Source organism: Bos grunniens, chromosome 8 (genome assembly GCF_055505025.1).
Source record: "Bos grunniens cultivar Pamir isolate PY7600 chromosome 8, Bosgru_T2T1.0, whole genome shotgun sequence".
Taxonomy (NCBI): Eukaryota; Metazoa; Chordata; class Mammalia; order Artiodactyla; family Bovidae; genus Bos; species Bos grunniens.
In genome coordinates this window covers 89,773,050-90,022,500 of record NC_141172.1, presented here as the reverse complement: position 1 = coordinate 90,022,500, position 249,451 = coordinate 89,773,050, and the positions used below count along the sequence as shown (strand labels likewise).

At 42.2% G+C, this 249,451-nt stretch overlaps 3 protein-coding genes, 1 long non-coding RNA gene and 3 pseudogenes across 33 annotated transcripts; 4 read left to right on the top strand and 3 right to left on the bottom strand.

Annotated features, from left to right (window-relative positions):
* Positions 1-15,297: 15,297 nt before the first annotated feature.
* Positions 15,298-27,329, bottom strand: CAVIN4 (caveolae associated protein 4). Its single transcript, XM_086315731.1, has 2 exons — positions 26,878-27,329; positions 15,298-17,680 (listed from the first exon to the last, which is right to left on the bottom strand). Exons 1-2 carry the CDS (start codon positions 27,283-27,285, stop codon positions 17,003-17,005), a joined length of 1,086 nt encoding a protein of 361 aa, XP_086171857.1. The 5' UTR covers positions 27,286-27,329; the 3' UTR covers positions 15,298-17,002.
* Positions 27,330-27,795: 466 nt separating this feature from the next.
* On the bottom strand, positions 27,796-180,343 carry LOC147367664 (myb/SANT-like DNA-binding domain-containing protein 3). Of its 30 annotated transcripts, XR_015131971.1 has the most exons (12): positions 172,246-172,396; positions 155,733-156,183; positions 95,411-95,520; positions 86,311-86,440; positions 81,635-81,661; positions 79,302-79,401; positions 59,165-59,313; positions 57,318-57,383; positions 42,954-43,077; positions 41,035-41,086; positions 32,845-33,003; positions 27,796-28,909 (listed from the first exon to the last, which is right to left on the bottom strand). XR_015131971.1 is itself a non-coding variant. In XM_086315705.1 (11 exons), the coding sequence occupies exons 2-11, from the start codon at positions 156,148-156,150 to the stop codon at positions 28,825-28,827; spliced, it is 1,368 nt and encodes a 455-aa protein (XP_086171831.1). In that variant the 5' UTR covers positions 156,151-156,183; positions 180,106-180,288; the 3' UTR covers positions 27,796-28,824. The 30 variants fall into 30 exon arrangements, 25 of the variants coding, with proteins under 25 accessions (XP_086171831.1, XP_086171837.1, XP_086171833.1 ...); XM_086315705.1 differs by lacking the exons at positions 41,035-41,086; positions 172,246-172,396 and adding an exon at positions 180,106-180,288; XM_086315711.1 differs by lacking the exons at positions 41,035-41,086; positions 172,246-172,396 and adding an exon at positions 180,106-180,288 and having other exon boundaries at positions 79,302-79,398.
* LOC147367665 (U2 spliceosomal RNA) lies at positions 81,072-81,167 on the top strand (annotated as a pseudogene).
* A 9,381-nt stretch (positions 180,344-189,724) lies between the features above and the next one.
* Positions 189,725-192,331, top strand: LOC147367663 (spermatogenesis-associated protein 31E1-like; annotated as a pseudogene).
* A 5,808-nt stretch (positions 192,332-198,139) lies between these two features.
* LOC147367662 (NUT family member 2G-like) lies at positions 198,140-210,759 on the bottom strand. The gene is made up of 7 exons (XM_086414125.1): positions 210,734-210,759; positions 203,313-204,122; positions 202,224-202,352; positions 200,998-201,170; positions 200,157-200,452; positions 199,591-199,707; positions 198,140-199,099 (listed from the first exon to the last, which is right to left on the bottom strand). Exons 1-7 carry the CDS (start codon positions 210,757-210,759, stop codon positions 198,353-198,355), a joined length of 2,298 nt encoding a protein of 765 aa, XP_086270251.1. The 3' UTR covers positions 198,140-198,352.
* A 1,934-nt stretch (positions 210,760-212,693) lies between these two features.
* On the top strand, positions 212,694-219,240 carry LOC147367661 (uncharacterized). Its single transcript, XR_015131970.1, has 2 exons — positions 212,694-212,760; positions 219,038-219,240. It is a non-coding gene; the product is annotated as an uncharacterized LOC147367661 (long non-coding RNA).
* Positions 219,241-236,144: 16,904 nt separating this feature from the next.
* Positions 236,145-237,205, top strand: LOC147367660 (uncharacterized; annotated as a pseudogene).
* The last annotated feature ends 12,246 nt before the right edge of the window (positions 237,206-249,451 follow it).

The window sequence follows — 249,451 nt, the reverse complement described above, 5'->3', positions numbered from 1 at the left end:
GTAAGAGTAAAGTTTGGAAGGGGGCTGCTGCTGCGTCACTTCATTCGTGTCCGACTCTGTGCGACCCCATAGACGGCAGCCCACCAGGCTCCCCCGTCCCTGGGATTCTCCAGGCAAGAACACTGGAGTGGGTTGCCATTTCCTTCTCCAATGCATGAAAGTGAAAAGTGAAAGTGAAGTCGCTCAGTCGTGTCCGACTCTTAGCGACCCCATGGACTGCAGCCTACCAGGCTCCTCCGTCCATGGGATTTTCCAGGCAAGAGTACTGGAGTGGGGTGCCATTGCCTTCTGGATGGAGGATTTCTTTAGAGAGCCCTGCTGATCCTCTAAGCAGATGCCTACATCTCTGACTTTCAGCTTAAGGGAACCTCGAAAAGACTACCCAAAGAGCTTACAGATTGGGATTCCCAGTGAACTGCTGTCTGACTCTCACCCTACCCGGGAAATCTGGAGAACAGTGCTGTGTTCCACAGGTGGCTGGTTCTTTTCCATGCAACCTTTCAGAGGTCCCTCCTGGCACACCTTTCCTCCAGCAAACCCCTGACTACCCACCGCTCCCAGCTTCCGCATCTAACGCTGCGGCCTTTATGTCGTCTGCTGAGGTCTCCTCACCTCTGAGCAAGACCCTTAAGGAGAGTCCTTTGCCAAGTGACCACCACGCCCCTCCCTACCACAGACCCACTTGGGACAGAGAAAACTCACTCATTATTGCCCCTCTCTTATTATAACATGTTCATAATCTAATTTGACCCAGAGGAAAAAACGGCACTTGTCCCACCCGCAAAGCTTTGAATTAACAGGTTGGTCACCAGACCTAATTACAAGGAGAGAATACTAGTCCTTCAACTGCAAAGGATCCAAAACACACACATAATGTAGAGTTCTGGTTTGCCTAAGTGGAGCTGTAAAATATTCCACCACATTACGTAACTATATTTCAATTAACAAATTCCCTTTGGTAGATAGACTGCTACTGACTTATTTTAATACCGCAATACTGGGAAAACAAACTGCGGAGTCACGTGCGGCAGGAGTCAGGGGCAGAGCCGGGATTCCAACTCACAGGAGAGAAACGAGCCGGGCCCAGCAGCCCTCGCCGTCCCACCTGCAGCGCACACGCTTTACCCAGGCGGTGCTTTTTCATGTCCATCTTTCCGGCTCCCGTAGGCTCCTTTGAGAAGGTTAGAGGCGGCTTCTGGAACAGCCCTGGAGGTATACCCCCCTACAACCCGCCCTGCAGAGCTTGCTTTCACCTGCCTACCTGGAGACTGGGCGGGGCCCCGAGGGCAGGGAACCTATCAGAACCGAGGCCCCGCCCTCCTCGCGTCACCTGCCCAGCACAGGTGGGGTGGTAGTCTACTCAGAGATTTGTGAGGGCTAAAAAAAGTACTGAAAGTTCCTGATGCTTAAAGAGCATAAACAAGTTGAAGCTCTTGTTACTGCCTGCATGTCCGCTCATTTTCTTTCCGGTGTCAACAGTAGTCTGCTTCCACCCCTCCCAAGATCCCTCTTGTGCACTCAATCGTCTTTCACCTTCTCAAGAACTTCTACCGGTTGTCACTCACGTAGCCTTCACGTTATACTTTTCTAACTGGACCTTCTCCTTCAGCCCGTCTACCCACCATTTATACAAAAACATCCTGTTGTCTTAGCTCCTCACTACTATATCCACCTCTCCTTTGTCCCTCTTGTCTATTGAAAACCAAAGTCACCATATTCATCTCCATCCCTCCACCACCACCTACTTCACAGAAATCTGGTTTCTTCTACCCACTCCACCAAAACCGTCCCCAGCAGGGTCTTCAGTGGCGGTGTCATTAAACCCAATGGCCGTTTCCGGGCTGTGGTACACTGGCCTCTGTTCACTGTAAACCCCTCTGCTGCACCCTCTGCTATCCATACGGCTCACACCCGACAGATTTTCCCACCTCTGTGATCCCTCTTGAACTGCCAGGAAGGGTTTGTTTGTCTTCCTTACCCTCTGCTGGTTCCCAGCTCACTCTAGTCCTCTGTATCTTTCACTTTCCACAACATTCCATGGGTGAGCTCTTCCACATCGCTGTTTTGTTGTGCCGATGACCCCCAAGTCCTTACCTCCAGTCCAGACCTTTCCTCTGGGCTTCACACTCTTGGCTATCCCAAGGGAACTTCAGACTTACCACCTCCAAAATATATCTTTTCCAGAAAGCCTGCTTTGACTTTTACCCATCTTTTCTTGTGTTCTTCTGTCACTGGATGGCATCAAGTGCTGCCTCAAGCCAGGTATCCAGGCAATACCTTAGATTCCTCCCTCTCCTCCCCACCCAGTTGTGAGTCGGGTTCCCTAGGAAACAGACTCTGAGACTTCTGTGCAGGTGGTCTGGGGGTACGTGGGTACCTGCAGAAACAGCACCCGTGAAGGCTGAGTGAGGAAGGATGGGGTGAGGGAATTAGTTCACGGTGGCCTGATGAGCCCTTGACCTGAAACGGCCCTTCAAAACTGTCCCACACTCAGGCAAGGGGGAGCCCCATACCTCCCAGTTAATCTGTCGCTGGATATGGCAGACTGCTCTCCCAGAGGGTGTGAGCTTAGGTGAGGTGGCTCTCTTTGCTGAGGGTAATTCCTGTGGAGGGACTAGGCTGAGTGCCATCAGCCATTAAAACTCCCAGGCTCTGGCGGAGCAGGTGCCTAATTCTAAAGAGAGAACTGAGGAACCACACCACAGGACTCACTACATGTCTCACACTCACTAGTCACCGAGTGTTTTACCTATATCTGCATTTTAATTTTCAAATCAGATCCCACCTCCCTCACACGACTCTTTAGTATCCAAAAAAGTATCTGAGAGTCTGAACACATCAGGCCCTATGGCAAGGACAAAGTGATGGGTCAAAGAGACACCACTCCAGCTTTCAAGATGCTTACAATCTAGTTGGGAAGCAAATAATCAAGTATCAGTTCAGTTCAGTCACTCAATCGTGTCTGACTTTGCGACCCCATGGACTGTAGCACACCAGGCTTCCCTGTCCATCACCAACCCCTAGGGCTTGCTTAAACTCATGTCCATTGAATCAGAGATGCTATTCAACCATCTGTCATCCCCTTCTCGCCATCCAACCATCATCCCCTTCTGCTCCTGCCTTCAATCTTTCTCAGTATCAGGGTCTTTTCAAGTGAGTCAGGTGGCCAAAGTATTGGCGTTTCAGCTTCAGCATCAGTCCTTCCAATGAATATTCAGGACTGATTTCCTTTAGGATGGACTGGTTGGATCTCCTTGCGGTCCAAGGGACTCTCAAGAGTCTTCTCCAACACCGCAGTTCAAAAACATCAATTCTTCGGCACTCAGCTTTCTTTATCGTCCGACTCTAACATCCATACATGACTACTTGAAAAACCATTGCTTTGACTAGATGGACTTTTGTTGGCAAAGTAATGTCTCTGCTTTTTATATATGCATATATATATGCATATATATATGCATATATACGAAGAGTTGACTCACTGGAAAAGACTCTGATGCTGGGAGGGATTGGGGGCAAGAGGAGAAGGGGACGACAGAGGATGAGATGGCTGGATGGCATCACTGACTCGATGGACGTGAGTCTGAGTGAACTCCGGGAGTTGGTGATGGACAGGGAGGCCTGGTGTGCTGCGATTCATGGGGTCGCAAAGAGTCGGACACGACTGAGCGACTGATCTGATCTGATCTGATCTGATATACTTTAAAACTTTAAGTGTTCTAAAGAAAAGCTAAAAGTACAGAATGCTATGAGATCTTATAACAAGGGAGGCTTGCCCAGCCTGGGAGTGGAGTGGAGGCAGGGAAAGCTTCCCAGAAGAAGTGTCATTTGAATCAGAATCTGAAAGATGAATGGGCATTACCAGGCTTGTGCTTGGTTGTTGGTATGGGTTGGGTGGGAGAGATGAGGACCAGTATGGAACCTGCCTATGCAAAGGTCCTGAGATAGGTGGAACAAGATGCTGGAGGACCCGAAAGAAGAGCAGCATATCTCAGCATGTCTAGAATTCAGAAACTGAGGGGGAAGAGCAGTAAAAGATGACCCGAAGTGGCAGGCAGGAGCCAGGTCCTACAAAGCCAAGTGGGTCTTTTTCCTTAAAAGTAATGAAAGCCACTGAACAATTATAATCTTTATGTAATACAAATGGTATACCTTAGGCAGGCAGCATATTCAACTATCCCCAATCAATGCAGATAAAATGGATCATATAGATAAAGTTAAAACCTAAATTCTGCTAATCTGAAGTGCTGAGGGCAAAAAAGAAAAAGTTTGTTAATGCAGATACTATCATTACAATAGCCTACTTCTTTACCTCTAATGGCTACTTGTGGTTCCTCTGAAAAATAACACCTAGCTGCTACTGACTGCTTACTTAATGTCAATGTTAAGTGCTCTGCATAAATTACCTCACTTAATAAAACACTTTTACAAAGTGGGACAATTTAGAAAGTCAGATATAGAGAATGCAGCACACCCAAGTTCTCACAGTCAGGATGTAAATGGCAGAGAAGGACATGAAGCCAGATGTCCAATTACAAAGCTAAAGCTCTTGACTACTGCACTGAACACCCCACTTAAGCTTTGGGAAACACCTAACTGCACCTGACTTTGAGTATTTTCACCAATGCCCAAAACTTACTCCCATCATACCTGCTCATGAGCTCAGACCCCTTTTGTAAATCAGGGTTAACTTGACTCCAGGTCAGGTTTGGAACACACACACCCTTAGATACCACACAACAAACCACAGGCTACCTTTTGAAGGCCACTCCTAGAACCAGAGCACTTTCTCCTAGTGATCCCACCCGATCCTCATTTATTCTCCCTTTACCAGCCCATGACTTTGCTGCCACTATCTTCTGGCAGGTAAACCTACCAGTTTTAACAAATACTTGCTAGAGGAATGCAAGCTTACCAGAATATAAGCACATGAAAACGAAGCAAATCTATTACAATCTCCTCCAAAATTTTATGATTGTTTATCATCCTATTTGTGATTTTTATGTTAAAGCTTGCCCTCTATCTCTAATCAAAAGTGGGTATGTTCCAACTTGCAGGTTTATAAACACTTGTGAAAATGACCACTAGATGTCAGCCTTGAGCTACAACAGGTTTCCTGGGATGCAACCAAGGACTATTGAGGAGAGACCACGGAACTGAAAGTGTTGGAAGAATGACTTTCCTTTGCAGTCTGAACTAAGGAACTTTAGTGAGATTTTTCTATGAACACAGTGGTTTGATTTTTCAACGAGTATAAACAGATCAATAAATTACATCATGTCACATGCTCAACAAGTTCTAACATGCGCCCCCTTGTTCAAAGTACAAATCCAACTTCTTACCACGGCCAATAAACACTCTTCCATCCTTATCCACTTTAGCCACACTGTCCCCTGAACACACCTGAGACTCTTTTCTCAGAAATCCTTGCATTAGACTCAGGACCCTGACTGTGGCCACCTTCTCAGAGAGGCCTTCCTGGCCACCCTTTGACCCAGCACCCACCTGGCACCACCCCACCCTCTTACCCTGACCAATTTTTTCTGTAACACTTTTTCCCTGCCTAACATGGAACAACAGACTGGTTCCAAGTAGGAAAAGGAGTACGTCAAGGCTGTATATTGTCACCCTGCTTATTTAACTTATATGCAGAGTACATCATGAGAAACGCTGGGCTGGAAGAAGCGCAAGCTGGAATCAAGATTGCCGGCAGAAATATCAATAATCTCAGATATGCAGATGACACCACCCTTATGGCAGAAAGTGAAGAGGAACTAAAGAGCCTCTTGATGAAAGTGAAAAAGAAGAGTGAAAAAGTTGGCTTAAAGCTCAACATTCAGAAAACGAAGATCATGGCATCTGGTCCATCACTTCATGGCACATAGATGGGGAAACAGTGGAAAAACAGTGTCAGACTTAATTTTGGGGGGCTCCAAAATCACTGTAGATGGTGACTGCAGCCATGAAATTAAAAGACGCTTACTCCTTGGAAGGAAAGTTATGACCAACCTAGATAGCATATTCAAAAGCAGAGACATTACTTTGCCAACAAAGGTCCATCTAGTCCAGGCTATGGTTTTTCCAGTGGGCATGTATGGATGTGAGAGTTGGACTGTGAAGAAAGCTGAGCGCCAAAGAATTGATGCTTTTGAACTGTGGTGTTGGAGAAGACTCTTGAGAGTCCCTTGGACTGCAAGGAGATCCAACCAGTCCATTCTAAAGGAGATCAGTCCTGGGTGTTCATTGGAAGAACTGATGCTGAAGCTGAAATTCCAATACTTTGGCCACCTCATGCGAATAGTTGACTCATTGGAAAAGACTCTGATGCTGGGAGGGATTGGGGGCAGGAGGAGAAGGGGACGACAGAGGATGAGATGGCTGGACGGCATCACCAATTCGATGGACATGAGTTTGGGTGAACTCCAGGAGCTGGTGATGGACAGGCAGGCCTGGCTTACTGCGGTTCATGGGGTCGCGAAGAGTCGGACACAACTGAGCGACTGAACTGAACTGAACATATTATGTGTACTTACTGTTAGTCTCTCTCTGGAATGTTAGTTTAGCTCTCTTTGAAAGCAGCACCTTTTTGTCTTGTTCACTGCTTTTTTCCCCAGGGAAAAGGTACCGGGCTTTTAAGAGCTGCTCAATAAACAGTAACAACCTTAGTTCAAAAATATTCAGCAAAGATGTCATACTTAAAAGATTCACTTGTTTTCATTCAATAATTACTTACTAAACACCTGATACAAAGAAGGCACTGAATTATAGGAGGTGCAATATAAGACATCTTATTGTTGAGAAATACAGTCTTTTGCCCTTAAAACTCATAAAATCCCAGTAAGAATGCATGCACAGTATTTTAAGAAGCTTTACAAAAAGAAGAGCATTAATATGACAATCATGGCTGCACACGGCTGCACACTGTTAAAAACTATGGGATAACAAAAGTATGATGCATGCATTCATCTCTAGGCACTTCATTTACTACCCTGCCTGCAAACAGAAGGCTGACTGTTCCATTCTTAAACCTACTGAACATGTTTCTGCATAGTAGGAGCCGTTCCTCGTGGAAATCCCCTGCATTCCAAATGCATTTATTTTGCTTTGTCCTCAAATGACAATGGAGACCACCCAGTTACCCTTATTCCTCAACGTGCACTATTTCAAGGTGTTCCTGGCTTTGATCTTTAATTTACAGCTGAGAGTTGGTTTTTTGCCCAGAAGACACATGACTAATTTCATGATATCCACATCTGTTCTCCCCATTCCTATATCATATGCCCCTGGGGTGGGAGGGGGGATGCAATGATCATTGCCTCTTCTGCACAAAATTTTGAGTCAAGAAAAATAACCCACCATAAGCATATGGGGCCCCTATCAAACCACATAAGTAAATTCAGCCTCCTTCGGTATCTAACTAATTACTCTCTTTACAGCTCCTTTTCCCTCACAGATGCTGTTACTCTGGAAAGGAAAGATAAAAGACAGATTTAAGCAGATCATCACTGGAAGATGATTATTTAAGAATATAGGAGAGTAACTTGTAAATCTTAAGTGATTTAACTCTCCAACACAGGTCTGCCAGTAATGTTGCTGATTTTTTTACATGAGAAAGATGTATGAGCTTCAGGCAGAGACTATTTGGGTGCAGTCTCCCTGTGCATCTACAACCTATGGTCTCATTGAACGTTTTCTCTCTTCTTGAAGAAAATTTAATTCTATTTCTTAACAACTGACAAGCGTATGAATGTTTCCCTCTGAAATCTCCTCCACTGCTTTGAACTACAGCCAAGCACATTCCATGCCTAATTCTGCTAATTTATTTCTTCTCCTTACAGGAACTTTCCAAATAAATGTACTAATATAACTGAAAGGTACTAATATAATTAAAGTGAAAGACTCATTTCAATAGATTTTATTTTACCCTGAAACATACCTACATAACCAGTTTGAGAATTTAAAGTTTATTCAGATAAAAGATGTAATGAGACCTTGATAATTTATATTAGCCCATGGAGAAGGCAATGGCACCCCACTCCAGTACTGTTGCCTGGCAAATCCCATGGACAGAGGAGCCTGGTAGGCTGCAGTCCATGGGGTTGCTAGGAGTCAGACACGACTGAAGTGACTTAGCAGCAGCATGAGATTTTAAGGATAACCTGGCTGCTTTACAATATTCTGTTGTAGGCAAACTTTAGCCATTAAGTAATAACCTTAATAGACTAACCGCAAGAAACTGAACCAAACCCTCCAGACTGCAGTGCTCATTATAGTTCGATTAAGCTAAGAACAGTGTTTAGTGTTTCTCTTAAAGTGAATTGTATCAGGGAGGTTTGGAAACCACTGTTTGAAAAGAGGATTCTTGCCCCTACAAAGATATTTAACTTATATGCAGAGGACATCATGAGAAATGCTGGGCTGGAGGAAGCACAAGCTGGAATCAAGATTGCCAGGAGAAACATCAATAACCTCAGATATGCAGATGACACCACCCTTATGGAAGAAAGTGAAGAACCAAAGAGCCTTTTGATGAAAGTGAAAGAGGAGAGTGAAAAAGTTGGCTTAAAACTCAACATTCAGAAAACTAAGATCATGGCATCCAGTCCCATCTCTTCATGGAAAATAGATGGGGAAACAGTAAGGGACTTTATTTTGGGGGGCTCCAAAATCACTGCAGATGGTGACTGCAGCCACGAAATTAAAAGACACTTGCTCCTTGGGAGAAAAGTTATGACCAACCTAGACAGCATATTTAAAAAGCACAGACATAACTTTGTCAACAAAGGTCCGTCTAGTCAAAGCTTTGGTTTTTCCACTAGTCATGTAAGGATGTGAGAGATGGACTATAAAGAAAGCTGAGCACCAAAGAATTGATGCTTTTGAACTGTGGTGTTGGAGAAGACTCTTGAGAGCCCCTTGGGCTGCAAGGAGATCAAACCAGTCCATCCTAAAGAAAATCAGTCCTGAATATTCATTGGAAGGACTGGTGCTCAAGCTGAAGCTCCAATACTTTGGCCACCTGATGTGAAGAACTGACTCATTGGAAAAGACCCTGACACTGGGAAAGACTGAAGGCCAGAGGAGAAGGGGACAACAGAGGGTGAGATGGTTGGATAGCATCACCGACTCAATGGACATGAGTTTGAGTAAACCGCAGGAGTTGGTGATGGACAGGAAGGCCTGGTGTGCTGCAGTCCATGGGGCCTCAAAGAGTCAGACACAACTGAGTGAACGAACTGAACTGAATTGACAAAGATATTAATAATAGAGTGATCAGGAGAAACTTATTCTTGAAATGAGAACACACGAAGAACTGTTTAGAAGAATGGTTTAACTTACATTTTAGGTAACTTCTGCACCCCTTTCTTTCTTGAATGATCTTTATCCACTGTTTCTTTCAAAGTCAAACTGCCAGAGTTTTCTCATGAAAACCCACAATTTCATTTACCTGTGCTTCATCTAAGTGTGTTTCTCTAGCCCTCTCCTCTGGGCTGGGATCTGTAATCTCCTACTTGCCTGGCCTCCATGTGGTCTTCACTGAGCATCAGCACTTCAGAAGCAGTAGCTACCTCCCCTGGGATAGGTTTAACTCTGCACATTGGGCCTCAACAGCACAAACCAGGCTACAGCTTCAAAGTGGACCCTTTGTGCTGGTGTGGTGGGTTTTCTGGGCCAAAAGTCTCTGCCTCCCATCTCCTAACAACCTGCCCACCTGAGCCCGGTGACTCAGGGTGGGGGCCAAAAGGCTCTCCATCCCCTGCTCGCCTTGGCTGAGTATGTGAGGCTGGCCTATGGACTTCACTGCTAGCTGATAAAACAGACCCTGCTTCCGCACCACAAACCTTGCTCTCCTTACTGCCACACAGAGTATGCAGGTCCTCAGGGACACAGAAGGATCTCTCTCCTGTCTCAGGTCTAAGCCACATTCTCCAACAGAGTTTACCAGATGCTCTACATTCAGGGGATGTATTGGAATCCACCCACCCAGCAACAGGGTGACACCTTGCTCCATTTTACTGGTGATCCTTATATGAACTTTTCCATCAGTCAAAACCTTGGAAGAGAAGAAAAATGCGTTGCATCAAAGCCCATGTTGAACCCCTAATACATTTGTGATGCCGTGACTCAGATAAAATGTGTAAGACACCAAGGGATGAGATATGAAACCAAAGCATGCAGGGTGAGATTGAGACTCTTACTGCAAACCATGGCAGCCGAATAGCTACATGAACTTGAGCAACTGGCCTTGACCAAGGTACCAGGTCCTAGCAGCGTTTACTTAACAATACCAAGCACAACTTTAGCTAGAATTCTTGGGTGCCAAACAACAACTGAAATTAGAAAAAAGAGAAACAAACCAAAAACAACCATTTTAAGATCAAGGGTAGCTTTTCTTTGGACCACACAATGAGCAGACAAAAATCTGGCCCTGGCCCTGATCAAAGGTGTTGATGACAGAGCTCTCACGATGGCCTTAGATCTGAAAGGCAATGTTGCTTCCCAAAGACTTTTCAGTCCTGGTGGAGAGGGCAAGCAGTTGCAAGAACAAGGAAAGGATCATTCCAAATTAGGCCTTCTTCAAGCATGAGTGAGACACACAATGGCTAAGCCAGACAGACCTCCAGGGTGGGAGCTTCTGGATTATACACACGGCTCGTCTTTCACAGGCTATGCCAGGGATGAGCAACAAAGGCTGTCAGAGCAGAGAGTAACAGGGGCATCACGGGACTGCCTATCTCAGAGCTCCCCAGATGGAATCAGTATTTCCCACCTCAGGGAATGGCAGGACCACTCACCCGAGTCAAAAACCTGGCTCCCCATCACAACCCACATCTAAGTGTATCCCATTCAGAGCTCTGTTAATGCTTGAGGGCAGGTGCTACTCTCACCTGAAAAAAATGCAAGGGCCCCAGTAACTGGTCTCCCTGCCCCTGGTATGTTAACAGAATATCCTTCCACAAGCATCAGTCATGGCACTACCATGGCTTAAAATCTCACTGGCTTTCTATGGCCCCTGACGTAAAACCCAAAACACCTTCACACCACCTCTCTAGCAGCATCTTGCCTTGAATTCTGTTATTTAGCTGAATCGCGACTGGTCTTCGAATGCCAAGTGATGCACCATTTTCTCCAGCTTTCCCTGACATGTCCTCCCCAGCTTGTGAGCTTCCTCTATGCTCCCATTATCCTTTCTTAAATCTGAGGCTCCAATCACACAGCAATGATGCTGGATTCCATGTCTATCTTCTTCACCAAGAAAAAGCTCCTGAGGTACAGGGAGTCCATCTCTGGATTCATGATATCAAATGACTGCAGCCATGAAATTAAAAAGACACTTGTTCCTTGGGAAAAAAGCTATGACAAACCTAGGCAGTGTATGAAAATGCAGAGACATCACTTTGCCAACAAAAGTTCATATAGTCAAAGCTATGGTTTTTCCAGCAGTCATGTACAGATGAAGAAGTAGGACCATAAAGAATGCTGAGCACTGAAAAACTGATGCTTTCAAACTGTTGAAAGAAGATTCTGAAAGAGTCCCTTGGACAGCAAGGAGACCAAACCAGTCAATCCTAAAGGAAATCAACCCTGAATATTCATTGGAAGGACTGATGGCTGAAGCTGAAGCTGTAACACTTTGGCTACCTGATGTGAAGAGCTGACTCACTGGAAAAGACCCTCATGCTGGGAAACACTGAAGGCAGAAGGGGATGACAGAGGATGAGATGGTTGGATGGCATCACTGACTCAATGGACATGCTGCTGCTACTGCTAAGTTGCTTCAGTCGTGTCCAACTCTGTGCGACCCCATGGACAGCAGCCCACCAGGCTCCTCCGTCCCTGGGATTCTCCAGGCAAGAATTACTGGAGTGGGTTGCCATTTCCTTCTCCAATGCACGCATGCATGCTAAGTCGCTTTGGCTGTGTCCGACTCTGTGCGACCCCATAGACGGCAGCCCACCAGGCTCCCCTGTCCATAGGATTCTCTAGGCAAGAACAGTGGAGTGGGCTGACGTTTCCTTCTCCACAATGGACATGAGTCTGACCAAACTCAGGGAAATGGTGAAAGACAGGGGAGACTGGTGTGCTGCAGTCCTTGGAGTCCCAAAGAATTGGACACAACTTAGCAACTGAACAACAATGATGGCTAGCACAGTCACACAAATGAACTAAAATACAACGATAAGTTGTTTTTATTTAACAGTCTCGTAGAAACAGTGAGGCTGAGAAAAGGGCTGAGAAAGGGGAGGGGTGGGGGAGCAGAGGGGTTAAGGACTGTGTTCTATTCACCTTTGAATCCTCTGTGCCTCACACAGAATCTGGCAGATCAAAGGTGCTATGTATATTGGATATATGGAGTAAATAATCATGCCCTTCCTAAGGGATGGGAGGTAACCATGAAAAGCTACAAGTAGGACATGGATGGACATTATCACTGAACCTGAAACTCATCTCCCAGGCCGAAAGGGAAATGAACAGCATGAGCAAAGGCATCAAGAGGCAGGGCAGTCTGGGAGAGCCCTTGACTAGCACAGTTAATTTAGAGAAGATACCCAAAGTAAATTCAAAGCCTGAGGATATTCTGACACTCTTCTGTCCTCTCGGGGATCCTCGGCCATCCTAAGAGATGCGCCCAAAGAGCTAGCTAGCCTCCATCTCCTATTCACCCATGAAATTCACTGAAGGACTCGGACTTGCTAAGGACAGCTGTAAATCCTCAGAAATCACAACACTCAGAAGTGGCCACAAGAATGACACACAAAACTCAGCACTCAGGCTTCTTCATTTTTCATTCACTACAGACCAGATTAACTAGCATGCCCCCAATTTCAAAAGAACTCAAGATGAGACCACAGTGGTCATTTCCCCTGGTCTTGACTCAGATAGGGCAGAGAAACTATCTGGGGATTGGAACTTAAAACATTTTTCAGTTCAGTTCAGTCGCTCAGTCGTGTCCGACCCTTTGAGACCCCATGAATCACAGCACGCCAGGCCTCCCTGTCCATCACCAACTCCTGGAGTTCACTCAAACTCACGTCCATCGAGTCTGTGATGCTATTAGTAGGGTTCAATAAAATCTGTAGAAAACATGTCTCATAAGAAAAACAGCCCCAGTAATTTCATGCAAGGGGAATTACAAAGTTCACAGTGATTCTGTGAAATATTTTACATAACATGGCCTGCTCTCCAGATGAATCACAATGAATTTGACTGCTCTGAACCAAACCCTTTTATGTACATGGAAGGTAAAGAATAAAGTCAAAATGAAAATACTGTAGTTTAGTTTGTATTTTAAATTTATGGAAAACTTGCTCAAGGGAGCTTACACACACCACACATACATGCTCAGCAGGCTGAATTATCATGCTCCTCTTACCGCTTTTTCTCACTGGGCCTTTTCTACTAAACTCTAAGCTAGACCCAGGCCATGCAGACCCTGAGACAAAAGCCTCTGGATCCATCTCACGCAGGAGACAGAGCTGCACTCCCCTCCTCTCTTCCGTCTATTCTGTAGAAAAGCCTGAGAGAGGGCTCCAGGCCCCGAGTATCTGTGGATGATGCATTGTTCTTCCCCACAGAAAGAAAACGGTATACATCCTGCCAATGATTTTATTTCAATCAGTTCAGTTCAGTTCAGTCGCTCAGTCGTGTCCGACTCTTTGCAACCCCATGAACCGCAGCAGGCCAGGCCTCCCTGTCCATCACCAACTCCCGGAGTTCACTCAAACTCATGTCCATCAAGTCGGTGATGCCATCCAACCATCTCATCCTCTGTCATCCCCTTCTCCTCCTGCCCCCAATCTTTCCCAGCATCAGGGTCTTTTCAAATGAGTCCACTATTCTCATCAAGTGGCCAAAGTATTGGAGTTTCAGCTTCAACATCAGTCCTTCCAATGAACACCCAGGAATGATCTCCTTTAGGATGGACTGGTTGGATCTCCTTGCGGTACAAGGGACTCTCAAGAGTCTTCTCCAACACCACAGCTCAAAAGCATCAATTGTTCGACGCTCAGCTTTCCTTATAGTCCAACTCTCACATCCATACATGACTACTGGAAAAACCATAGCCTTGACCAGACGGACCTTTGTTGACAAAGTAATGTCTCTACTTTTTAGTATGCTGTCTACGTTGGTCATAACTTTTCTTCCAAGGAGTAAGCGTCTTTTAATTTCATGGCTGCAATCACAATAAACGGTTCAAAATCTAACAAAAATTTCAAAAACACAGAAGAGTACAATAAGCACAAAATCTGTTCTGTGTTGTCTGAAACTTTAAGAAGAGAAAATGCTGATAATTATTCCTTGCATTAAATGAAGATATTTGATTTTGCAGTCTATATAATAAACAGACATTCTTTGTGTCAAGAGAACACGGTAAAAGAAAAAATGATGAATATGGAATTGAGGAATGCTCTAAACATGGGAGGAGAAGTTCAGAGACAGAAGGAACACAGAGGGGAAAATCCTAGTACCAAACAAGCAGTGTAAAGTACGATGAATCAGACTTCCCTGGCGGTCCAGTGGTTAGGAATCTGCCTGCCGATGCAGGGGACACGAGTTTGATTCCTGGTCTGGGAAGATCGCACATGCCATGGAGCGACTAAGCCTGTGCACAACTACTGAGCCCATGTGCCTGAAGCCCGTGCTCTGCAGCAGGAGAAGCCACACAATGAGAAGACTGCACATCACAGCTAGAGAGTAGTAGCCCCCACTTGGCACAACCAGAGAAAGCCGGTAGATCAAGGAGGACCTAGCACAGCCTAAAATAAATGTAAAAAGTTACAATGAACCTCTGGGAACATGGAAATTGTTCAAAGTCCACCATGATGAAGAGCTGACCAGGCTACAATGTCTTCTACGTCAACATTCAGACGGACCTATGTGGGCAACATTCCATTAACATGTAAAGCCTGGTTATAAAGTGAGTCAGTAAGTAAAAGGACTTGACAGAAATTACTTGACAGTGGTATCTGCAAAAAAATAAAAAAGTTCAATTGATGTTTACTCTCCATACCGTACTGATGTGCTCTCTGTGACCAACTCTCTGTGACCCCATGGACGGCAGCCCACCAGGCTTCTCTGTCCATGGAATTTTCCAGGCACGAATACTGGAGTGGGTTGCCACTTCCTTCTCCATTACTCTGTATGGTGCCAGAAAAAACAACCTATAACTTCTTTACATTCTGCTTAACCTAGAAACATATCTATCATAAGCAGGGTTACTATATCAAATTCGTGCCATATTGTTTGCTTTCATTATCAGCAAAAATATTTACAAATAGGACAATGACATCAAACTTTGTATTATCTTTTTTAATTCAAATTTATTATGGCTTTAAGGAAATATTTGATTAGGCATCCAAGCTTTTGCTAAACCATAACATTTTAAAAATTATTCCTTTTGAAGTATTGTTCAAAGCTGTATACACTTTATAAAAAGATAATGAGAGGAACAATTCACTATTTTATGTATTCACGCACAGTGAAGAGGAAATGATACTGAATCAAACTCCCAAACCCAAACAGCTGGATAACTCAGTTAAATATTTTAAAGCTGATTTGTGTGTGTGTGTGTACAATTTTTAGTTACTACCAGAGCATCTAAAACTGATCTGAAAGCTAACTGTTGTCCAAAACTCTTCAAATTCTCAAATCCCATAATTCCATTTCTTCCCTTTCTCAAATCAAAAGATTTAAACATACATAATTGAAGAACCAGTATGATCATTTTTCTCTTTAACAATAATATCTACTTCTGGATCAGCTACTTAGCTGATCAGTTAGATTTACAGCTGACTGACAGGTAGAATCTGGCTTCCTCCCAAAGCAGCTGTGATGAACTCCCTGAACACTGTTTTAGACAGGTGGACTTTGAGGGGTTCACTCCGGAAATCAGAAACATTTGAGGTCTTTTAAAAACACTGTACAAGGTCTGGCTTTAGAGAGGCCTCTTGAAGGTACAGCCACAGTTGCAGAGTTCATGATGCTCAAACATGCTGTTCTAGTCCACCAGAGATCTGTGCAGAAGATAATCAGAGAAGAATTTTCCAGGAAATGTTTTAAGACCCAATTCAAACCCAAGAGCTGGGTTTAGTCTCTGATGAAAAAGATGTCACCCAAACCTTTATTTTTCATTCCTGATTCTGTGAAAAGAAAAACCAACTTTAGTGTCTGTCCCACCTAGGTCCTTACTGCTTGAAGCTCAGGGCTTTTTCAGAAGATGTAAGTATTTCGATTCTGTTTTTGAGGAACCGGTGGGGTTTCTTTTCTCTGGAAATGGTTCTTGCTCCCCCCAGAATGTGTAATATTTCATTAATCTTCACAGCAGTCCTCTGGGGTGGGCAGGACAGGTGAACTCTCTTCATTTCAGTGACCAGACGATTAGCAGACGACTTGCCGAGTGGCTTGCTACAAGCAAGGCTCTGATGCCAGAACCGAGTGCTCGAGTCCAGCACTTCCATGTTTTTATGCAAAGGCATCAAAAAGGGGTGTGACTGCTAATTTACTAACAAATCTATTGATTTGAACAGATAAAATCCACACATGAGTTATTCCCCTTGTATTAATCTAGACCAAAATCAAGAGTTGACTTGCAAATCATGGCCACAAATTTGCCCTTCATTTGTTGTAGACTAGACAAACACCTAATTGGCCCTCACTAGGAAACTATTTTTTTTGATGGGCAAGAGAAATGAACTTAAAAATCCACAGCTGCCGTGAGAGTGACCTAAGAGAGAAAGCTGATAGAATCAAATAAGCCCTGGGGGAGGAGAGAAAAAAAAAGTTCTCCGGGGGAGGGAAAAAAAAAAGAATTCCCCAGGAAGTTACAAGGAAATATATATTAATAACTTATTATCTTGAATATTTTAAACCTAAAAATGAAACAAGCATATCATTTATGTTTTCCTATATGGCATGTACATGTAAATGACTATACTAATTAAACTAAGATTGTATGATTAAGGAGACTTACAATTATAATATACTTAATTCCTCTTTATAATTACTGCTTTAAATCTAGCAAAAGAGATTCATCATCCTCTACTTTCACCTGGGGTTTAAAAGTAACTTTTAGAGGCTCGGGGGTCGAGACCTCCCCACCTTCTTGGGGAGGATGCGTGGCACTGGCCTCCTCAGGGTCTGTTTCACTGAGCGCCTCGGGGTAGAGCTCACTGATGGGGCCTAGAGCCTCGCCCCTGGCAATGATGTCCACCCCCATCTCCCTGACCTCTTCTGGACCCTCAGCCACTGCTCGGTCTTTGGTTTTCCGAAGGCTACGCATCTTAAAAGCTTCCCTTGAGGGAGCTGCATTGGAAATAGATTTCTTAAACCTCTCCCCTGACTGCTTCAGTCTCTCCCCTGACTGTCTCAATCTCTCCCCTGACTGCCTCAGCCGCTCTCTCCTCTCTGGGGTCACTATTCTAGTCCTAATTCTGTTCACTTTCTTGTCAAAATTCTGCCGCGTCTTCTGCATGTTTTCTTTGGAAAATGCCTTTTTGATGTTATCAATGCGCTCCTTGCCTGACTTTTTTAGCCTGGCAGACCTGCTCTCTTCAACAAAATATTCTTCATCCGAAGACAGATCAACTGGGGTATCAAAGATTTCGTCCACCTCCTCTGGACTCTCAGTCAAGCTTCTGTCTTTCACGACAGACAGGGACGTCGGACACTGAACCTCCTCCTGAAGGAGAGAGAAAGCAAGCTTGTTAGCCATGGGTTCTTGGACCTTCCCACACCTTTTTAATCTCCTCCACAGTGCGCTTGCTGCTACCTGGGGAGCTGGCCAAGCATGCAATGTCTGAGGGCACTAAGGCTGTAACCAAGTATACCAGCTCCAAGTAAATATAATATGCCTAGCCGCTGTTAACGGAGAAGGCAATGGCACCCCACTCCAGTACTCTTGCCTGGAAAATCCCATGGACGGAGGGCCTGGTGGGCTGTAGTCCATGGGGTCACGAAGAGTCGGACACAACTGAGTGACTTCACTTTCACAGGTTGTTTATCCTCCACCCGCTCCTTAAATGCTGGTGTTTCTCAAGGTTTCTTTTTCTTCATCTCCCAAGCTCACCCTAAGCAACATTATCCACTGCTCTACCTTCAAATCCAATGGCAAGCAGACTCAACAAATCTTCCCTTCACCTCTCCCCTTCCCCTAAGATGAAGACTCATTTATTTCTAACTGGCAGGCAGACTTCTTCACCTAGATGTAACATAGGCACCTCTAACTTAACTTATCCAAAAATCAAGGCTCAGCCATCACCCTTTCCTGGACCTCTCAGCACTAATACCTCCAGGTGTCACCCAGAGAGAAACCTCAGAATCACCATCCCAAATATTCCCTGCTCTCCTCTGACAGGTCACCAAGCGCTGTCGGTAACACTGCTTACCGACTAATAATTCCTCTGTTCCCTCCTCCTTCATCCTTGCCTCTACCAATGTCTTAATTCAGGCCCTGTAACCTCAGCCCTGAACTTATGAAAAACCTTCACCACAATATCACCTAAGTATTTCCTGTGAAATGGTCCTAAAACATACATCTGATCACATCCTTCCTCTACTTTAAAACATTTGGGAGCTCATCAATACTCAAAAGGACAGAGAGTTCAAATTCTGTAGTATAATTAGATGGCCCTTTGGTTTGAACTACGCCTGCTTTCCCGGTCCTCCAGTCCAGTCCAGCCATACAAACACCCTGAGCGCCTCCAGCACATGCTGTTCTCATCCCTCCACGCCTTCCTATACGTGGTTTTTGCTACCTTAATTAAATACCTTTAAATGCTCTTTTCAACTTGGTGAACAAAATCTTTGAGTCAAACATGCCCAACCTCCCCAAGAGACCAATTCTGTCTCCAATTTATACCCAAATGACACAAAAGTACTTGTTGTTGTTCACTCAATAAGTCGTGTCCGACTCTTTGTGACCCCATGGACTGCAGCACGCCAGGATTCCCTGTACTTCACTATCTCTCAGAGTTTGCTCAGATTCATGTGCATTAAGTCAGTGATGCCATCCAACCATCTTCTACTTACAATATTTTTCACAGTCTGAATTGAACTGGAGCTCTACTCATTTGTGTATGTCTCCCTGGGGCCTTCACTAAATAATAGGCTCCATGAAAGCCAAGCTGTATCTTATTTATGATTTATGCTCCACATCTATCAGAGTGCCTTGCACATGGAAGGTATGCTCAACAAATGACTGCTGGAACAGAGAGACACATGCCTTCATTCAACAATTGTTACTAAGCACCCACAATGTACCAGTCAATATTCTAGGCACTGAGAACCTCCTGTGAGTAAAACAGTAAAAGAACCTGTACTCTCAGAAAGAGAAATAAACAAGTTATCTATATAGTATGTTGGGTGGTAATAAATGTTAAGGTGAAAAATAAAATGGGGAGTGGGGATACATACTTTAAATGCTCTTTTAAAAGGGGAGGATGCTCGGAAAGGTCTCACTAAGAAGGTGACATCCAAGCCTAGACCTGAAGGTAATGCATATCCCAGGGAGGAAAGCAGAAAGCAAAGAAGGCATCGTGACTCAAGTAGAATGATCAAGGGTCAAGAGAAGGAGAGAAGGTAAGAGAGGGAGCGAGAGGGCCAGTGCACATAAGGCTCTGTAGCCAATAATGATTGTGGCTCTTATTCCGGATATGATAGGAAGCCTTCTAGTTCTGGGGAAAACAGTAACATGATTTGACTCATGCTGTAAAAGGGTCACCCTGTTGAAATGAGGCAGTCGAGAGTAATGAGAAGCAGGGAGAGCAGGTAGAGACCACTGAGCTCAATCAGGTGAGAGGCGGTCAAGGTGCTGGCAGAGGCGGTGGTGAGAAGTGGTCTGATTCCAGATCCACTGTGAAGGTAGGAGTCAATGGGATCCACTGCTAGACTGAGCTGTGGAGACGTCAAGGGTGATGATTCTCAAGTCCAGGGCCTGAGCAAATGAAGGACATATTTGCATTTCACTAAGATTGGGAAGACAGTGGGAGGCAGAGACTGGAGGGGAAGGATACTGACTAAGGTGCTGAGAATGCCGACTTTGAGATGCCCACTGCACATCCACGCAGAGATGACGAGTAGGCAGTTGAATATATAAGTCTGGAATCCAGGAGAGGTCTGGACTAGAGATTTATCTCTCTAGGAGTCATTAACATAAAGATGAAACTAAAAATCATGACCAGTTCAAACAGACAACCAAGAGATTGAGTGGGTCTACACTTCATTACTCAAAACTCCCTGAAACCAAAGTACCTTTTAAAAATCAGAATATTTCAGATTTGGGAAAATAATACATAACATTCCCAGTGAGATCTTGCAAAGAAAAGAAAATATGAACATTCACTCCAGGGTGGCATAAAGAATACAAATAGCCTCATGCTACTTGAGGTTGGGTTTTGCCTTCAAATGAGTTCAGGTCAAGTTAGGCCTTGCTGCCAAATAAGTTACAAAAAATTTATTTTTAGAAATTTTTGAATTTTGGTGTTATAGACAGATAAATGGATTTTGGACCTAAAGATAAGAAGGAAGAGATGAGAAAGAATCAAAATGGAAAAATATCAGCCAGTGAGGCAGGAGGAAAACCAAGAGAGAGGGACGCCCCCAGAAGCCCAGGGGAAAGAAGCTTTAAGAAGAAACGGAGACTACAAATGTGCAAAAGAGAAGAAGAGAGGGAGGGAATAACTATGTCAATGTGTCAAAGGGTAAGGATAAGAACTGGATTGAACTGGCAGACACTAGTAACCTTGAGAATGAGCCCAAAAACACAGCTGCTAAAGGACCTCAATTCACTATTTACTGGTTATTTTTAAAACTAAACCAGAAAAACTTTAAAGATCATGAGATTTCTAACTGAACCCATGAATTTTTTTAAAAGAAACTATGCTCCCAGGCTTCCCTGGGGGTCCAGTGGTTAAGAATCCACCGTGTAACGCAGGGGACACATGCCTTTGGGAAGCAAAGGCATGTGGTTAGTTCGACTCCTGGTCCACAACTAAGTCCACGCATCACAACTACTCAGCCCACGCTCCAGAGCCCACAGTTGCGAATACCAAGCCCATGTGTGACAACTACTGAAGCCCACAAACACTAGAGCCTGTGCTCCGCAACAGGAGAAGCCACCTTGTAGCGTAATACAACTACAGATTAGCCCCCGCTCGCCACAACTCAAGAAAGCCCTGTGCAGCAACGAAGACCTACCACAGACAAAAAATGAATATATCTAAAACAAACAAACAAAATAAATGTGCCCTTACTTTGAGATCCAGATTAAATATGTTCAACCAAAAAAGTTTACTATGTAAGAAATATATTCATATACATTCCAAGACCTATCAGCCTGATAGTCAAGGAGGTATCCCCGGAACTTTATTTCTTTGGATACTTACTTAAAATTTAATTATTTGGCTATAGGATTGGACAGTCTAGGAGCTTAAAAAAAAAGTCAGGGTGGATAACTGACAGCTCTCTGATGAATCAGTTAGAAGCTGCAACTTTATTCCTCTCTTTTCCTGACCACCTGCTACAGGGAGCAGCTTCAGCAGCCCTGCGTGTGTGGGTGTAGACTGAGGAGGTATTAGAAACGAAGCTGAAGAATTATTACTGTTCGGTGAGAAAAACCTTCACAATCCTGCTGTAAAGGCATCAGATCTGGCTCAGGAATCACAAACCCTCCTTCAAGTGCACAACAAACTCTACAAAATCAAGCTTAACAACAAAACAAAACAGAGGTGAATCAGAGAAAGAACCTGTTAAGTGAATCTATTTGTTGTAATGCCTATGCTTCAGAGATAATCATGAGTTAGTGGTGAATTCACTAAAATAATAATTGAAAACAATTAGGGTTGAATTATAGTTGATTTCCAAGTATAATTATTATGCATCTTTTCATGTAAAATTCTAGGTAAGAAGATGAGTTTTGTAACAAAACAAGTACTATAAATCAGAGTATAGTGGCCATGATTATCAAAGTAATATAGGTAGGAGAAGTCTGAATATTTACAAGTCTGGAACTTATCATTAGGGAAAGGCCTAATACCTCATTTGGGAAGCAAAGGCATGTGGTTAGTAAGCAAAATTGTTAGAAGGTATGATAATCCTCCTTCCTCGCCTTCATGGTGAGAAGGTCACCAAGGTGAAAGCATGTTCAAAAAGAAATCATAATTGTATGATACAGAACAGATACTTTTTTCCAAAGCCAATGTCCAGGATTAGGTAAAAGCTCCACTGTACACAACTGTGGGAGATAAAGTACCAATAAAGTCTGCCACCAAAAGATATATCCAGGGATATCTTTTTGAGGAAAAACTCAAATGGAAAGGTAAGCCTGTTACAGCTAAATTACTCAGCTTCAAGTTAATTTTAGTAGAAGGCACAGTCTCAATAAAGCCGTGTGTGTGTGTATACATGTATATATACACATATATATACATATTTTAACTATGAGAATACATTTTAAGAATTGTGGGAATTCTCTGGTGGTCTAGTGGTTAAGATTTGGCTCTTTCGCTGCCACGGCACAGATTCAGTGCCTGGTCAGGGAACTGAGATCCCACAAGTGGAGCAGCCAAAAAAAACTATAAGAATTTTAACTGCTACGAAGAACCATGTGAATGCTGTATTCTCTATTTCAACATCTAAGAATCCCCATATCCACTGGTAGTTGCCTGTATCTTTTCTTTACAAGCACTCCCAACTGCATGAGATAGCCACTGCTTATTGACAAAGGGCTGCTTACTCTGCACAACTTAATTTCACAGACTCTTCACAACATTATGCCTCTTAGTTGCTTTTTCATACCATCTTTTATTCATTCTAATAACTACTGGGGCTCAAAGAAAAGAAAAAAAATAGCAAGTTTCAGGGAATAAACAGGTTATAGAAACAACTTTTTAAAAGAAGAATTGTATATCAACAGACACACAAGAGACAATTAGGACTTTTCAGAAACTCCTGTTTTATTAAGCCACTGAACTCCTTATTGCCAAATTCAGACTTAAAGTGAAGAAAGTAGGGAAAACCACTAGACCATTCAGGTAGGACCTATATCAAATTGCTTATGATTATACAGTGGAAGTGAGAAATAGATTTAAGGGACTAGATCTGATAGATAGAGTGCCTGATGAACTATGGACGGAGGTTCGTGACAATGTACAGGAGACAGGGATCAGACCATCCCCATGGAAAAGAAACGCAAAAAAGCAAAATGGCTGTCTGGGGAGGCCTTACAAATAGCTGTGAAAAGAAGACAAGTGAAAAGCAAAGGAGAAAAGGAAAGATATAAGCATCTGAATGCAGAGTTCCAAAGAATAGCAAGGAGAGATAAGAAAGCCTTCCTCAGCGATCAATGCAAAGAAATAGAAGAAAACAACAGAATGGGAAAGACTAGAGAACACTTCAAGAAAATTAGATACCAAGGGAACATTTCATGCAAAGATGGGCTCAATAAAGGACAGAAATGGTATGGACCTAACAGAAGCAGAAGATATTAAGAAAAGGTGGCAAGAATACACAGAAGAACTGTACAAAAAAGAGCTTCACGACCCAGATAATCATGATGGTGTGATCACTCACCTAGAGCCAGACATCCTGGAACGTGAAGTCAAGTGGGCCTTAGGAAGCATCACCATGAACAAAGCTAGTGGAGGTGATGGAATTCCAGTTGAGCTATTTCAAATCCTAAAGGATGATGCTGTGAAAGTGCTGCACTCAATATGCCAGCAAATTTGGAAAACTCAGCAGGGGCCACAGGACTGGAAAAGGTCAGTTTTCATTCCAATCCCAAAGAAAGGCAATGCCAAAGAATGCTCAAACTACCACACAAGTGCACTCATCTCACACGCTAGTAAAGTAATGCTCAAAATTCTCCAAGCCAGGCTTCAGCAATACATGAACCTTCCAGATGTTCAAGCTGGTTTTAGAAAAGGCAGAGGAACCAGAGATCAAATTGCCAACATTTGCTGGATCGTGGAAAAAGGGAAAGAGTTCCAGAAAAACATCTATTTCTGCTTTATTGACTATGCCAAAGCCTTTGACTTTCTGGATCACAATAAACTGTGGAAAGTTCTGAAAGAGATGGGAATACCAGACCACCTGACCAGTCTCTTGAGAAACGTATATGCAGGTCAGCAACAGTTAGAACTGGACATGGAACAACAGACTGGTTCCAAATAGGAAAAGGAGTTCGTCAAGGCTGTATATTGTCACCCTGATTATTTAACTTATATGAGAAACATCATGAGAAACGCTGGACTGGAAGAAGCACAAGCTGGAATCAAGATTGCCGGGAGAAGTATCAATAACCTCAGATATGCAGATGACACCACCCTTATGGAAGAAAGTGAAGAGGAACTAAAAAGCCTCTTGATGAAAGTGAAAGAGGAGAGTGAAAAAGTTGGCTTAAAGCTCAACATTCAGAAAACTAAGATCATGGCATCTGATCCCATCACTTCATGGGAAATAGATGCAGAAACAGTGGAAACAGTGTCAGACTTTATTTTTCTAGGCTCCAAAATCACTGCAGATGCTGACTGCAGCCATGAAATTAAAAGACACTTACTTCTTGGAAGGAAAGTTATGACCAACCTAGATAGCATATTCAAAAGCAGAGACATTATTTTGCCAACAAAGGTCCATCTAGTCAAGGCTATGGTTTTTCCAGCGGTCATGTATAGATGTGAGAGTTGGACTGTGAAGAAAGCTGAGCGCCGAAGAATTGATGCTTTTGAACTGTGGTGTTGGAGAAGACTCTTGAGAGTCCCTTGGACTGCAAGGAGATCCAACCAGTCCATCCTAAAGGAGATCAGCCCTGGGTGTTCATTGGAAGGACTGATGCTAAAGCTGAAACTCCAATACTTTGGCCACCTCATGAGAAGAGATGACTCACTGGAAAAGACTCCGATGCTGGGAGGGGCAGCTGGGGGCAGGAGGAGAAGGGGCCGACAGAGGATGAGATGGCTGGATGGCATCACCTACTCTATGGACATGAGTTTGGGTGAACTCCGGGAGTTGGTGATAGACAGGGAGGCCTGGCGTGCTGCAATTCATGGGGTCGCAAAGAGTCGGACACGACTGAGCAACTAAACTGAACTGAAACCTTGATTGTTACCTGGTCTACTCTTCACAGAAAGGTTCTCAGAAGAAATTCTGGATACCAAGAATGTTTCCTGGCATGCCCCAGGCAAGTGAGATATACTCATGACTGTTAATGCCCTTGGAAAAATGAATTCAAGAATGAAGACTATATTCTCGTACTAAATCTACACCCATTACATACACTGACAAAGGCTTCCGACAGTAAGATAACAGGTGTGTGTGTGTGTTTTCCCAAAAAATGTCTGGAGAAGGACTTTCAGGGACTTGGGGTGGGGGCGGTGGCAGGGGAAGAAATGGCAAAGCCTTCAGATGGCATAGTCCAACCTGCCTACCTCTGAAATCAGCAACCTTCTCTTTTCATTCTTTCTCCTAAATAACCAACAGGCTCTTCACAACAAATCCAAAATACCACTTACTATTCCAGTGTAACCTTATCAGTCAACAGTGGGCTACAAAGAACTGACTAAAGTGTAAAGAATCCCCTGGGGCATTAATGGCCCACATTCCTGGTATCTTACAAATACCCGCCTACATAATCCAACTGTGTTCCTATTTCAATTTGTTTCATTCTTCTAGGCTTTTCCCCTATGCATATGGGCATCCATCCATTTAAAAAATACAGCATGATAACACTACATATATGCACCAGTGAATATCCCCACACACATTCCTGATTTTACGCATACAATAAGCATGTTGATGTGAAATTTTGAAGCCAAAAGGTTTGTGAATTTTTAAGGTTCTTAACACATACTACCAAAACCACCCTCCAGAAATGTACCAATTAATATTCTACTAGCAGAAAATGAAAGTGCTTGTTATTTCCTATTCTTAAACTCAGAATATGTTTCAGTAACTGTAAATATTTAAGTAGGTGAAAGTGGAATTTTGCTCATTTATTTGGTCTTCTGTGAACTGACTGATAATGACTTTCCAATTTTTCTACCATTGGAGTTCAAGCTTTTCCCTTTTGATCTGTAACAGTTTTAAAACATATAATAGGTTTTAGGCATTTGCCATGGATGCATTCCTATTTCAAAAAACATGAGGGTCAAGTGCAGATAAGACAGGAAGATAGGAACTTACTAGCTCAATACACAATGCCACATAGAAACTACCATATAAAATCAGCTAAGAGACATTATAATCAAATATAAGGAATTACTTAAGTGACTCCTACGCTTGTATAACTATAAGAAAAAACAGAACTGTCTGATTGTTCATCAAGAAATACTGTTTTGCTTATAACCGTGACTTACACATTATTATAATACAAAAAATTCAATAGACAAATTAATTTCTGCAAAGTTTACATTTTACTGTTTAGGGCTTTCCAGGCTCTCCATAGCAAGGGAAAGAACCACACTACGGGGCTACAGGTCCTCAGTTTCTTTTTTTTTTTTCTTCTATACAACAAAGAGGTGTTTTAAACTGGAGGCTTCTTAGCTATCTTCTAGTTCTAACCTTCTCAAAGGCTATGAGAGGGCACCATGCTAATATGGCTAATATCCCAAAAGTGGATTACCAATATTAAGTTTCAAAGGCAAGAAATAGACTCAGCTATGATCCACAGTTCATATTACATGGAATGGTTGAGAAGCTCAAAACACTGACATGATAGTATACCAGTTAACAGAGAAATGGCTTTATCCTGAGATCCCTGCTGATACAGAACTCCACCACACACATGTATACAACAGTCACCACGTGACACTGGACTCGGATAGGACATGCTGGCCATTAAAGGCTGCAAAAGACTGCAGTCGTTGAGTTAAACACACAGCTTACCTGGAATATGACCACACGGAATTTGTTTTTCTTCATTATTTCTTCTTGCTTAGCTTCAACTTTTTTAACGTGAGTTTGTTGCTTCTCCACCCGGGCCTTCACGTCTTTAATGTGAGCACTGACCTTTCGGGTTTTCTCAAACAACTTGTTAATGACATAGCCTGTGTTGCTGTGTGACTGTGAAAACTTGAGCAGGTCAATCTGGACGGACTTGATGGCATTCTCCATCACCCTGTGTCTCTCCTCTATCCTCTTCTGGCTGGCCTGCACACTGTCCACGATGGCAGCGACTTTGTCCAGCACAGTCACAATGGTGAGAGCGGCATCTTGGTCTTCATCTTCTGTCACATTCGACAGGCGATTCTGGTGGATTTTATCAGCATTTGAAGCCGACCCATTATGCTCCATTTTAATTATTTCTCAGTGAAAGATGTCTTACCACAATCAATTCTGGCACCGAGAGCAAAAAGTTAGCTTGATAACAGGCAACAGGGTTGCTTAAAGGGTTGGAAGCCCCACCCCTGGAGGCTGGTCAAGTATTTGTAACTACAAATACCCATACATGACTGTTCTGCAATATGAACCCTCGCAAAGCACTGGATGCTGTTCCAAACATGCTTACTGACTGACTAAGGGGCTCAAATAAGACTGTGTGGGTAGAAGAGGGAAGCTTTTTAAAAGGAAAAGTTCCCTAAAGCCACCGTGTTACTAATATTAAGCCTAGAAGCCAAATAACTAAATAAGCAAACTTTAAGTGATGGGTGAAGCCTTTTGCCTTTAGACAATTTCAAGCATTATTTATAAAAAGCAAATGGGAATTTTGAACAGAAATCTGTTTTTTCCATTAATCTCACATTAAATGCACTGATATATCAATATCAAAGAATGCAATAAATAAACACACCAAAACAGAGGCCATATAGTGAAAACATTATATTATAACATGCTTTTCCAAACCGAATATTAAAATTAATATTTTGAACATATTCTTAAATTCTACATGCATACTTCTGCATACCTAAACTACATGTTAAACACCTGAACACATTCTACTCACACTTCAGATCTTTAAACATCAACAACCTATTAGTATAGCTATTATAACAGAACAAATTTGGATAGAGGTCTGAGATGATTTTTAAGCTCACACAAAGAGCACCAATTGTTAACATCATTTTTGCATTTTATTCACAAACACTGATACCATTGGTTTATTTATCTTAAAACAAATACTCTCTTTAAAAATGAATGTGTATTAAAGTAGTTTAAATGACAGAGTAGGCTTTATTCCAATCCGTTTGTTAAACAGACTATTTTCACAACATCTAAGTCTACTTTTCAGTGATCCGTTTCATCACTGCTACCATATACTTTTAAAAATTAATTCAGAATTATTTTTTCAAAGAGAGAAATGATCAAATTCCAGTCCATACATCTTATAAATATTTTACATCTAACACACACAACTTTATAGTTCATGCGATAGGCAGTGTCTAAAAAATCAGTTAATAAATCTCAAAAACATTGAAATGTCTAAACACAGTGTCTTCTAGATTTTTTTTGTAAGAAAAGTAATCTGTAAACATCTTTACCTTTAGTTCATGCTTGGTCATTTGCTGTGGTCATTGTGGAAGAAGTGGGTATGACTTTGTAACCATTTGTGAAGTGGTCCATCTTTGCAAAAATATTACATTCCATGGGTAAAGAACAAGTCTTAGAATTACCATGTGGTACAAATTTGTGAAATCAATTTTTGTATTTAAAAACATAAAACAAAGACTACTAAACAGTCCAAAACTGTTGTAGCTGAATATTCTAAATACGAGCCAACAGTACTACACTAAAAATGTCCAAAAATAAGGCCTCTGAAATAAATATTTCCATTCTTTAAAAAAAGACATAATAAATGTACATCACATGGTCAGTGTACATATAAAAGTCACCAGTTCAAACCATTCTGGATGACGTATCTGAAGTAAAATGACCTAGGTTTTGCTTCTGTCGTCGTCCTCTATTATTTTTAGGGCATTTTCTGTCAAGAAAAAAGGAAAATGTCATTTTGTTTAGGATATTTCAAATGTTTCCAGGTTAATACACATTCCACACAGAAAGCCATATTGCATATGATCACATGAAAGGGAAACAGACGCTATTTGATGACAGACTATCATGTCAGACTGCCGTCCTTCCTACAAAGCAGGGAGGTGAGAGGGTTAGACATGCAATGCAGGTGTAAACACAAATGAAACTCACTCCCAGGGTCTCCCACTGCATGTGCATGCCCAAGAGGAATCGCCACCCTTCTTCTGGCCTGGCAATTACCAAACCACAGTGACTGGTAACATGGAAACTTGTGACAGTAGAAAGGATCCTTGCTTATGTACTTTCCCTGAGCATGACAACACCCTCAAAATGACAAGGACAGCTTAGATGAAGGAGAAATCAGGAAGAAATGTGCTTATTAACCTCAAATCAGAAAATACAGGAAATGCCTAGTTATTTTAGATGGTAATTCAGAAGGAGTCATTCGACACCCTGCTGGGACAAACCACAAAACCCAGGACAGAACTTGGGGGATAAGAGATACTTCTCAGTCTGCTCTCACGGCTCTGTGCATGTTTCTCTGCGGTGGTTTAAAGCCTGTCGTGCCATGTGCCCGCCCACTAGAATGTAAACGCAATCAGATCTCACTGTGCACAAAGTGCTATACACTACACAACATGGAATAAAGGAAGCTGGATGAGCTCCAGTAATTCTGAGTTGAGGCTCTGCTAGAAACTAGCTGTGCAACACCCTTTTTCTATAAGCAAAATATTAAAAGTTGGACTAACCTCTAAAATCTCTTCCAGCAAGAACTTTATAATCTAACAGTAAGAAAGTCTTGAGACAAGAACTTCTACCCTAAAGTTCCAGGTTTTTACTCATTTTCCAAGAGCACTACTTTGTCTTGATGTAAAAGCTTGATGGTAACACTTCCAGTTTACATACTGTTTTTCACAAATTTTGCCTTATCCTCATAAAAACACTTGGAGGTAGACAGGGCTGGAATCAACTCCATTTCACACATGGGAACACCGATTGAGAGGGACGGCAATCTTCCTCAACTGTCACAACTCACCGTGACACTGGACAAGTTCCTGAGACCATGGGTTTTTTCCATCTACACAATAAGGGGGTTCGGCCAAGGTGATATTCAACATGAAAGAAGATGCCAAGCCTAAGAGAAGAAAATTTCACTCCTGCAGTCTTGATAAATGTGTCAGTGGGAACATCCCTTTAAAGGAAGATTCCTCACATGTAACAGTCACCACAGGATAAGTGAACAGCTGTCGCAATGGACTGTGTGGGAGAGACACTCCTTAAAAATGCAGTGCAGGTCAGTCCAAGTGCATAATTATAATATCCTCAATCCAAGGGAGCAAGACATTCTAGGGGTGAAAATGCCATAATAAAAAGGGCTCAGGAAGAGATCTATGATAAATTCAATGAGATGACCCTTCAGACATAGAGACAGAGGGTAGTGAATACACTGTAACAGTTAAATATAAGGCAACGCCTATGTGTCTGTGAAGGCAGCAAATGGACTTGGGATATAAACTGCTGCTGCTAAGTCGCTTCAGTCATGTCCAACTCTGGGTGATCCCATAGATGGCAGCCTATCAGGCTCCCCTGTCCCTGGGATTCTCCCACTGGAGTGGGTTGCCATTTCCTTCTCCAATGCATTAAAGTGAAAAGTGAACATGAAGTCGCTCAGTCGTGTCCGACTCTTAGCGACCCCATGGACTGCATGCAGCCTACCAGGCTCCTCCGTCCATGGGATTTTCCAGGCAAGAGTACTCGAGTGATGGGATATACACTAGAGGTTACTAACTTGAATTCCCTGGTAGCTTAGTTGGTAAAGAATCTGCCTGCAAGGCAGGAGACCAGGTTTAACCCCTGGGTCGGGAAGATCCCCTGGAGAGAAATGCCGCACTCCAGTATTTCTGCCTGGAGAATCCCATGGACAGAGGAGCCTCGCAGGCTACAGTCCATGGGGTTGCAAACAGACACGACTCAGCGACTAAACCACAACCACCACTAATTTAAAAACTACCTGCAAGGTAATTGTAATTTAGTAGCTGAGGATTATGGCACAGTGAGAATTGAGGCAAAGAGCTAGACAAAAGGCTGGATAGGATTAACAAAAGGGCTTAACTATCTCTCTGCTCTTGGGTGAAGTTTTCCCAACCTAGGGCACCAGTTTCCTCACTTCTCTAGAATGAAGGGGTTGAATACAAAGTAACTTCTTGCTGACTCTAACGTCCTTTGATCTTTAAGATCTTTAAGGAACTAAAAATCACTGGGCCTCAAAATCTTTCCTTACCTTTACCTTATTACCTTATTTCTTTCATTCACCTTCCAAATCATCTGTTATTCCACTTCTGCTTTACTCTAATAACGTCCTAAATGGTCTTCCAAAACCTCACATTTTCTCTCCAATAAATTTTTCAGATGACACACAGAACTAATGCCCTGGGAAAATGATTCACACCAAGTCCCTTCCCTGTTGCAAAACCCTGAACTGCTATAAAATCAAGTCTGAATCGCACTCCCACAGGAGGATCATACTTAGCAAACGTATTTCCCAAGATGACTTAACATGGACCCCCCTCTTTTTGGTGGTTCCATAGCAAGAGGAATGGTTTAGCAATCAGGCAGCACCGAATCCAAATCCAGACCCTTTCACTTACTAGCTGGAGGACCACAGGCAAACTGCTTCACCTCTGAGCCCATGTTACACAGCCACAGGCAGCCCTGCTGTTACATGGTGGGTTTATTTTTTCTATGTTCTCTTTCTGCTGTCATTATTTTTTATAACATTATGTCCCTACTTTAATCTACTGCCCAATTTCATATTCAGTAGTCTTGCCTAAGGGCAGATCATCTGTTCTATAGAATAAAGTCCACTGGCTTTCAGCACTTGTATTTTATGAAAAATATGTTATTCAGAGAAGAGTTTTTCATCATTGCTAGATTTATCATTTTAGCTCCAGATGGCTGAGACCACAGAGGGTCTGGCTTCTCCCCAGACTTCAGACAGAAGAGCCATAAATCCATTATGGCCTGCCAATATCTACACTTGATATAGCCCAACCCTCAGCCCAGAATAAGGCAGAAATGTATAGAGATAATGTTTATGGGAGTCTAAACCAAACTGAAAGGAGGTAGGAAGAGGTAAGCAAGAAGAAAAGACCTTAGACTCAGAAGCATAAAGATGAACAAGATGAAAACTTAATTTTCTTTGAGTTCTCCAAGGTCCAGTTCAGTCTGACTTACATATTTCCACTCAGCCTGGAAAACACCTCTTTTTAGGCCAACTGCACTCCAATTATGTCCTTTACTTTGGGGTTCAGTTATGATAAACTCCCAATGGTTTTAGTTATGATAGAGTATTTTAAAGTTTACTACTTATAACTGTATTCTAGAAAATGAAGTAATGCTAAGACAACATATTTAAAAAGCAGTTTTCTTTAACCTCTGATTTCTTCCCTTCTTGTATTTACTATAGATAAAGTATATTCTTAGGGCACAAGACCCAGTCAATTCTGCAGGACTTAGAAAGTTCCTGCCTGGCTCTTCAATGCATGTGCAGACCATCCTGCTACCATCACTGTCCCTGAAGGTGATGCTTAAAGCGGACACACAGTTCTAAGATCTCAAAATTCCTTTATGCCACTGAGTACCCTCAGGCTTTCTCTGCCTGAGCCTAGATCTGCCTGTAACCCTGGGAATGAGTTCTTGACCAAATTCTAAAGCAGCACGATGGGGAGAGGTCAGACCTACATGGAAACCTTAAGAGAATTAATTCTAGGATTTCTTCCTAATAGACTGGTAGATGTCAAGTCCCCATTATTTTGAGTGCTTCAGGATTCTTTAATAGCCACCCACCTCTAATTGAAAGTTGGTATTTTGTAGGCCATTACCTACCTGGTTATGCACATGACAATTGCTACTATAATGGCAATCTGTACAGCTCCAATAATTGCTGCTATAAGAACATGAGTGAGCTTTTGCCTACTTGGCACTACATAGAGAATACTAAAGTCTGTCTTTTCACAGTGCTGTCCAGTGTAACCAGATTCACATCTGAAAAGGGGGAAAAAGAAAAAAAGGACTCCTGTGAGATTTATAAATTTCAGTAATTCCAGGTTTTAAAATGAAAACGTACAAAAGAATGATAAACAGAAACAGCAAATCAGGCACTCTCCCACCATCTGAAAAAACACTGCCATTACTGTATTTCCTTACACTCTTTTGGATACGACTAGTTTACAAAGTGCTTCTTGCACTCATCATCATATCACTTTAATTTAAAAGCTGCTAAGCAGTCTTTGTTACTGCCATTTAAAAATGGATTCACAACATCCCATTCAGTGGCTAAAATACAGCAATTCCTATTCCTTGCTTTTAGACATATCGGCTATTTTCTATTTTTCAGAATTATGAGTTAGGTGTGGTGGATATTATGATGACTGTGCATTCTATATTTAGCGTTATCCCTTACGCTAGATACTTCAAGTGGGATTACTGAATAAATAGTTTTATAGACATTTACAGTTCTCTGAACGTAACACCAAATTATATTCAAGACGCTTCTCAGTGTACATAATATAATCATTTAAAGAACAAGGGGAAGAGATGAAAATAAGTTGTTAATGACAGAAACAGAGCTAAGCAGTCAAGTAGGTACAAATCTGAGAAATTATCTGAATTCCAATTAAGAGTAAATAAAAAGGCAACAACATCAGCTGATGATAATTTGACAGGGAGAAACATTTAAAATACTTAATAGAAAACTCACATTTTTTAGTTGACAGAAGGACAGAAGTGAAATGTGTAAATTCGCCAGCCTTCAGTTAAAACTGATTAATAAAACATTAGAAGTCTAAGGATAGAATATTTATTAATGTCCCACATTTCATTACAGAAAAATAATTTTTAATAAAAACACACAGAGCAAGGGGCTTTCCTGGTGGCTCAGAGAGTGGAAAAAAAAAAGAATCCACCTGCTATGCAGGAGACCCGTGTTCAATCCCTGGGTTGGGAAGATCCCCTGGAGAAGGAAACAGCAACCCACTCCAGTATTCTTGCCTGGAGAATCCCATGGACAGAAGAACCTGGTGGGCTATAGTCCATAGGACCGCAAACAGTCTGACACGATTGAGCAACTAACACACACATACGCATAGGAAGAAAGAAACCCGAAAGCACAGGAACAGGAAGCCCGAGGAACCTGAGTCCACACATCCTACCCTTGGGGGCCCAGACACCTGCCAGAGGTTCCATACTGGTTCTAAGCTTCCTAGCAGACAAAAATGGCAGTTTGGCAGATACATAGATCACAAGCATAACTGAGAGCACAGAAATACACCTTTACATCTATGGTCAACTGATATCTGGAAAGGGAGCTAAGATAATTTGATGCAAAACAGTCTTTTCAACAAATGGTGCTGGGACAACTGGACATCCACATACAAAAGAATAAGAGTTGGACCTCTTCCTCATAGCATACACAAAAATTAACTCAAATGGATCACAGATCTAAATGCAAGAACTAAAACTTTAAAACTCTTGGCGGGGGGAAGAAAGTAAATATTCATGACCTTAGATGAGGTATGATTTCTTCATACACCATCAAAAGCACAAACAGTAACAAAGTTAAACTAGGCTAAATCAAAATTAAATCTTTTGTACATAAGGACACTATCAAGAAAGAAACTGAAAAGATAAGCCACAGGAGAAAATTTCTGCAAAGTATGAATCTGACAAGAGATTTGTATCTAAAGTATATAAAAAACTATTAAAACTCATTAACAAAAAGAGGGAAAAGGTACAAAATAGACAAAAGATCTGAACAGACATTTCTCCAAAAATGATAGATAAATGACAAATAAGCACTAATATCATTAGTCGTCATGGAAACGCAAATCAAAACCACAATAAGATGTCTAGCATACCCACCAGGAATCAAAAAGCCAGAAAATGACAAGTGTTGGCAAGGATTCTGCAGGGAACATAAAAATGATGCAGCCACTTTTAAAACCATTCTGGCAGTTCCTCAAAAAGTTAAATACAGAGTTAGCATTTGGCCCAGCAACTCCTAGGCATTTACCCAGTAGAAATGAAAACACACGTCCACACAAAAACTTGCAAACAATTATGCAAGGGAGCATGATCCGTAATAGCCAAAAGTGGAAACAATCTAATTATTTTTCAACTGGTAAGTGGATTAAAAAATGTGGTATTACCCATCTAATGAAATACTGTTCAGCCACAAAAAGGAACAAAATATTGATACACATCACAACATGAATAAATTGTGTAACAGTATGCTAAGTCAAAGACAGACAGACACAGACCACACACTGCATGAATACAATCTATTGAAATGAAATGTCCAGAATAGATAAATCTACAGAGACAAAGAGTATTGGTGGCTGGCTAAGGCCCAGGAGGATGGGGAGATTTGGGGGTAAAGGGCATAGTTTCCTCAGGGTGATGAAATGTAAACTGACTGCAGTGACTGCACAACTCCATGAATATACTAAAAACCACTGGATAAAGGAAAGAAGTGGGACGGGAGCTGAGAGGTGAGGGGGAAAAGGGAAAGAGATAAAATCACGGATATAAAATACAATCTCCACAAAAGGAAATCAAGCCAGTTGTTCAAAAGAATAACAGTATCTGGACAAATACATGTAACAGAATGAGACTAGAGTATTTCTTCACGCCATACAGAAAAATAAACTTAAAATAGATCAAAACTAAATGTAAGACTTGAAAATCACAAAACACCTAGAAGAGAACACAGGTAGAACACGCTTTGACATAAATAATAGCAATATTTTTTTAATTTGTCTCCCAAGGCAAAAAAATAAAAGCAGAACTAAACAAATGGGATCTAATTAAACTTAAAATCTTTTGCACAGCAAAGGAAACCATAGACAAAACAAAAAGACAACCTACTGAATGGAAGAAAATATTTGCAAATGATATTACTGATAAGCAGTCAATATCCAAAATATATAAACAGCTCATATAACTATCATAAAAACCACCCAATCAAAAAATAGGCAGAAGACCTAAACAGACTTTTTTTTTTTTTCAAAGAAGACATACAGAGATGGCTAAATGAAAAGATGCTCAACATTTTACTAAGATATCATCTCAGAGCTGTCAGAATGGTTATCATCAAAAAGTCCACAAATCACAAATGTTGGCAAGAATGTGGACAAAAGGGAACCCTTGTACATACTACTATTGTTGGAATGTAAACTGGTACAGTCACTACAGAAACCAGTAAGATTCCTCAAAAAACTGAAAACAGATCTACCTAATGACCCAGAAATTCCACTCATAGGCATATATTCAGAAAAAACAAAAACACGAACTTGAAAAGATACATACATCCCAATGTTCAGGGCAGCATTATTTACAATAGCCGAGATACTAAAGAAACCCAAGTGTCCATAACAGACAAATGGATAAATGCACATACACACAATGGACTATTCCTCAGCCATAAAAATAATGGAATTCTGCCATCTGCACCAACATAGATGGACCTAGAGAATACTGTGCTTAGCGAAATGTCAGACAAATACTGATAATACCAGTTATTTTGTGAAATCTAAAAATTAAAACAAAGAATGCATATAGCAAAAAAGAAACAAACTCACAAATGTAGGAAACAAATAGTTGTTACCAGTGGGGAGGCAGAAGGGAAGAAGAGCAAGACAGGGGTACAGGATTAAGAGAGACAAACTACTATATATAAAATAGATACGCCACAAGTATACTGTACAGCACAGAGAATTATAGCCATTATTTTGTAACAACTTTTAATGGAGTATAATCTATAAAAATACTGAATCACTATGCTGTATACTTGAAACTAATACTGCAAATCAACTATTTGTTTTTAAAAAACAAATCAGTTGCTATTTTTATTAAATTTAAGGGAACTTGATCTCATAAGTCCTCATATAAAGAGGGTACTTTCCGGGAATTTCCTTGCAATCCAGTAGTTAAGACTCAGGGCTTTCACTGGCATGAGTTCAACCCCTGGTCGGGAAACTAAGATCCCCACAAGCGACACAGCCTGGTCCCCCAGCCCCAGAAAGAATACTTTCTCATCCAGAGAGCATCATCCTCAACAATACAGCTATAATAAATTCAACAATATAATGCAGTCTCATAGGATTTTCTCAAAGAATATATTTCATGGCAGGCTAACAGCCGAAAGTCAAAGCTCAGTGAAATAAAAATAGTTCCACAGGGAGCTATAACAATGTCCTAGATACACAGTTGACAATTAAGCTTAATTCAAAAATTAAAGGTCAGAGTATCAGAAAGAATGTACAGACCATGTTTCACTCATGCAGGTCCCCCTGGACATCATTCCTGCACCTGACTATTGGATTATACTCTCCAATACCTGGAGTATTAAATTCCAGGTTAGCACTACTTCCTCTGTTGCTGATTAAAGGCAGATCCAGGGATCTGGTTCTCTCTTGCCTGTTCTTTCATGTCCACACCCTCCATGGTAATCTCATCATGCCCACAGCCTCATGGGCTGACTCATTCACTCGAATATTCAACCTACTTACTGAGCACCCGACATGTGCCAAGTACTGAGGTGGGCATGTGTGATACATCAGGGAACAAAGATCCCTGGCTTGTTCATCCTCCAGTAGGGGAGGGAGGGTCAATAAACACAATAAGCAAATTAAACGGTTATGTTAGAAGGTAGAATTAAAGAGAACAAAGAGAAAGAATTAAGGGGTATCATGAGTGCCAGGTATAGGCCAGGAAGGGAGCCCTACAACTTTAAGGAAGATGGTCAAGGCAAGCTTCAGGAAGAGACATGTGAGTAAAGATGTGAAGGGGGTCGGGGAGTTTGCTGTGTGGACAAGTGTGAGGAGAGCATAACAGGCAAAAGAAGAATCAGTGCAAAGGCCCTGAGGTGGGTGCATGAGTGCACGGTGTGTCCAAGCAAGTGTGGCTGGAATGGGCCGGCCAAAGGGAAGGAGAGGACCAACACAGAGAGGTGAAGGGGCCCACCTGGCGAAGGGCTCCTCACTCGGGAGGTGAAGGAGCCGCTGGAAGGGCATTAGCAAAGGAAAGCCAAGAGCTGACTTTTATTTTAAAGTCTCACTCTGGCTGCTGTGTTGAATATGGACTATTTAGGATACAATCAGGAAGGCTAACGCATAATGCCAGAGGGGAAAAATGGTGCCTGGACTAGGAGTAGTAGTGATGATGAGAAGTCATCAGATGCTGGATATATTCTGAAACGGAGCTAACAGGACACCTGAAATGACTAAACGTGGAGTATGACAGAGAGACAAGTCAAAGTCATATCAGAGGTGTTTTGTGTAAACCAAAGAAAAGATGGAGTCAGCATCAACCGAGATGGAGAAGTTAGAGGTAGAACAGGTTTAGGAGAGGGAGGGCAGATCCAGAGATTAGCTTAGGTTCTATTGAGCTTAAGGTGTCAGATGCTCATGTGAAAAGGGGCAGAGAGGGAGAGTCCCAGGTTGAGAGAGTGGCCTGGGGGTCATCAGCATACATCATGTAAAGCCCTGATGCTGGATGGAGTCACTAAGGAAGAGAACCAGGGCTGGGCCCTGGCAGCACGCCAACACTGAGAGACCAGGAAGCAAAAGAGGACCCAGGCAAGAAGGCTGAAAGAAAAGCAGCCAGTGAGGAAGGAGAAAGGAGGAAGGAGAGCGTAATCCCTTAACCAAGCGAAGAATGTCTATCATGCAGGAGGTTGGACGCCACTGATCATTCAAAAGCCATTTGAGACTGAGAAACTGACTGATGAATTTAGCAACAAGAACAGTCTCAGTGAAGTGCTGGGGAGCAAAAGCTCATTGGGGTGAATTCATGAGATAGGAAGTGAGAAACTGGAGACAGACTACAGACAACTATTTCCAGTTCTTCTACAAAGGAAAGGACAGAAATGGGATCGTAGCTGATAGAAGTGACAATGAGAAATACCTTTCAAGATAAAAGAAATAAAAAGTAGCTTATAAATGTATAAAAATATATGAACAAAACAATATATGGTAAGAAGAAAAATGGGGAACACTGCTGGCAGTGATAGTAAAAAGCCTGTGAATGCTTTCGTCATACTCCTTCAGTTTTCTCATTGAACTTTGAAACAAGATCATTACCTGAGAGTGAGGATGAGAGGAGGTGTTGACAGTCTGAAGAGAGGGTGGATGGTAAAAGCAGTCATTTTATCTAGGAGAGGAGGATGAAGGACCGCAGTTATAGAGTGACTGCCGGCAGCATGCAGGGCCCGCTGAGTATAAAGGTGCATAAGACCAGTTAAAGCCTGGTGGGTGTAGGTATGCAGCAGGCGGGAAGCTGGAACGAACCAGGATGATAGTTTTGTCAAGTGAGTGCATGATGAAGCAAGGGAGGTACTACAAGGATTGACCACGGAATTAAGCTGAGTAAGGAGGCAATGAGGATATGCACTGAAAAGGTGAGAGATTAATCACCTGGAGGCCCTGTGGGTGGAAGGACTGCTATAGGAATTAGATGGGATACGCTAAAGACCTCTGCCAACAAAGGCCCATATAGTCCAAGTTATGGTTTCTTCTAGTAGTCATGTACGAATGAGAGTTGGACCATAAAGAAGGTTGAGTGCCAAAGAATTGATGCTTCTGAACTGTGGTGTTGGAGAAGACTCTTGAGATTCCCTTGGACTGCAAGGAGATCAAACCAGTCAGTCCTAAAGGAAATCAATCCTGAATATTCATTGGAGGGACTGATGGTGAAGCTGACGCTCTAATATTTTGGCCACCTGATGAGAAGAGCTGACTCACTAGAAAAGACCCTGATGCTGGGGAGGATTGAAGCCAGGAGGAGAAGGGGATGACAGAGGATGAGATGGTTAGATGGCATCACCAACTCAATGGACACGAGAGTTTCAGCAAGCTCTGGGAGATGGTGAAGGACAGCGAAGCCTGGCGTGCTGCAATCCATGGGGTCGCAGAGAGTCAGACACAACTAAGCGACTGAACAACAATGCTAAAGATGGAATGATTCTCAGACACATCTTCAATGTGCACCTGTCTCATGAGTTCCAAAACCACAGATACCCAGGAGCCTACTAGATAAGTGGATGCCCCACAGACACTTGAGATCAAGCATTATTAGGCTCAGTGCATCATGTCCCCCCAAACCTCCATTCTCCTCCCTCTATTTCCTTTCCCTCTTCAATTTTGCATCAGCTAGAAACCCAGGAGACTCTCTTGACTCTTTCCTCCCATGACCCTCCACCAACTCCCACATTCCCATCCTCATACCCAACCAGCCACCAAAACCTCTGGAGTCACCACCTGTTTTCTCTCTACAACTCATGTCCTCATCTCAGTCCCTCTGTAAGTCTTTATTTGGTTCAGGCTCTCACTCCTCACTAACAGACAGGCTCCTAACCTTCAGTCTTCTAATCCATTTTTCACCTAGCTACCCAGATGGCTTTCAGATCTGCCCGTATCTTTCTTATTTAAATCCTTAAATGGTTTCTGTCTTTAAAATAAAGGACATGGGAATTCCCTGGAGGTCCAGTGGTTAGGACTCTGCTTTCTGTATGGGCTTGGGTTCCATCTCTGGTTGGGGAACTAAGATCTCACAAGCCATGCAGTGTGGCCAGATTAATTAATTAATTAAAGGACAATCTCCTGGTATGGCACAAATGTCCCCATAAGACCTGCCCCTCCTCCCACTTAAGGTTGAAGAGCTTTCTTGAAGTCTCAAATCATCTCATGTATATCTATGTATGATAGCATTTTTCATATAGTATTACATTTAAATTACTATTTGTCAGTTGCTGCCACCAGACTAAGTTTTTCTGAAGGCTGGATCTCTGTTATATTTGAACTTGAGACCCCAGGGCCATGTAGGATTTGGTACAAAGTAGGCAAAGAGTCACACACGGAGTAGTGACTGAACAACAACAAAAGCAATAAAGAAACAAATTAATGGTGATATAATGCTAAAAGATTTTAACCTAATAACAGGACTGTGGCTAAAGGGTGTTCATCCCTGCCTGTTTACTGCTACTAAACAGTTTACCTGCTACTAAACAAATACACCTACCAGTAGAAATCCATGTGATGCCAAGGCCTGGTTCTTGTGGACACTGTAGATGCTTAGACAAAAGACAAAGATCAACTGCTTTTTGGAGTTACAATATGCAGAAAAGAGATTCTTTAGCATTTAAGAAACACCTCTGGTCTGAAGAAGACGCAAGAGTTGGCCACCATCACATGTCATTCAAAAAATATTCACTGAGTAGCTACTGGGAGAGGCCGTATGCTAGGCACTGGGGAGACAATGGTTAGCAAAACAGAGTCCCTAACCTAACAGTTCGAATAGCCTGGTAATATCAATATTGTCAATATCAACATCCATTGCTATTTATTTAATACAGATTGCATAACACGCATTGTGATAAGTATTTTGCATATATTAACAACACTAGGAAATAAGTACCATTATCATTTTTTTTAAGTGGAGGATAATTACTTTACAATATTGTGTTGGCCTCTGCCATACATCAACATGAATCAGCCACAGGTATACGTATGTCCCCTGCTTCCTGAACCCCTCTACCCCTCCACCCCTCCTCCCATCTCCCTTTCCAGCCCACCCGTCTAGGCTGTCACAGAGCACTGGGTTGTGCTCCCCATGTCACCCAGCAAATTTCCACTTGCTATCTGTTTTACACATGGTAATATATGCGTTGCCATGCTGCTCTCTCAATTCATCCCGTCCTCACCTCCCCCACTGTGTCCACAGGCCTGTTCTCTATGTCCGCATCTCCACTGCCCTGCAAATAGGTTCATGAGGCTTAGACATCAACCTCTCCTTCCCTCCCTTTTAGGTATCTTAAAAGACACCCCACGCTCAGAGGTCAACATGATCTGAACTTCTATTGCAGTATGTATGTCACTATGAGACAAGCGTAAGGAATCCACTGTATGATTTTATTTTGTTCTCCCTTGCATGGCTGTATTTTTTTTTTTTTTTAATGTACAAGCAAAGGGGTAGGGTGGGGGGTAAGGCTGGTGTTAGCTTCTTCAAAGACAAGGAAACCATTCAATTAGAAGGAAGCTGAAAGCTTAACAAAGAACTCTTAATAACCATTAAAACAATTTACAGTGTTTTGTTTTATTTTTTTAAGTAGGAGGAGAATGGGAGGGAGCAGGGTTGGGGAGAAGTCAGGGGAATGGAGTTAAAGAAACAGAGAAACCAGAAGACTTGATTTCACAAGCTTTCTTTTACTTCTTGAGAGAAAGATTCACTAGTCAAACTGCAGGGGGCAGGAGTGAGAAGAACAAGACCAATCACCCTGTGTTTGCAAACACTGCCTTGACAACTAGACCAACCAGAGGTGGAAGACAAGTTCCCAGAAGCAGCAGCAAGAAGTGTTATCAGTACAGACAAGGAATAGCAAAAGCACTAAGGCCATGAGGGTGAGTATCGGAAATTCGAGATCTAGTTTTGTCTCAGCTCTATTTACACAACCCCTCTGGAATCACAGAGTTGAAGATTCACACCCTTTCTGTCTCCATCCCTCACATTACACCTGATTCTAATCCCCATCCCTTTATTTTGAGAAATATATTAAAACCTTTATTTGAAACTTGACCATAAAGTTTAAGAACATTCTCAGTTCTTAACACACTCACTCTGTGACAGACCGCCTAAAAATCAAAATAATGTTGGTCTATGGTATAGTTCTATATTAAAAAATACACAGCATAATATTAAAAAGGTTAAGCCTATCTCAAAACCCTAATAAACACCTGGGGTTTTTGGTTTTTTTTTTTTTTTTGCATATTACTTGCCAGCTTTTTCCAAATGATGCTGCTAATGTATTTTTTTTTAACTCAACTGCAAATAAATACTACCTTTTAGTGATATTTTTAGTCCACATTTCATTGCCTGCTACAGAGCAGTGACCAAAGATGGAAAAAAGGTCTGACCTCTGATCTGGAGGTACTCTGACTTACCTACAAGAAGCCTTCTGAGTAGAATAAATGAATTCACATTTTCCATGGATGCAGTAACCATTGAGGTTTTCAGGGCAAGGCATGTGGTTTCCAATATAAACATCTTCCCTTTGATCACTAGCATCTTAAAAGAACATAAACCAGGTCAATAAATAATGAAAAGCAAATTGAAAAACATGGACTTTTCAAAGGTTCTAGGACAACAAATAAATTCGCCCCTTGCTGGGTAATTTGGGAAGGAAATTTATCAGATAGGAAGCTGGACAAGAACCAAGGTCTCATTATGCCACAAACACAGCAGGTAGACTGTTTAGATTCAAAGCATTTAAAAATATTTGCAGGATGTGACCACTGTGAGCGACTGCTATTTAAAAACAATCAGAAAAAATAAAAACACTCAACATCTTTGCTATAAAAATAAACATTACTTCCAGAAGAAATCTCACCTCTGTGACAGAGAGATGGGGTATGTAGCAGTGGCTTTTGGGGAATTGACTTACTCTAGCCATTCACCTTGAGGCTATGAAATTGAGGCGAAAGGACACTGGTAAGGCAGAGAACAAGTATGAGATTCTGAAAGTTTAGGGTGAAAGGTTTACTTTGGAATGAAAACTATCAAGCATATTGATTTTTTCCCAAGTGAAAATAGTTTTCTGTTCTTTTTAAATTGTTTTTCTTAGTATATGTTTCTGTAAAAAAAAAAAAAATTCAAATGATACCGAGAACAAATAAAAAACAAATTTAAAACCATCCCAAATCTCTCTATCCAAAGAGAACCATTGTAAACATATTAATGAATATGCGTTTGGACTTAGGTATACTGACTTGAACTGAATTGGGTTGAACTGACAAAAACAGAAGGGTGGTAAGTAATTCCACTACCAAAAATGGGAAGAGTCAGGAAGCAAAGATAGAAAAGGGCAGGAAAGAAGAAGGCATGGGGATCCAGTCTTCAAAATCAACGATATTGTTTCATTAATTCATTCTCTATTCCCATGTCTCTTTTCCCCGTATACTTGTTGTTTAGTCGCTAAGTCATGTTAGACTCTTTGTGGCCCCATGAACTGCAGCATGTCAGGCTTCCCTGTCCTTCATCATCTCCATATACTTATATATGCATACTTATCTACATATTCACACAACCTAGAATCAATTTTTTTTTTACTTTTTTTCTGGCATTTACCTAATATATTAGTCCTCAGCTCTATGAACCCAGAGTTCCCCAATGTTTACAGGTCTGTCCATGTGTAGGAAAAACTCCCAAGCCTCCTGCCATTTTATAAAATTCCAGCTTACAGATTCTGTGTATTATTCTGTGAATTACAGATTCTTACTAATAATAATCTCACAATAATAATCTCATGTGACCTTGAGCATACCACCCTCTCAAAGCCTGAGATCTCACAACTGTATTACGTGAGATAATTAATGCATGTACAGGCCACTAAACCCACCAGCTCTCTATGTAACACATCATGCACCAGCCAAGACTTATCTCCCCCAAATACACACAAAGTGTTAATATAATCTGAAGAATTATTAATAGAAACAAATTAAGAAGGAATGAAATAAGAGACTATGTGTATATATAGATATCAAAAAGCAAGGAAGAACTGGGAATAGGTGTACCAAGTGTGAAAAAACTGAGAACTGAAAATGCAGGTTTTTCTGGAGATCAAACTTTACATATGAAAGGAGAATCTTTTTGACTATTAATCTTAATGATTATTAAGTTCAAAGATAAGACTTAAGACCAAATTCATGCCATTTTACCTCAAATTTTATGTATTTACCTTGTGCAAATTTATGCATAGAAAAGAGAATTAAACTAAGGGGAAATCCAACACAGAAGATCTCAATTTTAAGGGTATCTCTGCTATTTTGTGTAACCTTAATCAAGTAATTTCTTCTAAGAGAGCTGAATGAGATCAGAAAAGCCTATCAGTAGTATAATACAGTGGACTTCCCTCGTGGTCCAGTGTTAAGAATCCGCTTGCCAATGCATGTGTTCAATCCCTGGTCCAGGAATATTCCACGTGCTGTGGGGCAACTGACCCACGTACCACAACTCTGACGCCTGCGCACCCTACAGCCAGTGCTCCAAAACAAGAGAAGCCACTGCAGTGAGAAGCCAGCCCACCATAACTAGAGAAAGCCCATGAGAGCAATGAAAACCAGCGTAGCCAAAAATAGATGGATAAAATAAATTTTTAAAATAAACCAAATAAAATGTTGATAATTAAAAAAGATGTATAAGACATATACATAATCTTTTATTTTCTAGTAACAAAATTTTTTTCTATTTTTAAAAAGAAAAATTTTATTTTTTATTTTATTTCATATTTTTTAAAAGTAGACAAGATAATTTTAATCATATATTTTATTTAACCTAATATATCAAATAAATAGCATTTCAACATATATTCAGATAAATTATGATAGTTTATATTCCTTTTTCTTAAATAGGTCTACAAAATCTGGGGAGCACTTCACACTTACAGGACACCTCAATTCCAATTGGTCACATTCCAAATACTCAACAGTCACATGTGGCTAGTAGCCACAAGGGTAGACAGCACAGAACAGGTGGCTTACTCATTTATCATTTATTCATCACCCTCCATATGCCAGGGACTCTGCTAGGTGCTGGGATAAAAAAAGCAGTTAAGATGTATCCTGTCCTCAAAGGGCTTACAGGGGCTCTTCCAGTTCCTAAACCATAATTACGTGTGGTGACAAAGAAATCAAGCCTTCCTCTGGGCTGCTACAATCCTGAGCACCCACTTCTGTGCTACAATACTCAAAACACTGTCATAATTATTTAGGTATTTAAATTGTCTCTACCATGAGACCATGAACTCCCTGAGGATCTAGATGCCTGTATTATCCATTTCTGTATAACTCCTGACACTTAGACCATAGTAATGTTCTTGCTATGGTTTCAAACCAAGAGTAGTATTCGACCTTTGCAATCAAGCCATGAAGTGACTTGAGGAATGCAACTGTCTCCCACAGTGCTTATCATCCTGCAACTTCTCAAAACATGATATTTTCAGGCTGTGATATACCATGAAGTATATAATAATGGGACTATAGAGACTGAGTTAAGTACCAGCCTATAGAAATAAAGTTGCATAAAGTATATAACAAACAGACCACACTGGTCCCCAAAAGCTGTGGTAATGTACTAACCTACCATAAGAAAGTCCTAAAAACAGCAAAATAATGCAGAGCTGAAAGTGATCAGAGAATTCAGATGCATGATAGCAGTAAGAAAATTAAGAATGGGTTATGAGAAATGAATAAAGAGTACACCAATAGCATTCACTGAATGATTAATGAAAGAATGTGGTATCAAGCTATAGACAAAGCAAAGCCATATAAAAGTGGACAAAACTAATACAATTATGTAAAGTTTAAAAATAAAATAAAATAAAATAAATTAAATTAAATTAAATTAAATTAAAAAAAAAAGTGGACATATCTATTAAGACTTTGAAATCTCTGTCACAGAGTCCAAATTCAGCATTCTGCTCAATGCCAACACTATTCATTCCATTACACTTACATACTATTTCTGTGCACATCCATATGCTCAGCTAAGCTACAGAGGGGTTAAGGGAAAAGTGGTCACAGTCCCTGCCCTCAAGAAGTTTATCATCAACATACACACACAAAAAGCTGAACAACACAAGAGAAGAGGTCCCACACAATAGCATACAATAAAACACCAAAAGAAGGCTTTATAATACTAAGTGCTATGAAAGTTCACGTTCGAAGGAGAACTTCATTTTAGGCAGAATAACCCAGGGAAGGACTCATAGAGAAGGTAGCACTCAAGTTAGGTCTCAAAGCATAGACAGATTCAGATAGTTGAATGATGGAAACCAAAAAACAGGTATAAGGTACCTGTTCTCACTCTCAAGAACGAGAGGTAAGTGGACCTAGCAAGAACTATACATTCAGATTGTGCAAGGGTTTAAGTCAAAGTTGGAAAAATAAGCTGAAGTCAGAGCATGGAAAAATTTAAACCTCAGATGCGAAACGTTTTCTTAATCATATGGACAAGGAGGACCCAGTTGGAGGGCAACACAAGCGAAGCCATATTTTACATAAGAAGTTAACTGAGAGTGGTTACCTAGGGCTAGAGCTGATGGTTAGGGGAGAATGAAGAGTGTGACACCGGTGTGAGGTTTATTTTGAGGGTGATAAAAATGATCTAAGATTAGATTATGATACTAGTACATGTAATGCTAGTACAATCCTGTAAATATACTAAAAGAAAAAAAAACCCAGTGAATTACACTATTTAAACAGGTGAACTTAATGGTATGTAAATTGTATCTCAAAAAGCTGTTAAAATTAATTGGAAGACAAAAGAAAGACAGGATGACCAATTAAGAGGTTACTACACAATCCAAACTCTGGCACTGAAAAGTTCGAGCTCAGCAGTAGGAACAGATAATAGAAACATAGAAGAAAAATAGTGTCAAGATGCTTTGGAAAGTAAATGAAACCAGAAACTCAGATGTGTAAGGGTCTTTGGAGGTCATTAGATCTAATGAAGGAATTTCTTTAGTTATAACCCCATGATCCTGTTTCTACTTAAACATGTTCAGAGATAAGGAACTCATAATATCGGTTCAGTCCAGTTCAGTCACTCAGTCATGTCCCACTCTTTGCGACCCCATGGACTGCAGCATGGCAGGCCTCCCTGTCCATCACCAACTCTCAGAATTTGCTCAAACTCATGTCCACTGAGTTGGTGACGCCATCGAACCATCTCATCTTCTGTCGTCCCGTTCTCCTCCTGCCTTCAATCTTGCCCAGGGTCTTTTCATATGAGTCAGCTCTTCACATCAGGTGGCCAAAGTATTGGAGCTTCAGCATCAGTTCTTCCAATGAATATTCAGGATTGATTTCATTTAGGATGGACCTGTTGGATCTCCTTGCTGTCCAAGGGACTCTCAAGAGTCTTCTCCAACACCACAGTTCAAAAGCAATCCTTTTGAAGCACAGTTCAATCCTTCAGCGCTCAGCTTTCATTACAGTCCAACTCTCACATCCATACATGACTACTAGAAAAATCATAGCCTTGACTAGACGGACCTTTGTTGGCAAAGTAATGTCTCTGCTTTTTAATATGCTGTCTAGGTTGGTCATAACTTTCCTTCCAAGGAGCAAGCATCTTTTAACTTCATGACTGCAATCACCATCTGCAGTGACTTTGGAGCCTAGAAAAATAGTCTCACACTGTTTCCACTGTTTCCCCATCTATGTGCCATGAAGTGATGGGACCAGATGCCATGATCTTAGTTTTCTGAATGTTGAGTTTTAAGCCAACTTTTTCACTCTTCTCTTTCACTTTCATCAAGAGGCTCTTTAGTTCCTCTTCACTTTCTGCCGTAAGGGTGGTGTCATCTGCATGTCTGAGGTTATTGATATTTCTCCTGGCAATCTTGATTACAGCTTGTGCTTCTTCCAGCCCAGCGTTTCTCATGATATACTCTGCATAGAAGTTAAAGAAGCAGGGTGACAATATACAGCTTTGAAGTACTCCTTTCCCTATTTGGAACCAGTCTGTTGTTCCATGTCCAGTTCTAACTGTTGCTTCCTGACCTGCATATAGGTTTCTCAGGAGGCAGGTCAGGTGGTCGGGTATTCTCATCTCTTTCAGAATTTTCCACAGTTTATTGTGATCCACACAGTCAAAGGCTTTCTTTGGCACAGTCAATAGAGCAGCAGCAGATGTTTTTCTGGAACTCTCTTGCTTTTTCGATGATCCAGCGGATGTTGGCAATTTGATCTCTGGTTCCTCTGTCTTTTCTAAACCCACCTTGAACATCTGGAAGTTCACAGTTCACATACTGTTGAAGCCTGGCTTGGAAAATTTTGAGCATTACTTTACTAGCGTGTGAGATGAGTGCAACTGTGCGGTAGTTTAAGCATTCTTTGTGACTTCCCTGGTGGCTCAGACAGTAAAGTGTCTGTCTACAATGAGGGAGACCTGGGTTCAATCCCTAGGTTGGGAAGATCCCCTGGAGAAGAAAACGGCAATCCACTCTAATACTATCGCCTGGAAAATCCCATGGACAGAGGAGCCTGGTAGGCTACAGTCCATGGGGTCGCAAAGAGTCAGACACGACTTGGCATTGCCTTTCTTTGGGATTGGAATGAAAACTGACCTTTTCCAGTCCTGTGGCCACTGCTGAGTTTTTCAAATTTGCTGGCATACTGAGTGCAGCACTTTCACAGCATCATCTTTTAGGACTGAAATAGCTCAACTGGAATTCCATCACTTCCACTAGCTTCGTTTGTAGTGATGGTTCCTAAGGCCCACTTGACTTCACATTCCAGGATGTCTGGTTCTAGGTTGGTGATCACACCATCATGATTATCTGGGTCATGAAGATCTTTTTTGTATAGTTCTTCTGTGTATTCTTGCCATCTCTTCTTGATATCTTCTGCTTTTGTTAGGTCCATATCATTTCTGTCCTTTATTGTGCCCATCTTTGCAAGAAATGTTCCCTTGGCACCTCTAATTTTCTTGAAGAGATCTCTAGACTTTCCCATTCTATTGTTTTCCTCTATTTCTTTGCATTGATCACTGAGGACGGCTTTCTTGTCTCTCCTTGATATTCTTTATATTCTTCAATATAATACAGTTAGTTCCAATATTATCAAGTTTTCCTTATATTGAATGAAATCTCTCTTTCATTATCTTTGAGTGGATTTCCCCATGTCTGTTCACCACCTACCTCACTGCCCACCAATTTTTTTCTTAATGTCAAACTTCCCTAGTTTTACCCTTTATATAGTTTGCAACAACCAACCCACTAACATTTAAGTGTTTAATACAACAGAATTGTCCCCTTTGCTAAAGATGGCTCAATACAGAATTGTGTAAAACAATTTTACTTCAAAAAGAATCAACAAAACATCAATAAACACATCAAAATATGTTCAACATCATTAATCACTGCATCATGCATCCGTACTCAGTCGTGTTGGACTCTTTGCAACCCCAGGACTGTAGCCTGCCAGGACCCTCTATCTATGGGATTTTGCAGGCAAGAATACTGGAGTGGGTTGCCATTTCCTTCTCCAGGGGATCTTCCCAACCCAGGGATCGAACCCACATCTCTTGTGTCTCCTGCATTCATAGGTGGATTCTTTACCACTGCGCCACCTGGGAAGCCATTAATCACTAGGGAAATACGAGTGAAAACAAGATAGCACCTTATACCCAAAAGGATGACTACTATCCCCAAACCAGAAAATAACAAGTATTGGCAATGGTAATCCTTGGGCATGGCTGGTGAGAATATGTAACAGTACAGCCACTAGGGAAAACTGTAGGGTGCTTCCTCAAAAAATTAAAAGTAGATATACCATATGATCCATCTGGATATATACTCTCCCCCAAAAAAATGGAAAGCAAGGTCTCCAAGAGACAGCTATATACCTATATTCATGGTAGCATTACTTAAAATAGCTAAAACATGGAAGCAACCCAAGTGTCCATTAATGGATAAACAAGATGGCTGAGTTGTAGAGAATATTCTACACACCCTAGGAAATATTCAGCCTTAAAAAGGAAATTAATTCCGACATATGCTATGTCACAAACAAACCTTGAGGACATTATATTAACTGAAAGTGAAAGTGAAGTTGCTCAGTCATGCCCAACTCTTAGTGACCCCATAGACTGCAGCCCACCAGGCTCCCCCGTCCCTGGGATTCTCCAGGCAAGAGTACTGGAGTGGGTTGCCATTTCCTTCTCCAATGCATGAAAGTGAAAAGTGAAAGTGAAGTTGCTCGGTCATGTCCGACTCTTAGCGACCCATGGACTGCATGCAGCCTACCAGGCTCCTCTGCCCATGGGATTTTCTAGCCAGTGACAAAAAGACAAATACTGCATAATTTCCACTTATATGAGTTATGTAGAATAGTCAAAATTATAGCAACTATCAGCAGAATGGTGGCTATAAGGGCAGAGGGGAGGGGGAAATGAGTTATTGCTTAATGGCTATAGTTTCAGTTTCACGGGATGAAATCATTTCGAGAGATGGATGCTGTGATGGTGGCACAACATCATGAATTTATTGAATACCACCAGCCCCATACACTTAAAAAATGGTTAAGACAGCACATGGTATAGTTATATATATTTCACAACTTTACAAACTAAAAGAAAAACTCTGTATGAGCCTAATGACAGGAGGCTCAGTACAAAGAATGTAGTAAACTGAGTTCAAATTGAGATCTCCAGTCCTCCAAAAGGTATTTATTAAGCACCTATCATGTCCCAGGCAAGACAGTAGTTCCTGGAAGTTCAGGCAAAGCAGTACAAGCTAAATGTAGGTGTAAAGACCCACAGGTAGCTGAATATATGAAACTAGTTCTTAGAGAAAGAATAAAGCTAGAGTATAAGTGTTCACCAAGGTGGTAGCTGAGAGTAGATTAACTATTCTGAAGAAAATTGAAGAGAGCATGCACGAGAACGGAATTCTGGAATAGTTGTCATGAAAAAGAAAGAGCACCAGGGCTTAGTGTCAGAAAGGCTGAATTCTGGCCGCTGCTCTGCCATTCTACATGAGCCACAGTTTCAGCTTCTTCATCTGCAAAATGGTGGTAACATGACTGTAATAAGGATTAAATACGTGCAAGCAACTGGCACACAGTAGCGTACTTGATTAAAAACTGTTGGAAGGATGACCAGCCTACTGTCACTCATGAGCCACATTAAACACAGTGGACAGGCAGACTTACCAATGGTAAGAACCTTTAGCACAGCCAGGCTACTAACGATGAAATTAGGAAAAAACACCATAATAACATCGATAAGGAATTCAGTGACAGCATTTAATGCTCAAAGTAATCCTAGGCAGTAGGTATTACTGCCCCTGCTTCACCGATGTGATCACTGAAGCTCAGAGAAATCAGGCCACACTGCCTGATTTGATCCACAGCATGGACCAAGTCTGACTTCAGAGCACAAGCTCTTAACCACCACAAGACTTCACCAAGCTACCCTGGGAGGTAGGTGGGGAACAGACAAAAGCGGAATGTTCAAGCACTTGCTCTCCAGGCCACGTAAATTAGGTAACTTCAAAATGGAAAGATTAAAAGGCTTTACAGATGTAATGAAGCACAGTCTCAGAAACCACAGCAGAGATGTAGCCTTGCACAGCAAGAACTGGGCACAGCCCCGTACAAACAATGCCTTCAGGCAAGTGGTGACAGGCTCCATGAATAACAGCTGCAACTGCGAGTCTCTGAACAATGTGTGCATGTGTGTGCACGAGCACACACACAATATAAAAAGCTCAGACACCCAGCAGTGCCTTCCACCCTACAGAGGCATTCAGAAACCAATTTGCCACCAGCGGCAGTGTTTTCAAATACAAAGGAGAGTATGGTTCTAAGTGACGATGTGGTAAGACTCCAGATGGCTTATCTGCAAAGCCAAGTCTCACTGACTCTGTCTTGGTCCATCCATGTTCCACCCAAATAAAGCACCAGGATTTGCTGTTAACAACCAGGACATGCACCTAGAAGAGGCTACTGAAGCCACAACATCAATACTGCATTAGTAACTCGAGGGCTCTTTACTTTCACAGAGCCAACATACTGAATTCAAAAATTCAATATACTTTCCTACTTCCCCTATACCAACCTTCACTCCAAGCTTCATCACTAACACATCCTTCTTTAACCCAAGTCTCCTCAGACCCCAACAGAGAACCATTTACCTAGGCAGAAACTCTCGTCTACTCCCCAACACCCCCACCCTCTCATGTCTAGGGAGTAGATATGACCAACCTTAACTCTGCTTCTTTCTCTCCTAGTCTTTCCACTCTGCCCAGTGAAACACCTTTTCTAATGCACGTAAACTCATCCACCTCCTCCGTGGTTCCCTTAGGAAGCACTCCTTTCATCTCCCTGATGGAACAAAATCACATTACTCCTACACCCCTTCCCCCCGTCCCTTCCCCTGCTGTGCTCACCACCTGTCACCTCTAGATCAGCATCCCACTCTCATCTCTCAACGACCTTCCTCCCCGTAGGGTTCTGTGCCACCCACCTACACAGCCTTCTCACCATCTTCACTGTGATTCTCCTCCACACTCCACAACATAGGCTCTCCCCCTCCTTCAGTGACTGCAGCAACTGGCTCAGGCTTACCTTTTGATAAGGCAAATTTATCAAGACCATTTTTAAAAGGGCATATCAAATGAGCTGTATTAAAATATATAAACATTAATCACCAAATAATGGAACCAACAATATTGATATCTTGGTGTGTCTGGTATCCTTGATCAGCAGAAGGAGAGGCTGAGAGGATGAACTCGAAGGTGGGGTAAGGATTGGGGTGAGGTGATGCTCAGGAATGGAGTGAGAATGTGCTGGCAATTAAAAGGTGTTACAGTGGCTTTCAGGCTGTATGAAAATATCCTTGGATAAAAATGGCCACATTAAAATGTCATTTGCCACAAAGGAACTTTCTGGGTAGATGGAAATGTTACAAAGACTGTGATAAGGTGTAGTACAGATGGGGTCTATCCATTTGTCAAAACTGACAGCTAACATTTGTGCATTTCCATGTATGTAAATTAAAGTTCAAAAAAATCTGTAAAATAAGAATAATGATAATCCACCAGGTAAAGGTATACAGACAAAACAAGGATGACAGAATGCTGTTCACTATTGACAGTGGTTGAGTATATAAGGGTTCATTATACTATCCTGTTCATTTGTGTTTAAAATTTTCTGCAACCACGTTTTTAAAATGTCACATACCCAGCTCCCACACACCTTGTGTGCGTGTGTGTGTGTGTGTGTGTGCGCGCACACGTGAGCACACACACGCACACTTAGTCACTCAGTCATGTCTGACTCTTTGCTACCCCATGGACTGCAGCCCGCCAGGCTCCCCTGTCCATGGGGATTCTCCAGACAAGAATACTGCAGTGGGTTGCCATGCCCTCCTCCAGGGGATCTTGCTAACCCAGGAATCAAACCCAGGTCTCCCACATTGTAGGTGGACTCTATACCACCAGGGAAGCTGAAGACTGGAGTAGGTAGCCTATCCCTTCTCCAGGGGATCTTCCCGATCCAGGAACAGAACTTGGATCGATGCACTGCAGGTGGACGCTTTACCAGCTAAGCTACTAGGGAAGCCCATACACCTCATGCTCAGCCACTATATCCTTGATGACTTACATCTACAACATGCTGGACATTCAAATGCTCCATCTTGAAAGCACACTTTTCCAAGAGTTCAACTTTACATTTCTGACATATTCAAACTTGAGGCTTGTCCTCTAATTCTTTCATGCAGCATTTTAAACTAACAGTCAGTCTTTCTATTTCAACTTCTGTGCCACTGTACTCTTCATGATGTTTTTCCTCTGGATCTTCTTTCTGCTTCATCCTAGCCTCCTCTCCTTTAAAAATAAGAGTGCTGTCCAACAGAACTTTCTGCATCTCTTGATATGTTCTATATCTGTGCTGTCCAATATGGTAACCATGGGTCACATGGGACTACCGAGGATTTAAAATACGGCTAGTATAACTGAGAAACAAAAACCTTTAATTTTATTTCATTTTATCCAATTTAAATTTAAATAGCCACATGTAGCCAGTGGCTACTCTACTAGACAATGCAGCTCTATAATCTCTCTCACTCATTCTCATCACTTCAGTTACCACCTAGATATCCAAGGACTAACTCGTAAATTTATGCTAAAAAACAAAGTCATCCAGGTGAGTTCCACAAGCAACTCAAACCCCAAAGTAAAATTAATCATCTCCACCATCAACTCCTTTCTTACTTGCCCCAAACACCTTTCCCTTCCCAATATTCTTAGTTCAATAAACAGAATCCATCACCTAAGTCATCCTAGTTTTAACTCTTTTATTCTCCATATCTTAAGTAGGAATCTATTCCTTTTGAGCCTAATTAACTGATCTCTCTGTCTCTAGCCCAAAGTTCATAATAAGCACAAGTCCTGCCTGGTATAATGCATTCAGCTGGTTAATACTGTAGCCTTTCCTTTTCAAATATATTATGATTTCCCCACTGCCTACAAATGAAGTTTAAATGCCCTAGGATAACAGAGCATTCAAGATTGTACACATGGGAATTCTCTGGCAGTCCAGTGGTAAAGACTCAGACAAAAAAAAAGAAAGGACTGTATACAATCTGGCCCCAAGCTACCTTTCCATACTTGCCTTCCATTTCTGCCTTTTAAACCCCTTCTCTCCAGCCAAAAAGGATTCCTCATTGTTCTCCAATACATTCTTTTTTTTTTTTTTTCGCATTTATACTTCTGCTGATGCTCTTCTATCCTCCTTAAATATCCTTTGACCTCTTCAAATCCTAACCACCCTTCAAGGTTCAGCTCAAATAAGATCTCTTGTTTCTTAGATCTTCACCATTTCTCCCCACTCTCCTACATGCATGCTCAGTCATGTCCAACTCTTTCCAACTCCATGGACTATAGCCTGTCAGGCTCCTCTGTCCATGGAATTTTCCAGGCAAGAATACTGGAATGGGTTGCTATTTCCTATTCAAGGGGATCTTCTTGACCCAGGGATCAAACCTGCACCTCCACCTGCGTCACCAGTCCCCACCATACAGTAATTTCTTTTTTTCTGAGTTCTCATCCTAACTTTTTCAAAGCACTACATTTATGACAATAACCAACTTTCACTTTGTTAGAAGTAGGTTATATTCATTTCTTATTGTGTCACAAGTTTTTTAAAGATGAATGTCATGTATTACATATCTTTCTATCCACCAACAGTTTCTAGTAAAACAACCAGTATAAAATTGGCACTTAATAAATTACATCTCCTGATTATGATAATTTCATTTGCATTATAGACAAATTCTTATGTGGAAAGAATGTTCAGTATCTCAAAAATGGCTTAGGCACTAAATTATCCCTGTAAAATTATCGAAGACAGACAAGTACTTTGGGTATATACAATTCCCCAAATTGCCTTAAGCAGGAGCTTCTACCTACTAAAAAAGAACTTTCCTATTCTGGTCATGTACTATCAGTATAAAGAATAAAACTAGCATTGATCTATTATATCTCCTATGGGAATACAAAGATTTCCTATTTTAAACACAGCACTTTGTATCAACAGAGGAAACTGATATTTCAGGGGCTCATGGGATATAACTGATTCAGGTTCAATATGATTCAAGTGACAGAAATACAAATTATTCAATGATAATAACAGCTACCACTTCTTACACACTTATGAGTATGTCAGATACTATTCAAAGCACTTGACATGCATTATCTCATTTAACCTTTATGACACTCTAAGAGATATGGCCTGTTATTTTCATTTTATGTATTTTTTAGAAATTAGGCCTAAAAGGTAGATCACACATCTTTTTAAAAAACTGCCCATTAGTATAATCAAAATAAATAGCATAGAAGATACATGTAAAAGCAAATATACAGAAACCCTGGTCTAGGATCCTAAGATTGGGACCTGCTTTGGTTCACTAACTATAACCTCAATGAGCCTCAATATTTTCACTGGTCCTTATCCCTCAGAGTAGTTGCAAAAACCAAATGAAATAATAAATATGAAAATGAGAAATGAAAGCACACTGGACTTGCAGTCAAGGGAACTAGAATCCAATCTCTGATCTGACCTTAAAATAAAAGTCTTTGTACAAATAAATCCTACAGTTTCTTTGAGCTATATCCATTCTTCTGACAAGCATGGAGCCCGTAGGTAAGTGCCAGACGTTCTGCTAAGTGTTAGGAATCCCAAAGTGAACATGGCAGAATTCAGTCTGGAGAGGGATGCAGATGAGTAGAGCCGACAATCACACTTAGAGCAGGTTAAGGGCTTGGTCATCAGAGTATGTAAGAGAGGCATGCAATCTAGGTTTAAGAGTCAAGGGATAGTTCCCAAACGGAAATAACTTCTAAGGTGACCGAAACGATGACTCCTAGGCAAAGAAGAGTTCCAGGCAAAGGGAACTAGGTTCAAAGACCCATGCACAGAGGTTAAGTGTTAACAGTAGATTCTAGAGAGGCAAAGAGGATTTTAAAAGCAAAGATGAGAGATCTTTCTATATAATTTCTTACAAAAGCATGTGAATCTAAATTCTCACAATAAAAATTTCAATTAAAAAAACACAGATGTGAGAGTACTCTGTAAACTGAGAAGCACTCAGTCAATATTATTACTAAAATTTAACTGCATAATGTATATTGCCATAGAGCAAAGCTGGAAAGGTCATTATAATGGAACAAGAACTACTAAGGACAGCTAGTGACCATGTTTCAACACATGGCCAAAATTTAGGAAATTGTTATTCAGTACCTTTCACATCTGGTCGATACTGTAGTCCATCATCCTTCTTTCCCAACAAACTAGTGTCATCTGTGTCTGTAAGAGAAAATGACTTGAAAATTAAGATACATATGATGTTTAAGTCATACCATGAAATTCCTAAATATTCCAAATCCTCCAGGTCCTTTCCAATTCTCTGTCCATTTTTCCTGCTCTACCACTCACTTGATCTATTGTAACACTTCTATCTCAGGCCTCAGATATAAATGCGTTCTGCATGATGAACAGTCTAACTTCACTGAAACTTCAGCTAAAATATCATCTCATCATCTCCTTAAAAAGTCTTCCCTGTGAAACTGAAATCACATAGACCTTAAACAGAAAGGATCAGCCGGTTCTCCAAGGGACAATGGTTTCAAGATTTACCTTCTCACACCACTGTTTCCTTGGAAAAGTATCAGATTAATATAAATGTGGAATATCAACTGTGTTATCAGACAAAATTTATTATAAACATGACCCTCCTGGTGAATTATGTTAGGACAGGAAGACTACATGGACCATAAACACCTGCTGGGAAGCATAAGCTTCGGTTTCCCAGTGCACAGTTGGGGGCAAGGGAAGGCACAGTCAGGTGTAAATGGGGAGCAGGATAAACCACTCCACAGGATTCTAAAAGCATGAATTTCAATTAACAAAATCCTCAAGCTTGACCAACTCTTCTGAATTTGAAATTCCAGGTAGTACCATTCAACCACAAACCAGTTCCTCAGAAAAGATATGCTTTCTCAAGAATACACTTTAACCTACGCTACAAATGCCACCCCAAGAAAGAAAAGCAAACCACACTAGTACTTCCATATATAAGGGGTCTCTGTCAGTAAACAGTTTCCTCTGCCACGCACACACCTGACTCTCACCTAGATATCCCCTGAATAGTTTCTTGGGCATTCTTCAGTAGCTTAGACCACAGACATTTCAATCAGTTGTTCAGTATTTCACAAATAGCTTGTTATCAGTATAAACCAGCAAACTCTGGCTTGCAACTTTTTCCCCTTAGCTATGTTCTCCCTAAGCTTATGAAAACACAGCCCTTTAATAAATGCAAAAAAAGGCGGGCGGGGGTGGGTAGCCAGAAGGGAGGGCAGTTAGACCTAGTAGCAGGAAAGATGCATAACCCTAGGCCATCAGGAAGTGTCTGGACCTTGTTTGCTACTGGGAAATCACACATTATGCTAGTCTATATGTGTCTTACTAGGAAAAAAGATTGAAAACCTCTAACTCTGTGACCAGGTACTTCTAGCAGGAATAGAAGACAAAAACTTATTCTTAGTTAGTATCATGGTTCCTAAACTACGGCAAAAATCAAGAAGGGGGAAAGAATTTTAAACTGAAAGTAATAATTTTTCCCTACATGCTATAACTTCACACCAAAATCTCTAACAGTATAAAACATGTAGGGGCAAAAACTAGAGAAAACATGAAAATAAAGTAAACTATAATGCTCTAGAAAAAAAGATGAAAAAATGGTGATATTTACAGTTTTACTATAATTAAAATAAGCTCATTTCTAAACAACTATAATCGTTACAAATTTGAGACAATTTTTAAGAAGCATAAATATAGCTATAAGTTCACATTAGGATCAGCTTAATAACTAAATAAACAATCAAGAAGCATTGTTTGTGTCTTAAGACAGTGAAAGCAAATTTTTAAAAAGCTAAGTTAGTAACAGAACAAAGAAGTTCTAAAATACATAGTAATAAAAAATAAAGCATCAAAGATTTTTCATTTTACAAATTCAGAACACTACCAAAATATACAAATAAGACTGTAGACATGTGATATTAAAGACAGACCTCTAGAATGAATTTTACCTGTGCAATGACCAAGATGCCTTATATCAATTTGTTCTTGTTTTATACAAGATGCTTCTCGAACAAAACAGGGATTGTTATAGGAACTCCCATCAGAAGCACACACAGGATTAAAACTGTATCCACTGCAATCTATATTACATACACACCTGGTGGAAAAAACAAAAACTATTTATGTTTTACAACAAAAGTATTTCACAATTCTTCAACAGCAAAACTGAGCAATTTTTTTTTAACTTTTTAACATATTTATTGAAGTACAGTTGATTTACAAGATTATATTAGTTTCAGGTGTACAATGCAGTGATTTAATACTTTTATTACACTTCATTTCAAGTTATTATATAATATTGGCTATATTCTCTGTGCTGTACAATATATCCTTACAGCTTATTTATTTTATATAGTAGTTTGTAAGGAATTCTTTTTTTCTGCTTTCTGTAACACAAGTCAATACATTAAGTCACTGATAAAAGTTTAAGCAAAGTGAATGCTCAGCCAACAATTTCTTTCAGGTGAGAATCCAGAGATAATTTCATCCAGATTATTACTAATGGAGTCACTTCTTTAGAATTTTCATATCTAGAGATAATAATCAAGAAATAGCAAATGTCAATAATATTAGTTAAAAAGCAACATGGTATAGCAGAAAGAACACAGAATTATGAGTCAAAAGTCATGAATCTAAATTTTAGTCCAACAAATAACGAGATTTGTGTCCATATTCTCTCTTAAGTCTGTTTACTGATCCAGAAGTAGTAATAATACACCTAACCTTACCAAATAATGGGGAAGATTAAAAAATAGATATAAAACATGTAAAATAGAAGTCCTTCAAAAGTGTTTCTGAGTTACACATCCACCTGTATATCTGCGTGTCCACTGAACACTCACTGCCTTCTAAGAAGGCCAAGAAAGTACAAGGCATGGTCACTCCTCTCAAGAACAGTAAAATCTAACAGGGAATATGAAACTGAAAACCACAGAGACTCTCTGTTTTCCAGCAATATGGTGGACTCGGAACCTGTACTAATCCTTCTAATGAAAATAACAAATATTTTAAAACATTCTCAAATGCACCTATAAGATGTCAAGAAACAAGGAATATTCAAGACAAAAGTTAAATGAAGACAAGAATATAAAAAGATCAATTAAGTTTGCCAAAGCTGATTTTCACCTTGAAGGCATTTGCCAAACTAGGAAAATTCAATCATCAACTTTTTGACTTTGCAAGCCTCTGAGAACAGAAGACAAAGAATACTGACCTACCTAAGGTGGAGAATCTGAAGACCCTGGAAAAAAGGCATGAGGGCAGAGGAGAAAAGAGTTGCCATATTCCAAGCCAACTGTTTAAAGGGAAAAAAAAAAAATCTTTCCCTGAGCCGCAGTACTGAAGACAGGGTAAAAAACATCTCCCTTAGAACTACAAGCCAGTCCCCACATGAGTAATTACAACTTAAAATACTACTTGGATGATCTGAAAAAAAATCAAGCCCAGAATTTAAGAGTCAATGACTGGAATGGGCCCTAAGCAACTAACAAAAGTAAAAGCAATCCTCTCTGGAGAAACCCAACTTCACTATCCTAGACTTCAAATATTTTCCAAGATACAGTTCTGAGAAGAACAAGTAGATCACACACACGCTCACTCACTCCCACACCCACACAGACAAGGAAATAAAACACATGGGCAGAGCAAGCTGATGTGGAAATGAACCAAAAAAAGCTTCTAATAAATAAAGAATGTATTATAGAAATAAAAAACTCACTGGGCAGATTTAAAAGGAGATTAGATAAACGAAAGGTGAATCCATGAACTGGAAGACAGGTCAGAAGAAAATGCCCAGACCACGGCAGAGTCGAAGAGACAGAATATATTTAAAAAAAGATTAAGAGACATGGAAAACAGTCACAACAGCTAATAAAAATCTGATTGGAGTTTCAGATGAGTTAAAAGAATAAGGCAGGAATAATATTCTCAGTTTCTCAAACTTTCTAAAACTAAAGAAATATACTAATCTAAATATCCAAGAAGCCTAATAAATTCTAAACAAAATTATTAAAAAATAATCTAGATAGTGAAATATCACCGTGGAATTTTTGTAACATGGCAAAAAAATAATATTTTAAAAGCAGCCAAAAAGAAAAGACTACCTTCAAAGAATCAAGAAGAGAGACAGGTGTCTTCAAAAGTAGTGCTGAAGCCAAATTATTTATTTATAGCCAAAAGACAGTGAAATAATACCTGCAATGTGCTGAGATACAACAGTTTATATAAAAAGAACTATCGTGCATGATTAAATGTAAAATAAAAGTAATCTGGAAGAAGTAAAAATTTAGTTTGTCACCTGCTGACTGTCAGTAAAGGAATTATAAAGGCAGTAGAAAAATGATCCTACAAGAAAGACCTCATATGAAAACAGAAATGAAGAACAAAAGTATAAATACATAAGCAATGTTAACAAAATACTGACAATATAAAACAATGACATCAAAGCTCTGTGCTAATTAAAAAAAAAAAACAGTAAATTAAAATATTAATGATAGCATACAAATTGCAAGGGACTGAAATTACAGTGTTTTAAGAACAGAAATATTGATGAACTTCAGACTGTGATAAATTGAATATACATGTTAAACTTATATGCAAAATATATATAAAAATTAACTTGAAAAAAGATATAGGACTTGGAAGAATATATGTAAAAAAGTGTTCAAATTGTTCAATAATCAAGAAAATGTAAATGAAAACCACAAGACACCATCACATTCACTAAACAGCAAAAATTAAGAGAATACAAAGTGTTGACAAGGATGAGAACCAAAGGGAATTCTTACCTTCTGCTGGAGGGAAAACTTACTGATATAACCACTTTGGAAAACAAGCATTACCGGGAAAGCTAGACTTGCACATGCCCAATAATCCCACTACTGAGTGAGGCCCTTGTAAGTCTCTTACATATGTGCACCAGAAGATATGCATAAGAATGGTCACAGAGCATTATTCATGAGAACAGAAGACTGGAAACAATCCAAATGTCCATTAACATTAAAATGGACTATAAAAGGATGTGGAACAGTCAAGCAACTGAATTCAATTAAGCAGCTACGAGCATCAACACAAACAAATCTCAAAAACATAATTCTGAGCAAAAGAAGGTGCTGCTGCTGCTGAGTCGCCTCAGTCGTGTCTGACTCTGTGCCACCCCATACACGGCAGCCCACCAGGCTCCGCCGTCCCTGGGATTCTCCAGGCAAGAACACTGGAGTGGGTTGCCATTTCCTTCTCCAATGCATGAAAGTGAAAATTGAAAGTGAAGTCACTCAGTCGTGTCCGACTCTTCGTGACCCCAAGGACTGCAGCCCACCAGGCTCCCCCGTCCCTGGGATTCTAGAGGCAAGAGTACTGGAGGGGGTGCCATTGCCTTCTCCAAAAGAAGGTACACATAGTATGATTCCACTTATACAAAATTCAAAATCAAACAAAAGCCAAATAATATTGGGTTGACCAAAAAGTTCATTCGAGTTTTTCTGTAACATCTTACAGAAACTTTTTGGCCAATCCAATTTATTGTTAGGAGGGTTATCATGTGATAGAACTATAGAAAAAAATAAAAGGAATGATTTCCACAAAATGCAGCAGAGCAGACAGAACAAAGAAACATGCAATGGGGGAGGATCACGGGAAGCAGTTCTAAAGTACTGACAATACCCTGTATTTCCTGGCTTGGGATGTAGGAGTCACAGTTTGCTTCATTTTTGTATGTTAAACTAAATGTTTAAGTTTTCATAAGTTTTTCAATATATGCTCTGTTTCACAATTAAAAAAAAACTTTGAATATTTACTAACAAGTCAAAAATGGCTCTTACAATTTTTAAAGGGATGGGGACAGAGAATATGTGACAGAGACAGTATGTGGCCCTCAAAATATAAAATATTTACCATTTAGTCCTTTACAGAAAAACACTGCCAACTCCAGGTTTAAGGAATAAAAGTAGGCAAAACTGGGATGGCAATTAAACAGAAACAGTGGCCAACAAAAGAAAGAATTATAGAACAGTTTCAGGGATGAGAAAAGGCTCAGCAACAAAGGCAGAATACCATATCGATCAAGTGAGGAGAAACAAGGGACTCAGCCGAGGCTTGTGTTCAGTCACTAAGTTGTACCTGACTCTTTGCAACCCCATGGACTGTAGCCCATTCACGATCCTCTGTCCATGGGACTTCCCAGGCTAGAACACAGAGTGGGTTGCCACTTCCTTCTCCAGGGGATCTTCCCAACCTAGGGATCGAACACACATGTCTGCACTGCAAGGGGGTTCTTTACCACAGAGCCACCAGGGAAGCCCAGCAGGAACTGCCCTGATTTCATGCAGGAAAGGTCCACTCCACAGTGGGACAGTAACACGGCATAAAAGACCAAGAGCTGTGACAACAACCGCCACTACTATTTTCAGCAGCACGTGAGGAAAGAAAATGAAATCCCCATCTTAAGGAATGTCCAGCTCAGTGAAACAATGAGCAGAAGAGAACAGCATTAGACCCCAGCGGCCACTAACACTATTGACTGGAGTGGTTCCTGGGGTCTGCAGGCTGGCAATGGCGGCAGAGGGCAGGAGGATGCCAAGCACAGGAGTGCACTAATGTGGAAAGAAACTGCTTCAGCAAACATGCCAAACTCAAGACACTTAACCATTCATTCTGCACCTACTGTGTGGGGACAGTCGTATCTGCCTCTTTAATCATGACAGCAAATTATGAACAGGGAAGTTGAATAGGAAAGAAGTTAAAAAGCCTAAGAGCACAAACCTAATGAGTGACTGAGAGGGTGTTCTCTCCACTCATCACAGCTGTCACATGAAACAGACATCTCAGCAGGCAAAGTGACAGATGAAAGGAGTTAAGTAGTTATTTTCCACATTTATATCATGAAAAATCTTTTCACTAAATTGGCCCTGCTTTTCTCTCAAACTCTCCAGGGACACCCCTGCCTCAGGGCTTCCCCTCTTCCTGAAACACTTTTCCCTCAAACAACCACTTAGTTTAATCCCTCACCGTTTTCAAGTTTTATCTCAAATCTTGAAGGAACAGTAGAAAGTTAAATTACTAAACATCAATTTAAGAAATTAGAAAAAGAGCAATGAATAAACCCAGTGAAAACAAAAAAAAGGGGAAAATATGGAGGACATGGATATTAATATTAGATTTATAGATACATCTCAGCAGAAATAGAAAACAAAATTACAACGGAGAAATACAGCTAAAAGTTGGTCCTCTGAAAAGACCTTTAGGGAATTCCTTGGTCGTCCAGAGATTAGAACTCCATGCCTTCACTGCTGAGGGCCTGAGTTCAAACTCTGATCCCAGAAGCTACGTGGTGTGACCAAAAAACAAAGACAAAAAAAAGGAAAAAGAAAGAATCAACAATTAACTTTCAAATCAACAAAGCAGGATGAGAAAAAATTTTAAAAAAAAGTATCTAAACTAAAAAAGACTACAGATTGTGATTTAAAAAATAAGAGAATTATATTTTGAACTTTATATGTCAGCAAATTTGAAAACAAGTTAAATGAATAACAAAAAATTAACTATTAAAATCTGATCAAAAAAGAAATAGAAGCTGAATGGTACTACATTCACTGAAGAAATAAAATCAGTTTTAAATATATCCTCCAAGACAGTATCAGACCCAGGTAATTTTTTAAAAAGGATTCATGAACACGTTCATTCCAATCATTCAGTTCCGTTCAGTTCAGTCGCTCAGTCTATCCAACTCTTTGCAACCCCAAAAGCCACAGCACGCCAGGCCTCCCTGTCCATCACCAACTTCCTGAGTCTACCCATACCATGTCCATCAAGTCCATGATGCCATCCAACGATCTCAACCTCTATCGTCCCCTCCTCCTCCTGCCCTCAATCTTTCCCAGCATCAGGGTCGTTTCAAATGAGTCAGCTCTTCACATCAGGTGGACAAAGTATTGGAGTTTCAGCTTCAGCATCAGTCCTTCCAATGAACATCCAGGACTGATCTCCTTTAGGATGGACTGCTTGGATCTCCTTGCAGTCCAAGAGTCTTCTCTAACACCACAGTTCAAGAGCATCAATTCTTTGGCGCTCAGCTTTCTTTATAGTCCAACTCTTACATCCATACATGACTACTGGAAAAACCAAAGGTTTGACTAGATGGACCTTTGTTGGCAAAGTAACATCTCTGCTTTTTAATATGCTGTCTAGGTTGGTCATAATTTTCCAATTTTAATTTCATGGCTGCAATCACCATCTGCAGTGATTTTGGAGCCCCCCAAAATTGTGTCAACCACTGTTTCCACTGTTTCCCCATTTATTTGCCATGAAATGATGGGACCAGATGCCATGATCTTCGTTTTCTGAATGTTGAGCTTTAAGCCAACTTTTTCACTCTCCTCTTTCACTTTCATCAAGAAGCTCTTTAGCTCTTCTTAACTTTCTGCCGTAAGGGTGGTATCATCTGCATATCTGAGGTTACTGGTATTTCTCCCAGCAATCTTGATTCCAGCTTGTGCTTCCCCCAGCCCAGCGTTTCTCATGATGTACTCGGCATATAAGTTAAATAAGCAGGGTGACAATATACAACGTTGACGTACTCCTTTTCCTATTTGGAACCAGTCTGTCGTTCCATGTCCAGTTCTAACTGTTGTTTCCTAACCTGCATACAGGTTTCTCAAGAGGCAGGTCAGGTGGTCTGGTATTCCCATCTCTTTCAGAATTTTCCACAGTTTATTGTGATCCACACAGTCAAAGGCTTTAGCATAGTCAAAAAAGCAGAAAAACTCTCTGGCTTTATCGATGATTCAGCAGGTGTTGGCAATTTAATCTCTGGTTCCTCTGCCTTTTCTAAAATCAGCTTGAACATCTGGAAGTTCACAGTTCATGTATTGCTGAAGTCTGGCTTAGAGAATTTTAAGCAATACTTTACTGGCGTGTAAGATGAGTGCAATTATACAGTAGTTTGAGCATTCTTTGGCATTGTCTTTCTTTGGGATTGGAATGAAACTGAACTTCTCCAGTCCTGTGGCCACTGCTGAGTTTTCCAAATTTGCTGGCATACTGAGTGCAGCACTTTCACAGCATTATCTTCCAGAATTTGAAATAGCTCAACTGGAATTCCATCACCTCCACTAGCTTTGTTCGTAGTGATGCTTTCTAGAGGCCCACTTGGCTTCACATTCCAGGATGTCTGGCTCTAGGTGAATGATCACACCATCGTGATTATCTGGGTCATGAAGATCTTTTTTGTATAGTTCTTCTGTGTATTCTTGCCACCTCTTCTTAATATCTTCTGCTTCTGTTAGGTCCATACCATTTCTGTCCTTTATTGAGCCCATTTTTGCATGAAATGTTCCCTTGGTATCTCTAATTTTCTTGAAGAGATCTCTAGTCTTTCCCAGTCTATTATTTTCCTCTATTTTTTTGCACTGATCGCTGAGGGAAGTCTTTCTTATCTCTCCTTGCTATTCTTTGGAACTCTGCATTCAAATGGGTGTATCTTTTCTTTTCTCCTTTGCTTTTCGCTTCTCTTCTTTTCACAGCTATTTGTAAGGCCTCCTCAGAGAGCCATTTTGCTTTTTTGCATTTCTTTTTCTTGGGGATGGTCTTGATTCCTGTCTCCTATACAATGTCATGAACCTCCATCCATAGTTCATCAGGCACTCTGTCTATCAAATCTAGTCTCTTAAATCTATTTCTCACTTCCATTGTATAGTCATAAGGGATCTGATTTAGGTCTAACCTGAATAGTCTAGTGGTTTTCTCCACTTTCTTCAATTTCAGTCTGAATTTGGCAATAAGGAGTTCATGATCCGAGTCAGCTCCCGGTCTTGTTTTGCTGACTGTATAGAGCTTCTCCATCTTTGGCTGCAAAGAATAGAATCAATCTGATTTTGGTGTTGACCATCTGGTGATGTCCATGTGTAGAGTCTTCTCTTGTATTGTTGGAAGAGGATGTTTGCTATGATCAGTGCATTCTCTTGGCAGAACTCTATTAGCCTTTGCCCTGCTTCATTCTGTACTCCAAGGCCAAACTGGCCTGTTACTCCAGGTGTTTCTTGACTTCCTACTTTTGCATTACAGTCCCCTATAATGAAACATACTGCTCTACTTTTTAGTCAAAACTTTTTTTTTTGGTGAAAAGTACATTTTGCATACAGATGTGTTTAAAATATAAACATGCAGTTTAGAGAATACTTCACGTACGTACCTAACACCTTGGGTCCAAAATAGACTATTGCCTAATTCATAGTACTGGGCATTGACCTAGCTGGCACTGTTAGATGAAGGCTTACCGAAAAAGACATGTTGAACAGTCTCTGTCAGAGTCTGGCTTTTGGCTTCCTGGTTTATAAGATTCCCTTCTGGGGAAGTTGGTGGGCAAGACCCTGAGAAAGTCATCAGGAATGTCATAGGACTCGTAGTTGAGACGTCTGGCAGGATCCTAGCGTTACCAAGTATGGATGTCTGGCAGAAATGTCATCTCAGCGGGCGGCTCTGTGTTTTCTACTTCCAGTCTCACTGTAGCTGACCTGCAGTTCTCAGGAGTATGTCAGTTAAATGAGAGTGCTTGTTTGCTTCAGGCAGCTGCAGGAACTTCATCACGGCAAGTACAGATAAGAATCTGAGCCAGGGCATTCTGGGCATTCTGTCCTCTGGCTGAAAAGAGGGTAGTAGGCATCCTGGTAATGGCAGCCAGCAATATGACTGTCCACAGAGTGGAACTGTTTCAGCGTGAACTGGTTGCCCTCTTAATATAGCCATTATCTTGCAATCTCCCTTCAATGTTGCACCTTTTCCTACCACAGTCTATTCTCCAGTCTTTCTGCACTAGCTGAGTGTCTTACAGTTCAGTTCTCTTTTTCTTTTCAGTTCTCTTATTCTCTTACTTGGAGTGAGCACAAACCCCACAGGTCTTTGATCTGCAAATTGCCCCCCTTTTAGGACACCGGCTGCAAACGAGGTAGGTTCTTTGCACTTCTACCCAGGATACTACTAATCTGGATGTTCCTACCACCTCCTTTAAGGTTCCATAGTTTGCTAAAATGACTTAGAATTAAGGAAGGAGCTGAGTCATCTCATTAGCACACAAAAGACAGTTGTCTCTCAAAGTTACAAGGGTTTAGGAGCTCTGCCAGAAACAGACCTAATAATATTTTTTGTTAAACGATACGCATCATCCCAGAAATTCCTTTACCTCTCTCCTCCGTGGCATGTTTTTTTTTTATTTTACCTTCTCCCATTTCAGTATACCTTTCAATAGCTTCTTGTGAAAGGGTACAAAGTGAGACCTTACTTTTTATTTTTGGTAATTTATTTTATTCACTTTTGGTTGCACTGGTCTTTGCTGCTGTGTGTGGACTCTCTAGTCGTGGTGATGGTGGTCTACTCTACTTGTGGTGCCTGGGCTTCTCACCGTGGTGGCTTCTCTCGTGGAGCGCAGGCTCCTGGGGCACAGGCTCCAGCAGTCGCACACTCTGTCGCACAGTCGCACAGTGCACAGCACACAGTCGCACAGTCTCAGGAGTTACAGTGTACTGGCTTAGTTGCTCTGCGGCATGTGGAACCTTCCCGGACCAGGAATCAACCCATGTCCCCTCCACTGGCAGGCGGATTCTTATCCACTGTACCACCAGCGAAGTCTGAGACCTTATGTTTCAGGTGTATTTATCCTACACCTAATATTTGACTTATAACTCAGTGAGTGCACACTTCCAAGTGTTGAGATAATTTTCCCTCAGAATTGTGAAAGCATTGCTATATTGTCTTCTAGCTTCCAGCTGAAGTCTGAAGCCACTCTGATTTCTGGTCCTTTCTACACTGTTTGTTTTCTCTCTCGAAGCATGTAGAATCTCCTTTTGGTCCTCAGTATAATGAAATTTCACAGTTCCCAGAAACTTACTGACTTCCGATTTGAGAAATTTTCTTCAATTAGTTCCTTGATGACTTTCTTTCCTCTCTTTTCTAATTTTGGTAGTTCTGTCATTTGGATGTTGGGCATTCTGGACTAGTCCTTTAATTTTCTTAGTGTCTGTTAAAATTTTTTTATTTTTTGCTGTCCTTTCTGAGAGATTTCTTGAACTTTTATTTTCCAGTCCTTTTTTGAGTTTGTCATTTCTTATATACTTTTTATGGTGCTCCTTTTAAAAAAAATTTATAGCATTCTGTTTTTGTTTTATGACTATAATACCTTTTTGTGCCTGTTTATTATTGGGATTCTGTCTGCTGTAGAGTGAGATTTTCTTTTATTCATTTTTATTTGGCGAGTTTTAATCTTTTATTTTTTGCAGTTATATGGCCTTATAAAATGAATTAGAGAATGTTCTTTCTGTTCTCTGGATGATTTTGTGTAAGAATAGAAATATCTGTTTATTGAATGACAGAATGTGGTCCACTGGAAAAGGGAATGGCAAACCATTTCAATATTCTTGCCTTGAGAGCCCCATGAACAGTATGAAAAGGCAAAAAGATAGGACACTGAAAGATGAACTCCCCAGGTCAGTAGGTACCCAGTATGCTACTGGAGATCAGTGAAGAAATAACTCCAGAAAGAATGAAGGGATGGAGACAAAGCAAAAACAACACCCAGTTGTGAATGGGACTGTTGATGGAAGCAGGGTCGGATGCTGTAAAGAGCAATATTGCATAGGAATCTGGAATGTGAGGTCCATGAATCAAGGCAAATTGGAAGTGGTCAACCAGGAGTTGGCAACAATGAACATTGACATTCTAAAAATCAGCGAACTAAAATGGACTGGAATGGGTGAATTTAACTCGGATGACCATTATATCTACTATTGTGGGCAGGAATCCCTCAAAAGAAATGGAGTAGCCATCATACTCAACAAAAGAGTCTGAAATGCAGTACTTGGATGCAATCTCAAAAATTACAAAATGATCTCTGTTCGTTTCCAAGGCAAACCATTCAGTATCACAGTAATCCAAGTCTATGCCCCGACCAGTAACGCTGAAGAAGCTGAAGTTGAATAGTTCTATGAAGACCTACAAGCCCTTCTAGAACTAACACCCAAAAAAGATGTCCTTTTCATTATAGGTGACTACAATGCAAAAGAAGTCAAGAAACACCTGGAGTAACACGCAAATTTGGCCTTAGAGTACAGAATGAAGCAGGGCAAAGGCTAATAGAGTTTTGCCAAGAGAATGCACTGATCATAGCAAACACCCTCTTCCAACAATACAAGAGAAGACTCTATACATGGACATCACCTGATGGTCGACACCAAAATCAGATTGATTCTATTCTTTGCAGCCAAAGACAGAGAAGCTCTATACAGTCAGCAAAACAAGACGGGGAGCTGACTGTGGCTCAGATCATGAACTCCTTACTGCCAAATTCAGACTGAAATTGAAGAAAGTGGAGAAAACCACTAGACCATTCAAGTATGACCTAAATCAAATCCCTTATGACTATACAGTGGAAGTGAGAAATAGATTTAAGAGACTAGATCTGATAGACAGAGTGCCTGATGAACTACTGATGGAGGTTTATGACATTGTATAGGAGACAGGGATCAAGACCATCTTCAAGAAAAAGAAATGCAAAAAAGCAAAATGGCTCTCTGAGGAGGCCTTACAAATAGCTGTGAAAAGAAGAGAAGTGAAAAACAAAGGAGAAAAGGAAAGATATAAGATCTGAATGCAGAGTTTCAAAGAATAGCAAGGAGAGATAAGAAAGCCTTCCTCAGTGATTAGTGCAAAAAAATAAAGGAAAAAAATAGAATGGGAAAGTCTAGAGATCTCTTCAAGAAAATTAGAGATACCAAAGGAACATTTCATGCAAAGATGGGATCAATTAAGGACAGAAATAGAAGATAGTTCTGTCCTAAAAGAAGCAGAAGATATTGAGAAGAGGTAGCAAGAATGCACAGAAGAACTATACAAAAAAGATCTTCATGACCCAGATAATCACGATGGTGTGATCACTCACCTAGAGCCAGACATCCTGGAATGTGAAGTCAAGTGGGCCTTAGGAAGCATCACTACGAACAAAGCTAGTGGAGGTGATGGAATTCCAGTTGAGCTATTTCAAATCCTGGAAGATGACGCTGTGAAAGTGCTGCACTCCATATGCCAGCAAATTTGGAAAACTCAGCAGTGGCCACAGGACTGGAAAAGGTCAGTTTTCATTCCAATCCCAAAGAAAGACAATGCCAAAGAATGCTCCAACTACTGCACAACTGCACTCATCTCACACACCAGTAAAATAACGCTCAAAATTTTCCAAGCCAGGCTTCAACAGTACATGAACAATGAACTTCCAGAAGTTCAAGCTAGTTTTAGAAAAGGCAGAGGAACCAGAGATTAAATTGCCAACATCTGCTGAATCATCAAAAAAACAAGAGAGTTCCAGAAAAACATCTATTTCCGCTTTATTGACTATGTCGAAACCTTTGACTGTGTGGACCACAACAAACTCTGGAAAATTCTGAAAGAGATGGGAATACTAGATCACCTGACCTGCCTCTTGAGAAATCTGTATGCAGGTCAGGAAGCAACAGTTAGAACTGGACATGGAACGACAGACTGGTTCCAAATAGGAAAAGGAGTACGTCAATGTTGTATATTGTCACCCTGCTTATTTAACTTATATGCAGAGTACATCATGAGAAACGCTGGGCTGGAAGAAGCACAAGCTAGAATCAAGATTGCTGGGAGAAATATCAATAACCTCAAATATCATAACCACCCTTATGGCAGAAAGGGAAGAAGAACTAAAGAGCTTCTTGATGAAAGTGAAAGAGGAGAGTGAAAAAGTTGACTTAAAGCTCAACATTCAGAAAACTAAGATCATGCCATCTGGTCCCATCACTTCATGGCAAATGGATGGAGAAACAGTGGAAACAGTCACTGACTTTACTTTGGGGGCCTCCAAAATCACTGCAGATGGTGACTGCAGCCACGAAGTTAAAACATGCTTGCTCCTTGGAAGAAAAGTTATGACCAACCTAGACAGCATATTCAAAAGCAGAGACATTACTTTGCCAACAATGGTCTGTCTAGTCAAACCTTTGGTTTTTCCAGTAGTCATTTATGGATGTGAGAGTTGGACTGTAAAGAAAGCTGAGCACCAAGAACTGATGTTTTTGAACTGTGGTGTTGGAGAAGACTCTTAAGAGTCCCTTGGACTGCAAGGAGAGCCAACCAGTCCATCCTAAAAGAAATCAGTCCTGGATATTCATTGGAAGGACAGACGCTAAAGCTGAAACTCCAATACTTTGGCCACCTTATGCGAAGAACTGACTCATATGAAAAGACCATGATGCTGGGAAAGATTGAGGACAGGAGGAGAAGGGGATGATAGAGGATGAGATGGTTGGATGCCATCACCAACTCAATGGACATGAGTTTGGGTAAAATCTGGGAGTTGGTGATAGACCAACTCCAGGGAGGCCTGGCATGCTGCAGTCCACGGGGTGGCAAAGAGTCAGACATGACTGAGCGGCTGAACTGAACTGAAGAGCAATACGTGTAGTGGGCTGCCATTACTTTATAAAAAGGAAAGAAAGAATATGTGTGCATACTTTTTGTACGTGGGGAAAATACCTCTGGGAGATTAAGAAACTGATCACAGTGACTGCCTCTAGTGAAGACAATTGGGTAGCTGAGGACTGGGGTGGAAAACAGACCTGTATCTATAAAGCCTTATAAAGCTTTTGAATTTCTAACACTGAATTTCAAAGGCATGAATGCAGGCATACATACATAAATAAATGAATACATTCAATTACTTCTCTGATTTAGCTTGAGGATTTTGGCAAATCACAACTCTGAGTCTTTAATAATAGGGATAATACCTCAAACGCTGGTGACAGAATCAAATAAGCTTTTGTAAAAAGCCCTTTGAAATCATCAAATTCTATGTACATCTGAAAGGTATTATTGAAAAATATCTATCCTGTCTCTTTCTTTCTACTTACTGTACATAGAAAGTGTCATTCCTTTGAGATATGGTTAATTTTTATGATCACTGGCATTTTAAACTAAATCACGTGAAGTTATGTAGATTTCACAAACACCTAACAAAGCCTGCAACAAATTCACCTGCTCCAAGTTCCTCACAATATTACTAATCCTTCTCACACATGTTAAACCATCACTATGACCCCTTGTGCAGCTCCAAGTGAATAAGAAAGCCCTGTGTGAACTGCCAGTTCATAAGACCTACGGAGGGAACCTAAGATACCCAACCTCATGGCAAGTTCATCCATTGTAGAAACCAGCAAGACAAAGTCCCTGTCCTCAGGGAATCCACAATCTGTTAGCAGTCCCATCAATTTAAGTGCTATGTGGAGGTTGTTTGAACACAAGCGTTAGTCATCTCTCTCATAGGGACTGCAGAAAGAGCAAGGCATGCTGCTAGGAAGAGGTGCTAAAGTCATGCTTATATCCAAGCTGAAAGGAAGAGCAGGAATTAAACAAATAGACATACAGGGGTGGGACTTTAGGCAGAGAGAATAACAGAGGCAAATTATCAAAGAGCAACAGAGCATTCAGAAAACTGCAGGAGGCCACGGAGAATACTGTGTTCTACATTTTAAAATCTAACCTCTCAAAAGAAACCATTACTGGCAGCTGTACAGAAATACAGGAAGATATTTCTGGATAAAGAAGCCTGTCATTGCTAACATCTGGGTTATATTCAGTACAGAATAATGTTTAATAGTGTTTATTTCCCATTACCAGAGGAAAACAGACAACATACAATTATTTTTCCATTTTAGTGTAAGGGACCATGGTAGAAATTTACTAAACCTAAATAGCTTTAAAAGTCTACCTGTAAAGCCCTGTAAAGCTTTTGAATTTCTAACACTGAATTTCAAAGGCATGAATGCAGACATACATACATAAATAAATGACATTAGTAAATAAATTACTGTCATCTCTGATTAGGAGGAAATCAGAGGTGAGGAGAAGGTAACAGTAGGAAAATACTTCTTTGGTTGCTTTTTTAAAAAAGAAAAAAAAAAACTATGTGCAGTTTCTAGAAAGGAGGACTGATGGAGAACACAGATATAGAGCATTATTCTTTGTGTTTCAGTGAGGGAAAAGACTTCATTGCACATTCTGAGGAAGAGACTCATCAGCTTGTGACAATGGCCAACAACTCTCCAAACAGAAAATGATGGTATAACGACAAAGATGTCTATCAGGTGAATTACTAATGCATGCTTCTCAAACTGTCTGTCACACTGCACACCTACAAGATTCTTTCTCTGAGCAACTCTGAGAGCTTATGTCCCTCAGGGGAAAAGGAAAACACCATCTCCAAAGTGACTGACATCAAAAAGGCAGAAGAGCAGGGACAATTTCCATAAAGCACATGACAGACAAAGTTCAAAGGAGTAACTGCAGGATTCTTACAGCTCACCTGTATTGACATTATGCCAGATGATTCTACAAACTCCTCAAATCGTTCATGGCAGGCATTTAAGTCAGGTATATAAAAGGTCTACCTGGCTGAAGGAGTTCTATGACTATTTGGTCCCACTGTACAGACAAATAGTTGAGAACTATCTTAGAGCAATAACATCAGCCTTGGACAGATGAGAGATACTGGGATGTTTTTTTTTTTAAGAGATACTGTTTAGATGAAGAGGGATACAGTTGGTAAGAGTATGGAGAAATCTAATTTTCTGTAAAGCAGATACTGTTCCCAAGTTTTAAGACTAAGAAAATCTAGCCACTATATTTCAAAACAGTCACAATGAAATACTGAAACCTCTCCATGTGGGCATCAAATTTCTTGGAACCTCAACTATCTAGCTCTAGGTATAAATTCAAAGGGCAAACATCAATGCAGACAGACATCACAGTTCAGTTCAGTCGCTCAGTCGTGTCCGACTCTTTGCGACCCCATGAACTGCAGCACGCCAGGCCTCCCTGTCCATCACCAACACCCGGAGTTCACCCAAACTCACGTCCATTGAGTCGGTGATGCCATCCAGCCATCTCATCCTCTGTCATCCCCTTCTCCTCCTGCCCCCAATCCCTCCCAGCATCAGAGTCTTTTCCAATGAGTCAACTCTTCGCATGAGATGGCCAAAGTATTGGAGTTTCAGCTTTAGCATCAGTCCTTCCAATGAACACCCAGGACTGATCTCCTTCAGAATGGACTGGTTGGATCTCCCTGTAGTCCAAAGGACTCTCAAGAGTCTTCTCCAACACCACAGTTCAAAAGCATCAATTCTTTGGTGCTCAGCTTTCTTCACAGTCCAACTCTCACATCCATACATGACCACTGGAAAAACCTTGGCCTTGACTAGACGGACCTTTGTTGGCAAAGTAATGTCTCTGCTTTTCAATATGCTATCTAGTTTGGTCATAACTTTCCTTCCAAGGAGTAAGCGTCTTTTAATTTCACGGCTGCAATCACCATCTGCAGTGATTCACAAACCCATGCAAAAGTCCCCAATGCCATTAGAGAGTCACACTGTGCTTCAGGAAGAAAGAAGAAAAAAGCCTCTCACAAGCAAAGCTAATTTCAATTATAATTAAAATAGCCACTGAGCAGATAAGAGAGAAAACAGTCATACAATATAAGAAGTTCATGCACCTCACTAAGAACCTATTTACTCTGATTTTATTAGATACCGTTCCTATAAGCACATGATTTCCTATTTTGGGGAAGCAGAGAAGCAACTAATAAGTTGGAGTCACCCACAATCAGAATCACTGACTAGGCATACTGACAGCACCCAGAAGCAAGGGAACAACCTGATATGGGAGAAGAAAAGTCATTTTTATAAACAGATGTAGAACCCCAAAAACAAGGCAGAACGGACCCTTAAGTAGGGGTAGAACTACTGGCATTAAGCACATCAGGGGCCTCTGAGAACACCATGGTGTTACACATGTGCATACACAACACGATAGATAAATCCCTTGTCATGAGACTGTGTTCTGGTTCTGTTCTTAATCACAAGCCACTCAGCCTCTTCTGCGCTCACCTCCACCTGTAAAATCAGAGTAATAAATCCTCGCCCTACCAACCAGACATACTGCCATAAAGAGCTGAAAAAAATAGTTTAGGTAACAATGTTTGAAAACTGTAACGCACTATACAATATATGACTTTAAGAATAGTTAGAATATGTTCTGTATAGTCTGTTTAAGAAGACAATCTGTTTAAATCAATTTCCATTTAAATGGCTAAATAAAACACTAGCACCTCTCTTAACAGCAGAAAATTAACTTAACATTAACTTAACTTAACCATTTATCCCCTCCCACAAATGGTCAAGTTTCTTTCCCTATTAGCAAAGGGAAAAAGAGCTTTTAAAGCAAGAGAATGGTTTTAGTATCTGAAAAAGAATATATATTATGTATAACTGAATCACTTCGCTATACACCTGAAACTAACACAACACTGTAAATCAACCATACTTCAATAAAAAAGAAATTTTAAAAACAAGAATAAATTAGCCAAGTACAAAAGAGAAAAAAAAAAAAAAGATTAGCTGCCCTCTGGAAACCAGATAGATTATATTGATATACAGCATTTCATTTGACAGGAAAGATATTTCACAATGACAGAAGATTAAAAAATACTTTTATTTATTTTAAAAATAATTTTTAATCTATTTTTTATTTTTGGCTGTGCTGGGTCTTCACTGCTGCATGGGCTTTTCTCCAACTGCAGAGAGCAGGGGCAGCTCTCCAGCTGTGGTGTGCAGGCTTCTCACTGCAGTGGCTTCTCTGGTTGCAGAGCATGGGCTCGAGGGCTTCAGGAATTGTGGCACATAGGCTCAGCAGTTTTGGCTCTACAGGCCCAATAGTTGGGGTGAACGAGTTTAGTTTCTCCCAAGCACGTGGGATCCTCCCAGATCAGGGATCAAACCCATGTCTTCTGCATTGGCAGGCAGACTCCTTACCACTGAGTCACCAGGGAAGCCCTCAAAATATTTTTTAAATGAATACCCATACCTAAAAATGTAACATGAAATAAAGTATCTATTATAGTTACATTATAGAGCAATATTTTTTCAACTCTAAGTCATAATCACTATAGGAAATATTAGAGTACAGTATTTTTAGTAAAGGTTAAGTATGATAGGATTTTGTTTTACTTAATATCTGTTATTACTATGTATATATGCACTTGCTTTCTAGGTAAAGGCACAAATGTTAATGTTAATGTTCTTAATGTTCTTCTATTATTGCATCAATTTCCTGGCCTGGTCTTGGCTGCCTGTCCCAATCTATCCATGGGCTCCTGAGGAGGCTCCTCAGCCTGCCTGCTCCTTTTATTGGTAAGCCCTTCCCTTGTCTCTACTCACTTTCTTTTGCTTAGAGCGTGTACCTGCAAGGACAGCAGTTACAAGTTCTCAAATAGACACACACATAATGAATTTAGTGCGCTTCTATACAACAGACATGCTCTGACTGAGGACAGACTACATATCATATCAAGAGGAGGTATATATAAGAATGATGTGTATTTTATACAGATTTCATACTTAAGGCTACCTCTGAGATTACACAGAATCTGTTCTACTTCCAAGCAAAAGATCTCTCTCTCTTTCAATTAAGAGATGAAAAATGATAGCAGAGAAATGTGTAAAAGAAGACTGAAGAGAGGCACTGTCAACGGAGTAACAAAAGCTCAACAGACCACGTCGATCAATCACTGACAGCTATTCTGACTCTGAACACGATTTTAGAACAGTTCTGAGGAAAAGCAGAGAAAAGAACTAAATATCTGCAAAAATACACACGTATGCACACATATACACACAGGTGTTGCATCATACCGTATCTTCAGTACAAAAAGAGAAAAAGAACACAGTATCTATTACCTGTCCTCTCTGTAAGTCCACATTGCTATCATTTCTCTCATGTTCTACAGGCCAAAATCTACTTTGGGAAACATCATCTCACAAATCAATCCACTCTGACTGAAACAGATGGACATGTCAACAAGCGACTCGTATGCAGAAACAGAGCAAACACAGGGTTTGCTGCAGTGTTCGACTTTTTATTGAATTAGTCTTTTGCCAATTCTTACCTACTTTGAAATATATATCAAGTAAATTATCAGACATTTAATTTTACCAAGTGCCAGACAAATAGCTGATTATGTATCAAAATACTGAAAACACAGTGACCCTGATTTGTAAAAGTCACTCCAGGCATAAATGCTAACTAAACCATATTACCATTGATCAGTAAAAGGCTCAAATATGCATTTATGGACTGAATAAAACATAGAAATGCACAGTGAAAATACATATGAGTAAGAAAGAAAGTGCAAATTTCTATAAGTGTTTCAAAATACACACTAAGGGGAAATTGAGGAAGTGAAGAGGATCCATTTGTGCTACATAAGGCCCTAAAGACAGTATTAAAGTTTTTAGAATCAACTATGCAGAAAGCAAGCATTACAGGGAAATGAAGGAAGGTTGAGCCTGGGGATAAACAAACAGGAGCCTGACGAAAGGAACAAAGCTGGCTGTGTTGGTGAGGTCTATATTGCTACTACTCTGCACCCTTTTCATGGGGAGTGCACGGGAAACTGGATGGACAACACAGGTCAGCTACAAAGCCTACCTTGGTGAAAGCAGAACGTGAGTGAGAAAACAAAACAGAATGTCAGTCTATCCAGCTGAGATTTCCAGAAATAATTTTTACTTATTATATTTACTTACTATCTTTAAAATTTTGAAAGTTTTGGATTTTTCTTAATGCATTAAAAGTTTGTGTATAAAAATGCAAGAAAAACTGTTTATCATGACTCTAGCTGAAGATATAAAAGTAAGGTAATTCAAATAAGAGTAATTCCGATGAATAAAATTAGCACTTGGTATAAAATGTATCAGTTTTATAACAGTATAAAACTCTCAGTGAAGAAAGGGAGTGGTAAAATGAAAAAAAAAAAAGTTACAAATGGATTTCCACTCTAAAACACTTAAACTGACTTAGATAGCTATAGTATCATATCAACTTAAAAGTCAATAGATTAACAGTAAACAAAAAATAAAGAAGGCACACACAATATACACCAAAGCAGGTTAAAAGATAAGCTTTCTATAACATAATAATGCTGACAACTGACCTCCAAATAAGTTTATCCCTTTCCCTCAATCAACTCACCCAACATTTTCTGCATCTTCATCACATTCAGCTTTATACTTGCAGGGTCCACACTTGGAGTGTTTTCTGTGAACTTCTGCCCCTGACCCTTCTTCTTCTGCTTAAAAAGAAAAATTAAATTTTCAACCAAAAGCTGGGATCCTTTCCAAACCTGCTTCATGTTTTCAGCAGCCATTATCCTTATTTCTGGGGAAAATGTATGCAAGGCTCTTGAAAACAATCAGTTCCAAAAAGCTGTTGATGCTTGAGTCCAAAAATGCTGTCAATACAGAGTATTAACATATACTGTGGAAAAAAAACAAGTATTGGGGCCAGAAAAATAATCCCTTAGCCTAAGTACCATGGAACAATAAGCTAGGTCTCATTAATTCTTAAAAAGAATTACCATAACATGAAATAAGAGAGGGGAAATAAACATGAGCAATATATTCAGTCCAGCGATTACCCTACTGAAACAGCCTGTGCAATCCTATTAGCAGTAAGTGATTCAACAAACAAGTTACTCAACACAGCCGAGTCTAACCACTGCCTTGTCTTCACAGCAGTTTCACACCTGCCTTAAAAACTGTCTCCCAATTTTAAAAAGAAAAGGAGTCTATTTACAAAGTACTTACCCTTTTCTACTTTGCCACGTAGCCCTGCCAATAATACCAAGAATGCTGAAGTGTATGGGTCTCCTATGATCCAGCACAAGATCAGGGCATACCACCAGCCCCCAAATCAGCTCATATTTCGCAGTTAGGGAACCTCGTTTCTGTGGGTCTCAGCTACAGTGGATCCTATTAAGAGAATCTCAAACTGGGCAGGAAGATGAGTTCTGAAGCCAATTTAGGGATTATGGTTTACTTAGAGGATGTCCCAGTCTGGTTTGGGAAAGCATACCTTACTGCGGGGGTGCCTATCAGCAGAGAAGGTGTTATAAGGCAAGCACACAGACCTAAGTGCCTGTTTGGTACTATCTCTAAATTTGGCATTTTGGATCCTACCTACACTTTACCCAAATTCTCATGCATACTCCCAAACAGTTCCAGGGAGCATAATCTTAAGTACTTCTAAGCCTCAGAAATACCATGAGATCTAAAACTCACACAGCCACCATGAGCTCACTAGAATTTGTGTATTAATCTGAGCAAACCACTTGGCCTTTCTAACTCAAACTCCCTAAAAAAAAAAAAAATTACCAACAACCAACATTCTCAGGGAAAGACATCCAATATTTGTACCATAAAAGCAAATATGTAGACCAACTTCCATTTCTTTCATATAGTAACAATGACAATTTCCTAACTGAATATCTGACCACAGGGGCTAGACTACATGGTCCTTTAAAGTCCTTTCCAGTTCTAAGATCTAGAATTTATGATCTCATCCTTCACACGTGATCACGAAGTCTCTGCTTGAACATGTCCACTCAAATTCTATTTTTAGACAGCTTTTAATCTTTTCTTTTTTAAAGCTAAAACCATCATCCCTGAACTTCTTCCTCAGGACAGTTCTTCTACTCTCTAGGTGACCTTTAAAGTCCCTTCCAACTCTACAATTTTAGGGTTCTATGAAATGTAGGGGGATGGAGTAAGGTTTCAGATAGTGCTGGAAGGATCATAACTGCGGTTTTCATGCGCATACATGTGAATTTTACCATAGATGTTTTTTCTTTTAGTGCATCCACAGAGCACCTGAAACATTATTTTGCATTCAGTGGATACTCATTAAGAATTACAGTCTCATTAGATTATGAGATAGTTTAGTCATTCTCAATTCTAATAATTCATCATTTCTCGGCTTTATGGCTGAGATCAAGTACAGTATCTGTTCTAATCAATTCTAATAATTCAGAGTAAACTCTGTTATATGCTATTACCAAATATTAGTTTTTTAAGTTTTGTGCCTTGAAAATTCCCTATGAGCAAAAAATGTGTAAGCAAACGACGAAAGAGTCACAAATACTCTGATTCGAGCTAAAATCACCTGGGGTCTGATCCTACAGAGAGGGCCCTTTGGTATAACTTCAATTTAACTGGAGCAATGTTTCCCCTTAGTCTGACAACAAATCTAAAATGAAAAATAAATGCAGGGAAAAAAAGGAATGCATAGGGCTAAGGGAAACTGAGGGGTTGGGATGATGGCTGAGGGGTACAGGGTTTCTTTCTGGGGCAATGAAAATGTTCTAAAGTTGGCTGTGGTGATTAATGCACAACTCTGTTAATACACTAACAGCCACTGAATTATATACTTTCGATGGGCAAATTGTATGGGATGTGAATTTTATCTCAGTAAAGCCATTTTTAAAATGCAAAAGAAGAAAATGCCTTTTAAGGGTATTTGAAACTTACCTCCTTCTCCAGATCCAGAGCCATTATCTGAGAAGAAAAATAAAGAATGGCTATCAACACTTTTCCCAGAATCTCATCTTACCAAATAGTAAAATTTCTTATCAAAAATCAAACTGTGATATCCATTCTCAGATAGTCCCTTTTCTCATTTTTTTCGACATCCAACAATTTATTCTTATATACTTATTTTGTACCTTTCTCCAAATATAAATTCCTTGGATACATAATCTATATACCTCATAATCTTTGTAGCTCATTCAGAAAATACACAGGTGCTTTGTACAAAGTGAAAAATCAATAAATATTATAAAGTAAATGGCTAAATAAAAATAATTTTAATGAACTCACTTTAAGGGAGAAAAAATGTTTAACTTTGCTAAAGCTTTAAAGGAATAATAAATAAACTGCTTTTAATAAAAAGGGAGGAAAAGCTTTGGGTCTTGCTCCAAAAATCTTCTTAATTAAATCTGTGGATAAAGGCCAAAAGATATGAATAAACCTAAGGTTTAGAAGGAAAGAACCTCAGGGTTGAGGCTTTCTTAATACTGATGAAATTAACTTCCTCCAGGAAACCTTACAGAAGGAATCTCACCAAGGTGTCTGAAAAACTTGTTACTAATCAAATTAAAGAGCCTCCCTCAAAGTTACCAGCAAGAAACCAGTGTAAAAGGTAATTAATTTAAAGTATGCATTTTATAATCCTGAAAGAACCAACATATGGCACAAAGCATATTAAAGAGGGCAAGACTGTAGCATCATCAGCCTGGAGCCAAGATGGCAAGTGATGAACTTGACACTCTATCCAGCACTTTCTAGGGAGAATTTACCAGAAAATGCATTCCAGTCTGTCAGATAGCTCTCAAGAATAGGGGACATCCTTCACAATATCGCTCCCTTCCCCCCTCACCCTCAATTTCCCGAAGACAATAATCAAAGTCCCAATCATGGTAGAAACAAGAGAGATTGGAAAAAATACACATTTTAGGTATCAGCCACTTCAACACTATTTCTGCTTTATTAACTATGCCAAGCCTTTGACTGTGTGGATCACAATAAACTGTGGAAAATTCTGAAAGAGATGGGAATACCAGACCACCTGATCTGCCTCTTGAGAAATGTGTATGCAGGTCAGGAAGCAACACTTAGAACTGGACATAAAAAAACAGACTGGTTTCAAATAGGAAAAGGAGTACGTCAAGGCTGTATATTGTCACCCTACTTATTTAAGTTATATGCAGAGTACATCATGAGAAACGCTGGGCTGGAAGAAGCACAAGCTGGAATCAAGATTGCCGACAGAAATATCAGTAAAACCTCAGATGTGCAGATGACACCACCCTTATGGCAGAAAGAGGAACTAAAGAGCCTCTTGATGAAAGTGAAAGAGTAGAGTGAAAAAGTTGGCTTAAAGCTCAACGTTCAGAAAACTAAGATCATGGCATCTGGTCTCATTACTTCATGGCAAATAAATGGGAAAACAGTGGCTGACTTTATTTTGGGGGCTCAAAAATCACTGCAGATGGTGACTGCAGCCATGAAATTAAAAGACGCTTACTCCTTGGAAGGAAAGTTATGACCAACCTAGATAGCATATTAAAAAGCAGAGACGTTACTTTGCCAACAAAGGTCCGTCTAGTCAAGGCTATGGTTTTACCAGTGGTCATGTATGGATGTGAGAGTTGGACTATAAAGAAGGCTGAGCTCTGAAGAATTGATGCTTTTGAACTGTGAGATTGAAGAAGACTCTTGTGAGTCCCTTGTACTGCAAGGAGATCCAAAAAGTCCATCCTAAGGGAGATCAGTCCTGAGTGTTCATTGGAAGGACTGATGTTGAAGCTGAAACTCCAATACTTTGGCCACCTGATGCAAAGAGCTGACTCATTTGAAAAGACTCTGATGCTGGGAGGGATTGGGGGCAGGAAGAGAAGGGGATGACAAAGGATGAGATGGCTGGATGGCATCACTGACTCAATGGACATAAGTTTGGGTAAACTCCAGGAGTTGGTGATGGACAGGGAGGCCTGAGGTGCTGCAGTTCATGGGGTTGCAAAGAGTCGGACACAATTGAGCGACTGAATTGAACTGAACTTCAACACTTCATGCGATTTTATACAAAGTCTTATAGAGTATTCACTGACCGATCAACCATGAAAAATATCTTTTCCAAGTAGAGGAAAAGGATGAAAGAGCAGAAAAAAAGACAAGAAGGGAACTTGACTTATTTTTATTACCAAATTTTTCTTAGGAAAACTCTCTTTTTCCCTTCTATTCCATATACATTGACTAGGTACATATTATGTGTTAGACAACATAGTAAAAGGAATAGGTACAAACTGATAAATAAGACAGACCCAGTCCAGGAGATACTCACTACCAACCTTTTTTTCAACCAATGTCCAATTTTAATAAATATTATATCTCACCACCTCCCATAAGGGTCATTTAAAATTTTGAAATAAATATATTGTGACTACTTTGATAATGAGGTTGAGCTCTTTCTGTAGATTAGATTTTCACTAGACACACGCTTTCCCCAACTCCAACCCTGGAATTAAGACATCCTCTCTAGGCAAGACATAGTACTTTCCTGTTCAGAAACAGGATCTGGCTAAAGGATAAACACATTCATCTGTGTTGGATAAATGAAATGAAGTATGATATATACACAGACATATGCACAAAGCATGAACAAACTCTGCCAGGAGATGCCAAAGAAGAAAGATTTCAGAGAGGAGAAAAGACTTAAGCTCAATATTAAAGCATTAAAAAAAGGAGTTCTCAAATAAGCAAAGGAGAATGTTATTTCTAGCACAGCAAACAGGACCTACACCAGACTAAATGACAGAACACAGAGCCCACCTAGCAGATAACAAGATCAAAGTAGTACCTTATAGCTTAGCTCATTCGACCCTCACTTAACCACAGGAGACGATAACCATCTAACCATGTAGGTATGTAACTGGGGCTCAGAGCAGCTAAGTGACTTGTGCAAGGTCATTCAGCAAATCAGAGCTGGAGTTAATTTAAGTTAGACTTTCTAAGCCTAGTGCAGTGCTCTTTCCAGCCTAACACTCTGCCTCCCCATGTTTAACATTCATTGTTTATCAAAGCAGTTGGCATCTTAACTCCTCATAAATGATGCATAATTAATTTGGGATTATAAAGAACTCCATATTCCTTTTTAGTTTCTAAATCAAGTCTGTGAAATATAATGTACCTAGAAAGTATGTGAGAACCATACAAATCACAGTCTACTGGCCTAAGAGAACCTAATTATTTAGTGTATGGAAAAGAATTTGGCCTTTCCCAAAGAGAGATCTGGCCTTGGCCCACAGCTTCTAGAAGGCAACTGATGTTTAGGAAGGAAGCTGACCACATCAGATCTGAGGGTGGGGCTGGCCACACTCAATATTCTTAGGGTAGGGGCTAGCTCACACCAGAAAGACCAACCACATAGTTCAGAGTGGAGGCTTTGAATCATGTGGTGTTAGTAGACCAAATTTGAAATCAACCATACGGACAAGCAATTAGTCATGCTTATGTAATGCAGCCCCAATAAAAACTCTGAACACAGGCACTGTAGTATACAGGAAAAGAAAGGAAATGGAGTAATCATATAAAGAACAGCCTCCACATTTACTGCTAACCTTCATACAATAATTCTATTATAATATCTCACCAGCATCCCTGCTCCCAAATACAAACACAAGTAAGAAACCAAGGCATTACTGTTGGTTTCTTATAGTAATGCCTTCCAAAATTAACCACTACCAATTTAGGAAGACATAAAGAAGGCTGAGCATTGAAGAATTGATACTTTTGAATTGTGATGCTATAGAAGACTCTTGAGAATCCCTTGACAGAAAGGAGATATAACCAGTCAATCCTAAACAAAATCAACCCTGAATATTTATAGGAAGGACTGATGCTGAAGCTGAAGCTCCAATACTTTGGCCACCTGATGCGAAGAGCTAACTCTTTAGAAAAGACCCTGATGCTGGAAAGATTGAAAGCAGGAGACAGGGATGACAGAGGATGAGATGGTTACATAGCATTACTGACTCAATGGACATGAATTTGAGCAAACTCCAGGAGATAGTGAAGCACAGGGAAGCCTGGCATGCAGCAGTTCTTGGCATCACAAAAGAGTCAGACACAACTTAGTAACAACAACAACAAATAATTCAGGAAGGAAAAGAGAAGTATATACAAAAACTGGGAGGAAGTTGGTAACAAAGGCTGGCAAACAGAAAAGATACAAAGAGAAGAGCTTGGACAAACACTTTCTGGGATGCCACTAATGAGTTTCTACAATATTCCCCACTCCACCTCGCACCAAAATAAAAATTAACAAAACGGATCTCATAGCATTTACCCTCCCAAATCTTATTCTGCCTAATGTTCAAACCATAAGGCAAAATTGATATGCAAAGTCCCCACCAAAAATAGTATTAAACATTAAAAACGTCCTAAGAAGTGCCACAGAAGAGGTAATAAGAGAGACCACCTGGGGTTAAAAAGCAACATGAGATGGGGGCAAAAAGAGCCCCCGCCCACTTTCCCACATAATCATCCCAATCCGCACAGCAGCGTTGGGAATGAACCTCTGACTGGAAACTTCACCTTAGTACAGCAGAACCACTTCTAACGTTTCTTTAGGAGAGCATCACACATACCAGAGTAGCACGGTCCTCTCGCTACTACTGTTATCTCTTTCTGGTGCTTACAAGCAGCCCTTCTGAGAAAGCATTCATTTTGGTACGTGTCCCCATTTGATCCACAAACAGGAATGTAATTCGTATGGCACTGCAAAAGAAACAAAAATAAATTCTCAGAGCGACACGTGAATGTTAATAGTTCATTTCATATTCACAAATGCAATGCCATAGGACTGTAACACACTTCTACGACAGAAGTTTGCTCTTTTATTTGGTTTTTAAAAAGAAGAGCTGTGCTACTTTCTCATACCTTTTTTTCACATTTATAATGAAAATATTTTAACTATCAACTATCCATAAAAATGAGAATGAAAATCTCTATCCTGTCTACATCATTTGCTAGCGATCCAAGGAGATAATATAAGAGGAGATTCTTTCCAATGTTTGGAATAAGCACTAATGATGTAAACTATCAAAATTCACTTATTCAGCACCTCTAGTATAAAAGGTTTCAAGGTAAATGCTATAGAAGACACATAAGCTCTGTTCTCTGAGACTTTACAATCTTATTAGAGAGCCATATAAATATGAAATTTATATGTGTGGGTATATATATGATCATGTACTAAATCAAAAGTACAGATAATAAGTATTATATCTAACACCTATTACTGTAAGATATAAGGTATTTAAGAAAGCCTCCTCAGAGAAAGTGAAACATGAACTGGACCTTGAAGAATTAGTAGATGAAAAGAAAAAAGATGATACAGGTTTGAGAAATGACACTGAATTGAGATGTTTAAAAGACTTTAAAACTTCTATATTTCAAAAATATACATGACTAAAGTTTTAAAATCTGGGAGAAAATAGTATAACATGATACAAGTTATCATCACTAAAACAGAGACAGTACCAATTAATACAAAATGGACAAAAGACAAATTTACAGAAAGATAACAAATGGTCAATTAATATATTAAAAATGCTGACCTTTACTAATAATCAGAGTTGTACATGAAAATAAGATGCTACTTTAACCTTATAAAACTGGGTACTAGACAAACAAAAAATTCAATTTAGTTGCATACCAATAGCCCTGCTGTAATTTAAACTGGCTCAATCTTTAAAGAATACAATTTAATAACACATTTTAAGAGTTCTAAAAAAGCAATGAGGCTTTTGATCTAGAATTACACATTTAAGGATCTATCTGAAGGAAACTACGATAGATGAAAATTTATTACAGTCATTTCAAATAGAAATGTATTCATATCAAAAACATACAAGAAAAAATCTAAGTATCCAATAAGGTAATGTTTATTTTAAAGCACGCTATATATGTTCAAAGAGTTATTGAACTTTATAAGAATACTGTGTGACATAAAAAGATGATGTTAGGTGAAAAGCAGGTAATAATACCACGTATATAACTTCTGAGAATTTTGTGCCATTTTTAAATGCATTATCTAGTCCATAAAACTGAATGAAAATTTCTTAAATAATATGATAATATAAAATAAAAATGTATAAAGAAGATAAATTATATATATATATCTGAGTTATTTAGAAAAATAAATATTCAGAGTAAATCCTGGAAGAAAATATCAATAAATTTTTCACATTACTTGTCACCATATTTTTTTATTTCCATATTTAGGATTTTCTGTTTTTCCCAATTTTTCTGCAATGAGCAAGGCTTACTTTCATCATTCATTTACTTTTTAACAAGTGGTCAACTTACTTTATGAACCATAACTTTGGCATGCTACCTCAGGTAGCACTGGTAAAAACAATTTTTAATAAAATATTTTATAACCAAGTTGACTTGCTATACACTATCACCAGACTCCTACATCAACTTTAGTTAAAACTCAAATTTTACTTTAGGATGCCTTCCTATATTCCTCCAGTTCTTCTAAGGATCACATTCCTTTATTCTCTTCCCCTAACATGTACACAATAAAACTATATGATGTCTGCAGGAGTCAATGTTACTCTGTAATTATACAATGTATAATTAGCAACAACACAACAAAAAAAGACCATAAGCTCCAAGATGTCAAATACAAGTCTATGGATTTTTCAAGCCAACTAACTCTTCACTCAGCAATGCTTAACAACTTTCTAATACAGTGCTCACAAAGGTGCTCATGCCCCTTAGGTCTGGGTGCCCCATGGAGGCATTTTTGGTTGTCACCATGACAAATGAAAGTGAAAGAGGAGAGTGAAAAAGTTGGCTTAAAACTCAACATTCAGAAAACTAAGATCATGGCATCTGGTCCCATTGGTTTATGGCAAATAGATGGGGAAATAATGGAAACAATGAGACACTTTATTTTGGGGGCTCCAAAATCACTTTAGATGGTGATTACAGCCATGAAATTAAAAGACACTTTCTCCTTAGAAGAAAAGTTACGACCAACCAAGACAGCATATTAAAAAGCAGAGACATTACTTTGCCGACAAAGGTCTGTCTAGTCAAGGCTATGGTTTTTCCAGTGGTCATGTATGGACGTGAGAGTTGGACTGTAAAGAAAGCTGAGCGCCAAAGAATTGATGCTTTTGAACTGTGGTGTTGGAGAAGACTTTTGAGAGTCCTTTGGACTGCAAGGAGATCCAATCAGTCCATCCTAAAGGAAATCAGTCCTGAATATTCATTGGAAGGACTGATGCTGAAGCTGAAACTCATACTTTGGCCACCTGATAAGAAGAACTGACTAATTTGAAAAGACACTGATGCTGGGGAAGATTGAAGGCAGAGGAGAAGGGGATGACAAAGAATGAGATGGTTGGATGGTATCACCGACTCAGTGAACATAAGTTTTTGGGTAAGCTCCGGGAGTTGGCAATGGACAGGGAGGCCTGGCGTGCTGCAGTCCATGGGGTCGCAAAGAATTGGACACAAATTAGTGGACTGAACTGAACTGATGACAAGAGGACATTACTGTCATTTAGCAGATGGATTCTAAGAGTGCTCAAAGTACCACAAAGGAAAGGGCAGTTCCATACAACATACATATCATACAATTTCTTTTTGTTTATATACCATACAATTTCTTTTTTTATATATTCCATACAATTTCTTTTTTTTTTTGTACACCATACAATTTCTGAATGCATCTCTAGCCATTCATGCAGGAACTACGGTAAGATCATAAACAAATAAGACTGCTCTAGCTTCTCCAGGGTTCTTGCCTGGAGAATCCCAGGGACGGGGGAGCCTGGTGAGCTGTCTCTGGGGTCGCACAGAGTCGGACACGACTGAAGCGACTTAGCAGCAGCAGCAGCTTCTCCTAATAGTTTTTATTCTAGCATTCACCATACTTCTACTTTTCGTTTTCAAGTACTACTGGTATGCAAGTGCTGATGATGATCTTTTTAAAAATCCAAATATTCATTTAAGTAGATATAAGCAATGGACCCCTACATTGTCTTCTAGTATAATCATGTCCCAGCATTTACATTTTGAAATACTTATTTTATTATAAATTACTTTTATTTCTCCTTTACATTTCAATTATACATTATATTGATTTCTTTAACTACATGTTTATGTAAGCTACATTATCTACAAATTTCACTTTAGAAAAGAAATGGAATACAAATTATTGGTTATAAAAAAGGGTTATTAAGTCTGATAGGGCTGCGAATCTATACGGTAATAGCTAACATTTAATGCAGAGTTTCTATCTAGTAAATATTGGCTGCAACTTTAATGTCCTAAACTAACTTAAATGTAACAGTCCTGCAAAGCACATGTGGAGAAGGAAATGGCAACCCACTCCAGTACTCTACTTAGTGCTTAGAGCCAGAGTTCTGAAGTCAAATGCTGAGTTCAAATCTTGGGTCAAATATTCATGTGACTACGGGTTAGCACCAATGCCATTTTTTTTCCCCTATCTGTACAATGGTAATTATAATAGTATCTACCTAACAAAACTGTTATGAGTATTAAATAAGAGAAATCCATCTTTAGCATTTATATCTGGCCATAGTAAATTTTCAACAAACATTCACTGGTTCTGCTATAGATATTATCATTTCTGAGTTCTAAGTAATTGTCTAGGGTCATAGCCAATTTCTAACACTAACCACTACATGCTCCAGTTTTTCAGCAGGATCTCACTTGGTGGTAGTGAGCAAGGAGCTTAAAACAGATAGGCAATGTCCTTGAAATGCAACCTAACAAGCACATACCAAGGAGTGAGCATGATGGGAAAAGCAGACCTGCAGTTCCTCGGTCAGTTTCCAGGAGTTGCTTTTAGGAGCTTCTTATTATGCTATACAAAAATTATATGATTTGGGCAATTTTAACAACACGCAACTTCTGACTCAGGCATGACTCTATCTTAAGGTTTGCCTCCTCTTTACTGTCACTCTTGCTGGGGGAAAGAACTCTCCCCTATACCTACTCTTTACCTGGAAGAGTGATTTGAAGCAGTTTACAAAGATGCAGCAGTGTACAACTCTGCAGCCACGTCCATTCAAGCATTTATTATGTGCCTACTGTGTGTCAGGAACTGTGCTGAATACAATAATATTAACAAGGTTGTGATGGTTAATTTTAAGTATCAACTTGACTGGGCTCCAGGGTGCCTAGATTAAACATTTCTGGATGTATCTGTCAAGGGTATTTCTCAATGACACTGGCATTTAAACTGGTGAACTGAATAAATACCCCCTCCAATGTGGGTGGGATCATCCAACCCACTGAGGGCCTGAATAGAAAAAGGCAAATGAAGGGAGAATAAGCTCCTGACCTTGGTTGAGCTGGGACCTTGGTTTTCTCCTGGTTCTCAGGCCTATGGACTCAGACTGAGAGTTACATATCAGTTCCTCTGCTCCTCTGGCCTTCAGACCCACATTGGAACCACATTACCAGCCTTTATGGGCCCCCAACCTGCAGGCTGCAGATCATGGGACTTCATGTCCATAACTGAGTGAGCCCATTCCTTGTAATTTCTTTCTCTCTTCTCTCTCTATATACCTTGTTGGCTCTGTTTCTCAGGAGAATCCTGACTAATACAAAAGTCTAATAAGAGGACAGAGTACTTAGCTAGAGCAAATACTATGAAACTCAGGGAAAAAAAGGTATCAGCCTGAGAACTCCAGTCAGAAGAACAAAGGGGAAGAAAGAAAACAGGAAAAGCCACAGGCATTTCTCTTTATATATTATTCAGGTTGCAATGAAAAGATGCAATACTGATCATTTTTCTTTGTTCAAAATTAATAAAAGCAATTTTGTTTATGTATGTGGCAAGATGTAATAGCTCCTATTAACAGGCTAAACAAAACAATTTTAGAATTTAAAATCCTATTATTATCTGTTAAAATGTGTTTCAATTATGCCCCTCCAAAAGCTTGACACTGAAAGCATGATGAATCATAAGCAAGGTTTTTAAATGAATTGAAAGATACTGCTAAAGCATCCACAGAAAAGTGTTTAATGGGCACATGAGGTCATTGTTCTTAAACCAGCAAGAACGGAAGTCTAGGTTGAAGAGACGTAAAAGCATATAAAGAAGAGGAGTCAAAGTTTCGCTCAGCAGCAGGATCAAGTCACGCTGTAAGCCCTTAGGCAGTTTGCTCCTGCAAGGTAAGTAATTTGTCTTTAAACATCTTTATATCCCCAGCACCTACCACTAAGTAAGCTCTGGGTAAATGTCTAGTGATCTAAACCCCTAACTTTTCTTTTCCTTTCTTGCTTTGCCACAAGGTAAGAATACAGGGATTCAGATAGATCATGAGAAGGTTCTCTAGCTGTTCAAGTAAGTTAAAAAGGTCAAAAGGCTTTATAACCGTAGAGTTGCAAGGAAAGACTCTGAGAATAAAAAGCAGAATCATGAAGACAAAGATAAATATAAAATGAAAATGTAAAACTTTATATAAAAAACATAAAATGAAAATAATACTAGGATAACTTCTTTAAAATATATAAAGCTTTCTTTGTAATCCATATAAACTAAAAAGTAACCATCTCTAAGATACTTTAGTTTATATGGATTACATATATCCCATGTGGCTCTAGCGATAAAGAACCCACCTGCCAATGCAGGAGACATAAGAGATGTGGGTTTGAGCCCTGGGTCGGGAAGAGCCCCTGGAGGAGGGCATGGCAACCCACTCCAGTATTCTGGCCTGGAGAATCCCATGGACAGAGGAGCCTGGTGGGATACAGTCCATAGGACTGCAGAGTCAGAAAAGACTGAAGTGACTTAGCATGCATGCATAAGTGACTTAGTACTTAAAAGAAATTAAAACACTTATGTATTAGTAAAACAGAATATTTTTAAAAGGAAATGTAAGAATTAACAGATGTTGCCTCTGAGAAGAGCAACTGGTAGTCTGGAGTGGAAGGAAGACATTTTTTCCTTATATAATGTTCAAGTTGTTTACTAAGGCAAATACCACACTTTTAAAAAATGTATGAAAATGATACCTACATCATAGGTTTTCATAAGAGTTTGTTATGTTAATTTTTATATATAAATATATATAAAATATTTAGGAGTTAATAGATATAAAATGCTCAGCACAGTAAGCAATATTATAAGAACAACACAAACAGTACATTATATTTTATTAACACAGTACACACATGTATCTTTACAGATCAACACAGGGAAAAAGAAAATACTCCCTAAAATAGAAAGAATATGAAATATTAATTCAAAAAAATGGTAAATAAATCTATGGCACATTTCCAATTTCTCCAGTAATCAAATGCAAAAAGTTTCTTTACCTTTCAGATTTATATAATTTAAAAGGACTGACAAAATTCACTACCAAGAGGCTGAAAGGAAACAAGCAGCCTGGTAACACTGCTCTTGGTGAGAATGCTAATCTGTACATAAGCATTCCATTGGCCCGACAACTCCACATCAAGGACTTTAACCTAAGGAAATAAAAAACAGTTGGAAGAGGGGAATAGCCCCAGTTTTCCCCACCCAGGATAGCTAAAATACCCACCAAAAAACCTTCAATCTTTGTTGCATGAAGACCCAGAGGATAGAATTCAGAGCGACCAAAGCCACTGGGAAGTGAGCGAGAAAGTCCCCGAAAGGAGAGAGAAACCAGGGAGCCCCAGATTCTGTGGCTGACTTTTGAACCAAGCACTTATGGGGCACACTCCAAGTAGACCAGCCAAGACTGAAATAAATGATATTTGTGTTGCTACTCAAACAGGAAGGACAAAGTCTGCTGTTTTTCAGTCAATTCAACTGTTTCAAAAATGACAATACTCAGAGGAATGTAATCCAAACACTAGAAAACACATCATTCACAAGGGGTAGGATACAGTCAGAATAAATAGGAAAAAAAAGAAAACACAATCCATTCTCAAACGAAAAGGCAATCAATAGAAATGATCCCTGAGATGTCCCAGATGTTGAAACTGGCAAAGATTTTTAAAGCATCAATATCTATGCTCAAGGAAAATAAGCTTGTAAGGAATGAAAAGACAAGAAATCTCAAACAGAAACTATAAATTCTAAAAATAAAGTATCTGAAAGTAAAGACTCACTGAATGGCAGAATGGTGATGACAGAAAAAAGGATCAGTGAACCTTGATGTAGGTAACTAAAATTTATCTAACATGAAGAACAAGAAGAAGTAAAAGCACATGAGGGCTTGGTACATACCATGTAATCAACACCTTCTTTTAAGGAAAGAAGCCCACTTTAGTTACTGTCCTTCTTAAGAAGGTTTAGGGAGCAAGAGGGCAGGCAGACATAACACTGCCTATTTTTTTAATTTCATTTTTATTTTATATTATAGTTGATTTACAATGCTGTGTTAATTCAGGTGTACAACAAAGTGATTCAGTTATATATGCATATATCCATTCTTTGTAAGATTCTTTTCCCATGTAAGTTATTACAGAATATTGAGTAGGCTTCCCTGTGCTATACAGTGGGTCCATGTTGGTTATTTATTTTATATACAGTAGTTACACTGGCCTGACTACTGTTACATGAGGAACGATGGAGGGGTGGGCACAAGGTTAGCTAAGCCACTTCAAAGGTGGCTACTGTCAATAAACAGTGGATTGTAAAGTCCCTTTTGACCAAGAGGAACATTTTTGGCTGGTCATCAGTATACTTCCCACCCCTTCCTCCTTTACTTAAACTTTCTACTTCTTTTAATGAAAATAAACTTGATAGCTAACAGTTTTCAAAAAGGCTTCATATTCAAGATCTCTTTCTGATTCTGATTCTCATTACAATATCCTAAGAAAGGGTGGGAAATATGCTATCTATTTTCAGATGGATCATACAGAATTATGCCTGAAGCTGTACAGGGTTTTAGAAATACTGACTATCCTATGCCTTTATTCCTAATCTCTGTTCCCTTTATTCCCTTTAAAATTCAAAATGGTAGGCACAATTAGAATAAGATCATGAATTTTAAAATTTCTAGTTCCTTTTTTGTTTCATCACAAATTCTGAATAAGGGACCACTTTGTGAACAATGGTCCCTGGTCGGGGGAACTAAGATCCCACAAGCTGTGCGACACAATCAAAAGGAAAAAAAAAAAATGGAGCAGATTTCACTTCCATTCTTTTTGTTTTTTTTTTAAGACAACAAACTCACAACTAAAACAGCATCTGAAAAATAAAGATATTCGCACTCTTAGTTTGAGATTCCCCCTTTCTAATCCATCTCTAACTCGGATCTACCCTGAGGCAGTCATGTCCTCTGGCCGAAAAAAGATGAGACAGCAGCAAATAAGAGGGAAATAAGGGAAATAAGCAAAAAAGGAAAAGAGAAAGACAAGAAAGACAAGGAAAGAGGATAAAAAGACCAACATTTTAAATAAGTGACTCTACTGCAATCTGTACCTTACTTCCTTTCAGTGACAATTATACATTTGAATAAAACTTTTAATTTTTTTTTCAAGGCATTTTCACCTTCTATGAGAGCCAATCTGTCCTTATCATTCAAGAAAAGAATGGAAGGTACAAACAGTAGCGTTTCATTTGACAAGAATCAGTGGGCTGTGAACCCAAATTTCTTGTAGGGTTCAAGGTGTTTTAATAAGCTTTTTAATTTAAAAAAATATAGAATTACAAAATATGACAAACGTTAAAACTTTTGAGAAAAGGTCTGATTTCCTTACCTGAAACTGACACGCACATTTCAAACCATCTCCATCTTCTTTACAGACGCCTCCATATTTACATGATGATTCATCACAAACTCTTAGATCAGATTCCCTCACATTTAATTCTGTAAAAGAGGAAAAATTGTTTCATATATGTGTGTGTGTCTCCTTTTTATCCAAATATGCATATATAAATAAAAGAAAAAAAATCCTTATATCTCATCGACAAGTATAATAAGTCACAACATACAAAAATTAAGTTCTATGGGTCACAAAATGTTCAAGATTCCCCAAAGAAAGTTGTGCATAGTAATGTGCCTTAAATCACATAAAGCAAAGCAAAATAAAGCTCAAAATTTCAGGATTTCACATAATTCTCAAAAGGGAAATCCACAGAATTTTTTTATTTTGCCTGCCAAGAGCTTAAGACGGTCTTCTTACTATTATTATCTTAATAATTTACATTATTTTTCTAGTGACTGAGTTACTTTTAAGGGCAGCCAATAAGAATAACTGAAAAAAAATCTTGAATTTTTTGGCACCCAGAATAAGTTTTGGGTGATCATTATTCACTCTAGACAGATAAACAGTTTCAATTACAAAAGAATGATAAAGTAAGCTTGAATTTCACACAATAGATATATACGGTAGTTCACACCATAAGTATATACGGGGCATTTATGTGCAAAGAAAGAGGTTCAAAATCTTCGTAGATTTAAGATTTTTAAATGATTGATATAATTTTACTACCACATGAAGCAGAGCCTATCAACAATACAAGTACTCTGCAGTCATTCTGTGCTTGTTCCAAGACTGTCAGTCTTATTCTGGAACGATCAAAATAATCTCTCTAGGAAACCTAATAAATTGCTTCCAGGTTAGAGAAAAGCTGCCAATCACATGGAACTGGGTGAAAACCACTACAAAGCCAATTTTCATATCCTCCCTACTGGGAATGAGAGCTACAACAACAAATGCACTTTTATAAACAATCAACAAATGGTTGTTTAAAAACTCATCCCAGGGCCTCCCTGATGGCTCAGTGATGAAAAATCTGCCTGCCAATGCAGGAGACACAGGTTCGATCCCTGATCCAAGAAGATCCCACGTGCGGCAGAGCAACTAAGCCCGTGTGCCACAACTACTGAGCCTGTGCTCCAGAGCCCGAGAACCACAACTACTGAGTCTGCGCGCGGCAACTGCTGAAGCTTGCACCCCCTAGAGCCTGTGCTCCCCAACAGGAGCAATGAGAAGCCTACGTACCACAACTAGACCGCAGCCCTGGTTCACCACCACTAGAGAAAAGCCCACGCAGCAACAAAGATCCAACAAAGCCAAAAATAAATAAACAACGTTGTTAAAAAATAAAAAGGCAACTCATCCCAGTGAGGAGGTGAATTCATGAGTCTGGAAGCAGAGAAGCCCAAGTTACTCCTGACTCTGTGGCTCAACAGCTGAGACACTCTGGGAAGAGCACAAGACCTCCTTCCTGCAGCTCTAGATGGAAATGAGGTCTTGGCAAGTATTTCTCCTGCAGTCCCTCATCCCTGGTTGTTTTCTACTTCTAGATTTTGAAGCAGGCCTCAGTGGACTGCCTTGAGGAGGTTCCATTTCTCTATCTAGTGACACACGTCCTGGTTGACCATCACTGCCGCTCTCGGCCCCACTTGTCCTCAGTGCTCTGCAATATCTCTGCCATTTGTCTCAGGTCTCCTACTCCCAGCTGACCCTCTGAGGAACTGATAGTCTAGTACCTGAACACCCAAGGAGTGGACAGTCAGGGTACTTATTTGAATAACCACCCTGAACCAAGCATTGCACTAAAGTAAGCATGTCTATGTAACTATAGGTTACAAAAAAAATTTTTTTTCTTTTCCTTAAATGGATCTCAGGTGCACAGAATTGGATTGCTCTCAAGTTCAACCATATGTGTAAAAAATTTTTTTTAGATCAGCAGAAACAAAAACTATAGGAAGCTAATGCAGTTGTTTTGTCGCTCTCAATGTTTCACACAGTATTCAGGGCAGAGGCGACCATCCTTTGATTCCTTTCACCTTGGCTCTGGAAGCTTTATGTTCTTGGTTTTCCTCATCTTCCAATTTTCGCTTATTCTTCCCTTTCCCCCCTTAAACACTCACACTAGCTCCTGAAGCTCAATACTAAGTGTGTGTTGGGGGGGAGGGTTGCTTTTTTCTGTCTACCTATATTCCTGCAGGGAACTCGCACAAGGTCTCCAGGTTCCAGTTACTGTCTTATGTACACATTAAAACCCAAGGAACATAACTAAATATTCATAAAGAACTGCTCTAGAAAAGAAGATAAGAAAGCATGACATCTCTGCTCAACCACAGACTTAATCCATTTTAGGGACCATAGAAATAAAAAGAATTGCATGATTTGAGATATAAATTTTAGTCTATTTCTCTACTTCTTTTCTTTGTAGCTTCAAGATTCACACTGGGTTCCAAAGAGATCAGACATATCAAACAACAATAAATAAAATTTTTATTTTGTCCATGGGTCAAGATCACGCTTTAAAACTTGCTATGTTGGCTTCAGATTCTTTTGACTTGTAATACTTCATCTGTTGTATTTTAAAAGCACAATGGAACTGCAATCAAGAGCCTAAACCCTCCCTGCCACAAAGATTTTCACACGCACCTGTTTGCATGACAGACCAAAGAACACCTTGGGAGAATAATCATTCATACTAAGGTGAAGCTTCCCTGGTATCTCAGTTGGTAAAGAATACACCTACAGTGCAGGAGACCTGGGTTCAATTCCTGGGTTGGGAAGATCCCCTGGAGAAGGAAATGGCAACCCACTCCAGTATTCTTGCCAATGGAGAATTGTCAATGGAGAATCCATTGACAGCAGCCTGGCAGGCTACAGTCCATGGGGTCACAAGAGTCGGACATGACTTAGCAACTAAACCACAAGGTAAAACAGAAAAGCTCAGCCTGATAAACAAAGTCTTGGTTGGACAAGAGGAGTCCAGGCAAAGTCTTAAATAATTGGGTGCTACATCATAGTTTGATAAAAATTAGTTTATCAAGAGTATCATGACTTTCCAGTGCCCTGACTCCTCACAAATTTGAGAACTATGGCCTTAGTGCAAAAACAGTACAGAAGGAATTCTGAATTGGAGTCATCTTCTGTTCAGTACCAGGCATCAGGAGGGCACTCTACTACCTATCAATGGTAACGATGATAACACACCTGCCTTCCTGAGCCCCAAATGGGAATTCAGCAGAAAGGATGAGTCATTTCTAAGGCCGAAAATCAGTTCTCCAAACAGAAATATTTTACACACAGAATCACTCAGAAGAGTGGATTCAAAACAGAAATATTTAGTTCTAGTTGCAAAAATGCCCATTATATAATTCTCTAAATGTAAAACTTGTCTCAATTTTCATCAACTTTCGAAGGCTGGGGAACAATATACCATAAGGGAAGAAATCCTATTTACTGTGAATGTGAACTGCCAGAATCCCCAACTTTTGGCACCACTAACTAGGTTCAGGCTGCAGTTCAAAATGAGACCCATTAGCATTCCATAATGATGCGACTTTCCTACCACCATTCCAATTAAACAGAAGGTAACTGGGGGATCTTATGAGTTAGCTAGTGATTATGGGAGCCAAAAAGTGAATTAACTTTGCAAGATGTTATGACAGGATTGAGGGTTTCTCCATCTCAGCACTACTGACATTTCGGGTAAGATAGTTCTTTGTTGGAGGGGGCTACCCTGTTCACTGCAGGATGCTCAGCAACATCCCTGACTTCCACCCACTAGAAGCCGGCAGGACCAGCTGTAACAACCAAAAATGTCTCAACACTACAAAACATCCCCTTAGGGAACAAACTCACCACCAGACAAGACCCACTTACTGTAAAAGATGAAATAAAAGGCTTTATATATTTAATTCTCCAACACAATCATTATAAAGAAAATGAGTCAAACAGCAGAAATCTGCAAAATCTCTGTACAGTACTGCAGTTATTTTTCATTGCAACAAGAGGCTCAGTGGGTGTCCTCCTTCAAGAATGTCTTAACCTCTCATCAGCCTGGCTTCTTTCCCCTTTCATATCAAAATTCTATCAAAGGTCAAAATCACTCTATTCTAAAGATCCCACACCTTTCTTCTTAAGTCTTCCAGCTCTTTTCTTGACCTGTCTACTGGAGCTGACATACCTGGCCTCCCCCATTCCAACCTGGTAATCTTAATTATTCCCCCAACTAACTCTCTGACCACTTCTCAGTCACTCCCCTTTTTCCTTCTACTACTGCTCAATCCACGTCACTCTTAGAATTTATCCCCAACTTAATCAACACTCTAGATTAACCAAAGTGTGCTTTTGTCTGTAAAACATGCCAACCAATGCCCACGGCTCAGTGAATCCTCAAGGCTACTAGGTCACTCTCTACAACATTCATGAGTACTTGAGCTCCAATCAGAAGAGCTGCTCTTGTGCTTCAAGAGTCAGCTATGTATGTTATACAGTCTGTGTATACCAACTGTATTCATTACTGTAATTATGTGGTTTCAACTCTTCACAAGCAAGAAAATAAATTTTCTATGAAAATAAAATTGGATGCTACAGAAAGACTTAGGACGAGTTCCTTTTTAAAAATAGCTGTTGCCTTAGGTGGAGGCAAGATAAAAATCTAGGTTTTTGTATCTCCAAGTCTTTAAATTCTTTTTTAAAGACATTAAAACTGGAATGTGTACTCAATGCATTATGAAGGTGGTTTATTCAAGAAAGGGGAAACTCCAGTTATTCTCAAAGAAAACTCTGGGCTCTCTTTCAAAATATTGTTTAATAAACATATATTTTTAAGTTAAAATGCTACATACATTTACAAACCATTTTGTGACTCCTCACTTTAAAAACTTTCTTGATTAACCAACTACCAGAATCTTACGGCACTGAGACAAGAGGGCTCCTACTATGTATAAAAATATTCTGTCCTCAGCCATCCCACTGTAATATCTCATCGTACTTCTTCTCTCAGCACTCTCTTCCACTCCCACGACTCAAGTCTTCAGAGTTGGTTTTCCCCAACCTTATTAAAGCCATTCTCATCTGCTTTTGCCAGTGCTATTTCCAGTCTTCAAAGCACTGGTGAGCAAAGTCCTATAAATTAATACTTAAATAGGATTTAATGATAAGTATTCTTTAAGTACTTTACAACATGTGGAAATATTCAGTTTATCTCTAGGTGATTCCTTATTGATTCTCTTTCAGGACATATTCAAACTTTGTATCACGTTCTTAAGAAAATTTCAGTGGGTTTATTCTCATTGCCTAGATGTTAATAGTATTTGGGAAAACCTACACACCAATCCAACCTGACATGACCCCTGCTGGATGGTTTCACTCCCAAAAGATGCCCTGTTTGTTCATGACACTGTGTCCAACTGCCTACATGACAGTTCCACAATCTCTACACTGAAAACAGTGAAAATATTAAGAATATTTAAACATTTAAAATATCCCACACCAGGAAATAGTGTGACACAGCCATGGAATATTACACAGCTGTTTAAAAGGTTGTGTGTATTATATAACAATATGGAAATATGCTGATGAATGTTAAGTAAGGTAGAAGACAAAGCTATACATACACCAATATAATGTATAAAAAACATATATAGGAAAATCCAAGTATGTTTGCACCAGTGGAACATGGATTTTTTTTTTCTCTCTTTTCAAGTTTTTATACCAGTTATATTTAAAGGGGGAGCTTCCCTGGTGGCTCAACTAGTAAAGAATCCACCTGCCAATGCAGGAGATGCAAGAGATGTAGGTTCAATCCCTGGGTCAGGAAGATTCCCTGGAAAACGAAATGGCAACCCACTCCAGTATTCTTGCCTAGAAAGTTCCATGCACATAGGAGCCTGGCTGGCTACAGTCCATGCAGTGGCAAAGAGCTGGACACAACTGAGCACTGGAGCAAAAAGTCAATGTTATTTCAAACAACCCCAGACACAGTTTGCCATACAACGGACAAAGCATGAGTTTGAGGGCCAATACAGGCCAGGTTCACAGGCTAGTTCTTCACATTTTAGAGTAGCAGCACCTTCCCTAGATGTTGTAATGATTAGATGAGATAACATATTAAAAAGCAACAGTGCCTAGAATAAGAAGGTATACAACAAAGATTCACTTCCTTTCCTTTCCCAGACCAATCTTGGAGATACCTGTAATGACACAAGTCATTGAAAACTGAAACAACTGATCTATCTAGTAAATGTTGACTTCAGTCTCAGCAAGTGAGATGAACTAGGAATTAAATTCTGTTCAACTTGCTTACTAAATTAACAATATTACATGAGTTATTTTCTGCTATAAAGATATTGGGGGGAAATAAACTGTGCTCAATATTTCATGATATAAAACCAAAAGCAGTTTACATTAATATTAAATAGCATTCACAGAAGAGATGACTAAAAGATCTCTAAGCTATGTAAAATGAAAGAAATTCACATGTGCCACACAATCTATCTGACTCCAACGTTTTTCATCCCATTCTGCACACTACTGCCAAGCCACCCTTTGTTAAACACCATTCTGATCATGTCCGTCCTCCAATCAAACACCTACAGTCATTCCCTGCTGCCTATTTCAGTTCTAAACGCCTGAATGTCAGGATGCTTCAGGCAAGGTGATGGGGAGGACAACCTATTCCATGATAAGAAAGAAACACCTAGATTTCAAGCTGGGTATTAATGGTACCCAGGGTCTTTCTAGCCCTACCAAAGATCTCAAAATTTGGACACTTTCTCCCTTACTCCTATTTTTTGACTAGCTTGGCAAACCTGGGTGCTTCCCTCTCACAGATCCACAAACTGAAGCCTCAATACAGCTGCCAGGAGACAAGGACAGAGGAGTATTGGGGCTGCTAACAGGTATGGAAATTCTTTTAGGAGCGATGGAAATGCTTCTCAATTATATTGTAAGTAGCAGTGATGGTTGCATAATACACTAAATATATTTAAAAACCACTGAGTTGTACACTTTAAAATGTTGACCTTTATGTTATGTGGATTATATCTCAATAAAGAATAAAAAACTTCAAAAATCGGAGAAAATAATCATGTCACCTAAATTTTGAAAAAGATGAACAAGGAATATAATTTGCTGTTTATCAGGCAGACTCTAGAATCAGACTTCCTAGATCAGCATCCTGCCTCTGCTGCCTCTGTCACTTATCAAGTATATAACACCTTAGGAATTTACCACTCTGAGCCTCCATTCCCTCATCTGTAAAATGGGGACAATAATAGCACCCATCTCATAATGCTGATGAAGGATTAAATACAGATAGGGAAAGCACTCAGCAGTGCATGACACATCAGAAGTGCAATGTTAAATGTCTGCTGGTTGTTTTTTTATTATTAATACCAGCTCTGGAGAAGATGGGGAAAATGAGCATTCAAACCAACTTTAAGAGTATAAACTGGCAGAACCTCTCATAGTAAAATGTGTCAGTATATATGGAAATCTAAACTGTCTCTATGTCTTAACCCCACAACTCTATTACTAGGAAATTATGATAGGGATAGAAGACAAAGCATACAAAAGTGTACCTGCAAGACTGATAACATCAGCTTTTTTATATAATAGCAAAGCAGAAAACAACCTAAGTGTCCACCTGTTGGGAATTAATTACATAAATTATTGATGAAATACTATGCAGCCATGAAAGTATGTGACAGAAATACATATCTATGGAAGGACCGAGATCCATTATGTAGTGCAAAAAGCAGGTTATAAAACTATATAATTAATAGCAGAACTACATGTAACCTTGTTCTGTATTTTCCAAGTCTGCTATAAATGTGTTATCATGCTTTCATAATTTAAAATAAAATTAAAAAATAAAACCAGAGTTATAATGTAATTTATATTTTGCAACATATACATGTTTATGTAAGTATTTTTAACTTTTGAAAGTACATTCAGTATAGTTCCTACATCAAAAATTTTGAAATATCAACAAATAAATCTAAACACAAGAAAACACCCTTCTATTTCTATTTCTTTTTTGTTGTTGTTGTTACTCCACATAGCTTGTGGGATTTTAGTTTCACTACAAGAGATCAAACCTGGGCCCAAAGCAGTGAAAGCACTGAGTATTAACTACTGGACCACCAGGTAATTCCCATTTCTAGTTCTATTTCTAACCATTATTCCTTAGTGTCTGCAATACCAAATGGAATGGGAGGTAGTCAGAACCCAGATGTCACCCACAGAGACAAAAATCTACAAAAGAACCTGCAAGTTATCACTAAAGAGCCCGATGTTAACTATTTTAAAAGGACTTCACAAACTCTGGGGCATTATTATTAATAGAAAGAGTTCCAGATTTGGAGTTTTAACTATTTGATTAAGTAACTACATGAAACTGGCCAAGCACTAAATCTGAGAAACCCCAGTTCCCTAGAGTAAAAATGGGTATAATAATCCCTCATGAGATAAAAAAGATTAAAAGACATCTTTACAAAATACCAACGGAAACTATCAAGGATACTTCTCCCCATTGGGTGAAACCATCAAAACCAAAACTTTGACACAACCCCAACCTTAAACCCCATTTTGTAAAACAAGGAATAATCTTTTTTAAAAAACTAAGTTTAATTAAATGGTAATTAGGAAGCACTTGCTTCCCTCATAGCTCAGTTGGTAAAGAATCTGCCTGCAATGCAGGAGACCCCGGTTCAATTCTTGGGTTAGGAAGATCCACTGGAGAAGGGATAGGCTACCCACTCCAGTATTCTTGGGCTTCCCTTGTGGCTCAGCTGGTAAAAGAATCCACCTGCTATGTGAGAGACCTGAGTTTGATCCATGGGTTGGGAAGATCCCCTGGAGAAGGGAAAAGCTACCCACTCCAGTATTCAGGCCTGGAGAATTCCATGGACTGTATAGTCCATGGGGTCGGAAAGAGTCGGACATGGCTGAGCGACTTTCACTCACTCAGGAAGCACTTATGGTCTGAACTTGAAGCAAACAATAGTAAATATAATTGCACAACCTAAGAAACATCTCAAACCACTTTATAGAGGAAAAAATCTATGAAGAAAAATAGTAAAGACTGAGCTGACATGTGAACAATAGAGAATCTAAATATACAACAAGGCTATGAACAACAGAACTGAAACAGAAATATCAGCAGTTTAGATTCACTTGTAAAATAATATTATACAAAAGCTGACAAAAAAATAAGCTGAACTTAAAATTCCAAAAGATCTGATCTGTGAACAGTAGTGGCTCCAGGTTAAACAGAACATGCCAAAGCAAACACTAACATCAAGAAAAAAGTTCAGGGAATTCCCCGGTGGTCCAGTGGCTAAGACTGCACTCCCAATACAGGGGGCCTGAGTTCAATCCCTGGTCAGGGAACTAGACCCTACGTGCCACAACTAAGACTCTATGCAGCCTAATAAAAATAAATATTTTTTAAAAAAAGAAAAAAGTTTAAACTGTTTTGGTATAAATGAAATAATTTCAGCACAAACATTATAACATACATTAAGAGGAGAATGGCAATTATCACAGATGTCTCTGTACAATTTTTCATATTCCTCAAATTTCTTACATCAAACAAATACTACTTTTATAATAAAGAAAAAAGGTGTGGAGTTTGTTCCTTTTCCTTTTTTTTAACCATGGAAAAGACTCAGAGAATATTTGCACAAAAAAATAGGAGGAATGGAGCCATGGTTGAAAATGTAATACCTGCCAAAGTTTCTGAAGGCAGAAGAATACGCTAAGAACTTTAGAACCTGAAATGACTTTTCAAAAAATGATGAAACTACTGAGCCATGAAAAATACATGACACTTATAAAAAAGGAATAGATTCAAACTGTAACAAAAGATTAACAGTAAATCATTTAAAAGTAAAAGCAAATAGAGTTTTAAGATTTAAATTTAAATAGAATTTCACAGTGTACAAGAAAAGTAGTATGTCAACTGCTAAATGTTTCAGTTCTCCAGTGAGAGAAGCTAATAACGGAACTAATAGTAGGAATAATGAAAACAGTTCTGTTAAAACAATGTTTCTAACAATGCAAAAAAAGGGGAGGGTGAGCAGGACAAGGTAAATGGGTTGACATTATCTCCCAAACCGGCTTTTATAAAAACTGAAATTTACATACTACTAAAGAAAGTCTTTTTATAAGGAAATGGCAACCCACTCCAGTGTTCTTGCCTGGAGAATCCCAGGGACGGGGGAGCCTGGTGGGCTGCCGTCTATGGGGTCGCACAGAGTCGGACACGACTGAAGCAACTTAGCAGCAGCAAAGAAAGTCTAGAGATCTCTTCAAGAAAATTAGAGATACCAAGGGAACATTTCATGCAAAGATGGGCTTGATAAAGGACAGAAATGGTATGGACCTAACAAAAGCAGAAGATATTAAGAAGAGGTGGCAAGAATACACAGAAGAACTGTACAAAAAAGATCTTCACACCCAGATAATCACAGTGGTGTGATCACTCACCTAGAGCCAGACATCCTGGAATGTGAAGTCAAGTGGGCCTTAGGAAGCATCACTACGAACAAAGCTAGTAGACGTGATGGAATTCCAGATAAGCTATTTCAAATCTTAAAGATGATGCTGTGAAAGTGTTGCACTCAATATGCCAGCAAATTTGGAAAACTCAGCAGTAGTCACAGGACTGGAAAAGGTCAGTTTTCATTCCAATCCCAAAGAAAGACAATGCCAAAGAATGTTCAAACTACTGCACAATTGCATTCATCTCACACGCTAGCAAAGTAACGCTCAAAATTCTCCAAGCCAGGCTTCAACAGTATGTGAACCATGAACTTCCAGATGTTCAAGCTGGTTTTAGAAAAGGCAAAAGAACCAGAGATCTGCCAGCATCCGTTGGATCATAAAAAAGCAAGAGAATTCCAGAAAAACATCTACTTCTGCTTTACTGACTATGCCAAAGCCTTTGACTGTATGGATCACAATAAACTGTGGAAAATTCTGAAAGAGATGGGAATACCAGACCACCTGACCTGCCTCCTGAGAAATCTGTATGCAGGTCAAGAAGCAACAGTTAGAACTGGACATGGAACAACTGACTGGTTCCAAATAGGAAAAGGAGTACGTCAAGGCTGTATATTGTCACCCTGCTTATTTAATTTATATGCAGAGTATATCATGAGAAATGCTGGGCTGGATGAAGCACAAGCTGGAATCAAGACTGCTGGGAGAAATATCAATCACCTCAGATATGCAGATGATACCACCCTTATGGCAAAAAGTGAAGAGGAACTAAAGAGCCTCTTGAAAGTGAAAGAGGAGAGTGAAAAAGTTGGCTTAAAACTCAACATTCAGAAAACTAAGATCATGGCATCTGGTCCCATCATTTCATGGCAAATAGATAGGGAAACAGTGGAAACAGTGCCAGACTTTATTTTGTGGGGGGGGCTCCAAAATCACAGCAGATGGTGACTGCAGCCATGAAATTAACAGACGCTTGCTCCTTGGAAGAAAAGTTATGACCAACCTAGACAGCATAGTAAAAAGCAGAGACATTACTTTGCCAACAAAGGTCCGTCTAGTCAAAGCTATGGTTTTTCCAGTAGTCATGTGTGGATGCGAGAGTTGGACTATAAAGACAGCTGAGTGCCGAAGAATTGATGCTTTTGAACTGTGGTGTTGGAAAAGACTTTTTAGAGTCCCCTGGACTGCAAAGAGATCCAATCAGTCTATCCTGAAGGAAATAAGTCCTGAATATTCTTTGGAAGGACTGATGCTGAGGCTGAAACTCCAATACTTTGGCCACCTGATGCAAAGAACTGACTCATTTGAAAAGACCCTGATGCTGAGAAAGATTGAAGGCAGGAGGAGAAGGGGACGATAGAGGATGAGATGGTTGGATGGCATCACCAACTCAACGGACATAAGTTTGAGTAAACTCCAGGAATTGGCAATGGATGGGGAGGCCTGGCGTACTGCAGTCCATGGGGTCACAGAGAGCTGGACACAACTGAGGGACTGAACTGAACTGAAAGAAATCACACGCATAAGGAAATGAGGGATAATATATACGAACTTTAAAATGGTTGGTTATAATAAAGACAAAAACAAGTGTTGGCCAGAATGTGGAGAAATTTGAATCCTCAGACATTGCTGCTGAAAATGTAAAATGATGCAGCACTTTGGAAAACAGCTTGGCAGTTCCTCAAAATATTAAACACAGACTTACCATGTGACCCAGTAATGCTATTAATACTCCTAGGTATATTCCCAAGAAAACTGAAAACAAATGTCCACAGGAAAACTTGTACATGAATGTTTACAGCAGCATTATTCATAATAGCTAGAAAGTGGAAACAAGTCAAATGTCCATCAGCTGATGAATGGATAAACAAAACATGGTATTATCCATACAATGGAACAGTATTTGCTCATAAAAAACAATGACATTCTGATCCATGCTACAACATGGATGAATCTTGAAAACAGTATGCTAAGTGAAAGAAGCCAATCACAAACACCACATATTGTATGATTCCACTTATATGCAATGTCCCAAACTGTTAAATCTACAGCAAAAGATAGATTAGTGGTTTCCTAGGGCTGTGGGAGTGGGGTTTGGGGAGTGATTGCTACAGAATATGAGGTTTCTTTAGAAAGGACAAAAATGTTCCAAAATTGATCATGGCGACAGTTGTACAACTTTGCAGCTATACTAAAAACAACTGGATTTTACATCTTAAAAGATAATCACGTTAATAGAGGGTTATCAGAAATATCATAATTACTTCACTTAATGTAAATGGGCTATGAAAGCAGAATGGTCTGTATCTACACTGTGAAACGAATCCCAACACTTAAAAGACACACACAAATCCAAAACTGAATAGGCAATATTATGACTTCAGGAGATTCTTTAGATCTACCTTACACAAAAATAAAAATTACAACAAAAAAATGAAACAAAAACTATTCAATGTATGTGTCCCAAATAGAACAAAAATATATAAAAATGATACAAAAATAAACTTCTATTATAATTGAAGGCTTCAATGTTTCATTCACAATAGATGACAACACAAAGTATTCAAAGAATAAAACTGATATAAAGCATAAATTAAACCATTTCCTTTGGTAGGGGCCAACTTGGCAGAGTCAGGTTCAGAAAAGAAAGATTTAGATAGATATAGATAAAACTTCACTTTCACTTTTCACTTTCATGCATGGGAGAAGGAAATGGCAAACCCACTCCAGTGTTCTTGCCTGGAGAATCCCAGGGACGGGGAAGCCTGGTGGGCTGCCGTCTATGGGGTGGCACAGAGTCGGACACGACTGAAGTGACTTAGCAGCAGTAGCAGCAGATAAAGTATCAGGCTTCCTTTGTGGCTCAGATGGCAAAGAATCCGCCTACAATGAGGGAGACCTAGGCTCGATCCCTGGGTTGAGAAGATCCCCTGGAAGAGGACATGACAACCCACTTCAGTATTCTTGTCTGAAGCACCCCCTTGGACAGAGGAGCCTGGCGGGCCACAGTCCATGGGGTGCAAAGAGTTGGACATGACTGAGCGTCTAAGCACAACACACACAGCACAGATAAAATATAGATACAGATGTAAGTAGGTAGAAATATATAGATATAGACAGATTTATATATATAAAGAGACTATGATACCGCAAATGGGGTGAAACCTTAATTGGAAAATCTGGGTATACTACTACAATTTATTTCTAAGTTTGAAATTCAGAAAATGTTTTAAACTTTAAGTAAAATTAATAGTTACATAATAGGGGACTAAGAAGCTAAGGAAATAACACTTTCTTTTCTGAGGTATAAGTATCTTTCACAAAACGTGCTCTCATACTAGAATGCAGAGACACACCTAATTTCTAGTTTGTTTGGTTGGTTGGTTTTTTTGGCCTCGCTGTGCTGCTTGTGAGACCTCGCTCTCTGACCTTGCTCTCAGGGACTGACACCATGCTCTCAGCACTGAAAGCATGGACTCCTAACCACTGGACCACCAGGGAATTCCCCACCTAGTTCTTATATGAAAACCTAGAATTATATAAACACACTCTTAGACCATAATGCAAAACCATAAAACAATCTATCAGTAACATCTAAATTCCTAAGCTATACAACAAGGAGAGGAAATTTATCATAAATGCCTGTGGTCTTAAGGAAATAGAAACAAAGTTCTGTTTCTTCCTCAAGACTTTAAAAAGAGAAAAAAAGGGAAAGACAGTGGAAGTGAGAAATAGATTTAAGGGCCTAGATCTGATAGATAGAGTGCCTGATGAACTATGGAATGAGGTTCGTGACATTGTACAGGAGACAGGGATCAAGACCATTCCCATAGAAAAGAAATGCAAAAAAGCAAAATGGCTGTCTGGGGAGGCCTTACAAATAGCTGTGAAAAGAAGAGAAGCGAAAAGCAAAGGAGAAAAGGAAAGATATAAACATCTGAATGCAGAGTTCCAAAGAATAGCAAGAAGAGATAAGAAAGCCTTCTTCAGTGATCAATGCAAAGAAACAGAGGAAAACAACAGAATGGGAAAGACTAGGGATCTTTTCAAGAAAATCAGAGATACCAAAGGAACATTTCATGCAAAGATGAGCTCGATAAAGGACAGAAATGGTATGGACCTAACAGAAGCAGAAGATATTAAGAAGAAATGGCAAGAATACACAGAAGAACTGTACAAAAAAGATCTTCACGACCCAGATAATCACAATGGTGTGATCACTGACCTAGAGCCAGACATCCTGGAATGTGAAGTCAGGTGGGCCTTAGAAAGCATCACTACAAACAAAGCTAGTGGAGGTGATGAAATTCCAGTTGAGCTATTCCAAATCCTGAAAGATGATGCTGTGAAAGTGCTGCACTCAATATGCCAGCAAATTTGGAAAACTCAGCAGTGGCCACAGGACTGGAAAAGGTCAGTTTTCATTCCAATCACAAAGAAAGGCAATGCCAAAGAACGCTCAAACTACCGCACAATTGCACTCATCTCACACGCTAGTAAAGAAATGCTCAAAATTCTCCAAGCCAGGCTTCAGCAATATGTGAACCGTGAACTTCCTGATGTTCAAGCTGGTTTTAGAAAAGGCAGAGGAACCAGAGATCAAATTGCCAACATCCGCTGGATCATGGAAAAAGCAAGAGAGTTCCAGAAAAACATCTATTTCTGCTTGATTGACTATGCCAAAGCCTTTGACTGTGTGGATCACAATAAACTGTGGAAAATTCTGAAACAGATGGGAATACGAGACCACCTGATCTGCCTCTTGAGAAATCTGTATGCAGGTCAGGAAGCAACAGTTAGAACTGGACATGGAACAACAGACTGGTTCCAAATAGGAAAAGGAGTTTGTCAAGGCTGTATATTGTCACCCTGTTTATTTAACTTATATGCAGAGTACATCATGAGAAACGCTGGACTGGAAGAAACACAAACTGGAATCAAGATTGCCGGGAGAAATATCAATAACCTCAGATATGCAGATGACACCACCCTTATGGCAGAAAGTGAAGAGGATCTCAAAAACCTCTTGATGAAAGTGAAAGTGGAGAGTGAAAAAGTTGGCTTAAAGCTCAACATTCAGAAAACGAAGATCATGGCATCCAGTCCCATCACTTCATGGCAAATAGATGGGGAAACAGTGGAAACAGTGTCAGACTTTATTTTTCTGGGCTCCAAAATCACTGCAGATGGTGACTGCAGCCATGAAATTAAAAGACACTTACTCCTTGGAAGGAAAGTTATGACCAACCTAGATAGCATATTCAAAAGCAGAGACATTACTTTGCCAACAAAGGTCTGTCTAGTCAAGGCTATGGTTTTTCCAGTGGTCATGTATGGATGTGAGAGTTGGACTGTGAAGAAGGCTGAGTGCTGAAGAATTGATGCTTTTGAACTGTGGTGTTGGAGAAGACTCTTGAGAGTCCCTTGGACTGCAAGGAGATCCAACCAGTCCATTCTGAAGGAGATCAGCCCTGGGATTTCTTTGGAAGGAATGATGCTAAAGCTGAAACTCCAATACTTTGGCCATCTCATGTGAAGAGTTGACTCACTGGAAAAGACTCTGATGCTGGGAGGGATTGGGGGCAGGAGGAGAAGGGGACGACAGAGGATGAGATGGCTGGATGGCATCACTGATTCGATGGACGTGAGTCTCAGTGAACTCCGGGAGTTGGTGATGGACAGGGAGGCCTGGCGTGCTGCAATTTATGGGGTCGCAAAGAGTCGGACACGACTGAGCGACTGATCTGATCTGATCTGAAAAAAGGGGAAGTACTAAAACTAAAATATAAAACTGATGAAGGAAAACTAAATATGATAAAAATATCATCAGAAAACATTTCAAGGAAATTGGTATACAGTCAGAGATGATAGCAGGATAGCTTTCAAATAGAAAGAGGTAGGAGGAGAGTTCAAGGCAAGATTTGAGAAGGGAAAGGACAGAATAAAGCAGAAGTTGCAAGGAGTACGGGCAGGAGAGGTGCTCAGATGGGAAGGGCCGGAAACTGCAGAAAAAAGGATTTACATTCAACTTGGTGGTTGTGAGTAACAGCAATGAAGGAAGGATTACACACCAATTTGACCTCCTCCAAACAGGTTCTCCACCCCATATCAAGAACATCATAATTCATCCTGCCACCTATAGGAGGTGATCCAGAAGCTAAGGGAGAAAACGGTCAGTGAAAGGATGGCTGGGTAGGGCCTAACAAGCTGAAGAGCTGATGCCCCATTAGACAGCTCTGGAGAATTTCTGCCATGTGGAAAGAGCCTAAAGCTATCAATACCTCCAAATTCAAAAAGTGAAAGTGAAAGCCGCTCAGTTGTGTAGGGAGACTCATTGCAACCCCATGGACTATACACAGTTCATGGAACTCTCCAGGCCAGAACACTGGAGTGGGTAGCCTTTCCCTTCTCCGGGGGATCTTCCCAATCCAGGGATCAAACCCAGGTCTCCTGCATTGCACACAGATTCTTTACCAGTTGAGCCACAAGGGAAGCCCAAGAATACTGGAGTGGGTAGCCTATCCCTCTCCAGCGGAGCTTGCCAACCCAGGAATCAAACCAGGATCTCCTGCATTCCAGGTTGATTCTTTACCAACTGAGCCACTAGGGAAGTTTAGAAAAGGCAGACCAAAATGCAGATTTTTAAGTGACACCTCAAGATTTTCAAGTGACACCTCAAGATTTTCAAATGGTTAACAACCAATTCAATTTCTAAACATAAAGTGCAGCCAAACAAATCCTCTGAGTTCTCATTTCCACTGTCATCTTTCACCATGCCCCCAGTCTCATCTCCTCTCCCTTTCAATTCCAGATTTTGTTTTCTAAAACCACAATGTCACTCAAAGCTTTAAAAGCTTTCCTTTCTCTTCAGAGCAAGTGTCAAACCTTCAGTTCAGCCTTCAAGGCCTTCCTCTAATACAGTGGCAATTGTGTTAGACTCATCTCCTGCCTTCATCCCCACAGCCCAGTATCCCCAAATAGTCCCCTCGCTTCCCCATCTTTGTAGCTGGATTCCAGCGCCATTCCAATAGCCTAGAGAACACTCTTTTCAACTCTCCTCAGTTTCTACGTTCTTTCAGTCATTAACTCCACAAATAAATATAGGATGGGCACCTAATTTTGTGTCAGATACAGTTCTAGGCACAGATGATACAGCAGTGAACAAAAAAAAGACAAAAATCCCTGCCCTCATGGATCTACACAGAGTCGTCAGAGAATAACATGTGTAATAGGTCACAGGCTTCCCTCATGGCTCAGACAGTAAAGAATCTGCCTGCAATGCAGGAGACCTGGCTTCTATCCCTGGGTTGGGAAGATCCCCTGGAGAAGGGAATGGCTACCCATTCCAGTGTTCTTGCCTGGAGAATTCCATGAAGAGGAGCCTGGTGGGCTACAATCCACGGGGTCGCACAATGAGTGGGACACAACTGAGCGACCAACACAACTTTTCATATTAGGTCACAGAGAAAAAGGTGCTTTGGAGACAGAAAAAAAAACACAAAGGAGGATTCGGGTATGAGAAGGGAAGAAGGGGTGGGAGGCAGAAAAGGTTGCAATTTTAAGGCATCATTTTGAAAGTGAAGTTGAAGATGAGAAAGAGCTAAGGGATAAATAACTGGGACAAGAAGGTTCCAAGCAAAAGGAAGGTCAACAACAAAGGCCTCAGGCAAAAGCATGGCTGGTGTTTTGGGCTGACATTCTACTCTGCCCATAAAGCCCAGTTCAACAGCCACTTATTCAGGAAAATAGGAATTATTTTTTGATTCCCAGAAATAGGAATTATTAATTCCCTTAACACTGTATCAGTATCTTCCTTAGGGCACACCTCATATAGTGGAAACCGTCACTGATCAATTAATCATAAAAGTCAGGTAGAGCAAGGAATCATTTTTTAAATGACACATACATATTACAACCATTTTAAACTTCAAACGTACAAATGGACATTCACTTCCCCATATATTATAGCATCAAGACCTCTTCTTTGAGTATGGGTCTGCCAAACGCAGCTCTCTACTTCCTTGGATAAACCACAATCATAATCCATAATCTACAATGTCCATTTTCCTCCCTTTCACAGTAGAACAAGACTTTTAACTATCTGCAAAGTTTTCTAGGACTAGAATCCTCCCAGATTTGTAAGGTTTCCCCAATCTGTTTTGGTTGCACTGACCACAGTTTAATTCACTGAAAGGCAATTCTCGCAGCTTCATGCCTTTCTCAAGTCTTTCCAAAGCAATTCAGAAAAACAGCTGCTTTTTGCATTCACATTTCATCTATTTGAGTAATATTTATTAATACTTATTTGTTTTCTTCACTGCTGTTCATCTGTGCCTATTAATTGAGTAATATTTATTATACCACTGGTATAAATAAACTTGAAAACAAACACAACTGATTCTTGGTAAGCAGAGAAATCAAACAATACACAGACAAACCAGAGCAAACCTACCACTGGAGCATCTGTAAGCTGTAGGATTTGGATAATATGGTTCACTAAGGGAATGTTTAATACAGAAGGTTAAAATCAAGCTCAGCAAAGGATCTGTAGAGAAATTCCTCCAAACAAAATATATAAATAGCCTTTAAGCACAATGTGCTCAATGTCATTACAGAAACACAAATCAAAACCTCACTGATCCACAACTTCAATTAGGACTCCAACTAGAACAACTATAATCAAAAAGGTAGTAACAAGTGTTGGAGAGGATGTGGAGAAATTGGAACCCTTGTACATTGTTGACGAAAATCTAAAATGGTTGCAGCTGCTTTGGGAACCAGTTTGCCAGTTTCTCAAAACGTTAAACGAGAATTGAAAACACAGGTCCACAAAAAAACTTGTACATATATGTTCATAGCAGCATTATTCATAACAGCCAAAATGTGAAAACAGCCCACTGTCCATTAGCTGATGGAAAAGCAAAAAGGTGCCACATATATCCATACTACAGAGTATTACTCAGCCATAAAAGGAATAAAGTTCTGATACATGCTATAACATGGATGATGACCCCTGAAAAAATGTGAAAGAAGTCAATCACAAAAGGCCACATACTACATGATGCCCTTTATATTCAATGTTCAAAACAGGCAGATCCATAAGGTCAGGAAAAAGATTAGTAGTTGTTAAGGGCTTGGGGGAAGGGGGGAGGGGCAGGGTGAAGAGGAATATGGAATCGCTGTTAGTAAGTACAGGATTTGGGGGGAGTGAAATGTTCTGGAATTAAGATAGTGGTGATGGTTGTATGACTTTATAATTATACTAAAATCACTTTAACTGTACACCTTTTAAAAACTCCACTGCTGCTGCTGCTGCTGTCAGTGGTCAATAAATGTTTATTATTGAGGGAGTGGGGGAAAAGGGGAGAAAGCCCAGATGTACTAAACAAATTTCCTGCATGTATTTTTAAGAGGTTAACCAACCACTTCTGTTGGAATATAAGGCCTCTGAAGGCAGGGATGACCTCTAATATATTTCCCTTACTATCTAGTATATTAGAACATAGAAAGTCAATGCCAAAGAATCTTCAAACTACCGCACAATTGCACTCATCTCACATACTAGTAAAGTAATGCTCAAAATTCTCCAAGCCAGGCTTCAGCAATACGTGAACCGTGAACTTCCTGATGTTCAAGCTGGTTTTAGAAAAGGCAGAAGAACCAGAGATCAAATTGCCAACATCCGCTGGATCATGGAAAAAGTGAGAGAGTTCCAGAAAAACATCTATTTCTGCTTTACTGACTATGACAAAGCCTTCCACTGTGTGGATCACAACAAACTGTGGAAAATTCTGAAAGAAGGGAATACCAGACCACCTGATCTGCCTCTTGAGAAATCTGTAGGCAGGTCAGGAAGCAACAGTTAGAACCGGACATGGAACAGACTGGTTCCAAATAGGAAAAGGAGTACGTCAAGGCTGTATATTGTCACCCTGCTTATTTAACTTATATGTAGAGTACATCATGAGAAACACTGGACTGGAAGAAGCACAAGATGGAAGCAAGATTGCCGGGAGAAATATCAATAATCTCAGATATGCAGATGACACCACCTTTATCGCAGAAAGTGAAGAGGAACTAAAGAGCCTCTTGACGAAAGTGAAAGAGTAGAGTGAAAAAGTTGGCTTAAAGCTCAACATTCAGAAAACGAAGATCATGGCATCCAGTCCCATCACTTCATGGCAAATAGATGGGGAAACAGTGGAAACAGTGTCAGACTTTATTTTTCTGGGCTCCAAAATCACTGCAGATGGTGACTGCAGCCATGAAATTAAAAGACACTTACTCCTTGGAAGGAAAGTTATGACCAACCTAGATAGCATATTCAAAAGCAGAGACATTACTTTGCCAACAAAGGTCTGTCTAGTCAAGGCTATGGTTTTTCCAGTGGTCATGTATGGATGTGAGAGTTGGACTGTGAAGAAGGCTGAGCGCCGAAGAATTGATGCTTTTGAACTGTGGTGCTGGAGAAAACCCTTGAGAGTCCCTTGGACTGCAAGGAGATCCAACCAGTCCATCCTAAAGGAGATCAGTCCTGGGTGTTCATTGGAAGGACTGATGCTAAAGCTGAAACTCCAGTACTTTGGCCACCTCATGTGAAGAGTTGACTCACTGGAAAAGACCCTGATGCTGGGAGGGATTGGGGGCAGGAGGAGAAGGGGACGACAGAGGATGAGATGGCTGGATGGCATCACCGACTTGATGCATGTGAGTTTGGGTGAACTCCGGGAGTTGGTGATGGACAGGGAGGCCTGGCATGCTGCAATTCATGGGGCCGCAAAGAGTCGGACACAGCTGAACAACTGAACTGAACTGACTGAACTGCAGGTACTCAATCAAGGTTCAACACTCACATATTACATACCAGGGATTTAGAGATGTCCTGATCAAAATATTGTACCAATTACAAAAAATTCACTTTTTATCCCCCAAAATCCTGAATTGCCACTAACAAGGCACTTACTTCCTATTTGTTTATTTTTGCTTTTATTTCCATTACTCTAGGAGATGGATCCAAAAAAATACTGCTGCAATTTATCTCAAAGAGTGTTCTGCCAATGTTTTCCTCTATAAATATCGAAGTATCTGCTCTTATATTTAGGTCTTTAATCCACTTTTATTTTTGTATACGGTTATTAGAGAATGTTCTCATTTCATTCTTTATTTTTTTGCAGCGCTGTGCAGCTTGCAGGATCTTAGTTCCCTGACTTGGGATCAAACCCAGGACCTGGCAGTTAAAGCGCCAAGTCCTAACCACTGGACAAACCAGGAAATTCCCTCTAATTTCATTCTTTTACGTGTGGCTGTCCAGTTTTCCCAGCACCACTTAGTGAAGATGACTGTCTTTTCTCCACTGTATATTCTCGCCTCCTTTGTCCTAGATTATTTGACCGTAAGTGTGTGGGTTTATTTCTGGGCTTTCTATCCTATTCCATGGATCTAATATGTCTGTTTTTGTGCCAGTAGCATACACTTTTGATTACTGTAGCTTTGTAGTACAGTCTGAAGTCAGGGAGCTGGTTTTCTGTCCCCGTCCCCCCATCCCGTTGTTTCTCAACGTCGTTTTGGCTATTGGGAGTTTTTTGTGTTTCCATACAGATTCTTCTAAACATTTATTTATTTACTTACTTTTGGCTGTGCCGGGTCGTCCTTGTAACACCCAGGCTCTCAACTGCTGTGCACGGGCTTGCTCTAGTTGGGGCGAGCACAAGCTGCTCACTGCAGTCGCTTCTCCTGTTGTGGCGGACGGGGTCTAAGGTGTAAGGGGCTCAGCTGCCCTGAGACATGTGGGATTTTAGTTCACAGACCAGGGATCAAACATGTGTCGCATTCATTGGCAGGCAGATTCCCAACCACTGGACCACGAGGGAAGTCCTTCCATACAGATTTTTTAAATTTTTGTTCCATTTCTGTGAAAAATAGCATTGGTAATTTGACAGCAGATTGCCTTGGGTAGTATGGTCATTTTAACAATATTGATTCTTCCAATCCAAGAACACCATCTATCTTTCCCTCTGTTTGTGCCGTCTTCAATTTCTTTCATTAGCATCTTAGAGTTTTTGGAATACAGATCTTTTGTCTCCTTAGGTAGATTTATTCCTAGGTATTTTTATTCTTTTTGATGTGATGGTAAATGGGATTGTTTCCTTAATTTCTCAATGAGAAACTTCTCTTAATACGAAGTTTATATCAACCATTTATATCATTCTTAACCACACCACAATCAGAGGATCTGGATTTCTGTGACACTTTAAAAACCTACTTCAAATTCTCCACCTTACAACTCTCACCAATGCAGCTTGCTGGTCTCTTAAAATGTTTTTCTTTCTCTTTAACCCCAATCCCTAAAATAGCATTGTCTCATATGTTTAGCCTCATTTGTTCTTCTCTAACACCCTAGAGCCAAAAAGGACTGTTATCATTATCTTCACATTACAAATGAAAAAAAAAAAAGCAGCATGGCTAAGGTCACCTGGTCTCCTGGGCTCAAGGTTAATTGTTCTTCACATAAATCATGTATTTCCAAACAGTTTTCTCTTTGGATGAACATGAAACCTCTCTGGTAAGGTCGATTTTTTAAAATAATAAGTACAGGGCTTCCCTGGAGGCTCAGTGGTAAAGAATCTGCCTGCTAACACAGGAAACACAGGTTCAATCCCTGATCCAGGAAGATCCCAAACGCTGAGGAGCAAGTAAGCCGTGCACCACAACTACTGAAATCGGTGCTGGAGCCAGGGGGCTGCACCTTAGAGCTGTGCTCTGCAACAAGAGAAGGCGCCACAAGAAGCCCGTGCACACAAGTGGAGGGGAGCCACAGCTCACCGCACCTAGAGGAAAGCCTGCGCAGCAACCAAGACACAGTGCTGCCAAAAACAAAACAATCCATAAAATTATTAAAAAATAGCAAACACAAACAACAAGATAATGATCAATAAGTATAAAGTCTAGAACGAGTAGAAAACTTAGACAAGAGAAGAACTTTTTTTTTTTTTAAAGGGCTTGTTTTGAACAAGAAGAGATAAACAAAAGGCTTAGCAAAGATATTGTAACATCAAGAGGTGACAGGGACATGCAGACCCTTTCAGTTTCTTCTCTGCTTTAGTAATCTTCACCAAAGAATAGGACCTTCAAAAACTGGGAAGGCAGACCCTGAAAAAAGGGAGCTACCATCTAAGGGAAGCGACATGGAAAGCGGACATTAATGGAATACAGAGCTAGTTCAAAGGAATCTGCTTCTGATCCAAACAAATCACATTCCATAATGCTGAAAAAAACTTTTAAGATCTGACTACTGATTACCTAAGCTATCTTGACAAGATGCCAGAAGACCAGAAAGGAAAGAATGCACTCTCAATTTTCAAAAAAGAAAAAACAAACCCAGAAAAAACATCCATAGGTAAAGCTGCCACATATCCACTGAAAAACTCTAGAATGGGTCAGTAAGTTTTTTAACACAATGAAAAGAAAAAGCCACCATGGGCTCTCAATTAAGGCAGACTATAGACATTTGCTTTTTGATATGACTACTAAGAATGGAAAAGGGATGATACAGATATTCTAACAAGACAATCTGACAGAATCTTCTAAATGATAGACTGGTGAGCAAATTGGGAAAATGTTAACAGCAGAAGCTAAAAAATCTGTTATATACAACTAGGAAGATACATAGCTGGTTGAACATCCGGCTGATTAATGTATCAACATCAACCAATTTGGAAAGAAGTCTACAGTAAAATATCACAGAGTTCCATACTTTTCCATGATCTAAACAACTTCTATTAATTTAAGAAGCCGCAGACTTTCTCCTCACATTTACAAGGGCCACAGGGCTGTGAGCCAACTCACACAGCCTGACAGAATCAGTTTTCAGAAAGGTCAGAATAGGTTAAAACAATGGTCAAAAACCCCAAATGAAAATTAACAGGTAGTCAAGGCCAGTATTTAGATTTTAAAATTCAAACATGTAGAGAAGTAAACCAGTTTATGTGGGAAATGCCTGGGTAATAAAGCTACTTAAAAAAACACAAGGCACAATCTCAAGCTGCATTAATAGATGCATACATCATGAGAAATGCTGCACTCATGTGGAAACAGTGGAAACAGTTCAGTCGCTCAGTCGTGTCCAGCTCTTTGCAACCCCATGGACTGCAGCATGAGAGGCCTCCCTGTCCATCACCAACTCCCGGAGTTTACTCAAACTCATGTCCATTGAGTCAGTGATGCCATAAAACCATCTCATCCTCTGTTGTCCCCTTCTTCTCCCACCTTCAATCTTTCCCAGCATCAGGGTCTTTTCAAATGAGTCCCTTCTTCGCATCAGGTGGCCAAAGTATTGGAGTTTCAGCTTCAGCATCAGGCCTTCAATGAATATTCAGGACTGATTTTCTCTAGAATGGACTGGTTGGATCTCCTTGTCCAAGGGACTCTCAAGAGTCTTCTCCAACACCACAATTCAAAAGCTTCAATCTTTCAGCACTCAGCTTTCTTTATAGTCCAACTCTCACATCATACATGATTACTGGAAAAACCATAGCTTTGACTAGACAAACCTTTGTTGGCAAAGTAACGTCTCCAGTTTTTAGCATGCTGTCAAAGTTGGTCATAACTTTTCTTCCAAGGAGCAAGCGTCTGTTAATTTCATGATTGCAGTCACCATCTGCAGTGATTTTGGAGCCCCCCCAAAGAATAAAGTCTGTTTTCACTGTTTCCCCATCTATTTGCCATGAAGTGATGGGACCAGATGCCATGATCTTAGTTTTCTGAATGTTGAGCTTTAAGCCAACTTTTCCACTCTCCTCTTTCACTTTCATCAAGAGGCTCTTTAGTTCTTCTTCACTTTTTGCTATAAGGGTGGTGTCATCTGATATCTGAGGTTATTGATATTTTTCCCGGCAATCTTGATTCCAGCTTGTGCTTCATCCAGTCCAGCATTTCTCATGATGTACTCTGCATGTAAGTTAAAGAAGCAGGGTGACAATATACAGCCTTGACATACTCCTTTCCCCATTTGGAACCAGTCTGTTGCTCCATGTCCAGTTCTAACTGTTGTTTCTTGACCTGCATACAGATTTCTCAGGAGGCAGGTCAGGTGGTCTGGTATTCCCATCTCTTTCAGAATTTTCCACAGTTTGTTGTGATCCACACAGTGGAAGGCTTTGGCATAGTCAATAAAGCAGATGTAGATGTTTTTCTGGAACTCTCTTGCTTTTTCGATGATCCAACCAATATTGGCAATTTGGTCTCTGATTCCTCTGCCTTTTCTAAATCCAGCTTGAACATCTGAAGTTCAGGGTTCACATACTATTGATGCCTGGCTTGGAGAATTTTGAGCATTACTTTACTAGTGTGTGAGATGAGTGCAACTGTGCATAGTTTGAGTGGAAACAGTGACAGACTTTATTTTGGGGGCTCCAAAATCACTGCAGAGGTGACTGGAGCCATGAAATTAAAAGATACTTGCTCCTTGGAAGAAAAGTTATGATCAATCTAGACAGCATTCTAAAAAGCAGACATTACTTTGCCAACAAAGGTCCATCTAGTCAAAGCTATGGTTTTGTCAGTAGTCATGTATGGATGTGAGAATTGGATTATAAAGAAAGCTGAGTGCCAAAGAATTGACGCTTTTGAATTGTGGTGTTGGAGAAGAGTCTTGAGAGTCCCTTGGACTGCAAGGAGATCCAACCAGTCCATCCTAAAGGAAATTGGTCCTAAATATTGGAAGGACTGATGCTGAAGCTGAAACTCCAATACTTTGGCCACCTGATGCAAGGAACTGACTCATTTGAAAAGACTCTGATGCTGGGAAAGATTGAAGACTGGAGGAGAAGAGGACGACAGAGGATGAGATGGTTTTATGGCATCACCAACTCAATGGAAATGAGTTTGAGTAAACTCTGGGAGTTAGTGATGGACAGGGACATCTGGTGTGCTGCAGTCCAGAGTTGCAAAGAGTCAGACACGACTGAGCAACTGAACTGAACTGTATGTCTAAACTGGACTTCTCTGGTGGTTCAGTGGTAAAAAAAACCCGCCTGCCAATGAAGGAGACACGGGTTTGATCCCTGGGTCAGGAAGATCCCATAGAGAAGGAAATAGCAACCCACTCCAGTATTCTTGCCTGGGAAATCCCATGGACTGAGGAGCCTGGCAGGCTATAGTCCATGGGGTCACAAAAGAGTCAGACAAGACTTAGCAACTAAATGGCAACAACAACAAATGTCCAAACTGCAGTACTACAGCTCTCTAATTAATCAACTCTAAAAAATTTATTTTCCATATGAATTACTCCCAGATCTTCATCCTAGGAACAATTACTACAAGAATCTACAAATACCATTTAGTTAGAACCCTTAGTTTTAGACCCAGAGTTATTCAAGTATATCTTAGCATTAGAAACATTTTATGTAATAAGCTTAATTTATTGGTATACATATCAAAATATCAATACACCCTTTAAATAAGGCTCAGATATTATTAAATCCAAATCCCTTTAACAAAAGAGTAAATTAAGAAAATTAGGTAACTTGCTCCAAATCATACAGTTGCCTAGCAAGGGCCACAATCCCCAAATCTTTCCTTTTTTCCACACCATGTGGGTTTTCAGCCCTCTATGTCTTTTTTAAAAATTTGTATTATCCACCAGAGTTAGCAAGCATACCCAAAAACATCCATCAATACACACTTTATTTTGCTAAGGACAAATTAGCTCAGCAAGAACAAATAACCACAGCACATTATCCCATAAAATATTTTGACATGGTGCGATCACTTAGAAGTTTGGTAGCCAATATTTGTTGCAAAAGGGCATGCTAACATACTAATGACTTTTATTCTTAACCATTAAAGTGTGATTATATATTAAAGCATTATCCCCTATTCCACTTAACATTAGAAAAATAAAGTAAAAGTTATTACATGGATGGAAAAGCTTTTAATGGACATGCTATTGTTTACTGTGCTCATAACCCCTCCCCCATCATAAAATATGCCATTATGAAAATTACTAAAAGATTTCAGACCTTCAAACCTAAACAGCAGGCCAAAGGTTTTCTTGATTTAGGGTAGCAAAAACATCTGTGCTGAGCCCCACTTGCTCCCTCACTCCCCTAGAAACAATGCCCCTTTCAAGAGCCCTCTGGGTACAAAGGTTGTCTGGCAGGCTAACCAAAGGGTTCTCTGTGACCTGAAGTCCAATCTCTCTTCAGCCCGACCCCCGACCTCCAAGCCTCTGCTCCCACACTTGATTTAAAGAACACTAGTGGAAAATGAGAACTGATAGAAGGCAAGTTAGCCAGGCTGTGGCTTATGATCACCAGCATCTGCCAGGCCAGCTCCAGGAGGACCTACGCACCCCTAAATGAGACCTGGAAGCCTCTCCTTGCCCCAGGGCTCCTCTGGGACCCGTCGTGAAAGGAAGAGGGAACTTTACTGCCAGGATCCCCTCCTCCCCAGTCTCGTCCATTACAGCCCCAGCAAGCTCTTTGTTTGCACCAGCTGTGGGGGGGCAGACGGCCTTGGAGAGAGGGGAGAGGTCACTCCCTTGCTCCCGTGGCTGCCAATCTCCAAGCCCTCCTACAACAGCCCAACGCACGCACAGGACCATTCCCTCGGAACCGGTTCCCTCTTCACACACCAGCTTAACCCGGGGCACACCTTTCTACACAGAGGCACTCCCGGAGACCTAATTACCTCCTTCTGTTACCCACATCCTACACAGCATGATGATTCCCTAGCTAACGTCCCTCTGAATCCACACACACGGGGTTTACTCCAGGACCCCCTTCCTTCCTCCTCAATGTGTACCCCGGCACATCCCTGAGCCCCTGGCTTCACCCAGCACAACGCATACAACAGAGGGTCACTTCCATGGCCCCAGGACTTTCCCTGCTCATATCCACAGACCCGGGATCACTCCGAGCCCGGAGCGCCCACCTCTCAACCCAAAAGACACACACAGTCACGCTCCATGGCCGATCTGCGACCTCTGGACCAGCCGCTCCCCTTTCCCACACGACCCCTTAGAGAAGCCAGGGCCCCCCAAGAAGGAACCTCCCCAGCGCACGGTCACTCCCCTGGCCCCTCATCGTCACACAAGCACACAGAAAAGCCCTGCCTGGGGCCGCCCCCCTCCCTCCCCTGAGCCTTCACAACACAAACATGCGCTCCCGCGTGCACACCCACGACCACACCGGAGCCCCAGCCGGCTGCCTCCCACTTGCCGACCCGGCCTCATCCCCTCCCCACAAGCCCGGCCGCCCGCGCCCAGCCACTTGGCACACACGGACGCACGCACGGCCACTCCCCGGCCCCACGCGGGTCCCCAAGCCCGCATCGCGCGCTCGCGCCCCGCCCGGCGCCCTCGCTCGCCCTCGGCCTGGCTCCCGGGACCCCCACGCCCCGGCCTGGCCGGGCCGCGTCTCGGGGACCGGGCGGGAGGAGGCGCGGGGGCGGAAGGAAGGAGGGGCCGCAGAGGCGCGCTCCGGCCGGTCCTACCTGAGCAGTTGATGCTCTTGCCTTTGCCGCCCGGACAGTCCCCGCCGCCGCCGCCACCCGGGGGCTGGTTGGACGCGCGGCTCCCGGGCAGAGAGAAGGCGAAGAGCAGAAGCACCGACGTGTAGCAGCAGAAGGCGAGCGGGGGCGCGGCCGGCAGCCGGAGCGGCGCCTCAGCGGCCACGGCGCCCATGGCTGGCGCCCCTGGACGGCGGGAAGCGCAGGGAGCCGCAGGCCCGGGGCATCCAGCCGCGCGCCGGGAGCCCCGCCGCTGCCTCGGCGCCTCCTAGCAGCCGCGCCGCTGCGCCGAGGAGCTGCCCCTCAGCATCCCCGCCCCACCCGCAGCGCCCGCCAGGCCCGGGCCAGCCGCGCTCGGGACGGAGTCGGAGGGTCGGGGCGAGTGCGCGCGAGCGTGCGAGCCCGCGCGGGGAGACCGATGCCGGGGAACGAGCGGGCGCGCGCGCGCGGCGGGCGGGGGTCGCGGGGCAGGGTCAGGCCCAGCCCCTCGCTCTACTCCTCGCCTTCCCTTTGTGTCCGCGGCTGTCGCCGCCGCGTCACAAAGACCCCGGCCCGCCCGGTGCGGGGCGCGTGACAGAGCCGCCGGCGGGAGGGGTGGCTGCGACCCCGCCCCGCGCACACCCCTAGCGCCCGCGCCCGCAGCTCCGCCCCCGCCCGCGGCCGGCGCCGCCTCCGGGGGAGCTATTGTTCCTGCGGCGGGGCGGGAGCACTGGCGGGGGTTGGGGGGCGCGGCCGCCCTTCGGTCCAGCCACCCGGGGCCGGCGGGCGCCGAGCAGGCTCCGAAGGCGTTACCCTGACAGACGTTTTTGCCGCCCTTTTGTGAGCGTTTTTGAAGCGTTTCCTTGGCCCAGCAGTTTGGCGGGGAAAAGGGCAGGTGGGCTATTATATAGCTATTCCCTAGGTGAAGAAACTGAGCCGGGGAGAAGTGAAGGTGACTTGTCCAAGGTCACCTACGAGGAAAACGGGCAGGACCCCAGAATTAGAACTCACGTTCTGACTCCAGCTTTGTCGTTCTTAGAGATGGGGGTAAATGGCTGAATTACTGGGTTCCTCACCCTTACCCTATTCCCACAAACACCAACTGAATTTAAAATAGTTTTTAAAATTCTGTATTGCCCTCTCCCACTAAGAATAGCTAATATTTAGATAGGACTCAAATTCCCTCCAGTTCTTTCTTACGGCCCTACAAAGGAGTTTTCACTCTCATCCCTCTTCTACAGAGGAGGAAGTTGAGAGCCAGAGAAAGGTGATCCGACTCCCAACCCAGTGCTCTTCCTACCACATTGTGCGAAATGAGTGAGACCCAGCCACAGCAATAAGATGATGGACTGAACTGTTTGAAATTCCTCTACTTTTTTCATTCTTTTATGCTGCCTCTCACCTAAAAAGGAATTTATAAATCTCGTTGAAAAACTGATGAATTTGACTCATAAAATTTTTTAATGTGTGGAAAGCTGCCACAGGCAAAAAACCACACTAGGGATAATATCTTCACTGTAAATAGGAGACAACAATATGAATCAGGAATAAAAGGTTGATAGAGGTAAAAAAAACAAATGGGGCGCTAATGTCTTATTCAGATTAAATACAGACAATAAATATATAAAAAGATATTTAAACCCAGTAGTAGTAAAAGGCAGATTAAGCCGACAAGCTTTCTTGTCCTGATGATGACTAAAAGAGATAAATGACAAAGTTAAAGCCGCTCAGTTGTGTCTCTTTGCTACCCCATGGACTATACAGTCCATGGAATTCTCCAGGCCAGAATACTGGAGTGGATCACCCGTCCCTTCTCTAGGGGATCTTCCCAACCCAGGGATCGAATTCTGGTCTCAAGAATTGCAGGCGGATTCTTTACCCAGCTGACCCACAGGGGAAGCCCAGAAGAAATGACAAAACCTTGCTTTATTAATTTATGTTTGAGGTGAGCAATTCAACTATGTATCAGAAACCTTTAAAACATTTATCCTTTAATCTAGCAATTCCAAGAATTGGAATTTATCCTAAAGAAATAATTGGACAAGAGCACAAAATGTCTATATGAATATCCATCACAGCCTTTTTATAATAGTAAATATCAACTAAATGTCCATCTGTGGGAACTAAAGTATGGTACCTCTTTTTGCAATGGAGTAGATTAGATCAGTGTTTACTGACAAGGAAAAAAGGATACCAGTGAGTATGTGTAAGAAAATCTTATTTTTATTAAATAGACATGTGTGTATATAGGAAAAAAAAGTTCAAAAGAATATAGTGATATATTAGCAGTGGTTATCTCTAAAAAGTGAGCTGATGAATAAGACTCCTGTCCTTTATACTTGTCTGTGTTTTTTGAATTTTTTTCAATGAAAATTTTTGTTAAAACTTTAAAAAGCTATTTTCTTTTAAAGTATATGTTCATCATGCTTTTTATATAAATTCACATTTGAAACATTTTATTAAGATTGCCTCAAAACTCTAAACTGGGCTGTGGCATGGCAGTTATTACAGCTGAAATTCAACTAGCTTCTGCATTAGGTGTGATCTCGAGTTCCTGACTGCCAAGCCACAGCTAAAGGCTCCTTCTCAGACCATTCCTTCAACAGCTTCTCCATTAAACATGACCTCCCCAGTGATTTTTTCCTGCCTTGTGTTTGGCTCTCCAAACCCCAGTCTTCTGCTTTTAATTTTCATTTGACTGCTAACCATAGTCCAGGAAGAAATACTTTGAGAAGACAATCCTTAAATAAAACCAAAAACCCTATGGCCATAAATCACAGATCATTTATTTCTGCATCTTTCTCCAAATCAGGTAAGAAAAATTTAACACAGATTTCTCAGAAGTTTTCAAATTGAAAAGGATTGTACTTCAGAAACAGGAGTCCTCTGACTTCAATCATTCGGTCTCAGAGAGGAAAAAAGATCTTAAGAAGTACAAACTTCCATGCATAAAATAAATAAGCTACAAGGATATATTGAACGGCACAGGGAATATAGCCAACATTTTATAATAACTTTAAATGAAATCTATAAAAATTTTGAATCTCTGTTATATACTTGAAACTAACACGTAAATCAACTATACCCCAATAAATTTTTAAAGTTAAAAAAAATCTTAGTGGTCATCTAATAGAATCCCCATCACATGCCTTAACTTTGGTGACCCACTCAGCCAGCAAAAGAGTGGGGAACTCACTACATGAAAACCATCCAGAGGAAACTTCCCTGGTGGTTCAGTGGTTAGAAATCCACCTTCCAGCAGAAGTTGGGGTGGGGGGAGGTGCGGGAGGAGGGTGCAGATTCAATCCCTGGTCTTGGAACTGGGATCCCATATGCTGCAGAGCAACTCAGCCTGCTCACTGCATGCCGCAACTAAGACCCAAAGCAGCCAAAAATGCATATATTTTTTTTTTAAATCACCCAGTCAGTTTTAAAAGAATATAGATTTCTGAATACGACTCCAGGAATTCTGGGGGAAGCTCAAGTATCCCTTATTTACTTTAAAGTTGTCTAAGTAATTCACATACACTGCCAGTTTGGAAACCCCTGGCCTATCAGTGATTGCTCCATAACAACTACAACATGGCAGCAACCTGTCATTTGTTTACAGCAACCAGCAATAAACATTCATTTCTCATAGGTCTGGGGGTTGACCGTAGGCTTGGCTGAGTGGCTGGGCTCCAAACCGCAGGTTCAACTGGGCTTGGCTCCTATGTGCAGGTTGAGTTCTGATCTTCTTCAGGCGTATGCACTTTGGGGCCCCAGCTGAAGGGGCAGAACCTGAGGGAACCAGTTTTTATGGAGGTGGCAGAGGTACAAGGGGCATAACCAACTGTGCAAGCACTTTTCACACCCCTCTTTGTACGTGTCTGCTATGATGCCACTGGCTAAAGCAAGTCTCATAGCTGAGCCCAGAGACAGAGGTAGAGAAGTCTGTTCTTCTTAGAGAGGTAAGAAGGAGTTACTATGGAATAAACATTTTTTAACAATGATCTGTCAGATTCTATATCTGAACACCATGGATTATGCTCTATCAGAATGTTTTCAGATCCAAGTCACAGAAAACGGAACCCAAATTAACTTAAACAAAAAGAGACTTACTGACTCAGGTTTAAAAAAAAAAAAAAACAGGTAGTGCCCTCTCCTTTGAGCTGATTTTTTTCCTCAGTAAAACTTCATTCATGGAAAACATTGCATTCCTTCAACAAATCTCATTGCATTCTTTCAGTCCTCTGGGACCAAGAGCTAGTCCTGCCTTGCTAGGGGATGAGGGGGTGATACATCTAAAAAATTAATAATTACAACCCAGTATGATAAACACTAGATAGAAATAGAGGGGGGTGGGGGAAGGAGGAATAAATGGCAAATCCTACTTCACACTCCCAACCCAGCCAAAATTCGGACTTTTCTAGACCTCGTGCTAGAGGGTCTAGCAGCATAATAAAGCCCTGATAAGCGGTAATGAAAACTCCGAGACTGACAAATTGGCCTTGGTAGGAGAGAATCATAGTACTTGAGTTCAGTTCAAAAACACTGGAATGACTTATGGCTCAGCACCGATGCAAACCTGGGATTGACCTCTGACCCAACTCGAGAAATTGGACACCACTTCCTGGACAGAGGGATATTTTTTAAAAAATGAAAAGAGTAGGGAGTTCCCTAGTGGCCTAGTGGTTAGAATTTCGGGCTATCACTGCCGTGGACCAGGTTCAATCTCTGTTGGGGGAACTGAAAACCCACAAGCTTAATGGTACAGTCAAAAACAACAATAATGGAAGTCATTCATTCATTCAGCAAATTTATACTGAAGGTCTACCCCTGGTCCCTGAAAATTTACAGTGATGAGTACAACCGATAAGGTCCCTCTCCTTATGAAGTTTACAATCAAATATTAATCAGTTATACAAATAAAAGTAAAATTGCAACAGTATAAACAGAGGCTATGGAAGAGAAAGTCAGAGGTTTCTCTGAAAGAATTGTACTTGTGCTTAGATCAGGAGGATGAGTTAACTAGGTGAAGAGGGGAGTGTTCCAGGCAGAAGAAAAATCAGAGCAAGGGCCTGTGAATTCGTCTGAATGCCAGCCAGCATAGTGGGGACAGAGAACAAGATCAACTGGTTGTAAACTTCAACAAATATTTACTGAGCACCTACTAAAAATTACACACTATTCTAGATGCTGAGAAATAGTAGTGAACGAAACGAAGTCACTGCTTCTCATGGAACTTATAGTCTAGTGCAGAGACCCCATAATATCATTGGTGGGTTGAGCCATAACAATAGTAACTATAATTCTCTGAAGACCTGCTACATCCCAGGTACTGCCAGGCACTTCCTATTACTTGTCACTAATTTTCCCATCTATCCTGTTGGTTGGTTATTAGTTCCATTTTATAGATGAGGAAACCGAGACTCGTGAGGTTAAGTAACCTACCTAAACCACAAAGCTAGGACATTGGAGTCACCTGGCTCCTCTGACTCCAAAGCCCCATCACATCACAAGCATGAACAGGTGGAGAAGCATCATCCATCACCTGATAAAAGATGGCGCAAAGATTGGCACCACTAATACTGCAGGGTGTACAAAGGTATGCACAAGCCATCCTAGGCCCCCAGCCAGGCATCAGGAGACTTTTGTTAGGGCTTCTTGTCATCATAAACAGCGATTATTGTGATTACATTGCTCGTAATTACAACTCCAGTTGAAGGTACCATTCTTGTTACCCACATGGCCTTCAGTTCAGTTCAGTTCAGTCGCTCAGTCGTGTCCAACTCTTTGCGACACCATGAATCGCAGCTCCCGGAGTTCACTCAGACTCACGTCCATCGAGTCAGTGATGCTATCCAGCCATCTCATCCTCTGTCGTCCCCTTCTCCTCCTGCCCCCAATCCCTCCCAGCATCAGAGTCTTTTCCAATGAGTCAACTCTTCACATGAGGTGGCCAAAGTATTGGAGTTCCAGCTTTAGCATCAGTCCTTCCAAAGAAATCCCAGGGCTGATCTCCTTCAGAATGGACTGGTTGGATCTCCTTGCAGTCCAAGGGACTCTCAAGAGTCTTCTCCAACACCACAGTTCAAAAGCATCAATTCTTCAGAGCTCAGCTTTCTTCACAGTCCAACTCTCACATCCCTACATGACCACTGGAAAAACCATAGCCTTGACTAGATGGACCTTTGTTGGCAAAGTAATGTCCCTGCTTTTCAAAATGCTATCTAGATTGATCATAACTTTTCTTCCAAGGAGTAAGCATCTTTTAATTTCATGGCTGCAGTCACCATCTGTAGTGATTTTGGAGCCCCAAAAAATAAAGTCTGACACTGTTTCCACTGTTTCCCCATCTATTTCCCATGAAGTGATGGGACCAGATGCCATGATCTTTCTGAATGTTGAGCTTGGCCTTAATGGCCCTCAATTCTGTAGATGGGCAGAAGCCAAGGAGGCCAGGGTTACAGATATTTGAACAAAAAGTGCTGTGGGAATCCACAGAGATAGCATCACTCTGCCTTGAGAACAGGCTTCACCACTGTAATTGTGTATATTTGAAAGGCTCCTCACCCAAACAGTCCCTGTGAGTGGGTAAAGAGACTGAAGAGCCACCTCTGGGTTTTTCCTGAAAGTCTTCTTGTCATTCAGTTGCTCAGGATTGCTCTAAATACAGAATGCAGATTTTCTCCATCTTTCGGCAAATGGAAATGTTCAGCTGCAATTCAAAAATTTCTCCAAAGGTTTAACTCATAAAAGGATTGTACCAAAAAAATAGCTTCTTGGACAATCACCCATAAATTGTAGTAAGAGTTCAGTTCAGTCACTCAGTTGTGTTCGACTCTTTGCGACCCCATGAATCGCAGCATGCCAGGCCTCCCTGTCCATCACCAACTCCGAGAGTTTACCCAGACTCATGTCAATTGAGTCAGTGATGCCATCCAGCCATCTCATCCTCTGTCGTCCCCTTCTCCTCCTGCCCACAATCCCTCCCAGCATCAGGGTCTTCTCCAATGAGTCAACTCTTCGCATGAGGTGGCCAAAGTACTGGAGTTTCAGCTTCAGCATCAGTCTTTCCAATGAACACCCAGGACTGATCTCCTTTAGGATGGACTGGTTGGATCTCCTTGCAGTCCAAGGGACTCTCAAGAGTCGTCTCTATAGCATAGTAAATAAGAGTGTAAGCTCTGAAACCAAACCATCTGGTTTTGCATCTTAACTCTGCCACTTGCAAGCTTAATGACCTTGGGCAAGTTACTTCAATTCTCTGGGCCTCAGTTTCATAATCTGTAACACGGAAATAAATTTTTTAGTTACTTCATAGGGTTGTGGTAAGGATAAAATGGGTTTGCATAGATAAAGTGCTTAGAACAATGTTTAGTACATTGTAAATATTTAATAAATAATTGGGTAGAGGTAGCAATAAGCAAATAAATGTTAGTTATTATGAGTGGCAGTAGCCATTAACTGTATTTAAATACTAGGCTAAGAGCTCCACATGTATTATATAAAGTAATGCTCCCAAAATCTCATTCTGTAGATGAGAAAACTGAGGTTTGGAGAAATTAATTATTTTCCCAAGGTCACACAGCTAGTGGGCAGTAGGACTTGGGACTCAAACTGAGGTCTGTCTGACTCCAAAGCCTATGGTCACCCTTAAAGTTGGCAGTCTAAAGAGCTCATCTGATCTGGCTGGCTGCTAGAGAGACCTGCATGAGTGCAACTGGGTGACTGGCAGGGGCAGCCCAGCTACTAGAAGGGAAAGTTGTGATAATTAGCCATGTGGGTCAAAGGGAAGAGACAAGAGCATGGACACTTGAGAAGAGCATCCACTGGGCTTAAGACTCATGAAAGAGAAGTAAGGCAAGGAGTTAAGTACAGGGAGGAATTAGAGTGAGTCAAATGGATCTAAATAATTCTCTTTTACCACTGTGTATGTTTAAGTATGTCAGCTTGATTCTGTATGTACACATATGTACTGAGCATATGTCATTTGCTATGTGTATATATGTAATGAGTGTATATCAGCTTGCCTCTGTATATATGCATAAGTGCCAAGCATATGTCCTTTTACTCTCTGTGTGCATATGTAGGGAATGAGTATATATAAGGTTGCCTCTGGGAGTGTGTATGCTTGCATATTTGAGTGTGACAGCTGGACCCTGTGTTTGTACATGCACATTTACATATGTGTATCCATGCACAAGTCACTGTATAGAGCAACTCACCAATACATATGTGAGCTTGAATGAAGTCAGTGATTTTCTTTCCCTTTCTCCCTTGGCAGCCAGTTGAAAATTATTCCCTACAGTCTGATGGCCTTGGAACTCATCATTGGGATCAACATAGTTAGATTCAGCTCTTAGTCTGGGTTCCTACTGAAGGGAGTTGTAAAGGTGAAACAGCAAGACCCCACACTAAAGCTGTTTCTCTCAAAGCAGAACAAGAGTGGTGAGACCTTTGGCAGCTCTGATAGTGGTGATTTCAAAAACAATGGGAGCAGGGGTCAGAGTAGGGCATGGAGAGCAAGGACAGTAGTGCCATTCACCCAACAATATAGAGAGATTGCCCATTACATGCCAGGCAACCATGTTAGGCAGTGAGGAGGCAGAGGTAAACCAGATAGACACAGTCTTTGTCTTACTGTCTAACAGGAAGTCAGTCTTTAGATGGCAAATTTCAGTAATGAAGGATTTTGTGAAGGATGTGTGAAAGCATCAGACAGGGACCCTAACTCCAAGGGGTTGGGTACTAGTATAAGGAAAACTTCCCCTAAGAGTGATATTTGAGCCACTCCTAGAAGACTGATGAAGAGTTAAAAGGGAGTGGAGAGGGAACAGTATTCTATGAAAGATGTTCAACCTGTAAATGATAAGAATATGGCAAGTTTAAGAAACAGAGAAAAGGCAGCTGTGGTTGAAGCCTGAAGACTGAGGAGGCAAATGACACAAAGGATGAAGTTAGAGACCAGACCACATTGGGCCTTTTAAGCCAGAGTAAGGATTCGTATTTGATCCTATGATTATGAATGGAGAATATCCTGCTCAGATTTATGTCTTTAAAAGATTACTTGGTTACGAAGCGTTGTAAATCAACTATACTTCAGTTTCAAAAAAAAGAGTACTTGGTTATCTGCATGAACCGTAAGGTATGTTAATTATATCCCAATGACACTTTTGAAAAATAGCTTGGGCTGTAGTGTGCATAATGGATTGGAAAGGCAAAATGTACCCAAGAAAACCACAGGAGAAAAATTGCAGGAGTCTAGGTAAGGGATCATGGTGGCTTGAAACTAGGGAAGATGAGGATAAGTAAAGGAATTAACTTAAGGGAGTAAAATCAACAGAATTTGGTGACTGACTAGATGTGGGAGTGAAGGAGAGAAAGTGTCAAGCCACGGTTATCCCTAGGTTCAAGGATATTTACTAAAATGGCCAACTCTGAATAAAAAGCAGGTTTGGAGAGAGGATGATGGGCTCAGTTGTAGGCACACTGAGTTTGAGGGGCCAGTGAGGTATCTATCACTAGGACATCCAATAGCAGTTGGATTTATAAGTCTGTTGCTCCTGAGAGATTTACACGGAACACATAAGTATGGAAGACACCAAATAAAAATTAATTGAAGTCATGGAAGTCTGTGTGACATCTTAAAAGTGTATAAGATACAGTTAACCCTTAAAAAACATGGGTTTGAACTACAAGAGTCCACTCAGTTGTTTTTTTTTTAATAAATAGGTACTATGGTACTACACCATAAAAGGTTGGTTGACTCCTTAAATGCAGAGCTATGGATACAGAGGGCCAACTGTACAGTTATATTCAGATTTTCAACTGTGAGGGGGGTTAGCCCCCTAGCCCCAATGTTGTTCAAAGGTAAACTTACTAGAAAATTAGAAGAGGTCCCAGGTTAGGGAAATCTACTCAATGTTCAATGGTGACCTAAATGGGAAGGAAATCCAAAAATCAGGGGATTTATATATACATATAGCTGATTCACTTTGCTCTATAGCAGAAACTAACACAACATTGTAAAGCAACTATATACTCCAATAAAAATTAATTTAAAAAAAAAAAAGAGGGCTTCCCTGATAGCTCAGTTGGTAAAGAATCTGCCTGCAATGCAGGAGACCCCAGTTTGATTCCTGGGTCAGGAAGATCCACTGGAGAAGGGACAGGCTATCCACTCTAGTATTCTTGGGCTTCCCTGGTAGCTCAGTTGGTAAAGAACATGCCTGAAATGCTGGAGACCTGGGTTCCATCCCTGGGTTGGGAAGATCCCCTGGAGAAAGGAAAGGCTACAAGGCTTCCTTGGTGGCTCAGAAGGTAAAGAGACTTCCTGCAGTGCAGGAGACCCAGGTTCAATCCCTGGGTTGGGAAGATCCCCTGGAGAAGGAAATGGCAACCCACTCCAGTATTCTTGCCTGGAAAATCCCATGGACAGAAGAGCTTGGCAGGCTACAGTCCATGGGGTCACAAAGCAACTACATACTCCATTAAAAATTAATTTAAAAAAAAAAGAAAAAAAGAAAGAAGAGGGTCTAGGTTGAATCCCTGAGGATCTCCAATGATGGGAACTGTGAAAGAACTGCCAGAAAATTAGAAGGAAACCAGGAAAGAACAGGGTCACAGTGATGAAGGAACAAAATCTTTCAAGAAGGAGGACATGCCCACCTAGTCAAATGCTGTTGAAAGGTCAAGCAAAATGAGTCCTGAATAGTGTCCAATGGATATAGTCGCTTGAAGTCATCAGTGATCTAAGCAAGAGCCATTTGGTGAAATTGTAGGGGCAGGATCCAGATTGGAGCCTTCTGAGAAATGAGTAGGAAGTAGGAAGTAGAAACAGAACGTTTGGACAGCTTGACTGTGAAGAGAAGAAGAGAAACAAAGCTAGAGGTGACTGGGTGGAGGAGGGACTTTTTGAGATGAGACTGTAAAATATTTAAAACGATGATAAAGATCCTGGGGTGGGGGAATTGACTGTACAACACAGGAGTGTAAGGTTCTTGAGAAGACAAGGTGGAATTCAAAGCGCAGATGGAGGGACTGACTTTTGAGGAAGACACTTTCTTCTTTGAAATAAGATAGAAGAGTGGAAGGTGACATGGGGGTTGTAGATATGGTATTGAGACACTGAGGAACATCCTGAATCTTGGTTTCATTGTCTCTCTGAAAAGAAAGGGGGCAGGGCAGAGTGGGATATTGGCGGGCGGGGGTGGGGGGTGCTGCATCCAAAGGTAGCTGAAGGCACTGTTGGCCCCACTATACTCTCCATCAGCTCCCTCTAGGCTGTTCCACTCCAATCTGCATTACCATCTTTACTGTGGGCAGTTGCATTCTCTCAGTCTTATGTAACAAGTTACTTTTTCTTTAAACTGACTTAGAGTTCTAAGGGAAATGGTCTCTTAAGAAAGTTTGGGCAAAGTGTACCCTATGCTTTCTGAGTAGTCAGTGTGACTTGCTGCTGCTGCTGCTAAGTCGCTTCAGTCGTGTCCAACTCTGTGCAACCCCATAGATGGCAGCCCACCAGGCTTCCCCGTCCCTGGGATTCTCCAGGCAAGAACACTGGAGTGGGTTGCCATTTCCAATGCATGAAAGTGAAAAGTGAAAGTGAAGTTGCCCCGTCCCTTGAGGTAACCTAAATTCAGATTCTCTCCAATCTAGCATGCCTTCTATTCTATAGAGGTGAAAGTGATAGTCTCTCAGTTGTGTCTGACTCTTATCCACCCCATGGACTGTAGTCTGCCAGGCTCCTCTGTCCCTGGGATTTTCCAGGGAAGAATACTGGAGTGGGCTGCCATTTCAAATGCTGGCAAATGGTCAAGAGTGATTGAATCACCATTTTGCAATCACCATGAAATAACTGATTTGAGTAATGATCACCAATGGATGCTAAAACTGTGGGGTGAAAGGTTGTAGGGGACAGGATATTCATGTAGTCTTAAAATATCACGCCACAGATAACTTATTAACTATAAACAAAAGGAGATAACTTTATAATGGAAAAATCTAGTAGATGCTGCCTTTGCCAGGTGATCAAATTTAGCCTCACCAACGGTGGGGCAGCTTTTGACCACACAGCTCCAGAAAGGATGTAATGAGAGATAGGTGATATTATCTATAAGATAGTCTTGCCAAAGAAGTTTAACCTGAATCTAATCACAAGGAAGTAATCAAATAAATCCAGAATATGGGGCACATTGACTAGGCCTGGACTTTAAAAGAAATTTAATGTAAGGAGAAATAATAAAGGAAAGAGGTTTCTTCTAAATTAAATTAGGCTAAAGACACAAAACAACCAAATGCAATAAACCTTGATTGGATCTGAGAAAATAAACAGCAATAAAAGACATTCTTACAACTAGAGAAATGTGAATGTAGACTACATATAGATACTATGTGGTAACTCAGAAGATATTACTAAGTTAATATTAATTTTCTTCCATGTAATAATGGAATTGCAGATGTAGGAGCACGCTGAAGAATTAAATGGTGAAGTGTCAAAGTCTGCAACTTTCAAGTGGTTCAAAGAGCGAGAAAAGCCAACTGTTAACAATTGGTGAATCTAGGTGAAGGATTAAAAAAAGGATTTTTTTAAAATTCAATGCAATTTATTTCATTACTTCAAACATATTTTTTTGCCATGACCTTGGATAGCTTTTTGTGCTTCTTAATACGCTAAATTAGATAGAAACCTTTAAAAGCATCACAGCAAGATAACTGCTCTGCAAAGCCTTTTAGACATAAAAGAATTTCTAATTTGTGTAGGAGTATAAGTGCATATATGGTAAAATGGGAGAGAGGGCCACAAAATAATAAAAAGAAAACTCTGGGAGTTGAAGACCTTTGTGTATAGCACTTAACCTGTGGAGGTGTCTGTCTGCTCATCTGCAAAGCAGGGGTAATAATATTGCCTTTGTCATCCTGCGGTCCAGGCACAGGAGAAGCAGGATAGGAAAAGACTTTATAAAGTGGAAATGGGAATGGAAGTCATACTATTGTGATGTCCTGTTAGCAATGGTTCTTGAGCTTTATTACACCTACCAAGCAACAGGGAAGCTTGTTAAAAGTGTAGATTTCCAGTCTTGCCCTCAGAGATTCTGATTTCAGTAGGTCTGGGTACTGGTCCAGAACTTGCTTTGGGGAAGCACGCCAGATTCTCTGATGCAAGAGATCTGAAACACTTAGGGAGCCACCGAGGACATTGTTGTTGTTTAGTCACTCAGTCGTGTCCAACTCTTTGTGACCCCCATGGACTATAGCCCAACAAGCTCCTCTATCCATGAGATTTCCCAGGCAAGAAAACTAGATGGGGTTGCCATTTCCTTCTCCAGGGGATCTTCCCAGCCCAGGGATAGAACGTGTGTCTCCTGTATTGGCAGGCGGATTCTTTACCACTGAGCCACCAGGGAAGCCTGCCGTGGAAATTACTGTGATCTAAAATCCTTGCTAAAGTCTGCTATACATGTAAATCGGAGAAGGCAATGGCACCCCACTCCAGTACTCTTGCCTGGAAAATCCCATCGACAGAGGAGCCTGGTAGGCTGCAGTCCATGGGGTCGCTACGAGTCGGACACAACTGAGCGACTTCACTCACTTCACTTAAAATCCCTGCTACTCAATGTTTGGTCCATAGATTGGCAAAATCACTAGCCCCTGGAAGCTTGTTGGGAATGCAAAATCTGGCTCTACTCCAGACTTACTGAATCGGAATCTACATTTTCAGCAAGATGCCGAGGTGATTCTAATGCACCTTAACATTTGAGAAGCACCACAAGACAGATGGGTGACCTCTCTTTCGCTTTGGTCACTGATTCTCAGCTTGCTGTCAGAAGAACTGGGTACCACCTTTGCCGCTGCTGTTACCTTTAACCTCGTGTAGCTCTTCTCTCTGCTTCATTTTGTTTCTGGCTCATCATTCCTAACAGATGTTGATAAACATAACCAGCCATAAACAGACTAATCAAATCATACTAACTCGGGATCTAAATCTAGTTGAGCTAAATATGCAATTTTTTTATTGCAGTGAAGTACCATAAAAGTTACCATTTTCACCATTTTTAACTGTAAAGTTCAGTGATGTAAAGTACATTCACATTGTTGTGTAACCATCTGTAGAACTTTTGGTATCTGACTTTGAATGACACTTAACCTCTCTAAGCTTCATTTCATTATCTTTAAAATATGGATAATATTCCTACTCCTACAGAGTATTTTAAGAATAAAATAATATATGAACATGCTTAGGAACCATAAAAGATATGCAACAAATGCTAACTTTCATCCTTGGAAGTAGGTTTCCAGGCAGCCCTGGATGTTCAAAAGAGATATCATCTACTGAAAGCAACTGATTACGTGTTAAAAGCATATACAAAAATCTACACATTCTGGGTATATTACTGCCTTAGAACAGGGCAATTTGTAAAATAGAAGGATTCTATAATCTATAGAAGTGGGCAATTTAAAAGAGCTAAAGTAAACAGCAGCTAATTACATCTTATTGGGAAAATTACATTTTAGGAACCAACAACCTTTATGTACGCCTTATATAGAAATTCTTGTATTGCTTGTATTTGGTTTATTTTAGAAACAGTTTAAGTATAATCATTATGCTAATTCAATAACTTTCACAAATACAACTTTTAACTTTGAAGTTGACCCGCTTCAATGGATTATTTTAATTCCATTTATGTACACATTTTCAGGCTTTCCTGGTAGCTCAGACAGTAAAGCGTCTGCCTACAATGTGGGAGACCTGGGTTTGATCCCTGGGTCGGAAAGATCCCCTGGAAAAGGAAATGGAAACCCACTCCAGTATTCTTGCCTGGAAAATCCCATGGACCAAGGAGCCTGGTAGGCTACAGTCCATGGGGTCGCAAAGAGTCAGACACAACTAAGCGACTTCACTATGTACTCATTGGAAATCTCAAGTGGCACTATGTACATACACATTGGAAATCTCTTCCCCCCTGGCTGGGGAAGATCCCCTGGAGGAGGGCATGGCAATCCACTCCAGTACTCTTGCCTGGAGAATCCCATGGACAGAGGAGCCTAGCAGGCTACGGTCCATAGGGTCGCAAAGAGTTGGACTGAAGCAACTTCACACGCACACACATATACACGTTATCTTTTAAGGAGAATGGTAAATTGAAAACTTGTGTTACATGCAGTAAAGTGAAAAGATTAGTTTAACTTCAGAATCAGGTGAATTAAAACAAGGGAAGGGAATTTAGAGATCCTCTCCTCCAACACTCTTATTTTACACACAAGGGAATTATATTAATCCAGAGAGTGATGAGTGGGTCCAGAGCCCAGGTTACAGGAGTGCGTCCTGGTGTCACTTGACCTTGAAGGACGGATAACACTTTAGCAAGTGATGGAGAGAGGCTGTAGAAAGGCTGACAGCATTCCAGGTAGAGGGATCAACAGAAGTAATTTCACAGAGCCTGGCTCTGAAACCGAGAGGTGATGAGTGTGTTCAGGGATTGTCACAGAGTGGGAAGGCTGGAGGGAGAAATTAAGATGAAGTTTCATGATGGAAGAAGAGAGTCTTGGATTGTCCTATGACACAGAATATCAGAAGAAAGGTGCAGGGTTTGGGAGGGGGAGGTGGGTTGTACAGTTTGTGTGGCCCTTTCATGTTTATATTCTCATGTAATCATTTTGGAAAGTAGGTTTTTTACAGATGATGGTCTAATATTCAGGAGGCCATGTTCTCTGTAAGTGAAAGTGAAAGTGGAGTTGCTCACTCGTGTCGAACTCTTTGTGACCCCATGGACTCTAGCTACCAGGCTCCTCCGTCCATGGGATTTTTCCAAGCAAGAATACTGGAGTGGGTTGCCATTTCCTTCTCTAGGAGATCTTCCCGACCCAGGGATTGAACCCGGGTCTCCCACATTGTAGGCAGATGCTTTACCATCTGAGCCACCAGGGAAGTTCTTTGTAAAGCAAAGACTTGAATGCAGGCTCTGAATAGAAACACTGTATTCTGACTCTTAAAAGCATGAGCTCCAGAGCGAGGCCACTTGGGTTCAAATCTCTCTGGCCCCATTTAGAAGCCATATGACCTTAAGAGAGAAAAAAAAAAAAAAACTAAACTAAAACTTAGAGTGTCTGTGTGCCAAGCTTTGTTCTAAATACATACAAGTACTCATTTAATGCAACAGCCCTAGGATATGTATTCTATTATTATCACTATTTTAAAGCCTCTCCCTCCAAAAAAGAAAAAGAGGAAGGAACTGGGATGCATTTCCCCCCTAAATTCTCTGTTCTGTTTATCATCTAATCTCAACTCCTTGGTATTCCACTCATAGCCTCCCCACTTGTGTCACTGTGGTAGATGAGATTACCATTCCAATTTTTCACCTCCTCCCCTCACCAGCTTCATGCTTAGTTGCTGAGTCATGTCTGACTCTCTGCAACCCTGTGGGCTTTATAGCCCACCAGGCTCCTCTGTCCATGGAATTCTCCAGGCAAGAATACTGGAGTGGGTTGTCATCCCCTTCTCCAGGGGATGTTCTTGACCCAGGAATCGAACCTGGGTCTCCTGCATTGCAGGCAGATTCCTTACCATCTGAGCCACCAGGGAATCCTCCCCCTCACCTGCTTAAGAGGCGTCTGCTTCCCTCCCCCTCTCTTTTGGCTCAGTCACATGACTTGCCTTGGCCAAGGAGATATTAGCAGCTATCACACTGACACTTGAAATGTGCTTTCCCAGGTGGGCTTGCCCTCTCATCCTTCTGCCGTCACCTTGAGAAGGGCTTCCCCTGGACAGCTCCTACCCCTGCAGCTTGGGGCTCCAAGCGACCCCAGCAGTGCCTCCAGACTTCCCAAAGGCTGAGTGACTACAGTGACCACCTTCCATTCCTGCAGAAAGTATAACACTAGCCCACCCAAAATCTCTCTGAGGTTCAAGGATAAAAATCTAGAACCACATGCACCTCACAGCAGAGCAGAGTTTCCTTCTAGGTTGTTCTAGAAGCTAAACCAGATGATGAGGCAAAAAAGAACTGGAACCTTTTTTTTTTTTTTTTTTTTTGCTGCACTGCACAGCCTGTGGGATCTTAGTTCCTTTACTAGGGATCAAACTTAGGCACCAGGCAGTGGAAGCATAGAATCCTAACCACTGGACCATCAGGGATTTCCCTGGGACCTTAACTTCTGCTGCTTACAGTAGTTCCATTATAACAGGTCCTTTTGATTAAAAACAACCAATTTCTTAAACAGCAGGGTTTGCAATTTTTTTCTCCCAACAAACCCATGAAAGAGAAAACTCAGACCAGAACCTAATTAAATCTCTTGACAGTTACCGGGAGTTATGACACGGAACTCAAGTTTATGGCCAGAGAACCCCCTACTCTGATGAACACACATGGTGAGTCTTCCCCTCCACACTGGCAGTGCTGTGAGAATATTTTTCAAGTGGAACTGGAGCTGTTGATCCCCTCACTCAGGAGTAGCAGGAGCCCCATTCTGTCTACTCTAATCAGTGGCAACAGTGAAAAAACCTGCATGCACAAAATCTGGGCATCTGGAGAATGTAGAAATAGCCTTCCACCTAATGATGATAAACTGCACTGTTAGGTTAATAATCAGCTTGCAAATCCTACTATTATATTAGGTAATAGAGGTTCAATAGATATGTTCTTTAAAAATCTTACATAAATCACTCTTCTATAATCACATCTCATTCTAAATGAACCAAAGCGCTGTTTAAAGAAATGCTATGGTGAAATTTTTCATATACCCCCCAAAATCACTCTGGTATCTGTTATGGAAATTTTCTATAGTGGGTATTCCTAAAGCATGGTATCCTTGGGGTTCTTCTCCTACAGAGCAGCATCTCTACAGGGTTGCATCCATGTCACAATGACAACAATAATGTTAAAACGCTTTACATCACTCTTTATTTCAAAAGTGCTTTACTAACATAGACTAGTCTTTACAACATTCAAGGGAGGTAGATAAGTATTACACCACTTTCACAGATGGAGAAACCGAGGCAGAGATTAGTAAGTTGTGTTGAAGGGCATAACATATGGCACAATTAGGAAAAGAATTTGTTGCAGTCATGAATCACCGGTGACCTTTCCCGCGACATCTGAGTTCCACCAACACAGAAGTAGCGGATGCCGCAAGGAAGCAGATGGTCGATATTATGGCTAGTCTAAGGCTACACACTTCACCTTGTTGATACCACATGTTCAATATGCTGGGTGTTGGCAAGTATCTCCCTCACACACATTCTCAGGTGACTCCAACTCTAAAACAGGGGTCAGCAGAGACTGTTGTGGGTGCAGAAGGAGGGGCTGCAGAAACAGGGCTGGGAAGGCAGAAGACAGAAAAGGGCAAGGAAGAACAAGAGGACCAGCTGGGAAACAGCCCAACGGAAAGGAAAGCTGCAGCAGAAAAGAAGTGCTATTGCATTTGAACAACTTGGACATCTAGAGATGCTATTAAGAGAGTAATTCTTTGCAATGACATTACAGAGTCACTCTTCATGGCTTTGCCAAATATAATTATCAGGTCCTTCTGACATTCCCGGGAGGCAGAACCATTCCTCTCCCCTGGTCCAGACCAAGTGCTGATGTAATTGACCTGACACTGCAGAAGCTGTTGACAACTCAAATACACTGCCCCACCATGCCTCTTTCCTTCTGTTGGCTCTTGTCTTAAAAAAATAAAATAAAATAAAAACAATGTATTTTAAGATTCTCCCTGAAAAGTTCCTAAAATATTTCCTAATTTTTAATGCATAATAAGGTAGGATTCTATGTTTGATTATTGTAAAGGGGCTGTAATAGGCATACGTGGGAATTAGCCTCTCAGTCAGTGCGTCTTTACACAACAAGGGACGCTTAAAAAATACCCTGAAATTTGTAGGTGCCAACTAGGAGAGAACTGAAGCCCAAGATAAAAGAAATCAGTTGACCCTTAAACAACACAGGTTTGAACTGCGCAGGTTCACTTATGCTCAAATTCTTTTCAATATTTGGGTACCATAGTATGACACCATCTGCGGTTGGTTGAATCCCCAGATGCAGAATTGCAGATACAGAGAGCTGACTGTAAAGTTATAGGCGGATTTTCCACAGCTAGGGTGTGTTGGTGCCCTTAGCCCCCCAGTTGTTAAGGGTCAACGATAGTCTTTCCTGACCTTTCAAGTGTGAAGCCTTTATAAGAGACGGTGACTGATACACCACTAGCTGCAGTGAAGGTACTGATGGCAGAGACAGCACCAAGTGAGTCGGGTGATGAGGACCCAGCAAGGAGGGGTTAAAACATCAGCTGAACAGGTGCAAGGGGCAGCACGGGCAGCCGAGGTGGCAGAAGTCAGAGCAAAGAGGCGCCAGCCAAAGAGGAGGTGAGAGGAGGAGCTGGTGTTCCAGGCTGAGCTGCAGCAACTGCACTAGTTTGCATCCAGGCTTCCCCTAGGACATTGTCAGCCAGACGCATCTTTGCTTTGTTTCAATCAACATCATTCTTTCAGGCATCGACTTCAAAACCCTAGTCATCCACTTCAACAAAAGAAATCTGCCAAGCCTGAGTGATGCCTCTCCCGCCCTTCACATTGGTCTCCCTCATTTTGCACTACAGACTCCTCTAGGTCCTCCTATCATCTCATCCTAACTAGAGCCAAGCCCTCCTACCTTGTCTTCTGGACTCGTCTTCTCTAAACTCAGTTCCATCTTCTAATCTTCCTCCTGGAGCACCGTTTTGATCACGTTACTGCCGAATTTGGAAATTACCCCACGTCCTCCCAATTACATGTCTCCTTGCACAAATCTTCATCAGGGTCTTACATCTAGTGAATTTGCTCTCCTTTCTGAATCTCCACCTACCAAAATACCAACTCTAAAGACCTAGCTCAAATGCTAACTCCTCCAGGCGGCTTTCCTTCAAGCTTCTTCACTCTCTGCTGCTGCTAAGTCACTTCAATCGTGTCTGACTCTGTGTGACCCCACAGACGGCAGCCCACGAGGCTCTCCTGCCCCTGGGATTCTCCAGGCAAGAACACTGGAGTGGGTTGCCATTTCCTTCTCCAATGCAGGAAAGTGAAAAGTGAAAGTGAAGTTGCTCAGTCATGTCTGACTCTTAGCGACCCCATGGACTGCAGCCTACCAGGCTCCTCCATCCATAGGATTTTCCAGGCAAGAGTACTGGAATGGGGTACCATTGCCTTCTCCGTCTTCACTCTCTGCTGAGCTACAAATGCTCTAGAAGACGTGCACTGATCAAATACACGACAGCTGTGTACAAGCTCTCCTACTGGGCTATGTCCATGATTCGGCAGGGCAGGGGATGTATTAGTGTTCATCTGTCAATTCTCTACAGCACCTGCCAAGAGATGTTTATTGCATTTCCACCTCAGGTAAAGAACTGCTCAAAAGTGGAATGCATCGGGATATACCTGTTCATAAGTGGAGACATTACCAGTAAGCTGTAGATGTCATCTGGCTCTCAGGATAAAGGAAATCCATGACAGAGCTTTTGAGGGATGGGGTGGGAGCAGGCAGGTGGAGCTATTTGTTTTCAAGTCAAGAGACCTAGCACTGAGGTCCTGTTTTGCCATTCACTAGCTTTCAGCCTGGTGCAAGTGTTTCTTCTGAGCATCATTTCCTCACTGCTGCTGGACTTCACTGGATTAAGGACCAAATGATACACGTTTGTGAACTCTACACCAGTGGGTCTCAGTCTCAATTGGGCATCATCATCCTTTGCAAAATCCCAAAATATAGAAGACCAGGCCTCAAACCAGGAAAACTGAATCTCCTGGGAATGGAACCCATTGAGACAAATTTTTTATAAAACACTGTTTCTAATGCAACTCAAGGCTGAAAACTGTTATGAACTCATAAATACCATTAACAGTAGAACACGTGCTTTAGCCTGCTGGTTTAATTATCCTTTATTTGTTCAGTTAGGAATTAGTTCAATGCTTTTACAGTTCCATTATATGTGTGAGCTCTTTTTGTGTTGTTCCACATTGTTATTTGTGTGATTAGGTGGCAAATTCTGAAAGAATAATAATATATGGCATAATGCTGTATACAAAAATGTACCTAACCCAATGGTGGTGCTTTTTTTTTTTTTTTAAGACAAGGGTCCTCTAAAACCTTGCTGCACAGAATCATGGTGATTAGACAAGCAGAACTGGCATAACCTGGGAACTTGCAAGAAATGCACAGTCTCAAGCCCCATGCCAGAATCGGCATGTTAAGGAGATTTTCAGGTGGACCAATAGATGAAGCAAATCACACTTTTGTCAGTTCACATCTGTGTTGAGGACCTGCCATTCTCTGGCCTAATCTGTCTCCCATAAATCCATGAAGCTTGAGACTTTTTCCAGATGCTACTTCTCTAAAGGGTCCATTTGGAAAAAAAAGTAAGAACACAAATCCTTACAAAAGCATCCTTCCTTTGAAAGAAGACTAGTCTTCATGGGTTCCCTTTAATAACTGTTTCCTCTAAGGTATTTCAAATATGATCAGTGCATATAATAAATTGATATCCATTTAAGTTTTATGCAGTGCATATGCATATATGAGTACATATGTACTTTACTGAATTTACAGACCCTGAGAGCCAAATTCCAAAATTATGAAAGGAAGCTTAGCCACTGTATAAACTCTCCCCGTTGACTCACGTCCTACGGACAATTATGATGTTAGCAGCCGTCGTCCAAGACTGTGCAGACCACACCATAGTCAAGGAGTTGGTCTGATCATTATCTAGACCAACTCCCTTGTTTTAGAGACAGGAAACACCACGGCCAAAGACTAAATGGAGTTACCCAAGGTCACATAGCACCTGAGCCGGAGCCAAGCTCAGAATTCAAGCTCCGACTCCTAGTCCTACACTACCTGCACAGCCTCTGTCATACATACTCCTCCTTCCCCGACACACAGTCTCAAAGTTTCATTCTCAGACTCTGCTGACCTGCCATGGCACTTGAGTGTCACTTAGCTTCTCCCAACTACTGCTATGCCCAGCTCCCAAGGCTGTTTTTCACACTAGGCTACAGGAGAAGTTATATCACAGCTCAGTCAAAATATCCATTTATCAATCCATATTTCCAAATCTATTGGTAATGGATTCTGAAAAAGCTCAATACCAACTGCGTAATGCTTATGGAGCGTTACTATCAGCCAGCACCAGGAGTACAGCGAGGGAAGGGTCTTTCCTTAGGTGGCTAAAGATTAAAACTAAGGGCAAGCATGAACTCAGTAGTACAAAGTTGGGAGGAACCTACAGCAGGAAGGCAAAAACTGGAGCACAGTGGGGGAAGCAGCACCTTTAAAAAACATACACAGTGTGACTATAAAATTGCAAGTCTTGTCTTTTAATAAAATAAGAAATAAGCATGACAGAATGTAGAACTCTAAACGAACATTTCTCTCTCAAAGTAATCACATCCTTAGTTCCAACAAAGCTACCATTGTTGGAGACATTATCTGGAACTCTTCTTTGAGTAAAGGGGAAAAAAAAGCAGTCTATGAGCCACATTAGAAAATAACCTTCCATATGTCAGGCTGTTTAAAAACGGAAAATCCACACTCAGAAGATGACACAGAAAAACTGAAAAGTGTGCTGTAGCTCTTGTGGAGGTTCCCGAAAGACCTCTAGCAAACTCTGAGCAACAGCATCACTGCTGGAGAAACGTGTATCCTCCCAAGACAGCCGCTTTCAATGGGAGGGCATTCATTTGGATATAAAAGGTCTGCTGTTTAAAAAAAAAAAAAAAAAAAAAAGACCCACAAAACCCAGCCACACTCCCTTTATAGTCACACTTGCATTTGATTAAAAAAATACAACAACAACACTCACACATGGTTCTTGTATGAATTCTAATTAAGAGACATTACATTCAGAAGGATAGCACTCAAAGTGATAATTTTCAGAAAACTCTAACAGCTTCTTTACCACTGAAGGGGTACACAGGGTGCAGCTGTTTACCTGAATGTATTCTTAAGTGTCTACTACCACTCTAATTTTCCTAGTTCGTAGCTCTGTTACAGGTTACTGACCGCAAGTTCATGTTCCAGACTTTCTTTGCCAACACACATTAATTACAAGGGGGCCATCCCCACAGTCTTTTAGGGTGAATTGGGAAAGGGCCGGTTAAATGAGGAAACAGGCCACTCCTTGGTAAAAGTTTGCAGTTTTCTTTCCCAATACATCTTCTTTTTATTGAGAACTTCCATTTTTATCCTGTGTTCCTCCTCTGCCATCTCACACTCTCGCTCTATCTGCTGGATTTTGGCCACATGCACCTCATTCATTTGTATCAGCTGCAGTTGTAAGATGGACATTTGTTGATGGTGTTCTTCCTCATGCATCTTTTTTAAAGCACCTTCCTGAGAGGTTTTGCTCCTGTAGTTTTTATTGGCTGTTATTCTGACAGCTGAACACGAGGGTTCAGGTTGAGAGGTCCCCTCACATACTGGAAAATGTATGAACTCTTTCTCATCATCGCACAGTTCTCTATTTGAAACAGCAAATGATTCTGAAAAACAGTAGCAGAAAACATATGTTCAAAGATCTTACAGGCAGAGAGTAAATCAATCCTATTTCAAATGACAGGGTCCCCCATGGCAGGATGACTTGAGACAGCATCTGCTCTGGTCTGCATGTCCACAGGTACCCCTGTCACTCCTGACTTTAAAAAAAAAAAAACCATACATCGAAAGCAATTTTCCCTTAAGAAAGTAACAATAATAGGTTTCATCATGTCATTTCTGACACTGCGAACTATGAGAAAAGTGGTCCGAGACTGTGCTTATCAAGGACTGGAGACCTGGGTATGTGGATGTAAGTTCTAAAATGAAACGTGCACAACCCCCAGTGAGCAGAAGACCACAGTACGAAGCCAGTGGTCGGTTTGCAGATTAAGAAGTTCTCCCTTGGTCTGATCTCCCTCTCTGATTCTCATTCAGCCATGAACACTGAAGTTCAATCTCCACAAGGGCACCATTGTTGGGGGTCCTGTTCACAGGTCTTAACCCTTACCCTGGATAGGATCTCACAAAGGTTCTTCCTAGAAAGATGAGCCTACACTCCCTGGCTTAACTTCCTCAGACTTTTCTTCAGTCTCCTACATTTGGCTGTTCCCTCTAGCGCTGCCATCTGGGGGTCAATATTCATATCCTACAGACAATTTCTGACATCCCTCTTATGAAACTTCTCCCTAGCACTTGACAATCCTTCTTGACATTTGTTTTCCCCTATTAGCTTCTGAACCATTGCTTTCTCCTAAGTTTCCTCTCTGATTGCTCTTTCTTCTCTTTTCTGGATCACACTTAAATGTTTCCCTGGGGTTCCTATCTCTGGCTCTGTTTTCCATCCACCCTAAGTAACCCTCATAATCTAATTCCAACCTTCCTTTATCTTCCTTGACTTACTCTTCAAAATCCCAGGTATCCTCCAATTCTACCACAATCTTTATTTTCTCCCATAATGCTGTCTCACTGCTCCTTCAGCCTACAGTTGGGCTCACTAATTGTCCCCAGCCCCTCACTCAAACACACATTCTTACTCTAGTTTCCCTTCCAACCTCCTCCCTAACCCCTACTTCATTCAGGATCAATGCTACTTGCTCTGTGAAACCTCAGCCCTCTACTTTTCTCTTCTGTTATAGAACTTAACACATCCTAGTATTGTCTGAGGACTGTGACTTATTCATTTCTTTTATCCTTGGGCACCAATTATTTTGCTTGGTACCTAGCGGATGCCTAGCACTGAAGCTTTGAACAGAAGGGAACAGAGCTTATGGATACAAAAGGTTGCCACATTCGGTGGTGCCATGTTTGCCCTAGTATTTTTATAGGTCAATGATATGAGTATCAGTTAGGGAGTTTCCATAAGGAAACCACTAACACCACTAACCCATGATTCCATGTGGTAGGACTGGATTCTAGCTCTGACTCCAATGCTTTCTTGGGACGCTTTATATTTCCGGTAATGAGAGTCCTCTCCTTGGAGAAAAATAACATCAATTTATTAACAGAGTTGATTACATTAGTACGTCCACTCCATTATTCCAGAAGATGGGATGCCGGGAATGTTAATGGCTACTGGGGGAAACCTAACTCGTAACACTCTGTTAATAAAAGGAAAATGGCTGCTGTTTAGATGATTTCACTCTAAGGGGTTAGGTAACAACCATAACTAGTCCCTAATTAAGCTTAAAGAAAAAGTAAAAAAAAATCTTACTTTTGAAAGGGAAGGTTAAAAGGACTCCTGCGTCATCCAGAGATAATGAAAATGTCTCCCTAGGAGTCTTCCCAACTCCAGCGGCTACAGCTTCAATTAGATGTCCTTCCCTCATGCTCCCACTGCCTCCGGAGCCTACCTCTGGCAGAGCACTTGTTAAAACTGGCGGTTTAACTACCTCCCCTTCAGGTCTCTGAGCACTTTGAAGACAGACACTGCCTCTAATTCATCCTCCTGGAGGACCCAGCTCAGGGCCTGACACACTGCTGGGCTTGTAAGAAATGTGTGCGGGATGAATTGGCTGCAGAGGGTCACATCGCTCTCAACACGGCACAACTGTGAAGAAAGAATAGCATTCTGAGTGCAGAGCCAAGGCGCAGGACAAAGGAGTGGGGACGGCTGAGCACCGAGAATGGGGTCCCTCAGATGGGATCAAATGCAAAGAGGATTACCTCATCTGTTTCCTTTCGAGTCTCAGATCTGAAACTGTCTTCAAAGAAGACTGGACACATTAGACGTTTTTTGGTACCTTTAGCCTCTTCTCTCTTTGATTTCATTCCAGAGGACAGTTCTGGATACTCCTCTGAGCTTTTAAAAAGTCCATGCCCTGACAATGCTACTCATCTCTCCCAATTTCTAAATGCTTATTTTTCTCTCAATAAGTCTTGGCTTTAGAGGCCTTTTGATGATGACTATGATGACAGCAATACCATTTTCTGAGCAGCTAACCAGGCACTAGGCTAGTGCTTTGCAGCATTATCTCATTCAATCCTTACAACAACCCTCTGAGAGAGGTGTTTTTATTTTTTATTTCATTTTTGGTCACACCCCATGGCATGTGGGACCTTAGCTTCCCGACCATGGATGGAACCTGTGCCCCTGCCCTGGAAGATGGAGTCTTAACCAGTGGACCACCAGGGAAGTCCTTGCTGCCGCTGCTGCTGCTGAGTCGCTTCAGTCGTGTCCGACTCTGTGCGACCCCATAGACGGCAGCCCACCAGGCTCCCCCGTCCCTGGGATTCTCCAGGCAAGAAAACCGGAGTGGGTTGCCATTTCCTTCTCCAATGGACGAAAGTGAAAAGTGAAAGGTAAGTTGCTTAGTCGTGTCCGACTCTCAGCAACCCCATGGACTGCAGCCTACCAAGCTCCTCAGTCCACGGGATTTTCCAGGCAAGAGTACTGGAGTGGGGTGCCACCGCCTTCTCCGGGGAAGTCCTTGAGGGAGGTACTATTATAGAAAACCAAGCACAATAAGCTAAAGTCACTTGGCTAGTTGAAAGAACCAGGACTCCAATCCAGGTCTGCCTGACTCTAAAACACAAGCTCAACTATTACAACGCCCACCCTCTCATTATATCACCTGCTCAGCTGATTACTTACATATCTTGAAATGCAGTCTTCAAGTTGTATCCACTACAAAACCATTGATTATTAAGACTATGGGTATATATTTCAAATTTTGACCTCCAAATTTCTCTCTTGACTTATGAACATGAACACAGTATGTTTATGTCTGGGAACAGATAAATGAGTCTACTTTAAAATTACTTTTTTTTAGTTTAAAAGTGTGCACATTTTAAATTTAAAAAGCCAGATCTCTCAAGACTCTGCTAGAAGCTGTTGCTTAAAACTAGAGAAGCCCGATGGAGTAGTTAATTAACTTTCACACAAATATTAGCTCCAATGATTGGAAGCTAGTGTTCAGATGGGGAGAGTCTCCTCTTAATTGGAAAAAGACTCTCCTGGGAATGGCAACCTGCTACAAACACACACCATGTAATCTCTCTCCCAGGTAAAACAAAGCCACCTGAAGTAGAAAACAACTCGATCGTGTGCAAAACGGGTAAGAAGGCCTAAAGTGTTTCCTGGGAGCAGAGAACACAGTCAAGGGGTGTTCTTCCACTTGGGCAATTTGAGTAAGTTTAATTTCATCAGGAAAACCAACGAAGGCAGTCAAAGGATGGGAAGGAAACTATGTACAGGCTAAAACTCAGCCCTTCTCAGCAGAAAAAATGGAAACAGGACTGACAGGGAATATGGATAAATAAGATGCCGGGGATATACACTACAGAATATTATACATCAACTAAAAGAAACAAGTTAGATTTACTCACCATGGTGGGGATAGATCTTTAAAACATTCTAAGTGAAAAAAGGTAAGAGAAAAAGGAATGGCATCTATAGCATGATTTTTAATCTATGTAAAATTTTAATATTTGCAAAAAATATACACACACAACACCAATGCGTGCTTTCAAAAACACATGAGAGAATATACAACACGTTAGAATGATTAGGGTTCAGGAGAAAAGAGTGAAAGTGGTGAATGGGGATTAAAAAAAGGAAAAAAAAATAATGCTGATTTTTGTATAAGTAATAATACACAAAAAAGGACTTTTCCAGCCCTTTATATATCTAATGTGTCAAGACTAGAAATAAAAATCAGCTCCCTGTACTGGAGTTCCTACCCCAAAAGAAGAGGATTAAACTAAAAAGACTAATACTGGAATTTATTAAGAAATGTTTGATAGGTTGGCATGCCTATGTCTGCATTACTGGAGTATAGCTGTATAGTAGAGAACTAACAGCATATGAATTAAATGTAAGTTCTCTCAAGATACTTGAGTCCTATCTGAAAGCTTAGTTTTCCTACGTGCATCTGACATTTGGCCATTCTACCCTCATTACTTTGCCAACAAAGGTCCATCTAGTCAAGGCTATGGTTTTTCCAGTGGTCATGTATGGATGAGAGTTGGACTATGAAGAAAGCTGAACGCTGAAGAATTGATGCTTTTGAACTGTGGTGTTGGAGAAGACTCTTGAGAGTCCCTTGGACTGCAAGGAGATCCAACCAGTCCATTCTGAAGGAGATCAGCCTTGGGATTTCTTTGGAAGGAATGATGCTAAAGCTGAAACTCCAGTACTTTGGCCACCTCATGCCAAGAGTTGACTCATTGGAAAAGACTCTGATGCTGGGAGGGATTGGGGGCAGGAGGAGAAGGGGATGACAGAGGATGAGATGGCTGGATGGCATCACTGACTCGATGGACGTGAGTCTGAGTGAACTCCGGGAGTTAGTGATGGACAGGGAGGCCTGGCGTGCTGCGATTCATGGGGTCACAAAGAGTTGGACATGACTGAGTGACTGAACTGAACTGATCACCCAGCAAATTTTGTCGACTCCCCTAGTTTGTTTGTAAACCTGTTCCCCAAAGATTATGGAAGTTAAGTATCGAAGCCAAATTATCACATATCATAAATCTACAGGGTATAAATTCCTTTATTATATTTAAGGAGAAAACACCCGTTTTTTACAAATACGTTCCTAAGTATTAAGTTTTAAGGCCAGTGCATTCAAATACAGATATACATTTCATGAAAGTTATTAACAAAGCTAAGAACATGCAAGGGACGGTGATCAAGATGACACAGCTGAAGACATCTCACATAAGAAATAGTTGGTGGGAGGCCTCTAGGGGAATGTGTTAGGCTCCTTCGTTTAAACTCCAACAAATCTTTGAGCAACTAATTCTGTCACAGGCACTGTATAAGGTGTTAGGACAGTGCTGTCCGACAGAAATATGAGTTACGTATGCCATTAAAATTTCTTCTCATAACCACATTAAAGAAGTAAAAAGAGGCGAAATTAATTTTAGTAACATATTTTTAATCCAACAGATCTAAAGTATTATCATTTCAACATTCAATCAATATAAATGTTATGAGTAAGACTTTACATTCTGTTTTTTGGTACTAAATCTCTGAGATATAGTGCATACATTTATAGCACCTCTCAATTCAGTCTCCCTACATTTCAAGTGCTTACCAGCCTCACATGGCTTGTGGCTGCTATACTGGACAGCACGGTAGAGACAGAGAGACAGGAGACAAAGTTAGCAGAGATACTAACTAAACACACACACACACACAGAGTCCATGGGCCAAAAGACACACGAAAGAAGAAGAGCCATAACTCTATAGCAGGTTCTCAACCTTTTCCCCAGCAAGACCCAGAAACAAATGATTAACAATTCCAGCTTTCTTTCTCTTTCTTAAAAGTAAGTTGAAATGCAAAATGGGTAAGGTAACCTCAAAGCTGTTTTAATGTATGGAAAGAGTTTCAGTACCTTAACTACTAGAGAATACAAATTATTTTGGACCCAGTTCCCAACTGACAAAGCAACACACTTCTCCATCACCCTCCAGATCTGACCTGGAAACAGGAACCAGACAGCATATGGCTGTACCTTAAGAACCATCAGCAAAAAGTCTCATGCACCATATATGTACACACAGCCAATTTAAAGAAAATCTCTTTACAAGTGAGTCTCTAGAAAACATCACTACAGGAAGGACACTGAGAATCCACATTTATTCCCTTCTTGTTGAAAATTCAGAAATTGTGTTTATGAGTAAATAAGTTATATCCTTTCCTCTAAAAAGCAAGAGGAAAAAAATCTGTAAGAATAGACTTTCTATTTCCTACTCAAGAATTTGAAAATGGGGAAATAAGACTGTCCCCTTAGAAGAAGCTGATGAAATCAATACACAACCATCCAGACTGGAGATCTGCAAAGTGAACTGCGCGCAGTCCACACCAGCATCTTCCTCAGCAACATCTCTCAGGGAATATAAGCAATTTGAAAAGCAGCCCTGCTGATTCACCTCCCCCAGCACCATTCCTTTCACTGCCTCACAGACACAGAATCACCCAAGGCCAGCATAATGGACAGGAACTCGCTGAAGCTGTAAACATCTCCAAGGCAAGGACACTGTCAATTAGCAGCGGACCCCACTTTAGCACAAAAGCAGCAATAAGGATGGAGGAGAGAGAGCTGGCAGTGTCCATATTAACACTGGAAGCTTCCCTACCTGGGGAACTCAAGAATCAACTTAAACAGAGATCCTACCCTGAGAAACAACACATGAGTTGCCTGACATTCAACTGGCTTCCTAGATTTTACCTTGGCCAAATGATCAGAAAACAAACATTTGATCGTAATTAAGCTTCCCAGGATGATCTGCCGACAGGAAAAAAAAAAGTGCTAATCAGAAACACGTTATTATCTTTTCCACTCTACATGAATAACATTCTTGGTTTTAAACAGTTTCTTGTGACTTTTAATTAACTAGTCTCTCAGAGCTTCAATTTACTCTCGGGACACTAATAAGTGAATTTCTCATCCTGCAAGCCAAAAGTTGGATTTTTCCAGGCAAATCCTTGCTGTCTGGGTCCTTGGCGGGCCTTTTGAGCAGTCTTCTGGCTTTCCCAGAAATCTTCCTCTGCATCAAGGTATATTTTCTACAAACTTCCATGAATCTTTACATAAACTGATCTTTCCTATCTTAAAAGAGGCAGAAATTACTGATACTTTGTCTATATGCATTCTCACCCTCCCCTTGCCTGGAGAAATTTCAATAGCCCCTTAATTTCAACTTTTTAAAGCCATGACCCACTACTGTTACAGTCTTAATTATGTGACATTCTTTTACTTCCCTAAGAATTATGTATATTTTTCTCTTTTCAAAAATGAATTTTTTCCAGAATGTCTCGTGTTTCCTGGAGTACACAAACCAAAACTATAGATCACAATGTTATAATAGGTAGAAATGCTAGTTTTTAACTTGGGTGACTGCTAAATGGGTGTTTGGTATATTAGCCTCTGTACTTTTGGTAACTTTGAAATAGTTCACTTTCTTATCGTGGCCTTTTGAGGAACTTAATGTGGTGCTTTGCACACAACAGTCCTCAAAAACTACTTTTGAAAGATAAAAAATATGATTGACTGAAATGAGTATGAATCCTCAAAGTCTCTTTAATATATAAAATAGAGATAAGCAACTAAGGTACTTCATTCATAACTATATTGATGCAGCCCCTTATTTTCCCCTCTTAGGTGATAATAGTGATTACTGAGACCTCTCTAAGAGATAGCACAAGGAGAGAAGGGCTTCTGTTTTTATGGACAACATGACTTGAATGTCCTATCTAATCCAGAAATTCTGAACTAAGAAAGTCAAGTCTGATAGGAAAGTTATTATTTTTTTTTCTAAGCTCCGTGGAAATGAAGGACTTGGAACACTGAATTGTCAAACGGCTACCCGAGGGGAAGGTGCAAGCGGGCGGCACGCACGATACCTTGGGCAGCGGCCTCAGCATGGTACTCGGGCTCCTCCTCGGGAGGGCTCTGCAGGAAATACAGTTGCTCCGGCAGCATGCTGGCAATCTTCTCCTTCCCCAGGACGTGGGTGCTCAGAAGCGGGCTGACGCTGCGCTTCACTTTCTCTCTCCTCTCGTGGGCCATAATCTTTTTGGTCCGAGCCTTGATGTTCTCCCAGCACTTCTTCAGCTGTTTGAAATCCCGCAGCGACACGCTGGGCTGGGAGTTGTACTCGTGGGCAAGCGCCTGCCAGGTGCGCTGCTTGAGGGCAATAGTTCGCGCATCACTTTTCTTACATTCCAGCACATACTTGTACTTTTCTACTAACGCCAGCAGGATGCTCTTTTCCAATTCTGAGAAGTATTTGGCAGGTTTTATGATTTCGTTGTTTTGCATTTTCCACTGTGTTTCTCCTGGCTGTTAGCTATCCTGGAACAAGAAGTTTGAAACAATCATTATCAACTCCAGCTATAAAGGCATCAGCTAATCACTCAAGCTCCATCCCTGACTTGATTCCCTTGTCTGAAATACAGCACTTTCCTCCCCTCTTTAATACTGAGTTGTGATATTCTCAAGAAAACATTCAGAAGTTTACCAGGAATGGGGTTTTAACTTAAGAATAGATTTTCAAGTGGGGGTTCCCTGGTGCCTCAGATGGTAAAGAATCTATCTGCCTGCAATGCAGAAGCAGGTCAATCCCTAGGTCGGGGGGATCCCCTGGAGACAGGAATGGCTACCCACTCCAGTAGAACCTTCGCTGCACTTCTTGGCTATTTTGTGGTTACCTGGTTATTGTGTTTAGTCGTGTCTGACGCTTTTCCATCCCATGGACTGTAGCCCACCAGGCTCCTCTGTCCCTGGGATTCTCCAGGCAAGAATACTAGAGTGGATTGCCATCTCCTTCTCCAGGGGATTTTCCCTGCCCAGGGGTTGAACCCACACATCCCACTAGGCAGGCAGGTTCTTTACCTCTGAACCACCAGTGAAGCCTGATTATGTGGTGCATGCATGTGTGTTCACTTGCTTCAGTCATGCCCGACTCTTTTTGACCCCATGGGCGTTAGCCCACCAGGCTCCTCTGTCCAAGGGATTCTCCAGACAAGAATATTGGAGTGGGTTGCCATGCCCTCCTCCAGGGGATCTTCCCAACCCAGGGATCGAACCCGCATCTCCTGTGTCTCCGGCATTGCAGGTGGATTTTTTTTTACCGTTGAGCCACTGAGGAAGGCCCTATGTGGTACAGAACAGCCAAAAAAAAGAAAAGCTGAACATCTATGTGGAACTCTATTGTGTTAATTTGTTTCTATCACTCACCTAAAGCCAGACATCCTGGGATGTGAAGTCAAGTGGGCCTTAGAAAGCATCACTACGAACAAAGCTAGTGGAGGTGATGGGATTCCACTTGAGCTATTTCAAATCCTGAAAGATGATGCTGTGAAAGTGCTGCACTAAATATGCCAGCAAATCTGGAAAACTCAGTAGTGGCCACAGGACTGGAAAAGGTCAGTTTTCATTCCAATCCCAAAGAAAGGCAATGCCAAAGAATGCTCAAACTACTGCACAATTGCACTCATCTCACACGCTAGTAAAGTAATGCTCAAAATTCTCCAAACCAGACTTCAGCAATACGTGAACCGTGAACTTCCAGATGTTCAAGCTGGTTTAAGAAAAGGCAGAGAAACAAGAGATCAAATTGCCAACATCCGTTGAATCATGGAAAAAGCAAGAGATTTCCAGAAAAACATATATTTCTGCTTGATTGACTATGCCAAAGCCTTTGACTGTGTGGATCACAACAAACTGTGGAAAATTCTGAAAGAGATGGGAATACCAGACCACCTGACCTGCCTCTTGAGAAACCTATATGCAGGTCAGGAAGCAACAGTTAGAACTGGACATGGAACAACAGACTGGTTCCAAATAGAAAAAGGAGTCCGTCGAGGCTGTATATTGTCACCCTGTTTATTTAACTTATATGCAGAGTGCATCATGAGAAATGCTGGGCTGGAAGAAGCACAAGCTGGAATTAAGATTGCCGGGAGAAGTATCAATCACCTCAGATATGCAGATGACACCACCCTTATGGCAGAAAGTGAAGAGGAACTAAAAGGCCTCTTGATGAAAGTGAAAGTGGAGAGTGAAAAAGTTGGTTTAAAGCTCAACATTCAGAAAACTAAGATCATAGCATCCGGTCCCATGACTTCATGGGAAATAGATGGGGAAACAGTGGAAGCAGTGGCTGACTTTATTTTTGGGGGCTCCAAAATCACTGCAGACGGTGACTGCAGCCATGAAATTAAAAGACGCTTACTCCTTGGAAGGAAAGTTATGACCAACCTAGATAGCATATTCAAAAGCAGAGACGTTACTTTGCCAAAAAAGGTCCATCTAGTCAAGGCCATGGTTTTTCCAGTGGTCATGTATGGATGTGAGAATTAGACTGTGAAGAAAGCTGAGCGCCAAAGAATTGATGCTTTTGAACTGTGGTGTTGGAGAAGACTCGTGAGAGTCTCTTGGACTGCAAGGAGATCCAACCAGTCCATCCCAAAGGAGACCAGTCCTGGGTGTTCATTGGAAGGACTGATGCTAAAGCTGAAACTCCAATACTTTGGCCACCTCATGCCAAGAGTTGACTGATTGGAAAAGACTCTGATGTTGGGAGGGATTGGGGGCAGGAGGAGAAGGGGATGACAGAGGATGAGATGGCTGGATGGCATCACTGACTTGATGGACATGGGTTTGGGTAAACTCTGGGAGTTGATGGTGGACAGGGAGGCCTGGCGTGTTGCGGTTCATGGGGTTGCAAAGAGTCAGACACGACTGAGCGACTGAACTGAACTGAAGTGAAACATTAAGGAACTGATAATTCCTCAAATTCATGGTAGGCACCTTCTGAACTACACAGGTCTCTCAAAGTTTTGTTAAGCTGAAGATAAGAGAAGGCACTGAGTGACCTAATGTAACAGATAATATAAATACTACCAAGATTGTAGAATCATCCAAAATCACCCCAGAAGATCTGACATTTCCATCACTATGTTTGTGGCTGCAGATAGGTCCATGCTCTTAGAGGAACCTCAGTTTCTTTATCTTTAAAATAAGGACTTGGAGTCTGTGATTCTTAAGCTATAAGGGCCACTTTTAAAAGTGTACAGTTCCATGTAAATAATTAATATAATTTCAGAGGTGTAAAGGCCTGAACGCTTCAAAGATTGAGTCCAATGCCCCTCTTTTTTCTTACCCCTGGACATTTCATACAAATGGAATAATCTGTGACTTGCTTCTTTCACTTTGCATAATGTTTTCAAGGTCTGTGTACATTGTGGTGCATATCAATACTTCATTCTTTGTTATTGCCAAAGGATAGTCCATTTTATAGATATAGCACAGTCTATATCCTTTACTAATTAATGAATTTTTATTTTATTTATTTTTGGCCACACCGCATGACATTGGTGCTAGCGGTAAAGAACCCACCTGCCAATGCAGGAGACGTAGAGATGCAAGTTCAATTCCTCGGTCAGGAAGATCCTCTGGAGGAGGGCATGACAACCCACTCTAATAGTCTTGCCTGGAGAGTCCCACGGACAGAGGAGCCTGGCAGACTACAGTCCATCAGGTCACAAAGAGTCGGACACAACTTAGCACACATGCCTTTATCATTATTAGAATCTATATACCATAGATTAGCATATTAAAAAGCAGAGACATTACTTTGCCAACAAAGGTCCGTCTAGTCAAGGCTATGGTTTTCCCAGTGGTCATGTATGGATGTGAGAGTTGGACTATAAAAAAAGCTGAGCACCAAAGAATTGATGCTTTTGAACTGTGGTGTTGGAGAAGACTCTTGAGAGTCCCTTGGACTGCAAGGAGATCCAACCAGTCCATCCTAAAGGAGATCAGTCCTGGGTGTTCATTGGAAGGTCTGATGTTGAAGCTGAAACTCCAATACTTTGGCCACCTGATGCGAAGAGTTAACTCATTTGAAAAGACTCTGATGCTGGGAAAGATTGAGGGCAGGACAAGAAGGGGACGACAGAGGATGAGATGGCTGGATGGCATCACTGACTCGATGGACATGAGTCTGAGTGAACTCCAGGAGTTGGTGATGGACAGGGAGGCCTGGCGTGCTGTGGTTCATGGGGTTGCATAGAGTCGGACACGACCTAGTGACTGAACTGAACCATAGATTTTTATATTTTTAATAAATGTAAAAACATGCTATACCTTTTTATATTAAAAAAATTGTATATATGTAACATACATAGTGAAAATGATTACTACAATCAAGGTAAACAACATATCTCCTCACATAGTTACCTTCTATGTGGGTGATGAGAGCACCTAAAATCTAGGCTCTCATCATGTTTCCAATATTCAATACAGCATTATTAGCTATAATCTCATTCCTGTACCTTAGATCTCCAGATTGATTCATCCCACATAACTGCACCTTGTAGCCCCTTAATCAACATCTCCCCATCTTCCCCACTCCCCACTCCAGTCCCTGGTATGCACTGTTCTACTCTCTGCCTCTGTGAGTTCGAATCACCTGGTATTCTTAGTATCATTTCACAATTATCTCTTACGCAACCATGACTCCCTAGGTCATCTTGCCATCCTCCCCAGTGCTGAGCCAGCATCTTTTACACAATAGATGCTTAATAAATGTCTTATTCCACTGAGCCTATGTGTTCTATGACCACATACTCTCCCACATCTTTTATTCACAGAAAACTTCCTACAAAATTAATCTCTCAGATTCATCATGGCAAGAATGTCACTAAGCAACAGAGAATGCAGCAATAAAGCAAGCGGTGCATTGTCCTCTTTGTGGAAAGAGCTGATATGCCCCGTTCTCTTTATGTTCTTCAAGCCTCTGAGTTTTCAGAATAACAGACAAGTTTCAAGATACTGATGATGCAGTTCATTTAAAACTGACCAACCTGCTATGAAAAGAAATAGAAACTAACTTGAAACGAGCCGCACTGGCCAAAAATGGGACATCTGAATAACAGTGATGGGTACACTAAGATTCATCAAATTATTCTCTTGATCTTCATATTTGAAAAGTTCCACAGTTAGGGTGGAGGAGAAAGACTGTGGCTTGTAAGTTTTAAAACACTGACTTAAATTCACACCATTATACAAGTCAGCTCTTCACATACTATGCCTGGGGAGGGGTTACTGTAGTTTTTTATTTTTTAATATTTATTTGGCTGTGTTGGGTCCTAGTTGCGGTTCAGGGAATCCCCATTGCGTCAAACAGGATCTTTCGTTGCAGACTCTCTAGTTGTGGTATATGGGCTTAGTTGCTTTGAGGCACGTGAGATCTTAGTTCTCAGACTAGGGATTGAACCCGCATTCCCTGCATTGCAAGACAGATTCTTAACACTGGACCACCAGGGAAGTCCCAATTGCAGTTGAAATCTGTGAGACCTGAGTGTGGAGGGGACCTGGCCAGGTCAGAGAACCTTTAAATAGAAGCCAAGGAAATGTGGGCTTAACATGAGGGCAATAGAACCTGGTCTGGGTTTCCCACCATGTACCACTTCCTCCCAAAAGTTAAGGTCAGTGTGATCAGTGTCTCCAGATACAAGGTGCCTGCCCTCACATTCATCAGAACACATCCACATCAAAAATCTAGAGCTTTAGACAAGCCAGAGGTGGTTTGGCCCTGAGGTCTTGGGCAAAGAGAAATGTTGTTTAGTTGCTAAGTCGTGTCCGACTCTGCATCCCATGGACAGTAGCTTGCCAGGCTCCTCTGTCCATGGGAGGAGAATTTATCTTTGGAGACAAGTCCTGAACCCCTAAATTACTAGGCCTATGCTTCAGCCACGTGGCTCTAATATTCCTATGATGATCCATCCAATTCAGACCCCGTCTCCCCCAGAGGTCCAAAATTAATTTTCCCCTTCATCAATACTCTTATTTCCTATAAAGTAGCGTTCCCAAACTGAAATTTATTAACATGCACTCCTTACAATATATCTCTTCCTATAGTATCTCTATCCACCAAGATGTCTGTGTTCAATTTTATGTTCTATGGTTTATGTTTTATGTTCTATAGTTTTTATTATGAAATCAATAGGTATCCCAAATGTTCTTAACCTACGCACCACACTATATGAAGCCCACCCCAACTCTTCTGCCCCCAGATGTCTACCTTCCCCCATGCCCCACTCTTTTTAAGAATCACTGCTATGAGGATTCGGAATCTTATTCCCAAATGAAAAAGGGATTGTTTGCTATTTCATTCTATTAAAGGTAATAATATCTTATACACAATATACATTTTCTTTCTAAATAAACCTCTTTTCCTATCCTTGATTATTTCTTCAAGATAAATTCCCAGGAGAGGAACAGTTGCCAAAAAAAGATAAAAAACACTCAAGACTTGTTCCATCACTATCTGTCCTTCAGAAATGGTGTACCAACTGATATTCCCACTTCATTGACTTCTGCTGTTAACATTTTTAAAAAATCTGTGTCAATTGTGGAGATGAAAAATATGTCCCTTCATTGTTTAGTGATATATGAATTGCAGCTCCCAAGCAAATAGGCCACACTCTGCCTAACAAAGTCCCTGTGATACTTAGTGGAATTGAAACTACAGGGAATTAGTTCCAAGCACTTTAATAATTCCTCCTCACACAGTGTGCAGTACCACTAACTGCCACCCGGTGGTGGTGGGCTGGTGGGGATCTAAATTCATAAAGGATCTTAACCTAAGTGTGCCCAGTTTGGTCTCTAATAAGAGCAGTAATAACAATAGCAGATAACTGTTATTGAGGCTATACTGTAAGCATGACACTATACTAACTGCTTAATATGCACTATATCATTTAATCCTCCCCAAAATAGCCCTTGAGAGCATCATTTGTTACACTGCTAAAACAAAAAAACTATGAAAGTACCAGAAGAAATTACACAACTCTCTCAAAAGCAAATATTCAGAATTACCAACACCTGGGGACCATTAATAGCCTATTAACTAGACTGTTATTTAATTACTAGTTAAGTAAATCGAAAGTTACCAATTTACTTTGCCTAATTTTGTAGAACAGCAGGCCTCCCTTGGCCATGTGGTTGCATCCTGATGGGCTATAAAAGGATTCTGGTATGAGACAGAGTACCCCAAAGGTCCCCTATGGATTCCCAACAGTCTTCTGAAGTGGGCTATACAACCCCACTAACCAATTATTATTCCTGTTTCCCAGATCAGAAAAATGAGGCTGAGTAACTTGCCTGTGGTCACACAAATAGTAAGTAGCAGAACCAGGATTTAAACCCAGGTCTGACTCCATGCCCAGGCTGCTCTCTGCTCTACTTAGCCCACTTCTTTCAGACCTAGCGACAGCCTCTAGTGCCCCTGTCGAATTACTTGTCAATTAGCAATCTGTCAGCAGGGAAAGGTCCTCGGGCAGAGCAGCCTAGGAGCTGTCTGCCCATCTCCATTTGTTGGCTCCCCACTCCCCCTTTCTTTCAAACCTAGGGTCCCCAGTCCCCCACCCCCACCCAGGTGCCCTGCTCTCACTCTAACCAGGGAACTGAAATAGTGTCTACTGTTGATCTGCTAAGAATGTGTGTCTGAAAAGTAACTGTAGCAATAAAATGGAGCTTTAAAATGGTCACGCCTCAGGGAGACTGGATGCTGATGTTGCGCTGGGGCACCTGACTGACAGTCCTAAGTAAGCAAACACTTCCTGGAGAAAGAGATGTCCGGGCACAGCTTATTAGTAGAAAACACCGAGACTAGAAAGCACCTTCCAGCTTAAAACTGCTCAGGAATGTCCATAACTGGTTATCTATGACAACATAACAAGCCTCTGCTGCATCAACTTTTATTAGAAACTGCCCCCAGCTCTACTCAGTATGGATCAAATTTTCCACCCCTTGTTCTGCTAGACAGGGTGCAGATGCATGGCTGTAGGACAACAAGCAGCCCAGAGACCCTCACATTGTGGGCCCTCAGCAAAATTTAACAAATCAATGTCTTTTGATATAGGCATAAAACTGCCTACCATGCACAGAATGAGTATCATATGTGATAAAATAATCAGTACACCAAAAGCTGCATGAAAGTAAAAATTGTCAAATAAAATAGAAACATCCAAATATGATGGAAATTCCTCTTGGGCTAAGCAAAGACCCACAGACAGAACTAAATAAAATAGCAGGATTTCAATACTATAAAAGAACACAGAGGAAATAATCAGCACAATTCCCAAAACAATAACACTGACTAAACCACCAGAAGACTGTAATAAGTACATTTAATATCCACCTTAAAAATCCATCTGTTAGGGGACTAAATGTTTGGATTCAACCCATCCCCCTAAAAAAACTTATTTGTTACAACGCTAACCCTCACAGTAACTGTATTTGGAGATAAGCTTTTAAGGAAGTAATTAAGATTGAATGAGAAAACAGGTCAAGAAGCAACAGTTAGAACTGAACATGGAACAACAAATGGACTGGTTCAAAATTGGGAAAGGAGGTGTATATTGTCAAGGCTGTATATTGTCACCCTGTTTATTTAACTTATATGCAGAGTACATCATGAGAAATGCTGGGCTGGATGAAGAACCACAAGCTGGAATCAACATTGCCAGGAGAAATATCAATAACCTCAGAAACACAGATGGTTCCAACCTTAAGGCAGAAATTGAAGAGGAACTAAAGAGCCTCTTAATGAAGGAGAAAGAGCAAAGTGAAAAAGCTGACTTAAAACTCAACATTCAAAAAATGAAGATCATGGCATCCAGTCCATCACTTCATGGCATACAGATGGAGAAACAATGGAAACAGTGACAGATTTTATTTTGGGGGGCTCCAAAATCACTGCAGATGGTGACTGCAGCCATGAAATTAAAAGATGCTTGCTCCCTGGAAGAAAAGTTATGACAAACCTAAACAGTGTATTAAAAAGCAGAGACATTACTTTGCCAGCAAAGGTCCATCTAGTCAAAGCTATGGTTTTTCCAGTAGTCATGTATGCATGTGAGAGCTGGACCATAAAGAAGGCTGAGCACTGAAGAACTGATGCTTTTGAACTGTGGTGTTGGGGAAGACTCTTGAGAGTCCCTGGGACTGCAAGAAGATCAAGCCAGTCAATCCTAAAGAAAATAGGTCCTGAATATTCATTGGAAGGACTGATGCTGAAGCTGAAGCTCCAATGTTTTGGCCACCTGATGGGAAGAACAGACTCATTAGAAAAGACCTTGATGGTGGGAAAGATAGAAGGCAGGAGGAAAAGGGGAAGAGAGAGGACGAGATGACTGGATGGCATCACTGACTCAATGGACATGAGTTTAAGCAAGCTCCAGGAGATGGTAAAAGACAGGGAAGCCTGGCATGCTGTAGTCCATGGGGTCGCAAAGAGTTGGACTGAATGACTGAATAACAACAACAGGATGGAATGAGGTCATAAGGGTGGAGTCCTGGCTCAAGAAGATTACTGACCTAATAAGAAAAGACAAGAGAGCTCTTGTTTCCTGCCTCCCCAACCACCACCAACCCCTAGGTTACAAAGAGGTCGTGTGAGCACACAGAGATGGCAACCACCGACAAGCCAAGAGAAGAGGCCTCAGAATGAAACCTACTTTACTGGCACCTTGATCTTGGACTTCCTAAGCTTCCAGAACTGTAAGAAATAAACTTTTGTTGTTTAAGCCTCCCCCTCCACCAGTCTGTGGTATTTTATTATGGCAGGCCAAGGTGACTAATACACCATCCAATAATATTCTAAGTCCACTAAGGATGAAACAAAGTCCTAAAATTTGGGCAAAGACTAGAGAAAGTTGGCCAGATTTGATCTCTACTGCTCTTTGTAGGAACCACGACCAAAAATCGTGACACTGAGACTTCAGACAGATGTTAGGATATGAACTACTGCTCTTAAAGTGAAGTGAAGACACTGGATGCAGAAAACCTGGGCTCAAATCTTAACTTTAGCACTCACTTAGCGGTGTGACTCTGGGCATGTCAATTAACCTCATGCTTCATCTGTAGTAAGAGTTAATACCCACTACTCTGCCTTAGTCCCCCTATATGACTGTCCTGCAATGGGAGTCAAGAAGCACAGACTAGATCTTCAATAAATTTTAGTTCTTTCCACCCCTCTCACCCATACTGAACTGCTTCCAAAAGTAAAACAGTGGTCTAAATACAACATACACTCAAATACTTATTGGTTCTTCTATTCACTGGCAAAAAAAAAAAAAAAACCCATCAACAGATATGTAATGAATTCCTGCCAAAGGCTCAGTACTGTCCTAGAATATGTGGCAGATACAAAGACAATCTGAACCAGAGAGCCTGGAAGGGCACTGGCATGCAGAAACTGACAACCAGAAGGACAGGCACACTGAAACTGAGACCTAAACAGGACCAAGCGCCCTGGGCATTCAGAAGAGGGAAGAGGTTAATGTGCACTCTTCATGAACGAGAGGACATTTGAGCTAGATCTTTTAAGAATGTATAGGATATGAACAGACAGCGCTGAAGGAGATCATACAGATAAATAATTGATAAGGAAGGGCCTGGATTGAGTAGCGGCGAGTTAATGGAAAGGAGGCGGTGCGTGCCAAGGGCTGTTTCAAAGTGAGAAATGACCAGGATGTGTGTGTGTCTACACTAGGGTGGGGGATCAAGAGAAAGCAGAGGCAAAGAGAATGCACGAGGACTAGATAAGCACCTGCGTGTGCAGGCATTGGACGGGGGAGGGGTATGTCTTAAGATTCAGGAGAAAACAAAACAAAACAAATTCAGGAGATCACGGTCCAATGAAGACACAATACAACACAGTGTACTGTGGATGGACTGGTGACAAGTGTGATAAGCACAGAGAAAGAAATGTGCCCAGGGATGTGACTCCAAGATTGGGGAGGACCTAGAATAAGGACCTTAACTCCCATCAGAACAGACTGGAATCAGAACTGCCATTAGAACAAAGCAGGGCAACTTTGGAGAGAAGGAAAGTATACAGAACTGGCGAGTGAGCTGCAGGAAATATGGCAGCCAATTCCCTGAAGGGGGTCCTGGCCATAGGTTATGGGTGATCAGTTTGTTCTAAAGCCTAGAAAGGCTATTTCCCATCCTGGTCTATTGACTGTCTCCTCTCTCAGCATCCCCCTAAACAATCTTTTTTAGAGAACAACATCGATCCTAACACGTTAAACTCACAAGGGACTTCAATCCACTCTTCTCACCTTACAGATGAGGAAACTGAGTCTCAGAGCGAGCTACAGAGGTTCCTAGAGGCCGAGGAGGGGCTAAAAGTGAAGCTTCATTATTTGTTTTCAACCCCTCCCCCCATATCTCTTCTCTGGAACCCTCTCACCATCAAGATGCCCTTTGGCTAGGTACCCTCAAGCCTTCCCCATTACCCCAACTGAAAACTCTGAGGCCACTGCCCTCAACTCTGACACTCACTCTGTGCCATCAGCCAAGTCCCCTTTCCTCCTGTTGATTCCTCATCTCTAAACTACCATGCATGTTCTCTAAACCCCCATCCAGTGCTGTAGCCCACACTAACAATGCTGTTACAAGGGTTTTTCTGCAACCTAATTTCCATGGTCCTTTGCCAAAGACCCATAGATGGCATTTTCTGATTATTTATGAGGCTAGTGGGGCTACTAGCCAAAGAAAGAGAACACTGCAACAGAATAGAGCCAACTCAGCAGTTTAGGGGAGGTTAGCCCAGGTTTAACTCTGTAGGTTATTTCTAAGTGAAATGTCTAAAGCAAGTGATGGACCCCTCCCTCACTACTGTAGCCCAAGCTCCTTGAAGCGCACCTGGAATACAGCAGGGAAATAAATACAGGGGAAATATATGTTGAAACTAACCTGCTCGCCATTTGCACTTTCTTTAACTAATTATATCTAGATGTCCCACGATCTTAAATTTCTCCTTTTATCAAGGATTTATCCTAACAAAAATCATTTTATGGCTTCATCTTATAAATACTGCTGTACTGTATGCCAGATTTTTTTAATGCACTTATTTCTTTTTGGTTGCACTGGGTCTTTGTTGCTGCGTGAAGGCTCTCTCTAGCTGGAGTGAGCAGCGCCTACTGTCTAGTTGCGGTGCGTAGGCTTCTCATTGCAGCGGCTTCTCCTGTTGCAGAGAATGGGTTCTAGGCTCATGGGCTTCAGCAGTTGCAGCACAGGGTCTCATTAGTTGTGGCTCTCAGGCCCTAGAGCTCGCGAGGTTCAGGAGTTATGGCTCATTAGTTGCAGCTCACAGGCTCTAGAGCACAGGCTCAGTAGGTGTGGCCCATAGGCTTTAGTTGTCCGCAGCATATGAGATCTTCCTGGACCAGGGATCGAACCTGTGCCCCCTGCATTGGCAGGTGGATTCTTATCCACTGTACCACCAGGGAAGTTCCTGTACGTCAAATTTTTTTAAGAGCCTAGCTAGAACTATGATGCCTTCCTGATTTCATCTGACGCAGTGCATGCTCACTCAGTCATGTCTGACTCTTTGCAACCCCGTGGACTCCAAACTGCCAGGCTCCTCTGCCCATGGGATTTCCTAGTCAAGAATACTGGTGTGGGTTGCCATTTCCTCCTCCATCTGTCATAGAGGTTAAGAATAATCAGACATTCCTGTTCCCGTGCACACCTTGCCATGTACCTGCTCTCAAGTGTTCAGACCTGTCTACTCAGGATGGCCACTCACCTGTGCCCTCTCCACCTTCTATCTTTCCTTTAGACGGTTTTCCAATCTATACCCAGCACTAAACTTGCTTCCTCTGGTGCTCTCCCTCCTCTTCTCCTTCACCACCCACTCCAGGTGGCCAAGTAACCGGGAAGTGTTTATTTTTACCATCTGTGTCTAAGTGTGACCGTGAGCAGAACCAGCCCTGTGTTTAAGCCTAGGGGCTCCCACCTCCTGTCCCCCACCCCCCTCATGGTTCCCTCTGCCAACCAGGGGAAGGTTCTTAAAGATCCTGACCGCTCCCCTGCCCTCCCGTCCCCTACAGCTCCATCCCAAACCATCTCCCCACACTATCCCAGTCTCCCTGAAATTCCCTTGGGATCATTATTCAAGTACCCTCCACAGAAAGTGCTTTTACAAAATGAAAGTCCCCATACTTAGGGGTTCCCGCTCCGGCCTGCTTCTCATCTGAGGACAATCTCCTCTTCAGCAACACTCACCACTTCAGCAACAACAGCTCTCAAGTCGCAGGGCCCAGGATCCCACGTATTTACCTTTTCCTTCAGACTCAGAATTACTCTGTACTAGTCTATCCATCGCCTCAGGGGGTCCCCTATCCAAGTATGAGCTCCTGTGGCTTGGAACTATATTTTATTTGTATCTTGAGCACATAGCTGATTCTTGGCATTTGATCGCAAGAAAGTAGGGATGTCAGGAAGAACCTCTCTCCAGCCCCATCCTCTCCCCTCAACACCACATACATTTCTAGTTGTCTCCTGGCCACCTCCATCTAGCTGTCCATTATGGGTACCTCAGAAACCTCCCAAAGTAAATGAATTATTCATTCCCAAACCTCCAATTTCTGATGATTTCAGCCACATGAACTCGGCTGAAAGCAGAAACCTCAGTGTGCTCTTCAATCCCATGGAACTACTCGTCAAGACCTGCTTCACATTTTACCTCTGTATCTCTTCTCTCCACTCCCATCCTCATTGCCTGTGCCCATGGTGAGCCCTAGTCTCCCAAAATGACCTCCCAAACTTCCGGCCCCTCAAGGAATCTTCCTAAAACACAGTGATGATGCCACAGTCCTGTATGTAGACCTCTGGTGATAAAGTCCAAACTGCTCACAAGGCATCCAAGGCTTTTCCAGATCTGGCCCTGATTACAGTACCCGCTTCCCACCCACATCCCACAACACCCTTTCCCTGTATGTTTCAACCCAGCCAGACCAAACTCACCTTCATGCCCTTGAACTTGTTGTGTTCTCATGCCTCTGGACATGGGGCTTCCTCTGGCTGGAATACTTTACCCCAAAGGCCACCCAGGGCTTATCTTCATCCCTCAACGTCCAACTCTCATGAAATTTTTGTGAAGCCTTCCTTAACTAACATCCAGGCTATTATGTTGATTTTATTTATAATAGCTTCCTCCTAAAATGAGTTTGAGGCAGCTTAACAACTATGTACACACTGCAACTAGGTTGCGTTTTTTGTTTTTTGTTTTAAGAGAGAGACTTCAGGGCAAAGACAAGACAAAGGTAAAAAAAGAAATTAAGAGTTGGTGTTGCATTCAAAACCTCTATGATAACATCTCATCTTGTTAAATCTTGTTCAAGAGGCAGTTAGCCCTGAGTGTTCTATCCAGAGCTCATTGCCAGCTGTGGATAACTGCACTTCCCTTATTTTCTGTAATTTGCTCATTGTGTCCGTCTCCTTCACTAGGCTGGGAAATCCCTAAGGGAAATGCATAATTTCTGACTTATCTCTGGATCCCCAGCATGAAGCATATGACTCAGCATAGGACTGGTGCTCGGGAGACAAGAGTTAAACAAATGTCACCGTGGACGGGGGAAAGGTCCTAGTGCTTGTTGAGCTCCCTATCTGGCACTTGAAAAACCATCATTTAATCCTTGCAAAAAACTACATGGCTGAGAAATGGCAGACCTAGAACTCAAACATCCCATTATCTGTCTCTCCAAAGCACCTGCTCTTTTTACTAGGCACAGGGCTCCTACCTTCACCAATCTATGCGCCCAAACACCCTGTCCTTCAAGACTGGTTTTCAAACAACCCTTCTCCAAGAAGCTTTTCCTGCTCACTCAGGAGAAAAGTCAGCCTGAGTCGAGCCCCGACCTTCCACAACACTCAAGGAAGATGCAGTCACAAGCTGGGAGAAGAGGGGTACCTTCTGGGTACTCCAGCACTAGGGGGCTGGGTGGGTATTCTGCACATGGTGTTCTGGAGGCCTCAGTGCCCCTTCTACCCCCTGCCCCCAGGGTACAGCACCTGGGCCTTCCTGCCTTTCTTTTTTCTTCAGGGTCCGGAATCTTTCCAGTTCTCCTCATTCCAAACTGAACCCCCAAATAATCTCCTCAGGCCCATTGCTTATCCAACCAAGGGAGCTGTATCCAAACACACTCCTTCATTACATCAATTAGGTCTTTGTATTTTAAGCATCTTACCAATCTTTAGGGTTGGTGAGCATCCCAATCTCCTCAAACATATTAAAAGAATTTAAAGAATCATGAGAAGGGACCATGGTGCTTTAGGAGGCCCTGTCATCCGGCTCTCAACCCAGCTGATTACTTTTGGGGTGGCCTGGGAGTAAGAAGAGACAATCCATTGATCTTGCCCCTGGATCCTTCCCCCACCCCTCCCCATTCCCTCCTTCCAGATAGGATGTCTGGTCTCTAAGGGCAGGATGAAATCTTGGTCCAGAAAACTGCTGGGTGGTCACAGGTCCCTCTCTCCACCCAGGGCTTTAGAATCCTCCATTTCCTCCTAGTCCACCCCTTGTCTCTCTGGCCCCAAACTCCTAGAGCAGTCCTCAGTCCTAACTCTGGAACTATGTTTTTTAATTAATACTCGACAATTTCCTTGGTAACACAACTGACTTATCTGACGCTGAAATTCACACCCCTGGCCCTGATATTATTTTACCTCCCGGTTTTAAATGTGTAATAAATATATCCCACAACTGCTCTAACATTGCAGGGACATCTGTAACCTTAAATGTGACCATGCCTAAGAAACACCCAATTTCCTTAATCAGAATAGGGAGGCTAAATTCTTTTCTATTTCCTACTCCTAAATAAAGATTACTAGTGCAATTTACAGTAGCTACATCACAGCGCCAGCATGATGATTTAATTAGATAACTCATGCCAACTGTTTGGTACCCAGGCCTGGTATGTAGAAAGTGCTCAATATGTATGATCATTTGCGTACCTCATCTCTCACAATAGCACCTGCGGGTAGGCATTACACCACGCACTCTCAGCCACCATCCCTCTCCCCCATCCCACCCTCATTTACAGGAGCTGCAGCCAGGGCTCGGAGTAAAGGCGCTTTCCCAAGGTCAGGCGGGCACCTCTGTGATGCTCGGCGCTCTGCCCCAGAATGAGGGGCCCCTCCCCTCACAGCTCTGTAAGGGACACAAGGGGTCTTAAAGAAGACAAGTATGCAAAAGCGCAAGCACAGTGCCCGGCATACTGTGGGGACACTGAGATGGAGAGACGCCGGCACTGAGGGTCATCAGGTTTCTCCCCCACCCCCCCAAGCCGCTCCTCTGCCCTCGGAGTCCAGAGTCCCCAGACCCCGGGTACGTCGCTGAATCTCCCCGAGGTCCGCGCCCTGGGGCTTTGTACGCCGCAGGCCGGCCCCACTCACCGACTCCCATTGCGGCGCGCGGAGGTGGCCGTCGGGCCTGCGGGGCAGGGGTCGTGGCGCCTGGGCCGGAAGCGCGCCCTACCGGCCCCGCAGCCCCCGCACGCCTGGCCCGCGCCCCCGCCCCGCTGCGACCCGCCCGCCTGGGGAGCCTCCTACCTGCAGCGGCGGCGCAGCGGCAGCGGCGATCGGGGGAGGGGCCGGCGAGCTGCGAGCGCGGGCGGCCTTGACTCCTCTCGCAGGCTGGGCGGCCGGGAGGGCCGCGGGCTCCGGAGCGCCGGGCGGCGGCGGCGCGCCCCCGGCCGGCCAGGCCCCGCCGCGCGCGCAGCGGCCACAAAGCCCGGGAGCCGCCGCCCCCTCGCGGGCCGCCCGCCGCCTGCGGGTCCGCAGGCGCCGAGGAGGGCGGGAGCGCGGCCCCGCGCAGTCCCCACCTCCCCGAGACGCGGTCGCTGACCTCCCCCGAGGTTTGAGGCGGGGTGCAGGGGGTCTCCCGCCTATCCACCCCTCTCCCTCCTGCCCGACATCCTTGTGCTGATTAAGTTCCGTCTTCCCACCTTGGCGGACGAGCTCCTGAAGGGCCTGAAAAACTGTTTCATTTCCATGAACAATAAAAGAATGCATTTGTCGCCAGGGACTTGGCGGCCATGGGCAGGAATCGGCTCAGTCCATGCCCCCCGTCTGACAAAGGCCCCCCTTTTCTTTCGGAACACCCTGCTACTTAAGTAGCCAACCCTCCTTTGCTGGGTTCATCACGGAGTTTTGCTTTATTTTTTAATTTGCGGGATGTGTCTCCCCCTAGGCTGTGCGCTCCCGGGGCAGAGACTGTTCCCTCTGCAGCCCAAACCTGGTTCAGACGCTGTGTGCTGAGTAAGTGGGAATTTTTGCATGAACAAATGAAGAATGCACAACAAATGCAGCTGTAGAACAAGGCACCTTTTATCGTGCCCCCGCAAGGATTCCAAGCTCAGAAGGGTGGAGAGGATTGAACTTTCTCTTGTTCTTATTACACGAGTGAAATACACATAACATAAAAATAACTTTAAAGTCAACAATCCAGTGGCATTTATGACAATGCAGTGTAAAGCAACCACACCATCTCTATCTAGTTCTGAAACAGATTCATCACTCCAAAAGGGAACCCCCTCCCCACACATTAAGCAGTCACTCCCTATCCCTTGGTATCCTCAACTCAGAGTACCCACTAATTTATTTTTTCTCTCTGAATTTGGCTATTCTGGACATTCCGTATCAATGGAATCATACAACAGGTAGTCTTTTGTGCCTGGCTTCTTTCACTTAGCACGACGTTTTCAAGGTTCACCCTCCTTGTAGCGTGTGTCCTACTCCTTTCTATGACTAAATAATATTCCATTGTATGTATACCACAATGTGCTTATACATATATCTGTTGAGGGATGTTTGTGTTATTTCCACCCTCTGTGAATACTGCTGCTCTGAACGTGCCTATATCAATGTATTTGTCTATGTTTTCAGTTCTTTGGAGTATATACCTAGGAGTAGGATTGCTGGGTCATATGGTAATTCTGTTTAACTCTATGCTGCTGCTGCTAAGTCGCTTCAGTCGTGTCCAACTCTGTGCGATCCCATAGACAGCAGCCCACCAGGCTCCCCTGTCTCTGGGAGTCTCTATGAGGAACTGCCAAAAAAATTTCCCATAGTGGCTAAATGAATGATTTTATGTTCCCACCAGCAATATATGCAATGTATGAGGGTTCCAAATTTGCCATTACCTCACCAACACTTGCTATTTTTTTTTTTTTTTAATTCCTTGGATATATGTGAGGCTATCCCCACCCTCCTAGCTCCCATGACCCACAGAGTCACCTTGCTCAGAAAGTGAGAGGCTGAGCCAGGTCTTTTGACTGCAAAGAAACACCCAAACACTTCTAGTGGTCAGAAGCACTAATAAAAATAAAGACCCTTCCTATAATATAGAGGTATACTCCCTGTTCATTATTTTAACAATAATCTTTCAGGTGTCCAAGTAGATCTGAAATTGTCCAGAGAACTTAGAAACTAAGACCACCCCTAGGGAGATGCTATCTGGAAACAAACTGTGTGACATCTGCCTCACTGGAACTCAAGGCAGTACAGTATAGTTCAGATACTGATATCTCAGAACTTCTGAAGTATGTTGATAGCTAATGACAATAATGTACCGAGATTTTTTATATTGAGACTTCCCTGGAAAATTTTGTCATTGCTGAGTCACTAAGTTGTGTCCGATTCTTTCAGACCCCATGGGTTGCAGCACCCATGGCCAGGCTTCCCTGTCCCTCACTATCTCCCACAGTTTGCTCAAACTCATGTCTATCGAATCAGTGATGCCATCCAGCCATCTCATCCTCTGTTGCCTCTTCTCTTCATACCCTCAATCTTTCCCAGCATCAGGGTCCTTTCCAATGAGTTGGTTCTTTGCATCAGGTGGCCAAAGTATGGGAGCTTCAGCTTCAGCATCAGTCCTTCCAATGAATATTCTGGGTTGATTTCCTTTAGGATTGACTGTTTTGCTCTCCTTGTTGTCCAAGGGACTCTCAAGAGTCTTCTCCAGTACCACAATTCGAAAGCATTAATTCTTCAGTGCTCAGCCTTCAGTGCCATAAAGGTCCAATTCTCACATCTGTACATGACTCCAGGAAAAACCATAGCTTTGACTAAATGGACCTTTGTCGGTAAAGTGACGTCTCTGGTTTCTAATACGTTGTCTAGGTTTGTCATAGCTTTTCTTCCAAGCAGCAAGCATCTTTTAATTTCATGGCTGCACTCATCATCCGCAGTGATTTTGGAGTCCAAGAAAATAAAGTCTGCCACTGTTTCCACTTTTTCCCCATCTATTGGCTATGAAGTGATGGGACTGGATGCCATGATCTTCATTTTTTAATGTTGAGTTTTAAGCCACTCTCCTCTTTCACCTTCATCAAGAGGCTCTTTAGTTCCTCTTCACTTTCTGCCATTAGGGTGGTATCATCTGCATATCTGAGGTTGTTGATATTTCTCCTGGAAATCTGGATTTCAACTTGTGATTCATCCAACCAGGCATGTCACCTGATGTACTCTGCATATAAGTTAAATAAGCAGGATGACAATATACAGCCTTGATGTACTCCTTGCCCAATTTTGAACCAGTCTGTTGTCCCATGTCCAGTTCTAACTGTATGCTTCTTGACCTGTATACATGTTTCTCAGGAGGCAGACAGGTAAGGTGAACTGATGTTCTCATCTCTTGAAGAATTTTCCACAGTTTGTTGTGAACCACACAGTCGAAAGCTTTCCTGTAGTCAATGAAGCAGAAGTAGATTTTTTTCTGGAATTCTCTACCTTTTTCTATGATCCAACTGATGTTGGATCTCTAGTTCCTCTGTCTTTTCTTCTTCTTTTTTTTTTTTTTTAAGCCTGTTCTAGGGGTCCTGCGACGGCCTCAGCGGTACTTCTCCGTCAGGACGCCAGACACGATCGACAGGAACTTGTCCCAGGCGGCGTGCGCGTCGGCCGTGAAGTCGGCCCCTCTGTCTTTTCTAAATCCAGCTTGTACATCTGGAAGTTCTTGGTTTGAACATTCTTTAGCCTTGTCTTTCTTTGGGATTGGAATGAAAACTGACCTTTTCCAGTCCTGTGGCCACTGCTGAGTTTTCCAAATTTGTTGGCATATTGAGTGGAGCACTCTAACAGCATCATCTTTTAGGATTTGAAATAGTTCAGCTGGAATTCCATCACCTGCACTAGTTTTCTTTGTAGTAATGCCTCTTAAGGCCCACTTGACTTCACATTCCAGGATGTCTGGCTCTACTTGAGTGACCACACCATCGTGGTTATCCAGGTTATTAAGACCTTTTTTGGTCTAGTTTTGTGTATCCTTGCCACCTCTTCTTAATCTGTTCTGCTGCAGAGTACATCATGTGAAATGCCTGGCTGGATGAATCACAAGTTGAAATCCAGATTGCCAGGAGAAATATCAACAACCTCAGATATGCAGATGATACCACTTTAATGGTAGAAAGTGAAGAGGAACTAAAGAGCCTCTTGATGAAGGTGAAAGAGGAGACTGGCTTAAAACTCGACATTAAAAAAACAAAGATCATGGCATCCAGTCCCATCACTTCATAGCCAATAGATGGGGAAAAAGTGGAAACAGTGGCAGACTTTATTTTCTTGGACTCCAAAATCACTGCAGATGATGAGTGCAGCCATGAAATTAAAAGATGCTTGCTGCTTGGAAGAAAAGCTACGACAAACCTAGACAACGTATTAGAAACCAGAGACATCACTTTACCGACAAAGGTCCATTTAGTCAAAGCGCATATTCAAAAGCAGAGACATTACTTTGCCAACAAAGGTTCGTCTAGTCAAGGCTATGGTTTTTCCTGTGGTCATGTATGGATGTGAGAGTTGGACTGAAGAAGGCTGAGCGCCGAAGAATTGATGCTTTTGAACTGTGGTGTTGGAGAAGACTCTTGAGAGTCCCTTGGACTGCAAGGAGATCCAACCAGTCCATTCTGAAGGAGATCAGCCCTGGGATTTCTTTGGAAGGAATGATGCTAAAGCTGAAATTCCAGTACTTTGGCCACCTCATGCGAAGAGTTGACTCATTGGAAAAGACTCTGATGCTGGGAGGGATTGGGGGCAGGAGGAGAAGGGGACGACAGAGGATGAGATGGCTGTATGGCATCACTGACTCGATGGACGTGAGTCTGAGTGAACTCCGGGAGTTGGTGATGGACAGGGAGGCCTGGCGTGCTGCGATTCATGGGGTGGCAAAGAGTCGGACACGACTGAGTGACTAATCTGATCTCATCTGATGGTTTTTCCTGGAGTCATGTACAGATGTGAGAATTGGACCTTTATGGCACTGAAGGCTGAGCACTGAAGAATTAATGCTTTCGAATTGTGGTACTGGAGAAGACTCTTGAGAGTCCCTTGGACAACAAGGAGAGCAAAACAGTCAATCCTAAAGGAAATCAACCCAGAATATTCATTGGAAGGACTGATGCTGAAGCTGAAGCTCCCATACTTTGGCCACCTGATGCAAAGAACCAACTCATTGGTAAAAGACCCTGATGCTGGGAAAGATTGAGGGTATGAAGAGAAGAGGCAACAGAGGATGAGATGGCTGGATGGCATCACTGATTCGATAGAAATGAGTTTGAGCAAACTGTGGGAGATAGTGAAGGACAGGAAAGCCTGCTGTGCTGCAGTCTATGGGGTCATGAATAGTTGGACATGACTGAGCACCTGAACAACAACAATAGATTGGAGGGGCCAGCAGCTTTAGAATTTTTAAAAATGTGGTTCTAGGAATCAAGAGAAATACTATTTGCACATATGGAAAAGGAGGAATGAAAAAGAGTTTACTGAAGCACTACTGTAAAAAAAAGGGAAAACTTAACATCTATTGATACAAAAATGATTAAGCTATGGAATAGCCACAGTGTAGAAAATCATATTTCACTGACTTCAGGACATCATGAATGATAAACACCATTATTTTATGTATCACTAAAAAAGAAAAAAGTGGTCCTAATTAAACTATGACAAAAAAGTTTTCTTAACACTTATAATTTTTATTTTATATTTATTCAAAAAGTCACATGAAACTTAAGACATGAATTTTTAATTCCATGTCATCCTCATGCATACATTAAAATAAGAGTATTCATCAAATAAATTGATTAAAACATATATAAATCTTCTTCTTGGAGTCAGAACCTTCTGAGTCATATGTAGACTCAGAATCATTAATATTCCAGGCTGCTAACATCCATTCTGCAAGTTCTGAAGCATATCCAGCAGGCAATGACAATTACATCACGACTACTGCCTAGATGATGGCAAGTGTAAGATGCATACCAATTTTAGAGATAATAACATGTGAATGAAAGAGTATGCCTTAGAATAAGGAAAAAAGGGTATTATGCAGCAGCTAAAGGAGCCAAGGAAATTTCATACAGGCCACCTCAGAAAGTATTAATTCATTCATACTGCCAAGGAAAATTAGCAAGCTGCCAAAAATATATAGTGTGAGTTTATTTTCAGAAAAGCAAAACCAACCTCTATATTTCTGCAGCAGACACTGAAACCTTGCTTAGCCCAAAGATATTCACCCCTCACTTTTACTATGTCGTTCTATACTTTGTTGTTGTTCAATCACTAAGTCGTGTCCGATTCTTTGCACCCCTTGGACTGTAGCACATCAGGCTTTCCTGTCCTTCACTATCTCCCAGAGTTTGCTCAAACTTAAATCCACTGAGTTGGTGATGCTGTCCAAGCATCTCATCCTCTGTCATCCCCTTCTCCTCCTGCCCTCAATCCTTCCCAGCATCAGGGTCTTTTCCAGTGAGTTGGCTCTTTGCATCAGGTGGCCAAAGTGTTGGAGCTTCAGCATCAGTCCTTCCAATGAATATTCAGGGTTGATTTCCTTTAGGATTGACTGGTTTGATCTCCTTGCTGTCCAAAGGACTCTCAGGAGTCTATATTCTAGATGCTTAAAAAGTAAATTATTAATATTTCCCTTGTCTTACTTTTTTTTCTTTTTTAGCCACTCAGCATTCAGGGACCTTAGTTTCCCCACTAGGGATGGAACCCCATGCTCCCTACAGTGGAAGGATGGAGTCTTAACCACTTGACCACCAGACTCCCTTGTTGATAGAGGGGTCATGTGATACAGTCTGGCCAATGAGTTGTAGGCAGATGTTCCAGTCGGCTTCCTTTCCTGAATTAAAATATAAAACTTCACAAGATAGCTTTTGTCCTTTCCTGTCCAATAAATGGACTCAGTTTTAGAGAAGCAGCAATCACCTTGTGACCATGAGGATAAATGTGTAGATGGTGAAACCAAGACAGAAAGAGTCTGCTGGCTCTACACTACCTGCCCTTGGGTTTCCTTTCAAATGAGACTAAAAAACTGCTTTCTTTTGCTGGTTATTCAGTTGGCAGAATAAAGTTCTAACTGCTAAAAATCAGTGTAGAGATAGATTTTTAAGTATCAGAGCAAAATGCACGCTAAATTGATGAGTGGAGGTGGAAACAGAATTGGGAAGGGGACTTTCCCTTCATTTTCAGTTTTTGAATTTTTTACAACAAAAAGGTATTCACATATTCCCCGTTTAGCTAAAAAAATTACTTCTGTAAGATTTATGTCAGAAATGAAAGAGACTCTGACAAGAGACTCTTAAAATGGGGCAGCATCTCAGGCTGAGGTAAATGACTAAACCAAAGAAAGTTTTTCCACTGAGCTATCAGTTTACTCTTCGCTCAAAAAAGTTAATCTGGCTTGATTTATTTGTTCTTAGAGAATGCAGACTGCTTCATAGTGAGTACCAGTTCCTTTTCTAAAGGCTCACAAACTACTTTTTTTTTTTTAGGCAGTACCGCTTGGCTTGTGGGATTTTAGTTCCCCCATAAGGAATCAAACCTACAGCCTCATCAGTGAAAGCGTGGCGTCCTAACAACTGCATAGCCAGGAAATTCTCCTCACAAACTACCTTTGATACGATCCATCCTGGGTTTGTGTTGGTGCTCAGTAAAATTCAAGATTATTAGAGTCCATTTTTCAAGATCTACTTTTTTCTCCTTTCTAAACTCAGAATATTTTCCAATCTCTAACTTCCTGTTACTTCTCAGGTTCTCTGATATTTTCCAAAGATTACCAGCATAACAACTGCATACAAAAGATCCTGGCACACAAAAAAACACATTATGATGATACTTAATGCTTCTAACATTGATGATAGTAATAGCACTTACAACTTATTGGGCATTTCTGACAAACATTGTGCCAAGTACTTTACACACACTGTCTGATGTCATCTTCACAAAAGTCCTGTGAAGCCCACAACTATTACCAGGTCCACTTTACAGAGGCAGACACTGAAGCTCGGGCAGGTAACTTACCCAAAGCCACATAGGCATGCGGTGTCAGAACACTGGGACCTCCAAAGCATCAGCTCTTGAACACCGAGCTTAATTGAAAAAAAGGTAAAATCAGTAAAAATGTAAACTCACCAACAGATTGTCTTTGTGTACCCTGCAAACACCCACTCCTGGCCCATTTCCTCTCTCCCGGCGGAGCCAGAGCTGACAGCCATCCAGATCCTTTCCGTATTTTCCTTATCACCTCAGTCTAAGCTCCTCAGGCTCCGCCCCTCCCCGGACCGTTGCACCTTCTGCGCAAGCGCACTGTGGCCCAGAACTTGCCCATTGCTCCGCGCGTCCCCGAGGGCTGCGGGCCCGAGCAGAAGGAGCGCGCCGAGCGGGGCCGCGCCCAGAGGTGGGCGGGGCCTCCATGTGACTGGCGGAGACACGCGAGCCCAGGACTTGCGGAATGAATGGCGGGGATTATAAGGATTCTACTCGCTCGGGAGTTGCCACAAGAAGTTTCTATTGCACAAGTATTTCATCCACCCATCTGTTTATTCCAGAAATATGTGTTAGTGGCTACTGAGTGCGGCTATCTACTTAGCACGAAGAATGTGCCCACAGGGCTCCCCAGCTTGAATAGATACTTGAGAACGTGCGGGAGCTGGATTCCTTGAGCCTCACCCCACAACCCCCAACACAGAATTGCTGTACTGCAGGAGGAAAAGCAGGCCCAGGTCAAGGGTTCAGATCTGCACCTACCTGGGAAATAGATCCCGCTTGTCTCTAGGCTTGTCATTCCATGTTCTTCTCTTCTCCCAGTCACTTGTACTTATCCCATCCGCCCTTACGTCAGGGTCCTGTCAATTCTGCTTTCTAGAAGTTTACACTGTAGCGGGGTTAGAACACTGCAGCATGATACAGATGAGGAAAGGGGGCACTCAAAAGAGGAGTAAATAGCTAAGGATGGGTCTGTAGAAGGCAGACGATTAACCCTCATGTTGGTTAATCCTCACTGTGGTCCAAAGGAGCTAGATAATGACAGAACCAGTGTTCAAAATACTTGAGAAGTGTGGGCCCTCCCTCAGGGAGCTCACGATGTTTCAAGAAAGAGAGGGGCAGAGAGTGGAATAAAAGAAATAAAGAGGTGGAAACAGGAGGCTGTGCTATTTACTAGGAGGAAACGAAATAAATAATGAATATAATTTTGTTTGCTTGCTTATTTGTATTTTTGTGATAACTATTTTATTGCATTCCTATTTTCTCCAAAGTTGAGTCATTTCTTGAATCTGGAACAAACTGTGTTATTTTTGCATAAGTTCTTCTTTCCTCAAGGTCTGTCTCATGTCATTCCTCTGCCCTCCCTCTCAGATTTTCCTTTCCCTGCCTTCCACCTTCCTCTAATAATTGTTCAACAAATGCTAAATTTTAGAAATGGTTTCTGCTCTCAGTGTTCAGCTTCTAAAGCATCTTCTTTTATTTCTGGAGTCTACAGTCTTTAATTCACGAAAAAACAGTCAGCCCTTCTCCTCCTTTTTCACTTTTTGGTTAATTATTATTAATTATTTTGTAACTTCCCAGTTCCAAAAAGCTTTTCTCCTAATTTCATCTTACAAGCAAGTGATCTAGTACACTCCTTGACACTGCCATCACCTCCAAACTGCTATATCCCATGTATATCAGTAAGTCCTGTCAGTTTCACGTCCCTAAAATTTCTCAAACTTTTCTTTGTGTCACCATGTCTGTCCACGACCTTAGTTTAAGCATTCATCTGAATCTCTGGTATAACCACATCCATTGCATTTTTCCCTTCCTGTTAATCCATTCTCCCCAGAGTAATTTTCTTGAGAAACAAAATCTAATCTGTCATTGGATGCCTAATACCTATCAATGGCTTACCTTTGCTTTAAGGATAAAAACCAAAATCCTTGGAGGACTTACAATGCCCTGCCAAAATCTGCACTCCCTTTGATTCTATTCTCTCCTTTGTCTATTTCACCCACTGCCTTCTTTCAGTTCTTTGAATGTGCTCTCACCTCAGGGGACTTTGCACATGCTATTCTCTCTGCTTAGAATGTTCTTTTCCTTACTTACAACATTACTTATTAGTCACATTTTTCCCAATATTACTGAGGAAAAATTGACAATATAGTTGTATATACTTAAAGGGTAAAATGAGATTTGATCTATTTATCAAATGATTAGAATAATTACCAAGGTGAAGATAATTAATACATTTATCACCTCACACAACTCTTTTTTTTCAGGTAAGAATGCTTGTGATGTACTGTCTCATTATTTTCAAGTATATAATACCATATTATTAACTATAGTCAACATGCTTCCACATTCACACCAACCGTTGTTATCTCTTGTCTTTTTTATTATAGCCATTTAACCTGTGTGAGGTGATATCTCACTGTGATTTTGATTTTGATTTCCCCGATGCTTAGTGGTGTTGAGCATCTTTTCACTTTGACCATTAGAATGTCTTCTTTGAACTGATCACATTCTAAACAACTGCACATCCTTTAGATTTCAGATTCAGCATCACTTCTCAAGAGAAAATTTCTCAGATTCCCAGCGCAGGTCATCACAGAGATAAATTCTGGCAAGCAAGAAAGTGTATGTGCTTGGAATTCCATTTGCTCTTCTGGATGTACTCTTCACTTTTCTTTGCTATGCATTATACCCAAGCGAGCCAACCTGTGCAGAACACACCAAAGTCTCCTTGGCCCCATGGCTTCTGATTGGGGAGAACAGTCTGAGTGGGGTGCATAGGCAGGAGCTCAGAATCAGGTGGGGTATCGGGGCTTGTATCCCCCTGCTTCCTCCTTTCGGGTCCCTGAAGACTAGCTGCTCCCTCAACCAAGTACTTACTAAGCTTCTGTCAAGCAGGAGTTTCTGCCAGCTTTCTTGATTTCCAGGTTCCCATAATTTCCCCTCCTTCCTCCTGTCACCACTTCAGGCCTTCAGGCCCATAGGTACCATCAGCAATGTGGTCACATACTCCATTATTACTTTTGGCTTCTTTAATCTCTGCCCACTCTTTTGTAAACAGATCTTGTGTTAAACACTCCTCTAATTACCGTCTCCAAGTGTGTCATCTGTTTCCCCTGGGCACCCTGATAGAGACATTGCCCCTGGGATTTTTCATATAACTAAAATTTACATTATTAGTGTCAAAACCCTTCTTATGGCCAAAAATAAGAGATTATCTAATCTATTGTATTTACAAAATGGAATGCTATTGGTTATTGAAAAATCATATTTTTGAAAAATGGAAACAGGATACAAAGGAATGTACTGAATTTGATCTCAGTTTTATAAAACCAAAGATAATAAACTAAAACAAATGTGTGTGTATAAAAGAGTCAACATATACGTTGCCAAAATGGTAATAGCTCCTAAGAATGACAGGGTTATTTTTTCTTTATGATTTTTCTATTTTTTTCTCTGTTGTCTGCAATAATGCTACATTACCATGATGATGAAATATATATATATATATATATGTTATTTAAAAACATTTTTTCTTGATCCAATACAAGTTAAAAAGTAATTAATCAATTAAAGTGAAAGTTAAATAAGACAATGAAAGTATATTGCCTAGTGTATGTGCCTATTAGTTGGCACAGAGGAGGCATTCAATATGTCAAATAGTTTCTTATTACAAATCATGTTTTACATACCTCTCTGCCTTATGAAACTAAATACAGAGAATAGAAATTAGCTTTTTTTGAATGACTTGGGATATTAGTCATTATACTGTACTTTAGTATTATAGCATGATGCTCTGAGCTCAGTTCAGTCCTATCATTTAGCATATAAAGTGAAGTGAAGTCGCTCAGTCGTGTCCGACTCTCTGCGAGCCCATGGACTGTAGCCTACCAGGCTCCTCCCTCCATGGGATTCTCCAGGCAAGAGTACTGGAGTGGGTTGCCATTTCCTTCTCCAATTAAGGAAATGTATAGTACGGAACCATCCTCAGAGGGCTCAAATGACTTCGCTGAGGCCATGTACTGCTAATTAGTGCTCTCAGCTCACGCTCTCCTCCAAAGGCTTCCTCCAAGACATCCTTCCTTCCCTCCAGAGAGATACTTCTTTTCCTGTATTTGTCACTACCCACAACTCACTTAATACTATTACAGGCTTTTTGTTAAGTAACTATGTCTATTTCTATCTTTATCATAGTACATCCTGTACATTTTTTTCTCCTTTCCTCCTATTTTGGTTCTGGAAATGGAACTAATCTGGTAAAATGGTTGCTAGTGATAGAACACAGTAAAAGGACATCAGAAAGTTTCAAAAGAAAATTAACTTAAAAAAAAGAATGAATGCCATCAACTTTTAGAGATCATCAACATGTCTTGCACTCACCTTCAGAAATCACACAAATGGGACTTCCTGACAGTCCAGTGGTTAAGACTCCATGCTTCCAATGCAGGGGCACAAGTTCTATCCCTGGTCAGGGCACTAAGATCCCACATGCCTTGTGGCCAAAAAAATTTCTTTTTATGATTTAAAAAAATAATAATTGAAAAAAAAAAAAGAAATCACACAAATGTGTATTGTCGCCTTTTTTCCAACTCTTTATCCTAACAGTATTTTGGTAATATATACTTTATATATGAAAAAATGAACAGATTTAAGTGTAAAGCTTATTGAATTTTGACAGATATACTTGTGCAGCCAATGTCTAGATCAATATAAAGAAAAGACTTGTAAAAGAAGAAAGACAGACAGCATTGCATTTCACCCACTTCTGCAAAGATTAACTTGCTGCAGTTGTTGACTGACAGTGCATTCTACTTCAGAGGAAATTAAGATGATAACAGGATGAAGCACTCTGTGCTTCAGACAGAAGAAATTAAAATGATAGCAGGATGCTCTGTGCTTTGGACAAGCAGGGTCTTATGTGGTTAGATGTGTCTCAGGAAGAATTTTAGTGAATGAAGTTTCTTACAACTTTCCATGCATTGAAAAGCACCAAAATCATTAGCTTGATACATCCGTTTTTGATGACTAACAGTAATCTGTTACCAAGATATATAATATACTTGACTGCATGTATTCCCCAGCCAAAAATCATATATAAATTAATTTCCCCAGCTATCTCTTCAGAGCAGTTTCTCAGAGCTACTGAAAGGCTCTCACTCGGGTTATAGTCTTCAATAAGACCCTAAATGAAACTTAGCTCACAACTCTTATATTGTGCAATTTTCTATCAGTCTGTAGTCCTTCACCTCAGAAAATTCCATGTTTTCCTATGCCCTGAACCCTCCCTCCCCTGACTCCCTGCCATGGCACAACACAACCACTATTCTGATCTCTTAACTTGCTTTTGTCTGTTCTTGAACTTCCTATAAATGGAATCGTACAGTGTGTGCTATTATGTATATGAATCGTCCCTTCTTTTATATAGCTGTAGGATTCAACTGTATGAATATACCACAATTTCTTTGTCCATTCTTCTGTCAATAGACAGTGGGGTTGTTTCCAGTTTGGGTTATTATGAATAAAGTTGCTGTGAATATTCCTGTACAATAAAGTAATGAATATGAAAAGTGTAAAAAAGTTTTGTGTACATGGTAAAAGTTTCTTAAGACATTAAACTGCCTTTGAAATCTTTTATTGTTACTTTGATTAAGTAGATAACTATTGTTTCACAGTGAATGTAAGCTAGTACCAAACTGGAATTTTGTTTTCTCTCCCTGATGAAAAGAACAAAGTTTTCTTGGAATATGGCTTTTGATAACAGACCATGTAGATTTCTTTGCCTTTAAGTGATTCGTATTTGTTTTTTAAATCTTTTGTTACTTTGATAAAATGAATGAGTATTATTTCACAAAGCTCTATGAAGGCTATGTCACACATAGACAAAGCTCATTCTGCTTCTACAAAATTAACCCTTCATCAGGGGATTTAAAATGGATAAACAATGGCTGTAAACCAAACAGCTGGGGCTACGGGAAATCCAATATGGCTGCTTGGCTTTTCCTGGCTCCCTGACAAACCTCACTTTTATTTGATAGGATAAGCCTTTTCCTGGCTGCAGGATTAGCGTCTCCAGTGGAGAGAATATGGTTCAACTATGTTTTCTACAATCTGCAGTGATCAAGGCACCCACTTTACTGGACAAACCATACAAGCATTACAGTTTTCATGACTTTTTGTCTGACGTACTGCTGGCTTTTAATCTTTGTTTTCAGATATAAAGAGGCTCTTCTCCTCAAGTTACTGATGGTTTAAAGCAACTTAGTAATTTACACCTGTGGGTAAAATTATAACTTTTTTCTCTCTGTCTTGTCCTTCCAGAAATTGGAGACACTGGGTTCTGAACAGATTTATCAAGTAAATAAAAAGACTGTCTCCCAACATATACAGAAATCTCAAAGTATACTGCTGCTGCTGCTGCTGCTAAGTCGCTTCAGTCGTGTCCAACTCTATGTGACCCCATAGAGGGCAGCCCACCAGGCTCTCCCGCCCCTGGGATTCTCCAGGCAAGAACACTGGAGTGGGTTGCCATTTCCTTCTCCAATGCATGAAAGTGAAAAGTGAAAGTGAAGCCACTCAGTCGTGTCCAACTCCATGGACTGCAGCCTACCAGGTTCCTCCGCCCATGGGATTTTCCAGGCAAGAGTACTGGAGTGGGGTGCCATTGCCTTCTCCCAAAGTATACAGGGGACCTCTAAAAGAAAAATACACCTCCATAAAAACTGATGTCAGTCCTATGGCATCTATAGTCAATGGACCAAACTTACTTTAGAAAGGAAATTAGTTTTCACTATATTTAATAAAAATGGGGATAATTATAGAAAAATATTATGTTTCAATGAACACTAAGTTCTAGTTTTGTTAATTAATATCTGTATTTACTAAGACTCATTTATGAGATAGTTCCTTGTGGCTATGTTAAATTGCCAAGAGGTTTAATTAAGTTATTGAAAAGGACACTCTGAGTTTGTTTCTAAAGTGAACTCGCTCAGTCGTGTCCGACTCTTTGCGACCCTCTGGACTGTAGCCCGCCGGCTCCTCTGTCCATGGGATTCTCCAGGCAAGAATACTGGAGTGGGTTGCCATTTCCTTCTCCAGGGGATCTTCCCAACCCAGGGATCGAACCCAAGTCTCCCACATGGCAGGCAGGTGCTTTATCCTCTGAGCCACTGGGGAACACAGTTTGTTTCTCTGAGTTTGTTTCTAAAGCTTATCTTTAAAGCCTATCTTATCTCTAAACCAATCTTTGAATAAAGATCAGATCCTTCAAGATCTACAACCAGGAGATTAACAGCAGGCTATAGTCATGTAACAAACTAAGTCAGATGACTTAGAAATATCACAGGGCTATATCTAATGGAAGTTCTTAAGTTCTTACTTATGATTTTACTATTAGTGCTCAGTATATTGTTTTCTACATTACCTGTTTCAAAAATTCTTGTCCCTTAAATTATCAATTGTGTGACTGAGCCACTGATATAATGATGGTATACAGTTCCATATGAAATCCATAATTGTAGCAATGTGACTCTCTATATTAGAAGAAGCAACAAGAGGAAATATTTTCCTGGACCAAGAGGCTAGTAAGACAGGTGTGGTCCAGAGACTTTTGCTATTCACAGGGCCTAGTCCAATAACAGCACAGAGAGTGGCCAATCTGTGAAATCCTTGATAGACCTGGGAATGAGCCTTCCCAGCACCATGGGACAAGATGGTGATGAAATGCCCCAGTTCAGTTCAGTCGCTCAGTCGTGTCTGACTCTTTGCGACCCCATGAGTCACAGCACGCCAGGCCTCCCTGTCCATCACCAACTCCCAGAGTTCACTCAAACCCATGTCCATAGAGTCGGTGATGCCATCCAGCCATCTCATCCTCTGTCATCCCCTTCTCCTCCTGTCCCCAAATCCCTCCCAGCATCAGGGTCTTTTCCAATGAGTTTTAGAACTAACACCCCAAAAAGATGTCCTTTTCATTATAGGGGACTGGAATGCAAAAGTAGAAAGTCAAGAAACACCTGGAGTAACAAGCAAATTTGGCCTTGGAGTACGAAATGAAGCAGGGCAAAGGGTAATAGAGTTTTGCCAAGAGAACACACTGGTCATAACAAACACTCTCTTCCAACAACACAAGAGAAGACTCTACACACGGACATCACCAGATGGTCAACACCGAAATCAGATTGCAGCCAAAGATGGAGAAGCTCTATACAGTCAGCAAAAACAAGACCAGGAGCTGACTGTGGCTCAGATCATGAAATGCCCCAAACAATGGTCAAACTCATGGCCATAATGGGGCCCTGCTGACTGGAAACTGGCACTTGCCAGCTTCCTCTACAAATATTAAATCATGGACATTATAGCTGCTGAACTTTAACATCCCCTGAAAGGAGTTCTGAGTAGAAATCAGAAATTAAGCAGTCACTCTGTGCTCTTGGCAAAATGGACAAAACAGGCCTCTCTATCAAACAGATAGTTCAATATTGTCAGGTAAAAATTTTCTTGAGCCCAAATTCTTACATCTTCTCATACCTAGAAAAAGACTAAAATTGTTAACAGTGACAACTACAATGGCTTATATGTTAATACCACAGTAAGAGGCTAAAGCCTACTTGTACAAACCTGGACAGCTGGCTGCCTGGCTATAAGTTTACATAAAGCACCTGTCTACACTGGGTTTGAGACGCATTCTCCTAAAAAAAAAGATGAGATTTATTTTGTCTGTTAAAGTGCAAGTTGTCACTCTTTCACCTGCTTCTGAGAACAGGGTTTGCTATACCTACATTCAAAATGTATACGACCAAACCAAATGGCTCCATTCTTACAGACAGGGCCATCTAAGGTTTGACTCTGTCTAGACCAGGATCAGATTTCCCGCCAAATGTAACCTGATTCTTATTCTTGCTTGGACTGCTGATTATAATAATTCTTTTACTGATTTTTGGTTTCTGCCTTTTAAATCTACTTGTCTAGTTTGTTCTTCCTAAAGGATACAATGGATTCCCAGACAAACTGACAGTGATGTAGAGATTCTGGTCACTCTTCAAGATGGACTCCCCTGATGTTCCACTCTGGTCATAGATCCAATCTTGATTTTGGAATTATAGTTTCCCAAAATTCACAGACTATTGGGAATGTGTAGTCTGTGGGCCTAACCTGGTGGGAAACTACTTCAGTAGTTATTCTTACTATTTGCACCCTGTATCTTTAATTGTCTAATGAATTTTGTATCTAAGCAGCTTGAGGCATTTAAGTTGCAAATGATTGTTCGTGCTTCTACAATTTCTACTGCCTCCTCTAGCTACTACTTGGGGCCCCTGGATCAGAAACACTAAATAAAAGGGTAAGAAGAATATGTTGCTTCAGCAACTTAGGGCCAGCGCCCCTCTCCAACACAGAGCAGTTAAAGACAGATTTCTTCACCCCTTTCCCATCAGCAACAATATTCTCCTAAAAGAAAAAGGGGAGAATGAGAGAGTTAAAGCATAAGCAGGTAGCCCAAGGCCCTTAAAGGAGGAGGCAGCAAACATTCCTTTATCCATTCTTTTGCCTTAGTCAGGTAGGACATGTTTCTTTTAAGCCCTGTACTGGTATTGCAACAATATATCTCGCTTGAGACCTGGCCTTCTTTAGGTCCAGAACTAACTGTTACAAAGCATAATATATCTTACTCATGGGTATGCTTTTCTTAGACTCTATCTTAATGATTATAATTGTAACAAATCTTGCCTGGGAGTCTGTTTCTCAACAACAATATATCTCGCCCAGAAACATGGTGCTCCGGAACTCCCCGAACTCCTTCCTTCTGGCTAATCTTGTACTGAAGTTATCTCAGGATGTGTGACTTGGGAAAGGGTCTGGTGGAACTCTTACAACCTCCAGATATTCTTTTTATCTGTTTTCAGCAGCCAGTTGAGAAGTATATAGTTCAGTTCAGTCGCTCAGTTGTGTCCGACTCTGTGACCCCATAGACTGCAGCACACCAGGCTTCCCTGTCCATAACCAACTCCTGGAGCTTACTCAAACTCATGTCCATCAAGTCAGTGATGCCATCCCACCATCTCATCGTCTGTCGTCCCCTTCTTTTCCCACTTTCAATCTTTCCCAGCATCAGGATCTTTTCCAGTGAGTCAGTTCTTTGCATCTGGTGGCCAAAGTATTGGAGTTTCAGCTTCAGCATCAGTCCTTCCATTGCATATTCAGGACTGATTTCCTTTAGGATGGACTGGTTGGATGTCCTTGCAGTCCAAAGGACTCTCAAGAGTCTTAACCAACACCAGAGTTGTTTTTTTTAAGCAGGGCATTATATGCTTCTCATATATGACAACCTGCTTAAAAACTAGTGACGGTGGGAACTCTCCTTCCCCCTTTTGTTAGAGGCTTTCTCTAAACTTTTCACTCTAATAAAACTTTGTTACACAAAGCGCTGAGTGACTGAGACTGTATTTCAGTCAAAACTGAAATTTTTGTGAAATTTTAGTTTTGAAATTTTCACCTTTAGAGACCAGGAATACCAGCACGATTCACCATAAGCTTTCAGTTTCGGGTGAGGTGCAGGTGGGACCTACTTCTTAAGGTCCTCAAGTTCATACTTTGCTCTAAGTTAACAAGGGCTCACCCCATACTCCTTCCAGGATCTACCTTGAAGGCCACCTGTGACTCTGGGGACCACTCAAAAACCCAGTTAACCTAGGGCTTGGGAAAACATCCTCAGCGCCATCTGGGAGAGAAAGTGATAACAACAAAGACAGGTCTCTCTCTGGAGAGTCCCCTCCCTGCTTGCTCACAGGCAAGTGAGGAAACCAAGGGAGCGCTGGAAGGACCCCCACATGGGGACATCCACAAAGCCCTCAGAGGTTCCTCTGACTGGACAGGAAGTCAAGGCATCTCTCAGGCTCCCACAGACAATTTTGTTGGCAGAATTGGCACAGTGAGCCTGTGGTGGGAGTGGACAAATGCAACCTGAATTCTAGTCAAAGTCCCAAAACAGCCAGGAATGAGCCACAGAGGGAAGCTGGGGGGCAGGCCTCCCCAGCATCTTGCTCTAGCATGACAGTCATGGACCTCAACGAATGCCCCCAATCTGCCAGGACCAAAGAATCTGTGGAGGAGGCCCTGCATGGTAAGGTAATTTTGAACCTAGAGTACTTATTAAATCCCAAGTCATTAATGTTGATATGAAGAGTTCACAATCTCCAAGGTCCAATAAAAATCCCTCCTCAAACACAAAGTTAGAATCAGGAAGATCTACACACCAATGAACAGTTTCATAAGCCTGAGTTTCAAGGGCACACTGTGAAACTGGTGTGCTCCTTCAAGACTGTGCCACTGACATGCTTCTCAAGGACTGTCACTCAGATATGTTCTTTGCTGCAAACATCTTGGCTTCTCAGGAATCTCTTTCCTATTCCCAGGACTTGCCCAGTGGAGATGTGTCCAATTACCAGACGTTCTATAACATTAACTCCAGTGGAGGGAGCACCCGGGGGCGGCAGGAGATCCTGAGACAGCAAACCCAATATAAGAATCTGAGCAATAAGTTTGTCCCCACTGATAGAAGAGAGACTTACAGGAGGTCCAAACTAGGACAGCATAAAAAGGGTTGGCAGAATAGAGGGCCTACGAGGCCTAAGGGATGAGTAACCTGGGCCAGCAAAAGATATCAGCAGAGTCCCAGAGAAGCAAATTAAACAGTTAAACCTGAAGAAGAGACAGGGTCCTTCAGAAAGCCACTTCAGAACACAGATTAAGCAGGTTCTGCAATGGATTTTCTCAAGTAAATGCAAAGGATAAGAACAGCCCCTGCAAAAAGGCAAGCTTGCAGCATCCGCCGCCCAGGGCCAGGAACCAGTCAAAAGCAGATTGATTACCGACAGCAGGGCTGTTGAGGATCAGACTCTCATGACAGCTGTTGGACAGATTCAAAGAAAAGATGGAGCTTCACCATCGACTTCATGCCTTGGAGTTAAATTGGTGCAAAGCAGAACTCTGGGCCCCATTAGGTTCACATTACGGCTACACTAGGTTTCTCTCCTACCCAGAGTAAAGGAGAGTGAGGAGAAACTCAGCCTTCAATAACTAAGTTACCCCCATGGGCCACATCTGTCCAAAAACGAGTAAGTAGACCAGTCCCAGGGACAGCAAGTGGACCGTCCCACCCAGGGAGCCAGGTCCCCCTCCAGGCAGAGCCTGCCAGCATGGATCAACAGTGACGTGTCCCAGGTTGTTTCTCTCCACTGTCCAAGGCGCTATCTTCTTCAGAAATACACCTCTTCTGGTCAATCAGAACACGCTTTTCACAGCATTCCTGGTAGGAAAACTCTTCTCCAGAAAAAAAAATTCATATTCTGCCAAGACAAAAGTTTTTCTCTCATGTTAGCACATCCTCTATGTGCTAATGGTTTCTTCCAACCACGTATTATTTTGTTTCCTGAAATAAGTTTTTTTTTTGTTTTTTGTTTTTTGTTTTCCCCATGAAAGGTGGTGGCCTCTGTCTGTGCCCTGCTGGGGGGTAGTGAGGGGATCAGGGGCCACTCTTCCCAGGTGCCTGCTTTGCCTTCCAAATGTGCCCCTAGTGTGGGAGGTAGAGGAAGGAGGCAGGTGGCAGAGGTGCCCAATAGATGGTGCAGTGACTAAGGAGCCCCTGGCGTCCCACCACCATCTGCAGCCCAGAGGAAAGAAGTTAGGGGCCCACGGCTCATGGTGGCCCCCCCCCAGAGTCTCCCCTTACTCCAGCTCCCAGAGCCCAGACAGAGGGAGAACACCTAGAGCTCTCCACAGAGGACCAGGCTCCCAGAGACAGCGGAGCCTCTGAGCAGGGAAGCTTTCACAGGACTGGGAGTTTGGGACAGACTCATGGTCTGTGATCCAAGGAAGCTCCTAGGAAACATGTGGGACTCAACAGGCCCAAGGTCTATGCTGGTGTCACAGCAAGTGTCAACTATTATCAGCATGTCAGAACCCCAACACGTAGGACCAGGACCTGGGAGGGAAGGGCAGCGGCACAGGCCTGCTTGTGCTGTGTTTTCTCCCTGGAGCCACGTCCTGCCTCTGGGCCCCATCCTCCAGGGTGGGCCCAGCAGTAGGGGCTCAGCCAGGGTCTGAGGGGAGAATCTGGGACTTAGATTACAGAGTGACCTCCAGAGCTCAGGCGAGGGGGGCACAGAGCAGGGACCTTGAGCCTGGTCATTCCGTCCCTGTGTGGGGTTAGTGGGAATCCTATGGGAGATCAGTGTGGGTCTGTTTACAGTGGATAAATGGATAAAGGTGATACACACACGTGCACATACATAGCATAAACAATGAGATATTATTCAGCCTTAATCAAAGTAAACCCTGACATTTTCAAGAACATTGAATGAACCTGGAGAACACTATGCTAAGCGAAATAAGCCTGACAGTATCACTTATGTGTGGAATCTAAAAGAAAAAAAAAGGAATCACAGAACAGAGGGTTGAAATTGTTGTCTGCAGCTAGTTGTGGGGAAATGAGAATAGGCTGGCAAATGGATACAAATTTTCCATTATAAAATGAGAACCAAAACGAAGGACTAAGGTCTGAGGAGCTAATGTACAGCATGATGTCTCCTGGATTGGCAGGCAGGTGCCAATCCTGAGAAGTCCTTGAATGTGCAAGCTGAGTTGCTATCACACAGCTGGAATTGCATCACCTGCACTAGCTTTGTTCATAGTGATGCTTCCTATGCTTGACTTTGTATTCCGGGATGTCTGGCTCTAGGTGAGTGACTGCACCATTGTGGTTATCTAGGTCATGAAGATCTTTTTTGTACAGTTCTTCTGTGTATTCTTGCCACCTCTTCTTAATATCTTCTGCTTCTGTTAGGTCCACACCATTTCTATTCTTTATTGTGCCCATCTTTGCATGAAATATTCCCTTGGTATCTCTAATTTTCTTGAAGAGATAGCTAGTCTTTCCCATTCTATTGTTTTCCTCTATTTCTTTGCATTGTTCTTATCGCTCCTTTCTATTCTTTGGAACTCTGCATTCAGATGGGGATATCTTTCCTCTTCTCCCTTGCCTTTCGGTTCTCTTTTCTCAGCTATTGTAAGGCCTCCTCAGACAGCCATGTTGCCATTTTGCCTTTTCTTGGGGGTGGTTTTGATCACCACCACAGCTCAGCTATCTGGGGCCAATCCTCTTTCCTTGCTCACCCTGCTTCTTGCGTTCCCCCAGCTCCTCAGCAATCACCATGGGGCGGGGGGTGGAGATGGCAGCATCACTGGATCCCAGTTCTGGGAGCTCTCATTCACGTTTGGAGGCTAGAAATTACTGATGGCTGCGACAATTCTTGTTGATTAATATGGCAGGAGATATTTTCATTTCACAGGGGCTTTCTCTGCCCCCTTTAGTTCAAAGTGACAGGAAAGTCTCTGCTGGTTTATCCCTCTCTATTCTTGGCCTCTGTTGAGAAGACTGATTAAATTAATGAGCCACATCCATGATCTCTTCTTCAAATGGTTGCTCAGCTACACCCTTAGAGTTTTCTTCAGAACAAGCTTGCTCGCTTTGAAATATGGATAGGCTGATAATTTTCCAAATCTCTAAGTTCTGATTTTTTTACTGCATAAATTTATTTGTGTATTTCTAGATGAAACAAAGATGAATATTTTTAATGATAAAAGGTACAACTCACAAAGAAGATAGACATCATAAATCATCTGGCACCTAACAACAAAGACACAAAGATACATAAGGCAAAAATTAGAAGAAATATAAGGGAAAAGAAAAATAAATATAATCATAGTGAGGCATACTCACATTTCTCTGAGAATATTTTATTAAGTGCATAAAAATAAGAATAGAAGCATCTTGAATGATGTCATTAATAATTTAAATATAATAGATTTCTATTTATATTAATTTATATTAATCTTATATCCTATACAGACATACTTAAAATTTTGTATCTCACATGTTGCTATTAGATGTTCATAGGATGATTAGAAAAACTGGACAAAGGATAAACATTACTAAATTTCAAAAAGTAGAATTATTTTTTGTGTGTGATTCAGTTATACATATACATATATATTATTTTTAAAATTGTTTTCCATTATAGGTTGTTATAAGATATTGACTATAATTCCCTGTGCTATATAGTAAACCTTTGCTGCTTATTATATATCTATTTTTTAAATTAGAAAACTAGCATTCTATTTACACTAAGTCAAACAAGTGGAATCAAAATGTTGTAAATTTTTTAGTTAGGCAAAAATTAATAAGTTTTCTAAAATACATATATTATACATATTATTTATATATATGTACACAAGAGCTTTTCTACTACACTTGATAAAGGCTTGAGGAAGAACACCAAGAAAAAAGAAGAGATGGAGAAATTAGAAAACATAGACTAAATGAAATGGGAGCCCTGAATATGAAATGGAAAAAGTTAAACAAACTAGATAAAAGAGCCTTATATAGTCCAGATATGTTCCAACATCTGTTGGATCATCGAAAAAGCAAGAGAGTTCCAGAAAAACATCTACTTCTGCTTTATTGACTATGCCAAAGCAATTGACTGTGTGGATCACAATAGACTGTGGAAAATTCTTCAAGAGATGGGAATACCAGACCACCTGACCTGCCTCTTGAGAAATCTGTATGCAGGTCAAGAAGCAACAGTTAAAACTGGACATGGAACAATAGATTGGTTCCAAATAGAGAAAGGAGTACATCAAGGCTGTATATTGTCACCCTGCTTATTTAACTTATATGCAGAGTACATCATGCGAAATGCTGGGCTGGATGAAGCACAAGCTGGAATCAAGATTGCCAGGAGAAATATCAGTAACCTCATGTACTCAGATGACACCACCCTTATGGCAGAAAGCGAAGAAGAACTAAAGAGCCTCTTGATGCAAGTGAAAGAGGAGAGTGAAAAAGTTGGCTCAAAACTCAGCATTTAAAAAACTAAGATCACGGCATCTGGTCCCAACACTTCATAGGAAATAGATGGGGAAACAGTGGCAGACTTTATTTTGGGGGGCTCCAAAATCACTGCAGATGGTGACTGCAACCTTGAAATTAAAAGACGCTTGCTCCTTGGAAGAAAAATTATGACCAAGCTAGACAGCATATTCGGAGAAGGCAATGGCACCCCAATCCAGTACTTTTGCCTGGAAAATCCCATGGACAGAAGAGCCTGGTAGGCTGCAGTCCATGGGGTCGCTAGGAGTCAGACACGACTTCACTTTCACTTTCACTTTTCACTTTCACGCATTGGAGAAGGAAATGGCAACCCACTCCAGTGTTCTTGCCTGGAGAATCCCAGGGACGGGGGAGCCTGGTGGGCTGCCGTCTATGGGGTTGCACAGAGTCGGACACGACTGAAGCGACTTAGCAGCAGCAGTAGCAGACAGCATATTAAAATACAGAGACATTACTTTGCCAACAAAGGTCCATCCAGTCAAAGCTATGGTTTTTCCAGTAGTCATGTATGAATGTGAGAGTTGGACTATAAAAAAAGCTGACCACCGAAAAATTGATGCTTTTGAACTGTGGTGTTAGAGAAGACTCTTGAGAGTCCCTTGGACTGCAAGGAGATCCAACCAGTCCATCCTAAAGGAAATCAGTCCTGAATATTCATTGGAAGGATGGATGCTGAAGCTGAAACTCCAATACTCTGGCCACCTGATACAAAGAACAGACTCATTTGAAAAAACTCGGATGCTAGGAAAGATTGAAGGTGGGAGAAGAAGGAGACTACAGAGGATGAGATAGTTGGATGGCATCACTGACTCAATGGACATGAGTTTGAGTAAGCTCTGGGAGTTAGTGATGGACAGGGAGGCCTGGCATGCTGCAGTTCATGAAGTCTCAAAGAGTCAGACACGACTGAACGACTGTACTGAACTGAAGTGAATGTTCATTAGAAACATATCTGAAGCTCTGGCAAAAAATTTAAAAAAGCAATGCTTGAGTATTTGTATTTTTCAAAAATTTCCAAGATAATTCTGATATGCATCTGGATTATAAAAAGTCATTACAGGTTTTTCTATTAAATGGTAGTTTTGATGATATAGAATTCCATTATTTTTCTTTTGACCAGTAATGATACAATGGTGGAGCCCCTACCACCCATGCCTCTGCAGGAGACCCTCCAACAATAGCAGGTAGTTTTGGTTCAGTCTCTTGTGGGGTCACCGCTCCTTTCCTCTGGGTCTTGGTGCGTGCCAGATTTTGTTTATGCCTTCCAAGACTGGAGTGTCTGTTGTCCCAGGCCTGTGAAAGTCCTATAATCAAATTCCGCTGGCCTTCAAGGCCAGATTCCCTGGGCCATATGTTGTTAGGAGGAACTGTCTCATGTGTGAATATAGATCAGTGTTGACCCCAATACACACACATGTTCAGCCATGGGTGGGAAGGGAAGGGACAGTAGTTGTGGGATGTCTTTGCAGAACCCTGGGCCCCTAAGGTCAGTCCCCATAGCCACAGCAAGATGGGTCCCCTCCCTCCCCTGAACAAGACACTCCTGCACAAAATTTCCATAAATTCCAGAAAGGGGCCCAGCTGTCATTTTCCTTATACACAGCTTTAATGGGCACCCCATGAATTTCCTCTCACCCATTTCCCCTGTTTCATCCTCACTGGGACTAAGAGGTAGCTGCCTCCACCACTCTCCACACTGCAGTAATCCCTCTGAGACTAGAGGGTGCTCACCCTCCAGCCAGGCAGAGAGGCCGACAATCCGGACCCTATGACGGAGATTCTTCCTCTCTGGTCAGGCCACCACACAGGAAACCCTGGATGAGCAGAGGATCAGCCCAGCCCCTTCATCTGGCTGCTTCAGGGAGCAGAGAAAAGCTCCCTAAAGACAAAAGCTGTCACCAGGCTCCATCCTGGAAACTGCTTAGTGTCCAGAGGGCTGAGGGCAGGACAGCAGCTCTCCATCCCTAGATTGTCCAGGGATGCAGATGATGGTACAGATGTCCCCAAGGTCTCAAGCCAAGCTGGCTTTAGAGACGGGGATGATGAGGAGGTCCCTGTGGAGGATGAGAGCTGAGAGCTCCCAGGAGCCGCCTGAGGAGTCCTTGTCTGTGTGGAGGCAAGACTTGGCCACTGGAGGCCCACAGCACCTGTGACCTCCCTGGTCCTTCCTTCCTGTCAGGACCCCTCTCTGTAGAGCAGAGCAGACACGAATAAGAAGATGGTGACCCAAGAGCATTTCCCAACAAAACTACGTTTATTCACATTTTACATACATCTCTCCAAAGATCCTGCTGCCACCCACGCCCACCCAGATCCATCTCCCCCACCTCTCGAAGCTCCCTCAAGCCCAATCCCCTCCCTGCCCTGGAGTCCCTTCCTCCAACAGCAGCCAGGATCACCCACGAGCTGAGGAGCCCTAGGCTCCCCTTGGGGCTGGCCCGCTGTTCCCTACTGGCTGCAGAGCCGCTTCCTCTTCCTTCCTGTGACAAATGGGTCACACTTTCTCTTTCTCAGCTGTGAGGAGCGAACCAGTCCCAGAGCCAGGGCAGGGCTCTCAGAGACCCCGAGGCCAGCCCCCAGGCCAGGCAGCATCTCTACAGCAGCTGAGCCTCCGCACAGAGCCCGCTTCCTAGACCTGGCAGCAGCCAGAGGAGCTGGACTGAGGCCTATTCTCTGAGAGGAGGGGGCCTGGCCTGAGGCAGGGACAGGACTCTGGGACAGCCTCCAGGGCAGCAGACTGTGCTGCGAGGCCAAGAGGAAGGCCAGGCTGGGGAGCTCCTCCTCGTCCTCGCTGGACCCATCCCTGGGCCCTCGGGCCCCCAGAATTGGAAAGGCCGTTCTGAGAACTGAGGTATCCGTGGGTCCTGGCTGAGGGCCAGTGCACCTCTGACCCTGGGGAGGGGAGTGTTGTCCTGGCTGGAATGGAGGCAACTCCTGCTGTCCCGGAGAGGGAACAAGGTCTTTGGCCCTGGATAGGCCAGTGTTTGCTTGGCTGAACCTGTGAACAGCCTCGAAATCAACCTCTGGTGGGCAGGCTTCATGTCTGACCCCTAGCTGGGGGCCTTGATCATATCTCTGGGCATCTTTGCTGGTGTCAGACTCAGAAGGACTTGAGTCCATTTGAGGTACACTTTGACTGCTGGGTGTCTGCACTCCCTTGTCTTCCTTCAAGGCCAGGAGTCGTTTCTGCACCAGCTGGTAGGAGAGAAGAGGGCAGTGACTGCTCTGCACACCCACATGTGAGAGGAGGAGCCGTGGGCAGTGGGACATGGCCCTGGGTGGGGTGGAGAGGAGGGGTGACCTTGAGACTCAAATCCAAATATAGACACTGTGGTGTTCCTGCTGGCCTCCTGCACCTTGTTCCCAGCTTTGTGTCTTTTCCTCCCCCATCACCCGCCCCAGCTCCCTATCCTCTCCCTCCTATCACCCAGCACTGCACCTACCCCAGAGCAGGCTCTCTTCCAGGCCAGATGTCCCAGGCAGGGGAGGGATGGACAGAGCCATGGAAGCCTCCTGCTCTGGGGTTCTATGTCTCCCTTGCTCACCAGGGTCCCCCATGCCCTGGTTTACCTGGGAGACCCTTGTCTCCCCTGTTCTACCTGGGGTCCCTCCCTCCCCTGGCTCCCCTGGGTCACATGGGGTCCCCACCCACAGGCTCCATAAGTATCCCTCCCTCTCCTGCTCACCTCCTCAGGGGTGAGGCCTTCCTCCTGTTCCAGCTCCTCAGCTAGTGCCAAGGGATCCAGTTGTGGTTCTGGGGAAAGCAAGTCTGCCAGGAATCGAGGGTGAATGACTGCCTCTACCTAGAACAGAAGGAAAAGGCTGTGAGCATTCTTGGCCAGGAATGGCCTGGGAGCCAAGAAGACCTAGAGGAAAGTGAAAAGTAGAGACCCACTCCTGTTCTCTAGTGGGGGTGGGGTGGATGCTCAAGAGTGAGGGGTGGAGGATATATGTATACATATGGATGATTCACGTGTTGTACAGCAGAAGCTGACAGAACATTGTGAAGCAATTATACTCCAATAAAAAAGCACATACACACCTACTTACACAGACATATGAAGGCATACACACAGACACAGACATGAACACTCATACATGTGCATACACACACTCCACACACATATGGACACACACACAAAGCACATGAACAGAGCTTCAGTCCCTTTGGCCTGGGCAGAACCCAGATCTTGGGTGCTGAGAGTTCCATGCCTTGGAATCTTGTCGACCCCAGGCTCCATGCCCAGCCCACCTTGGTGACGAACTCTTCCTGGGAACACAGCTTGTCAATGTAGCTCAGGAGATCCGGGTCTGCATAGGTCCCGTCCTCTTCCTGCTTCAGCTCATCCTCATCCTTTCCACATTCTGCCTCTGACTTGCCCGTGGCCGAGTGGATGGGCCCCACCAGCACCTCCATGATGTTCACATACTCTCTCACAGCCTCAGGGGGAATCTCCTTGGGGGCCTTGGTCCCCGGGTGCCGCTGGGCTCTGTGTGGCTGCGAGCGGGTGGGATGGGCCCGGGGCCCGGCCTTCCGGGGAGCACTGGCTGAGGCAGAGCAGGAAAGAGGGAAGGAAGGTGAGGGGCTTCTGCGTCCACCTCCTGACCACTGAGCATGCGCTGGTGAGGGCAGTGTTTGGGGGTCAGTGACTTAGGTGTGGGCAGGGTTAGCACCACCTGAAGCCTCATGCACAGTGGGAGGGGGAGGGGGCCATCTAAGACAGTCCTGTGAGGAATGTGGAACCTTGATTCTTCAGGGTATCCCTAACAAGCCCACTTCGTGTGGGGTCTTTTGACAGGGAGGTGAAAGAGGAGTTATTAAACTGATGGAGATGATACCCTGTAGTGACAAAGGAAATGGCAACCCACTCCAGTGTTCTTGCCTGGAGAAGCCCAGGGACGGGGGAGCCTGGTGGGCTGCCGTCTATGGGGTCACACAGAGTCAGACACGACTGAAGCGACTCAGCAGCAGCAGCAGTGACAAAGGACAACTGAGACCCTGTCTCACTGGCTGTTCTGGTTGAAAGACCAATGACCCTCTTGAAGGAAAAGGATCCACATGGGGCCAGCGGTCATCCCTTGGCCCATGTTACCTTTGCTTGGAACTCCAGTGGGAACGTGGGTGCCTGGCTGAGGGCACACTGTCTGGGCTGAGGACCCCTGAGGATCCAGCTTCGGTGGGACTGGAGGAGGCAGGCCTTGCACCCCCTGCATCCACTGTAACTTCTGAATCTGCATCACTTCCTCTGCCTCAAATTCCATGAACCTGGGAGTGATGGAGGCATACGGCACACTGAGAAAAAGGCCTGGGCTTTGGAGCCAGGAACAAAGGCAACAGAGAATGAGGGCCTGGGAGAGAGTGTGTCTTGGGGTGGACAGGGCCGTGGGAGGTACTATTCCCAGCAGAGGGCTCTCCTGGAACTGACTCGATATCTGGGACTCTTCCTGCCCCACCAGCACTTGAAGGGCACTCAAGAGCATAGACCAAGGCTGCTGAATTGAACCAGGCCCTCAGGACACAGGCAGACCCACAGGGGACCCTCCTCATGCCCCCATTCCCATCCAGAACTATATGAAGGGCTGATGGCCAGAGGCTGAATCAGGCACATGTCCCCAAAGCGGTCCTTGCTGAATCCAGGACCCTGGACAGGGGCTGAGAGTCCTGGAACATAAGCCTGGAGACAGGGCCCAGGAAAGGTTGGAGGATTTGGCCGCTAAGCTTAGAGAAGAGGCTTTCCTTTCCTCTGAGAGATGTTTGTTTGTTTGGTTCTATTTTTAAACTAAAAAGATTGCCATGGAGAAAATACTGGAATGGCCAGAGACGTTTGGGCTGATGACATGCTGGCTTCCCCAGCCTCTTCAGGGAGATCAGGGTACCCACTCCAGCCACTTTTCATGAGAAGAGGGGGTCCCAAAGTCTATGTCAGTGGCTGCCAGCCACCCACCACTAAGGAAGCAGCAGGCTGGTGGGTGGAGAGCATGCCCCTGCACAGCCCCTATGGCTGGGGTTGGACCCCTCCTGGGCTCAAAGCTTTACCCAACCCAATCCTGAGACCTTCATGTCAAGCCAAAGGTAGGTCACCATCAAGGGAGATCAGAGGTGCTGCTGGAGGAAGTACTGAAGACCCACGCTCTCAAGATGAGGGAGGGGTTCTGGAGGGGAGTAGGGCATCTGGGCTGTGGGGGCCCTGTGCTGAGTGACAGCCCTCCTCTATCCTGCTTGATGAGCATGCCCACAGCCAGACCCTGACTTGGGGTCTAACCCTCACCCACTCCTCTTACCCACCACACAGCTCTAGGGCCCAGGATGCTGACTCACTTTCTGGCCATCTCATAGTAGATCATCCGGTCAAAGTTGCTTCTGTGCTGCCATTCCTGCACAGCCCGCCACAGTCCCTCCTCCAGTGTCATGGTGGGCTTCAGGCGAGCCAGGGACCGAAGCACTGGGCTGTAAGCCATCAGGGTCTGTTTCAGAGTCCAGCCCAGTCTCCACTCATCTGATTCCACCCAGCAACTTGGACCACATAACCCAAGATAGCATGACTGAGCATCAGGAAGGTGAGGGACAGGCCTGAGAGAGCAAGGACAAGCCTTCCCGCTACTGCCATCACCGCCTCACTCTCACTGAAGGATGACCATCCATTCCCAGGCTAAGGCTGGGACAGGGACCCTTGTGAGGGCTCCTTCCTTTGCAAGATTGCCTTTTGACTATAAAAATCCCTATCATCAGTGAGGCATGGCATGTGCCAGGCAGTCTGCTAACACTTCATAGATTAGCCTAAAGAGTTTTCTACACAGTTCTCTGAGTTAAATGCAATTGTCCCCCACCACCACCTTTTTTTTTTTTACGAGGGAACTGAGGTTTAGGAGGGAAATGCCTGCCAGGCTCCCAGCTCTAGGAGAGAGCCCATGCCCTGTGAGCTCTACCACCACCCAGTTCTAAGAATTCTCCAGAACAAGGAGGTTCTTGTTCTTGAGGCATGCATAGAGCTCTATCCTGGACCTTGCACTCCCTCTCCTTTCTGAAGGGACATCCCCTGACCATGGACACTCAAGTCCTGTGTGAAAGGATATGGCACCACAAAGGAGTGCAGCATCCCATCTGTGGCTCCTCACCTCACACCAAAACCCTCCCTGGCTACAAGTCTTCATCAACATCACCATGAGCATCATGGAAAGTCAAGTTGGCTGTACTCACAAGGCAGTGAGATAACTGAGATAAGGTACTGAAAGGATGTCAGGAACTTGCATGGTGATGTGTAGGACCAAAATGTGCCTTCTCACAGCAGGGACATCACCCTCAGACTTTCTTCCTGGTATCCCTACAAACCTAATCTGAGCATCCACCCCCAGTTCCTTTTTATCTAAAAGCTCTGATAACCTCATGACCCCCTGGCTGTTCACTCACATGAGAAAGCAGGAAAGAGCTTCAGCATCAGGACTCTGGGGAAGGTGTCTCCGGGCCAGAGACTTGAAGCGCTGCCAACGTCGGAAGTTCTCATACACGCTCTTGGGGTTGCAGGAGTCATCCTGCGAGGCCTTGGACTGGTTGGTGGCCAGGCTGCCCTCCCTGGAAATGCCATGTGACTGTGGCCCCAAGTTCACTTGGGGAATGATGGGGGCCAGCTGGGCAGCTGGTAGTGGAGCTTGAGGTGGAAAGCCTGGGGTCCAGCTTCCCTTGCCAGACTGAGCTACTCCAACAGCTGGGGCAGTCACAATGGTCTCCATCGCAGGGGTTGTTAAGAATAGGGGGACAGGACATGCAGTACTCCTGCTGAGGGGCCCTGGAGTGCTCCAGTTGAGGGGAGCCTGAGTAAGGACAAAGGTCTGAGTCTGCGGGTGCTCCGCTGGCCTTCCTTCTGACCTGACTTGGACAATGATGTTGCAAGCCCCAGGGGCACTGGGGCCATGGCCAGCATTGGGCACCAAAGGTGTCCTTGGAAAAGCTGGCAGCAGCTGAGTGCCACCAGGAGGGAATGATGGGGTCATGGAAGGTGGCAGGTGTTGCTCCCAGGGTGGCCAGTGTTCTGGGCCAGGAATGGGTGGAGGAAAGGGCATTGTCCTGAAAGGAGGCAAGGAGGCACCAGGGGTCACGGCCACATCCGTTCCCAGCTCTGGAGATGCTGTTGAGACAAAGGAAAGATTTGAATGGAGGAGGAGAACGGGCAACAGATGAAAGGTTGTTGCTGAACCACGAAAAGATGCTGAGATTCTTGGCCTCCGGAGGAGAATAATTCAATCCAGGGCCAGAGATGAGGCTTGATTGCTCAGAGCTTTTGTGTAATAAAGTTTTTTAAAGTCTAAAGGCGATAGAGAAAGCTTCTGACATAGGCATCAGAAGGGGGCAGAAAGAGTACCCCCTTGCTAGTGTTAGCAGTGGAGTTATATGCTCACTAATGAATCAAAAGAATGTCTGGAGGTTGTAAAGACCTACTCCCATAATTTACATTTTAAGATAACAGAATTAGCCAGAAGGTTTAATCCAGAGACTGTCCTCAGGCAGGATACATTCAGTTCAGTTCAGTTCAGTCTCAGTCGTGTCCGACTCTTTGCAACCCCATGAATTGCAGCACTCCAGGCCTCCCTGTCCATCACCAACTCCCAGAGTTCACCCAAACTCATGTGCGTCGAGTCGATGATGCCATTCAGCCATCTCATCCTCTGTCGTCCCCTTCTCCTCCTGCCCCCAATCCCTCCCAGCATCAGAGTCTTTTCCAATGAGTCAACTCTGCATGAGGTGGCCAAAGTATTGGAGTTTCAGCTTTAGCATCAGTCCTTCCAATGAACACCCAGGACTGATCTTTAGAATGGACTGGTTGGATCTCCTTGCAGTCCAAGGGACTCTCAAGAGTCTTCTCCAACACCACAGTTCAAAAGCATCAATTCTTCGGCGCTCAGCTTTCTTCACAGTCCAACTCTCACATCCATACATGACCACTGGGAAAACCATAGCCTTGACTAGACAGACCTTTGTTGGCAAGGTAATGTCTCTGCTTTTGAATATGCTATCTAGGTTGGTCATAACTTTCCTTCCAAGGAGTAAACGTCTTTTAATTTCATGGCTGCAATCACCATCTGCAGTGATTTTGGAGCCCTTCAAAATAAAGTCTGACACTATTTCCACTGTTTCCCCATCTATTTGCCATGAAGGGATGGGACCAGATGCCATGATCTTAGTTTTCTGAATGTTGAGCTTTAAGTCAACTTTTTCACTCTCCTCTTTCACTTTCATCAAGAGGTTCTTTAGTTCCTCTTCACTTTCTGCCGTAAGGGTAGTGTCATCTGCATATCTGAGGTTATTGATATTTTTCCCAGCAGTCTTGATTCCAGCTGTGCTTCATCCAGCCCAGCGTTTCTCATGATGTACTCTGCATATAAGCAGGGTGACAATATACAGCCTTGATGTACTCCTTTTCCTATTTGGAACCAGTCTGTTGTTCGATGTCCAATTCTAATTGTTGCTTCCTGACCTGCATATAGGTTTCTCAAGAGGCAGGTCAGGTGGTGTGGTATTCCCATCTCTTGAAGAATTTTCCACAGTTTGTTGTGATCCACACAGTCAAAGGCTTTGGCATAGTAAATAAAGGAGAAATATATGTTTTTCTGTGACTATTTGATTTAGGTCATGCCTGAATGGTCTAGTGGTTTTCCCCACTTTCTTCAATTTAAGTCTGAATTTGCCAATAAGGAGTTCATGATCTGAGCCACAGTCAGCTCCCAGTCTTGTTTTTGCTGACTGTATAGAGCTTCTCCATCTTTGGCTGCAAAGAATATAATCAATCTGATTTCAGTGATGACCATCTGGTGATGTCCATGTGTAGAGTCTTCTCTTGTGTTGTTGGAAGAGGGTGTTTTCTATGACCACTGCATTCTCTTGGCAAAACTCTATTAGCCTTTGCCCTGCTTCATTCTGTATTCCAAGGCCAAATTTGCCTGTTACCCCAGGTGTTTCTTGACTTCCTACTTTTGCATTCCAGTCCCCTATAATGAAAAGGACATCTTTTTTGGGTGTTAGTTCTAAAAGGTCTTGTAGGTCTTCATACAACCATTCAACTTCAGCTTCTTCAGCGTTACTGGTTGGGGCATAGACTTGGATTACTGTGATATTGAATGGTTTGCCTTGGAAATGAGCAGAGATCATTCTGTCGTTTTTGAGATTGCATCCAAGTACTGCATTTTGGACTCTTTTGTTGACCATGATAGCTACTCCATTTCTTCTAAGGGATTCCTGCCCACAGTAGTAGATATAATGGTCATCTGAGTTATATTCACCCATTCCAGTCCATTTTAGTTCGCTGATGCCTAGAATGTCAATGTTTACTCTTGCCATCTCCTGTTTGACTACTTCCAATTTGCCTTGAATCATGGACCTAACATTCCAGGTTCCTATGCAACATTGCTCTTTACAGCATCAGATCTTGCTTCTATCACCCACCAGTCACTTCCACAGCTGGGTATTGTTTTTGCTTTGGCTCCATCCCTTCATTCTTTCTGGAGTTATTTCTCCACTGATCTCCAGTAGTATATTGGGCACCTACCAACCTGGGGAGTTCCTCTTTCAGTATCCTATCATTTTGCCTTTTCATACTGTTCATGGGATTCTTAAGGCAAGAATATTGAAGTGGTTTGCCATTTCCTTCTCCAGTGGACCACATTCTGTCAGGATACATTATTGTTATATAATTCTTGTAAAGACCTCACCAGATCTACTCCCATAATTTACATGTTAAGATAACAGGATTAGCCAGAAGGTTTAATCGAGAGATTGTCCTCGGGCAGGATACATTATTGTTATATAATCCTAAGGAATGTAGAGGGGGAAAAATTTTTGTCCTTTCTTCCTCCTTGAGAATTTCAGACCCCTCTCTCTTTGGAGACCCCTAGACTTCTTATCAACCTGCCTAGGAAATGACTCTCTCACTGGGACTGAGGCTCTCTGGAGAGAATCAGAGTGTAAATCTCCACACATGAGGACATCTGGACAGTGTGTGCAGCATGGACATGTCTTCTAATGATTTTCACGATCTGACCTCTGGATGAGAATTATTCCACTGGTGACCTCACTCCTAGCCTCCAAGGTCCCTGAGCCCTGTCTGCCGAGAAGAAATGTCTTCAGCAAGTGCTGACTCGGAGAGCCTCCCTCAGGCACTCCCTGGGACCCAAATCTCACAGGCTGTCTCCCAGACCCGGAACTGGGTGAACATCTGCTCTGTGAGAAACGCCCCTCAGCAGGTCCACTAGCAGGTGAGGACCTTCTCCACGGTAAGTTCTAGGCACCCAAAGACCCTTTGTGGACAGGCAGTGTTTAAAACATTAGGGGCCTACCTCCACCTCAGTCTTTCTTTTCCTGGTGCTCAGTATAAATCCTCTCACTCTTTTCAAGCCTCACAAAACAAAAATAATGGAAACTATCACTCAAATGGAATTCTGACAAAAACCCATAACACACTGGCTCAGCATGCACATCAGAATCACCACAGCAGACAGTTAATATGAGCCAGGTTATACCACCCCCTTCCCAGTGCCCAGAGCCATGTCATCACTCTAGGAATTCTCTTTGTAGGAACTGTGGGGAGTCTGAGAAGTGGGCATCTGTCCCTTAAATTCTGTCATTTCACAGCCAGTGAATGGCTGTAGAGGATTAGACAAGGACCAGGGAATGGTCATGTTACATTGGTTGTGGGAGTATAGACTGCCTGGGGTACTTCCCCTTTGAGTTCCCAATAACAGAGAGTGAAGACAAACTGAGAAACAGGCATGATCCAGGTGCCATTGTGATAAAGTTGTCTGGAACACATCCCTGTTCAGGAGAACAGGTTACATGCCACGTGCACCTAATTAATCAGAACAGATGTCATAGGACTTTTACTCAGAACAGAGAAGATTGTCTGCCTGCTTCTGGGCTACACTCCTTACCCCCCTTTAAAGAGGAAATCAGCTTTCACTGACATTCCACCAGAACTAACCACCCTCCACATCTGTTCCCTGTCCACAAAGGAGTGACGTGAAAAATGAAGAAACTCTTCGTCTCAAGATATGCCGAAGGTCCACCATGAGATATTGGACAAGATGAAGTCGGTCTAAAGAGCTGCTTTTCCACAAAAGGAAGAACAGTTTAAGACATCTTGGGAAACTGAGGCCTGTCTTGGTTGAAGTTACATGGACACCCATCCCTGTCAAAGCCAAGGCAACTGTTACCTGAACTGAGAGGTCAGCTGTGAGCTGGAAGGAGTGGAGACGGTCTGGACTGCAGCAGTTAGAGTAACTTCCTGCCTAGCTCTCAGAGGAAATTTCACTTCAGGTGTGACCACACACAGTCCCATTGAATAGTTTTCTAATAAGACTATCTCTCCCCATGGCCCAATTAGATACAGTATGCCCCAGTCCAAACCCCTCAGAAAGACATGGGGTGGGACAAGCTTCGGGTACCTAAGAAGCACAATACGGGGCTAGGGCCTCCTCATGACCCTTCCTGTGTCACCACCAGGAGATCACTCACACTTCCTACACACACGTTTCAAAGCGGCTTATCTTCATTCTAGAAATAATCAAGCCTGCCTGCTGCCATCCTTTCTCCATAACCAGGGCAATTTCCCTTGATCCACTTCCAATGAACCCTCCTCCCCAGTGCAGCCTCAGGTTTCTTCAGGCTTTTCAGTCTCCCCAGATGTCCTTATGGGTCCAGTGCTCTCTCCTTCCTCAACTTCAGTTCAACCGTGTGCCCACAGTGAAATGTCACATGTGGACTCAAAGGTCTGAGAAATGGCAGGGAACACGACCCCAGCCTACAGGCTTACCTCCTTCTGAAGCCATTCGCATAGGCTTGGACATGGACCACTGCTGCCTGGTAGCCTCAATGAGAAAAGTCAAGACCAAGACCCAGAGAGTGACCTGCTCCAGCAGATGCTCAGCATCCAAGTAAAGGAGGGAAATGTTTGAATTCAAACAGTAGAATGTGGAACTGAAACATTCTGCAGCGGGGGAGGGGCAGAAGGCAGGTGGACCTGGGTGGGGTGAGCAGACATTCCATGAACAGCTCTGGCAGGAAGGCGAGAACCAGAAGTTCGTTCCACATTACATAGCGGTGACACAATTGGTGTTTGCCTCTTTAGGCAACTTATCAATTGTTTCTCAGTTTCACAGCACCAAAGTTGGACTTGATCTTCCACCTATTTCACTTCTTTTTCCATCAACCTAGTTTTGTGTCCCTCAACTCACTCTGCTTCCTAACTGGATCTTGACTTACTTCAACAGAGACTAGACTTTCAGAACAAGTTCAGAAGAACTTTTAGTCTTATAAACCCTTGGGTATTAATGGCTACATGGAACTGAGGGTTTGAAATTAGGATTGTCTCAGCAGATGCAGGGTGTTTGGTTGCTGTATGTACATCACTCCTAAGGAAGCAGTCCTTGTGCCCCAACCAACATTCAGCAGGACTTTTCCTTACTAACAATCCCTTTTGCTGGAAAATGCCCATCTATCAAAAATCCATCATGCAACCCACACGTCTAAGACCAGAATTCACTGTGTTTCTCATAGCATTACATTGTTGTTAAATATTTAGTTTTTTATCTTTTAAATGATTTTAGTATAATACTTTAAACAAGTAATATCTTCTAATGGTTCAAAATCAAATTGTGAGAAATGGAATATGCAGTGACATAGTTCCACCTCTTTCCTCACTTCAATCTTCTTTCCCAGAGAAAACCAGAGTTATCTGTTTCATTAAAATCTTTCCAGAGATGTGTTTTGCAACTAAAAATAAATGTAATTGATATTCATTTTTAAAAATGTCTCCAGTTTTTTTTTTTTCTGGTTGAAAATTCATATATGTTCCAATATATCCAAGTATATTTTCAATGATTGTTTTTGTATTTTGTATTACAGCTCCTCTGTTTCCGGACTTAATTCCTAGAACAAGAATTTCTACAGTCTTTTAAATTTCAAATTACCTGAAAAGGTAGGATGGCCAGATCAAGCAAATAAAAATAACAAATGCCTAAATGAATTTGATTTTTTGAATTTTGCATAAACAATGGATTAGTTTTTAGTCTAGCTGTGCCCTATGCAATATTTTTGATATAGCTTTATGCAAATTAATTTCCTCATTATCTGATACTTGCATTTAACTGAAAACCTGTATTTTATCTGGCAGTACTACCAAAACAGTATAACATAGTAAGCTATTATTCATCATTCTTATGAGAAAGAGGGGCTTCCCTTGTGACTCAGACAGTAAAGAATCTGCCTGCAATGCAGGAGACTCAGTTTTGATCCCTGGGTTGGGACGATCCCCTGGAGAAGGAAATGGCAATCCACTCCAGTATTCTTGCCTAGAGAATTCCTGGACAGAGGAGCCTGGAGGACACAGTCCATGGGGCTGCAAAGAGTCGGACACGACTGAGTGACTACAGTTTACACTATGAGAAAGAGAACTGGGAGTAAAGAGACTGACGTGTGCATCTTGGGTCCAACACAAAACACAATTGCAAACACACAAAATCTGCAGACTCTGGATGAAATGGATTTCGAAGAGCCATCACATGGCATTGAAAGTTTAGGCTTAGTAGGACTAAGGACAGAAATAAGGAATGAGAAGGTAAAAAAATCTTCTCTTTCCTTGTGTTTAAAGGACTAAATATCCCAGAGCACTGGTTTTTCTAGATGTTAAAAATCTATTACCCATGAAATGGACGTGTACCTTGAGAAAAATGCCAAAAGTTTATCTAGCAATGTCCAATCCCCATTCACACAAATCCACTTCCATCTAAATCCTAGCCTGCAAATACTGCTTATAAGCTTATGAATTTCCTGTCTGCATTACATACCCTTTCTCTTTAGAACCTAAGCTCATCATTGCATATGGACCCACCTGCATGAAATAAAGGGAGCATCTCTTTTTTTTTTTAATAATTTGCCTGATTCTCATTTTCATATTGAGAATCAATGTCAGTTTATCACTATCAAAATGATATGAAAGAATATTTGCCTTTTGTGTTGTGAGAAGAAAGGAATTTAGGTATCTTGTCAAGGGATATGAAGGGTGAAAATTTCAGAGGACTACAACCAGATCTCTTGGGAGACAAGAGTCACTCCCTGCTATAGCAGGAATTGTGGGGTGTTGGGAAAAGAAAGATTTAGAAGGACAGTTCCATACGGTGAAAAAGACTTCTGTTGGTGCTTATGAAGTTCCTTGCACCTTGCAAGGAAAAATGGACTCAAAAGAAGGTGAGAAGATGAGGTGAGAGTATTTAAAGTAATATCATGGTGAACTTTATATCAATAAACTCCTGCTGGGGGCTGAAAAAATAACTTGGAAATATGGCTCAACTCTTGGACTCCTATCATGAAGGAAAACTTAAATGATATTCAACCAATGCTAGACTTGATGCTAGAGGGATGGTGAGGCAGAATACAAGAAAGGAAAGCTTTCTTGTTGCTTCCTCCCCTTGTTCAGTCCTTCAACCAATTACAAGATTCTCATTCATAACTCTGATAAAGTATTTGAATGAGGCCTCTCAGGGCCACTGATACAAAAATTGCATTATGTAAAAGTTATCAATTCTGCAATCATTTTTGTACTGCTTCAAAATACTACACCCCGGAGACAGATATAATCAAAGCAGCCCAAATATGATTTGGGAAGACCAGACAAGGAAGGAATATCTAAAATTCCTTTAGATCACAATCTCTTGACTATTCCTGCAGACGCTGGGGGCAGGCATTGATTACAGAGAAAAAGTATCTCTGGACATGGATCACAAGCATCAGAAGACGGTTCATCTTCCACATCACTATGGAACATTAAAGACAGAAAGAGATACAATGTTTATGTCTTGTGGAGTTTTCAAGTCTGTGCACTTGAAGCTCTTAGTACTGTTAAATATGAGGGATCTTCAGAAGCTTTCTGTTGAGTGAAAAAATGCTCTAATCTTGCAATTGACCAGAAAGAGGATTTGCTGATTGAGGTTTCTTTGGCAAGCATTACATAGTCAGGTTAATAAGTTGATTCTGCTACTATTTATTTTTTTATTGCCAACAGAAATTTTGCAATATATTACCAAAAAAGGGGGAGAGTAAAATTGTTCCCATAGTATTAATACCTGTTGTGTTTAAATTGAACCAGATTGTTGTCTTACTCAGGGTTACAACAAAAACTTTACAAAGGAAACACTCAATATTTACTGAAAAAAACTCCATGTATTAAATACACTACAGAAAAATATTCTAGTAGAGTATATGCATTTGGAAGAACTCTAGGAATGGAATCAGGAGAAAGCATCTTAAGAGTGTTCCCAGGTCTGAAACTCTTTGCTAAAATTGTTCTTTAACAGAAACGTCCACCTTGCTAGGAAAAAGACCTACTGGTTTTGACAGGCATAAACAAGAAGCAAGGAACTGCAGTCTGAAGGTCATGAAAGCACTTGCTCCAATTTGAGGATATTGTTATAAGGATGGAGCTCTACAAAACCCTTTGCATCTAAGCGCAAGGACTTCACGTGTGCAATTTAAAAATCACAAGTGCTCATCTCACGAGAGCTAGTTTTAAGAGAGCACCACGAAGTTTCCAGCAAGGAGACATAGCCAGAGAAGCTCCTCAGGATACCCCGACCCTCCATTTCTCTCCTCTCCAGCAGGGACTTAAAAGGACAGTTTCCCACAAGTCCTGACGCACAGGACTCCAGGGGCTCTAGAGCACTGGAAGTGCGGTAGTCTAATGGCTCTTTCAAGGGTCTGTTGAGGCTGTCTGCTCAGGAAAACAGGAGCGCACGCGCGAGCTTGGAGGGCGGGGCCCCAACGGCTGCCTCAGCAGAGGGCCGAACCTCTTAAGGCCGCCTCCAGAGTCAACATGGAGGTAAGGGATGGAGGGACCCTTCAACCTGCGGGTGTCACTCTCTGACTGCTGTTCACCCTGTCGGGTATTTGTGTCTTTGTCTGTAGGGGAGTGGAGAAGGAAATGGCAACCCACTCCAGTGTTCTTGCCTGGAGAATCCCAGGGACGGCGGAGCCTGGTGGGCTGCCGTCTCTGGGGTCACACAGAGTCGGACACGACTGAAGTGACTTAGCAGTAGCAGCTGTAGGGGAGACTCCTCACAATGTGGATTCATGCCCCTATAGAGCTTACTTAGTTCCCTTTGCTGCGTTTACACTAGGGTTATTGGCCATGGGGGAGCAGGCTGCAAGAACGGTTCGGTGACTGTGGGAGTAAGTTGTGGGATAAATAGTGTGTGAGAGCCGTTAAACAGGTGCCATTCTGTCCACGTGTTCTGAAGAGTACGAAAGCTAGACGGAAGTTCTTCCGATTTGAAAGCCCTCATCAGGTTCCCAAGAACTAGCACAGGTTATAGGAAAATGAGTGGAAAGTGAGTGAAACCATAGTTTCACTTGTGTCTTCATTTTTAACGTAAAGGCATCAATCGATTGTTCAATTGATTTGGACACAAATGTTCAAACTGCACTCTTTTGTCCATGATAGAAGAAACTTTGCTGAATGTAGTAATAAACATTGATTCATAGTCTGATGTCAATTCAGTATTGATTTGCAAGCATAGATGGGATTCGTGTGTAATCGGTTGGTGGGAATCTGATATGTAATAAAATGTGTGGGTTGGTTTTGTTTGTGAATATTTGTGTTTAAGGGGAAGTTATGTTTTTGTGAGAATGTGTAAGGTAAATCTTTGAAGGATATTTGAAGGGTGTTGAGATTTAACGGAGACATACTCAAGGAGTTAGTTAGTGGTTGCTGCTGCTGCTGCTGCTAAGTTGCTTCTGTCATGTCCGACTCTTTGCGACCCCATGGACTGCAGCCTACCAGGCTCCTCTGTCCGTGAGATTTTCCAGGCAAGAGTACTGGAGTGGGGTGCCATCACCTTCTCTGTAGTTAGTGGTTAGGTATTTGTAATTTGGTATTTGGGGAATATTTTTACATGTGTTTTTTTCACCCATGAATTTGGGAATTTCTTTGGGTCTCATGATGGATTTGCATATGCATAAGGGCAGTGTTAGGAAAAGGACTGATGTGTATTAGTTTGGGTATACTATCTGTTTTGTGTATTTGATGAATGTAGGATGATCATTTGTGTATTCAGGATATCATTTGTGCATTGTGTATGTTGTAGGGCTTATGTGGTTTGTGTGTGTGTATTTTCAGGAGCTGTGTATATATCTTTTGCTGTGTAGGGGAAGTCTGTGGCTATTTTATGGAACTGATAGATGTAGGTATGTTGTGTTTGTATAATACTGTATTATGGAAGATGGAAGAGTTAATTCTGTGTGAGAGTTTGGGAATGTGGGGCTATGCATATGCAGGTAGTGTAGGATGTGTATTTGAAACAGAGAGTATATACAGTTATATGTTTGCTTATTTTTAGTGCAGTGGGTAATTGTTTTATTTGGAGCTTGTGGAGAGTTGTATGTAAAGTAAGTTTGTGTGTGTATTCAAGGGGCATAGCCATTTGGAGGAATATCTGCTAGTGCTATGTATTTGTATTTTTCAGTAGGGGCCTCTTAGGCTTATATATTTTGAGAAGTGAGTATATGTGTATCTGATGAGACGGTGAGGTTCCAGGTTTATACACAGGAGTTGGAGAATTGCACTTATATGTATTAGGAATATGTGACATGGTTATTTGTTAGTATTTGCAGATATATGAGCTGGCTCCTACTAGCTAGGGATCATTTGGTATGTGGAAGTTATTTCATAAATGGTTTCCTGTAGATATTTCTATGCATGTTACTTGTGAATAGTAATTTGTGTGTATGTCATCAAAGGGTGTATGAATTATCAAAGTTTGTTCATGAGGTATGGAGTTGTTAAGAGTATTCTAAGTGCATTTCTTTGGAAACTGCTAGGATCCCTTATGATTATACAGTGGAAGTGAGAGATAGATTTAATGGACTAGATCTGATAGAGTGCCTGATGAACTATGGATGGAGGTTTGTGACATTATACAGGAGACAGGGATCAAGACCATCCCCATGGAAAAGAAATGCAAAAAAGCAAAATGGCTGTCTAAGGAGGCCTTACAAATAGCTGTGAAAAGAAGAGAAGCAAAAAGGAAAGGAGAAAAGATATTCCCATTTGAATGCAGAGTTCCAAAGAATAGCAAGGAGAGATAAGAAAACCTTCTTCAGCGATCAATGCAAAGAAATAGAGGAAAACAACAGAATAGGAAAGATGAGAGATCTCTTCAAGAAAATTAGAGATACCAAGGGAGCATTTCATGCAAAGATAGGCTTGATAAAGGACAGAAATGGTATGGACCTAACAGAAGCAGAAGATATTGAGAAGAGGTGGCAAGAATACACAGAAGAACAGTGCAAAAAAGATCTTCACGACCCAGATAATCATGATGGTGTGATCACTCACCTAGAGCCAGACATCCTGGGATGTGAAGTCAAGTGGACCTTAGAAAGCATCACTTCGAACAAAGCTAGTGGAGGTGATGGGATTCCAGTTGAGCTATTTCAAATCCTGAAAGATGATGCTGTGAAAGTGCTGCACTCAATATGCCAGCAAATTTGGAAAACTCAGCAGTGGCCACAGGACTGGAAAAGGTCAGTTTTCATTCCAATCCCAAAGAAAGGCAATGCCAAAGAATGCTCAAACTACTGCACAATTGCACTCATCTCATATGCTAGTAAAGTAATGCTCAAAATTCTCCAAGCCAGGCTTCAGCAGTACATGAACTGTGAACTTCCAGATGTTCAAGCTGGTTTTAGAAAAGGCAGAGGAACCAGAGATCAAATTGCCAACATCCTCTGGATCATGTAAAAAGCAAGAGATTTCCAGAAAAACATCTATTTCTGCTTTATTGACTATGACAAAGCCTTTGACTATGTAGATCACCATAAACTGTGGAAAATTCTGAAAGAGATGGGAATACCAGACCACCTGACCTGCCTCTTGAGAAACCTATATGCAGGTCAGGAAGCAACAGTTAGAACTGGACATGGAACAACAGACTGGTTTCAAATAGGAAAAGGAGTCTGTAAAGGCTATATATTGTCACCCTGCTTATTTAACTTCTATGCAGAGTACATCATGAGAAATGCTGGGCTTGGAAGAAGCACAAGCTGGAATCAAGATTGCCGGGAGAAATATCAATCACCTCAGATGTGCAGATGACACCACCCTTATGGCAGAAAATGAAGAGGAACTAAAAAGCCTCTTGATGAAGGTGAAAGAGGAGAGTGAAAAAGTTGGCTTAAAGCTCAACATTCAGAAAACTAAGATCATGGCGTCTGGTCCCATCACTTCATGGCAAATAGATGGGGAAACAGTGGAAACAGTGTCAGACTTTATTTTTGGGGGCTCCACAATCACTGCAGATGGTGACTGCAGCCATGAAATTAAAAGACGCTTACTCCTTGGAAGGAAAGTTATGACCAACCTAGACAGCATATTGAAAAGCAGAGACATTACTTTGCCAACAAAGGTCTGTCTAGTCAAGGCTATGGTTTTCCCAGTGGTCATGTATGGATGTGAGAGTTGGACTGTGAAGAAAGCTGAGCGCCAAAGAATTGATGCTTTTGAACTGTGGTGTTGGAGAAGACTCTTGAGAGTCCCTTGGACTGCATGGAGATCCAACCAGTCCATTCTAAAGATCAGTCCTGAGTGTTCATTGGAAGGACTGATGCTAAAGCTGAAACTCCAATACTTTGGCCACCTCATGCAGAGTTGACTCATTGGAAAAGACTCTGATGCTGGGAGGGATTGGGGGCAGGAGGAGAAGGGGACGACAGAGGATGAGATGGCTGGATGGCATCACCGACTCAATGCACATAAGTTGGTGATGGACAGGGAGGCCTGGAGTGCTGCGATTCATGGGGTTGCAGAGTCGGACACAACTGAACTGAACTGAGTGCGTTTATACATGTGTTTGATAGTAGATAGTAGGAGGTGGTCTGTGTATATTAGCATGAGGTTAGATATATGTATATAGTGTCCTTTGTTTATATGTTTGGGGAGCAATGGGGAGGTTGTATCTGGAGAGGTAGTGTTTGAGGGGGATCTCTATGTTCAGAGATTGGGAATGTTTGCACATCTGTGTCCATAGGTGTGTGAGAATTGCATGTGTATATTAGAGAACAGAAATTGTCGGTGTTTTTGTGTTTTGTGTGTGTCTTAGCATTTGGGATGTATACTCAAGAGTAGTTTATGGATGTGTGTATTTGTGATTTGTGCGTAAAGGAGGCTTAGTGTCCTCTTTGTGTTTATTTCAAAATGTAATGCCTGAAGAATTTAGCAGTGTTGCTTGTGTGTTCTCAGAACTGGTAAGTTGGACTTATATAAGTATAGTTAACTCTATAACATCATGGGTTTGAACCACACGGATCCATTCCTAGTGGATTTTTTTTTTTTTCAGTAAATACTACAGTGCTACTACGTGATCCATGGATACAGAAGCATTGAATGGAAGTTTGGTACCCTAATCCCCAAGTTGTTCAAGGTTCAGCTGTATTCGATAAGTGTAGGTTGTTTGTGGCTGTGTGTATTTGAGTCCCTGGGGCTATGAATTAAGTATTCTGGCAGATATGAGAGTTCAGTAGATGGAGTAGGTTATGTGTATGTTCAGAAATCTGGAGTATATGTATTTTAGGGCTATGAATTGCTTGTGGGTCTTTTGGGAGTTGCTCATGAAACAAACAGTTGTGTACCTCGTGAGCCTGTGTGTATACGTGTACAGTGTGTACATATGAGTGGTATATTGGTTGCATATGTTTGTGTTCAGGCCCATGTCGTGTGTGTATATGTATATAGTTGTAAGAGTGGCATGTGAATATTCAGTGTGAGTAGGTTTTCATCTATAAAAATTTAGGTAGTAAGAGGTGGTCTCTGTGTATATTTTTTCAAGGTGAGAGTAGAAATGTACATGTGTGTTCAGAATATATATGTGTATGGATATACATACATACACATATATATGAATATGTATGTTGTGTCCTTTTGCTTATATATCTGTGCTGGGAGTTGAGGGGCCTACTCTGGGTATAAGTGGTTCATGTGCACATACTCATATGAAAAGATTTGGGATGTGTTGAAACTGGTTCATACTAGCTTGGGATAGTCAATGGTGCATATCTCCTCCCAGTTCTGTGTTCAGTGATGTCAACTAGGTAGCTTGAAACTGATCATGCTGGGAATATTTATACCATGTAGACACCATAAATGAAGTCTTTCCTACCTTTCTCAGAGAGGTTTTTATTAAGCATTTATCAGCACACCACTGATGTGTGTGTTTAGATGTATGTATGTATGACACAAGAATATTTGGGCATCAGTGGGAATGTATGGGACACTTACGTGGTTATGAGTGGGGCTTCTGGGGTTGTAAGTGTGAATGGATCCTTGTCATTCTGAATCATTGCATCGTTCCTATCAGGTTGGTCAAAGAATTCCCGTAAATGTTGGGGATTCCCAGCAGAAATCATGCAGATGGATAGAGGGGTGTCTGTACTTTAGGCAGTAGACACTCCAGCATTTGTATGGTCCTAGCATCTAGGCCCCTAGAAGGGTGGGTGTGGTGGGCAGATGGCCTTGTAGAGGAGAAGCTTCACAGGTGCGTTGTTGGTGTGACAGGCAGCAGTCAAAAGTCATAGGGCTTCCTGGATAAGAAGTCAGATAACCAAGTGCTCTCCCAGGAAAACCCCCTGAGAGTTGCTTGGACAGCTCCAAGTATTGCTGGCTCTTCTGTGACACAGGTGATGGGCAAGCACACCCTCCACACTGGGTCTAGGTGTTGAAAGTCTACAAAGCCATGTATCCCTAAGCCCAACTGCCCCAGGGTGATGGGGACTATTATCAGGCTGGTCAGCTGTATCACTAGGTCTCAACCAACCTAGCTCCATGGAAACCTAAGTTCTCAGGGTAAGGCAGGACCTCTAGGGATCAATGAGCTGATAAGTATGGAGGTGGGGAGACTGTCCCTGAGGGACAGTTGAGGACTGAGACCTACAGAGACTGGGGAGTCCCACTCTGAGAAATATGGCTCTGATATTCCCAAATCCTTTAGTCATGTTTTCTGGTCTTTTCTGAAGGCTGAGGATGCTTCTAGCAGTGGGAAGCTCATCTCAGTTTCATGTTTCTCTGATAGGATAAAGTGACTTTTTTTTTTTTTAATATTCCACAGCAAGCTGCAAAGTCATCAGATGGAGCCATGTGATCAGTATGGCCACCAGCTGACCCCATAGTCACATTCTGCCTCCCTTGCATCCTCCTAAGAATTTCTGAACCTTCTTAATGGTAAGTCTTCTGGCCTTTTCTCCCTCATTGTGAATCCTCCTGCCAACAAAACATGCTGTGAACTTTAATAAAAGGATAACTCAACTGTAACTGGAGTCTGGAAGGCCTGTAGAGGGAGCTACCATTTCCTGTCACTCATCATCAAATACCCTAGCAGGAAGAGGTCATTACTCATCCCAGCAGGAAGACTGATACATTGCAATCACAAACAGGAAGTGCGGCTACATTACTACCCCAGCTGGAGGAGGGAAGATTTCCTTTTTGGCCAACAACAAACTCAGCTAATAGAAAATTTTGCCATCAGAAGCCACTTTTCCCCACTGGAACTTTCATCACTTCCTTTCCTTGTCCTACCTTTCTTATTTTAAGAGCATTCCATGATGTGCAGCCCCTTGGAGTATCTCCTTGTCTTCCACGAGATGCCATCTGATTCATGAATCATTTACTAGAGTCAGTATGTTACAAATTCAGAGTAAATCTTCCAATTTACTCAGTTAAATATTGCTTTTTTAATATATTAGTGGCAGTGATGGAATGATACCTGGGGACAAGGAGAAACAGGTGTGATGTCTAGAAATCCTTTGAATTCACTGTCTTTCTTGCCATTCCTGGAGGTTGTTGGTAAGCTTCTCTTGGTTTGAGCTCCATTCTCTTTGCATCTGTGCTCCCAGTCTGATGGCTTTCCTTTACAGGGCAGGTCAGCTTGGCTGGTAGGGGATTCTTCCTAAGGCCAAACCCCTAGCCTTTCAGATCAAAATTGCCAGGGCACAGTAATATCTCTTGGTTATTGCCAATCTATTTTTGAGTAGTAAATCCTAGCCCCTAATTCCGTTCCCTGGAAACTGCTGACAGTTTAGTCTGTACTTTCCCATCTGTTTGGAATCAGCATTGGCCCCCAGATTCCATGCTGGGAACTATTGGTGACAGCCATAGTTCTCCTTTTTGTTTGGAATTAGTTTGTAGTCCCAATTTCTTGGAATTTGCTAGTTTGACCATTTCCCCCATTCCAACATTCCCTGGGAATTGGTGGTGGTACAGGCCAGGCCTTCTTTTGGCTGAGACATAGCAGCATCTCTTGGTTACTGCTCATATATTAAGGCCCAGGTATATTTGCCTTGTTTCGGGTTGACAAAGACTAGCTAAGGAAATGGGAGCCTTTATCACAATTTGTTATGCTACCTTCTGGCACACTTGCTTATTTTATATTTAAGAACTGTAGTCCTGGAGGCTGTAGAGACCTAGAAGGATGGCAAAATTTTAGTGATATTGGTCTAGAATTACAGTGGCCGTTGTGGGGTGTGTTCCAATCAGACAAGATTGTTCATTTAAGGAAAACACTAGAGCAAAGGATCCCATTTGAACAGGGAGAATGAGATGCCTACTTTAATGGGTATGTGAAAACTTTCAAGCCTTCAAGATTCCAAAATATCTTCATTTAAAAACTCAGTACAAAAAGCTAATGAAAAATTAAAGAGATAAAGTTACCTGAAACAGAAGATCATAGGACAGCTATGACTGTGGACTCAAGTCCTACTATTCTACCATATCCTTTTCCAATCCCTGGTGGCTCAGACGGTAAAGAATCCGCCTGCGATGTGGGAGACCTGGGTTCAATCCCTGGGTCAGACAGATCCCCTGGAGAAGGCAATGGCAACCCACTCCACTATTCTTGCCTAGGAGAATCCCATGGATAGAGGAGCCTGGTGGGATACAGTCCATGGGGTCACAAAGAGTCAAACATGACTGAGTGACTGACTTAATGTTTTATTAACTTTTTGACTGAACTACTTTTCTATTCCAAAGAGAATATTCAACAATTGCTATTTAAAATAAAACTAACTGAGGTTGTAGGCAAACCTCCTCAGATATCTTCTCTCCCTTAGTTAAAGACTGAACTGAGAGCTCTAGGCAAAGAATTCTCTAAACCTAAGGAGGAACCCCAAAAGTTTTTGAAGAGTTTAGAGTCATTTTTAGGGCCAAATTGCTAGATCTTTCTCAGCTTGTACACATGTTGGTCCTCTCCCCCTCACTCCATGGCCAGACTCACTTCCTGTGGCTGCAAGTAACACTCCCTAATAGAGGGAGTGTTATCTTGGAGGGCAGGGGTCCACGTTCTTCCTGTAGCTCTCCCATACTTTAAACAATAAGCATGGTGTACCCAGATTAGAACTGCATGTATGTAAGGAAGAAAGTTCAGGCCCTCCCAGAAACCTAACCAGAAAGGCCGTTTCTGAATAGCTCACAAGTCTCTTTGTACCCTCCCCCACTACTACCATGGGCTTCCCTAGTGGCTCAAATGGTAAAGAATCTGCCTGCAATGCAGGAGAGCTGGGTTCAGTTCCTGGGTTGGGAAGATCCCCTGGAGAAGGAAATGGCAACCCTCTCTAGTATTCTTGCCTGGAGAATCCCATGGACAGAGGAGCCTGGCGGGCTACAGTCCATGGGGTTGCAAAGAGTTGGACGTGACCGAGCTACTAACATTTTCACTTTCTACTACTACCTGCAGAGCCAGGTAGATCAAGCACCCTTAATTCAGTTGCTAACTGGATATCTTCTAATACCCTGCATGTTTATGATGGAGCTATGTGTTTCCTGTCTATTTCGTCCACATACTGTAAATCTATAAGAGCGGTCTTTGCCGTGTTCATTGATGCCTGATGAATAATGGAATGAAGAAATGATGATGGTTGTCATAGTTTGGATTTTTTGGAACACAGAATCAGAGAAAGAGTTTAGGGAACAGTATATTTACCAAGCAACACCTGTGAGGAGTAGAAACAAAAAGGATTGGGCAGAGGGGCTGTTGAACAGTGACTCAAACTCCAAAACATCTTCCCCCTACCCCATGGGACCTGAGGAGCCAGACTGTCTCTTCAGAGAGGTGGTCAGTTGGAAGGAGTGGGCCAGGCATTTCTAACTCTGCCTCCATCAGTCCATCAGATATGAACTTTCCTGGAAGGGGAATGACTGTTAGGCAAGGCAGTTCTCTAGTTCAGCAGTCCCTGAAGGAATTGGGAGCTGACACTGCCTCCCAACTATACCCTCATCAATTCAGGACACAAGGCCTTTCCTGAAGAGAAATCCAGGTGGCCCACGTCCATGTCACCAAATTCATCCCCTTTACAGCTTGCAGCTGTTTCTTTACAGGGATTCTGAGTGTGGGTGTGTCTTTGCTGCTGCTGCTGCTGCTGCTAAGTCGCTTCAGTCGTGTCTGACTCTGTACGACCCCATAGACGGCAGCCCACCAGGTTCCCCCATCCCTGGGATTCTCCAGGCAAGAACACTGGAGTGGGTTGCCATTGCCTTCTCTGGTTGTGTCTTTAGGGTGGTGGAAATTGTGTGTGTGTGTTGGGGCTGTGTTTATGTGCATAAACATGGTTTGTATGTGTGAAGTCAGGGAGTGTGGAGGGTTGTGCTTATGTTTGAGGGAAGTTGGAATGGCCCCTTGTATGTTGGGGTGAGGTGTGTTCGCAGGGCGATATCTGGTGTGTTACATTAAGAATATGTAGATTATGACCTGCTGAGTGAGGAGGCACAAGCCCCACAAGGAACTGGCAAGCAGCTCCCTCAGCACCCAAGCTCCCATGTTCAGGAAATGAAAGCCCTAAGTGTTGTTTTGATTGAAGGCATAGTTTCAGTACATACACACAAAGGAGGTAAAGTCACAAGAGTTATTAGTGTCAGACCCTGGAACTGGGGGATAGTGGGGGTTGGGTTGGGCAAGGAGCTTTGAAAGGCAATCCTCTGCCCAGGTTATGAGCCAGCAAGAGGTAGAAAGCAGGGTAGCATGCATCTATTAATTATTAGGTGTTTGGGGTGGAGGTCACTAAACTTTGGTGGGCTCAACTGTAAGTGGCTACTTTAAAAGGTGTCCCAGGAAAAGTAAAACTGAACTTGGAGCAAGAATTCTAAGTTCAGGGTGTAAAAAAGGTTATGAGACTCAGCACATACCTTGGTTTTCCAAAACTCAAAGGCATAGCAGAGAGCAGCCTGACAATCGTAGCAACCATCTCACACTCAAGCAGCAAGTGTTATATACAGTAAGCAAGCAAGGAGGCCTTGGTGTAGACATATAGTTAGCTCTGCAAAATGCTATTTGAAGTGTCATTGGCAGGGTATTTAGATAAGCAAACATTCAATTTAGCAACCAAGTCCCAGTGCTTGTGTCCCTTGATGTCATCTTGGGTACAGTGGAAGGTTGTGGAGGCAGCATTCAGGATGAAGTTGTGTCCAGTCATGTCATGGGCTGGGGTGTTATAGCATGAATCCTCATGTCCCAATCCATCCATGTTGTCTTCTCTCAGACTGTTATGTCCTGCACTTTTGTGGGCTATAGCATTGCATCTCCAGTGTTGTCTCAGGTGAGGGGAGCCATCTCAGAGGCTCCCAACATAGTGGCTCTGCCAGGGAGCCACTGACGAGGGGAACTGAGTGGCCAAGGGGTCTAATAGGGCCCTGATAAGGGTATGCTTGCACTGTCGGGAGTCAACATCAGGGTGCATGTATCTTTTCAGGTTAGAGTTTTCATCTTTTCTAGGTATGTGCCCAGGAGTGGGATTGCAGGATCATATGGTTGGTTACTCTATTTTGGGTTATTAAGGAACTTTCATACTGTTCTCTATAGTGGCTGCAACAATTTACATTCCCTGCCAATAGTGTAGGAGGGTTCCCTTTTCTTCATACCTTCTCCAGTATTTATTATTTGTAGACTTTTTGTTGGTAACCATTCTGACCAGTGTGAAGTGATTGAAGCTCTGATTTGCATTTCTCTAATAATTAAAGATGAGATGGCTGGATGGCATCACCTACTCGATGGACATGAGTTTGAGTGAACTCCAGGAGTTGGTGATAGACAGGGAGGCCTGGCGTGCTGCAATTCATGGGATCGCAAAGAGTCGGACATGACTGAGCAACTGAACTGAACTGAACTGAATAATTAGTTGTGTTGAGCATATTTTCATGTGCCTGTTGGTCATCTGTATGTCTTCTTTGGAGAAATGTTCATTTAGGTCCTCTGCTCATTTTTTGATTTGGTTGCTTTTTTTTGATACTGAGCTATATAAGCTGTTTGTATATTTTGAAAATTAAGCCCTTGTTGGTTGTATCATTTCGAGATATTTTCTCCCAACTGTAGATTGTCTTTGCATTTTGTTTATGGTTTCCTTTGTTGTGCAAAATTTTGTGATTTTGATTAGGTCCCATTTGTTTTATTTTTGCTTTTATCTTTTATGCCTTGGAGAATGACCTGAGAAAATATTGCTACAATTACGTCAAAGAATGTTTTGCTTATATTCCCTTATAGAAGTTTTATGGTTTCATGTCTTATATTTAAGGCTTTAGGACATTTTGAGTTCACTTTTGTGTATGTTGTGAGGGAGTGTCCATTGATTTGCTTGTGACTGTCCAACTTTTCCAGTACCAGTTGTGGAAGAGATGGTCTTTGGTCCATTGCATATTCTTGCCTCTTCTGTCAAAGATCAATTGACTGTGGGAATGTGGGGTTATTTCTGGGCTCTCCATTCTGTTCTATTGATCCGTATGTCTATTTTTCTGCCAATATTGCACTCTTTCGATTAATGTAGCTTTGTAGTATTGTCTGAAGTGTGGGAGCATTATGCCTCTAGCTTTGTTCTTTTTCTGAGTCTTTTGTGGGTCCATATAAATTTTAGGATTATTTATTTTTGTTGTCTATTTGCTAAGTCCTGTCCAGCCCATCAGGCTCCTCTGTCCATGGGATTTCCCAGGTAAGAATATTGGAGTGGGTTGCCATTTCCTTCTCCAGGGGATCTTCCCAACCCAGGAGTCAAACCTGCATCTCCTGCATTGTTAGGCAGATTCTTTACCACTGAGCCACCATGGAAGCCCAGGATTAGTCACTGCAGTTCTGTGGGGGAAAAAAAAAATATCGTGGGTAATTTGATAGGGATTGCATTAAATCTGCAGATTGTTTTGGATAGCATTACCATTTCAACAATATTAATTCTTCTAACCACAGAGCATAGGATATCTTTCCATTTCCTTGAATAATCTTCATTTGCCTTTGTCAGTGTTTTTATAGTTCTCAGTGTGTAAATCTTTCATGTCCTTATCAGGTTGATTCCTAGGCATTTTATTTTTTTTGACATAATTTTAAACAGAAATTTTTTTTTTACTTTCTTTAATATTTCATTATTAGTGTAAAGAAATCCAGCAGATTTCTGTATATTAATCTTGTATCCTGCTACCTTGCTGAATTCATTTATCAATTCTAATTGTTTTTGTGCGGAGACTTTAGGGTTTTCTATAGAGTATTATGTCATCTGTACATGACAGTTTTATCTCTTCCCTTCCAAAATGGATACCTTTTATTTTTATTTTTTTGTCTGATTTCTGTGGATAGGATTTTCAATACTATGTTGAATAGAAGTAGTGTAGTAGGCATCCTTGACTTGTTCCAGAATTTAGTGGGAAAGCTTTCAGCTTTTCACCATTGAGTATTATGTTGGCTGGGCATTTGTCATAAATAACTTTTATTATGCTGAGATATGTTCCTTCTATATCCACTTTGGTGAGAATTTGTGTCATGAATGGATGTTGAATTTTATCAAATGCTTTTTATGCATCTGTTTAAATGATCATGTGATTTTTGTTATTTGTTGTGATGTAACAGATTAAATGTTTTGCATATATTGAGCCATCCTTATGACCCTGAGATTTATCAAACTTGATTATGGTATAGGATCCTTTTTAAGTGTCGTTGGACTTGGTTTGCTAGTATTTTGTTGAGGATTCTTGCATCTATATTCATAAAAGATATTGGCCTGTAATTTTCTCTTTGGTAGCATCTTTGTCTGGTTTTAGTATCAGGATGATGGTAGCTTCAGAGAATGACTTTGGGAGTCTTTCCTTACCATGTCAGGTTTAGCCTGTTCATAATGGTACTATTTCTGTTTTAGCCCAGAGGCATTTGTGGCCATGCTGGGTCACTCTTAGGAGGAATCCCTTATCCATGATATAATAGGGATGTGAGTTTGCCAGAGAATAATCTTCATCCCATGAGGGCTTCTGTTTGTAACAAAGCCCACTAAGTGACCAGGATTTGATGTGCTAGGGGAATGTAGTAGGTGTGGAGAGTAGCTGTTTGGTCTCGAAGCCCACAGGCATCTAGGAGGAGCTTTGTTAAGTCCAAAGTCCATGCTGATCAGTCATGCTCTACCCAGAAGGAGCAGCCGAGGGGAAGGGCTTCATTAATTTTTTTTTCAGATACATTTTATTAAATCAGACCAATCACCCAATTTAAAAATTTACATGTGTGATAGCAACCCAGGTTGCACATTCAGGGGCTTCTCAGGTGGCACTAGTGGTAAAGAACCCGCCTGCTAATGACATCATGTTGTGCGTTAGCTCCTCAGGTCTTATTCCTTCATTTTGTTTCTCATTTTATAATGAAAAATTTGTGTCCATTTACCAACCTGTTCTCATTTCCCCCACAACCAGCTGCAGACAACAATTTCTACTCTGTTCTATGATTCCTTTTTTTTTTTTTCTTTTAGATTCCACATGTAAGTGATACTGTCAGGCTTATTTCAGTTAGCATAATGTTCTCCAAGTTCATTCAGTGTTCTTGAAAATGTCAGGGTTAACTTTTGTTAAGGCTGAATAATATCTCATTTTGTATGTTATGTATGTGTGTGTATCACCTTTCTTTATCCATTTATCTACCACAAACAGGAAGTTTCTTTCTGTACCATTATTTTGTGATTAATGTTTCAGAGAACATAGAAAAGCACTGATAACTTTTTCAGATAAAAATGTTTGTTTCTTTTTGCTAAATGACCAGAAGTGAAATTGCTGGATCACATAGTATTCTAATTTTATTTTTTGAAGCATCTCCACAGTGTTTTAAATATTAGTTGTACAAATTTACATTCCGAACACCAATGCACAAGGTTTGTTAACGTCAGACCTACCGTGAAGGCCCTGTCAGTGAGTGGATACTCAGATTCTAAGGAACGCCTGTGAGGTCTGTGTGGGAGGTCTCAGAGACAGATTTGAGAGGTCACTGGGAGATTACTCGTATGGGTCTGTGAGAGGCCCTTTTGTGGGGTCATTGTGGCTCTGTGCCAGGCCTCTGTGAGGGGCTAGTGGGGTCCCTATGGGAGATCAGTGTGGGTTTGTCTGAGGTCTCTGTGTGGGGTCACTTTTTATCTGTGGGAGGTCTCTGTGTGGGACTAGGGGGAGTTTATGTGTGGGGTCAGTGTTGTGGAGTCAGTGTGGGTTTGTGGGAGATCCCTGTGTGGGACACTGTGTTTCCATGTGGAGACACACAGTGGGGGGCCCTACATTGGTGTCCTTTCTGCACTTTAGGGCAGGAGAAGGGCACAGGGATTTTTCCCCTCCTGGTTTCTTGCTTTTCTGTCAATATCCCTTCTGTGTCACTCCTCCAGACAGGAGACGATGGGGCGCCCCAGCACTCACCTCTTGGTGCCCCTAAGAGAACCAAGCAGCAGCCAGGCTCGAGGTCCCCACTCTGTGCCCCACTCTTCTGAGCTCTGGAGGCCACTCTGTGCCCTGAGCCCCCACTGCTAGGCCCACGCTGGACGATGGGGACCAGAGGAGGGACCAGGCTCCAGGGAGAAACTGCAGCACAAGCAGGCCCATGCCGCTGCCCTCCGCTCCCGGGTTCTGGTCCTACAAGTTGGGGTTCTGACACGCTGATAGTAGTTGACACTTGCTGTGATGCCAGCATAGTCCCTGGGCCTGTTGAGTCCCACATGTTCCCTAAGAGTCTCCTTGGATCACAGACCATGAGTCTGTCCCAAGCTCCGAGTCCTGTGAAAGCTTCCCTGCTCAGAGGCTCCGCTGTCTCTGGGAGCCTGGCCCTCTGTGGAGAGCTCTAGGTGTTCTCTCTCTGTCTGGGCTCTGAGAGCTGGAGTAGGGGGAGACTCTGGGGTGGGGCCACCAGGAGCCACCAGGCCTCTAAGTTCTTTCCTCTGGGCCTGTAGACAGTGGTGGGACGCCAGGGATCCCTTGGTCACTGCACCATCTATGGACACCTCTGCCACCTGCCTCCTTCCCGTGCATCCCACCCTAGGGGCACAGCGTCCCACCCTCAAGCAGTGAGGTGACTGCACACGCAGTGACACCCCTGCTTCTTCCGCAGGGGAGGTGGGCACTGTGAACAGGGCTGTCCTCTCCTCTCGGGCAGGGTGGACCAGCCCTTGGGGGCCTCCATGCTTTACACTGCACACCCTCAGAGCTGGGAATGTGCTCCTCATCCTCGCCTCTGCTCCAGAGCATGAGAAAGGCAGAGGGAGGGTGATGCTCCTGGTTCATCTCATTCCAGTTCTGTCTGGGAGAGGAGGGACTTCCAGGGCAGTGTCATCTATCCCACCATGACACATGGACAACGTTTCTCCCACTTCTCACTAGGGGCCAGCACTGCTCCCAAGCTCCTGTCCTTATTCTGACATGAGAAGTTCTCTCTGACACCTTCTGAACCTGAGGGGAATTTCAGCCTCTGCAACCCAACCCCCACCCACAGCCGCACAAGTTCAAAGTAGAGAGAGAGCAGGAGAGGACTGAGCTGGATCCTGAGAAGGAGTGGTTTTTAGGTTTAGTTCACCTTGGCATGTCCTGAATGCTGTTGCTTGTTTCCGTAATGCTGGTATTGTGGAAAATGGGGTGCAATGAGGGAATTGGGGTGATGGTGAGTATCCACACTGGGGTCACCCTCCCTACGTGTCCCTGTCCAATCTGGAAGACAAAGCAGGCACCTGAGAAGAGTGAACCCTGACCCCTTCCCTTCCCCTCTGCAGGGTGCAGAGAGGCCACCATTGTTCATGAGAAAAAACATTTATTTCAGGAAACAGTAAACTTTGTGGTAGGAAGAAGCCATTAGCACACAGAGGATGTGCTAACCTGAGAGAAAAAAGGTTTTAGCTGCATGGCATACTATGCATTTTTTTCTTGGAGATGAGTTTTTCTACAAGGAAAGCTGTGACAGGCATGTTCTGATTGACCAAAAGAGGTTTATTTCTGAAAGAGGCAGTACCTTGGACAGTGGAGAGGATGGCCTGGGACACTTGTCACTCTTGATCCATGATGAAGGTTCTGCCTGGTGGGGGTGGGAAGGTCCACCTGCTGTCCCTGGGGCTGGTCCACTTACTCTTTCTAGGGCAGCCATGACCCATGGGGTAGCTTGGTCATCCCGGCATGTATATTGCCTCACTCTTAACTTGGTAGAGAGAAACCTGTGGTAGTAGTAACGTAGAACTAATAGGGCCCAGAGTTTTCCTTTGAACCAGTTAAACTTGGAGGCACGAGGTCCACAGTGAAGTGCCACCTTCTCCCTTAGGATCCGGCCCACAGCTGTCCCAAGAGCCTGGACCTCAGCAGTCCTGCTATCGAGCTGGCCTGGTCGGCCCTCCGTACTGCCAGCCCTTTTATGCTGTCCTAGTTTGGGCCTCCTGTGAGTCTCCCGGCAGTGGGGACAAACATCTTGCTCAGGCTCTTATATTTGGGCTGTTGTCTTGGGGCCTCCTGCTGGCCGTGCCTACTCCCTCCACTCAAGGTCATGGAGCTTCTGGGAATTGGATGAGTCTCCACAGGACAAGGGCTGGAAGCTAGACAGAGATTCCTGAGAAACCAAGATGTCTGGGGCAATGAAAACATCTGAGTAACAGTCTGAGAAACGTCTTGGTGGCGCCATCTTGAAGGAGCAAGTAGTGACGCAGCCTTGAGCCTGTTTCTGCCGGTCTCTGAACCCTTGGAACTCAGGCTTGCAACACTGGGCCTCAAAGTGTAGATCTTCTGGACTTGGGGCTGTGGACTCTGTTCAACGAGGGGCTTTTATGGGCCTTCGGGACCACGATCTCCTCAGATCCATATTGCAGATTTGGAATTTAATCAGCACACTAGGTTTGAAAGTACTTTTCCAAGAAGGGTCCCCCTCCATGACCTCTTGGACCCTGGAAGATTGGGACCATGTGTCGAGGTCTATGACTGTCATGATAGAGCAGGTGTCTGGGGAGGCCTGCCCCCCAGCTTCTTCCTGTGGTTCATTCCTAGCCAATGCCGGACTTGGACTGGGCTCCAGGCTGCCTTTGTCAGTCCCCACAACAGACTCATGTCACAGATTCTGCCCACAGAGTTGTATGAGGGGGCCTGTGAAGGTGGCTTGTCTTCCTGTCCAGTCAGAGGGACCTCTGAGGGCCTATGGATGTCACCAGGTGGGGGTCCTCCCAGGGGCCCTGGGGTTTCTTCACTCACCTGTGAGGGGGCAGGAAAGAGACTCTTCAGAGGGGAAACTGCCCTTGTTGTTATCACTTTCTCTCCCAGATGAGCCTGGAGGGGCTTTTCCAAGATCTTGGTTAACTGGGATTTTGAGTGGTCCCCAGAGTCACAGGTGACTTTCAAGGTGGACTTGAGCCTTTTTCACCTTTAAGCTAAGTATGAACTTAAAACTCTAGAGGTACACCCCACCTGTACCTCACCTGTGTGTGCTTAAGTCGCTTCAGTTGTGTCTGACTCTTTGCGACCCCATGGACTGTAGCCTGCCAGACTCTTCTATCCATGAGGATTCTCCAAGGAAGAATACTGGAGTGGGTTGCTATTTCCTCCTCCAGGGGATCTTTCTGGCCCAGGGATTGAACCTACGTCTTATGTTTCCTGCATTGGCAGGTGGGTTCTTCACCACTAGTGCCACCTGGAAAGATCACTTGAAACCTTATTCTATGTGCTTCCAACTCTTGTTGAATGTAAGGATTTGAGGACAAGAGATTCGTGGGAGGTGTTCATGGACACGACTGAAGCAACTTAGCATGCTGTTCTCCGAAGTGGCTGTATCACTTTACGTTCCCACCAACAGTGCAAAAGGGTTCCCTTTTTTCCCACACTTTCTTCTTCACTTATTATTTGTAGATTTTTTGATGATGGCCAGTCTAGAAAACTCCAGTACTTTTGCCTGGAAAATCCCATGGACGGAGGAGCCTGCTAGGCTGCAGTCCATGGGGTCGCTAGAGTCGGACATGGCTTTTTCACTTTTACTTTTCACTTTCATGCATTGGAGAGGGAAATGGCAACCCACTCCAGTGTTCTTGCCTAGAGAATCCCAGGGACGGGGGAGCCTGGTGGGCTGCCGTCTACTGGGTCGCACAGAGTCGGACTCCACTGAAGCGACTTAGCAGCAGCAGCAGCAGTCTAGAAAAAATGTTACAGATGAATCTAGTTCCAGGGCAGGGATACAGATGCAGAACTAGAGAATGAGCCATGTGGACACAAAGGGTGGTGAAGGGGAGGGTGGGGTGAATTGGGAGATTAGGTTTGATGTAAATACACTGCCATGTGCAGAATAGATAGATAGTGGGGACCTGCATAGAGCACAGAGAGCTCAGTTCAATGCTCTGTGGTGACTTAGGTGGGTATGATGGGGATGGAGTGAGAGAGAGGTCCAAGTGGGAGGGTCTGTATGTATATATACAGCTGATTCACTTCATTGTACAGCAGAAACTAACACAACATTGTAAAGTAATCGTACTCCAGTTAAAAAACAACTGCAACAATTTGTCCATAGCTGGACCTGGAGTCCCACCTCCCAATCCAGGCGCTATTGGTTCAATGCTGCCCACAGGCTCCTGCTCACCACACCCTTTTCCAGGCCCCTCGCGGCTTCCTTCTCCACGTGGAATCTCAGAAGTATCTGTGTTCTGCTCTTCATCCCAGGAGTCTCCCTGAGGCTTCTGTTTCCTGAGTGACAGGTACTGCCACTGGCCTCCTCGGAGTCCATGGACCTGGGCCCTCAGGGTAGGGAGAGGAGGGGGCTAATGTTTGGGGCACACAGGGTTGAATGGCAGAACTCGCCTTTCAAAGCTCTGTTTCTTTTCCTGCTCCTGCTTCTTCCCCTCAGCTCCATTTGATGCTGAGAGAGAAAAAAATGAGGACCTGGGACCAAGTCTCACTCTCCCCTCTCGAGACAAGCATAACTCAGAGGCCATACATAATATGACTTCCTATGTTTTACTAACAGCTCTGTGGGTTTTCCTTCCTTTCACTCATTTTTAAAGAAGATAAAAGTGTTTTCTGTTTTCCTTCTTTGAAGAATATAAAGGATTTTCAGTGTGAGATTCACCCTGAATTTCTTTTGTCACTATTTCTCTGCTCAAGAAACGCACGCATTCTCAGACCTGTGGGTGAATCCGAGCTCCATCCGGTAGGTCTCTGCTTCCTGAGACCAGGCCCTCCTCCAGCCCCTGCTCTGAGGCTCTGGGGGCCTCAGCAGTGCCCTCAGATTAGTCCTGGTCTGAGATACCTGGTCAGGTCTGGTGAACAGATGCTCAAGGGCCTCTCCTCTGGCTGAGAGTGAACTCAGTATCCAGTCCTCAGACTCTGGTCACTATGTTGGGGACTAGTCCTGGAGCCCTCTGCTACAGCTGGTCAACTGGTCTGATAACTTTGGATAGAAATCCTAGTGTTCATTGTATCCCCTGCCCAGCCTGGTTTGTCCCTAGAGGGATGATGTTCTGTTCTTCCTTGAGAAAGTTATCGTGTTCTTTTCCATCCCAGGAGTCTCCCTAGTTGATTCAGAAAATGGAAATACGTATGTAAAATAGATAGCCAATGGGAATTTGCTGTATGGCTCAGGAAACTCACACAGGGGCTCTGTATCAACCTAGACGGGTGGGATGGGGAGGGAAATGGGAGGGATGTTTACAAGGGAGGAGATATATGTATATCCATGGCTAATTCATGTTGAGGTTTGAAAGAAAATAGCAAAATTCTGTAAAGAATTTTTATTCTTCAATAAAAAATAAATAAATTAAAAAAAAAAGAAAATGGAAATAATAATACACAAGAAGAGGGAATCATGTGTTTGTGAGTCTGGGCCAAGGGTTCCTTACCCTCCTGATCAATCATTAATCACCTCCAAAGTAGAACTGGAGTTCAGCCGAGTTATCAAAAGTGCTTTTCAGAGAACAGAGGATTCTCCAGCATCTGAATCACACTGCTGCCCTCAGGCAGTTAAGCACAGGGTGTGCACCGGGGACTCAAGTCCGAGGTCCCTGTCACAGAGCTGTGGTCTGGTCACAGTGGGCTCCTGAAGTGGGAGGGAGTACTGGAGGGCGGGGCTGGACCACCGCCCCTCTCTAACCATCCAGACCCACAGCTCCATCCATCTCCTTCTCTGAGCCTTCCCATCCTACCTTTTCATCCTGTTAGAGAGACATAAGTCAAGTTTCAATTAATTCCACTTGGAACTCAGACAATACATGATTCCTTTGAGATCTCCACTTGAGCCCCGTCAGTTGCTCTGAAAAATCTGGAGTTGTCCCTGTAGTTTTGGTTAATCCCAGGAATTTTTATTCCCACGATGCCCTTGACTGTAATTCCAAGTTTCCCACATAGTATGTTTATGCCTTGCCTCACCCAGGCACAGAACTTAAATTTGTCTCATACTTAGCCGTGTGAATTTTGAAAACATTAAAGAAAAATTTTAAACTTTATGTTAATCTTAACTGTATTCAGCTACAGGGACTGAAACAATTATTTGAAATTTACAAAGTTATGAAGTATAAAACAAGTTGAAATAGTTAAACCTTACAAATAAATATAAGTAACACTGATATATTTTATATATAAAAGTTTTAACAGAGTAAATCTTAAGAGTTCTCATCACACAAAAAGTTTTTTGTTTCTCTAGTTATATGTAACACATGAGGTAAGAATGTTCACTAAACTTTTATCGTAATCATTTCATGATGTATGTAAGTGTAATCACCTTAAACTTATACAGTGCTGTATGTCCATTATATCCCAATAAAACTGGAAGAAAAAAAAGAAACATAAGTAAATATACTAAAAAAGGAGAAAAAAAGGCATTGTGTCTGGAAACTTTAGAATAATAATTAAAACAAGCAAAATATTTGGGCAGAGATATCTATGGTAAATTATCTAAAATGTCTAGTGTTTAATAGTAAGTTATAAGACATAAAAAGAAGCAGGAAAATGTGTTCATACTAGGGTGGAAATAAATTAGTAAAAATTGTCTTTAGTCTCAGATATATTTTTCAAACTTAGAATTCAAAGCACTTATTTAAGTATGATTAAAGAACCCAAATTGGTCTCCTCCAGCTTATCCCTCTAATTGACTCCAATCATGTTACGTCTCTGGACAAAGCTTGGGCACAGGTCTATGTCCTAGCTTCAGTGGCTGCTGCTGAGGGGTGGGTCCTTGGATTACCTGGCTCAGATAGCCACCAGGGTTTGCATTCACTGGTCCCATAGGACAGTAGCAAACAAAGAAGTAGTTTTCACTGGCTGTCCTCCTGGGACTCAGGAGCAGAAGGAGCAAACAGAAATACACATCTTTTAGTCTTTTCCTGAAAAGGGTCTATTTGCGTATTTTAAAATTCACTGCAAGTATCAAGTTTCCAATTTAGCATCCTTCTATGGGCTGAATCAGAGCCTCCCCAAAATTCCAAGAGCCTGTGTCCTACCCTTTGCCCTCTTCCTCAAGCCTACTTGAAGTTGCTAGTATCTCTTACAAGAAGCTTGTACACGTATTCCCCAGCTTTTTCGGCTACTGCCCACGTCACAGGCCACTGGATTTTTTGACAGCCAGTGGGGTTTGCTTTCATAAGTCCCACAGAACCGGAGCAAATGAAGTAGTAGTTCTGAATGGGCACAGGACAGCCCCTCCTTCTTCCTCACAACTATACAAGCACAGAAGGAACAGGCAAAAATGTCAGTTTTTCAGTATATCACTGGAAGGGCCTTAACTACATACTTTGCCAGCTTCCAATCAGCCTATCTCCAGGTCCTGATGTGATCCTCCCCTTTGGGACGCTGATGGGCCCTTGAACATCCTCAGTGACTGAGAAGTACCATGGACAAAGAGTGTGGCTTAAACAGTCAAAGATTTGAGAGGCAATCAAGAACCCAGGGTGAGCTGATTAATAAGTTTCATCTTCTGTGTGAAACCACTCTGTCAAGACTGGGAAAGGTGGCTGTCTTTTCTAATGTTTAAAACCAACAGACAGTGAAGGAAATCAAAGAAACAAAGGACTGTGTTCCAAACAAAAAGGTAAGGTAAGAGGGTCCAAGCTAACGCAGTAGAAGGATGTGTGTTCATCTCCCCTTGTGAGAGCCTTCCAGCATGGATCAAGAGTAACAAGTGTCCCAGGCGATGCACTATCTAAGGCACTGTTTCCTTCAGAAATATACCTCTTCTGGTCAATCAGAACATGCTTGTCACAGATTTCCTGGTAGGAAAACTCTTCTCCAAGAAAAAAGAAATTGCATATCGTGCAGAGAAAAACTTTTTCTTTCATGTTAACACATCTTCTGTGTCCTAATGACTTCTTCCTACCACAAATTTTATTGTTTCCTGAAAGAAATGTTTTTTCTCATGAGAATTGGTGGTCTGTACCCTGCTGAGGGGAAGGGAAGGGAGCAGGGTCCACTCTTCCCAGGTGCCTGCTTTGTTTCCCAGATGGGACGGGGCCACGGAGGGAGGGTGTGACCCCGGCGTGGATGCTCACCGCCACCCCGTTTCCTCACTGCACCTTCAGTTTCCATGATCGAAGCATTGCAGAAACAAGCGAAAGCATTCAGTACATGTCAAGGTGAACTAAACCTAAAGACCTCCCACTTTTTAGGATCCGACTCAGTCCTCTCTACCTCCCTCTCTACCTTGAGCTTGTGGGACTATAGAGCAGAGGGGTTTGCAGAGGCTGAAATTCCCCTCAGACCCCAGAAAGTGGCAGAGACAAGTTTACATGTCAGAATAAGGCAGGGAGTTTAGGGGCAGTGCTGGCCCCAAGTCCAGAGGTGGGAGAAACCTCATCCCCACATCTTGGTGGGATTAGATGACAGTGTCCTGGAAGCCCCTTCTCTCCCTGATGGAGCTGAATTGAGATGAACCAGGAGCATCACCCTTCCTCTGCCTTTCTCATGCTCTGGAGCAGAAGCGACAATGAGGACCACATTCCCAGCTCTGAGAATGTGTGTTGTGGAGCATGGAGGCCCCTGAGGGCCCATCCACCCCGGCCCTAGAGGAGAGGACAGCCCTGCTCACAGCACCCACCTCCCCTGGGGAAGGAGCAGGGGTGTCACTGCGTGTGCAGTCACCGCACTGCCTGAGGGTGGGACGCTGTGCCCCTGGGGTGGGATGAAGGGAAAAGAGGCAGTGGCAGAGGTGTCCGTAGACGGTGCAGTGACCAAGGAGCCCCTGGTGTCCCACCACCATCTACAGGCCCAGAGGAAAGAAGTTAGGGGTCCAGTGTTTTCTGGTGGCTCCACCCCAGAGTCTCCCCCTACTCCAGCTCCCAGAGCCCAGACAGAGTGGGGCTACCTGGAGCTCCTCCACAGAGGGCCAGGCTCCCAGAGACAGTGGAGCCTCTGAGAATGGAAACTTCACTTTTCCACAGTGTAAATAATCAGCTTTCACAGGACGGGAAGCTCAGGACAGACTCGCGGTCTGTGACCTCTACCTACATGTGTGGCCCAAGGAGGCTCCCAGAGGACAGACGGGACTTAACAGGCCCAGGGACTGTGCAGGGGTCATAGCAAGTCTCACTTGCCCCCAGCCTTGCTGACCTGAGCCCGGGGCGGGGGAGGGGAGAGACTAGCAGACCGGATGTGTCACCCAATGGCGGGGGGTGGGGGCGGGGGTGACCTGTGGGGAACAAGTATGCTGTCAGCTTTCCTCCCTGGACCCATCCACAGGGGAAAGTGGGGAGATAGGAGCAGTTCTCTGGAACAGCTTGGGGCCCTGTGTCACAGTCACTCCCACAGTGGAGAGACCTGCTCCAGGAGGGGCCCCGATGCAGGCGACAGGAAGAATAGTCCTGCCGCACGGCTGTCAGGACTCCCACAGGTGGGACCAGGATCAGGGTTGCAGGGGCAGCGGGCACAGGCCTGCTTGTGCTGTGTTTCTTCCCTAGAGACAGGTGCCCTCTGGGCCCCATCCTCTGGGGTGAGCATAGAACTCAGGGCTTATCCAGGGCTGAGGGACGAGCTGGGGCCCAGGACAGACAGTGACCTCTGGAGTTCAGCAGAAGGGAACACAGAGAGCTGAGACCCTGAGGCCGGCTGCCACCTGGTCCTCTCAGTGGCACCAAGAGGTGAGTATAAGGGATGGGGGAGGTAGACCCCCTAGGCATGTATCCAGAGGAATGAACCAGAACGGACACAAGAAACAAGAAGCAGCAAGTCTCTGTGTCCTTCTGCCGCGAGGGGCAGAAAGACCAGCAACAGAGGTTTCCCCACTAAGAGTCCCCACGCTGACCCACACCGACCCCACACATGGACCTCTCACCCCCACTCTGAGAAATCCCAGAGACCTCTCTCTCTGAGACCTCCCCAACACACCTCACTGGTGTTCTTTAGGATCTGAGTATCCCCCCACTGACAGGTCCTTCATGGTGGGTCTGATATCAGTTAACGAACTGCAGCATGGGAGAAAGACCAGTGGCCGTGTCCCGAACTGCCCCCCACCCCTTGTCCAAAACTCTTAAGACATCCAGACATTGTCAGCATGTCCCCAGATGGGTTTCTCTGCTTGGAGAAATGCTCCTGCTTTCTTGTACTTTTGCAAACATTGCCTCTGAACAGAAGAATTATAACTTTCCACGTGCAGACTTGCAAATGTCTTTCCTCCACAGGTCTTCATTACCTGGAGCTCTGCCACATTGCTTCAGTTCAGTTCAGTTCAGTTGCTCAGTTGTGTCTGACTCTTTGTGACCCCATGAATCGCAGCACGCCAGGCCTCCCTGTCCATCACCAACTCCCGGAGTCCACCCAAACTCATGTCCATCGAGTCGGTGATGCCATCCAGCCATCTTATCTTCTGTCGTCCCCTTCTCCCCCTGTCCCCAATCCTTCCCAGCATCAGGGTCTTTTCCAATGAGTCAACTCTTCGCTTGAGGCAGCCAAAGTATTGGAGTTTCAGCTTTAGCATCAATCCTTCCAGTGAACACCCAGGACTGATCTCCTTTAGGATGGACTGGTTGGATCTTCTTGCAGTCCAAGGACTCTCAAGAGTCTTCTCCAGCACCACAGTTCAAAAGCATCAATTCTTCGGCGCTCATTGCTTAGAGAATCACAAATTTTAAACATCAGTAAAATGCTGCCAGTCTGTTGTTTCACGTCCAGTTCTAATTGTTGCTTCCTGACCTGCATATAGGTTTCTCAAGAGGCAGATCAGGTGGTCTGGTATTCCCATCTCTTTCAGAATTTTCCACAGTTTATTGTGACCCACACAGTCAAAGGCTTTGGCAAAGTCAATAAAGCAGAAATAGATGTTTTTCTGGAACTCTCGTCCTTTTTCCATGATCCAGCAGATGTTGGCAATATATGCGGAGTGCATCATGAGAAACGCTGTGCTGCAAGAAGCACAAGCTGGAATCAAGATTGCCAGGAGAAATATCAATAACCTCAGATATGCGGATGACACCACCCTTATGGCAGAAAGTGAAGAGGAACCCTCTTGATAAAAGTGAAAGAGGAGAGTGAAAAAGTTGGCTTAAAGCTCAACATTCAGAAAACTAAGATCATGGCATCTGGTCCCATCACTTCATGAGAAATAGATGGGGAAACAGTGTCAGACTTTATTTTTTGGGGCTCCAAAATCACTGCAGATGGTGATTGCAGCCATGAAATTAAAAGATACTTACTCCTTGGAAGGAAAGTTATGACCAAACTAGATAGCATATTGAAAAGCAGAGACATTACTTTGCCAACAAAGGTCCGTCTAGTCAAGGCTATGGTTTTTCCACTGGTCATGTATGGATGCGAGAGTTGGACTGTGAAGAAAGCTGAGCACCAAAGAATTGATTGCTTTTGAACTGTGGTGTTGGAGAAGACTCTTGAGAGTCCCTTGGACTGCAAGGAGATCCAACCAGTCCATTCGAAAGGAGATCAATCCTGGGTGTTCATTGGAAGGACTGATGCTAAAGCTGAAACTGCAATACTTTGGCCACCTCATGCGAAGAGTTGACTCACTGGAAAAGACTCTGATGCTGGGAGGGATTGGGGGCAGGAGGAGAAGGGGACAACAGAGGATGAGATGGCTGGATGGCATCACCAACTCTATAGACATGAGTCTGAGTGAACTCCGGGAGTTGGTGATGGACAGGGAGGCCTGGTGTGCTGCAATTCATGGGGTTGCAAAGAGTCAGGCATGACTGAGCGACTGAACTGAACTGAACTGAACTGAAAATGCTGCCAAACTCTAATGAGAGAAAGTATAAAAATTTCTCCCATTTTAGTTATCTTCCAGTCGGATGGTGTCAATATCATATTAATTTCCTTGTGGACAAGATGAGAACTCAAGATGTCAGGTTTCTTTACTCTGAAAACAAAGTAACAAATGGGCTCAAGGAATAAACCAGCAAAAAGGCATGTGAAGTCTCCCCCACCTCCCAGGGGGCTGTGCAGCTAACACACTATTTTGTGCATACAGCTTGTGTCAGGTTTGTGGGTTTGGTTTTATTTTTAAATGAAACAAGCTAATACGTGAAGTTTTTCAGGTGAATTATATATTTGGCAATATTCCTTTTTTGTGGAGAAGGCAATGGTACCCCACTCCAGTACTTTTGCCTAGAAAATCCCATGGACGGAGGAGCCTGGTAGGCTGCAGTCCATGGGGTCGATAGAGTCTGACACGACTGAGCGACTTCACTTTCACTTTTCACTTTTATGCATTGGAGAAGGAAATGGCAACCCACTCCAGTGTTCTTGCCTGGAGAATCCCAGGGACAGGAAGCCTGGTGGGCTGCCGTCTATGGGGTCGCACAGAGTTGGACACGACTAAATCGACACAGCAGCAGCAGCATTCCTTTTTTGTCCACTGGGATTTTTCTTTTTCCTTAAAATCTGGTAATGCCCTCAAATGGTGTTATACATATTTCCAAGATATGACAAAGTCCTAATATCCAGGTAACATAGCTGAAACTGATGAATATTTAGGAGGAATCATTTTTTAAATAATTCTTTAAAAATGTAAAATTTCCAAGACTCTGGTAGGCTCCAGTTTTTATTCATTATATCATTTTAGGGCTAAAAGGGGGCTTTCCTGGTAGCTCAGCTGGTAAGGAATCTGTCTCTAATGCAGGAGATCCCAGTTCAATTCCTGGGTTGGGAAGTTCCCCTGGAGAAGGGATAGGCTACCCACTCCACTTTTCTTGGGCTTCCCTGGTGGCTCAGATGGTAAAGAATCTGCCTGCAATGAGGGAGACCTAGGTTTGATCCCTGGGTTGGAAGATCCACTGGTGAAGGGAATGGCTACCCCTTCCAGTATTCTTGCCTGGAGAATCACCCTGGACAGAGGAACCTGGTGAGCTACAGTCCATGGGGTAGCAGAGAGTCAGGCACGACTGAGCAGCCAAGCACGGGGCTAAAAAAGGACTCTGCTTCAACTAGTCTGGAGTTTTACAAAAGATCATTTAATCTGTGCTTGATATATACACATGGCATGATAAAATGACCAGAAGGGACTTCTTTACATCTGAATTGAAGATAGGGTACATAAATAAATAATGTATTAATGTACACAGAATGTACATCAATCATCAAAATCCTCACATTGTATTTTCAGCCCTTTCCAAAGTTGGCACTTTAGTGAAACTACAAAAATATTTCTTGTTGCTCATAAGCAACTACGTTTCCTTGCCTTGTTAAAATCTACTTTAGTGACAGCTGTCGAGTGTTAATCATTGGTTAAGTCAGATTATCCCTCAGGATGACAGTATCACAGTCTGTTTCTAAGAGAAACAGAGCTGATGTGAGGGTTCTTTTGGCCTATTTATTTCAACAAAAATTCCCTTCTTGTATTTTTTTATGATTACAAATCTATAACTAATTTTCTACCTTACTTCTTACAATCTTACTGAATCACAACATGATGGAATATGGTTGTGGATGTCCTCTTGTATTCTATTATGTGATTTTTTTTTTGTAGTGAAAGTTACGCAGGTAGGTTTCATAACGAAATGGGGCCAACTGAGAAAAATTCCATACAGGAAATGCTTTACAAAATGTATTATTCCCTTTTCAAGTTGACTGTCTTAGACTGATTATTATTCAGTCCTTTGAATTTAAGTTGAACAAACTGAAAACATAGACAAACATACATAATAATAAATAGTTTATTGCAATGATGTGTGATTGCACTGCCCCTCATTAGTAATGCATAGTGCGAAACTGCAATGAGCAACGAGCACTAAAGCAACGTTCCCGTCAGTCACTGCACCTGCATCTTCATATGTTGTCTCAGATGATTTATGTGTCCAAATTCCACAGCATAAACTTGCACCTTTGCCCTAGATAAAACAATCAAGGGGATTCTATCTATTTTAAAAATATTGTTGATATTTCCAGACTTTACATTCACCCGTATTTTAACAGGATTCACCTACTGTGTGTAAATCTTATGTTTTGCCATTTATATATACAAAACAGAAATGGATATAAAAATAAGATAATGGAGAACATAACAAAACAAGTCCTTTGATTTTTACATTTTTCACATGAAAACATGCAATTTAAAAAAATTATTTATTTTAATTGGAGGCTAATTACAATATTGTAGTGGTTTTTGCCATGCATCAACATGAATCAGCCATGGGGTACATGTGTTCCCCATCCAGAACCCCCTTCCCACCTCCCTCCCCATCCCATCCCCCAGGGTCATCCCAGTGCACCAGCCCTGAGCACCCTGTCTCATGCATCGAACCTGGACCAGCGATCCACTTCACATATGATAATATACATGTTTCAACACTACCCTCTCAAATCATCCCACCCTCACCTTCTCCCAGAGAGTCCAAAAGACTGTTCTATACATCTGTGTCTCTTTTGCTGTCTTGCATATAGGGTCATCGTTACCATCTTTCTAAATTCCATATATATGCATTAGTATACTGTATTGGTGTTTTTCTTTCTGACTTACTTCACTCTGTATAATAGGCTCCAATTTCATCCGCCTCATTAGAACTGATTCAAATGCCTTCTTTTTAATGGCTAATATTCCATTGTGTATATGTACCACAGCTTTCTTATCCATTTGTCTGCCGATGGGCATCTAGGTTGCTTCCATGTCCTGGCTATTGTAAACAGTGCTGCGGTGAATATTGGGGTACACGTGTCTCTTTCAATTCTGGTTTCCTTGGTGTGTATGCCCAGCAGTGAGATTGCTGGGTCGTATGGCAGTTCTATTTCCAGTTTTTAAAGGAATCTCCACAATGTTCTCCAAAGTGGTTGTACTAGTTTGCATTCCCACCAACAGTGTAAGAGGGTTCCTTTTTCTCTGCACCCTAATTTATTAAAACATGTGATTTTTAATGCACAATATTCAGTATCTAAAGGAACGTTGGTTTTGAGATTGATTTACATTTAAGACTATTCTCCCTGGTGGCTCAAGACAGTAAAGAATCTGCCTGTGATGTGGGAGAAACAGGTTTGATCCCTGGATCAGGAAGATCCCGAGGAGGGCGTGGCAACTCACTCCAGTGTTCTTGCCTGTAGAATCCCATGGACAGAGGAGCCTGGAGGGCTATAGTCCATAGAGTTGCAAAGAGTCAAACATGACTGAGGAGACATAGCATCAGCAGCAACATCACACTGATTAAATTGAACCCGGAAAAACGTGGAAACTAAAATGCTTTTGCACAGCCAAAGAAGCAGTGAACAAAATGAAAAGGCAGCCTACAAAATGAGAGAAAATATTTGCAAATCATCTATCTGATAAGGAGTTGATATCTAAAATATATAAGGAACTCATACAACTAGCGAAAAGAAGTAATCTGATTTAAAAATGCACAGAAACCTGAATAGTTTCCCAAAGAAGACATACAAATTGTCAAGAGAGACATTAAAGGATGCTCAACATCATTAATTACTAGGGAAGTTTGAAAAACTCCAAAGTATCACCTCATACCTATTAGAATGGCTAGTATGAAATGTTGGCAAGAATATGGAGAAACGGGAATCTTTGTGCATGTTGGTGGGAATGTAAACTGGTACATTCTATGCCAACAACTATGGAAAACAGTATGGGGGTCCCTCAAAAAAATTAAGTAGAGAACTATCATATGATCTGACAATTCCTCTTCTGGGTATTTTTCTGAAGACAGTGAACTCACTATTCCAAAAAGATATCTGCATCCCCATATTCATTGCAATGGTATTCACAGTTGCTAGGACATGGACAAGTGTCCCTCAACAGATGAATGGATAAAGAAAATGTGATGTATGTGTGTATGTGTGTGTGTATATAATACAGATATTATTAAGCCATGAAAAGAAGAAAATCATGCCATTTGAGGAAATCATCCTAAAAGATGATGCTGTTAAAGTGCTGCACTCAATATGCCAGTAAATTTGGAAAACTCAGCAGTGGCCACAGGACTAGAAAAGGTCAGTTTTCATTCCAATCCCAAGGAAAAGCAATGCCAAACAATGTTCAAACTACCGCATAATTGCACTCATTTCACATGCTAGCAAAGTAATGCTCAAAATTCTCCAAGCAAGGCTTCAACGGTACATGACCCGTGAACTTCCAGATGTTCAAGCTGGATTTAGAAAAGGCAGAGGACCCAGAGATCAAATTGCCAACATCCATTGGATCATAGGAAAAGCAAGAGAATTCCAGAAAAACATCTACTTCTGCTTTATTGATTACGCCAAAGCCTTTGACTGTCTGGATCACAACAAACTGTGGAAAATTCTTTTTTTTTTTTAATTTTGTTTTATTTTTAAACTTTACATAATTGTATTAGTTTTGCCAAATATCAAAATGAATCCACCACAGGTATACATGTGTTCCCCATCCTGAACCCTCCTCCCTCCTCCCTCCCCATACCATCCCTCTGGGTCGTCCCAGTGCACTAGCCCCAAGCATCCAGTATCGTGCATCGAACCTGGACTGGCAACTCGTTTCTTACATGATATTTTACATGTTTCAATGTCAAAGAGATGGAAATACCAGACCACCTGACTTGCCTCCTGAGAAATCTGTATGCAGGTCAAGAAGCAACAGTTGGAACTGGACATGGAAAAACAGACTGGTTCCAAATTGGTAAAGAAGTACGTCAAGGCTGTATATTGTCACCCTGCTTATTTAACACATGCAGAGTACATCATGAGAAATCCTGGGCTGGATGAAGCACAAGCTGGGATCAAGATTGCCAGGAGAAATATCAGTAACCTCAGATGTGCAGATGACATCACCCTTATGGCAGAAAGCAAAGAGGAATTAAAGAGCCTCTTGATGAAAGTGAAAGAGGAAAGTGAAAAAGCTGCCTGAAAACTCAACATTCAGAAAACAAAGATCATGGCAGCCAGTCCCATCCCTTCATGGCAAATAGATGGGGAAACAATGAAAACAGTGAGAGACTTTATTTTTGGGGGCTCCAAAATCACTGCAGATGGTGACTGCAGCCATAAATTAAAAGATGCTTGCTCCTTGGAAGAAAAGCTATGACCAACCTAGACAGCATGCTAAGAAGCAGAGACATTACTTTGCCAACAAAGGTTGGTCTTGTCAAAGCTATGGTTTTTCCAGTAGTCATGTATGGATGTGAGAGTTGGACCATAAACAAAGCTGAGTGCCAAAGAACTGATGCTTTTGAACTGCGGTGTTGGAGAAGACTCTTGAGACTCCCTTGGACTGCAAGGAGATCCAATCAGTCAATCCTAAAGGAAGTTAGTCCTGAATATTCATTGGAAGGACTGGTGCTGAAGCTGAAACTCCAATACTTTGTCCACCTGATGTAAAGAACTGATTCATTGGGAAAGACCCTGATGCTGGGCAAGATTGAGGGCAGGGGGGGAAGGGGGTGACAGAGGATGAGATGGTTGGATGGCATTACCAACTGAATGGACATGAGTTTGAGCAAGCTCCAGGAGTTCGTGATGGACAGGGAAGCCTGGCATGCTGCAGTCCATGGGGTCACAAAGAGTCAGACACAACTGATCAACTGAACTGAACTGAAGCCATTTGAGACTACTGCTGCTGCTATGTCACTTCAGTCGTGTCTGACTCTGTGTGACCCCATTGATGTCAGCCCACCAATCTCTCCTGCCCCTGGGATTCTCCAGGCAAGAACACTGGAGTAGGTTGCCATTTCCTTCTCCATTTTGACTACTGAGACTACTGGATGGACCTTAAAGACATTTTGCTAAATGAAGTAAGTCAGAGAAAGACAAATACTATAAAATGTCACTTATATGTGGAATCTAAAAATGATACAATACAAAACCAAAAACTGAGCACATAAATTCAATTCAGTTCAGTTCAGTCACTCAGTCATGTCTGACTCTTTGCGACCCTGTGGACTGCAGCACACCAGGCTTTCTGTCCTTCCCCATTTGCCAGAGCTTGCTCAAACTCATGTTCATTCAGTTGGTGATGACATCCAACCATCTCATCCTTGGTCATCCCCTTCTCCTCCTGCCTGCAATATTTCCCAGCATCAGGATGATCCAAGTATTGGAGCTTCAGCTTCAGCATCAGTCCTTCCAATGAATATTCAGGACTGATTTCCTTTAGGATTGACTGGCTTGATCTCCTTGCAGTCCGAGGGAGTCTCAAGAGTCTTCTTCAACACTACAGTTCAAAAGCATTAGTTTTTCGGGCTCAGCTTTGTTCATGGTCCAACTCTCACATCCATACATGACTACTGGAAAAACCATAGCTTTGACAAGACCTACCTTTGTTGGCAAAGTAATGTCTCTGCTTTTTAGCATGCTGTCTAGGTTGATCATAGCTTTTCTTCCAAGGAGCAAGCATCTTTTAATTTCATGGCTGCAGTCACCATCTGCAGTGATTTTGGAGCCCCCAAAAATAAAGTCTCTCACTGTTTTCATTGTTTCCCCATCTATTTGCCATGAAGTTCTGAGACTGGCTGATATGATCTTTGTTTTTTGAATGTTGAGTTTTAAGCCAACTTTTTCACTCTCTTCTTTCACTTTCATCAAGAGGCTCTTTAGTTCTTTTTTGCTTTCTGCCATAAGGGTGGTGGTGTCATTTGCATATCTAAGGTTATTCATATTTCTCCTGGCAATCTTGATCTCAGCTTGTGCTTCATCCAGCCCAGCATTTCTCATGATGTACTCTGCATATAAGTTAAATAAGCAGGGTGACAATATACAGCCTTGATGGACTCCTTTCCTGATTTGGAACCAGTCTGTTGTTCCATGTCTGGTTCTAACTGTTACTTCTTGACCTGCATACAGATTTCTCAGGAGGCAAGTCAGGTGGTCTGGTATTCCCATCTCTTTAAGAATTTTCCACAGTTTGTTGTGATCCACAAAGAACTTGGTGTAATCAATAAAAGCAAAAATAGATATTTTTCTGGAATTCTCTTGCTTTTTCTATGATCCAATGGGTGTTGGCAGTTTGATCTCTGGTTCCTCTGCCTTTTCTAAATTCAGCTTGACCATCTGGAAGTTGTTGGTTCATGTATTGTTAAAGCCTCGCTTGGAGAATTTTGAGCATTACTTTGCTAGCATTACTCATGTGAGATGAGTGCAATTGTGTGGTAGTTTGAACATTGTTTGGCATTGCTTTTCCTTGGGATTGGAATGAAAACTGACCTTTTCCAATCCTGTAACCACTGCTGAATCTTCCAAATTGCTGGCATATTGAGTGCAGCACCTTAACAGCATCATCTTTTAGGATTTGAAATAGATCAACTGGAATTCCATCACCTCTACTAGCTTTTTTCATAGTGATGCTTCCCAAGGCCCACTTGATTTCACATTCCAGGATGTCTGGCTCTGGGTGAGTGGTCACACCATCATGGTTATCTGGGTCCTTAAGATATTTTTTGCACATAAATACAGACCAAAAAATGGTGGCTGGCAGAGTCAGGAAGTTACAGGAGTGAAATTGGTGAAGGGGATCAGAATGTGCAAACCACAGTTATTTAATAAACCATGGGCTTATAATGTTCAGCATGGTGACTATAGTTAATAATACTGTATTGCGTATTGGAAAGTTGGTAAGAGAGTAGGTCTTAAAAGTCCTCATCACAAGAGAAAAATATTGTAACTAGTATGCGGATGGATATTAACTAGACTTTTATTGTGTTTCAATATACACCAATATGAAGTCATTATGTTGCACATCTGAAACTAGTATAATGTTATATGTCAATTATACCTCAATTTTAAAAAGAAAACTAGTAAAATTTTCCTGTTGGGAAAAAATGTGCTTTCTTACTTAGGACCATTCCACATTGTTCAGGTTTTCTGCTCTTGACTAAACAAGTCTGCAAGAATTATGCATGTGTCTGCTCATAACAAGGTTAAAAAGAATAAAATAGTTTATCAAGTCTTAGGTAAAAATCATAGCTAAAACAGAAAGAGAGGGGACATGTAACCTGTTATCTGAAAATTCCAGAATTTTGAGGCTAGGGATAAATGAGGCTCAAGTCATTTTGGAGAGGGTCACAAAGTCCCAAGTCTCTAAGACATGTTTGGAGACCAGAGTTTTTCTACCATGAATTCAGCTAATTCATCAAACCATGAATTCATAGTGACTCACAGAAGCATGGATTCATCTGATTCATAGGATCATAAATTCAAACTGAGTGATAGAACCATAATTTTATACTGCCATCTGTAATTCTTAATCCAGCATCACAGAGTACATTATAGCCTTCCTTTATTTTTAGTTTCTCCTACAGAGAGAATGAGTTCTTTATCCATAACATATTCACTTCTTACTCACTCCTAGAATACACGTATGTTGGCACCACCCCCAGCCCTTTTTAAATTATTTCTGAACACATAAAGTTAACACATTTCTAAATGTAAGAACAATTAAACTTACATTTAAAGTGCCTCTCTTCCTACTCCTATTCCTCTATTACCATTTCCCCATCCTTTCCACTTACCCCTTCCCATCTCTGTCACCTCATTCACTTTTAGTTTATATTTTCTGTGGGGGTTTTTTTGTGGCACATATGTATATTTTGCTGTTTCTTGTCCTTATATTAAAAGTAGACAGTTCATGAGGAAGTTCTTATCTTTAAGTCTAATCTAATACCTAAACAAATGATAAAATCTCAGTTATTTAGCAACTTCAAGTGGGTATATAAAGAAATGACAAATAGCTTCAGAAACTAAACTGAATTATTGTGCTCTCCTTTTTTCCTTTGTCCACGAACATCATGGTCCTGATGGCGTGTGTGCTAAGTTGCTTCCATTGTGCCTGACTCTGCGCCCCTGTGGACTGTAGCCCTCAAGGCTCCTCTGTCCATGGGATTCTCCAGGCAAGAATATTATAGTAGGTTGTCATGCCCTCCTCTAGGGACTCTTCCTGACCCAGGAATCGAACTCATGTTTCCTGTAGCTCCTGCATTGCAGAAGGGTTCTTTACCACTGAGCTACTGGGGAAGCCCTAAAGTCCTAATTAGGAAACACCTAATGAGATGGTTCAGAGAAGGCAATGGCACCCCACTCCAGTACTCTTGCCTGGAAAATCCCATGCGTGGAGGAGCCTGGTAGGCTACAGTCCATGGGGTCGCAAAGAGTCGGACACGACTGAAGCAACTTAGCAGCAGCAGCAGCAGCAGCAGTGAGATGGTTGGATGGCATCACCAACTCAATGGACATGAATTTGGGTAAACTCCGGGAGTGGTGATGGACAGGGAAGCCTGGTGTGCTGCAGTCCATGGGATCACAGAGTCAGACACGACGGAGCGACTGAACTGAACTGAACTAAAAGGCACTTACCATTCAACCTAAGTGTAAGCGCAAAATAACAGCAGCCATCCTGTTGCCATTCTGGTCTACTGAAGTATTCATTTGTATTTCTAAACTAAGAATATATGCAAGCTTAAAAACTTCTGATCAATAAATACAAGGTTTGAGCTAAGTGTATCTCTGATGCCACTCAGCTCCAAGATTCTGTGAGCCTCTGTTCCCATGGTGCCATGGTTCTAATATTCCAAACCAGAGGAGAATCATTTTACTGAGACATTAACAGGCAGTCCTACTCTCTTGTTTTGGACTTCTTCTACCGAAGTTTGAACATGGGTGGAATGAGCTACACAGTGAAGAAGGGCACAATAAAAACAGGAGATCCTGTATACCTGCGGAAGGCCCTTGTGTACAACCTCGGAGAGGAGAAGAGAACCAGGATCCACATTCTAAAACTTCAGCAGGCTTTAAATATGCGGTTCAGGGAGATCGATAAAGAGAAAGCAGCCTTGAAGAAGTTTTTGGTTAAGCTTCAGAAGACAACTGGGTATTTTCCTCAAATGCCCTTCTGGTGACCAGTGCCACTGTAGGTGAGGAGTTCCGTGAAAAGTCCAAT

Coding starts and splice junctions, on each gene's coding strand:
- LOC147367664 (XM_086315705.1), bottom strand. CDS start 156,150: ATGCAAAACAACGAAATCATAAAACCTGCCAAATACTTCTCAGAATTG. Junction 79,402..81,634: donor CTCTGGATCTGGAGAAGGAG/GTAAGTTTCAAA, acceptor TTTCTTTTTAAG/CAGAAGAAGAAGGGTCAGGG. Junction 59,314..79,301: donor GAAGATGCAGAAAATGTTGG/GTGAGTTGATTG, acceptor TTTTTCCACCAG/GTGTGTATGTAATATAGATT.
- LOC147367662 (XM_086414125.1), bottom strand. CDS start 210,759: ATGAGCTTAGGTTCTAAAGAGAAAGG. Junction 199,708..200,156: donor AGGAAGAGTTCGTCACCAAG/GTGGGCTGGGCA, acceptor CTTCTGTTCTAG/GTAGAGGCAGTCATTCACCC. Junction 199,100..199,590: donor AAGGCCTCACCCCTGAGGAG/GTGAGCAGGAGA, acceptor CTCTCCTACCAG/CTGGTGCAGAAACGACTCCT.
- CAVIN4 (XM_086315731.1), bottom strand. CDS start 27,285: ATGGAGCATAATGGGTCGGCTTCAAATGCTGATAAAATCCACCAGAAT. Junction 17,681..26,877: donor TCCGTGTGGTCATATTCCAG/GTAAGCTGTGTG, acceptor TCTCTCCTTCAG/GAGGAGGTTCAGTGTCCGAC.